Source organism: Lycorma delicatula, chromosome 2 (assembly GCF_047948215.1).
Source record: "Lycorma delicatula isolate Av1 chromosome 2, ASM4794821v1, whole genome shotgun sequence".
Taxonomy (NCBI): domain Eukaryota; kingdom Metazoa; phylum Arthropoda; class Insecta; order Hemiptera; family Fulgoridae; genus Lycorma; species Lycorma delicatula.
This window is the reverse complement of record NC_134456.1, coordinates 216,188,491-216,461,796: the sequence shown is the minus strand read 5'-3', so window position 1 is coordinate 216,461,796 and position 273,306 is coordinate 216,188,491. Positions and strand designations below refer to the sequence as shown.

Sequence of the window (273,306 nt, the reverse complement as noted above, 5' to 3'; positions counted from 1 at the left end):
AACATTTTTTTAAAGTTTTTTGTAACCAGCAAGGTCAGGGGGAAATGAAAACATCAAGTTTAACTTTGTACCATATTGGATGCCTATAAAGAAAGAATGGAGTAATACACTAATAGGCAAAATTATACTTGCATATAAGATATATTTTTTCATTTATTTCTATTTTATTGAAAAAATTGTTAAAATTAAATTATAATTACACACCATAATTTTCTGTCAGGTTTTAACTTTTTATTTATTTTTAATTTTTGAGGTTAATTATTTAGTTGAAATTATTGATTAATTATTAAGTTTTTATATTTTCCAGACAGAAATGTTGGACTGGTATGTAAACGCCCAGGTATGTAAACGATTGGGTCCAGATCATAGTCCAGATCAAAAAAATACAGTTTTAGAAGGGATTCTAGAGAATGTCCTACAAAAAGCAGAACATTATTCTTACGATTCTTAAATTTGGCCTACATCGGATACAGGTTCTGACCTTTCCAACATGACAACTCTGCAGCCCTGAAATTATGGATCCTTACAGGTGGTTCAAAACTATTTTGTACTAATTATAAATTGAAGGGGATTCAAGTTATTGATGAAGCCATTATCAAAGTGGCATTCATGATGTAAAAGTATTTTTAAAAATTCAAATCTAATGATGTTTTGATCTCATTGAATCAAACTCCTCTCATACACTCGTATCTTTTTACTCCAATTATTATTTGCCTGTTGTAATAGTTAATTCTTAAGTGAAAATTTATCCTTGGAGTAGATTTACAATATTATAATAAAACAGTATACTGCTTTCTAAGTAGTTATGCATTTTCAGAACTGATATTACAATTGTTTATCGACAAAGATGTTGAATATCATTACATATGAAGTTTTATTGAAAGTAGCTAGAATATGTGTATTCTTCAGATTTACGATTAATTGTAAGTATCAGATTAGAAAGCATCGTAGATATAAAATATTAATTAGAAGTAGATTTGTATCTATTGTTACAAATCTTGGAATTCCTGTTTATGCCCTTGTTCTCTTTAGAGTACAAGATTCACTAGAGTCAATATATGAACTTCCCTTGCATAATACATAAGTTTTTTTTGAAAGCAGATTGTATTTATGTTCATAGTGGAGTACACACTGCGGTGCATTCATGTCATTAAAATGAAAAAAAAAATTCTTTTGAGCTTCTGGCTCGTCATTTAGTTGAAAAGCAAATAAATTATAAATTAGATTTATTTATTTTTTAACGCCAGTTTTATATTTATTATAGTAACTGATGATATCAGGTTTCTTTTTCAAATCGTTACTCACAGTCATATGCGAATACATGGTTGATATAAAAATTACGGCTTTATTTTTCTTTGGGACATAAGAGCACATAGTCAGTATGTTGTGAAAACCAAAAACAGTCTGGTAGTTCTCTTGGAGCCATGATACTAGGTATATGGTGTTCATTTTTTTTTATTGTGCCATAAATTGTGAGATTCTACGATAGCAAGTGCTTGGCAAGGGGCAAAGTTGTGAAAAAATTGTCCATGCAGATGTTTTTCCCACTTCCTCTGTACACGGATGCAAGTTCATTTACCACTTTCTCTCCCTGATATTTTTTTTCGTTATTTGCTTTGCCAGTGTAAATTATGCCATGCAAAGGATACTCATTTTTCAGCATCGCAAATCCATATATAAAAAATTGGAATATAACAGTAAGAAGGTACCCGGGTGCAAAACAACGTTGGTAAAGTTGGGTATGAACATAAGGGTTAAGGGTGTACGTAGGAGGTTACAGAATTAATGGAGCAAGAAGGGATTTGAATCTCCCTCTACTAGATGATATTTTATTTTTCTGAAAGTAAAAATTCATTTTGAGAAAGAAAATTGAATATTGGTGTACATATCTGTATGTATTTTTACGCTGTCCAAAAAGGAGTGTAATGTAAAGGAGAGTGTACATCTGTTCCACCATAGCGACTCAGCAGTCGAACCGATTTAGATGTCCTACTTGGAATCCTTATTTTACTGGGAGTGCATAGGTTATATATAATGTTTAAAAAAAATTTGAAAAAGAGGCATTTATTTATAAGTTATTTTATTTAATATTTTAGATATTGCAAATAATTGAAAGCAAGTTTATCTTTGCAATAGATTTAAGATATAAGTATACCGCTTAGAAGCCAAGCTGTTTTAAAGCTAATGTATCCTTTCAAATTTATCTTGTTCTTCAATGAAATTGATCGTGGTTTAAGGGGCGATAGTACACAAAATTTAGTAATAATATAATAATAATTTTGTGCCCCGAAAGATTATTTTTCATGTATTTTAGTATTACCTCTGAGCAATTTAAATACTTATATCATTTTTAATACTGGCTCTTAGAGGGGTATTTTTTTCATTTTTCGGCTTCTTTGCTAGAATTATTATTGGAGCTTCAAGTAAGCACTGGGTATGAAAAAAAGGCCTCAAGAAACCAAATATATAGTTTAAAAACTCGTCTGGGAAGTGATGAAAAAAGCATGTGTTAATATAGAATAAAGTGGTTGTTTAGATAAAAGTTCAGGTGACATTTGTAGGTTATGTCAAATTTCAAGCAATGTAGTACTATTGTAGCATACTGATATTTATCGTATTAATATGCCCACTGTTTTGGATATTACTGTAGTCGTATATGAAAATATTTTATCTATAAAGCAAAAGCATGTCCATAGGTAGGTGTATCAAATCAGCAAGTGTAGTGAGAAAAATATTAAAATAAACGAAAGTAGTAAAATAAAACGTAAATGTTTTACGTTTTATTTTAAAAGTTGTCTTCCCCAGACACACACACACACACACACAGAATATTGACACCAATCATTTATAGACTAAATCACCATTGAATAAAGTGCTTCCATCTCGTCAATTGTAAAGCAGAAAATATCCACCCTTTTAAGTTAAATTTAAACGTTTTGAAACAATTTACAATAAGGCCTTGCAACAGTAACATTTTGTGTAAAAGTCTGCTAAGTTATATAATAGCTTTCACCCTTAGCGATCACCACCTAGATATTACCACTTAATTTGTAAAAGTAATCAGATGATCAGACAAGCTGACCCGCAGCAATGCAATCCATATTTTAATTTTGAATGAACTATAGCAGATTTGTTAAAAAATCTGAAAAAATAACATTTTTTAAAGCCTATAAACAAACATCTCTTAAAAACTCGTACACATAAATGTAAATTCTTTGATAATTTGCCGTCCACCATCAACTAAGTATTTAATAGAATTCACCCAAGATATGATTAAAAATTGTTATGACATTGTAATTGAATACAAGCACAATCAACATTCTGGTATATTAATGGAGCTAACTATTAACCTAGAAGCAGATGATAAAGAAAAAATTAGATATTTGATGTTTAATGCATTCCAGATCAGTTTGCAACTTATCAAAATATTCTTAGATGAATGTACTAGAGCAAAATCTGCATAAGTTATATATAGAGCTTTCTCTTACTGTAAAATTTATGTGAAATAGATCATTAATAAAAATTATAAATAGAATAGGTCCTTAATAACAGAGCCCTAGGGATTATACAATTCACCCAAAGGTTATTGCTCACACAAACACCCACACTTATGCATTTACTTCTTTTTTTGCATGTAATGTACAAACCATATCAAAGCTAGACTTCTAATTTCAGTACTGTACATTTTAAATAAAGGTGAATTTGATGACTTTCAAATGTTATAAATAACAAAAAATAATACAGAAACAAGCATTGCAAATTCACTACTCACTCTCCTGAGTCCCAAATTACACGAGTAATTATATATATATATATATAATTACTTATTTATAATAATTATATATATATATATAATCCAGATCACTCTGCATTACAGTTTGCAAACTATCAAGATTCTTATGAATCTTCTAGAGCAGTATCATCTGCAAAAGTTATAACTTTACTGTAAAATTTATGTGAAAGTAGGAGATCAATAAAAATTATTAAGATCCAAGAACCATATTCATTAACAATTTTACCTTTATCAGAAACAACATTTACATATATTTTTGATATTTTCTTTATTTAGTAGAAGGCATAGAAGTATCTGTTTTTTTAAATTCTTTACTGATTGTTTGCAGGTAATTCCCTCATATTTTTTAAATTTTTTTAGCTGCCGTAATCCACAGATTTATCTTTTCTTAAACTTAATGTATTCGTTATTAGTTTTGTGGCTGTGAGAATTTTTATGCCATATCTTATACAACCAGTCTCTGAGAAATGGTAATGTGCAGTCCAACTTTATCCATGACTTAAAAAAAGATTTATTTCAAGAATTTCCCCCCCCCCCCCACAGTCATGTTCATATAAATACGATCTTAATCCAGGACCTGTTTAAAATCCTTTACGAATTATTTTGGGTTATAGCTAACAGATAGTTGTCCCCTTATTAATAGGTAGTTAGCCCCTTATTAACAGGTAGTTAGTTCCTTATTAATAACTATGACAAAAGCCCTATGATCATTAAAGTGTGTCAGAGTGACAGCAGTAGAAACACTGTGTATTAATATAAAATTGATCGAAAATGTGATCAATACGGATGGCCTAACACACCCTCAGTAAATCTTGTATCAGCATTAACTAAAGAGTGGTGGTAGCTATTCATGCACGCTAAGTATTTCTAGATATTGTTCACCATTACTGTTTTATTCTTTCATTAATATTTAAGTTGCAATATTTTTTCAATATGAGATTAACTTGATTGGAATCATAGGAAGAAGATCTTTCTTGTAAATATATATTGAAAAACCTATGCAATACAAAAATTATACATTAATTTTAAGCCACTCATTTTTGGATTGATCACCAAACACTTGTGTTATAAACAAAAAAAACTGTTTGGTAATGATATAGAAAATTATTCTGTATCATAACATTTTACTCCGGACAGAGAATTTACTAAATATTTGACATTGCAATGACAAATTGGGTCTGAAATTAACTCTGTTGAACGACTGATACTTATTTATTACAAAATTATTTCATTTATACTTTTAAATAAAATGAATTTAAAAAAAATTGTTTTTAAATGAATTACAAAATGATTAAAGTTGTTCGAATGTTCCCGAATTGTGTAGATAATCATACTTAAACTAGGATATGGTATTACAGGTAATAATGTAGTTGATGTAAATTATTAAATTTTGTTAGGTCAATATTTGAAACCTAACAATTTTTTTTTTGCAAGATTTTTTTTATTTTCTGTTTAAGATTCCCTTCAACTCTTTATTTTTATTTGGTACATAAATTATACAAAATATTTCATTTCTGACTTGTGTGGTAATTTTTTGTTGTCTTTTGTGGCGTCCCTATCCAGTCCCTCTTATAATATTATGAACCGTGAAAACTTTTGTTTGCAAAACATATTTATTTACTTTAAAATAAGTTTGTTTTTTATTTATCAACTACAGGTATTTTCTTTTTGATGATATTGTCTGCTAAGATCCTTAGCGACTAAAATATGCCAAAAGCATCTAGGAAAATTATATTCAGAGTTACCGAGTTCAGAGTTTATTTAATGATATATCGAGTCTTTTTTTACATTTATATCAATTTTAGTTTTTAACAAATGAGGTAATTTACAATTTTTTTCTCTTCAAAAAACAAAATTACCATTTATAATACTTTTAAAAAGGTACGTTCATTATAAATATTTCATGTTATAACAGCAGGCTGTTATAACATATAATAACAGACTATTAACAATTTAATAATGTAAAATGATTTAAGCTTGTTATTTCACTGCTCATTATTTTACATCAAAAATAATTTTTTGAAGCAAAGCTGCTTAATGCAGGCTTTCGGATGCGGGAGTCAACTGAGAAAAAAACGAGTACCTGTTAAATATTATCAAAAATATATTAAGTCGCTATAAAAAGATTGTTATATCAATATCATTTTTTTCTTTCATAAAGCCTGTAGTTTTATTATTATTGACTTTGCAGATATTACTTTTTCAGGATATTGTAACTATAAAAATGAGTTGTATTAGTTTCCCATTATCATCATTGAACCACGAAGAACCGGTTGATGCGGAAGTAGTATTTTGAGTCAAAAATACTGTTAAGAGAAATTAGAATGATCAATACATATGAAGTAATTCAGCCAAAATATTTTTGTGGCTTCATTATTTATTTTTTATTTTATTTCTTTTATAAGTTATTCCCTAACATATTGCAGTCCAAAACATGTATTTTACTATTCTTATCCCAGCCTGCTTGTGACTGGTGGCCATGCTTGTTTAGCAGCACGTACTCATTTTTGGCTGTGCAGACATTAGCATAATTTAATGTTTTTGGACTGGACTGTTCATGCCTAAACATTTCTTTTTCATTAAATTCTTCTCTTTAATTTTTGGGGTCCTTTATATTAAAACCCTTTAATAAGTCTATAAGTAAAAATGACCAAAATTTGATATCAAATAATAATAAATTCCTGTTTTACAGTTTAAATTTGCAATGAAGGTTGTGACATATCGAATTGATTTTTTAAAATTATTACATAAGCCACCATACTCACCATAGCTAGAGTACGATTGTTCCCTTCTTTTTTTATTTTTTTTAAATTCAAACTTTTAAATCTATTGAAAGTTTGAGGCTTTTTATCTCTGGTGGGAGGCTTGGAACAAAAATCTAATTTTACCACAATAGCAAATTACAGTAAAAATTGCAATATTTGATTCTGAACAAAGTTAATGAATTTTCAAAATATGCACAAATCACATGTGCATCTATGCCATTATTAACCACTCTGAAGTTTAAATATTTATTTTACAAACTTAAATCATAGAACACTTTGTAAATGTGATATTTTGTTTTTAGTACTGAGTAAGCTTTGGAATTAGCCCACAACATATCTAACTTAACTAATAAAAATGAAAAGTTAATTAATCAAGTTTGAAAAAATTAAACTATTTTTTTAAATTTTAAAAGGAATTAAGAATAAGTATAGCAGCTAAAGACAATGAACACTCAGCATAGCGAACTACCAGTAAAATACTGGCAAATGTGTACAACATTTTGGAACTCATCTGTGAATTATCTATTAATTTTGTAATTTGGTTTGGGGTTTACCAAGAAAAAATCTTAACCAAAAACTTACATGCATCATTCATATCACTGTGAAGTTAGTCCTCAGATACTGCCACCCAAAAGCAGCAATGTGTTTATTTAAAATAAAATAATGCAATTAAAACGTAGCGGTTTTGTTGTTTTTAGTTACTTCACCTTTGTGTTACTGGTTGTTTTGGAGTTCCAAGTTACCAGTTAATTTAAGTGTTTGTGACTACAAAATACCCGGTTTATGGACCGGGCTTATTCCTTTTAGTCAAGTTTTAAACAACATGTGAAGCATTATTACATTCTAAAACATTTTCAAGCTATTCTACAGTTAGAGTTATAATTTCAGTCGCTGTAAATTTAGATGAAATTAGGTCAAATGACTACCCGCTGGGTTGGTCTAGTGGTTAACGCGTCTTCCCAAATCAGCTGATTTGGAAGTCGAGAGTTACAGCGTTTAAGTCCTAGTAAAGCCAGTTATTTTTACATGGATTTGAATACTAGATCGTGGATACCGGTGTTCTTTGGCGGTTGGGTTTCAATTAACCACACATCTCAGGAACGGTCGATCTGAGAATGTACAAGACTACACTTCATTTACACTCATACATATCATCCTCATTCATCCTCTAAACGGTAGTTACCGGAAGCTAAACAGGAAAACAAACAAAGTGATATGAGATTAAACCTACCGGGTTGGTCTAGTGGTGAACGCGTCTTCGCAAATCAGCCGATTTCGAAGTCGAGACTTCCAACGTTCAAATCCTAATAAAGACAGTTGCTTTTATACGGATTTGAATACTAGATCGCGGATACCGGTGTTCTTTGGTGGTTGGGTTTCAATTAACTACACATCTCAGGAACGGTCGACCTGATACTGTACAAGACTACACTTCATCTACACTAATACATACAGATCATCCTCTGAAGTAGTCCTGACGTTGGTTCCAGAGGCTAAACAGGGGAAACTGGTATAAGATTAAATTCAACGCGTACAGTTTATTAATAATAAACTCGGTACACAGCGATAAGTAATATTAAATTAACAATCTTTTACATCTCTGATAATATAATAACTTTATCGTAACAGAATATAAATTTTTATTTTGATGAAAAAATACGAGCGGTAATCTGTATCGCTTTAATTAGTTTGGTTACTATTAATGCTCCTCGTTATTAAATAATTATTACTAACGACATACAAAAAACAAATTTTAAAGATTCGAATAAATATAGGCGTGACGACAAAACGAACCCGAGTCGAGTCGAGCGGCAACTCACTCTATATAGTGTACGCGTACAATGCTGACAAAATAGCGGTCATGACCTTGAGGTATGTAGTCTTAGCTTCCCTCTTGGTATTCCACGTTCCAACTACGTATAGTTAGTTATAAAGCTATTATCTCCCGTGTGATTGTTTCCTTCCCTCGTAGTAAACTTTTTTTTTTTTTATACCGAAAAGTACCTTTCGACACAAAAATTCTTTTTAAACTGTAATTTCAAGAAATTATATGTATCGAACAAATAAATAATTCGGCATATACGAAATTATTGAAGTTCATCACTTCATCACATCACTTCATCTACACTCATACTTATCATCCTCTGAAGAATTATCTAAACGGTAGTTACCGGAGGCTAAACAGGAAAAAGAAAGAAAGGTCAAATGACTATTACATATCTCTTTATATCTTTTTGAGAGCCTTGCAAGAAATTTTAGCTTGATGTCTGGTAAGAGTTAAAGAATTTTTAAATTGTTAGGAACAAATTATTAGCACATCAGATTGAGAATTTTTTGTTCTTTGAAGTCTTTAGCACTTATAATTTTGAAGTCTTTAGCACTTATAATTCATAGGCTATATGATTTTGGGGTGATGAAAACTTTTAATGCCAATAGTGAGAATTGATTCTGATAGTTTGTGATGAAGTTCTGATAAGTGAACACATTCTTAATAATAATGTAATTAAATGGATAAATCTCAGAGAGCTGCCAGCTTTTGTAAATTGCAGTTGGGCCCATATCCTTACATTCCCTTATTTGCCAATTTTGTCCCTTCTTTTGATATTGACCTCAATACCTGTCGCATTCTTCAACATATTTTCCTCTTCTTACCTTGTGAATGTTTGTTGCTCTCTCTCATCTTGTCCAAAATACTTCCAGTATTCTTTTCAGCTTAGTTCAACAAAATATACAGTAATACCCCAAAGACCACATTAACATTACATGTAAATCTCCATTACATATGCCATCCTTTCCTCACACTTTCCCTCTGGTGCACACAATTTATATTCTGCTTTTGAATTCTTTACAACTTTTGTCCTTAAAAGAAACTGATATGCTTTACTAGTCATGTGGTGTTTATTCAACATCTGATATCCTCTGCAAATTTCTTGTCATGCTGTCTCCAATAAGAAAGCAGTGTTTACACGAAGTAAAAATCCTAGTTTTGGACACCATTCTTATTGTTTAACAATCCTGTTTTATTTGTCTGTATTCTATCTTCTGTATTTTTCAAGCTCTAAAATTATGCAAATGAAGCTATAAGGTCTTTGTGGTTTTCCTTTAATGATCTCATCATAAACATTGTTTTTTTGCTTTTCAGAACAGTAGTTGATTTAATGTATAGCCCCATTATGGATAGTCCATTATTGATTCTGCCATTTTTTCAATTGTTTAACTAGCAGTCTTCACCATTCTGAACCTATTTTTGTTTGCAGGAAGGGGACAGATAAGCATTTTGTATGTTATATATCAGTTTTATATATTATATGTTAGCTATTGTGGTAGAGATAATAATTTTAGTAGCTTACGTTATATTTTTTTTATAAAATTAATATAATTACTACTGTGTATCGGTTGCTCTTTTAGACACTTATTGAATGGGCTGAAAAATTTAAAAAGGATAAAAAGCTTTTCTTGAGATTATTTCTTTGTTATATATTACTAGTGGTGGTGTAAAAATATGCAAGTTTATTGAAGATTTCAAGAAATTTGCTTCACTATTATTCACTTGTGTAGTAAGTACTTGAGGGTACATACCCTCAAAGGCATTATCTTACTATTTTTTTTTTTTTGTTATTTAAAAATATCTAACTTAATTTTTATTTAAAGTGTGGTTAGACCTACCTATAAAAACAAAAACAAGTTTGTAAGAAATGCAAATATGAAAAAAAATTGCACAGAAATAATGTAATGAGATTGCTATCAAATTTAAGACAAGGCTCTCTGAAATGAAAAAAAAAAATATTTCTCATGCAACTATCAGAATGGAATCTCAGGATATTTGTCGTTATAATAATTCAGTATTAAGCAATGACTGAGACAAAGTAATAAACTATTTCTTCAGATTATCATGTAGACTTTTTTTTAACCTCCGTGACCACAGTTATGTATTACTTCAGAGGATGTGATGAATGACAATTTTTGTAGCATTTGAAAATGCCATGCCTAACCGGGATTCGAACCCAGACCTCCGGATGAAAGGCCGAGGTGCTACCACTTATGCTGGCACTTGTTAATTTATCTGAACATAACTGACAAGACCATCAGAGGAAGTTCTTTAAAATAAAATTTAGGTCTGATTGATGAGGAACATACATACGTATTCATAGATATTCATATATAAATTTCATAAAAAAGTTTTTTTGTTGATTTCAGACTTATTTATTTATATTAGTTAAAAATAAAGAAAACCCTTTCATTTGGTACAAGTAGGTTCAAAGAAATATTTATATTTTTTTACAAATATTTTACTTTTGAAAATTTAATAATTTGATATGAATATGTCACTATAGTTTAGCCACTAGAAAAAGAGTTTGAGCAGTTATGATATGAAACCTATCACATTTTATATTGTTTTAATGAGACTAATTTAAACAGCAAGAAATGAATTATATTAAAACACATGTAAAACTTGTTGAAATAATACATTTATAGAAAAATATTGGAATACTTACATCATAAAAATAACGGTGATAAAATAAATTTTTAAGTAAGATCATACTTAAAAAGAAGGCTTTTTTAAATGAATGAACTAGAGAATGATTGTTCTGCAAAAAAGAGTATCAATGAATGCCAGCAATCAGAGCAGCCAGTCAATCATCTTTTTTTATTAATTTTTTTTAATGATATAAGCAATGGGCATCAAGAAAAAAAGATTTAGTCGTTCTTTAGTTGTCCAGTGATGAGCATGTATATATATATATATACACATACACCTTTTTAGAGTAAAAATAAAATACCATATTGTATGAATAGTATTTGTAGAAAAATTTTCAGTAAAACTAAAAATGGAAAGACAATAATCATGGAAAAAAAACTTTTTTAATTTGACAAGCTTTTTTTTCTTATTTCTGTAGGCCGATAGTATTTTTGTTTGTCCACATATTTTTTTTTAATTTTATTAAATGTGTTGAGGGTTTATACATAATAAATTAATTTGCTTAAACACTTATTCAGTGAATTTTCTTTCAAAAAATTAATGTATATATATATATATTTTTTTTTTTTAATGTTAGAATACCATCAAAATTCAAATACAACTACCTTTTTTTATTTTAATTTTCTAATACAAAATAAATTATAATACGATTTAACTAATGTGTGATTAATTTTCCCATATCACTTGTTTTCGTTTTTTCAGGTATTAATGATACTATATTTGTGAATTAAAAATGGTAATCTGTAATAGCTCTATAGTAGTATGCTGGAATGGAGAATAATAACAATAACAACAATAATATTAACCTTAGATTACAATCAAATTTTAACAATAATATTAACCTTAAAGATGTTTTCTGCTGAATCGGATCCTTTGTACGCCTGATCTGAAGTTCGCCGTGTCCTAAAGTTAACTGAGTCAAGTTAGGTGAGTCAATCAGGTGTGTCAAGTTAGGTGGTTCAGTACGCTAATCTAGTTCTGTTTGTCGGTCTAGTTCAGTGGGTCGAATTCGGTGGGTCATGTCCGGTTGGTCACACCCGGTGAGTCAAGTCCGGTCCACTACCCAGTCCAGGGGCACGTCCGGTGGGTCATGTCTGGTGAGTCAGAGTCACGTCCGGTGAGTCAAGTCCGGTGGTTCAGTACGCTAATCTAGTTCTGTTTGTCGGTCTAGTTCAGTGGGTCGAATTCGGTGGGTCACGTCCGGCCCACTACCCAGTCCAGGGGCAAGTCCGGTGGGTCACTTACAGGATCTGTACGGCTGATTGGGTCTTCTATCTCCAATCTGTACGCCTGATTGGGTCTTCTATCTCTCATCTGTACGCCTGATTGGGTCTTCTATCTCCTATCGGGTGGGTCGGGTCCTCTCCAAAAGACAAAACCGTCTGAAAAAAAGAAACAAAAAAAGGTCAGTATTCCGTTATCAGTTTGTATAAAAAGTTAATCTTAATTTTTATTTCATATTACGTTAAGTTAAAATAAACGTTTCAGTTGTTTTGATGGTATTTTAACACTGCTTATGTATTAGATTTAATGACGTATATATAAAAAAAAATTACGGAAAACACATGTAATTATTAATTTATTATGTACGTCCCCGACACATTAATAAAATATTATATGAACTTGGTTTATAAAATTTAATTGTAATTGATCGGATTTATGGGAACAAACATAAGTTAACAACATTACCAGTTCTCGGGCGAACCTAGTCGGTTAAAATAGTCGATTACCTTTTTATATATATATATATATATATCGTTATGAATATTATAATATTATCAAAGAAATTGATAATTCTATTATTAATTGAAGAAATATGTTTATAAGATGTCTTGTTATACATCATCAGTTATACATCTTTCATCTGCAAAAAAAAATATTAAAAAACACATTAAAATAATACAGAATAATTTATAATTGTAATTAAAATTACGATCATATAAAAGACAAATGAATATTACCTAGATATATTTTTTACAATATAGACAAAATTAAAATATAAAAAAATATTAGCTATGCAATTTATTATTCAATTGCCTTTTTTTTTTAAATAGGACTAAGTAGTCTATTTCATGGTAGTAAGAGCCCTTACTACAATGTGCGAGCGCTGGGATGTCGGTATAGCGGATCAGAAAGTACCTGACTCCCCGACTCGGGTTAAATCTGTAGGATTGCGAAAAGTCGTAATCTCTGAACTGGCACCAGATCTAGCAAACATGTTGAAACGTATCATCAATGACAAATTTAAAAATTGTCCTTTACAGAAATTATTCCAAAACCAACACATCAAAAAAGCGGATGTCTCCAAACAGAAGTTGTTCCAGACCTGAGAATGAGCTCTCTACTGGTAAAAATGTAAGGAAAGTAAACTAAACAGCACAAGTCGTTTAAACATAATGCACTGACGGTAAACGCTGAAATAGAGAAAATCCCTATTCAGGGAATCAGGAAAGAAGACGATATGATGATAAAAGAGTGATGGACAAACATCAATGGAGCCCCGGAAAGCTCGGTGGCCCCTAAAAGAAAGAGAGCTTTTTAGCCGCTCCATGCAATGCTTACCGCACCATCTTGCTCACTGGCTCAGTATCGTCTAATGCCGGCAGTAAAGTATCCTCCGATATATATCCAAGATGGATTGGAAGATTCCATTTCAGAAGGTTCAGACAGCCTGGAACACTGGAATCAGAGGTGGAGGCCAGCAGCAGGATGGAGAAAAGAAGCAAATAAGGATGGCCTAAAGGTAAATCTAGGCAGTAGATGTGCTCAGTTTTATTATAAGTTCTGATTAATTCCATGAAAGGATGAGTTTTTAATAATTGAAGGAGTTTAAGGCAGTTTTGATAAATTTTAAATTTCTTTATAGATGAAATATATTTCTTACTGGCAGAGCTCTATATACCCTCTAGATATCGTGTTTAAGTCTAGATTTGTATAATCTGTTTGACAAGACTAGTTTCTTCGGACTACGTCGCTAATTATTTCAACAAGAAGGAAAATAATTTTTTATGTTCTTTGTTTTTCGGGGAAAAGCTAATGACCACGGCAGTTGATGCTCGTATTCCCGGAAAAAACTTATTTAGTTACACTTTGTATTTCGTTAATTTGTAGTTTTATTAATTTTTTTTCAGATTTGGCAAATTCTCTGTTGAAAAAAAAAATATATATATGAAAAAGAATTTTACCACTAATTAAAATTATAATGATATAATTTATATCTAAGATATATTTTAATAATGATAGTAACTAATATATATGTTATATAGTTACAAGACCATAGATTCAAAATTTTCAGTTTTGACACTTTTGCATTTTCTAACAGTTTACCATCTTGTACATGTACCGTAAATATCATACGATTTAAAACCAGACATATCCTTAAAAAATCATGTATAAAATCGCCGGTTTGTTGCAAAACCAGATAACTTTCCAGTTAACCTTGAATAACAGATGATATCGCATGGTTCGAACCCTTGTTGAGGTTATGTAATTAATTGAGCTGAAAGTTGCAAGCTGTATTCTTAGTGTCCACCAGTGGCGGCTCGTAGCTAAAATTAGTGGGGGTGCTGCTCCAGAAAATTTTTTTCTGCGCCTTTTCAAGACCATGGTAAAGTTTTCTGTAAAATAAAAGAACCGATAAAAAATGAATGAAATATAACTGGAAGCAGGATAATCTAATTCTACATTTCATTCAAGAATATGGTACACTGATTTTAAGCACAATGTGCTTAAATATTATGTTTAGCCGAATAAATAATAAAATGTTAAATAAAACGATAACAAAATGTTAATCACTATATTCCAGTGGTGCTTAATTTAAATTTCTATGTACACAGAAACAAAAACATAATTAGTTTATACAAATTACTTTCTCATTTGCCCTTCGAGCCTGTTTTTGTACAGATTTGGCAATCAAAGAGCCCTTGCTTTCCGTCATCTTCTGATCGATCACTACTGAAACAACTTTCATATTTCTTCCACCGATTAAACTAGAAAAGGAAACGAACAAGGAACGTTCTATACACACGCGGAGTAAAAAACGAAACGTTACCTTCCACCAATACCCCTGGGTCGGCATTGCGGGAGCGACAGTGCCCTCTCTCCCATGTAGCCTTGCATGAAGCTTCCTATGTGCACAACAACCAAACGCCACTCCGCTGGAACTGTGAAGCGCACAGGTCCATACAAAAAGATCTTTTTGTAAACTTTTTCATAAACTGGGGGATGACTACTGACATTAAGCTTTTACAGTGCCTATACGCGAGCCGCCACTGGTGTCACGTTTTGATATAAAAAGTATTAGAATTATAGATATAAGAAGTATCAGAATGTGGTTATTTTAATAATAATAGTTAATAATTGAACTGGAGTATTATTCTGAAGTAGTTATTTAAAGGAAAAAGCTTAATAACGAAAGACTGTGGAAACGAAATATGAAAAAAGACAAAGCTGTTTGTGATTTTAGGATTTTTTCTTTTTAAAAAGGTGTAGACCTACAGTTAAATCAGTTTTACAACATTAATTTTTATTGCTGAAACAATCTTAACGCAGGTTTTTTACTGCATAGCCTAATTTTAGCAAGTTACTCGTGTAGACCTATGTTATTTTTTGTTTGGTTATTCTCTATAAGGCTTCTAGTGCTGTACAATTTATTATTTGTCTATTCCTTTGTTATTCATATTGATAAACGTTTGATTTAACAATAAATTTTCAGTTTATTAAATATGCCTACATGTTTTATATTTTTCAAAAGGTTTTGCAAATGAATAAAGCCCAAGGTTTTTTCACAAATAGGGAGCTCCCGGAATGCCCAGAATAATAACTTACCATCATAAAAAACAGACCTACGAGTGCAACAAAATTACATGAAACTGAGACAAGATAATTTTATTGTAAAATATGCATAAGCCAGTATTCCAAACAAAAAAAAAAACCGTAATGTTATTTACAAAAAAGGAGCTTGTTCCTTGTCCACAAAATATTTTATTTTTAAAGTTCGTAAAAGAGAAAAGGATTAAATATGCCAGAAGACCTTGCTTGATACACCATTGTCAAAAAATAGTGTTACTAATGCTTCATAATAATTAAAGAATGACGGTCAAAGAAAGTTTTTTCGTCATATTTTTAGAACGCGGTTCAACATTGGTTTTAGTAGGCCAGCAGTGCTGTAGTAGGAATGCGCGACGCAGAACGGTATCGTCCGACCTTGTCTCACGTGATTTTGTGTTTTATTTGGCCTCATAATAATATTATCCTAACAAAACAATAGACTCGCTAAGTGCGCTGTAAGAACTGCGCGGCTAATAGGTTTGGTCGGCTACAACTTAAGACTTCATTTTTTTCGGTAGGTACCCTACCGAAAAATATTGTAAATATAGCGAAAATATGAATCACTAGATTTTCAGGAAAATATGTAATAACCGGTGAGAATGGGCTTAATATGCAAATGCATATAATTCTGTTTCTAATTACAACTAGCAGAATCATACGTTTTATATAATTATGGATTTAAGTTTATTTCAAAACTAGATAATCCAGATTGGATTATTTAAAAAACAGATACATCCACATGAAGTTTGTAAAATATCTCTAAACTGTAATCATAAAGAAGTTAAATTTCAGTATGAAAAATACTCTACCCTAACTATTTCTCAAATAAATCGCAATGTTGTATCGTTTCATAATTTTGAAAGAACAATTTTTCGCCTTTCTTGAAAAATTTACATTTTTCGATTTATCTGCTTTTGAAACTAGACGATTTATATATAATTTTTTTTTTCTATTTAACACAATATAAATATATATATTATTAAAAACATATGTAATTTTAATTGTCTTACCATACATTTGCCACAGGAATTTCCTGCATGTTCTGCCGCATCAATTTATCAGCGTCATCAGGGAATTAAAATATCCACCATTACGTTTCGTCAGTCTTACTTACAAAAAACACATAAAATCACCACAATATTATATATTAAAGTATGTATTTAGAAGAAGCACGCAAGCAAATTGCTGAGTTACCCGGCCAAGTCTAGGCCTAAACTGATTAAATTCCATTAATTTATATTTATTGCCACTGCAGAAAACATGTTAACAGAAGCAATGTTTATTTGTTCATTAATGAGCAATTTTTTATTTTTTTATATTTATAAATTTTCCACACATTCATATTGCAGCCTTTTTTGTATAACAAATGTATTGTAAGAGGAGAATTAAAATTAGATATACTTTTTAGTAAAAAAGTTTTACATCATACGATAAGTTATATATATTGTAACAATACTGATATAACAGACCTGATTATTAAGAATTCCTGCCAATTAAGAAGAAAGTAGTAGAAAATACAATAATGGGATTGAAAATAACCTTTTTAGTAAAGGTAACAGGTCCGTTTAACAATCGCTCTTTGTAATACTGCCTACTGACACACCTAAACAAATGTTCCGTGAGAAGAGTTAACGGACCAGGTTAGGAATGCATGGGAATAAAAGGGCTCGGTCGATCATTCTCACGATCAACTGCGGTCTGGTCCTGCAGGTAAAGAAGATAAATATCCCGGGAAAGACCAATTGACAGTTAGTCTAAGTGTGACGTTATGGTGTGAGTCTGCGAGGTACCAGTCAGCGAGAGTATTCCGTGAGGAGGTCAGTGAAGGAGCAAATTTGTAGTGAATTAAGTTCGACGCTATTAGTGTGATGTTACAAATAATTACAGTACATGAAAACAAGAAACTGTTCGGCGAGTACTATTAGACTACCAGAGGAAGAGATAATGTACTGTTATGAACGATTTCGCCTGAAGACCGTTTACATGTTGCGGTAGATTTTGAAGCGAGGTTGGACTGTATTTTCATAGGTGATGAATTGAAACAACGCCTTGTTCCTTGTTGAATTGTTATTTAATTTGTTGTCTTGACATGTCGATAACGTAGAACTTAATAAAGCATATAATGTAACGTATATGATTAACATACGATATGTAACTGAATAACATATGACTTAACATATAAGTATAAGACTAATATAAGCATTCATCCGAACATGTCCATCCAGACTGAATGAGCAACACGACCGCCCTGGGTCAGATTTGAGCGCCGAATGAGTAGAAGGTCGCTACATCATAATGACCACTCCTTGCGGTATTATGACGTAGGACATCGTGTGACCACATCGCCTGACAAGCTTGTCGGAGAGCCCTTGCTAGGTAGCAAGGCACCCGACGGCACAAGTGGAACAGAACATGTACTAAATTTCACTTATGAGTTGTTAGGGTAGTTTTATTTGTGAACAGCAAAGGTATTTGAAGTGATAAAACTTTATATTTGTCTTATCTATTGTACTATTGTTGTTAATACAAGACTAGTGGTTAAAAGTGTTAATACTAGCGGTCGTGCTAATGTCTTTTGTCAATAGGACTGAATTATATTTAACTAAAATAAATTCTGACGTTTTTTTAAATTCTGTTTTCTATGTAATCACTTTATTATTATTGTGGTTGTGATTACTATTTTTATTTATTTGTTTTATTATTGATTTGTCTTCTTTTACTTATGTTTTTAAACCAATAAATTGTAATTATATAAACATTTTAAATTGTTCATCTCTCAATATCCTGATCGAGCCGTGAACACGCGACAATATATATACAGAGTGTCCCATATAAAACGCAACCCAACCTTATATTGGTAGGTATTGAAATAATAAAAAGGCATGTGTAAATGTAAATGTAATTTTTATTATTACCATCCATTACCTTACATTTAGAGTAAATGTTGGAAGTGGCCGCCATCTTCTTGAATACAAGCTTCAATTCTTTTTACAGCGTTTCTTACAACGTTTTTCAAAGTGTGTGGCTGGATATTTAATACAGCTTGTTCAATATTGACTTTCAATTGTTCAAGGTTTGTTGCTGTAGGCTTTTTCTTTGAGGTAACCCCATAGAAAAAAAATCCGCCGCAGTCAAATCTGGATATCTTGGTGGCCACAAGCCTCGACCGATAACACGATTACCAAAGAATTCCTCAACGAAATCAGAAGTTGAACCTGCGTAGTGCGATGTCGCACCGTCATGTTGTAGCCAGCAGTGTCTGTCTTCCTCTTCCAAGAGTGCGATGAACTGAAATAAAATATCCTGATATCGTTCTGCATTAATGGTGTACTCGATAAAAATAGGACCGATTATTTTCTTCCGCGATATCGCGCATCACACGCCCGACTTCTGCGGGTGTAATTGTTTTTCGTGATAAACGTGGGGATTTTCAGCACTCTAAATTCTACTGTTTTGGCTTTTTACGTAGCCGTCCAAATGAAACCGTGCTTCATCTGTGAAAAATAACGAATCCATAACATTAATTCCCTCACGCAGATATCGAGGGAACCATTGACAATATTGTAGCCGTTTTTCTTTGTCGGGCTCAAGAAGTCGATGAACCGTTTGAATGCGATAAGGTAATTGTTTGGTCGCCCGATGAACAGTTGATTTAGACAAATTAATTTCAGCAGACAAACGTCTGATCGATTTATTTGGCGAGGCAAGTAATCGCTCTTTGATTTCAGCGACTGTATCTGTATTCAACACTGACGCAGATCTTTTGTGTTCCTTGTTATTAACAGAACCGGTCTCTCTAAATTTTGCAAATAACCTTAATACTGATTTTTTGTTGGGAGCTGGTTTATCTGGGTACTTATGGCGAAACAAATCTTGCACTACAACCGCTGATTTCGTACTGAAGTACGACTCAACAATGAAAATGCGTTCATCTAGCAAAAACACCATCTTGTCTCTAGCAATACACTGAACGTTATATTGCATTGTTGTTACTATCGGTAGTGTTCTACATCGTCACCGCGATGTTCAGATGTTGGACGAGTCCATTTCAGTAACGAGTAGGGGAGTAAGCTTGATTTTTGAAATTTCATGTACGAGTGATTGATGGGTTGCGTTTTATATGGGACACTGTATAATAGTTTATAATTATTAAACTAGATTTTCAACTTACCTTATTTTAATCCAGTCTCCAAAATATAAAATAATTTATATTATCCGCTACTTACTCATCTATCCACTACTATTGCTCATTGCGTTTATAACATCTTTGAACTTTATATTCAGCATCTCTATAAATTGTGTTCTCATGTCTTCTAGTTTCAAGATTTTATAATGAATGTGAATTTTTACCTTTTATCATAATTTTTGAATGATTGCTATGAAACGGAATTTATAATAATTTTATTGTTGCTTTAATTTTTAACTTTCTATAGGTTAATTTTTTTAAAGTTATTTTTACTTACAGTGTAAAGTTTTTTACTTGTGTTCATATTAAGAACTTGCCCTTGATGATTGCAGCCTTGGTTAATGATGTAAACCAAATACTAAAAACTTTGAACTACAGCAGTTAAAAAAAAGTTTTAAGATGGTTATTTTTTAAATAAAGAAGGTTAAAATTTTGATATAAAGTATTATTTCCCGATATAAAATATTATTTTCTCCTAAAAATGATTAAATTATTTAATTTATTGAACTGCATTTAGTGTAATGAAGGTTGGATTTATTTTCCCAACAGTAGAGAAGAAATAAATGATGGACAAGAAAAGTGATTAATTCATTTTAAAATTCTTACCCTTATAGGAAGAGTGTGAGTTCATAAAAACATATATAAAATATGTTGAACGATGGATGTAGTGGTTAGTGTGTTGGCTTCTAAATCAGCTGGTTATTTTGGTTTAATTCCTAGTGATATTTATCCACCTATTATTTCATACACCTTATTTTTCTTCTTAGAATATACACACCACTTGTCATACATCACAATACTAAAATAAATGAAAATACAGTAGCCTTTGGGGATTATTATTTAAATAGCCAAGAATGTTAACGTCTATACACTCACTTTTGCTTTTATAGTTTAAAAAAATATTAATGCGTACATGCTTGTCAGATAACTTATACGCCAGTTTTAGCCTGTGTTTCTTTTAATTTTTTAAATATTTCTATATATTTAAAATTAACATTATTATTATTATTTGTGAGTTTTACGGGCATCGACTGCTAAGGTCATTAGCCCACGTCACATTCTTAAAAAGAGGTTAGTATCATCATCAGGATCGTCATATGTAAGGGTGTAAAGGGCCCTTACATTTTTGTTTAAATGCACAAAACATTAATCCACGAAAATAAAAAACACTTACGGGGTGTAAAGGGCCCCGATCTTAAAATTTGAGAAAATAAAGTACATAAATGGAAAATGTAAGTCTACAATACCATTATCTCCTTCTACCTCTCTCACATATTTATTTAAGCACCCTCGGGCGACCAGAACCGCCATAAGCAGTATATCAGTCGCTCCAGGATGCTGTGGCAGTTGAATCCTCCCTATAATCAGTCCCGTAGGACGTAACCCATCAGGGTCCTCCCAGCGTCATAAGAGCAATCTGACCACCTGTTCAGGACGGCCAAAAAGCCACTCGGCGGGGAGGCTGCCCTTCCCGGTCCTGACCTAATTGGCTACAGGCATTCATTGTGCATACCCATAGCCTTGCATACGCACAGTCCACCCTTGAGGTCCCCCATGCCATCTAAATATTTTGTCTTCGGTACGTTGCTCTTGAAAAAAGCTTTTTGCAAGCTTTTCCTAGCCTCAACTTCTATACGACGAGATTCTGCGCTCTTTCAACGTTTCGCCTTAGGCGAAATGGCTGGTTCTAAACGAGGGTGTTTACATGAACCCTTTGCCATGTTTGGTTGTTGTTCAGTTTGCATGACCTTTAATCTCTTCTGTGTAAGACTAGCTGCCGGAGTACACCCCCACACCAGAGCTACCAACCCTGGAGATCTGTTCCGGTACTTCGGTGGAACCGGCATATGTCTTGGCAGAAAGCGGATGAGCAATCTCTGCACTGACTCCAGGCCCTTACACACCGAGGTTTTCAGGGCTCCCATGCGCCGAAAAACATGGGCACCTTAATTACATGCTTGCCATCGCGAGGGGCATGTGGACAACGAAAGGCCTCCGTTACACCTGCAATAACTTCGACCGTGGCCGCCACATCATCAGCTCTAAAGGTGATATCAATCCATTTCTTCAGTCGTTAAAATGTTCGTATCTGCAGGTGGCCGCAAAATCCAGTCCTTAAATACAGCCTATAGATGTAATTCGGCCGATAAATAGCATCTCCGAAAAGAACAATCGGAACCCCGTTAGCCAGCTGCATGTATTGTACAAAAGTACAGCTGTTGTCGCCCTGGACATGGAACGTAGGTGTTGTGTTCCGGACATGTGGATTGGATTCAACACCACCACCACCAAAGTTACTGAAATATTTTCTGCATATTTCATATTTAGAAACTAATCAAATACTATGAGTAGAAAGTTATTGTTAATATCTGTAATAAACAGCTATAATAATAAAGTTAATTACTCAATTAAAGGTATAATAGAAGTTCAAGTAAAAGTGTTAGCCAATACCCACAGAATTCATTGCAAGTAAATATAGAAGTAAACTTTTTGCGATTTGGTTGTGGAAGAGTTGTTAAAATCAGGTACAACGTACCCCAAGTTTTAGAAGTGTTTAAGAGGAAATTTGATTCCTTCTCTCAAGAATTTGTTGTAGTAACAGGTAGTTATAATGATATTGAAGATAATTTTTATTCACTTATATATATCTAACATTTTCAAGAAGAATTTGAATATATAAGTTTAACTATATATTGATTTTAAAATAAAAATATGTTAAGAATTACTGAAATAGTTTCTACATATTTCATATTTAGAAACTAATAAAATAACATTTGATTAATGATCTAAAACATTTAATAAGTGAGCTTATCCACCAACCATTATTATAATGGATTTACCTAATACTAAATATGACGTGCCCAGGTGGAACGGTATGAACAAAGAGATCTTCAGGATAGTAAATAATTAAGCATATTTAAATGTTTAAAAAATATAAAAATTATGTATTATATATTATTTAATTTAGAGAGAGTCAATATATCAAGTTACAGCAGTTAAATGATAGAAGTAAGTCTGTTGAAAGTTTTTTTTAACATGTGCAATAATGTTAACAATATTATTTATTCACCAAAATAATCATTATCTTTAATATTCATCTATATTAATCGTTTATGTACTGAAGCCATTTCATTTCTTAAGTAAATCTTCAGAATTTGAAGAAACAGATTAAATCTCTCTCATGTAATGAGAGAGTAAGTAATGTAAGAATAAGTCAAGATGATACTTTACAAAGTTCTCTTTTTACAAGAAAAACTAGAAATGGCTGAATTTATATTACAAGATATTAAGTCTGTAACATAGACTCCCTTTTGGAGCCCATTATAACATTTCATTTCAAGAAGTTTTACATTAGTTTCTTATTGCAAATTTATAGAAATTGTAGGATATTAATCTACATTAGAAATAGTATCAGTTTCAATGCAGTTAACAACTCTGTGAATCAATATTATACCAATAAAAATGTTGAGGTAGCTTGTGTCTCTGTGTCTAGCCAGAGGAAAAATTTTGGATTTTTTTTGGGGGGTTAATCCAGATCTCCAGGAGGTGATACGGAATCACTTTTAAACAATTTAGATTGTATTCTTCTTAAGCAGTAACATTAATTTGTAGGTGCAGAAGATAAAAAACATAATAATCATAGCCATAGAACTAACTACAGAATATATTATGTATGTAACTGATTCATCAAGGTCAAAAAGTAGATGTAAACTGAGAAAAATGTTATGAAATTATATAATGTAAAAGTCAAAATTAGGAGTATAAAAATAGGCCACTTATTGTTAACCTAGATAAAATTTTTAGTGCTAATAATACTAATACAAAAGGATATATACTTTTCTCCATAACTAAAGGAATCAATTTGATATATCATGACCAGTCTAAAAGGTGAAACAAGAAGTTTCCTACAAAACGGTTATAACAGGTTCATAACCTTACATATCATCAGCAGCTTCTATATCTATTTACAAAAAAAAAGTCTCCTCCAAATTAGCAATTTACTAAAGGTCCTTTTTGACCCATCATATTAGGTCCGTTAATGACCTCTTAGTATCAAACCAACCACTTATTTCAGATTTAACATTTTCACTTATATTCTGAGGACATCTCTCAGCCACGATACTCTTCCATTTTTTAAGCATAGTTATGGTAATCTGTTAATTTTGTAGATTTTTCTCAATTTCCAGATTGGTAATAGTATACATATCGTTAGCGTTGAATAAGTATATCATCATATGCTTCAAATAACAACTAAATAACAAATATAGTATTGCTGATGACTAATGTTTTCAGGGAGTCTGATGTGCTAAACTATATCAAGTATATGAGTCTATACTTACTTGTATTTCTTCCCCTTCATTAGCCAACAGGACTTAAGAACTGGTGATAGATAGTATAGTAAGTGATCTGACATGAATCACAAATTACTCTCAAAAATAACATTACTATTTTCAAAAATACTTGTCAGGATTACAAAGGAAAGTAGGTAGTGAAGTGATTTCATTTTGTTTTTTCACTAAGCCAAATGTAATAGTGTTACTTATCAGTATTCCAAGTCCGCCATAATGTAAATGACATTCCAAATTGTAAGTGACACCTTCACAGCCTTATTCACCACAGTGACTTGGTGTGTAATGAACATCATTATGCTCATAGAAACTTTGACTAGTCCTCTTGTACCTCAGATGCAAGCAAACCTATACAAAAACTAGGGTAGGTAGTGAGAAGCACAATTTAATGTTCACTTTCTGCTGTGATATATTGTATAAATTGCTTCAATTCTGTAGAGGATTGTTTTTTATAAGTTTATAATAATTTTATTTCTGACTTCTTTTGAAAACAGCTTTAATTTGCAATTTTATTTTATTCATGCAAACATTATTTCGCTAAATTTATTCAGTATAAGATTTTGTGTTGTCTATACCATTAAAAATAGATTCACAATATTAAAAAATCATTCACTTTTTCAAGAATTTTTCTGTGTAATTCTAGGCTAATTATTTTGTTGACGTCGATGATAATGATGTTTTGATTTGTCAATATTTCATCTGTTAAAAATTGAAAATATACATTTTTCTTAATTTTCTGCCATCTAATGAATAAGTCATTTACAAAAGATTTTTACTTCAAAACTCAACTTTTTGCTTCCAATGTTAATATTCGTGTTTTAAATATAATATATATATACTACTACTACTACTATTTGAAAACAAATCTCAGTCGTGGAAAACAAATACAAGCAGCAGTGGAGAGCAAGTATGCTCAAGATTACTGTTGGATGCTAAAGAGGGATATTCCCGATGGCAAAGATAAAGGAAAACAACTGTCACACTTTAGGCAAGTTGAATAGTGCCCTGATGCATTTAAATACTTGCATTTCTTTCAAAGTTTACCTATTCCTTTCAAAGTTTACAAAAGAAGGGTAAGTGATGGAGAAAATTTATTTACATATTTGAATTCAAATATGAACTTTACTAGTTTGAAAAATTCTATTATGATCTCATATTTTATTCCTTATGCCAGAAAAATAAAAAAAACTTAATTAGTTCCTTATTGTATTCGGTACTGAGATATTTTATTCACATCTCTATTCTCAGTACCTTTTGATATTTTAATATGATTGAGGTAACCTTATTCTTAACTGTTATGCCAGTCATCTTCACAAATTATCGTATCAAAGTTCTTATTTATCCCTTTTTTAATAACTTGAAAGGATTATGAAAGTAGAGACCATAGGGTATATAGTATTTAATTTTATAATTTTACACTTGATTTTATCATTTTATTTGGTGCACAGGCTCTGATCTAAGGTTTATTTAAATTGGTACTATCAGCTCCAATTAGAGGCAATCTAACAAACAGGCAGTCATAAAAATTCATGTATATCCAAAAACCAAAATGTATGAAATCTACATTAACATTTACAGATCTCATTATCCATCAAAGCAGAAAAAAGAACACTTTGATTCTGGAGCACAAATAATCACTTTGCCTGCAGAATTGTATTACTAATTTTACTTATAAAACAAAATAAAAGTTGTTAAGTAGCTAAATATTTTTTTATTTTTTTGTTTGAAATAAAATCTCCTTGGCCATGCTCAGAATTGAGTTGATAATACTATTGAAATTAAAGTTTGATAAATAATTTTGTTGACTTAAAATAAGTATGATTAGTATCTGTTTGTGTATTCACAAGATTATATATTTACTAATACAGTATTTTGTCCAAAATTTGTATTTGTCATTGTTATTACTTTCTAAATTATTATATTTATAAGTAATTGAATGTTTGTCATTAAATAAGGTGCTCCATTACATTTGATTATTTACTATTAACTTTTTAATAATTAAGTACTCTGAATACCTCTTATAGAAATATGTGGCGGTTTCCCATAAATCACTATCCTGCACTTGATTTTATAAATGCCACGTAGATCTAATTTATTGTTACTATGGTTGCTGAATATCATGTTTTATAGGTTTATGTAGTTTATAGGAAATATTTTCTCTATGAACATATTTGGTGATTTTTAAAGCAGTTATCTTAATATTTATTTTTTTTATGATTATTGAATTCAGATTTAGAGTTCACATTATGAAGCGTAATTTTTCAAAAATTTCGTCTTTACATTCTATTTACATAATCACAACTAAACTATTTTTATATTCATTTTTAATTTTAATTATTTGCAATATATTCTGTTTGTTTTCTAAATATTCTATTTTTGACTGCTATTACTATTGTATGAGAAAGTTCTGTGAATTATGTTTTTGAAGGTGTTTGTTTTGAATTTCTAAGGATGATATGTTTTGTTATATATTGTATTTATTAATATTAGATTTTCTATACAGATAATTTCAATTTTATTGTTTCTTTAACATTTCAATTCTTACATTCAGGTAATCTGTTATTTTGCTTTCATGTAAAATTTATGATAAATTTGTGGTTTGATCACATATTGAGATGATCCATGTTGTTATACTTTACACACTATAGTTACTACATTAATGTTTACCCAATGGATGGGTGAGTAACGTCAAAATAATTTTTATGTTAAGAGTACATAAAAAGAGAATGCATTACAAGTGAGGGAAAGAGAACATTCAAGAAATTTCCATTTGCAGACTTGCCAATAGAATATGAAAGTAATCTAATACAAGGTGAAGTAGGATTATAATATTTACCCACTGGTTACCTATTTTTCTCTGGTTTTCAACTCGCTTTCAAAACAATGGGATCTTTTTTCAAACTTTCGTATCAAATTATCAGCTTCTCCTCTTTGAAGGACCTGATATAAATATTATAACATTGTAAGCGGATCTTTTTTAAAGGTTAGAAAATCCCTAATTGAATAATGTGTTTAATATATGTATGAGTTTAATATATGATTTTTGTCAAATTTTACATCTTTGTAAATGTTATATTTTTCAAGAGTATTGATAGCTTTGTATTTATGTTCTATATACTAAATATTTAATACATTTTGTATGACTACAAAATGTTGACATTATAATATCTTGATCTAATGGTTGTTTTAGTAGCAATGTTATATTTGACATAATAAATGAAATGTCAGTATTCAGATTAGAAAATTTAATTATTTCTTATTTTTATTTCATTTAACTGATCTGTATATAGCAAAATGTGGATAAAATTTCACATTCAGCAAGTAACTACTGAATCTTTATTTTCAAATGAATAATAAAAATTTTACATATATCATTTACTTACAATCATTTCAACTAATGTAAAGGTGTTATTAATGCAAAACAGTCCTTTATTAAAATAAATATTGATTCATCATTTTAAAAATGTGTTTATAACAAATACTCTGGGTAATCAATGTTAATTCATTAACATTATTTTTATTATTTTTTTTATAGTTTGGTAAAGAAATTATAACATGGGAAAATAATGATGAATTTAAAGAAATACTAGAGGAAGTAACATTACCATTAACAAAGGAGTTCACCATTCTTGTAGCAGATGGGTTTGAAGCAGTTGTCAAACTGTTGCTGCCACCAAACATTGATACATCTGGACAAACAAAATATCCAATGTTAATACATGTGTATGTGATTTCTTTTTTCCAAATAATTATATTCTTGAGTGAATAATATACATCTGTAAATTCACTTTAGTTCTAGAATTTATCCGGTGTTTTCAATCTGAAGATATTTATTTAATTAAACAATAAATGGTGAATAATTTTAGGCAAATTAAACTAGATGATAGTTACATTCCTACATTTTATTTAGTTGGTGAAAAATGTTAAGAGTTTTTTATTTTTATTAATAATGTTCAAATATAAAGTTCATGTGTGTTTATATAAAGAAAAAGCTGGCACAGTATTCCATGATTTTCCCAGCTATTAATAATAAGTTAAGCAACGTCGGGCGTGGTTAGTACTTGGATGGGTGACTGCTTGGGAATACCGCATGCTGTTGGCACTTCCTTTTTTTTTTTCTATTTTTACACGGATTTGAATACTGGATCGTGGATACCGTTGTTCTTTGGTGGTTGGGTTCAATTAACCACACATCTCAGGTATGGTCGAACTGAGAATGTACAAGACTAAACTTCATTCACACTCATACACATCATCCTCTGAAGTATTATCTAAACGGTAGTTATCGGAGGCTAAAAAGGACAAAGAAAGAAAGAAAGCTATTAATAATAAAAATTAAGAGTTAAAAAATAAAAAAGAAACAGAATGTATATTTTTAGAGGTGGGTGTGGGAATAAATTTTAAGAAAAATTTAAAAAAATCCATATATAGATTACGCTTAACAAATTTGCTTAAATAAATAAAGATTTCTCAAAATCTAAACCCTCTTCAATAGAGGTTAAAAATAAGAAAGAAGATTTTCAAAAAACCTTTTCTGCATTTTAAGTCTGGGGTCCATAATTTCGAAAAGAAAACATTTTTAGAAATTTCTTGATGGCTGTATGTATGTAATATAAACTTTCAAAAAATTGTGGAAAAATATTTTAATCAAAGGAAAAGAGAGAAAAAGAACAAAAAACATATTTCAATTTTAAGAGGTGGGGATTAATTTTTTGAAAAAATTTTTTTATACATATTGAAGGTAACAAATTTGCTTTAATAAAGTCTTCTCTAAAAAGCCTCTGAAGAAAATTGAAACTGTTTTTCATGATATCCCTCTACCTCTGTAATGAATTTCGAAAAAAATTAATATGATTAATTATATATAGAAATATACAATATTTCTATATACAATAATATACAGAAACATTTGAGCCAAATTTAAAGAAAATCAATTTGGTCAATCCTGAGATATAAGCCAAATGCAATGCAACATTCATATGTGTCCAGATACATATATATGTATTGTTACTCTACATGGTTAGTTGGACCCTAAAACAAAAAATTAAAAAAAACCTGATACCCCATTTTGGCATGATGATACTTTGCCTTTTAATATAGTTATTCTAGCTATATTCCTGATAAAAAAAAATTTTATATATATATTTTTTATTTTTCTAAAATCAATACTTTTGGGAATCATAATAAAAGTAGAAAAATAGGTTTCTCAAATGTTTCTGATCATCTTATGAATAATACTTATTCAATATCCAATATTCATACAAATTTAGAAGTACTGGAAATTAAGAAATACAACATTAATACAAATAATAATATTCTTGATATTTTACATTTATAAATATAAAAGTAAATTTAATTTGATCAACCTACATACAGAATGAGGATGACACAATCATAAAAGCTGTAGTCAACTCTGTAGTCACATAAATTTGGCTAGCTAGACTATATGGATTTCTATTTTATTTTTATTATTAATTATAATTTTGACTTTTAATTACATTTTTTTATTAATGACTTCATATTTTGTATATATGCAATTTTTAATTTTAATTTACAATTTAAAATTTTGAATATAAAAAAAAATAGTTTTATTTCTGTTTTGTTTAATTGGAAAAGGATTTTTAACTATTTTAATTTTAATGTGCAATTTGCAATGTACAATTTTAATTGATGTGTAATTTTTAATAAAAGAATTGAAAAATTATAGAGCAACTGATGATGTGAGGTACTTGTGAAAGCGCTCTTGCACGAATTATAGAATAAGGTAGGTGTAATCCTATTTTATTAATTCTGAACTTGGGTTGATCAGATTAGTGTGATTTTATATATATATACAGCCATCCTGTTCTTAAGTGTATTTACAACAGATCCCATTTGGCACCATTTCTTCACAGTTTCAAAATGTTGCGTTTATCTGGAATGGGATGGTTAGGAAACTCTTTACAGAATAATTCCTGTGTTTCCTTCAAAGCACCAGTTTTTATCTATGACTACAATATTCACTCACTCTGGTATCGAATACATCGCTAATGCTTGGTAAAACTAACATACCTAACTTTCTTAATCTCAACAGACAACTGATGGTCAGAGCATGGAATGGAGGGAAGTTCTTAAGTAGAAATATATGTCCCATTTGTGTGTTTCAATTTTCCATGCCAATATCCTGTGCACAAATTAATAATGTTAATATTTTATTCAACATCACATATTCTAGCAGGTCTACGTTTTCTTGGTCCACCCTTATAATCTTATAATCTCTCTATATATAATACACTAAAAAAATATGACTGTTGTGCACCATTTACAAGACTATCAATACAAACCCCCATAAATGTGGTATTGGTGGATAGGGAATTAATCCCCCCTACAGATTTGCATCAAAGAGATTTAAAATGAAAAAGAAAGGGAAAAAATGTTGAAAGTGCAAAAAATTTAGTTAAAATTCAAATTTGTTTCATTGGCCTTAAAATATATATATACTTATAATATTATATTATAAATATTACTTACTTATTAATATATATATTATAACCACAATGAAGGGACTGTCCTTCATTGTGGCTAATTTTTCATATTCATCAATTGGTTTGTCTTTATCACACGTGATTTCGTTAACCTCTTCTGTTACCAGTCTTGCACTTCATTTTCCTTTATATTTCCCAGTATATTTTCTTATAAAGCACAAAACTCCTCATTCGGTGGCATAGTACACAAAATTTTCTGCTTGTTAACCTGTTGAATTTCTAGCCATATTTTGGTAAATGATTTATTGATTGTTGTTTGATTGACTGAATTCTGTGATTCTGACAGTATATAAATTGCATGTTTTATGGTCAATGCCTTTACTGCAGGCATAATTTAAAGCTCTGATGCTAGAAATGAGATAAAATCTTATGTTTTTTTGCCAACAATGACAATTGTTGGACGAACAGGCAATAAATCTAATTTTAAATCTTTTAATGCCCTAGGTTTAGCAGCTTTACCAATCACAAGAATAGGTGCATTGCCTTCATCACTTGCATTACTGCAGACAAGAACTACTATTTGCTTTTTACTAATGTTAAGGCCGGAACCAGAAGCCACTTTCATTAATTAAAGTTGTTTTCAGTGGCAGCATTCTAAAATTTAATACTGTTTCATTTGCATTATTTACTTTTTCTGGCTGCGGATTTTCTGACTAAACAAAAGCAGAAAATTTTTTTTATAAAATTACCAGCATTGTCAGATAATTTTTCCCCTCATGTGACTAATTGTCTTATGCCGTGACGATTTCTAAATCTCCCTAGCCAGCTTTGACTGGCAGAAAATATAACTGGAACATTCAATTTTTTAAGTTGAATAGCGTTTTCTTGGAAAATAAGATACTGGTAAGCCAATGGTTCTCTGTTACTTGAACCACAAGGAAATGGCATCATCTAAACCATCCTGGACAAGCTTCTTCAGCGTATATCATATTTAAAAAGTCTTCGGAATTTTGAACAGTATTCATCAATTTCTTTTAATTGATTCTCCGGCATTTAATCTCTTAATTGCTTCTAATATTTTTCCATTGACACTACTACCTGTTTACTTTTTGTATTAGTAATATCTTTGCTACAAATAATTATTATAAAAATAATCACAAAACAGTACATACAAGTAAACAACACAACACACTACAGCTACTACACTGTATTACAGTTCAGCAGATACATACTCACAAAATATAGACCAATCTTAAACATATAATCGATAACAGAAAGTAAAGAGAATTTATTGTTTTGCTTTACTGCCTGCCACGTGCTGTAAAAATGTAATACTAGTTACTATGCAATAGTAATTACGCATGAAAAATCATCAGTTATAGGCTATAATAAAATTCATACATGGAGTAAATGGCATCTTGGTTAATTTTTTTTTTTAGTTTTACTCTACTTCAGACTTTTTTGTACCAGAGGCTAATTATGGATTTAACGAATGATTTGTAGTACAGTGAAAAGATGCCATGCCTGAGTGTGATTTGAACTTGCAACCACTGCCCAAAAGGCTGAGACGCTACTCAAACACAGTGGCTGGTCATCTCAGTTAAGGGAGAGCCTACTGTATATATGTTTCTATATAAAAATTGAAAACCTTTGTTATCTAATTTAAAATACTCTCAAATAAAGGAATTGTTAAATTATAATTTTTTTTAAATCATTGCGTTTTATAGATAAGTATCAATTTTGTACTGACACTGCATTTGTCCAATTGATGTTACAAGTCTTCAGTAGACAGATCCTTGATGGTTTAATTTGGAAAAACAAAACGAACATTTATTTTGAGTATTTACTTTATGAACCACATTTATGTTATCAAAAAGCAAATAAAATGTGATTCTTCAGAATTGCAACTTAATTTTTTTTCTGGGGGAAAAAGGAAGAACATTTCCATTACGTTTTATAACAGGAATTTTTCTGGATTAATTCATACTACAAGACATTGCGGATAAACTGTAATTTAAAAATAAATAAAATAGCAAGTAGAAAAAGTATTGTCTTATTTTATTTTGCTTCTTGACGAACTACACCTTATTATTCAAATATGTACTATATAAAAATCAATATAGATGTGAATAATAAACTCACCGGGTTGGTCTAGTGGTTAACGCGTCTTCCCAAATCAGCTGATTTGGAAGTCGAGAGTTACAGCGTTCAAATCCTACTAAAGCCAGTTATTTTTACACGGATTTGAATACTAGATCGTGGATACCGGTGTTCTTTGGTGGTTGGGTTTCAATTAACCACACATCTCAGGAATGGTCAAACTGAGACTGTACAAGACTACACTTCATTTACACTCCATATATATCATCCTCTGAAGAATTATCTAAACGGTAGTTACTGAAGGCTAAACAGGAAAAAGAAAAGTGAAAAGATGTGAATAATAAGATCACTTTTTCTAAATGCCCAGACTTGGTCAAGAGTAATTACTTAACATATTTAAGAATTTTCTTAGAAGATAATATTTTGAAGATTAAATGATGGATTAACCCCAACGTTTGTAATTCTTCCTCCCTTTTATGAGGAGGAGTTATAGAAGTTCCTAGGAGTGGAAAAGTGGTTTAAGATATTTAAAAAAAATTAAGGAATATTTTCTTCACCTTATATTCGTTTTCTGGACACGTCTCATATTAGTGCAATTAAATTATTTTTTCATTTTATTTTTATTGGTGAACTAATTTTTATTATCTTCAGGTATGGAGGACCAGACACAGATCTTATAAATGAAAGGTTCACAATAGATTGGAACACATATTTAGCTGTAAACCACAGCGTAATTATTGGTTACATAGATGCCAGAAATTCTGGTATGCGAGCAGTTAAGATTCGTTTTGCAGGTTATAGAAATCTAGGAACTGTTGAAGTTGAGGATACAACTTACATTACTAAGTATGTATTAAGAATTAAGAAGTTCATTTTAAAATTATGTACATTTATTTATTAATTATGTTAAAATTAATTATTGTTGTGTTTTTCTCATTATTTCTATTCAGCAATTTTGCAAACTGTGGAGGTACGTGTTAAGTACTGTATCTCAATCAATTTTGAATTAAATAGATTATGCTGTTCCGCAAAGGTGCATAATACTGTCTAGTCATCAGTTTACATTTCTTCAAAAAATAAAGATTGACATGAGTATCCTAAAACACAGTGCTTTTCACTTTTCCGACTGATGAAATTGTTTATACCTTCTTTGCAGTTAGAAATTAATAAAAAAACTTTTGGTACAATTACTGTAGAACGATGGATGTTTTGACTAATCATGTACAAAGAAATATAGTGCTTTAAGACTTCCTTTAGTGTTTGGAAAAGTGAAAATTATACAAAAAGTAAGAAATGTGTAAAAATGTTACTTTTATTTATCTGTATTTCTTTGCATGTTGCTGCTATTTTAATATAATTTTTTTTAGGACTTCTGTGATGAACCAAGTAAATTTGTTTATAAATTTCTCAAATATTTTACAAAAATTGTTTATTAAACATGAAAATGGTTGATTGTTTTTTCCAGAAATATTTGGTACATTTTGTTTGTTACATATTCATTAGAAACTCATTTTTAACTTCTCTAGTTAGTTTTTTTTTTTTATAAAACATTATGATGAAATGGCTCCTTGGTGAATTTAACATGTTTTCTAATTTATTGTCATAAAGATTTGAGTGACAAATAGAAAAAAATCTTCTAATTATTATAGTTTTTACTCAATACAGTAATGAATGATATATACATTGTTGCTGAATGGCTTTGATGGCATTTAATAACCTTATGGTTGGCCTGAAAAGGGCCGTTTTTATTGTTGATTGGCTTCGACAGCTCATTGTAATTAATAACCTTATGGCAGCCCTGAGATGGGCTGTTGTCATCAAATGGCTTTGACGTAATTGTAATTCATAACCTTGTGGTGGACCTGCAAAGGGCTGTTTTTTGCGTTAGCTCTGAGACGAACTGTTGGGTTCGGAAACTGGTCTCTGGCAAAGTTGGGGAGTTGCAGCTTGTCCATTGTAAGTCTGATCAGGCTTCCCCTCAGCAGCAGTTGAGTCTCCACTACAGTGTGGCAGTGGTGGCCCCCACAGCATCAGGTCGGCATCAGTCATCCTTTGCTGGTGTGGCCAAGGCTGTTCTCCCTGAGCAATTCCATGCAGGACCAGTTCTTGTTGCTAAGTCCGCCAGTCAGGACGATACAAGCCCGGCGAGCTGGACAGAAAGGTAACCTCTGGTCTCCTTGAGTGTGTCCAGAGGTCTGTGAGCTGTTTAGTTTCATCTATTTTCGGGCTGTCTGGTTGTGTGTGTACCCTCCAGCAGGGTCAGGCTTTTTTGGATCTAGGTTTTTATCACAGTTAGCACTGATTTTAAGACTCGTCATTTCCACTTTTTGCGGTGGTATCAAGGTGCTGGTTTAGTTGATAAATTCACTCACCTCATTGCAACTGAAAGGTGGCAACAATTCCTGGTCATAAGTCCCTGTAATGAGCAAGGGAATACTTCCTAGTCCTGCTTGCGTTCTTTTCAGAATGAGGGCTGTAATCTGTGGTTTTCGAATTGATCCAGTAGCGGTCAAGAGGTACAAAGAGTGGCAGTGGAATACAGAAGGTCCTCAGCTGCCCATAGCTCGCTGCAGGTAGTAGTCACGCCAGTGGGCTTGCCCAACTTTTCAAGTAGGAGGAAGACAGTGAGCATCTTGTTGATGTCAGGACAGGCTAGGAAATCTCCGACCATATCAGAATTCATAGAAGTCAGGAAGTCCAAGTGGAAGAGAAAGCCGGAGCCTGTCCTACAACCTTGTCGGAGGATGAGGCTTTGGAAATGGATACAAGGGCACCTTCCTAAGGTAAGTCAAACCCTGCAGTAGAGACATTTAAGAAACCAGTGGGCAGACCTAGCAGTTCTGCTCCGTTGGCCAAGGCAGTTCAGAGCAACCTGAACTACCTCATTGATTTCTTGGTTTTACCCGGCAGTGTCGGCTCAGGTGTCAGGAAAAAAATTCTTCCTTGTTTGCTAAAAATTCAAGAAGCCTTCTCTTCTGTGGCAGAAGACTATGGCTTCCAAGACCAAGGAGTTCAAAGTGGTTCAGAGACCAGCTCCTGCTCCAGCAAAGCCCAGGCACTATGCTGAGGTCATTTGCGGCCAAAGAGAAGCTAGCCAGACCAAATAATCGGGGAGGACTTGTTCGTCAACAAGGCAGAGGGATCAACTAAGACAAATTCTGACTTGAAAAAGGACTTCCAGGCTGCCCTTTGTGACAGCCAGAAGGGCCTGCATATTAGGGATATAAAAGAGACCAGCAAGGGTCTAGTTGTAGCCAACAACAAGGAAACGGTCCAGGTCATTAAGGACTCTTCTGCAGTGCAGAAGCTTGAGTCAAGGTAGACTCCAAGCAAGATCGTAGGCCGTGTGTCATAATCTATGACGTTGACCATGGTCTCTCCAATGAGGAGGTTCTGACCCTGATGAGGGAGCAGAACACTGACTTGGACAAAGCTATGTTCAAAAAGGAGTGTAGGCTGTAGGATTCCTGGCGCTCTTTTTTACAAGAAAACCCATGGGGTGATGTCTATAGAGTACTTGGTCATAAGTGGAAAAAATACATTTTTCTGTCGGCTCTCTCGACCCAGGATGGAGTTGTTAGACAAATATCGTGTCCTCACTCTTCTGATGAATGATCTGCTTCCAGATGATACTGAGCTTGGTGAAACCTCATATCATTGATGTGTTTGCAGGGAAGTTGTTGGTTTTCACTCTGAGAATTTGTCTTCTGAGGTGGAAGTCCGCCAAGGAATTTGTAGCCTGGCTAGGAATAAAGCCCCCAGATATGAAGGTATCACAGTGGAGCTCCTTGTTTGCACATTGTCGGTGATTCTTGGTTCTTTGACTAGGGTTTTTAATAGGATGCTTCTGGCTGGATATTTCCCTGCATGTTGGAAATGTGGTATGTTGATATATTGCTCTTCAAAGATGGTGACAAGGATCCCATTGTAAGTTCTTGTTACTGCCCTCTGACGCTCTTGCCTGTAGTAGGTAAGGTTTTCAAGGTCTTGTACCTCCTCCTTAATTGCAGGTTGACTTTAACCATATGCTGATGGACGACCACCATGGTTTTCAGCCCGGCAAGGGCACAGAAGATGCAATTCTTAGGGTAATGGATCTGGCATCATCCAGGGAGTGCAAATACGTGCTTGGCATCTTTTTGGACATATCCAATACACCCTATTTTATATACCTATAATATACCCTATTTTTGGACATATCCACAATAACTTGTGGTGGTCCTCTGCCTTGTTTCAACTTCAGCAGCATGGGTGCAAGCTAAATTAGATTAGAACTCTCTCAAGCTACTTCAGCGACAGAACCATTGTTCTTCATGATGGCGGCTCAGAAGTAAGAAAGACCCTGGCAAAAGGTTGTCTGCAGGGTAGTGTTTTAGGTCCACTTGTCTGGGTCGTTCAGTTCAACTCTTTCATGCAGTTGCAGATGCCCAGTGGCTGCCGCATTGTGGCTTATGCTGCTGGTCAAGGGCAACTCGTGTGTGCCGAGATAGAGCTCAGAGTGACGCTAGCATGTAAGGTTTTCAGGTTGTGGAATCTTCAGCATAAGATGGTTTTCAGTACAGAGAAAACCACTATGATGCTTCTTAAAGGTCGTCTAGTCACGACCTGTCACCCGGGAGTTGTGATGGATGGCCTTCCGATTAGGTATGTTACCGTTTAGAAGTATCTGTATGTTGTTGGTAAAGTCATCCATCCTGATTGGGGGTTGAATTATCATACCATGCATATTCTTCACAAAGGTGTCTGCGAGGCCATAATGTTGTATGCTGCACCCGTCTGGGCTCATCATTTGCAACTCCAATGATATAGGAACATTCTTTTGCGACCTCAGTCTTCTATTGTTAGCTGTTGTTGGTGGCTACAGAACTGACTTGAGAGAGACAGTCTCTGTGATCGCTGGCATTAAACCCATTGACATTCTAGCTATGGAACATAGCAAGGGGTACATTTCTAAGAAGGAAGGCCTTCTTACTTCTGGGCATATGCGAGAAATTGCAGACCAAGGTTTTGACTCTTGGCAAGCTAGGTGGAACGATTCTTCTACTGTTAGATACACGCATGGTATCTTTCCAAATGTTAGGGAGCTGCGAGCAATTAGTTGGGTTTTCCCAATCAGTATACAACTCAATTCTTTTCAGGACATGGTGCCTTTAGGAATAGTTTGGTTAGGTTGACTCTGGCTTGTGTCCGGACTGTAGGGACGATAACACTATGGACCATGTCCTTTATGTTTGTGTCCGGTACAAGGCTGAATGTACCAGAGTTGTTAGGGAACTTGAGAGAGTGGACTCCTTCTTTGATGTGCGTGTGAAATTGAAGACTCACAGAGAATGGACTATTGTAGAGTAGTACTTTTGGGTGGCTAGGGACCGCCTGGACAGTTGATTGGCCAGAGGTAGGCTTATTGGCGTTGAGCCATGGTTAGATAGAAATTGTGGTGATTGTTTGAATGTTAGCAATCAGCAGAATGGCAACTGCACTGCCAAGGGCATGGGTTACCATGCAGCTGTGAGGTGTAGCACCGTTTTTACAAGGGCAGTTTGAATGAGCACACGACACTGTCGGTGAGATGGCAACTGCACTGCCAAGGGCATGGATCCCATGCAGCTGTGAGGTGTAGCGGCATCCCGACGATGGTTGAAGAAGTAAATGTCACGCGGTACTCTGCGATTGAGATGAGTGGGAGTAGGAGGTCTGTTCACTTCTCCCTTGTAAACCTTTTTATATATTTATGTTCTGTATTTTGAATACACTAGCACTACATTGAAGAAATAATGATTTATCAAATCATTAGATGTAAATATACTCAAATAACAATTGTTCAAAAGCAGTAGTTTTCCAATGCTTCCTTCCGAAATAAGCATAACATGGATCAGTATGCAAAGGCAATCAAAGTTTAAGAGATATTTAACCCTTAAAATAATATCTTTACTTTGCTTCAGGAATGAGCTGTGTAGTGAATATTAACTTCCCAAGTCAAGCAATTCTTGACACTTGGTATCTCGGTACTTTGTATATCATAGAAAAGATTAGAACAAATATTCTAGGTAACAAATGATTGTAATCCATTCTGTTGATATATTATTCATTATAAATACTGCTTCAATCAGAAACAATGTCACAACCCTACTGCTCACGAAATTTGAGAAACAAAGTTTTAAATAAAAAAAGGCACAACATGTTTGTATTTATATTGTATACAAAGGGGGGGCAAAGGTTATCTTTATTTAACATAATCAATGCCGTACAATGTTGGAAACATTTCATATTACTTGTGATACTGCATATCCATGCAACTATACTGCCCATTCACCATTTTCTTATACATGTTGAGTAATTTTATCATATACCTTAATATTCTGTTTATAAACAATTTTACACAATACTCAATGTGCAATATACTACTCGAGATAAAAATAAAATTTAAGTTAAAATTAGTTGAGTTAAATTTAAAATAGATTAAACATTAGAACTAAACCAACTAAAGGAATTATGTATTAACATCAAAGCAAAAAAAGTAAATAAAATTAGTTACATCTTTGAAGAGTAAATAATACTGGCTATAGTTATTAAAAAAAAAAATAGAGACTAAATTAAAACTCAGTTTCACAAATTTAAGTGAATGTCATATTCCACTGAGAAAAAGTTTTAAAATCTTGATTTTCATGTGATAGATGAATTTCAATACATTATGTTATTTTTAGTTTTTGAAGTAAAATGATATTTCAGTATCCAACCCAAAAATGCAGAATACAGTTGTCACCTGAACCAGAAACAAATGCAGATGATCAGTATTATACAATCAGATGATAAAGAAACAGCCCAGCTCCTATTTTTTCAATATAAGAAAAAAAAAATCAGATTAGTCACAATATCCATGTGACAACAGTTTACAAATTCTCCTTTAAAAAAGTATTGATATTATGTTCAAATAATGTTTATCAGGTAATTAGAAATATAGATTTTAATCAACTAAGTTTACTAATTATAAATTTTATCAGTAAATCTAGCAAAAGCATGAGGCAGGATTATGCATGGAACCAATATATTCAGTACATACAGGTATAAAAAAAGTGTCAATTAAACCATACTTTTTATTTACTTTACTCATGAAACACACTAATAATAACATCCATCTAGTCACAATTAAAAGAATTTCAGTTATAAGACACAATGTAACAAATAAGAAAACCTAAAAATGAATGTGATTAAAATAAAACTGTTATAATGTTGAATAGTGAAATAAAATTTTGCTGTAAACAACTTTGTTCAGAAAATTAGTATCTGAAAATGTAAAACAATGAAGTCTTTGAGTGACTTTAGCGTTTCCTTACACAAGTTGCATCCTATGTTCATCCTTCACTGGCCTGATGCTGTTTGTTTTCTGATTTGTCATAGTACAGATAGAACATTCAGATTATTTCCATTTTCATTAACAAATATGAACATTAAATTTTATTTATTTAATCTTAGTAAATATTTTAATTTAAAAATAAAATGTTAAAGTAAACTAGTAAAAATGTTCAGTCAATTCTGTTATTACTCTAAAAAATATTTTTAGAAGACCTTATGAAAAATTGACTTCTTATTGATAAAACAAAATAAGTTACATATTTATGTAAATCTATATTTGTGTTGAAAATATATGTGACAAAATGTGTAAAAGAATTTGTTAATGGGAATTATCATATAGAATAAGAACTTTTCTTCCAGATTAATCTGATTATAAATATTCGTCAGAAATATCCCCATTAAAAATTATAACTTTATATGTAACTTACCTTCTTGCTGCTAACAATTTACCAAGCTTTAATTTGGTGATAGCTTAGTAATAGTTCTACAAGATATGTCTGCAGTAGTGTTGGTATTGCTAATATTAGAGAGGAGTAGATAGTGTACTGCGACAGGACACTGTAGGTAGCAAGAAGCCAGTCACTTTGTTGGACTCCTGTTAAATTTGCATTTTAATTTCCAGTATTTATGAACATTATTTTTCAGTAATGTTTTTCTGTCCCAACTTCTCATTTATGCTTACCTTCACAATATCTCACCAGAATTTAATTACAGATTAGAACAAGGATTACCTTTGAGAAGTCATGGCAAATGTATAACAATGAACATTTATGATAAAATGCCAAAGAAAATCTAGATATGGTACATTCAGAAATTCAAGTTTGTATAGCTAATTTAAGTTACACCTCGCAGTTGATCTTAGGAGCAACATATCTACCAATATGGTGTATAAAATTGTAATATAATAAAATAAACTGGGAAAAAATATAAATTTCAGTTCTCCAGGAAAAACTCAAAAGAATGAACTTGAAAGTTAACAATGACATCTTTCAAACATGAGCATTAACAAATATTGTATAAATTTTCATATACAGCATAAAACATTTCTGAAATTATTAGAGATTTTAAAATAATAACAGATAAATTGCACACATAAACTTTATGGAAAAGTCTTAGAAGTATGGGTTTTAGATAAAAGATTGAACATAAGCAATCATTTACTCAATACACATAAAAACTTAAAAGAGTTGGAGTGAACACTATTAATTGCTACAAGAAAATCCCTATACAAAGGATTGAAGATGATAATTGATATTAAAAAACTGATGTTTCTTTTATGATCAAATTCATATTGATACAAAAATAAGGCAATAAAGCAGCAGTAGTGTATGCACGAGTATAAAACCTACCCCAAAAAAAGCTTTTGAAAACTAAATACCTTTAGAATTTTATTACTAAAGAATAATCATATTTAATATTATTGAATAAATTACTTTTTTTAATTAATTTTATCATGTGATTACAATTGAAGATAAACTGACAGGAAACTAATGTTACTCCTGCAACAGGCAATTTTTATCAAATGTGAAAACTTTTTTGTTTAATTGCACTGTATCTATTAATGAAATATACATTTTGTTTATACAATATTATTAAATATTTATGTACATTTTCTTGAACATTTTAACTTCATCAGACATATCTTGCAGAGAGAAATGAAACCCTGATTTAAAAATATCTTGTATCAACTTAACAAAAGATCATGAAGTATACTTTGCACAAAAACTCAGATAAGGAAATACAGCCCAGAGATTAAAAAAACTAGAATGAAAATGTAACATAAATTTGCAAGACAACTCTAGCTTAAATATTTACCAACTTTCTGAACAGACTGTATGCAGACATACAATAGAACTACCATATATTTTGGAGTTTCAGAAATTTAGTCCAAAAATATTACATCGAATTCCATAAATAAACTATTTATGAATTTTAATATGTAATTACAGTTAACTTCTGACAATCTGCAAGCAATTATTAATTCACTTTGCATTGTAAAGTTAATAGAATATTTTTAAAGATTGTTTTATAAAAGAAAATCAACCCAGAAAATATTTAAAGTGATATTAAGCTACCAATTGTACATTCCCAATTTATAATTATATTAAACAATAAAATAGCAGCTGTAATATTGAACAAAATTAATAAAAACAAAGCTGGAAGGTAACACACAATCACACTAACTTTGCTGTGAAGCAAGTTTGTTTTTTTACTAAAAGTCATAATTAATTATTGTAAATCAAAGAAATGCTAAATCAAGTCATAAAAAAAATTAATAATCATTGAATAAAAAAATTGATTTTCTTATTCTGAGGCACAACTGATTTTTAAAAAATATGTTTAATTTACTTAAAAGCAATTTTTTCCTTTTTAAAACATTTCCAATAGTCTTTTATACATAATAACAGATTTTAAATATAAGGAAATTTATTTGCCATTTTTAAAGTATTATTTAATCTATAAACTTGCAAAACAATGCATACATTACTCAAATTTCACATAACAAATGTTATTTTTGTAAATTTATCAGGAGTCAAATGTATTTTATTAACATAATTTTAATATTTATTATGCATAACTATCATACTATAAAGTGAGAGGAAGAACTATTGTATTCGAACACTTTTGTAGCTAAATTTTAACTTATTTAGTGAAGTACAATTTTATACAGCTTACTAATTATATATTATTTATTTAATAATATATGACACATGTATTATAGATATTTATTTAAAAATAAAACAAGAACAAAATCTACAACAGAAAATCAAATTATAAAAAGCAGTAAGTAAAAATGATAAATAGTACAGAATAATAATAAAACTTAATTTCTAGGTATGGTACACATTTTTTTTTACAAAATTTTAATAGATGTTTTTCATTGTCATAAATGAATGAACTATTGTATAATATTCACTATATATATTTTATAATTTAATCCCTAATAGTACTAATAATAATAAAACTGTCTACTAATATAGCTACAATAATGAATATGAGTTTTAATAATATTAATGGAATGATTGATTATTATCAAACAGTAATTTATAAATGAAAAAAAAAATATCTTAAATATTAATATAATCTGTAATTATAAAATACAATGTAGTCTCACTGTAACATTCTCATAGTATATAAACAAACATACACACACACACACATACAAAATATACAGTAATATATATATATACATAGTAGATCAACCCAAGTACAGAATAAATGAAATAGGATTACTCACCTTATTTCATTACACAAGCAGAAGTACTTTTGTGAACTCAATTCGCAACATCAGCTGCATCACATTTATATACTTATATTTAAATACTTCAAAAAATATCATAAACTGGCAATATGCAATATCATTTATATTGAAGTGAGTAAAGTAAATTCAGTGAAATGGTCAGCATATAATTTTACTTTACTTAAGTTTTTGATTTTACTTTTAAAGTTTTGTAATTTTAATTTATTTGTTTATAATGATATGAATAAAATTGAAAGTGATAAAAAGGAAACCTAAACCGACGATTGTTAACATCTATATGCCTACAAGCACCCATGATAATGATGAGGGAGAGTGTGTATACAAAGAAATTGATGAAGCAATTAAACACATAAAAGGAGATGAAAATGTAATAATTAGAATTGATTTATTAATTTAATAAAGATTTGAATTGCAGAAAGGCTCCTGGAATAGACGGAATACCTTCAGAATTACTGCGCAGTTCAGGTGAGGAAGCAATTGATAGATAATACAAACTGGTTTGTAATATTTATGAAAAAGGGGAAGTTGCGTCAGACTTCAAAAAGAAAAAAAGAGTGTTATAGTCATGATAAGCAGGAGCAGATAATTGTGAAGAATACAGAACAATTAGCTTAACTAGCCATGCATAAAAAATCTTAACTAAAATTCTGTACAGAAGAATTGAGAGGAGAGTGGAAGAAGCGTTAGGAGAAGACCAATATGGTTTCAAGAAAAGTATAGGGAAAGAGAAGCAATTTTTAGTGCTCAGATTAATAGTAGAAAGAAGATTAAAGAAAAACAAACCAACATACTTGGCATTTATAGACCTAGAAAAGGCATTCAATAACGTACTGGAAAAAAATGTTCAGCATTTTTAAAAAATTAGGGCTCAAATACAGAGATAGAAGAATGATTGCTAACATTTACAGGATCCAAACAGCAACAGTAATAATTGAAAACCATAAGAAAGAAGCCATAATAAGAAAGGGAGTCTGACAAGGATGTTCCCTATCACCGTTACTTTTTAATCTTTACATACAACTAGCAGTTAATGATGCTAAAGAACAATTTAGATCCGGAGTAACAGTAAGATGAAAAGATAAAGATGCTATGATTTGCTGACGATATAGTAATTCTAGCTGAGATTAAAAAGGATTTACAAGAAACAATGAACGGCATGGATAAAGTCCTACACAAGAAATACTGCATTTAAATATACAAGAACAAAACGAAAGTAATGAAGTGTAGTAGAAATAATAAAGATGGACCACTGAATGTGAAAATATGAACGAGCTTTCAGTCAGAAATATAATTTGTTTACATCAAAAATTAATTTAAATGTTAGGAAAAGATTTTTGAAAGTATATGTTTGGAGCGTAGCTTTATATGGAAGTGGAACTTGGACGATCAGAGTACCTGAGAAGAAAAGATTAGAAGCTTTTGAAATGTGGTGCTATAGGTGAATGTTAAAAATAAGATGGGTGGATAAAGTGACAAATGAAGAGGTGTTGCGGCAAATCGATGAAGAAAGAAGCATTTGGAAAAATATAGTTAAAAGAGACAGACTTATAGGCTACTTATTAAGGCATCCTGGAATAGGCGCTTTAATATTAGAGGGTCAGGTAGAAAGACAAATTGTGCAGGCAGGTAATGATTGGAATATGTAAAACAAATTGTTAGGGATGTAGGATGTAGGTGGTATACAGAAATGTATACTAGCACTAGATAGGGAATCTTGGAGAGCTGCATCAAACCATTCAATTGGCTGAAGACAAAAAAAAGTGATATCGCATTGTTCACATGTGTAAAAAAATTGCTATATTTTAATATTTTTGAACTTAATTTTAAATTAATTTTAATATCAATTTTAAATTAAAAAAAAAAATAATTAAATAAAAGTTTTTTAAATTTTGTATAAGCTTTTAAAGTATGACGATCAAAAGTATATTTAAATCTTCTTTAAAAGATTTTAATAAAATAAAATTAGTTAAAAAATTTTTAACATAAAAGATAAAATGAATAAGTGATATGATCAATATTGTGAGTTTATGATGTTTTTTGAAGTGTGTGTATGTATATATATATATATAAAGTAATGCAGCTGATGATGCAAATTAAGTTCACAACTGCTTATTTAATGAAATAAGGTAAGTAATCCTATTTTAATTATTCTGTACTTGGGTTGATCTATTAAATATAAATTAATTTGTATTTGTACAGAAGAGTACGGTTCATAAAAGACTTGATTTTAAAAGTATATATATATATATATATAAAATGTAGGCGATAAATAAAGGTGATATATGTTTTTACACATGCACACACATGAGGGCGAATCAAATTTAAATGGTAATTTTGCTATTCCATGCAGCAAGCAGTTTCAAGCTAGATGGCGGAGTGGGCATTAACGTTCCATGTATTAGAGAGGGGAAACCAGCTTGGATAACTCCTCTCCTTTTTTCTGTCATCAGTACAGTCATGAGTGAGCAAGAGGTTCCATCATCTGTTGCACAGTGTATAATCATAAAAATTTTAAGTAATGAAGGCATTAAATCCATGGAATTGAACTCGTTCAAAGTTACAGTTTGGGGACGCTACACTGTCCCAGAACCAAATGTATACATGGGCCAAACAATTTAAGGGCGGGCAAGAAAGTATAAAAACGAAAAGTCAACACCAAAGATCAAGTCTCACAGCTGACAACACCTGTGCCATTCTAGAGCTTATCGAAGGTGATTGCCAATTCACTGTTGAAGTAATTACGTCAGAAGTGGGTATCAGCTACAGGAATGCTCAATCCATTATCACTCATCATCTTGGGTTTAGAAAAATTAGTGCTCAGTGGGTACTGAGGTTGTTGACCGAAAATCAAAAACAGGTCATGTTAAGAGACCTGTGAGAGACTTCTGAATCGATTTTGGCAAGAAGGGGACAGTCTTTTGAGGTGTACTGTCACATGTGATGAGACATGGGTCAATCACTACACTCCAGAGTCAAAAATGGTGAGTAAGAAGTAGTGAAGGAAGGATAAGGGCCCAGTGAAGGCCAAAACCAGTCTGTCAGCCGGAAAAATTCTTGCAACGATTTTTCTCATTGTATTTTCAAATCAATACTCATTGATTTTCTCCACAATCAATAAACAGTGAATGCGGCTTACTATTGCCGGCTGCTACAGTCAACAAAAGCTGCCTATCAAAACAAAAGACGGGGTGGGGTATGCCCATCAGAGATCGTCATCCTTCTCCATGACAATGCCAGGCTGTGATTCTGACAACGTATTAATTGGAAAAACCCTCAACCACCCTTCCTACAGTCCAGATTTGTCCCCCGTGACTATTTTTGTTTGTGCCCTTGAAAGAATTATTTGGAGGGGAATGATTTGAAAACAATGAAGACGTCGAGAAGCATGTGTACAATTGGTTGACTTCTTATCCTCAAACATTTTAAAAACAAGGAATATTCAAGCTTCCAAACTGTCGGCAAAAGTATGTAGATCATGCTGGAGACAATATAAAGAAATGATGAAGGTATGAATTGAGTACAATATTAATCGATAAATTTGTAACAAAAAAAAAAACCATTTATATTTGATTCAGCTTGTAGTTTGAACAGTTAAAAACATAAATAAAATTAATTCCATTTATTTTAAACAACTCATTTCAGAAAGTCACTATGCACTTGCTCTCATAGATTGATATGTTTACAGATAATATTTACTATAGAACTCAGATAATATAACAACCAGTGTTATTTTAATTGTGGAAGTAATCTTGTATAGATGTATAGTTCAGGATGGATATGATTTGGTTTGCTTACAAACAAGTACCAAATAATAACTCTTCATAATCATTATTCAGAAGTTTTTTTTTACAAAATTTTGAAGATGTACTTGATGTCATTATTTATAAAAGAAAATTTTGTTCAATAACTGGATGAAAACAATAATTTCCAAGTAAATAAAGGGGATTGTCTCAAATCTCTTAGTTTATAACATAAAACATGTAATCAAAAACTTCTACATAATAAAAAATGAGAATATAGGTTCAGTCTGCACTCACATGCATTACTGAAGATATCAGTAATGCAAGTCCTACCTCGTAAGTTTCTTTGAAGAAACTATTAACAGTGACTACAATTGTAACTATTTTCATCTTATTATGTCACAGAAGCAAATATCAATAAATAGTGCTTGGTTTCAATAAAATGATGCATCTTCTGACAAGTAAAGGACATTCTTCTGCAACATCTTTCTTTAAAGATTGCACGATCTCAAAAGGCTTTTAGCCTCTTTACCCCTGGATTTCAGCTTACTATAGATTATTTTCTATAATGAAGAATTCACAACTGACCAGCAAACTTGAACAAATAAATTCTCAGATAACCATCGATACAAAGCACTCAAAAAAAATCAACCAATAACTATATTTTAAAATAAACCAATTGTGTTAGCACTACAAAGCCCCAATTAGAAGATTAGTCACCATATTTTAAAACTTTTTTTTTGTTTTTAAATGTTTAATAAAAATAATCAATAACTATTTTTAATCTATGAAGTCAAATGCACAGTGAACAAACTGTACATTTACATGTCATTAACCCTCAAATAAATATTAATTTTATAACGAACACAATTTAAGTGTATATATTTATTACATCATATAACGATTTATATAAGTACATAATATATACTTACTACAATGATTTTAAAATAAAACCAAACATAAAAAAAACCTGTCAATGAGTTTTCCATTATACATAAAATCACCATCACTAGTATTAAATAATCAATTATAATAATTACTGAATGCCTAAAAATATAAAATACCAAGACAGGCACTACAACTTTAAAAAAAAATACAACTAAATTTTCCATAATTCAAACGTATTGAAATCTATTCTAAAAGGAAGAGAAACTTCTGAAATGAATTGCAAGTTTTAATGTATTTCAATAAATAAAATTAAAAATAAACATAAAAGACTGAAGAAAATAATTAATAAGAAATACTAAAAATTGAGCAAGATTTAATTACAAAATGAGCATTAACAGAAATTTATGAAATAAGTTGCTCTAACAGAATTCAATACAATTTATTTTTAATATTACTGAAATTTAATGCAGTATTTCAGTAATAATTACACAAAATTTTATAAAATGATACAAATAGAGGAAACATTTTTTATGCTTTTTTTTTGTAAATGGCATCGACTACTATAGTCATTAGCTGCTTACAAATGGCAACTTGCAGAGAAACTGCAGCTAATCTTTGAATATAGAACTTTGTCTGTTAAATACAGCTTTTTTGCCATTTGCATTTCACTGATACTTCCTTCATATCCTTAATCTTCAGACATTACTTATTGGGATATCCCAAGCATTCCAGAGCCATAATATTGTAAGGAATGTTCAGAAATTATCATTTATAGAAGACCCAATTGTAAATTATTAAATTCAAAATTAGGAATAAACCTTTATCATTATTAATTTTTTCTACAAGGACCATAAGGTTAATAGTGAATAATCTTATAAAAACTATATGATCCTAATGAACACATTTGAAAAACTTACAATAACTGAATTAACATTTTTATCTAAACTGGTAAATAAATAAGATTTTGATAGCACAAAAAATCCACAAAGTTCATATTTACAAGCCCCGTTTACTTTATAAATGATTGCATTTTGTAATGACATTACTTTGCAATATTTCATTACAAAGTAATTAACATATAAATTGACAAAACAAATTACTTTTGTCAAATAATAACTGATGAAGAATAATAAAAATGGTCATTCCCACAGAGTTAACAAATTGATTACCTTTCATTAAACAGTTTTTTTTTTAATTTTGCTAAATTAAATTATACTAGAAAATTAAAATATAATTAAAAGTAATAACTGGACAGATAAAATTTATTAATAAGATACAATAATTTAATAATTATTTTATTGTTAGGATCAATTAATTATGTTTCAAATCTGCTAAGTTCACTTCCAATTCACACTCATAAATTTAATTTATATTTCAAACCTGATAAGGCATGTGAATTTTTTTTTTGAAACAAAGTAAAACAAAAAATCATGCTTCAGTTCACAAAGCATGTTTTTCTCTTTTCACAGCTAATGTTGCTAACAGCAGCATCATAAAATCTATTCCAAAAGAATTTCATAAAATATTGCTTTTTTAACAGAATATTTAGCAAATTCCAAAAACCAAAGAATACACACCTATGTAAAAAGCATGTATGAACTAAATAAAATCAAAGTGTACTAAAAATATGTTGACTCCTATATTTTGTTTATTTTTTTGGTATATATGTAAGTCAGTGAAAAATCCCTTTAACTGAAAATAAATTTTTTTTCTAGTTTTTCTTTTACTTAAAAAAATTACACATGACAATATTTACAACATTAATTTTGAAACTGAAAGAACTAAGTTTCAAAATTGATCACTGAATTAATTTATTACAGAGTATACTCTGTAATAAATTAATTAAAACTTATGTGCTTAAGGGTATACCAATGAATTAGTTTAGAAATAGCAAACATAAGAAAAATCTACATCCTAATAGGAATAGGTTTATTCAGTAACAAATCTTATTTTACATATCTCTATCAAATTATTCTTAAACTCACGATTGATCAGGTAGACTAAACAGGAAAAAAAACCAGCAATTTGTAAACACTCATCTATGTCTGTGATGATACTATATACACTTGCCTAGAGTTTAAAATGTTCAATTAATATGGGTTTTTGATTTGAATTACACCGTTTTAAAACCACTCCTTAAAAGATAATTTTTCACCAGACACAACTATATTTAGAAATAAGAACAGAAATAGCTGCTAAAATATTCCTATTTTCACCATTAACTGGCAGTTAATGACACTTTTTACTATCATAAACACGTGCTGTGATAATTATATACCTATATGGACAGGAAAAGATAACTTACAGGATTTTGTAACTAATCTAATATTTTATACTACATTATACGTTCAACACAAAAAAAAAGAAGATATCCGTATGGATGTAAATGTATGTGGATTGCTTTTCACTAAATACCTTAAGACTGAATGAACAGAATTTGGTTTACCTTGATCAGTAGATATGTATACATGAAGCATTTATTGTGTTAAATTTTTGTGAACATGTTCTAAAAGAATGAGGGAAATTTACAATTTTTTTATTTTGACCTTTTTCTTAGGACGATTTAGAAAAAAAAAATGTAGCACTTATGTAGTAAATATTTAATTTATTTTCTTTAAATAATAATTATGCTACGGTTATATATGTTAAGATAGTTAAAAAGTTACAAAGATACTTAGCCGACAGCTAAGCGGAAACATCTTAAAATCATTTGAGAAACTACTATTTATTTTTTAAAAAAACAAGAAACTTCTTACTACAAATAAATTTTATTTGTAGAAAATGCATGCATGTGTATGTTTATCTGAACTAGAGAATCCAAAAAAAAAATTCATGCAGGGTGGAATACATACGAGGGTAAATCAAATATAAACGGAAGTTTTGTTCCTGAGCGTCTATATGGTTGATAGGACTGAGCCTGCGCTTCTAGTATGCTTGGGTGGGGTCAGAGTGGGGAGAGCCAGCCATTCCACACTCCCAACCAATTTGTCAGTAAAGCTCATGATGACAGAGCATCAGGTGCACCCCTCCACTGCATTAACACATAATTATAAAATTTCTTGCTCGTGAAGGAGTTCAAGCAATGGAAATTTTCTGGAGACTGACTGCACAGTTCGGGGAACAAACATTATCAAGGACTCGTGTGTTTATCTGGTACAAAGAGTTCAAGGAAGGATGAAAACGAGTGAAAAATCAGGAACATTATCGCCATCCTCAGACCAGAATTACAGACGAAAACATTCGCATGGTTTGAGACATTCTTGAAGACGATTGACAGGTGAAAGTTCCAAATTGCAGAACAGGTCAGAATAAGTTATGGGAGCTGTCAAGCGATAATCACAAACGACCTACAGTTACACAAAGTGTGTGCCAAATGGGTCCCTCGCCTTTTGACCGCAGAGCAGAAGTTGAGACATTTGGAGGTCTGTCAGAGGTTTACAGAAAGGCTTGTGAAAGAAGATGATACATTTTTGAGTTGGATCGTCACCTGTGACAAAATGTGGGTCCACCACTACACTTCCCAGTCGAAACAAGCCAGTATGGAGTGGTAGTGGAAAGGGGAGGTAGCCCCAATGAAAGCCAAGACTCGACTGTCAGCTGGCAAGGCATTTTGCTCATTGATTTTTTGCATGAGTGAAGTACAATCAATATTACTTACTATTGCGAGCTGTTGAACAAGGTGAGGTCTGCATATCAACGCAACAGATGAGACCACCCGATTTCAGAGGCCAACCTCCTGCACAACACCAGGTCCCATACTGCAGCTCTAATGGTCTCAAAACTAGAAGAAATGCACTGGACTCAACTTGATCATCCTCCCTACAACCTGCACCTATCATCCTGCGATTTTCATTTGTTTGGGCCGCAAAGAAGCTCTAGAAGGGCAATGATATGAAGATGATGAGGGACGTGGAGGGATTCATGCGCAATTGGCTCCTGATGCAACCAGCTTTATTCTATGATGCTGCGTTAATAAACCTTCCTTCTCACTAGGAAAAATGTATTTCTAAAGGAGGAAACTATGTAGAAAAATAAATTATAATTGTCTTTTATTTTTCAATAAATAATGTTTTTTTTTTAAAATAAAATCCTGTTCATAACTGATTTACCCTCATATATTAAAAATTGTATTGCACTGAATATTTATAACCAGAGAATTTTGTGTTAACATATTTAACATTTATGTTGTTGGCAAGACAAAGTATAGATGTATCTATAAAGTAAATGCAAGCCTCCCTATTTAAATCAAATTGGTAGGTAATAGAATCTATACTATTAATTATGGAAATTACAACTTTGGTATTAAATAACTGTTCTAATTTTTTATTATTAGAGAACACAGTACTATCTCTGATAGAAAATTATAGCAAAACCAACCACGATCATTTATGTGAATCTAAAATTAGTATGTGTACTTAGGCAATAATTTTTATGTCAAAATCATTTGCTCCTCTGAAAATATGTTTAATCCTTAAACAATTGTATTTAATATTTTTGAACCCTCTAACAATTTTTAAATTTGGATTTTATATATAAGTAACAGTTTAAGAATAAAAGTAACAAAATAATTAAGAATTAAAATTAGTTTACACTAAAAAGTCTGTTAAAAAAAGCAAAAAAAAAAAACAAATTCAGTATTACAACTCTGTATTATTAATTATTGAATGTAGCTAATTAAAAACCTTTCTTTTTTTTTCGCCATACAAGAGGAGAAATCATAAAAAAAAAAAATTAAATACCTTACTTTATTTAAAAGTGTACTGTTATTGTAGAGATTTTAAATGTTTTTATTTCATCCTATACTGCCAAAACAGAAGTTTAAAAATTTCTTCCTGATACATGCATATTCTACATGAGTATAAACATAACATATATGAAAAAATTAAATATTTTTGATTCGTAAAAATTCAGAAATAAGATAAGTTTTAAAATAACATATTAGTAACAACTTAATGTTAAGTTTTTTAAAAAAATAATTAAAACCATAAATATTATATAAATATGTTAACAAATTAAATATTTATGCTTTGTAAATATTCAAAAATAAAATAAGTTTTAAAATAACGTATTGTAGTAACTTAATGTTAAGAATTTTTTTTTCTTCAAATAATTAAAACCATAAATACAAATAAAATGAATGAGATCGTAACTTACATTTAATAAGGACTCAATTTTAAGCTAAAAGGCACTTTTTTCAAAGTAGTTTTATTGCACAGACCAATATAAAATACTGAATTAATTATAATAAATCTTATTAACTAAAAATAATAATATGAGTAAGTCTAAAAGTATAAATACAAATATTTTCCAATAAAAATGTATTTATATAAATATGTATAACTATAAAATTTATATTTTATAATCTTTTATATGTAAAAAACTATCAATATAAAATCATTTATAACAAGTGACTTAGTACACAAATGGGGTTTTTAGACTAAAAAAAAATAAAAAAATTTACTGTTATAAATATAGTTCAGTCTAATAATAATAATAATAATAATAATACAAGATTTAATGAATTTCTTTTCTTTATATTTCTAAAATGATATATAACAAGGCTGAACATAGAGACCATGATTTCAATTTTTCTTTTCATTACAATTTACTTGGTTAAAATTAAGTAAATTAGTTTAGAAACTGTAAAGTAAGAGAATAATATGATTCTAGTTGCAAAAAAAATAAACTTATCTAATAACTTTGCTGTTACACAGGCCAGTATTTGTGAGTGGTTGAGTGGGGTGGGAGGGGAGAGAGAGAGTGTGTGTTTATAATGAACTTCTTGGTACAAAAATTTCTCATTTTACAAAAATAAACATTAAAATTTATCCGTTATTAATAATTTACTTATGTATAAAAATTTTTCAACTTAATTCATACAGTGCAAGAGTTCAAATGAACTGAAAAAACCTATAAATTTTTGTAGTTCCCAATTCTAACTAATATTACTGACATATTAAACCTTAAGCTACTTCAAAGCAGAAATAAAAAATCTGGTAAGGATATACTTTATAGAAGGCATATAATAAATAAAAGGATTTAAATTAATTCGAACATTACGTAGATAAATGTTATAATTTGAATGACTATGTGGCCTGTGCATAAACTAAGTAACTAATATATATCTCTTTTATTAACAAGATACAGAATCTTGAATAAGCTTTTTTGTGAACTTCATGAAACAAAGTAAAACAAATTATTTCAGATGTTAAGTACACAGCATACAGAATGAAGGGTTATATCATTTTTATCATTTCATTCTGTATAACTTAAGAATTGAATTCATCCAATATTAGACATCTGAAAAAAATAACTGGGGTTTTAACAAGTTACCATAACTAATAATGAATAATATTATTAAAAGTGGTTCATTTTAACATCACTTACATCATTACAAGTAATAATTTAAAAAATATTTCTAAAATAACCGTGGCAAAAATGAGACAACACTATTAATAAAAATCGTAATATGATATTTATAAAGTAATTAATAAACAAATTTTCTAAATTAGACATGGATATTTTTTTAATTACTTCATGGATATGATGGTTTACACAACCTGAGATACCCATATCACTGAGATATAATAATCCAGTTCCTGGATTATTATATCTCAGTGATTAGTAACAAATGGTTCATACATGTATATCAATAAGTAAGAAATTCACAACCATGTACAACATAACAGTAAAAAATCTTCACGTACAAAAAACCCACAATTACTTTTCAGAAATCTAATAAAACTAATATTAAATACATATAGAAAAATAAAACTATCACAATAATTATATAAATTTTATGCAATAAACTTTTATGTATTAATATAATAATAAAATAAGTAAAGTCATTCTTTTACATAAAAAAAGTCAAATTATAAATCTTGTATATTATATTAAATATTTTCTTTTAAAACAATATTTATATATATAAAACTTATATTTTTATTTATATTTTATAGAATATTTCATGTAAAAACAAAAGAATAAAAACAAATATTTATTTTCTAACAATATAATAATTATTTAAAATTAATTTGTTATTAACTAATATTAAGGAATTTTTACTAGCTGCATAGATTTACCAACCTTTATGGCTTTATACAATGAACCTGGCTCAAGTTTAATAGTAGGATGTTGAATAATGATACTTCTCAGAGGTTTGCATGCCTTAAGATCAAACTGTTTATGAATAACATTCTCTGTCACAGGTTTAAATACGATATTCATATCTGAATTGAAGACAAGTCTTTTCTTAGCCACAGGTTCTTTATTTTTTGAAGGTGTGAAAGATATTGGTATTGTATCTATATTAATCGATTTTGATACATCACTCACACCGAATATATCTGTTTCAAAATGAACCGATGTTTGTGCAGACTGACCTGTAAGTGAGAAAATAGTAAATAAATTGTAACTTGGTAATTTATTTTTACTATACACTATTTAGAAAAGTATATAGCATATTATTCATTGAAAAATTATAGTTTGAATTGTCAGGATTGTTATGACGTCATTTTGTCTGTATACGTGTTTTTATATAAATTTATTTTTAAAAACAGATAAAACAGATTCCTTTTTTTAGATATTTTTCAATATTGAAAGCGATTCTTGTTTTGGCTTAAAAGTATAATACAACATTCTTCTGCTACATATCAATTCTTTTTTTTTTTTTTTTTTTTTTTTTTTTTTTTTTAAATAAAAGTAAAGTTTCTTACTCTTCTTCATGTTTACTTAACATTATTTTATTTTTGTATAACAATAATTTTTTTCAAAAAATTACTTTTTTTTAATTTTTTCCCCAAATAAATTACAAGAGATATAGTTCTGGTGCTTGTTTTATTAAATTTTTCAGGTAAAAAATAATAATATGAAATCATTAAATTTACCCATTAATTTATGCCAAGAATTTCAGTATGGCTTCATTTTTAACTTCAGTGAATTTTTTTTTTATAGGCTATAAATAAAAAAAGCATCTCTGAACCCATGTTTGTATGAACTTTTTTCTTTATTTTCACTAGTAGAACATGCTCTGAAATTACTTCCTTATCTTCATGAGACATCTGCATATATATATATATATATATTTTTTTTTTTTCCTTCTAAATTTCATTATTATTTTTTTAATAGATACAGATATTTTATCTTATCTATCCCACTTTTTTCAAATAATAAATTGATTACATACATATTAACAAGATTTAAAAAAAAAAGATAATTTGAAAATTATTTTGAAGTACTTCTACTTACCTTTTTGAGACAAAACTTTGTATTCTGATGATCGTTTACACTTCATACAGTTGCACTTTGTATCAAAACATGGACCAGAATATACAAATCCAGGCTTCTTTAAAGGATTATTTGGACCGTCAGGTTTGAATCTTTTAACAATTCCTAAAGCCAGAAGCATATTTGAAATGTCATACAAACGCCTACTTTTTGTCTTATTGGACTCGTTACCATCAATGAGAACAGCTGCAGCCATATCTAAAGTAATTGGGGTTTTCTGCAAAAATAAAACATAAAAATGATAGCCGATTAAAAAATTTACTATAGCAAAAAAAGCAGTTAAATTACTTAGTTATCTGCTTTCTTTAGTGTCATATTTAGAATGTTGAGAAGTAAACAGATTATACTAATTTTGACTCCTATGAAAAAAAAACTGAAATTGCTTGTTTAAAAATTAAAACATGGCTTTACCTTAATAAATCTTCAATCAAATATATAATCCTTCAACTATTTACATTCCTAAAGAAACATACTTCTTCAGGCCTTCCTACAATTCATTTACAATTATAAATTAATCTTGAAAAAGCAGTTGATAATGTAACAGTCTAAAATTTTTCATTTGAAATGTAACAGGTAAGAAGTTTACAATATCTTTTTTTTACTGATTTTGCCGAAAAGTATGGTATTAGTTTTGGTTGCATGGTGAGAGTGAAAATAAATTCTCTTTATGTTTTGAGGTATGAGGAGTATAAAAATATCATTCACTTAAAATTGTGGTTTCCCTTACATATTAATTTATAGGCCTATGTATAAAATTTTATGGGACAAAAATCTCTAAAAGTATTAGATCAATTTTATTGAAATTTAGATATGCTGCAATAGTGTATACATAAGTGGTTACATAAGTGAACACCTGTTCAAGATTGCTCGAGTCGTTCTTGAATTACACTTAATTTAAGGTTGAAAATATTTGAGTGGAGCATGTTAGAAGTGTGGTCAATTATGATGCTGCAAGTTGGAACATGAAAACAAAATAAAATAACAAAAAGTCAGTCTTCTTGGGCAGAACTGTGCAAGAATTTTCTAAAATATGCTACAAATACAAAAAGAGAATTTGTTTATATTAGAGTTACTATAAAATAATTAAACAGCTATAAAAAGATGAGATTTTGAATTTCAGAAAATGATAGAAACCTAACTACTACCTGATCTGAAAATGAAGAAGGAATCAAGATAAAGAAAAGTGAGTAAGAAACTGCATTTGAGACAAACAATCCCAGCAGAAGAAAATTCTCCATACCGTAAGCACCCACCCCTCCCACAATTTATTTAGAAGATTGTGGAATTTTTATCCAGTTGGCAGCAGCATATTACTTAAATTTAGAGCCAGCCTAGAATACGAACAGAGGAGCCTCTAAAGGACCATTTCATGCTTCTCAAGATCTGCAAATGTAGAAATATTCAACTGAGGATAAACCATTCAGCAAGACCTTAAAAAAAAAATAGGCAAGTGTAATAAAGGATACCCCAATACTTTTTAATTTGTAAATTGAAGAAAGAAAAGAAATATGTAAGAAAATTTAAGGAAAATTGAATTTTTATTTTTATTACAAGTAAAAATGAGTTAAAAGTGATAAATGAATTGGAAGTGATGGCTTCTGGAGGAGAATCTCCGTTTAAAAGAAGACAAAAGTACAAAAAAGTAATGAAATTCAACAGCGGGTAATGTGAAATTGTCGGCCTCCGTGGCACGAGTGGTAGCATCTTAACCTTTCATTTGGAGATCCCGGGTTCAAATCATGGTTAGGCATGGCATTTTCACACACACTACAAATCATTCATCTCATCCTCGGAACCAATACCTAATAGTGGTCCCGAAGGTTAAACAAAAATAAAAAAATGTGAAATTAAATTACTATCGTATAACATAATTCACCAGATGTTGCAGAAATTTAATCCTCCAAAATTGAAAAAAAATAAAAATTAATCTGCTACAATCAAACATAAATAGAAATTGGAAATATATATTTTTTTAAATATCTGCACTAATACTTTATGTTCAACATGGAGAATAAGGAAGACAAAAAAACAAAGAACAATGGCTTTTGAAATTTGGTGTACAGAAGTTTTGAAGACAAATTTGAAGAGAGGTTTGTGGCAGAAATTTGAGAAAGGGAATAAAGTGGATAAGCCATACATCAACACAATCAGGGTTAATGAATTTAATCCTAGAAGGAAGTGTAAGGGGATAAAAACAAGATTAGATTATGAAAACTATCAGTAAAGAAGTGGATGAAAGCGGTATGTTGGGGCTACAAGATTACCATAGAATATAAAGTTAATAGAAAAGTACAATAAAATCATGATTAAAAAAAAATAGTTTTTATTTAAATGGGTCTTTGTAAAAAAAATGTTGACTTTTTCTGCTACTGATCTTTAAAAATCTTTTACTACAGAATTATGGCACTTACGCATACATTTTTCTTTTGTTAAACTAAAATATACTTTATAAACAGAAAATGTAAATATAATTGCGTTTTAACATACAATCTTGACAACCAGCTTTTATAATTGTAAATGAAAAAGCCTAAAAGAAATCTGCCATTATTACACGCCTTCCCAGCAATGATACCATATTCTCTTTTGCTATGCTTTACTTAAAACTGGTTTGCTACACACTTTGAAACCATAAGTAAATTGACTGACAAATTTTAACATGAATGAAGAATATCCAATGAACTCCTTGTCGAATACAAACATTAATAATTTACATTACTTCTCAAGAACAAACACATATTGAGAGTACACCAACACAATGACAGATAACAGAACAATTAAAAATAATAAGTTACTAAAATAAAAAAAATACAGATTTCAACAAGAATAACAAGTAAGACTAAGTAAGATAAAAATAATAGTAATAAGTGAGATAATAGAATCAAACTTAACAACTGACATCAAAATGATTAACAGTTAAACAATGTTTAGAGATAATATGACCAACACAAGTTATACTCCTTAATGTATATAATCAAGTCAAATAATCTTAAATGATAATAGAGTTTTCACGTTACTCATCACCACATAAATGTAATATAACCAACTGTAACATAACAATCTGAGATGACAGATGATATAATATAGAAGCCTATAAAAAAAATTGACATGATAGTTGTCTTCCTGTCTATGGATTTGATATCCTGTCATCATGTATCACCTATGTCTAACACATGGAACCACTATTGTCCAACAAATTCACCATTAGATGGGGTTCACATGTATTTAGAAATGTAGTTCGTGCTTACCCTCTGGATTTCCTCACTCACAAATATATGTGGACATTGTGTTCCTTATGAACCATGGCGCCTCCGTTAGATCTTAAGTACTTTGTTAAGAATTAGAATAAGAATTTAAAATCTTGTTACAGTGATGGCAGTTAAAGGCGTTAGTTTTCTTACTGACCACTAGGGCATCTTGCCTCTACGGTCAGTTTGTTCAGTTGGCTTTCTCCACTTATTATGGCAACATGTCACATTAATTTATTCATACATAGTAATTCTTTATCATGTTCAATCATTACAATTGTGTTATGTTTTATATTCAAATCATATTCAATCTCTTCTATAAGTGTACATTTGTAATTTATCTAAACGCTTTCAACAGCTATCATCAGACAATATAACACATTCGTTCAAGTTAATAAACATGGTTAAGATGACATTCAGTCACAGCTTGAAGCTGATGACAAAGGTGACACTGTCTCTTCAGAGAGAATACAAATTTAAGATGATCTGTGTAAAATTGAATGTAAATTAAAAATGTTAATAGATCAAACATGCATTAAAGAGAAATCACTCAATAAAAACATTAAACAAATTTTGGTCATGCCAATAAAATTTAGTAACAGCCAATAAATCTTATTATTTTTCAATGGTTATTTACTGGAATGGCGACACTATCATAACATGTTTAATGATTTAGTTCATTCCAGAGTTTATTTATCTAATATGCAAAAACTACGTTACATTAAACATTCATCATTAAAAGATTAAGCTTTAAATATTGTCAAAAATTTACCGATGACCAATGAAAATTACTTGGTTGCGTTAGATTTATTATAAAGAAATTTGATAAATATGTTATTTCTATCCATAACGTCGAAAATATTTTAAGAATAGACTCTACTAATAAGGAGTCTGCTCCTAATTTGTCCAGTTTGGTTAATAAAATAACTTCATGTGTGAATTCATTTGAAGCCATGAAAATTGTATACATATTTATGAGCTCATGGTCATTCAGTTTTTAAGTTCAAAATTAATTTTAATACTTCAAAAATTTGGATGGAAAACTATCAAATGAAAATTTCCCTAATTTTAAAGGCTAGGTAGAATTTCTTAATTCAAGAATAAAATTATTTGAAAATATTAACATGAACACAGATTAAAACTTACATGCAAGTATTAACAATTCTCCTATTATGCATCATTACAATAAATTAAGTAAACAAAATAAAAACTCTTTTTATAATGCAAACAAAGGTTCTAAAAATAATGTTGTCAGTTATCATTCGAAATCTAAAGCTACAATGTTTATTGTGAATTCAGATCACTATCAATATTGCAACATAGATTTTGATCTGTCTATTGAAAAGCGAAAGGCCTTTTCTGACTAGGAACAAATGTTGTAAAAATTGTTTGCGTACAGGTCATTCTGTTAATGATTATTTTATTTTAATAAGCATGCATGTAAAGCCTGTTCTAAAAAACATCTCTGATTCATTTAGATGAAGTTGATAGAAAGCAATTAATCAGAAAACAATATTTGTGCTCTCAAACTTCAAATAAATAAAAACATTTTATCTACTGCAGTATGTAATACTAGTGACAAATTTGAAAAAGTTCATTCATGCAGAATCCAGCAAATTCTGGCAGCCAAGCAAATTTTCATACAGATGAATTTGCACGTAAATCAGGACTTACTCTTATTAAAAATAACCTTCCTGTATCAGGTATAAATAACACAGAATAGAAAGATGAGGGACCACTGTCATTTCACCAGTAGATATAGAGCAGCCCTATGTAACTGGGCAGCTTGAGGAGAATCACACAGAACTGCATCCCAGTATTCATCCATAACTTATCCAGTTACGATGCCCACTTTATCATCAGGGAACTAGAATGTGATCTTCACCAGATAATGTGATTCCAAAAACAATGGAAAACTACATAACATTCACTAAAGGCGATTGCGACCTGTTGGTAAAGTATGTCAACTCCTTTCAGTTCATGGCAGCCAGTCTGGAAAAGTTAGTCTTGAACCTTTCAAAAGACGCCTTTTCACCCATACAGGATGGTTCTTTCACAATGAAGATATACCGCTGGTGACAAGAAAAGGTGTATACCCCTATGAATACACTGACTCATGGTCTGGGTTGGACGAATCCTCTACCACAAGAAATGTTCTACAATTCCATGACTGATTCACACATAACCAATGATGAATACAATCATGCTAAAACTATAATAGGATCACTTCAACTGTCGCAGGTTGGGAGAGTACAGCAACTTATATCTGAAATGTGACCTCCTGTTACTGGCCAACGTCTTTGAAAACGTTTGTTTGCTATGCTTAAGAACTTATAATCTGGATGTGGTACATTACATATCAGTTCCAGATTGGCATTTGACACTATGCTGTACAAAATACAAGTCCAGTTAGAGTTATTTAGTAATTCCAATATGTACATGTAAATTGAATCAGGTATGAGGTGGAATAAAAACTTGTATTAAGAAACACACTTTAGCCAACAATCTGTACCACAAAAATAGCTACAATTTGAACAAATCACATAAATACATATGTTGTTGTCAACCTCTAGAGCTGAACTATGAGTCGATATCTATCTCATAAAGGATTCAAGTGAATTAAAGATGATAATGATAACAAAGAATATCAGACTAATGTCACATCTGGATAATGGTATGATTGGTCTCATATTAGAAGTTGATGTTGACTATCCATCACATCCGCACACCTTACACAATGATTTACCGTTCCTACCCGTAAATGAAAAGCCACCCAGTTCGAATTGCAGAAAGTTACTGACTACACTGAAACCAAAGAAACACTATGTCTGCCATTAAACTGCCCAGGCAGACAAATAAAAACGGCTTGACTGTTACAAAGGTACACATGTTACAGTTTTGTCAGAGAGATTGGCTTAAATCCTATAACAAACCTGAATACAGAACTTAGGAAGAAGGCTAAAAATAATTTCAAAATGGATTTCTACAAATTAATGAACTCAGTTTTTGGCAAATGTATGGAGAATGCCTGTACTGCATGAATTACAAATTCATAAAATGTCCTAAAAATTTATCCCAACTTGTCATGAAGCTGACATTTAAAGATAGGGCCGTTTACAGAGAACTTAATCTGTGTTGAAATGATTAAAGATACCGTACATCTCAACAAACCTATCTAAATCAATCTCGCCATCTTGGATCTCAGCAAAACATTGATGTACCGTTTCTACTAAGATATAATGAAAGAACAGTATGGTCCCACACTGAATCTTTGTTACACTGATACTGACAGCTTCATCTAAGAAATAGAAACCTACGACTTTTATGAGGATATATGTTGGTATAGTATGTCACATCACTTTTAGACATCCGACTATCCTGAAAACCATCCAAACTATTCGCTGATAAACACAAAGGTCCTCAGTAAATTCAAAGATGAGGTAAATAGTATGGTGATATTACAGTATATCGGGCTGAGACCAAAGCTGTACACCTGTATCACTAAAGATATGGTAATGAAAAAGTGAAAGGAGTAAAGAGAAATGTGGTGAACCATGATATCATTTCCACCAATTACAGAGCCTATCTGGATGATGCCAACTAAGAAGTCCATGTGTGTATTTAGATCAGTAAAACACAGTCTCAATACTATAGTGACAAACAAGCAAGCTTCAGTGAACTACAAAAACAAACCAATGACAATCGACAATGCAAACACCCTAACATGGAGTTATTGCAATACACTGCTACAATTGGTTGGACTGTTTCAATTGTAATATATTTATTCATATTTACTTTATATTTTCATTGTAGAGATGAAGACCAATGTAAAACGTGAAATAGCTGAATGGTTACATCGACCAGGGAGACACAATTACCCAACTTGTAGAATAGAGCTGAGGGGCTTCATCATCAACTGTACCAAGCCGACCTGGTTGAGATGATTCCTTATGCTAAGATAAACAAAGGATACACATGACTATGATAAATTAGTCCCCATTCATAGTTTTGATAAAAAGGAAGACCACTGATGATGTGGTAGCGGCTTTGACTCCCATATGAAAAAAGTATGATATCAAACATCTACACAAGGCACAAGGATGACGGCAAAGAGCGGTACAATTCTAAGGTGAAGGCTTTACTAAAGAAATACAGAATCAACCATTACTCAACCAACTCCGACATGGAAGTAAAAAGGTGGAAAGCATTAATGGAATATGGGTTCCATTGTATAAGTGGCTGGATGTGCTACCGAAAATTGTTCATGAATATAACAATGTGCATCGGACTATTAGAATAAAATCAAAAGATGTTAATAGTGCTAGTACAAAAGAGGATTAACTCCAGTATGATAAGGCCTATTAATATCAAAAAGGCTAGATTAAAAGTCAATGACCATATAATTGGTTTGCTCAGCATTTCTCTTGCCACCACCCCATTCGGTCAGCCTAAAGCATAAGACCGAATGTCTGTGCCACAAACGACTACTGTGCCTCGAAACAGTTTAGCAACCAGTGTCCTAAGTAGCTCCTAGAGTTAGCCTAAAAGTGTGAGCAGAATAAGCGTGGTATCATAGATCACTTGCTTGCGTGTCCCACCGCCCACTTGTCACATATGACTAAAATGGGTAGGCGCAACCCGCCAACTACTAAAACTTACATGACTATCAATATTTAAATTATCTTGTCAAAGACAGCAATTCGCTGCGACGCCTAGGCCAATAAATGTCAGCAAGTTCCTGTCCATCATTAAAGCGCTTGAAGCCTTAATCTTGCTGGTAGCCAGCCATATCTCTCGGTTAGCTTCCTACAGCATTGCGATAAGAGTCTTTTCCCTTAGGCAAATTACTGATGTTAGTTGAACAAGCAACTGCATCAAGGAACTCCCACATGAACTGACAATGCGGCTCTCACCACATTGACTCGCCGTTTGTGAGTGGCCAATTTTCCCCTTGACCTCTAAGTTCCAGGGTGGCCTGAGTTCTGGCCTCACCCTCCAACAGCTGGTCAGTCAAACATCATGTGTTCGTTTGACCGGACCTCCCTGCAGACGCACAGCTCATCAGCTGCCAGGCGGAACCGAAACAAATATTGGTTTAAATTTACATGGTTGGAGAGCACTCGGGCTTCTGTTGCTCTTAAAAATGAAGGAGAGGCATACCATCCCCCCAAATCCTGTATAAACTTACACAAGAATCTTACCTTAGTCATAGCATGCCATTCTTCTATTGTGAGGCTGTAAAGCCTCCTCTGCAGGCAAGAGATGGGGAACTGTTCGAAATTTAGAACCAGTGCATTGAGATCACTTTCCAACCAGCTTGAAACCGAATGTCAAATACCTCGGCTTCCCGCCTCTTCACAATTTTCACTGGCTCGATTAGGAAGAAAACAAATGAGGAGAATGAGATTAGAAAAAAAACAAACGAGAACTTAGAAGATATCAGATACAAAGACTCAAGTCTTGATATCAGAGCCAATGCCAGTGATAATTTTTAAATATGGCTAATGAATAGCTGTTCACAACTGGTATTAATAACAATAACAAGTAGGTCGGTGAAGAAGCAAAAAACTACAACTAGGAAAAAAGGTCATGGAATCGTGTCATTGTTGGGTAATGTTGTTGACAGTGTAATGAATAGAGCTGCAGATTATCTAATGGTAGAAGCTCACTTTCATGGCTATTAGTAATGCAGTCCTGGCACTAAGCTGGAGAAGAAGTGATCCTGATATAAATAAGTTAGTCAGGCATGCAAACAGCACATCACTTATGCTAAATATAAAAATAATGCATCCACAGCTAAAGCTGATACAGAGTTAGCCAAAAGAGATTGGCAACAGGTGATGCCACCTGATTCCAGCTTAACAGAAAGAGCAGCCGCTTGGGAGAGTAACGAATGCGATGAAGTTGAAATTCAGTGGTAGTCATGAAAAAGAAATGTGGTGGTCATTTAAATCTTGAAAATAAATCGGGTGGAAGATTGAATCTGAAATGTAAATCAGGCGGTAGATCAAACTTAAAGGGTGGGTGTAACATTAAAAAAAAGAAATAATAGATAATATACCAATCCATCCACTGAATGTTAAGGATTTGATAGAGTACGTCAGAGCATTAAATATATCTCGCTTTACACGTGTTTTCGTGTGAAATAATTTACTGAATAAGCTGTTGAGGCGGCTGTAGTCAATCTGGATACGACTACAGGACCTGGAACATATTGGGTTTGCTATATGAAGGAGAATATGGCAGTAGACGATTCTGACAGTATTGGCAAAACAACCCCGCTATTAGAATTGATGTGCTACTTCGGTGAGAGCAGTGATGTTACCTACAACTATAACAGATACCAGGCTAAGGATGATGTTATATGCAGTCATTTATGCTTACATTTCTTGTGTAGACTGGTGTCAGTGGATAATATGTGAATATCTTACTAATTTTGTGATTTATTTTTCCCTATTGTAAAATGATGCTGTATTCATCGTTCAGCAGTGAAGGATCTTCAATCATACACCCGTACTTTCTGGAACTGGAACTAGGGTCAGAAGATTGGGAAATGGGATTACAATACATAATGACTGGTAACAGCATACCTAACCTTGAAAAGAATGTCAGCGATAGATTTATGTTCACACTAGTGGAAAATGTAAACAAAGACGAAAACAACAAAATATATTCCTATTCCCAGTGGCTGTTATGAGATGGACAATATTGCAGAGTATATTGAAAACTAGAAGATTTACAATAGGTCGTACGCTCCAGAGCCAACAAAAATACATTGCAGAAGGAAATCAAAAACACTGTATTTGTAGATTTCACTGACAAATTACAGCTTAGCTCCTTTGTTGGGTTTTAAACAAAACTGTTGTCGCCTAATGTTATACACGTACCTGAAAATCCTGTAAACATAGCGCCTGCAAATGTTATCCAAGTAAACGTAAGTAAAGTACTTAAACAAACCCATATATGTGAGTTTAACAGTAACAGATTTGGCTAAATTAATCATGTATGACTATCATTACAATCATTTTTTATGAAGATATGGTCATGAAAACATAAAACTTCTAATGACAGATACAGATTCGTTATTATATTCAATTATACCCAAAGATGAACATTTTATAAACAGAGATCGAGATTTTTTTTATCAAAAAGACAGGCGTATTTATGGCTCAAGTCTCGGTTGTGAGCATCGGCTAATTTAAATATATTAAAAAAATCACTTAGATTTTTATATCAATAATATATTTGAATGAAAATAGATTTTTTTATATATAGATATGAAGATAAAGAAAAAAGGACGAGGAATTATATGTTCTGTAGTGAAAAAGCTGTAGAATTATTACCATTTGAAGCTCATATTTCAGGTTACAATTACTGTGGCCCAGGCACAAAATTAGATAAAAGATTGAAGCGTGGTGATAAAGGTATCACTAAATTGGATGATACTTGTAAACTGTATGATATAACTTATTCAAAATATTCAGATAATAAAACAAGATCTCAAGCCAATAAAGCACTTGCTGAAAGAGCTTAGGAACACGTAATCGTGCTAGATAGTAGTTGACTGAAAGAGCAGCTGCCTACGCTACCCAACCCCGTAGGGGGAAGACATTCACCTTGTGACGTTACCAGTCACCACAACCCCCCCCCCCCCATTCTGAGCTGTACCAGAGGTCGTCTTTAGACCCTCTAACTGATTACATCACACAGTCATCACCCAGGCCTCGGTTGGGATGCCACCAATGTAAATGCCTCGGCAGACATTTGCATCAGTAAAATACATATCAAATTTCATCTTCACATAGGCCTGAAATGGACATCTTCACATCCAACCTAACATGGTTCCTTCAAACTAACCAAAAATGCAGAAGCGCAAACTCCACGCCTAGTCCAGATTTGACAGCACTGTTCATGACTGTGACTGTCTCAGAAAACGAACCAGTTTAAAGTTAAATCAGTGCTACACTCATACTGATCAAAATTATGTCTTATGCAACATAGAAATTCACACCTACACCAAATAAGACGACCAATTTAGGTCACCTAACAAGAGAAATGTAAGCTCATTCCAAACTACCTAAGCAGTAACTAACGCAATGAATCTTAAATCTAAATTTTGTGGTAGATTGAAGCTTAAAAGAAAAGGTAGGAGAATAAAATTAAAGCAAGGCCACAGTATTAAAAAAAAATTGATACAATAACAAAACATGCTTTAAATATTAAGAACTGATTAAATACATGAAACAGTTGAAAATTCCACATTTTAGCGGTATTTTTATGCTAGATGCTTTACCGAAAAAGATTAGAAAAAATAAATGCTCTATAGTCAATTTAGATACTTCAAACAGATTTGGTAGGTAATGGGTTTTTAAAAAAAAATGTAGACTACTTTGACAGTATAAGTAATGTACACCCCTCCTACAAAATTGATGAATTATTTCAGAGAATCCACTGTAATATACAATCAAACTGATGGCAATATAATTTGCGGGCGATTATGTTTAGTTTTTGTGTGAATAAATTATATGTTTTTTTTCTCCTAAATAGATATGTTATGTCTACAATCAATTGATTGTAACAGTTCAATGATTAAAAATAATTTTTTCCTCCACTCAACCTTTTGAATGGAAAATATGAGTTGGGTTTAAAATGGTTGATGACAGCTAACACTATTTCAAATGTTGAAGAGAACAAAAATAATAAATTGTGTTTCATGTTCAATAAAGACGTCAAAAAAAGATGAAAATAATAATTATGAGATTGAAAATATTGGTAAATATATAGAGTGAAATGAAAAAAATTAAAAACAGCATTTCCTTGAAGGTGAACAGCAATACATTACAGACTGAAATTAAAAGCACTGTATGGATATTTTTCAGATATAGATTGTAGTATTGGCGGTCTACTGGGTTATGGATCGAGAATTCTCAAACCAAATGTAACACATGTATCACATCAAATGATAAATATAGCTCCCGTAAATATATAAATGCAAAATGTAATTTTATTTTGAGTAGTTATAAAAATGAAAATCAAGATTGTATTTTTTATGATTTTCGATTACATGTAGATTCAGGTGATACAAATGAAGAATACCTATTTTATATTGAATTTGTACCAGTAGACGGGAGAGAAATTTATGATTTAGTGATAGAGTTGACTGACGAAAATGATAATTTATTAAAGCTATGTGGTGAACTAGTGAGCATATTGTTAGTATTGAGACAATGAAATAAATAACAATTGAAATTTTTTTTCATCTTACTATAGGTAGATAATGCCTCTTATGTATAGAAGTGATGAGTTTTTTAATTAAAAAAACATAACTGACTGAAGAAAGCATTAAAAAATTAAAATCTCTAGGATTTGAAATTGCTGACGGGAAATTAAAAGCAACACATTATTGAAATGAGAAATTAATTTTTTTTATATAGATTCTGTAATGAATTATTCAAATGTTCACAAAGTTGCACATTCAGATGAAATGTTAATGTATAAACAATACCACAAACATTACCCATTTATAAATAACTTTGATGAGCTGCAGTTGATTAAAATACCAATAAATCAATCAGATTGTTTACTGTTCCAGGCGATAGTTTTTTGCTTGTTTGTGGAAAGCTTGCAGGTGCTAATGGGAAAAAATCAACAACTTCAGAATTAGTTAATTTTGCAGGTGGATTTTTATTTGATGAAATACAGTATCTTACTAACATGCAAGAAGTAGCCAGGACAAGAAATGTAGGTGTGACGATTATGAAAAATGCTCTTTCAATCAAAAATTCTTTAATTTCATCATCTGAAAGAGCTGGATGGGTTAATGGTAAAAATAAAATAGATATGGATGATGATGGTAATTTTACTTTATGTATACCATTATCAATGTTGATGGGTTTTGGTGAAGACTATAAAAGAATAATCATAAACAATAGGCAAGAATTAGTGTTGAAACGTATGAGCTGATTATGTATGAGCTATGACTGTTGTCATAAGACATAAGATAATAATATTATTTTATTTAATTTGTATGTATGGCCTAATACAGATATCAAGCCTGCTGTTAGATAATTTTACCATTGAAAACATTTTTATTTTTTTTTTTTGTTATCATATAATAAAATACATTAAATAAAGAACCACGGAAACTGATGCAGAACCTGGATGAATGTTTCCGATGTGCTTTTTGTTAAATTTATTAACAAAAGCCCCCGACATAAAATAAATCCAATAATCAGAACATTATATAAATTTAGAAAATCTCCTGTCGATGTATACAACAGAGACGCCCTGGTTCAACCACCATTATACAACTAATCCCAGTAATACACACTTTAATATTTACATAAAAAATACATTAAATAATGATCAATCACATTTTACGGCTGAATGTAAGGATGTGTTCCCAATATATGTTTGATGTTAAATTTACATGCTGAAAGAGTGGATGTACTGAAAAATACATAGCAAAACACGGGTTTGAAGTGCCCCCCCAAAGTATACATTAAATAACCACAAATTAAAATGGTGGTTGAACCTGGACACAATATACTATTATAATATTCCGAAGCAATTTTGATTATGATTAATTATGAGGATGTGGGCAATGCATAAGTATTTCCAAATTCTGAGAATATTAACAGAAACATAATATCACAATAAAGTAACACTATCTTCAAATGCTTTAGTAATAATAGTTATCTGTAATAGCAGTTCCATTATGATATTATATTCACAACAAATGATAATGTTTTATTATTTCAATGAATAACTTACATTATGACAAGCAAGCAGAAGCATAATAAATTTCTGACATAGTACTCCGATACGCCGTTCATCCAGACTGAGTAAATTAACAGATTGCATGTTCAGCCTCACATTTTGACCAGCTGTGATTTCTTTAACCTAAAATAAACCAACACATTTCAGTTTAAATAATGATTTCATGTACTTAAATAATCATTGTACACAATACAATTACCTATGTACATCAAATGAAAAGGTAATAATAAAGACAGGAAATATCTTCACTAAAGGACAAATATATTACAAGCAATTTCGATATGATTGTATAAGAAAATAAATATTTAGTTTTTACAAGAAACTGAAAAGAATAAAGTAGTACCTACTACCAACTATCCCACATAATGGTTGTTTATTAAATTCCTTCATAAAATTTAGGCTATACACTAATAGAATTTTATTTGATTACACTGTTGTAATTGTATCTATGCAATTACAATTAGGAAGTCAAGTAATTCAGGTTTTTTCTCAGGCTATCTAATACTGATAAAGTAGTATTTAAACCCCAATGAATAAAACACACACACAAAGCGTTTTAAATTCTACTTAAAAAACTGTACTTGCTTTCATATATCCTTCTTTATAAATTTTCTCTCCAACATTTGTAAGGGTAAAGTAGAGCAATATTAAAAATTTTACAATTTTTAAAATTGGGAAATAACACAATAAACATAACACTATGCAATATTAAATGTAATATGTATTTGTAAGAAATAAAAATAAGATAAATAATAATAACTGCTTTTAAGATGCCAAGTAATTTTATTTTTACAAGTGGTAATATTCATTATCTTATACAGATTAATGTATTTATCAAACTTGTTTAACAATATTAGCAAAAAATAAAAATAAATTGTTTAATTATACAAAAAAATACTATATATATATATATTTTTTTTTTAATAAATAATCATACAAAAAAACACAAAAATTCATTTAATTTAGACGTCCAACTGAAGTATATTACAAAATACTGGGCGATTCAAAAAGGACTTCACAATTTTAAAGGTTTATAAAAATTTATTGAGGTAACTTACAGATTTGGTTGAGATCTCATTTCATAAAAAAACACATCAAGTTTGTCATCAAACATTCACTTTGGTTTCCTGGGGCTTCCATTTGTTACATAATATACATCCCACCTGAAGTCGAATTCATTCCAGACTGCACGTAGTAAGTCGGGCATTACTTCTGCAGTGTGACATTAATTTGAAGTTTAGGTCAAGATCAGCAAGCAAAGGCACACGATTTTTAATGAAACCTCACAAGAAAAATCTGGTAGGGCCAAATCTGGAGAGCAAGGTGGCCATACAATTAGACCTTCACAACCAATCCACCAACCTGGGAATTGGAGTATCAAGAAATTCTTGGACTTCTAGGTGGTAATAAGGTGGGGTCAGTAATGGCCCCTCTTGGTCATCTTGCTGATAGTAATGGCACCCATCTTGGTCATCATTGTCTGACTGAGAAATTAGAACATTTTGAAGCATGTCCAGAAAAATACCATTTACGATTGCCTGTTGGCTGGAAGATGAATGGGCCATACAGCCTTTGTTTGCTTAAGGCACAAACAAAAAAATTGGGCTATCACAAATGTGCTGCAAAGTTTTATGAAGGTTTTTGCTATCCCATATTTGGCAGTTTGCCATGTCACTGATGTGAAATGGTGACTCATCACTAAAAATTACACTGTCTGCAGCCAAGCAACTTTGTTTTCATCTTAATTTGTTGAACCATGGTTAGTGAATACTATTTGCTGAACCATGGCTTCAAATGCAATCTTTTATATAATACATGCCAAACAGTTGTTTGTGGAATGCCAGTCTTTGGACTATGTACTATGATTCCTCTGAGTTGTTCTACATCAGCTTTAGGGACATGTGGGTGTACTGGTGATTTTTGTTAAAAAGAACTTTTCTCAATGAAGGTTTGATGCCCAGAATAAATTGTATGCCTAATAAGAGGCACCCTACCATACTCTCTGTGAGAATCATGTTGAACTGCAGTTGCTGAATGCAAATCATGAAACCAAAACACACAGCAAGCACACTCGGCACCAGTAAATGTACCAATTTTTAACAACACTGGTGATTGCAGTTGTGGCTGAATTCAGTACTAATGAACTATGTGAGTCAAAACTTGATGTGTTTTGCTATGAAACGAGACCTCAACCGAATCTGTAAGTTATCTAAATAAATTTTTATATGCTTTTAAACTGTGAAGTCCTTTTTGAATCACCTGATTATAAAAAAAATATAAATAAATTTAAATAGTAAAAGAACATTGACTACAGCAAAAATTCAGCTTTTTGATAAGGGAATTTAACATGAAACTCTCTTAAGCTCACAAGATTAGTTGCAATTTCTAAAACATCACACATTACACATTATGCAGGTAAAAACAGCATGCAATTTGTGATGTAGGAATAAAAGTAATCCAAAATTTTCCTTATTTCAAGTAGATCAGTGCGTAATTATGTAATTATCAGATCAGGTGAAAATTTTAATGATACTGAAAGGTACATTAGGCTCAATTAAATCAAGACATATTTAATAACATTTCTGAGTAGGTGCATATGACTAGTTAAAAATCCAATAATACATATTTCTTTAGGATTGATGAATAAAACAAATTTCACATTTAAGAATGAACAATCCAATAGAAATTATGAAATAAAATAATTTTAAAAGATGAAAAATATAATTTGATCTCGCACAAAAAAAATTCTTTTTTTTAATTTAATTTATAATTAACAATTTTTTTAATGAAAACTCATTGCTTAAATAAATGCTGGAAGTAAGCAGAAAACTACACCTAATCTTATTTTACTTCAATGATTTATTGGAAAAGGTTTAATAAATGTCTAATTAACATAGACATTGCTTTTGTAATTATTCTTATTCCACAATTTTTAACTTCCACTTGCTATTTCCAGAATATTGGTTAAATGTTATTATAAATAATATATTTGTTATACAATGTTTTATATATATATATATATATATATATATATATATATATATATATATATATATATATATATATATATATATATATATATGTGTGTGTGTGTGTGTATATTTTTTTTTCTGCTAACATAGTCATACTTACTTGCTTTATTTCAACTCACAATGATTTTTCATGTTTGTCCTCAAATCTTGCATCCTTAATTTAACATACTTCCTGACATTGCTGATTGATGAAATTTTGCATGGTTACTAAGGTTGGGTGACAATACAATATTCCACAATTACTTTTGCAGTATTTACCCTCCCATATGGGGGTAAATAAACATAGGTGCAGGTGTAAGTAAAAAAACTGCAAAATATGCAGAATGGCGATGCAGGGTTTTAAATCCAAATTAATCTACTAATTAAACTCATGCAATGTATGATAATAATTTGATTAATAAAATATCTTAATTTCATAAAAAATAACACTTTTAGAACTATAATTATAATCTGCTTTCAACCTATATAAAGTTTTTCTTAAACTGTAATTATTATTTTTTGTTTAACCTCCGGGACCACCATTAGGTATTGCTTCAGATGAGATGAATGATTTTTAGTGTGTGTGAAAATGCTATACCTGACTGGGATTCAAACCAGAGACCTCCGAATGATAGGCTGAGACGCCACAACTCGCGCCACAGAGGCTGGCAAACTGTAATATTACAACTACTGTATTATCTAGTAACAGTAAAAATTATAACATAAAAACAACCACTACTGAAAAATCTCCTGAACATAAACATAGTATATGTATGTATGTATATATATATATATATATTTCGATTCCAGTACTGGACGGCGGAATTTGCATATTCGTCCAAAATAAACATCAAAAAACAATTTTGAAAAATTAGCAAATCATAAATATATGTTTTAATATAATTATAAAATTTTCAACTGAATATGCAGAATCCTGTAAAAACTGATTCTTGGAATAAACATGGTATCTTTAACTTATCTATTTATTTTATTTTTTGGTGGTCTATATTTCATTTAAAATAATCTAATATACATGTTACTATACAACAATGAATACTTACCACTTTATCAAAACCAATATCTATTGCATACTGGTTTAATGATGCCATTTTTGCTGGTACATTATGACTTCCATACCAAATGTATGAATCTTTAGCAAACTGCAAAATATATAAAAAATAAGTTTATTATTTTGCAAGGCATTAAAATTCCTTATAAAAGACAATATATAAGGTGGAAATAATCATCTGATACAGTTCTACAAACTAAATGATAAATAATATTGTAATGACCATGTTGATTTATTTACATTTGACAACTAGGCTTCAAGATGTCTTCGTAAAGAATTAAATCTCATATTTTTCTTATGAAACAATTGGCATCAAGAGAAAAGACTGCATAATGCTATCGTAAATTTTTGCCAAGCATTTGTAATTTTTTTTTAGCTTGGTATTAGTAATTTTCTGAATAAATTTTTGTAACATGGCACCATTGGTATTCTATATATAAAATATAAATAATGAGTTTAGCTTATTAACTGTTGTAAGCTGAACTCTCATTATTTAAATCTCCTGAGTACACTCCCACAACTTATTTACAGTATAATTGAATTAAATATAAGACAAATCATTTCATGTACAACTACAATAAATGCTGAAATTTGCGGCATCTATTTTTTGCAAAAGCTGAATATACTAGCACAAAACAATATTTAATCCGTTTCAGACCAACTGCGAGCATAACCTACAACAGAAAATTTTACATTGAAGAAACCTGCAGGCTATGCTCACAGCATCATATTCACACATACATAAATTGTATAATATACTTTTAAATCATCTATCCCTTATACAACACTATATACATTTCATATTTTTGACAGTAGAATTCTAATCAAAACAACTACTTGCTAATTTAACTGCTTCTTATTTAAAGTTAGTTTTTGTTAAACAGGATGTCAATGAATAACTCTCTGCTTTCATATAAACAAGATTCAAAATATTCTGAGATCATTACAAATGATATGATCAATATGTACTCTAATACATCAATAATACTTTAATACAACCAAGAAATTTATATTGTATTAGAGAAATATGTAGATCCAAATGAATGAAAGTTTTTAAGGATACCAATTTAAAAATTACCAATATTGAAAAACCCCACGCTACTTTAATAGTGTGAAAAACTTCAGAAATGAATCATGAAACCATCAGTTATACATCCAAGAAAATGTTTTAGGTGTTGATATTAGTAAAGAAGTTCAAGATATTCAATTTTAACTGATAATTAGGAAATGTATCATAGGGTGGTTGTAAAATTTATACCAAAACTGCTATTAACTCGACAAAAAGAACTTAACATTCTTCTTCTTTTATCAATCCTGAGTGGTTTGCAGCTGATCTCCATACACATTTCTCCACAAGTCCCTTCAACTCCATGAAAGTTTCACAATTCAAATTCCACGTAATTTGATAGATATACCTCAGTCTTTGCCTACCTCTAGCATTTTTCCCTTCCACAGTACCTTCTGTTAATGTTTTAATTAACCCATCATGCTTTAACGAATGGCCAAAATATCTGTCTCATCTTTGCTTTAAAATACTAAGAAACAAAACTTTGCCAAATCGACCCTCCTTAACACCTTCTCATTGGAAACACTAGCCACTCATTAGACTTTCATCAATCTGTGGTAACACCACATTTCAAAAGCTTTGGCCCTCTTTTTCTCTTCAATTCCCTTTGTCCACATCTCAGTCCCATACAAAGGTCTTTAGCAATTTTTTTCTAAGGTCTTTATTAAGTTTACTAGAAGTAAAATGGTCCCTCCTTTTATTAAATCCATTCTAGGTCAGGCTTATGAAACTTATCACTTTCTTCTTTGATCTACAATCTGTCGTAATTCTGCTGTGCAAATACATAAAGGAGTCTACATTTTTCAACTGCTCTCCATCCAGCTTCACATTGTTAACATGTATCTGGATTATGCTAATAACTATTTTGAATATCTTAAGGCTAGCATCCCTTGTCACTGCCTTGCCTGTGCTACATGCTTATAGAACTTCAAAAGTTGGAAATAATTTTTTAGTAATAGGTTGTTGCTCTCAGAGTTATCGCTACGCACAATGATCTAAAATTTTTCACACCATGTTAATGTTTCAGCCTAAAAGATTAACAGCTATAATACTGTTACATGATAACTGACTACTCATATGTGCTCTAATAAGCTATATTATACTTACTCTTAAATTACTAGTATATTATATTATACTCTTTAATAAGCTTAATGAAAGAAATATGTAAGATTAAATTTTAAACCATTATATTATAAAAATATACAAGTTTAAAACCAGGGCTAAAACATACTTGTACTACTTTATAATGTCAATTGATTTTTACTTTTCTGAAAATAAAGGAAAGTAAAACAAAAAAATCAGTCAAAATTTTGGGAGTAGGGCTTTTATAAATCCTGATATTTCATGATCCCTTCTAACCTAAAGATACAAAACCTATAGGAAATTCCAGAAGGATGTATAAATCTTCCCCTGTATTTTGATAAATATGATCCGATTGCCTGAACATTAAAACTTCAAGTTTTGCTCAAATATTTCTACGGATGGTGCCATCCGGATTGATGCGGTCAAAATGTTTAATTTAATCAGACAAGGAGGGTAAACTTATTTACCACCATTTTAAAATTTAGACTTTTGGATAAATCACAGGAACTTAAAATTCAATACAGTGATAGTACAACAGAAGTTGTTCACAGTACACATGTACAGTATATACACCAATACCACCTATGTCATCAGAGTTGAGGGTAGAATACAATTAGATAATTGTTTTAAGAGTTTTTGTTATATATTTCTAAAATGAACTATTAATCATACATGAAACTTAGATAAAATGTTTTTTTTTTTTTCAAAAGTTCTAACGTCATATAAATTTTGACCCCAATCTAACAAGGGGATAACAAAAATATTTTTTTTAAAATGCTGTTAAACATTTCTAAACCAGGCTAATCGTTAAAGCACCAAATTGAACAATGTCTGTGCACAAGATCTTACTTGTAATAAGTTTTAAGCTTCTATAGATAAACGGTTAAGGTAGTATCCAATTTCATACTTAATTATATTTTGTCCTATGTCATAGATTTTACGTTCGAGAACAAAATTTAATTAAAATGTTTCATATAACAGGATCAAATAGGAAATTAATTTTTGCACTAGTTAACATTGATATATTTAGCACCTTCTATTACCTAGTAAAATACTGTCAGAACTTTTAAAAATACTCTGTAGAAATTAATCTCTTTTTAAATTTTTTATTAAATTTGCTACCTAAAATCAATTTCAACTTCAATTCTATAATAATAATAATAATAATAATGTCATTAATATTTAAAAAGTTAGTCTGGGAAAAGCTGGGAAAGTTATAACTCTTTGTCAACTTTTTTCTTTTTTTAATTACAATAATTTGTACTTTCTGCAACTGTAATTGTTTAATAAAAAATATAACCTTAATTTTTTTTGTACAAATTTTAATATAACACATTATCAACAGAACAATATATAAATAAAATTTATTTAATTCATCACCTTAAAATTCTTTTCATCATTAAACATTTAGAAGTTACCTATACTAGATAAGTAATGGAATTATTTATAACACAATTTTCAGTTATCAATGAAACGTATTGATTAATGATGTACTAAATAAGAGATATTTTCTTTTGTTACTAAATAATTTGGCATGAAAGTGTAACTATGGTTTAATAATGCACACATGATTCAAATTTTATTACTGAAGAAAAGGATAACGACATTACTACGAAGTGATGTATGTAATTACCTGCCATTTGTTGAAGTAAGAAAACTATGCTTCCAAATGTCAGAATTATTTTTAAATATTCTCAGTTACAGTACTGAATGAAAAAAAGATGAAGTCAATTTAATAAAATTAAAATGAACACAGCAGCCCATCTGGCTGCTGTGTTCCATTACTCAACTAGTTTTAACTAAACAACCCTAATAATAAAATAATACCATTTGTCATGATCTGTAATTAATTTACTTAATGACTACATTTTGCAATATATATATATATATATACACGAGGTGCTACAAAAGTTCAGGGAATTTTAATTTCACACGCGAACCATTGCTGGTATGACCTGCTGCCACTAGATGTGGCTAACAGTACTCTTTGTGAATCAGTGTTCCAACAGCTGTGACAGTGAGAGGCTGCATTGTTGACTTTCATGCGGTTCTGTAACGTTGTGATTTACTGCTTCGGCGAAGTTCTAAATGGCAGATTTTAAAGAGAAAAGAACCTGCATCAAATTTTGCTTCATGCTTAAAAAAACTGGTGCAGAAACCCATCGTGTGCTTGTGAAAGCATTTGGTGACAATGCTATGAGTAAAAGTAAAACTTTTTTGTGGTACAAACGATTCAAAGATGGACGAACGACAGTCGATGACGATGAGCACTCAAGAAGACCATCAACAAGCGCAACACTGGAAAACATTGCGAAAGTGCGAGAGGCTATTGTTGCAGATCGTAGACAATTCATGATGGTTATGCAATTGTACAAATGTCGTACGGGTCCGTGCAACGCATCTTGTCGGACAATTTGAACATGAGACGCATTGCTGCAAAATTCGTACAGAGATTCTTGAACAGCGACCAGAAACAAAATCGCTTAGCTGTCTGTAGTGAATTGAAAAATTCAGCAAGAGTTGACCCTAAAACTAAGCAGCTGTTGTTGCAGTGGAAGTCGCCAAGTTCACCGCGACAAAAAAAAACAAGCGAAGTCCATGATGAATGTTTTTTTCTGACATCAAAGGCATTATCCATAAGGAATTTGTTTCTCTAGGTCAAACTGTTAATGGGATGTTCTATTGTGAACTTTTGAAGTGGTTACATGAAAGCATTAGGCACAAACGTTCAGATCTGTGAGAAAGCAACAGCTGGGTTCTGCACCATGACAACACGCCCACGCACACATCGCTAGCCGTTTGGAATTTCTTGGCTTCCAAAAAGACGGTAGTGATTCCCCACCCACCCTATTTGCCTGGTTTTGCCCCGTGTGACTTTTTTCTTTTTCCGAAAATAAAATTTCAATTGAAAGGCCGTTGTTTTAACACAATTGAGGAGATTCGGGAAGAAACGCAGAACATGCTTCGTACACTTACACCTGCAGACTTCCAGGGATGCATGGAATCATGGGAAAAACGCTAGGATCGCTGTATCAATGCCCAATGAAGGAGACAGTGGAAATTATAAGTTATGGTAAGCTTATTTTATTTTTATGGTAAAATTCCCCAAACTTTTGGGTAGCACCTCGTGTGCATATATATATATATACACACACATATATATATATATATATACACACACACATATATATATATATATATTACATCCAGTTTACTAATTAAACTCAATTTCAAAACATATGAATGTTTGGTTTACTGTATGTAATTTTTATTAAATTTTGTGACTAACAGTCTCTTGCTTAATCTACATACAATCTATCTTGAGATACTAAAAGAATTTCACTAGCTGAAAAAATGTCATTTGAACGTTTTGTATGAAGTGTTCAGGTGTATCATAAGCAAGTATGACAGGTTGTCATTGAAAAGTGACCATTTTATATGGAAATCAGAAAAGGGTTTTTGAACTAAGATGCAACTTTATAAATGTAATTTTTCTCTTAAACACCCATAATGATATAATTTAATTGATTTTATACTACAACAAATAACCAAGAAAAATATTTATAATGACATAGTCAACTTCTGATATTTTGAACAAATTAATTAAACCCAAAAATGATTCAAAAGCTGTTTTAATTAAAAACGTTAACATCAATCATAAGATTAAAAAAAAACAATACTTTATTTTATGATGTCATATTATTATATAAAATGCAAATGAAAACTGACAAATTAACCCTTAAACATGGTTAAACCATTTAATTAGCAATACTAGTCATGACTCAATGATGTTCTTCCCTGCTTGTCATTCTGTTTATTACATTTATTTAAGCATCGCATTTGAGAATTTGTTTGTGAAATTCAATATGGAAATTTTTGGGATTTACCAAGTACTTTGTAAATTCCTAACTTTTCTACAAATTCAGAAATCCTAACTTTCAGATAAATCTACAAGTTAATTCACAATTGTTATATACAAAAACATTACTACATGATGCCAATTACATGCTGTAACTGAACTTTATATGCTGAAAAATTCTGTGTACTGAACTTAATACCATATTAGCAAACAACTTAACATTTGCCTAGTTAACTAATCAAATTAATTGATTGTTAGAAAGTTACTTCAGTGAGTTAATGTGGCAGTGGTTGATAGGCAAACAAGATCTATTTGAATATGTCCTAGATGCAATAAAACAGGATGGCCACCCGAAACACATAACTAAAAATGCAAATACTATTTCAACATATAATATTGGGAAAAAAATTGTTCATTTTCATGTAATAATCATTTTTATCATAAATTGTAAAAAGTGTAGTGGCATCTGAATAATAGAAAAGGACCCAATTTTGGAAAAAAAAATATTACAAAACCAATTTTACCGCAATAGTGTAAGAAATCTTTCTAACTTTGAGTGCATCATCCTAACATCTTTCCCCTGTCATCTTCTTCATCATCAGTACTACCAGCTGTAGAACTGAACAATTCTGTCCTTTTCTTGCCTGACTCTCTTCAAATAAATACATAATGAATAAGATTAATTTTTTTCTTTGAATAACCACAAATAAGTTAGCATCAGCAGAACACAATATTCTTTATAAAATACCAATAACAGTTATAAATTAATATACCATAATCATCAATAAAAACAATCTCAAAACATGTAAATTAAAAATTCTTAAACTTGATCTAAACCCCTTACTTATAAATTAAATACTTTCTTATAATCTAAATAAATATGTAAATGTCTGATAAAACAAATTAAGAAATGTATACCTTCCTGGCCATATCTAAACATTCAACAATATTTACAATGTCATAAACTCTACGCTTCTCTACTCCAAGATCAGTGGCTATATGTTTTATAGAAATTGATCTTGGTCTTTGATTTTCCATATCCATGGGAAATAACGAAAGAAATCTGAAAAATTCAAATATTAAATTTTACAAAAAAATTTATAAAATATAAATACTGATATAAATTATTAATATTTATATTAATAAATATAAGAACTGTTATGTCTTATGATTATCGACAGAATTACAGATTTTTTTTTTAACTACCCAAATTAATGACTAATCCATTTTACTACTTATATCAAAACTGCTAAGCAGTTTTTTGCTAATTTTTTAATAAACATTTTATTTTATTAACAATCTTATCTTTTTTCAACTGATTAATTTGCACTGTTTATATAAATATTACATTTATTTAAAATTAACTCTCTACAAAAAAGTTATTAAATTCAATCCGTTAACTTATTTTAACATGTAATTCTATATCAAAAGATTTTAATTAGGTACAAATAATGATGTAATATAATATTTATATATTTCTAAGCATATAAAAATAAAAGAATTTTTCAAATGTTGCTTTTCACAGCATTATATGGATTCAATAACAAAAATTATACAGAATAATCCAGAAATAGATACACTTAAAAAATTATATTTAGAAATTAAAACACACTAATGAGTGAAAAAATAAGTTCTAATGATGAACTACTCTTTAATTCAGATTATGGCAACTACTAGATTTTACATATTAAGATGGTTGTGCACTATCTGATGTAGTATTTTATATTAACTGCTGGTGACTCTTAGATTCCTTTTAGATTCAAAAAGCTTTATACTTCTATTAATTCCTATTCTGATGTGTTAATAGTGATTTTAAAAATTTTATCTCCTATTTTATAAAAAAATTAATATTTGTTAAATTATTTTGTAATTACTCCAAAATTCTAATTGTGAATATTACAGTCTCATTCAGGAAGCACCATGCAAAAACTGTTCATAAGTGAAAGAAACATTGGAAAAATTGGAGAATTAGGAACCTAGCCAGTAATATTGTAATTAAGTTAAGTGTTTTATCAAGTATAAGATTAATAACAAAGAGGATACACCAGAAAGAAAAGTATAAGCCCACGACTGGATTTCATCATGATCAAATATCTGATCTATATCATTAGAGGTAATAAATGACAATAATTACCGTCTCTTAGAAGAAGTGGTATACAATTTTGGCAAACATGTGTTAAAAATTTTATTGAAGAACAGCAACTTTCTACATAAATTTTTTTTAACCAGTAAATTTATTTTCACAAATTAATAAGGGACACATCTGTTTCACCTTGCTACTAAATACTATCATGCAACTCGCTAAACACTCAAAGTATTTGCCATCACTCAAGCTAAAATAAGAAACTTATCAGACTAAATAATCACAGCTAACTACTATAAAAATAAGAACAGTAGTATCTACAGCTTTCTTAATTTTTCTTAATGGTTTAACTGCTGTCCAAACCCAGTTCTGAAACCAACATTATTCCAATTTGTTCAATTGCAACCGTTAACTCAAACATTCAAATTTAAAAAACCTCAAGTTTCCATTTGAACCTAAACCCACATGACACTAATCTATAAGAACTACCATACGGTTTAATAAATGATGCTAACTCAAAATAATTATCTGATAAATATTTACGTACATTCATTAATAGAACACAATATTTACCATTCATTAAAATGAAGTTAAACAGGATACATTGTTAGTAAATACCATAGATTAAAATTCTTCACTATCATTCACAAACTAAAATTTAACCAGCAAAGTGATATATTAGTTCTATGCACACACCAAGCAAACCATAAGCTATTGGTTATACAGATTATTTCTAAATTAGTTATATAAAAGTAACCTTTAATAATGAAAAAAAGTAAATAACCTACAGAAATGTTTGATACAACACTGAATACAGTTTATCTTCAAGTTTCATTTACAAATGTTCAATATGGTTACCTTTTGTAACACAGCAGATGTACCATCTGTAATCAATATCCTGCCAAATCCTATGAAGTTTATCTTGATCTATGGTGGCAACTGTTTGTTATACGGTGCCACAGTTCAACATTTCCTACAAGCAGAGGAACAAACACCCTGTCTTTAATGTAACCTCATACAAAGAAGTCCATTGCAGTTAAATCAGATGATCATGATGGCCAGGAAATTGTTCCACCACATCCAACACAAGTAAACACTGCTACTGAAACACATGACAACTGCACAATGATGTGGTGATGTGCTATCTTGCTAGAAAATGAATTCTGTTGGAATTGTGGCATTAGATAATGTTCAAGTATGTCTAGGTACAATATGCCAGTTACCGTTTACTCAGGAAAAAAAGAAAGGATTGTAAATTTTGACAGCTTACAGCACAAAAATAATTTACATTAGGCGAGTCCCGTGATTTACTGCTGCTATGAAAGGTTGTTTCATCACTGAACACAATTTTATTAAGCTAATTATCCTCAGTCTCAACTCTGTTTAACATGTTTACACAAATCTCAGTTCATTTTTCTTTATCACCAATCAAAAGCTTTAATCAATTGTAATTTGTAGGGTTTAAATGGCAGTCAATTACACAGTATCCTCCATACTATAACCGTAGAGATTTTTAATTCTAAGTTGGTGCTCTCATTGATTTACCTGGACTCGAATGAATGTCTACCACTTCAGAAACTGAACATTTACCCTGACCTGGCATCTTATGTAAAAAAAACTTGCTTCAATGAAACGATCCACCATGTAATAACAGCATGCCTTTGGGGCGATTATCTGCAATATTTAGTCATGAATGATCTCTGAACAGTAGTAACCGATTTGGATTCATGAAATCATAAACAACACTGAGCACGCTCTGCATTGGTATATGACTCCATGATGACTGATGGAATAACTCATTCAGACATGCCATGTTGAGAACATCAGAAGCTCTGTGTTAGGCCGGGATGAAACTTGAAGAAATACTGCATTCAGTGATGAATCAAACAAGTTGTGAGTTGTTTACTTTACTAAAGGGTTACTTTTCTATAACTAATTTTAAAAAATCCTGTATATCACACAAATGTGTACATCAATCTCTAGAAAATTAATTACAACAAATATTAAAAAGAACAGTAAATTCAATTAACTTTTGTAATTAGCATGAGAAATTGGTTAACACTTTTTAAAGATGACTAACTTTGATACAGTCATCTTTATACTCATGTATCCATACAAGAAACTATCAACATATTGCCAAAATTGCAACACAACGAAATTCATAACCTTTAAACACAATATAACAGAGTAATGCACTTTACATACAATAAATACTACTTTCAACTGGCCTTTTAACAAGTTCACTCATATCTGGTCAATTTATTAAATGTATAAAACACATACAAATGATTACATTGACACCAATGTATTAAAATCATATTCCTTTGCAACAGTAATTAGGTAATTAATTCAATAACATACAGATTTTACACAACGCAATAAATTACATCCCAACTTTCAAATTCCTGCAGTATATGAATAGAACAGAACTCTTATAATAGCAATAAATTAATGATTACACTGATAAAGGAATCATATAGCATCATTTAAAGGCAAAATTCCAAATACATTGAAAATAATAAATTATTTTAAAATTTAATTTTTGAAGTGAATTCATACACTTCAAAATAAATAAAATATAACACAACTTACTTCTCACATAGTACACTAAGAGATTTAGTTCTCCTAACATAACCACAAACTAAATTCTTTTTATCTAGAGCAGCTACGCAGTTGGCAGTCTGGTTATTTGTCTTCTCACAAGGCGTGTTTGTAAAACTTGTTTCTGCCTGAACTGGACTTGTGGCCACTTTAGTTAGCAACCTAAGGTTAGCCATTGGTGAAACAGGGGAGCCATTGCTAAGGTCACCCAATATCTTCCTTTTTGGAGTAGCATCAGCTTCTGAAAAATGTAGTGAGAATTAACTGATTTAAAATTAACAATCAAACTGATAAAACAAACCCATACTACGAAATCAAACGTTTTAAATTCAATTTATAACATTTGACTAGACTAAACTGGAGCAAACATAATTATTTTCACTGGTGTGCTAAAAATATTGAATATGATTTTTTGATTACGGGTAAGATTTGATGATGTTTTTTCATTTTATACTACATTAAAAATGCAATCAATATACATCTTGAAAACAAGTTGTAAAAATTTCACAAAGATAAAAACTGTTAAAATAACAAGTACTACAATCCGCCAAATACATTTTTTAATTTGAAAATGTTAGTTATAAAAAAATTAAAATACTATATAAAACATTACATCTCTTACCTTAATCAAATACCTTACTTATTCAAAAATATTACAAGTAAACACGAATTACCTCGTATTTAAAATCATGGTGCTAGATAACCTCCCAACTGTAAGATTATACTAAAACAGATTCTTACCAATAAATTTTGAAATAATTAAGGTACAAATTCAGAATTTCGACAAAAATATAATACAATAGCACTGTAATACCTAAATGTGAGTCTTCGAGGTCCATCACACAAACTCAAAATTCCCAAGACAGAATTGCCGGGTAACACACTGAGCAAGTGGCGCGTGTCAATTCCGTTAAATTTATGCCAACTAGATAATGTACCCCTATTAGTTTCCATAATTATTTCCCGCTAATATTATTTCCGAAAAATTTATTTCTGTTATTAATTATCTTCTTTTCAAATAATTTAAAAAAATTGTTTATAACAATATATCGTAATTATATAGTTCTTTTGAAAGCATAGGTTGTTACAATAATTACATGTAAAATTATAGATAATTATTCTTTTTGCAGGTATTTCATTAATATTTTTATTTAAGTTGTAAATTTTTAAACAGTTTTTTAATAAAAATACATTTCACTCCTTTAATACTAAATATAAAAATTTCAGAAGTAGAAAGGAATTTTTTAGCAGTCTAAAACTAGTCTCCCTTCTGTACTTAGGCGCCATCTATGCTTGAGGTGGTAACTAACACCCAAAACATTCAAAATAAAACAAGAATGTATTTGAGTAGGAAGGTAACTATGTAGGTTTGTGTGAATGTACAATGTTTTTTTTTTCTTTTGTATGATAGTGATTAGTTTATTTAAACTCTAAAACAAATTCATAAATATTCGAAGTGCAAATGTGTTCAACCAATTTGGAGTGTATTCCTTTTGTTTTCGTTCTAAAATTTATTTTAAAATAATGGAGATTGGACGGACGCTTGTTTTAGAGGTAGGAATATTCTCTAATTTTTAATTCTTTTATTTTTACATAATCTATAGAGTTTTTTGCTTGAAGGAGTTGTAACTTTCATCCAAATTAATTTAAAATGAATACTCTAAGAGATCACTTTAAAAATAAAATATTAACGGTTACATATTAGGTGTTGAGGAATTCAATAGCCGATGGCCTAAAGTTCAGTGAGCGAGTGAGATAGAAGTAGCGTGCGAGATGGTGTGTCGAGGGAGAAAATTCCCCCGATATAATTTTAAACTTTAATTCACTCGTGGCTTACTTTTATTAAATCATCCGAAAATTAAGATTTTTGATTTCGTATGTATAGATTATGGCCATTAGCTTTAATCGTAGGTGACTGGTTATTTGGTGGGGAGTTAGTAATTTATAAACAACCTGGACCCATGGAATGCGTGCCCTAGGGCTAGAAGCAGAAGGCCAAACTTCTAGGGTATCCACCTGCTATCCACAAAATATAAACGTGCATTCGTAACTTTGATTCAGAATGAATGCTGTATTAATTAATGTTTAATATTTTCTTTCTTTTAATTTAAAATGTTTAATTATTTGTATACGTCATTTAATTTTGATTATTTTTGTGTACTCTGTGTTAGTTAATTTTTAATTGAACTGGCTTCAGGACGGTAGCCCTCAATAACTCAAGTTCGGCCAGCCGATGTGCAATAGGCCGTGGTATGTTAAAGCCCTCAGGCTTCCAAATATCTCCTTTTTTCTCCTTGGGTTATAGATCCAGCTATAATCATCCATTGTTTGGCATAGAAATAGCATAAAAGATTCTATTCATCACTACCGTTTCTGATCACCCATACCAGTAGAAATTTTCTTTTAACATGAAGTTTAATTTTGTGTACATTAATTAGTGTATTTTTTCATTTTAACAAGCATAAAAAAACCATTCCTAAATTTGCTTGTTTACCCCAATCAGTTTACCTATTTAGTGTAAGTGATGAGTCATATGACTTAAATATATATTTATCAAATAAATAATTCTTAGAGGTCCCTTATTTATACATGTTTTTAAGGATAATTTGAATGAATGTCAATTACCATAAAATTAATATCAAGGAAAATTGTACTAAAGAGTTAAAAGATGATTTATTTTTCCAAATTCTTAATTAATATTTTTTTTTAGTTTTTGCTTTTATAATAATTAATGCCTAATTATATTTTATTTCAATATATTTATTAATATTATTTTGCTACTATTATTGATATATTTGTATTATTCTTTTGATTCAATAAATATAAAAACTTTTCATTGACCTTACTATAGCATTCCACAGATATTACTGTATAATATTTTTACAAAAAAAATATAAATGGATTATTTCATTTAGGTTTTTTCTGTTATTTGTGTAGATATTTTATTGATAAATATTTTAAGAATCAGTTCAAATAAATCTACTCCTCTTTGACCAAAAATGAGTGATAGTAATGGTTTTTGATGTTATAAATTACCTTTTTTTGTGTAGTGTCATTTGATAAGAAATTTTTTTTAGTCTTATAATGTCAAGCCCTAGTCATAATAATTTAACTTCTGTAACTAATAGTAGTTGTCCAAATTTTATTTGTCTTCTAAAATTTTTTTAAAATCTTTTCTTACACAAATTTATTCTTATGCATTTCTATATTCATATATAATAGATTGTGATTTAAAATATATACATTTATTTTAATCAAACCTAGTTTTTAACATATCTGTAATGTAATATGCACAGACTTAACAAAATGACTTGATTAATTAATTATAAATTTTATTACTTCCCAGAAATATGCAGTTGTATAAACTCATTTGTTTCAAAATTGTTTTAATTTCTATTATTCTTCAAATGTAAGTTTTTCCATATGTAATTGCCGACCTCCTTGGCGCAAGTGGTAATGTCTTGGCCTTTCATCCAGACGTCCCAGGTTCGAATCCTGGTCAGGCATGGTATTTAGACATGCTACATTTGTCATTCATCTCATCCTCTGAAGCAATACCTAATGATGGTCCTGCAGGTTAAAGAAAAAATTATTATAATTTAAGACTTATCTTTTATGAATTGATTTTATTTTATTATCATATTTTAATGAGAATGAAAGTTAAGAATGTAATATTAAATTTTAATACTGTATTTTGTAATTAATGTATTATTAAAAACCATCAACAGATTTATTGCTACCAAGAAGCCATTAATTAATAATATAATCAAATTACTTAAATATTGATTAAAATTATTAATTTTGCTGTAAAGTAACATAAAATGGCTTATGTAATAATGATTGTCTTTAAATTTAACCAAATGTTTATTCTATTTCTAAGAATGCTAACTGAACCAGAAGGAAAAAATGGATTGATTTAAAAAAAAATTAAAAAATTACATCTGTAATAGGTATAAAAACAAAAATTAAAATCTTTTTAACATAATTATAGTAATGCAAATAAACATGATCATATTTTGTTAATTATAAACAAACGTTTTTTTCTGTCAAAAATAAAAATCAAACTTCTTGCCATCCAGATAAATGCCTAGAGTTTTACAGCATACAATATTTATTTTTTCACCCTCATGAAATACAAAGTTGCTCCTAAAAGTACCAAATCTGAAATTGATGTGCTTATAGTGGACAAGATGTCCTTACTTTCCGAATTTTAAATGACCATTTAGAAGGAAACAAATATTTTAATTATAGTTTGAAGCACATTTAGTTATCTTAGAATTGGAAACAAAAATTTATAACTGCGAATCAGGATATATAACCAATCATACCTACATACAGATAGGTATTAGGACTATGAAAATAAATCTTGATTAAAATGAATGCGTTCAGTAATATTGCATTGCAATAAAGCATGGTGTGCTTATGTTAGTGTGTAAATGGAGTGTGTACTTTCATAGTCGGTGCTTTAAAAAAGTTCATTTATTTTACTTAAAAAAAACTTATTTAGAATGTTATTTTTTCTAGAATTACATATGTTCATAACATAACATTATAGTTAGAATGTTATTTTATTTTTAAAAAAACTAAAAAATTGTCTTGCTTAACTAATTAAAAAGTTATTAAAACTAAACAAAATATAATGTGATACAAAGTAATTTAATTGAAAATCTTTAAAAATTTAACTGCCTACACTTATTAGAAAAAATAAGTATGAAATATTTGTTTAGCCATTAGGGAGATTATGGAGAACTCAGTAAAGATAGTAAAATGCATTATCTTACAGTGTGATATTTCTAATATTGCTGAATAATCACAGGGGGGCATCTTGAAATATAGAGATTAAAATATGAATTGTGTGTAAGAAAAGGCTAATATAAAAATTCTTTTCTTAGATATTTAAAAATGAAATAGTTTCTGTGCGCGTGTGTGTGTGTGTTTGTAATAATTTTATGCCGGTAGTTGCGGTAATGCAAAGTCTAATAGTTGTAATAGTGTAAAATATTGCATAATTAAAAAAATTTAATACCTATCAATGCTTCTTGGAAATTATGAGCCTTGCCAAGCCATTTGAATTTTTCTCCTAGTTACTATTATAAAATTATTTTATTTGTTTTGTCCTTTACACTAAATAAATAATATGATTAAAATAAGTGATTTTAGTTATTCGTATTATCATATGATTTACTCAGTACCAGGCTTCAGAAAGCATAACCTACTCAATTTCACTCAAGGGCTTTTATCTCTTTTTTTAATAGTGTTTTGTTGATGGGATAATCCCCCCACCCTCCTTTTAAGCTCCTGTTAACACCAGCTCACAGTTTAATTCAGGGTCGATCAAAATATTATTAATTCTATGACCAAATTTCAATTTGTAGTACACTTACTGAAAAGTATAAGAGATATACAAAGTATGAAGATTTATACATTTTATTTGAGGATGTATGTATAATTTAATTATCAGGAATATACAACAAAAATAATCATTATGAGATATATCTGCATTTTGCATTCCCTTTCAACTGTGATAATTGTATGCTATTTATAAAAATAATAAATATTCAGAAAACTAAATTTACATATTTTAAAACTTATTCAAATAGTAAATCGGTATTTACATTTAGAATAGGTAAGTGAGCTTTTAAAAAAAAATGTCTAAGAGATTATGTTGATTAGAAATAGCTATTGAAGATTTATCTGATTGGAGTTATTTAGTAGTTTTTTCACAGTAATATATCTTGAAAATGAATTAGTTTATTACCGCATTAAATGCTGAAAGTTTAAATAATGAATTAACAGAATAATAAATATTAAATACAAAATAATATTTTAATATAATAATTATGATTGTTTGTAAGAAAAAAATTAGAATTCTTAAAATTGAAGTTGTAGTCCAGTTACAAAAGAGTTTAAGCTTTACTTGGAATCTTGGTAGATCAGAATTAATTATTTTTTACGCATTTATTTTTTAAAAAGTGTTTCGTACATTAAATTCTAATCTGTAAAGAAGTTCAAGTATTATAAAAATCATTCTATTTAGAAAAGAGATTTTTAAAAATATATTTTAGCAAAATTGTCAAGTTACACGTGTATCAGGTACCATAACCATAACTGCTGTAGGTGACCTGACATGAGTAGGTCCTCTCAAAAATAGTATAACCTTTTTCTCAAGAATAACAGGATCCCATGACTGGCTTGTAAAAGAAAGTAAAGGAGTAATGCAGTTCTTCACCCTATCAGATATACAACCGCACATCAGCATTCCAAGACAAGGTGATATTCAGCCCTAAAAGTGACACCTTCACTCTGTTTGCTTCAGGGACTGGCTGTAAAGTTAAAATCATTACTCTCTTGAGAATACAAATTTGAGTTCTGAGATTTAAATGTCAGATACGCCTTATATACATGACAGTCATAAGAAAAATTGTGTCTAAACAGTATAAAGAAAACATAATGTGTAAACCTTCTGTTAGAAATAATGCATTATATCTGGTTATATTTTATAAAAATTTTTTTTTTGTTAATTATTTATTAAAAAGTATTTTATCTCCAGTACATTTTGGATTGATCAGAACTCTTAACTCCCCCAAAAAACACTCGTTATACCCCTTTAATAAATTACTGAAATTTGTTTTATAAGAATTTTTTTACTGTATTTTTATTTATCTTGACTTTATGTCAATGTAAAAATATTTTTTAAAAATTGAACATAACCTTAAGTTGTGTTATTACAAATTTATTTTTCATTGACTTCATCTGATTTGGGTATTCTTGGAGAGTGTTTTTTTTTTTTTTTTTCAAGTAACATTTGTTTCAGCCAGAATAGCTTATTTTTAAAAATTAAAAAATAAATGGGTTTATTAGTTTTGATAAAGTGAGTTGATTAGTAATGAAAAGTACCCCTAATTAATTATTTATTTTCTCAAGAAAAAATAAACCGGTGTTATCTGTTAAGTAGCAGTTAACTATACTGACTTTTTGTGTCTTTATTGCTGTTTGTTTTCATTGCACTTCTCCTCTAGATATTTCATCTTTTTTTTCGAAATACCATTTTATTACCATTACAATAATGATTACGTTTAATTACAGTACACACTTCTTATTCTGCTTATAAAAATCCACTTTTTTTTAAATTTAAAAAAAATAATTATTCCTGATCTAAATTGCTATTAGCTAAAAAATTGAAGCTAATTGAAAACTTGTTTACTCAGGTGGCACTCAAATCGGCTAAGAACAATAAAACAAAAAATTAAATGATATATAGGATACATTTTTTCACTTTTTTTTATTTCACATTGATTTACACTGAAAATGGATCAAAACGGATACTCTATTTTAAGTATTTCTCCGCTTTTTTGAAACAAGTCATGTTTACAAAGCTTCTAACTTACTAGCAAAGATATAGTACGACTAGTGTTTACTTTTAATAATAAAATTCTCATTACATTTTTTATCTTTTTAACTATTCATCCACCTTTTTCCACCATATTATATAAAGGTACAACTGCCTCCCTCCCACACCCTCTCACCCGTAGGTTCCTTCCCCTCTCTTTTGATTATCATTTCATATGTCTTTTTCCCCCTCAAAATCCTTTAATTCCGTATGTTTTCAACTCGACTTCCATCTGCACTTAACCATTTTTACTTTAAAAAAAATCATTTGATTTGATTTCTTTTTGAATAGTATTTAAATAAATAATAAGAGTACTAATCCGAATTATTTTACAGTAAAAATTTAGTGTACAAAATAAAGGTTAGCGAATAAAGTAAAAAAAAAAAAAAACATTGATTTTTAGTTTACCGGTTACATTACAGCTCTGTTGCTGCTGCAGCAGCTTAGCTCCAAACGGAAAGCATAGCGTTCAACAAAAAAAAATTCGAAAAATGTATGTTTTGTGTCTGCCTGTAATTTGATTAATAAGTCAATCCGATGTAGGGGTCCAGGCATATTCAGTATTATATCTGAACTGTTCTTTTTCCCGTTATCTCGTAAACAAATTGACCAAAAACAAGCAATTTCACATAAATATTTGATTATTATACGTATTTTAGATATGACCTGATTTTCGACTGCGGTGAACAGGAGGACATCTCTGTACCCTTATTTCCCCCACCCTCTCGCTCAACAGCTATACTGAGTGTTTCAGGAAGTATTAGCCAGACTGAAGAGATTAATTGAGGACAACAAAATAAACAAAAACTTCATGTAGAGAAATAAATTCCTTATTCCTCGCTTTATTTTCAATCTGTTCAAATATTTTTGTTTTTTAAATTAAAATTTATATCGATTGAAATTTGGTGCATATATCCAACAACGTTTACAAAGTAAATAACTTGAAGAGGAAAATATGAAAATAGCAGCCATTTTAAGGTTTTTAATAATTAACTGGTCCGTAATGTTAGTTTTTTCGAAAAATTATTTTTTGTTAAAATGTTAAAATTTTTATGACGAACAGAATGACTTTTCATTTGTTAAACGGTTAAAATAAACAGCAGGTAGATATGACTGAAGTGGATCGCAAAAATATCGGTAAAAACAGGCAAAAAATTCTCTCGTACCCGGGCAAAAAAGTCTGCCCGTCCCCTTTACTGGCAAGCGTGTAAGGCGGTACCAGATTTCACATTTTATTAGTTTTATTCTGATATCATTAAAGAGATTTTGTACTAAAGCGCGAAATTTAATTAACTTGCTTTTCTCATAAGAGGATCGTAGAAGATGTTATTAATTTTTAGAAGGTGTTGGCCTGTAAATCACCTTATACCTCGAGAACTACTCGACCGAGTTTGTTCAAACTTGGCCAGATTACTTCTATATATAATATTTCAAAAAAATAATTTTTTGCAAAATCGCATCCCCATCCCAAAAAATGCTTTAAACTACTGTAATGTTGTTTCGTAACAGGTGACCGGTAGAGTTAAATAGATGAATGATATTTTAAGTGTAAATAGTAACTCGGTCTGACTAGTCTCGAACTCGATTACTCGGTACCTGGCGTATTAAGCCTTGCGACTACACCAGTCTGCTGACTGTAAGAGCAAAATTTGTTCTATTACTTGCGAAATTACATTAGTTTAGTTAGTGCCGTCACACCCGCGTGAATTAAATACGGTGCGCGCGCGCGATTTAGTTAGAATCATTCAATTAAATAAACGTAAAAATATTACATTTAAATAAATACACAACTTAATAAATTAATTTGTGTGTGTAAGCAGCGTCAGAAATAAACCACAATTGAAGGACTTACCTGTAACGCGGCTTTAGCCGTGACCGGAAATTTCTACAACTTTGTTGTCAGCTTTTTTACTCGATAGTGAAGAAGGATTAAGTTTCGATCTCTACTGAAAAGATATAATTCCCGTTAAAGCCCATCAGGGCTAGGAACGGTGAAGGTGGTGCGGCGACCGAATTCTCACAAGGTGGTCGTCTTGCCGTACGGGGGTTGGGATGAAAAGATATAATGCAGATAATATTCTATTGTAATGTTAAAAATCGTTTATCGTCATTTTCATGTTTGTAATCAGAAGTCGTTTTTATTAGGATTTGAATACTAGATCGTGGTTACCCCATTCGCGCGTTACGAACAAGAGACGCGGCTGTTCTGGCCCCGAATTCAGTAAGCTGCACCGGATGTCTGGAGACTTCCGGAATATTCATAAGAAACTATCATCAGAAGTAAACTTGCCGTGAAATTGTATGGGGTTAAAAAGCATTAATCGACTAAAATGTAATGTTAAAATTTAATAGTTTGTTCATCCACCCAAAAAATTAGCATAAAGATAAATTAGTTATGTTAATTATTCGAAATATTTTTCTGATTATTTTTAGATAATTGGTGAGAGTCTTTACATATTTTATTTTAATTTAGTTACCACGAATAAAGTATGAAATATATTTAACTGAAATTAAATTAATTCAAAACTTTTGTACGAACTAAGTGTTAAAAAAACCACAGTATTTATTTCTAGACCTACAATTAGCCCGTAGACTTATTTTTAGCATATACAGAATGCTTCATTTTAATCGACCCAGGCAATTTTCTCGTAAACTACGCATATAAGGACAGTAGGGACACCTCGTATTTGACCTAGACCTTATTTCAAGGTTAAAAGATTTTTACAGAATGGCCTATTTGACCCCCCTCCCACTCTTTGAAAGAGCAGAAAATTTTACATTGAAATATGTAGTCTTACGTATGACATTTGACCTTTTTTTTGAGGTCATACGGCTAACCATCAGTGATAGTGTTATACGAGTTACACGTTTTTCAAGGCCATACAATATTCCTGGAATATTTATATTTCAGGTCATTTATCACACGAACTACGGGAAAAAGCATAAAAATGACTTTATGCTGACGTGTAACACTATCTCTGATGGCTAGCCGTATGACCTTCAAAAAAAGGTTCAAGGTCATAGTGTAACCGCATATTTCAATATAACATTTTCTGTTCTTTTCATTGGTGGGGTCAAAAATAAGTCATTGCATTTGAAAAAATCGTATTAACCTTGAAATAATCAAGGTCAAATCCAAGGTCATCGTGAGGTGTCCCCTCTAATCTGAGTAACTTTTGTTTAGGTTTTTTTTTTGTATTGTGCGTAATTTATGAGAAAATCGCCTGCGGCGATTAAATTGAAACACTTCATAGTTATATAGTTAAATTTATACTGAAGTGTTTATGTAAAATTAAACCTAATACGAACTTAAATTTTTAAATACTCTTAATCAGCATTTATGATGACTAGAATTATTGTTTATTAAATTACCATAAATTACAAAACCGAAAGATAAAAAAACTATAACGAGCTATTTAGCAAAGTTAGAAAATACCGAAATCTCATTATTATTGGAAATAAAATTATTCCGAATTTTCACGTATTATTTTACATTTTTTAATTATATATAAGTTGCTTTTCTTGCTTCGACCTTTTCAGTTTTTTTTTTTAAAATCTGTTATAGCTGCCGATGATGATCGTTTAATAGTCGAAATGCACTTTTTTTCATCATGTTGAGTCAATATAGCCAATAGGTGGAAAACTGTTAATAAAAAAACGGGCGAGTAGGATGAACAAAGATTTATTTGTTAATTAATAGAGAGCGTGTTTTTTTTCATGTGTTTCAAAAGGGCGTAAAATCTTTTATTTTATTTCTTAATTGCATTATTAACAGAAATGCGATTGGGAAATAAATTAGATCATCTTGGCCTTTTTTCGTTGTTATGAAGAAAGTTAAAGCTTCAAACAAACCGGTAAAGGTATAGCGTGACTGGTAAAGGACTTGATTTTTTTTTTTTTGTTTTAATGTACTGTTTATATATTCCAACAACTGGCGTCGCTTTGTCCGTTTATAATATGCATTATTGAAGGTAGCAAATGCAAAGAATAAGATTTATTACCGAATATAATTTTTCATACGGCAAATGTGAATATTCATTTAAATAAAAAATATTGTACGAGTTCGTAATATAACAGTCTTATCCTGCTACATTTCAAGCAGGTAAAAGCGCACAGATTTGGGATGACTGGAATTTAATGTTGAAATCAGTTAATTACGGAAATTTTATTTTGCGACTGGTAATATTTTATATAAACGGTCTTAAAATTTCTTATCCTGGTCTTATAGTTTGGTCATTTACCAAATGGTAATCGCTTTGAAACAACGGCTCGGTATTTAAAGAATAAACACAGACGGGAATAAAAAATAATACTAATAACAATATTGTGTCCTACATATTCGTAGCTCGATAACTATTTACACATTTCTTCATTGTAGTCTAACCTTGAGTGTTCATATACAGCACACCTTCATTCAGGCCAGGTATACCGAACCGTCGTTAAGTACTGTACTTCGCTAAAATCAAGGAGAATACGTTGACTTGTATAAACATTCTTTTTAGTATTATATTTAAACCGAACACCACCCACCTTATGTATAAAGAATAAACATTTCCCCGGAGTGTTACTAAAAGCTAATTTTTTTCAATTAATCGTGTAGTATTTTTCCTTTTTCTATTTTAATTATGTAAGCTTCTTTAATTTTTTTAAAGCGAACGTTAGTTCTTTTTAATGTAGATTAATGAAATGTGTGGTTTATTATACAAGATACATATACAGTCGTGAGGGAGCTTTCTTAATACCGAGAGAAGTTCTAAATTAAAACTTAGTTCGCTAATTAAAGCGAACTGTTTTGGAATAAAAAGAAAAAGTACATGTATTCAAAGCACTTTTTCCTTTCTCGGATTATATTTTTTTCAAAGAACGAACAGTTCGTTATTAAATTCAATATGTATGTGCGTGAACACTTTTTATCTCCGATTTTGATTTTGAATTCGGATAAGCAACATTAGAGGATTACAAAAATATAAGAATGGCCGCCATCAGCCGTCGGATCACCTCAAAATGGCCGCCAACATTAAAATTTTGTAATCATTATGCAATAACAGATAAGCTATCAAGTTAACTGCACTAATGTAAGATTTACTAAAATGCATAAAATATCTATAATAGCAATTTTATTAATCAAGTATAAGATCCCAAAATGGCGGAAAAACGAACTTTTTAATAATTGAAAAAAAAATGATATACCATAAAACCGGCAAATCACGAGAAATAAATGGTATTACCTTATTGTAAGTAGAAGATAGAATAATAATTTTCACCTTGAGATAATAACTTAAGTTAATAATTGAGATGATAATAATAAGGATGTTCGTTCGAAAGGTTCTCTTCTAGATTTTTCATTGATAACTATTTTAATTTACCCACCGGGTTGGTCTAGTGGTGAACTCGTCATCGCAAATCAGATGATTCGAAGTCGAGAGTTCTAAAGTTCAAATCCTAGTAAAGGCAGTTATTTTTATACGGATTTGAATGCTAGATCATGGACACCGGTGTTCTTTTGTGGTTGTGTTTTTCTTTTCCTGTTTATCCTCCGGGAATCACCGTCAGGTATTACTTCAGAGGATGATATGCATGAGTGCAAATGAAGTGTATTCTTGTACAGTCTCAAGTCACCGTTCCGTAGATGTGTGTTCAATTGAAACCCAATCACCAAAGAACACCGGTATCCACGATCTAGTATTAAAATTCGTAAAAGTAACTGCCTTTACTAAGATTTGAACGTTGAAACTTCAGAATCAGCTGATTTGCGAAGACGCGTCCACGACGTGGTTTTTCCTCCTGCTTCCCGGAGCTGGATACGCATTGAAGCATCACACAGCTCCGGGAAGTGCCTACGCCTAACTATGAGGGCGGGCAGCCAGGCCCGGCTATGCCGTTCCCAGCCACCCCCACCTTTGCAAACGGGTCTTGGCCTTTGTGCCTGCCTCTAACAGGGGTAACCCCGAGGAGAACCCCTGCCGGGTCTCTGTCTTAATAGCTCAGGGGATCGAGAGTCCCTGACCTTCATCGCCGCCGCCCACCCGTGTAACACGTTCCCACGGACTTCCCAGCCGAGGCTGTCTCTCAACCCCTCACTTCCCCTCTTTTTCTTTTAGTATCCCCGACACGAATGTTGCAATCGTGTGAAAATTCTCCTCACTTGCCAGCATGGTCTCTACTATGGACGCTACGCCGATCGCCCCCGTGTTTGTGACTAACCCTCGCCGCTGCTTCCACCTTGGGCACTGGAATACCATGTGCTCGGGTGTGTCAGGATCCTCCGACCGTACAAGTAGCTCCTAAAGACCCCATGCCCTGTCAAAAATTGTGTGAACCAAAAGTTGGTCTCATCAAACCTCCTCCCGACCCAGACCTCGATCCGGTGTTTCAGCCGATGTATCCACATCTGCATTACCAATCACGTATTAAAGCAGCCTGTGCTTCCTCTCTTGATTCGCCGTTATATCTTAGAGCGCGTTTGGCTAGTTGCTGCAGAGGCAGAATTTCCGCCACTACCATTACCGCCTCCGTTGATATAGAGGCGTACGCCGGGATTGTCTTGACAGCATCCCATCCCCGTAGGGGGAAGACACCCACCTTCTGACGTTACTGGTCGCCACACCACCCCCTCCGTTCCGAGCCCTGAGGGTCTTTACCGGAGGTCGTCTTTAGACCCTCTAACTGATTACATCTCACAGTCATCAGCCAGGCCTCGGTCGGAATGCCACCGATGTAAATGTCTCGGCAGACACTTGTATCAGTAAAATACAAATCAAATTTTGCCTTCACCTAGGCCTCAAACGGACATCTTCACACCAACCTAACATGATTCCCTCAAACCAACTAACCGAAAGCGCGAACCCCGCGCCTAGTCCAGATCTGACAGCACTGTTTGTGACTGTAAACGCCTCAGAAAAACATTCAACTCGTTGAATGTTCAATCAGTGCTACACTCATACCAATCAAAAGTATGTTTTAGCAACATAGAAATTCAGACCTACACCTAAACAAATTGACCAATTTAAGTCACCTAACAAGGGAAACTTAACCTTATTTCGGTCCGCGCAGGAGCCCGGAACAAACCCCGCACCTCCACCCGGTCCCATCATGGAGTCTCGCGCGGCATTACCAAGTCACAACCAGGACCGCCAGCGGCGGAACGAAGCCACGCCCCCGGTCGCACGGGCTATCATACCCCGGCAGCGCAGCCACCCCCGCCAGCGGGAGCCCCAAATCGAATCACACACAAATATTACCGTGGCACGATGCCAATGCGCCTACCTCCAACCAATCCAATGCCTTAGCCGGAACCTTAACCACCTGGGATCCTACCACGATCAAATACCTCGATTAAACTCCTGCTGTAGTCCTACACGCCGCAAGGGCGCGAAGAAAACCAGTCACTATGACCACTCCTCGCGGATCATCCAGTTAATATGGAGATCCAAAAAGGAATGCGTTCTCTTAAGTTCCCTAATAGCTCGTGAACGTTCGACCTCGAATCGGGGACAGACGTAGAGGACGTGGTCCACTGTATCATTAGTCCCACAATCCGGGCATTGGCTCGAATCCATCAAACGAAACCTAACTAAAGTCGCCCGAAAGACACCATGCCCTGAGAGAAATTGTGTGATATACCGATAGGGGGAGACCCATCTAGTCGTACGTAAATTAGACACTGTAGGAAATGCGCCATGAGTGTAGCGACCTGCGGGGGATTCATCCCACCTGACCTGCCAAGACGCAAGGTCCCGGTCCTCAATCTCCAGCGTTCGTTCTGACTTCAATAGGTTATTTACCTTGGAAATGTAGCGTTCCTTACGCTCATTAGCCAAAATATCTATTGGTTTGACTCCGCCTTTAACATACTGCCTCCCGCGAGAATATTCTGTAACCGCCTATAATAGCCAGCAAGAGGAGTCGCTGGGCCCGCAGCAAAATGTCCGCGTAACACCTAAAAGCCAAGCGGTGAGCCCAGACAGGTGCAGCATATAGCATAATAGCTTCGCTGGCACCTTTGGTGGGGGGGGGGGATCCGAGTAACGAGGTAGAATTCCGAGGTGTTCGTGCTTGTGAGACACTCCGACTGTGGAGTCTCCAACATAAGATGATTTACAGCCCAGAGAAAACCACAATGGTATTGCTTAAGGGCCGATTGGCTGCTTCCAGACGAATCCGAGTTCGGATGGTTGGTCTCCCCATTCGGTATGTTACGACTCAAAAATACGTGGGTGTTATCCTTGAGAATTTTCGGTTCAACGAACATCTACAGTATGTAGCAAGAAAGGCCGCTGATGCTTTTTATGGAATCTGTAGAGTCATTCATCCCGATTGGTGGTTGAATTACCGTACCATGCGTATGCTTTACAAAGGATTGCCGTCAAGGTCTCGAGAAAAATAAATCTCCAACAAAGAGGAGAATTTCGGCCAGTCCACCTTCCTATACAGGAAGCGCTCCCGGTAAACAGTCTTTGTTGGACTCCAACAAAGGAGAATTTCGGCCAGTCCGCCTTCCTGTGCAGGAAGCGCCCCCGGTAAACAGGAAAGTGTCCCTCATGGCGATCGGGTAGCTCATCCGCTATTTCAAAACCCCGTCAGGGATGTTTCTACCAATGGTGATGTCAATTTTTGTACCTGAAAATGCCCTTCGTCCGTCATCCATAGCGACGTAAGTGGCCATCGGTCTGCAGCATTAAAGACCTCAACATTATGCTGCGCGATGAAACTATCAATTAAGCCACCGCCATGCTTCACCACCCAGTCTCAGCCCCTGATTTTCTAACCGCTGAAATATCACCTGCTACCAAAAACAACCATCCCTTCACCTCATCCAGGGAAATATAGGCCGATAACATACCTCCCCACAATCTATTAATTTTTTTGCAGCAGTCTTGGCAGAAAAACAACCAACACTTCAGTCATAATGGAATAGTTGTCGAAAATAGAAAGGCTACTATCGGGGGAGCGTGTGCTAAGAGCAGCTGATTACTGATTTGGCCATGACTGGATTTGCTAAAAGAAATAAAGATCCCCTGCATGTGGTTTATACCGACTGTTGTGTGTTGAGTGCTGCTCTGCGGACAACTAATGAAATAACACATACAGCTGACGGGCCAGTTCAAATGTGGAATTCATACAGTAAACATACTGTTAAAATAGTTAATACAATATTCAGTTCAATCAAATTGTAATTCAATTCGATACAAGTGAATAAAGTGTGTTTATACAATTGAACTAAAAGTGGGATTCATTTGTTCCCCAACACTGACTATCGGTAGGCCTTTGATGCTATGCCTCATTCTTTGCGTCTGGAAGTACTGAATTTATATACGAATGACATTCAAATATTAGAACGCGTAGAGTATGTAATGGGATAATGGACGACAACCGATTAGTCTACATACGCAGAACCGGAGGCGTCATAACACAAAAGTTTAATATAAGAAGAGGAATATTCCAGGGAGACACCATTAGCCCGACATGTGAAACGGTTAGAGGGAAATGGAAGTACAATGGAGGATTTCACTTTGCGACAGAAAGAGGCCTCCGCGAAGAAGAAATGGAACAAGGCGAATTTTATAAATACCTAGGTTACCAACTTCCTACTGGAATACAGCAATCCAAGATGAAGGAAGAGATTACAAATAAGTTCCAGACCAGAGTAAAGAAAGTCCTGTACACCCAGTCCATGCCCGCAATAAGAACAAAGCGCTAAATACTTTCGCTGTGCCTGTGATAACATACAGTCTCGGAATTTTAGCCTGTCCTGAGTCTGAACGGGATGTGTTGAATCGAATGGTTAAGATCACTTGCACACAATTCAGGGTACACCATCCTAGAAGCTTGGTTGAGAGATTCTACTTATCGCGGAAGATGGGAGGCCGCGGGAAATTGGATATTAAAAACTTGTGCTATAATCAGATAGGCAAAATGAGAAATATTTTCTATAAGAGCAGAGTATAATCGCCTACATCCACCTATTATGAGAGCAGATGAAGCTTTGTCACCTCTGAATTTGAAAAATACGCAGTGTGACCCGTGTAGAAAAACAGTCCCCGAGAATACCAGAAGTACGGCCTGGGAAAGTAAACAACTCCACGGACGGTTTCCGGCTAACTTGAAGAACGGAGACTTAGACTGAAGGACAAGTTTTATATATATATATATATATATATGTTTGTGGCTGAATAGAGGCGGTATTTTTTCGAAGACTGAGGGATTCATGCTGACGATTCACGACCATTCTCGCAATGAGCTACAAGAAATATATCGTGAAAGAACCTGAAATGGCTGCAGACAAAAATGGCGGATGTGCGGGCGGTTCGTGAAAAATGTAGACCTCATAGTAACTGCATGTCCCGTACTACCCCAAAGGATTATACAAGGAGGCACGACTATATCTCAGGAGTGATTTCATCAACGTTTGTACAAATTTATTGAAACTATACCGTGTGTATAAGGCCGAACCCATAATTGAAACTGAATATGTCAAACTACTGGAATAGAACGCTAAGAACGGATAGATCCAAAAGTCATAATAAGCCAGATATCGTATACGTGGTTAAGAAAAAAAAATCACGCTCCTTTTCGATATAACTGTGCCGCTGGCAAGCAATCCCACAAAATGAGAAAACGAGGAGATAGGGAGATATATACCGCTCACAGAGGAGATAAAAGATATGTGGCATCAGAATGAGGTTAGCGTAGTACCAATAGTGATAGGTGCTATGGGGAAAATCCCTGTAAATCTCGATAACTGCCTTACAAGCCGAATAATGTGAAAAGTCTCCTCCAGAAGATAGTAATTTTATAAACAACCAGTATTATGAGGCGAGTGGTCAGCATAATCGAAAACTAAAAACGTTATAGTCATGATTTCTTGCAGGACGCCTGCCGAAACGTGACTAAAGCTCAGCCATCGATTCGAATCTGTGACTGTGGAAACAAAAAGTAATGATAATAACGAACTACGTATTAAAAATGCTTTATTCTTATAACTGCTGATTTATCATTAAATGCAGTTTGGAAAGTAAGTATAAAGAGCGTAACAGATATTTGACGAATCGAAAAAAACTAATATAATTTCTTCCTTTTCGCCTTCCTAAGGCCTCTGCCTGTTCCGGTCTCCGTAGCTCCAACTTTAGATCATCGTTTACCAGGTCGACACAAGTCTTCACTACTTCTACGCGCGGTATCGTCTTATAAGATGATCGGTCAGTCGGCTGGCTATTGGTTTTAATTCGGTTTGGATATTTTCGTAGAATAGTTTATATAATACAGAATTTCGAACCAAACGGTTCACGTATGTACATATGAAATATGCGTGTACTTCCTATCCGTAAAAAATTAAATTTCGTAATCGTAAGGAAAAAAATTAAATAAAAATAACGATTTTATTTCTATTTTCATTTACGTAACTTTTGTTAATGGAAAAGCGGACGTTATTTAAAGTTATGCCTATTTATTGACGCATTATTATTAATGCCGATATAAATTTTTATAATCCTGACTCGTTTTTAGCATACCTTCAGTTTCAATTATGGGTTCGCCCCTATATACACGGTATCGTTTCAATAAATTTGTACAAACGTTGATGAAATCACTCCTGAGATATAGTCGTGCCTCCTTCTATAATCCTTTGGGGTAATACGGGACATGCACTTACTATGAGGTCTACATTTTTCACGAACCGCCCGCACATCCGCCATTTTTGTCTGCAGCCATTTCAGGTTTTTTCGCGATATCTTTCCTGTAGCTCCTTGTGATCGATTTAGTACATTTTTGCTAGTTGCATCCTAATATTTTTAACTATTTAACGGATAAAATCGACAGGAATTACGTAAATCTCATTATATTTTAATTTAAAATATTTGCTACATTTTATTATACCCGTAATTCGCTAACTTAATTTACAAATAAATTCTTATACGTTTATAGTTTCAAATTAGTCGATTAAGATAACCAACTACTTTCTATTTTGTAACTCGTATATCATTAAAAAAAGTAAACGTAATAAATCTTTTCTTCGAACGATTCTCTTATTTACATTCATCTTAGATTAGATCGGCGTCGTGAGGAGGGGGAGTTTTACAAAACGATAGTTAGTAACCTGATTAAATTCTCCTATGCCCTTTTATACCATTCTTTTGGATACTACAAATAATTATTAAAAAAATCTAAATATACTTGAATCGCTTTACTATCGGATTTAATACGAGCGTTGTGAGTCATGACTTTCTAAATGTCGTTTATAAGAATAATTATAAATATTAAATCAGAACTTTAATAACTTCGTCGTACGATTTAAGTTTTATTTATTCATATTAATGTGTATTCTATCCAGATTGGTAGAAAACAAGGCTTTACGAAGTTGGTTGTTTTTTTTAGAAAAATTTATAGTTTTTGCAAGCTACTGTAATCTAGCTTTAAACAAGTTTTTATTCCGTATCCGAGTTTCTTCATTTGTTATGCTTTTTTTTCTTATATTTCGTAAATTTTAATACAAATTTTATTTCATGTTTTGAGAAAAATAATTATATTAATAACAAAAATCTTAAGTTTTGTTTTTCCCCTTCTAAATTCGCTAATAAAATTGTCATGGAATTTAAAATTTGTAAAATAATTTAAAACTACGAAAACTTTACGAATAAAAAAATCGAAAAATATTAAATCGATGTTAGCGTTTAATTATCCACTAGAAAATCTACGTTAACGTAAAGTTTTAAACAGCTTAGCCAACACCGAAACAGTTTATATTCTTCCTAAAAAGAAGCATCCGCTATAGTATAATGAATGATGGCGTTCATCGGAACTATATATTATCTTTATATCTTGCCATTATGTTCTTGGGAACGATTACAAATCGACCAGGCGCACGGTTTGAGAAGATAAAATAGCTAATTCTTTATTATAGTTCGATATCTTCGTAATGTTATCACAAAAATGTTTATTTCCCTTGACCGTAAAATCCAAATAGGTTTTAAGAAAATCTGAGGATGTACGTAACTATACTTGGCACGATACATCTTTTCCGATTATTCTGTAGCTTAATTTAATAACTTATGATTTGTAAAAAAAAAGATCACCGCCTTATTTTATAGTGTTTGATAAAGTACCGTCCTGCTGAGAGAGAAGTTTTGGTTGTTTGGTTTTCGTTCTGCTAGATATATAGACTGTAAAGAATAGTTTATATTCTTAGGCCCCTGACGTTGCTACCGGTTATCGGTAAGGTTCTCGAAAAGATACTATACTTCCGCCCGGCAGCTGATGAGCTGTGCGTCTGCGTGGAAGTCCAGTCAAATGAACACCTGATGTTTGACTGCCCTGCTCTTGGGTCTTGCCCCTGGGAGGGGGGGTCAGAGACCGGGTCACCCTGGAACTTAGAGGTCAAGAGCCACTCACAAGTGGCGAGTCAATATGGCGAGAGCCGCATTGTCGGACCGAGTGGGAGTTCCTTGATGCGGTCGCTTTGTTCAACCGACATCAGTAGTTTGCCTAAGGAAAGACTCCTACCGTTCTGCTACAGGAAGCTAACCGAGAGATATGGCTGGCTACCGGCCAGAGTAAGGCTCCAAGCGCTTCAATGGTGGACAGGCACTTGTTGACAATCAACGGCTATACTTGGGTGTAATCCTTGATGAGAATCTTCGATTCAAGGAGCACTTTCAATATGTTTCCAAGAAGGCCGTTGATGCCTTTTTTGAAATTCGCAGAGTTATCCATCTCGATTGGGGGGTTGAATTTCCGTACCAAGCGTATATCCTTTACAAGAGTGTCAATGAGACTATTATGTTGTTCGTTGTGCCCGTTTTGGTTCATCGTATGGTCCTTAGGTGTTATAGGGACTTTCTCTTGACAGCCCAGCGTCTCCTTTTGTTAGCTGTTGTCAGCGGTTACAAGACACTCTCGCGAGAGGCGGTTTGTGTTATTGCAGGCATGAAGCCGATAAATATTCTTGCCACTGAACGTAAGGAACGTTATATTGACAAGAAGGATAATCTTCTTACTCCAGAAAAATTACTTTATATGAAATATTTAGGTGGACTGGATTCGGGCCACCTAAATTTAGATACATTAAACTTACAATTAACTCTGAAAATGTTAACGTTACAAATTCCCGTTTATTGTAAAAAGAATTACTTTATTTTGTCGGGTTGAATTCGGGTCGACTAATTTATGTACATTTAAAGAATCATTTAATAACCCTAAAAATGTTGTTTATTATAGTTTTAATTCATCAGTATCCATAGATTACTAAATGGTTAGATTTTCTTTTAAATTTAAAATCTTTATGAATATGATTGAAAAACGTGTGATATTCAACTCTCTAAATTCAAAATTAATTCTTCTCTAAAATGTGTACTAGAAATTAGTAAATCTAATTGTTTTTTATTACCTTTTGGACTCGTTTTATATATGATGTTTGTCTGGTCGGAATTTCGACTAGCCAAAGTTTCTGAATGAATTAATGTTAATGAATTAATTCTTTAGATTGTCTATTTTCACGCCAGTGTTTAAATTCTTTCCCGCCATTTTGACAAAATAAAATACTTTCATAATATTTAGGTGGCCCGAAATCGGGCTGACTAATTTAGATACGTTGAAGAATAATTTATCTTTTAAAATACTTTCGTTAAAAAACGCTGTTTATTGTAAAAATTTGATGGAAATATTAAATTATCATATTAAAAAGGGATAGTTTTCATTTTCACTATATACATAAATAAAAAACGTTTATATAAGATTTATTTTTTTATATTTCAAATTGTTAACGTATTTATCGTATAAATTGTCCAATTCACACCTCAAACTGTTAACGTTCATTCTTCTGTGAAAATGATTAGATTTCATTTTAAAGTGGAACCGTTCTTGGATGAGATTGAAAAATTTTATGCTGTTCGGATCTTTTAATTTGTCGTATACAATTTCGCAGTCGGGATATTTTTTCTTTAGTTTTTTTTTTGCCGTCGACAAATGTTTATTTTGCACGCATAGTGTAATATTTAAAATTATCATTTGGTTGACGTTTATCCACGATTACAAGACTGTTTAATTTTTGCTTGTCATTAGTGTACGGCGTCGCTGTATCTTTAATACAGCGACTTTTTCCTTTAGTTGACCGTTTTGTAATATATGATTTAAATTTTTATGTGCAATGAGCGTTGCAGTTTTGGTATCACTTAAGATCTTTAATGAAATAATCTTGTATTATATCATAAAACTCTTTTGATAACCGTGAAACAATATCAAATAATAATTGTTAACACCTGTATTCACATAAAAAAAGCGAAGGCGCACATTTGCGCGTTCGCTTTTCTATTATAAAAATCAATTAATTCCTTTGTTTCTTTATTACGATAACATACTCTAACTAAATCTTTTCCCACCATCTCGACATAATTTAGTCGGGTTAAAAAATCCTGTACTTGTATAAATAATTAATTTAAAATCACCGAAAATACCGTACGAATAATTATCTCTGATCTGTTCGTAACATACATCAATTACTCATCTTATAGAATTTATTTACAAAAAAAGGAAATTTTTCATAATTTAAATTTAGATATTTAGGAAATATCTATTTATTTTAAATATACTGAAAAATTGAAGTGTGTATCCAAGATTGTTTTTTTACATAAATTGTTACATGAAATATTTTGTTGGATCGAATTCGATCCGTGGATCTATGTTGCAGTTCCATTCGTATTGTGGTATATGTGACAAATATTTATTATCATTCATCGTTTAATATATGTTATTTTATTGTATTTCAACTGTATGTAAAAATACATTTTTTACAAACTTCATCAATAGTTTAAAAACGATTTTATAATTTATTTATTATAACGGCAATAATATACATTAAAATGATCTCAAAATGATGTTTACGGATTGCAGATACTTTAGAAAAATATGATGATTCTATAAACATTATATCTGAATAATTTACATTGTTATATTCAAAATTACACGAAACTGTAAACGTTATTGATTATAAATTTAAAAGTAAAAATAAAACTTAAAACAGAAATTATATTGAATATATGGAAAAATTGTCCGTTAACTATACGTAATTCGAAATATAAAAACGCAGCGTCAAATATGTTGCGTAATATTGTTTATGAAATGTTACATCAAAAAGAAATTCTGAAAACAAAAGAAATCCTCTTTTAAAAAAAGGTTCGTTTATGTTTAACATAAATAAAAATTATTATACATATGAAATGATAATTGAATTGTATAAAAATTTAAAACCGGTAATAATTTTTTTTTTATAATAAATATTCTTATATATTAGATTGCAAACAATTATATTCATCTCTCCGCATTTGTAAAAAGAAATTTACAGTTCTAACCAGATAATACCTACCACAGAAGATTTATATAAAGAATCCCTAAATAAAAAAACCGTAATTGTATGTAGAAAACATTACAAATTATGACATCTTTATATTTAAACGTTTTATTAGGTTTAGATCTCGAAACTGTAATGTGTAAAACACCATATTAATAACGGTGCGGTGCCTGTTGTAATAAAACATTTATTGACTGGAGTTTGTAAGCAAATTTCTAAAATTGCTTTTTCTGAAATATATCGACAAAATATATTTTTATATAATTAATCTGTTAGAAGATAAATATTACGAACCGCTACTAGACGAAATTTTACTTATATATTGTAATATAAAATATAAAAAAAAAACATAAAAGCAATATATTGAATGATAGTATAAACCCCAGTGATATTTCATTATTTACAAAGACAGCAATCAGTATAGATACAATTTATATTTATTCGTCAAAATATCAATTTTCTTTTCATATAAATCAAAATAATAATTTTAAATCGGTCGTAGATAAAAATCAAAATAACAGTATTATTGTTTTCGATTTGTTAGCGTTAAATCAAATTCCTTTACGTGAATATTCTTGGAATGAAAGACTTCAAGTATATCATAGATATTGTAAAAATTTATGTTTTCCGTACCACAGCATATTAATAGTTTTTATTCAAATAACACCTTATCGTGTAATTATTTAAAAACAAAATATATGTATAATGGTACGTCTTTTAAAAAATCTAATAAATACAAATCAGTAGATACAGGTAAATAAAAATATAGAAAACTAATCTCTAAAATACACAGAAAGTTCGAAATAATAAACACTAAAAAATAAATTATGTTAATAGACAATTACAAATAACTTGTCATGAACCTAATTGCATACATTAAAGAATCATTTAACCTTAAAAATTTAGATTTTTATATCGATAATGTAATTAAATGAAAATAAATGCTGTTTAAACGATCGCTGTTTATTGTTAAAAATGGGTAGAAAAAATTACTTTATATGAAATATTTTGCTGGTCGGTGACTGCCTAAATTTAAATACATTAAAGAATCATTAAGTTATCTCATCGGCTGAAATTCCAGCTGATGAAATGAGTGATATATATATTAAAGAATCATTAACAATGAACATCGATCCACTGTAACCAATAGTGTACTTGAATAAAAATATTTTTTTTTATATATATAAACAGTCGGTTTGAATGAAATAAATCAATCTAAAGATCTTTATATTGTATATAAAGGTATTGATGTTCCTTATTTAGATAACGTATTAAATGTAGATTTATAACATTATCACATAATTGCATTGCGGTTGAAAAAATAAAATAAGATCTAGTTGAAATAACAAAAAAGTTTTATTTTTTCGACGTTGACTTTTTTTATATGTTTTTTATCGGTAGAAACAAAAATAGGCACTTTTTTTTAATTACATGGTCCGAGTATTTAGAACCGACATGAAAACACATCTAATATAATAAAATGAACAATTGTAATGATCACATGGTATTGCTGTTAACATTCACTACATGTAAAAGATAACATGCAACTTACGTTAAACAATTTTCTCTTGATATGTCATGAAGGTGTAACCGAATGGATTAAGGTGACAGTCGGCCGCGTGCAGTAGTGAAGCGGTTTGAAACTTCCCAATCCGTTGTTTTTTTGTTTTTTTTATTACGCGTTCATTAATATTTTCGAAGTGTAATTAATTGTAATTTTAATGTAATGAAAAAACCCGTGAAAAGAGACCCTCTTTTCACGGGTTTCTTTCACAATTTGACGGTAACGTCAAATTATTTAATGTATTCAGTTTTAGGGGGTAGTTTTTGGGGCACTTCAAACGCATGTTTTACTATGCATTTTTCTGTAAATCAACTCTTACACGATCAAACGGTGTTAGATAATGCGAAATCACACGGTGTTCATTTTTTAATGTATGCGAAATGTAGATTGAAGATCTTTGAAGAAAGACCCTTAAATTCAACCGCCATTTTTTGATTGTTGGTTGTTTAATGTATTTTTTTTGAGGGGCAGCTCAAACGCATGTTTTACTATGAATTTTTCAGTGAATCCACTCTTTCACCGTGTAAATTCAACCGCAAACACATTCATCACTGAAATCGTTCAACAGCCAAAAAAATCAAATAAAGAACCAACAATTAAAACGGCGGTTGAATGTAAGGTTTTTATACTACTCGTAATTATTAATCAGTTTTATTCCGAAATAATACGCACTTTACACACAACGTTTATTTACATCATAATTATACTATTTTCCTTCTGTTCTACAAAAAATATTCCGTTAGACCCAGCTAAGCTGGACGAACTAGATGTACCCACCGGGTTGGTCTAGTGGTGAACGCGTCCTCCCAAATCAGCTGATTTGGAAGTCGAGAGTTCCAGCGTTCAAGTCCTAGTAAAGTCAGTTATTTTTACACGGATTTGAATACTAGATCGTGGATACTGGTGTTCTTTGGTGTTGGGTTTCAATTAACCACACATCTCAGGAACGGTCGAACTGAGACTGTACAAGACTACACTTCATTTACACTCATACATATCATCCTCATTCATCCTCTGAAGAATTATCTAAACGGTAGTTACCGGAGGCTAAACAGGAAAAAGAAAGGACGAACTAGATATAAAATCAGTAATTCGCACGAGAAAAGTATCTATTAAGCTCTTATTTATAAGTAGACGAAACCGAGTGTAGTACCAACAATTATTATCTACAAATAATTTTCACAATTTGTATATTGTGGATTTTTATCATATTTAAGTTAGATGATGTCAAGTGTGACAGCTTAGTTTCCCGTGAGAAAATTTGATAGGTCGAAGTCTAGACTTTCCTACCCTCGATTTATCAAATTTTGTGCTATATTTACCGTGTAATTTCATAAACGATGAATCGCAGGCCCGATTTAATAAATTTGCACCAAGCATCACGCATACATTGTTTTTTGTCCGATTGAAATTTTACAATTCTACGTTTTGTTTTCTTAGAGTGTGGAATAATCTATCGTTATATTCTGCTTCATTATCGAACAGAAGAAATATAAAATTCTTTGAGAGTTTGCTTGTTGCAATCTAGCTTTTTGAGCGCTTTATTATAGTCGTTTCGTTTTTCGTATTATGTTGTATGCTCGACTAGTAGTGTACCAGTCATTTTATAAGAGACACGGTATAAATGTTTTATTTTCCAAAGTTGCGGGAAATTTATTTAAAAAAAAATCATCTACTACTCATTCATTTATAAATATAATTATAATAACAGCCTTATTGATTAGAAAATAAACCTAAACTTAAATAATAACTAGGGTATAATAGTAGGGTTTATTATTATTCAAACTTTACACATCGTAAGCTTATTTTATTGAACGTTTAAAAATTATTCTGTCAAAATATACTTCTTAATGTAAAAGATACCTCGTAATTTGTCTTTTATAATTTCACTGGAATCTCCAATATTATTATTATTTATTTATTTATAGAATATTTTTATACTCGCTAATAGAAGTACGTATTAAATTTATCGAATGACTTGTACTGTTAATCTAGATCTTGTAATACTAATAGATTTATAATCTAACGTACTAATTAATTAACTATTAATAAATTCAGTCGTTATAGTACTTACTGCATAATTATTATTGCATGTACTTGCTATATAATTATACGAGGACCGTTAGAATAGTTCTCGGCCTGATATAAAAAATAAAAGATTTTTTAGAACTTTTTTTCAACGTAAGTCATCTGGCAATTCTATTTATTTATGTAATACCAAATTACACGATGTCAACAGTACTCTGCAGAGATGCCAAGGCATCTGTTCGCAGTCTGGCGTGTAAATGTAAATCTACCGTACGGTCAGCGTAGCTGCCTTCCGACTAAAAAGTGGCCACGACTATCTTGCCTGTCACCTTCACCGCTTCCATGCGGATGCGCACAGTCGCACCCAGCCGGATGAGAGCCCGGAGTTCACAGAAGCCCGTCTTTATTGGCCAACGCGTCCCCATATGGCTCAACAGCCAAAGGCGGGCGTTGGCTAGTAAGTAGTAGAACACGTTTTGGCCGTATGTAGACATTTAGCCTAAATAGCACTCTTCAATCGGTCCAGTAGCGAAACGTAATACTCCCCGGTGATGGTCTTTCGTTTTTCCTGGTAGTCTGTGAGCACAGTACCACGAGAATACAAAAAGAAAGTAGCTATGATTTTTCCAGCAGCGGGAACTGCTTCCGCTTTTTTAGGCGCAATTTCATCTGCTCCCACCATTTGGCTGCCGTTTGGAATCTGGGGTGTAATGGTGAACCCGTGTTTCTACTATTGTTATAAAACGTTGAAAAAACTCGGCGGAGTCGTGTTTAAATAAATTAAAATGTCATCGAGAAGCGTTCAGTCGAATGGTTTTTCGGTCGGCTTTTAAAAAAAGCTGCACCCGTCAAACGGAAAGCTTTTTCAAAATATTTTGTAAAATGTAGCGGACACGGTCTATCGAATTGTTTGATGTAAGCTATCTCGAATACCTTCAGTCTGCGATCATTTAATAGGCATTTTGGATTTTTGTGCCGATTTAGTCGGTCAGAACGGTTTTTGGGCGTTCGTCATATTTAACGGATGTACTGCCACGTTTAAATTCGTCAGCACACGTTTTTACCGCTGAAACCGAAGGGAGAAAAATCCTTTAAAACGGAACGTAACTCTTTTTGTAAGTCCGTCGAGATTAAACCTTTTAAATTAAAGTACTTCACAGCTCGAACTTAAATTTTATCCGTTTTTCAGAAAATTTCAAAACTTGTTTTACTCGATCGCCATAAACCGGCGACTAAACACACGCTTCTGAAATTTGGGCTGCACCAAAAGATCATAATCGACAAATATCTTATTCATTCGGTCATACTTACGCCTTCTCTGTCAGTCTGACGATGCTAATATGTCCGTAAATTTTAGATGAATATTTTGCATCAAAACTGTCTTACTTTAAACAAATTTTTTATGCATTTATTGTACGTAAATTAAATTAAAATTACACTTCAATGTATTTTTTTTTTTTTTTAGTTTTATTAACATTGTACAAGGAATAGTTTTTATTACAGAATTTTAATTCTTTTGAAGTGGATAGTTGTGTTTTTTGCTTCTTGATTATAATACATTTTAGTATTTAATTTCTTGCCCCAGATTAACGATGATAGTTAACGGTACTTGTATCCTAATGTAATTATCAGTACATATACGGATATACCGATCGCCAGTTTAGAGTCTTTTGTTTTTATCGTAGGGGGACCTTTACGAAATTGAATATAACCCAAAACCCTGTGTTCAAATAAAGTAAAAAAAGTAACGTATACAAATATAAATAATAGTTTTTTTGCACGATTTTATAATCGTGAAAACCTTTAACGATAAAGTATTTCTTATTTCAGTTTATTTTGATCGCGTACGTGTTTTAAAGAAGTTTACTTAATCGAGAATTATGTGCGAAATCGTTCTCTAGATGTGAAACCGTTAACAAGCTGGGGGAGGTTTATTTTCAGTTACGGTTCAATAATTTCGTATATGCCGAATTATTTATTTGTTCGATACATATAATTTCTTGAAATTACAGTTTAAAAAGAATTTTTGTGTCGAAAGGTACTTTTCGGTATAAAAAAAAAAGTTTACTACGAGGGAAGGAAACAATCACACGGGAGATAATAGCTTTATAACTAACTATACGTAGTTGGAACGTGGAATACCAAGAGGGAAGCTAAGACTACATACCTCAAGGTCATGACCGCTATTTTGTCAGCATTGTACGCGTACACTATATAGAGTGAGTTGCCGCTCGACTCGACTCGGGTTCGTTTTGTCGTCACGCATATATTTATTCGAATCTTTAAAATTTGTTTTTTGTATGTCGTTAGTAATAATTATTTAATAACGAGGAGCATTAATAGTAACCAAACTAATTAAAGCGATACAGATTACCGCTCGTATTTTTTCATCAAAATAAAAATTTATATTCTGTTACGATAAAGTTATTATATTATCAGAGATGTAAAAGATTGTTAATTTAATATTACTTATCGCTGTGTACCGAGTTTATTATTAATAAACTGTACGCGTTGAATTTAATCTTATACCAGTTTCCCCTGTTTAGCCTCTGGAACCAACGTCAGGACTACTTCAGAGGATGATATGTATGTATTAGTGTAGATGAAGTGTAGTCTTGTACAGTATCAGGTCGACCGTTCCTGAGATGTGTGGTTAATTGAAACCCAACCACCAAAGAACACCGGTATCCGCGATCTAGTATTCAAATCCGTATAAAAGCAACTGTCTTTATTAGGATTTGAACGTTGGAAGTCTCGACTTCGAAATCGGCTGATTTGCGAAGACGCGTTCACCACTAGACCAACCCGGTAGGTTTAATCTCATATCACTTTGTTTTTTTTCCTGTTTAGCCTCCGGTAACTACCGTTTAGCTACCGTTCAGAGGATGAATGAGGTTGATATGTATTAGTGTAAATGAAGTGTAGTCTTGTAAATTCTCAGTTCGACTATTCCTGAGATGTGTGTTGGATTTGAAATCCAACCACCAAAGAACACCGGTATCCACGATCTAGTATTCAAATCCGTGTAAAAATAACTGGCTTTACTAGGACTTGAACGCAGGAACTCTCGACTTCCAAATGGAAACGGTGGTCTTAATCTCATATCACTAGTAATCGTTTACGTAACTGTCTTTGAATTTAATACGGAATGCTGCAGTAATCGCTGTTTCAGAGGAATTTTCAGAACAATAATAATTATTGTTTTGTTAGAGATGTCATTTTTAAAAAAACTTAATACTCGTTTTGAGAAATTTTAAAATTTTGATTAATTGAATTCGTACAAGTTTTGAATTAAATATTATATCGATTTGTTTGAATCGGTCGTATAGATTTATTTGTGCCGAAGAAAAATCAAAAAATTCCTTTGGGGCTTCGTCATACACAGACTACTACTACTTAGAGAAAGAGGTACTGCTTAGGAGGAAAATTTAGTTATATAAAAGTATATAACTGTGAAAATGGAGAAAATTATTCTATTCGTCAAGTAAGATATTTATATTTAGAACCGATGGTGATCGTACCACCCCGTCCCCCTGATCGCTTATAATTAAAATTAAATGACATCATTAATCCTTACTCAGAAGTCACTGAATAGAATTTAATAAAAATCGGTTTCTCATTCAGAAAGATCTCAGGTGCTTATTTTCTCCTATCCCTAAATGAAATTACTCAAAGTGACATTGGATATCGATCAAACAATTTTACCGAATCCATCAACTTCATTCCATTTTTGGGGTGTTCGAAATCCTGTATATCAAACGATGCATTGCACTCAATCGCCGGGTTATTAACCGGGTCTTGTCTTTATATAAAAATTGGGTCTTGTCTTTATATTCCATATTAATGTGTAACCGAGTCGACTAATCGGTACATTAATGTGACTGAATCCAGAAACAATAAAAAATGGATCTTTGTCCCCATTTCTTTATAAAGACTTGAACAAGACTAAATACCGAAGTATCTTAAGCTATCTAAAGGGTTATTAAATTATGTAAAATACCTTACCTATCCTGTGAGTAAAATTTTGAGATGCGGAATCCATAAGTAACGCCCTGCTTGCCCTCTTTACCGATTATGGCCAAACTTAAACGGCTCCGATGCCCCTTGTACAATCATCGTCCCAAATCTCATTCAAATCGGTACATCCGTTATGGAGATACAAACGAAAAACAGGCCAACATACATATTACCAGAATTTTTTAACGCTAAAGTTATAACTTTTTTGTAGTGCGGGTCATTAAACGTCAACTTAAGCAAAACAAAACTTCCCGTGCAAAATTTTGTTTATCCCGTATGTAGTTTAACTATGTAGCCGGGGAAATAAAAAATGAATTCTACTGTAAGTAGATATTTATCGATTTACGTCTATCATACACATTATGTGTACGAAATTCTGGCAATATTTGACAAAAATAATCTAGATTAAAGTGGATACGTGTTTCGTTCAGTAAACAGAGACAAATGACAAGAAAACTTATTTATTTAGCGAGAATAAGACTAAAGGTACTTTTTAGCATATTCCCTGATCGCTCGGGCTCTTTACATCAGTTCTCTCAGAATTAAATTCTCTACAAGTTCTGATAATATAAGTTTTTTTGCATTTATTAGTCGGCTAATATTTGATGTATTACAACCGTAAAAAACTTGTTTTTAGACATCAAAGTTTTCCGTTTTACGTCGGATATTATGAAAACTAATGGAGGTGTGGTTCTGGAACCTGTTTTATTCAATTTTTCAAGTCAAAAACCATGTGAAACCATCAAGTTTATTTGGGTTCCTAGAATTTCAGTACTCTAGTTCAGTAATTTCAGTAGTAGTTTGGGTTTTATTTTAGTCTTTGCCTAGGTATCAGGGCGAAATTTTTCGCTAGCCGTAACTCGCTAACGAATAGTTTCTGGAACCATATTTATATATGAATTTTTTTCATTATTTCGCTACTAGAATGAGATCAGAAAGCGCCGATAACACTACTTGAATCACCGTTTATATATATATATATATATATATATATATATATATATATATATATTAGGTTTATGTATAAAATTTTGTGGCTTGAAATACTTCAAAGCTACTTAATCAATTTAATTGAAATTTAGATATGTTGTAGTACTGTATCTGAAGTTGTGCGTATGAAAATTTGATGAAGATAGGTTGAGTCGTTCTTGAGTTACGCCCAATTTAAGGGCAAAAAAATTTGAGCTGGGCAAGTTAGAAGCATATTTCGTCATGATGCTGCAGGTTGGAATGTAGAAACAAAATAAAATAATGAAAAGTCTGTCTTCTTGTGCAGGACTGCTTAAGATATTTTTTATTGGTAATTGGTGGTCTTAAAAAATAATTGTTAATATTTTTATGTAACAATTCTATAAGCATTTTATCTGTAATACATTATTTTATTCTAGCATAGCTATGGCTACATATTAAAAAACATTTTTACATGAAACAGTTGTTGAATGAAAGAATTTTAATGTCCGGATTATGTTTGTTCAAAATATCAGTTGTTTGAAAGATAGGAGTTTGTTTGTATTGTCAGTATAATTAGAACTGCTTACTCACGATCTGCCTACATTCTCTGTCTCATTGTCATTTGGTAAAACCATTGACCTTTGATCAAATTCCATTATTACATCAGTTTTATCATATACTTTTTCTAATTCCACATTTTATGGAAATATTTGTGAATTCAAGTAAAGAGTTTCATGTTATAAAGATGTTCAGTGTTTATTTTCTAAATCATTTCTTTGAGATAAGATTGAAAACTTTTACTGCTTATTCTCATCTAGATAAAAAGAAATCAAAAATTAGGTAAATTGATAAAGATCAATCGTTTAGATGGGTTGTTTTTATGGATTTTTTTTTCAAAATTATATGAATGAGATATTGCTAATAATACCTCATTGACTTTGTAGCCTCCAATATTTCCAATCATACTTTTGATATGTATTTTTTTTTTTTGTTAAAAAATGTACACGAATGAAATTTTTATTACGTTCAGTCCACTTTATGGTAACTAATCTTCAATTATTTCCACCCTCATCCATTTCCCGATTAAAAATTTAATTAATTCAACTCCATCTAGTAAACACAGTTTGCCGCAGTAATAATCACAATGCAAATAATATTTACCACAATTTAGTCACAGTATTTTGTGACCAAATTAAATCATACCAGAGTTTTAAAAGACACGAACACATGCACCCAATTATGCAGTCATTCATTTATTTAGAATCTTGTAATTTTTTTAATCACTTTTGATCAACAGCAATATTGTGATGTAGTATTCACTTTCTGCTATAAGCAATATTACAGCAGCTAGGAAAGTAAAAATTGGGACAAGAAAAGAATCATTCTATTTCCATCTTAAGTGATTGAGTTGATATCGCTAAGTTGTTTTAGAGAATGGTGAAAGAGAGGGAGGGAGAGAGAGGCATATTATTTTTCAAACATACAAATTTTATTGCATGTAAATATTCCTCAATTTAGAAGCTGAGTGTTTATCCTCAGTTAGAGTGTTTATATTTTTCCTCTACAGTTTTTACCGTCTTCTCCATATCTTCCTCTATCATAAAATAAACTTAACATTGCCCGATAATTTTGATTGTTTCTTTACAGAATTCTGCTACAAATTTCTCCTTTCCATTCCCCTATTCATTTCAAATTTTTAATGATTTAGCTAATTTTCAATATTCTGCTCTACTCTCACATTTCAAAGCCTTCATTCTTTTATGTTTGGATTTTCCCTGTTCTCCACATTTCATAACTCTTGTGCTTCATTCAATACAATTTTTTTAGAGAATTTTTTCTAGCTCTTAGTAGAGAATACAATAACAATATATTAAAAATTACACGAATAACTTTTTATGTAGAATTTAAAGTTTAAAGGAAAGGGAATTTTAACATTGTTGCATGAAAAGACAAAATACTACCACCAAGTAGATCAAAATTTTAGTTTATTAAAAACATTATTATATATTACAGAAAATTTGTTGTGAGGTTCCAATATGATTACACTTCAAATGTTGCTTTATTCATCATTTTGACCCTGCAAACAAATGACAACAAAGAAGAAATTAAAGAAAGTAGACTATCTACCTAGAAGGGACTGGCTATGAGCAATCAGTATGTAGTTCTTTGATAGTTGGTACATACTTCCTTGATAGGTCCCTAAGTATTATGTCAGCCACAAAATTGACTTAGTCTGTGGTCACATGCTGGTATTATTAGGTGTTAAGTGGAATGCAAAGTTGGCAGGAGTCTATTACTCCCTACTTTATCGCAGAACCTGGACAGAGTCCCTTGCTGCTGGATCTTTCTAATCGGGCTTGTTTTTAAAAGGGTTATTTTTTAATCTCGGATCTAATTTTTCAAGTTTTGTCTATTATTATTTTAGTGAATTTAAGACGGATTTAATTGCATTCCAATCCGTTGTTAAACCAGCGTTATCGAACCCATTTCATGGGCCGACCGCGGAAGGCTAGGCTTATAAAGCCTGTCCTCCCGACGTAATTCCCCTTCAGACCGTCCACTGAAGTCCTTTCGGTGCTAACTCTTTAATAGGCTAGCAGGAATACGCCACAACGGGGCACTACCTGTAAGGAGGGAGCAATGCGTCCCCTTTTCCGGAGGAGTCGCAATTGCTGGGTTATTTTATCTTACTGTAAGTTTTGAAATAGGAGAGGTTGTGTAGAAGCTCTTCATCCGCTTCTGGTATGGCTGCCCTTCAGGACGCATCTCTGCTGGGCTCTGTTCCGGACTCCAGTCCGTGATGTTGAGGCGAGTGGTCGGTCTTCCTTCTTCTTCTCCCTCTTCTTCTTCCGAAGACCTCTTCGTTCTTCTTTGGCCTGCACTTTCCAAGAATTGGTAGTAACCGAAGTTACATACCATTAACCTTGAAATTCCCGAGGCCCCGAAGGGCTGAACGGGGGAAAGTGCAGGTTTCTTCGTTCTTCTGTGCTGTCAGTGGCTGCTGGGCAGGTGGCTGCTGGGCTGATGGCTGCTGGGCTCGTTCCCTCTTTCTTCTTTCTTGAAAGGAAAGGAAGGTAATAGGGAACTTACAATGGTGACACCTATTCGCGATCGCGGTTTTGGGGCGGCGATTTTCTGGAAGAAGTAAACAGTAATTATTCACTCCACGAAATCATTAACCTTCAGACACACGTGTGTCTGAGAAGTGGTTGGGGGGACCGCGTGGCCGCAGTGAAGAAACCATTTGTTTTTGTGGTGGCTGTTGGTATCTGCAACAAAAGAAGCAGAACACACACACGGAAAAAAAAAAATTAATTTTTACTTTTCTTTCGACTGGCAGGATGAGACGGCACGTCAAGTCGTTCCACATCCACGTTTCTCCCGTTTCTGAAACAAGAGAAACAGAACAAAACACACGCGGAAGAAAAAAAAAAAAAGTTTTGACCGCGTTTTTGTTTTATGCGCGACTTACCGTGTTTGACGTCTTCAAACTATATAACTCGCGAAAACTATTCACTCGCGACCCCGGAAACGCGTCTGACGCACTATTCCGTTTATGGCTCATGCGATATGGAGGCCCCTAAGCCTGGTTTGTCGATTTTCGGCTACCGCACCGCACCATCACGGTGGTTCGTCCAGTACGGCGTGAGGCCGCTTCCTTACAACTGTCGGAGTTGGGTCCTCTCGGCAGATGTCCCGAAGATGACTGTGTTCGGACACAGCCGCTCTCCCGAACAGTCTGCGCGCCTGCGCCACCCCCACCTCGGACACGGATTGAAATCTCGCATCAGATCGGAGAGTGGCGTTCCTGACGAACCACGGAGCTCCAAAGATCGTCCGCAACGCGATGTTTTGGACGGCCTCGATCTTCTTTTGAAGCGAGGAGCTCAACACTGCCCCCCATGCCGGGTAAGCATATGTTAGAATCGGCAGTACGTACAGCCGAAAAATGAGGACCTTAGTTGCCAGTGGGTACGGGCTGGCACTGTTCAGCACTGGGTATAGCGAGGCTCTGGCGGCCTTAGCCCTCTGGGTCGCATAATTTACATGTTCGCCGAAGGTAAGCCGCCTGTCCAACACCACCCCCAGGTACTTAACTGTTTTCTCAAAAGGGATTTTCTCCCCTGAGATTTCCAGCTCTCTGGTCGGTTAGGTGATAAGTAAGGCAGCAGCTTTCTACTGATTATGCCGTATAGGTTTTTAGGAAAACTTGCTCTTATTCATGACTTACATAAAAACCAAAAATTACTGTTGAGATGCATGGCGAGTAAAGTCTGACTTCATTCTCATTCTGTTTTCTGGATTGTAAAATTATCTTAAGATGAGTCAATCCTAGGGTTATTAATCATAGGATTGGTTGTAGTAGGTGGTAAGCGTACCTATTTTAACATTGATCACTTCAAGAACACAAGTATTTCAGATTTACAACTTATTAAAATAAATATTATTTATATCTTAGTTTAGCCTGCATCAACATATTCAGTATTTTCTACATTTACATTTGCGAAGAAAAAAATGTTTATCGGCTTATTAGTGAGGAGTTTTACCATTTTAAATATATGTATTACACTCAATGTAACATCAGCTATAAAATAATTTTATTTACAGAAAAATTGAGAAATATGACTTTGAAGAATCTATCTTAAGGTTTTTGCATGTGTCAAAGCACATCTGTTCTTAACACATGTGACACTGTACACAGTTGTCCTGCATAAGTGCTTTATTTATGGTCCGTTAAGCTTTTGTTCATTTCTTCTTTCTTTTCTTCTTTTATGTTCATTTTTACTCTGTTTCTGGGCTTAGGTGGGAAAGAATTGAAGGAATATTCATAATTTTGGGTCCTTCCTGACACTAAAGAAAAGATTGTTATATACTGTATTATTTATTAGTCTAAAACATATCTTAATGTTTTATTGCTGTCTCTACCTGCTATAAAATAAACATCCCTTTATGTGTTTTTTATTGTTCGCAATCCTATCTTCCTTCTATTACTCTAGCTTTCAATTTTTTAACCACATTTTCTTTAAGTAGCTATTTCTCTTGAAATTTTCTTAGCATTTCTTTACTTGAATGTAAGAAAAAATTTATAATATTTAACTGTTTAGATGAAATTAGCATAATTTAAAAAAAAAATTGAAATATTGCATTTTTTAATTTCTAATACTAATTTTCAGATATTGATTCCTTTATTTGTTACAAAATATACAAATATGCATGTAGTAAAAATTTTAACCATTTGACATATGAAAATGTTAAATATACAAGTTATAATTACTTTGCTCGCTTCTGATTGATTTGTTTGTTATTCTGTTTATTATTGTATTGTAGGAATTTAAAATATGCTCAGCAAGATTTGGAATTTTGATAACTTGAAATAAACGTGACATTATAGAATTGGGATTTTGGAACATCCGATTTTTTAAATCACATCAAAAACTAGTAGACTTTGTTACTGCTAAATCTATTTAGCAAAAATGCCTGTCAAATGAAGACAAATTAGCCTACAGGAGGACAGTGATGCTAAATGTATTATATAAATTAGATTTTAATAATAAAATTTGTAGGATAGTTGAAATTAGTCGATCCTAGCACCCATTTCCTTTCGGGAAAAGTTTATTTCATTTACTTATCAAAATTGCATAACTGTAGATAGAATGCAGTCTTCTACTAAGAATTCTGATAAATTTATGAATCAAGGAAACAGAATCCAGTAAATCAGGACTTGTGGTTTATCATTTATCTCTTTGTTTCTGCATTTTGTTTCTTTGCCCAATTTATTACATAATCAGATGAAGTGCAATGTAAATGAATAATTTTCATAAATTATCTGTAATTGTTATTTGTAATAAATGTCATATTCTGTAATAAGGGCTGTTATACTTGACTATGATCCTGGACAACTATCATCTATGATTATGTGTTGAAGTCCAAAAAGTAAAATCATTAAAAAATAATTATATGATATGATAAATGTATTTAGCCAGTAAAACTTTACGAAAATTATGTGAATGTATTTACAGTAATTTTGAAATTTTTTTGGAATCTGCCAGTTAAATTGGTTTGATGCTATTCTCCATAATTTTCTGTTCTGCGATAACCTTTTGTGCTCAAATATTTACTATATCCTACTTCCTTGGCTATCTGATATATATATATATATATATATATATATATATATATATATATATATATATATATATATATATATATATACACACACATACACACACACCAGTTTTTATCATCCACCACAGCTTCTAATTTTTAAATATCCTTTTGTCACCAAAGTAACTAATACATGGCCCACCAACCTAGGTTTTTTCTTATGATTCCAGTTTATTTAGTTTGTTTTTCAAGATTCTGCTGTAAATTTCTTTCCTTTGCCTATTCTTCATTTCAAATTTTATAAACCCACTTAACATTCAATAACATCTTTCTATAATACTACATTTCAAAGCCTCTGTTTGTTTTTTTCTCTATGATTCAGTACCTTAAAGTGTGCTACATTCCACATAAATATTTGCAAAAATTTCTTTCTAATTCTTTGATGTATATTTGATACTGTCAGATGTTTTTTGCATGAATGGTCTGTTGTTGCTTGTGCAAATCTTCTTTTACAGTCTGTATTATTTTGTCCATCTTTGTAATTTTACTCCATAGGTAACAGTTATGTAACTTGTGATGTAATGTTCTCCTAACATAAAATTTAATTCCTCATTATACTGATAAGATTTAGAGTTTTACATTTAAAATATAAATAATAATAATAATAATAATAATAATAATGAAAACCAGCCATTAAAAAGATGAAATACCTATTTCTTTGCTTTTCCTTTTTAATTTTATTTTTTTCATTTAATGCCATATAATAATTAACAGAATTGTTATTTCTTATAAAATTTGATATAAAATGTACTGAAAATGAACAGTTTTCATAGATTATTTTTAACATCTGTTGGAAATATTCTGTTATAAGTTGTAGTTAACAATTAAATTACTGCATGAGAACTCTGAGCCCTGAGAGTTTATATGAGGCATTCTTCTATTGCAAGATAGTCTGACAATATTTATTCTGGTATTCCAGTTCTAATAGCAAAAGGTTACTCATGTTTACCAAGTAAATGCATTCAGGGAAGTATGATTATATATTTGTTTCTAAATAAAAATAGAAAGTACTATTATTTAGCAATTATGTAAAAATATTACCAATAAAGTAGAATCTCTATATTTATTTGTTGTAGTTGAATAATTTAACTAAGACAGTACAACTATGTTGTCGTTCATAATGTGCATAGATTATAGCTTTTCCAAGTACTTCATCTTGATCCTCAAGCAACACTTTTTAATTTTTTTTGTGTATGCCTAAATTTTTTTAAATTTTATTTATTTTTAAAATACCCATTTTTGCTTTTAGTATAATATACTGAATACATTTTGCTTTTTTAAAATAAAAAATTATAGTAATACTTCTTTAAATTAACTGTAACTTGCATTTATTACTTAAATATTTAACCATGTTAAATTTATTATCCGTTTATTTTCTATCTGTATTTATATATGGAATTTAGGTACCACAAAGGATGATCACTTAGAGTTTAGATTACCGTCACTTTTTTGACAATGGTTTTCATCTCTTATCATTGTACCTGTCCAATTCATGTAAATAATTTACAGTAATACACTGCAGTGATAGAGTTATTACATTTTTCAGTATACAGAGTGATTCAGGAGGAATGGGAAAATTATCTGAGAGCTGATTCTAGAGGTTGAAATAAGGAAAAAGGTTCAGTCAAACATAAGTCTGAAAACACTTTGTTATAGAGTACAATTAGTGAAAAATTTCACTCAGATTTCAGTACCCCTCCCCAAGTGAAATGAGGTCATACTGAAATTTTTAAGCTGTTATATAAGGGATAAATTTGATGATTTCTTATGTTGTTTGACGTGAAAATTTTAATAAAACAGGTCTCAGAACTGTATCTTGTAATTTTCATATCCAATGTAAAAAAAAAAATTTGGTGACAAAACCACTTTTTTTTTAGGTTTGAAACATTGTTAAATGATAAATAAATGCGTAAATTTAAAAAAAAAGTCAAAAACAAAAACATAAATTAGCAAAACAAAAAAAAATCAACTTTTATTATTAGTAATAAAACTTGAGAAAAATTTAATGAATTTGTAAAAATGAAAATCAGTTGTTTTTAGTATAAAACCGTAAAGTATCTTGCAGAATATTTAATAAATTTTATGAGATTGTTACACTTCTAGGCGCTCATGTTTCATCTGAACATCAACTGGATATGGTGATGAAAGGAAGAACATTCTTCAGGTGGCACAGCCTAGACCTACAACGAGCATGTGAAGAATTTCTACACGACTTAACATTCTACATAATACAATATGAAGGACATTACATATTCATGGATTGCAGTTTTATCATTTTCAGAATGTTTTAACACCTCCAGGTTGATGACCATGCCAGATTACTGCAGTTTTGTCAATGGATTTACAATAATTACCACTTAATTGCTTTCGTACTATTTTCGGACAAAGCCACTTTTACCTGTAGTGTCATAAAAACAACGGAATTCATGTCTGAAGAAAATCCACATGCTGTAGTCGAATCAAATTTCCAGCAATGATTTTCAGTAAACATTTGGTGTGGCATGATGAACAACCAGTGAATAGGCCCTTTCAGACTATATACTAGAACAATATGGTCACTATACTAATGACCAAACTAGAACATAATACTAATGTCAAGGGGGAAAATTGTCTGGAATTTTTAAAACGTGAATTTCTTACAACGATTGAAAATTTCTCATTAGCAAAACAAATTGGAACGTACTATCAACTTGATGGAGCACCAGCACGTGTCACAAATGAAGAAAGACAATTCTTAGATAAAACATTTACTGGTAAATGGATAGAACGTAGAGGACTGGTAAATTGGCCAACCAGGTCGCTGGATCTTACTCCCTTAGATTACTGTTTATTACCTAGATTGCTGGATGAAATGCAAGGTATACAAGAAAAACGTAGACTCAGGTGATGACTGATGACTTATATTCTCAATGCTGCGGCCCTCATCAAGGAAAGCAAAGATATCAGGTACAAAAGAACAAGAATGTTGTAGATAATTATTCAGGAAAAACCTAGGTTGGTGACAGAAAATATAAGGAAATGAGTTTATAAGTGCATCAATATAAATGGTGGAATTTTCAAATATTTTTTGTAAATTAATACAATACAAATCATAGTGAGTATTTTTTTTTTTAAAGCATTTAAATTTTTCAAAGGTCTCTGCTGATCTCTGTGGCAGAGTGGTAGCATATCACTCTTTCATCCAGAGGTCCCGAGTTTGAATCCCGGTCAGGCATGGCATTTTACAAAATTACATTTCCATATCCTACGCATAAGCTTCAGGTTTATGTGGCGATATCAAGCCAAAAAAATGAAGTGTAAATTTATTGTATTGAAAACAACTGTTAAATTTTTACAAATTCATAACATTTCTCTTTTAAGTTTGTTCTGTACTGTTTTAATAATAAAAGTTGATCCTTTTTTGGTTTTCATAGATTTTATTACAACATTTTCTAAGAATTAAATTCTTTACATAAGTTTTGATAATAAAATTACTCATTTATTAGTCATTTAACAAAGTTATTGTATTTGAAACCTAAAAAAACATGTTTTTCTGCACCAATTTTTCTGTATATACTGGATATCATGGAAACTATAAGATACAATTTTGGGACTTATTCGACTTTTCAGGTCATATAACTTATAAAACCATCAAGTTTACCCTTTATATAACACCTTAAAAATTTCAGTACAGTATTCAAAAAGAGAAAATACTTGCAATGTTAATAAATTAACCTTTAATGTAATCCACCTTACCAGTACGTTGATATGTACTCTAAATCTTTCTGCCTACCCGGAAGCCATCGTCAGAAGTTAAAATTAATATATTTAAAGACAAAAGTTTAAAAAATTATTGTTAAAATTAAACAGTCATGACTGTTCCGGTCCTACTAGTATACCTGTATATTATTTTTTTTAAACTATTGACTTTAAATATATTAATTTTAACTCCTGATGGTGGCTTCTGGTTAGGCCGAAAGATCTACAGTACATATCAACGTGCTGGTAAGGTGGATTACGTTAATTGTTATTTATTCATTTAACATATCAGCGGTACCCTGTTTGAGAAATTAACATTCAATATTGTTTTAATACAGCAATGTAAATTATAATAAACTGATTATAAACTTACTTACTCTTCTAAAAAATTGCGTTAATTGATAAATCCAAATAACTATTCTTTCAAGTTCCTTACAAAATAGTTAAACATCCTTTACTTTCTTTAAGTGCACTGGTAATCTGTAATGTACCTTTTGAAACAAAATAGGTGTTCGGTATATTAAACATTTAAATTCTTTCTACGGTTTGTTCTAAGTTTACATTGTTGTTCTGATTTGTTCCAAGTTTATATTTTTTCTATGAACATTAATATATTTACTTTTTGTTAACATTACAATCATTAATATTTTTGTTCTGAATATAAAATATTTTTATATTTTGAAAAAATAAATATCTTCAGTGGTAGGATGTTATGATTAGTTAACAAGGGAGATAGATAGATATATGCCCCAGTCGTGGCTTTTTTAAATTCTAAATGAACGATTCCTTTTTTAACAACAATTAAAGGTTTAATAAATATACTTCTTTCAACATACAGTCTCATATTAGTGCATGTAAGTTCCTACACGTCTAGACATTAAGCTTCACCCATATGATCTGTTCATGAGTATCTTTGATCAGTCATTATCCTAAATACTTCATTTACTGTTATTATTTCTGTCATTATCATAATATAATCTCTAGCAAACTGGATTTTTTTTTCAATACAATTTCTGCACCTAAGTTTGAAGTCAAGTTTGTAATATTTTTCTTATACTATAAATTATAAATTTTATTTTACTACTAGCATCTACAGTTTAAACTGATGCCTCATCTTATCTAGTTCACGCGTAGTAGTTCATTTGAGGAGTTGCTTCGTAACAAAAGGTATCATCAGCAAGAGCTGTAAGATAACCCTCAAACTTTTCCCATGCGCAAATTATTAATATTAGAAGAAATAAAACTGCCCTTAATATATAAAAAATTGCCCTATGAGACTCCACAGCAGTGGATTTTTTCACTGATCGATAATTCTAAATGCACTTTCCGGTTTCTTCCCAATAAGTAACGCTTAAACCAAAATGAGGGATTTCTTATGTCAGCACTTCACAAAAGCTTTAGTAAAATTTTACGGTTCGCAGTATAAAATTTGTTTAATATCAGCAAATAATGCTCGAGTAATTTTTTTTAAGATTATCATTAATAAAAACGGTAAAAATAACCATAAAATCTTTAGTACTCTTCCCTTCACTGAATACTTTTTAACATACTCTTCAACTAATTAAGACATATCAACAACAACAATGAAGATTGATAATTACTGATCTGTTTTCGATTTTTTTTAATCGGGATCCGATTGCCATTTTCAAAAAATCTGAAAGTTAATCAGTCTTTTGACTATAATTAATTATATAAGTAAAGGGTATAACGATTGTGGATTTAAAACTTTTAAGAATTTTAGCTATAATTTTATTACCGATTGTTGATTTCCTTATGTTTGTTTTATATATTACTGACCTACTTCTGTTTCTATTCTAGTGTAAAATACAAGAATGTTCTTGATAATTATTCAGGTAAAGCCTTTTACATCAGACTATACCAGTCTTGAATTCAATATCTTAAAGAATTATTATCTTGAATTATTATCTTAAAGCAGCGTTGTCAGAAAAACTGTTTTAACTGGTTATTTTAATATTATATCCTATCGATGTTAAATCGGGAGTAGTTTTGTGAGCGATAATCCCGAGGAAATCGATATCATATTACTACAAGATATATTAGTAACTGTTCTCCATCGAGTTATGATATTGTTCCTGTATTTATAAAAATGAAAATGAAATGGTAATCCGAGCAAAAATTTCTGAAAAATTTATGTCAAGATAAAATGCAACCAATTGTTGAGAATGTTATGTAAATTTTCAAATATTTTGATAGAAAATGATGTAATGAATCCGGTCAATTAGGTATCCAGGTTAGTAACTTATCTATTCATACAGCTATTGAAAACAACCGATACTTTATTGCACACGTAGTGTTTATATATTTTTTCAGTTATATCCGTAGTAAGTAAAACTAAACTACAAGTTTTGTATTTAGATACTGATGAATACAGTAACTAAATATAATTATTTCCTGTTTTTTATTAATTAGGAAAATGAATTACACTCTGCTTTATAGAAGTAGCTGACTGTCTACTTTTATTATTTTTTAAATGAATCCATCCATTCAAGTGATCACTTTTTGTGGGAAGTGGGTAACTGCTTTTTGGTTAATTTTAATATTTGCTCGTTTTTTACGCATTAAAATTTCAGTAAAATCATTGTTGTAAAGGAAGTAATGGATTAAAACAAAAAATGAAGTTTTCAAAAATTATTTTCAAGTTAGATGTTCCATGAGATAAGAGTAACTGAGTTTGCCGTGAGTAACTAAATTGCAGTTATCGATGTATCTGCTAATACTTGTATGATAGGTAGCTTAAGGTTTGGAGATGATTACTCCATATCTCTCTGCCTGTGGTTTGCAATAATATAGCAGCTTGCAAGATCGAAGAGAATATCTAATTAAACACCATTTAAAGGTTAGTAAAATAGTCGTAGAAAATGGTGATATCGCAGTTAAAGTTTCTCATTAAAGAAGATTTACTAGGAATTGTATTGTTTTGGATTGATTTATTCGATTCCTTTTTCCCCGTTCTAAACAGTTTGTGTTTCACTGATGTATTGCTGATTATCAGGGGTGTGATTCTTGGAGGGAAGTAGAGTTTTGTATAAATGCAGTCTTTAAATTACAAATGAATTTATGTAGAAGGCTTTATTGTAGAAAATTTAACTTTAATAGAAGAACTATTACGATGTATTATAGTTTTAAAGGCAGTCATTTTTTGTTTTTCTTGACTCCTTTTTGAATAACAGGTTATCTAATCCTAGTTTAAATCCAAATTTAATTAGAAAAAAAATTAATATAAAATTCACCCGATTACAAACTTTTTGAAGTAAAATAAAAACTAAACTAAAAACATTAACTTGAACTCTGTGCATAATCGCAAATGCAGGTACAACATTTTTTTGCACTAGCATTTTTTTTTTTTCATTTTTTTGTTTGTAACTGAAAGATTAAGTAAAATTGGGAGCAGAATTGAGAGTCATTGCTGTTAAGGGAATGGATTTGCAGGGAAGCTTTTTAATGTGAATATAGGAAGAGTTGCTGGAAATTATTAGAATAAAATTGAATAATAGAAAACCTTTTATGTGGTTGATACTGTAGTGTTGTACTGAACAAGTTGTACAAAAGGAGATGCAGGCTCTCCTGCACCTTCAATTGTAGAATTGAAATACAGTAGAAGTCCATTAGTCCGGCATCCAACAGTCCGGAATGCCCGATAGTCCGGCATCGCTCCGGAAAATTGTAAAAATTTTGGTTTTCTCCAAAAGTGTGTCTTTATAACAAATAAAAACGCTCGAGAGCTATTCGGAACTTTTCGGGGTAGTTCGGGATCATCCGGAAGCGCTCGGTATTGTTCGGAAACAATTAGCGGCCGGCTAGTCTCAGCTGTCACAACAAATTCAGGTGCAGTGCAGCAACGTTAATTAATCACGAAGCGTCGTCGCCATTTTTTTTGTGCGTTGTTGTTTTGTGTCCTTTCACATCGCAGTAAACGTAACTTTTGAAACCGTTTATAAAAAAAGTGAGTTTCATTCTAACTGTACAGTGACCATGTTTTCAAAACCTAAGCCTTCGAGTTCAAAAGGAGAGAAACGAAAACACGTAACACTGACTCAATCAGAAACGGCTAGAAAAAGGCGAGAATAGAAATGTTTTAATGAATGAGTTTAATATTGGCTCATCAACTATTTATGACATTAAAAAACAAAAAGATGAACTAATGAAGTTTGCTTCTCGATCGGTAACAACTGAAAAATTGGCTTCTAGACAAACATTAAAAAAAACCAAAACTGGAACAGCTAGATAGTGTATTGTTCAAATGGTTTAGTGCAGTACGTTCTGAAGGAAAGCCGGTAACAGGGCCAATGATTGTTGAAAAGGCAAAGAAATTCGGCCAAGATTTAGAAAGTGACTCAGATGCCGAAACGGAAGAAAAGGCAAAAATCAGCTGGGCAGAAGCTGCAGAATCACTAAATAATTTTATCTCTTTTGCTGAGGCTAGTACTAGCTACAGTGCTTCAGAAATTATTGATTTCCATATCATTAGAAATAAATTTTATACTAAACGCCAAAAGTCAAGAAAACAAAAAGACATTCGTGACTTTTTTAAATCTAAGTGAAATATGTTTTAGAGTACGTGTACATACATTATATGAAATGTAAAATAAACTTTGTTGTATGTATTTGCATACTGTATTTGTAGTTGAATTATTAACCTAATTGTTCTTATAATTACCGCCCGATAGACCGGAAGTTTCGGTAGTCCGGTACCGAACGTGCCGGATTATCGGACTTCTACTGTAGTTTATTTTTGAAGAATTAACTAAGAAACAGTTTTCTCAATGGAAAATATAGGTATAACTAAACTATTCACTGTTTTTTACACTACATTGTTTAAACTCCTTTTATCAAACCACTTTTTTGTGTTGTTTATAAATTGTGAATAGCATTTATTGTGGCGCTTTTATCACATTTTAAAGTTTATTTTAAATAATACAAAAATATTTTATATAATTTTTTACCAGGCGGTTGTATGCAATGTTGATTCAACAAAGAAAAAAAAATTGTTTGTGGGATTTTTCTCAAGATTTTAGTTGTTAAATAAAAAACACTTTACATAAATTTTATGTTATTCGTGAGTTTGGGACTTGGTAGAATTTCACAACAAAGTTTTGTAAGATTTGATTAATTTGTAAAGCCGTAAAAATGTATTATACTTAATAAATATAATATTCTACTCGGGCTGTTTGTGTTAACAGGTTTTTATTCAAAATTATTAAATAAGATACACCTGCTATTATACAAAGAAATTTGGTTTAGTAATTTGTTTCCTTTCATCTAGTTCATATTTAATTTTTTTTTCTTTTCATGTTATTGGAGGCTTATCTACCCACTTTGCAAATTATCTCCATGTACATACATCGCTTGCTCTTATTAAAAATATATTCTCCTTCTTTTTCTTTCTTTCTCTCTCTCATATTTATATAATTCTCATATTATTTGTCACTCATCAACCGGTATAAAGGGAATTATAAAATATACATCAGTTATTTTATCGCATCCAATTTTTGAATTTGTTCGATTAATTTAGTTCCCTTAATTGTCTTTTTTCTAAACAAAAAGATACGTGTTAATAATAGTATGTACTGCATGGATAGATACGTTAATATGCTTATTTATTTCTAATATATAATAAATATATATTTATTTATATCTAATATAAAATAAAATTTTATAAAATATATATAAAAAATTACGACAACGCATACAAGTACCAAAAACTGAAGTTTTAACAGATCCTGGTAACAGTATCCGTCCAAATCCTTTCTGTTAGTTTTATGTGATTATGAAGTTTTGAACTCCATTACTCGACCTATAAATTTGATTACTTCTCTACTATTCTCTACCTATTTTCTCATTTTTATTCTTTTATTAGCTTAAAAAAGGGCTACTATTCATTAAATGTAAATTTAAACTGACATGTTCAGTTTTTGTTTCAATTTATTGAATTTTGACTTTAACTGTACTCAAATTTCTTGCTCTTTTTCATGGAATTAATGGTATCGGTGCAGGGGTAAAATCGGGCATTTGTAATCAAATTAAAAGTAATTACCTGGATTATTTCTGATTCTCATCTCTTGTTTCTTTGATTCGTTAGCTTTCTGATACGGCTAAAATGTATAAATCTTCCATGTTATAATATTAAAAGTATTTTAACCTTTCATTGGTCGCCAGATGGCTATAAAAAATATTTTGTAAGCGGGCAAACATTTTATTGATTAAAAAGCTTCAATTACAAACGTGCTATCTGTATAATACGGTTGTGAGAATCTGACCTTCTATTTTTTAAACTATTGTAATTATAGCATAAAAAATAATTAAGAGTAAAAAATCTGGTTTATATTTAATAATGTGATAATATTATTTTCTTTTTTTTTCTCAAAAAAAGATAATTCTGTGTTTTCTTTCTACAATAATTTCATTAACTATTACTTCACTATAACAGGTTCTTAATCACTAGTTTTGAAAAGACCTGCTTCACTACCTTCTTCCTCATACTCTCTCTTTTTTAGTTTTTAATAACAAAATACCTCAGCTCATCTAATGTGCTAACCCATTACCCAATCAGAAGACCGTATTCATCTTTCAACTTATTTGAATTTAATACCGACGTTAATATATATCAACTAATTTTATATTTTAAAAACTGGTCGGCGCCTCTGTGATACGTATCATGAGTTCTTTACATAGATGTCAATAGTATCAGAGTGTAACGTTTTAAATGATTTATATTTGTTTGTGGCATTTCCATCTCGCAATCCAGTTTTTTTGTAAAAATATTCCAGATGAAATTCTCCGTATAAATACATATACGTTTAATTTTTAAATCCTTTATTTTCTGGATTACCTTTACGATCTATCTTATATATATGTTTGTCTGTTTGTCCCGTACGCGTTCTTATACCACTCATCCGATTGCGGTAAAACATTGGTGAGTTGTGCGCAAGCCCGTGAAGGTTTCTGAATTAGTTTGGACCCACTAGGTGGCGCTGGGATCGAGATATTTAAAAAAATTGTATTTATGATCGGATTTGGCTCATATTCAGAATACATATTAATTACGTGAAAAGAAATATTTTTGCAAAAAATGGACCCGCTAGATTTTGCAGGGGTCCGAGGTATTTTGAAAGATTGCATTTTTGGTTCGATTTGGATATTTACGAAACAAACAAAAAAAATATACAAACAGACTTTCTTTTTATGTATATATATATATATATAGATAGATAGATAAATAAAAGATTACCCGTGCGGACAAGATACATGTTACAAAATGTACATTTTTTTTTAATTTCGTTCGGAAGATCTCGCAAGCAACAAAGTGTTTAAGCCAAAAGAAAAAAACCTGAAGATCTTGCAGGCAAAAGTATCTAAGCTCTGACACTTTTCTTTAAGTGGTCAGGAAAAGGACTGTGAAAGTGCAGTAGTGAATAAAGTGTAAAAAAAATTAAAAAATATTAAGAAATTTGTGAATTAAGTGGTCAGAAAAAGGACTGTGAAAAAGTGTCATTTGTGATTCAGGTTTCATTTGTTTCTTTTTTATTAAAAGGAGGAACTTTAAATTTTTATTGAAGGAGAACTTTTTAATATTGAAATAAAAGGTCTCACTTTTTTATTACTCTTATTATTTAAATATGTCTAATGCCCTATTTTGGATCAGTTTTGTTCCATCCTTCAAAGACTTTACATGAGTTTACTACGAATGTTAATAAATGCAACAATGTTATATATATGAATCACAAGATCAAAGATACTAAAAAGTGAAAAACATATTTAGTGATTAAGAAGTGTAAAAAATAAAAAGTATTTAACAAATTTGTGTACGGTTGTAGTCGTCAAAAAACATTACTTTCGCTGTCAAATCAATTATGCCACCCAAACGAAAAGAGGTTGGTCGATCTACTACACCTCAAGCACAATAGAAAAGGCATTACGAGCTTCACAAACAGACGAGCAACGAAAAGCAAGACTGAAAACCGTTCGAGTACGCACTGCTCAAGCCCGTTCGTCTGAAACAGACGAGCAACGGAAAGCAAGACTAGAAACCGTTCGAGTACGCACTTTTCGATCCAGACGAACACTGCACGCTGATTTAAATCTTGGTGCATTCCATTACGATGCTAATTATTCTGATTACAGTCTTCATCCAAGTGTGGTTACCGGAAAAATGGATAAATTATGCGTCTATTGCAGTGCCCTCAAATTTAAGAGTGAAACACCAGGAATGTGCTGCGCAGGTGGAAAAGAGAAATTGTCAGAATTTCATTCAGAACGAACCATTATCAACGTTGGTATCAGGTGACACAAGCCAATCAAAACACGTTTTGGCAGACATACGCAAGTACAATTCGTGTTTCCAAATGACATCGTTCGGTGCATCAAATAACGTGCGCGAGAATTACATGAAACATTCAAAGTGCATGGGCAAATTTATCATAGTGCAGGATCACTACTACCACTGTCGAACGCGGATTACAAATTTCTTCAAATTTATTTCTTGGGAAACACAGATGAACAATCAATACGGCCATTAAACGATACAAATTTTCACTGCATTACAAACTTTATTTGATCAACACAGCTAATTAATTCTTCTTCAGAACTGCCCTTGAACAAATGGTAGCTGATAACTACAAAGTTATAGTTATCAAAATACAGTTGAGCAGATAAATCACCTGTCGGCCAACACGGAAGCTGCACCATCAATTGATGAAGTGGCGATCGTTACATCTGGCGAAAAATTTAATTCGCGTGATATAATTCTTCATCACAGAAATGGTGATGTTCAGCGAGTCTCAGAAACTCATCGCTCATACGACGGATTGCAATATCCGATTTTATTTTGGCAAAAAGATGGATATCATTTCAACATCAAATTGAGAAATCCACAAACAGATGAGGAAACGAATAAGAAAGTCGGTGCCGTAAATTACTATTAATATCGATTAATGATTCATGAAAACGCTGAAAATCATATCTTGAAATGTAGTCAAGTGTTCCATCAATATATTGTCGATATGTATGCGAAAATCGAAACCGAACGACTCCTCTACATTCGATTAAATCAAATCAAGTTGCGTTTCGAAGAATACATTCATTTACGTGATGCAGTTGTTAATGATGGCAATGTGAATCCCACTGAGTTGGGAAAAATGGTCATACTACTGGCCACATTTACAGGTAGTCCACGGCACATCCAACACGCACAAGATGCAATAATGTATATTAGCGCATACGGCCGCCCAAATTTGTTTATTACATTCACAAGCAATCCTACGTGGACCGACTTCCTTCCAAGAATTGAGAACAGTAAACGGTCAAGTATGCGCAACTTATCGTGAAGCTTGCCAAAAATTAAATCTTCTTGAAAACGATGCACATTGGGACAATTCAATCGATGATGCATCGAAAACAACTCAACCACAGCAAATACGCACATTATTTGCAGTCATATTGACAATGTGTTTCCCATCCGATCCAAAATATCTTTGGGAAAAATACAAAGACTACGTGAGTGAAGACATTCTACATAGTTTGCGTGCAACGACTCAAAATCCGGACACTCAGTTCACACCAAACTTATATAATGAGGCATTGGTTTCGATTGAGGATATATGTTTGGCAATCGCTAACAAAATACTGGTAAAATTGGAAATGGCTGCGCCAAATCGATCTGTAAACAAGATTATGATGTGCAAAAAAAACACACTTCGGTGTCGACGAATGGGGCACATTTGTTCAAACGAATGTTCTGAAATTTGTTCCAGAACACGCGTAGCGTATGACAGAATTATGCATAAAATTACAAGCCAAAGGCGGATTGTATTTCCTAGATGCGATCGGAGGAACAGGCAAAACTTTCCCATTTCACTTATCTTGGCAACCATACGATCACGAAAAAATATTGCACTGGCAATCGCATCATCTGGAATTGCGGAAACTATTTTGGATGATGGCCGAACAACGCTTCAGCACTGAAATTCTGTTAATCATGCAAATCATTGAAACACTAACATGCAATATCAACAAAAATTCTGGAATAGGTAAATTACTTAAATCATGTTTACTCATTTTACAGGACGAATGTACTATGGCCATAAAAAAAGCATTAGAAGCGCTCATCGAACACTAAAAGATTTGAAAAGAAATGAACAGCTCCTCGGTGGCGCACTTATTTTATTGTTTGGTGATTTTCGACAAACTGTACCAGTTATACCACGTACGTTCAACACACTCACTGATGAACTTAATGCATGTCTCAAATCATGATATGGCGACACGTATAAATATTGACTTTGAAGACCAATATGCGTATACAACTACAACATGACGTATCCGCTGAACGTTTCGCAAAACAATTGTTTGATGTTGGGAATGGGAAAATGACAATCGATAAATCGACAAAACGTATCGCATTGCCAACAAACTTCTATAAAATCACAGCAACCACAGACTAATTGATTCACAAAGTTTTCCAAAATATAGCACATAAATACAAAAATCATCAGTGGCTTAGTGCACGTGCTATATTAGCAATCAAAAATAATCATGTCAAGCCATTAATTGCAGCATTCAAAACGAAATACCAGGCGAAGCGACAACATAAGTCTATCGATACTGTATAATTAATCAAGACGAAGTTGCCAATTATCCAATTGAATTCTTGAATTCAGTGGATTTGCCAGGCATGCTGCCGCACGTTTTAACATTGAAAATTGGTGTGCTTATCATTCTTCTCCGAAACAGCAATCCACCACGACTTTGCAACCGTACCAAGCTTTCAGTGAAAAAGATGATGAATAATATCATCGAGCTACAATTTTAAATGGACTATTTAAAGGAGAAGGCGTACTGTTGACACCGTATCCTACTGATTCCGACCGATATGCCATTCGAATTCAAACTTTTGCAGTTTCCGGTACGACTCGCATTTGCAATAACCATCAATAAAACACAGAGATAATCGCTACAAGTGTGAGGGCTAAATTTGGAAAATCCATGCTTCTCACACGGATAGCTGTATGTGGCCTGCTCACGCATCGGAAAGCTGATTTATTCGTGTACGCACCAGACGAAAAAACAAAAATTATTGTGTATCCGAAAAGCACTTCAATAAACAGAATTAACACACAAACACTTTCTTTCTTTCTTTGAGTGGCATTGCAACGCGTGCCGGATATTAGCTAATTCTTAATATATTTGGAAAATCGGTGCTGCAAGAATCCAGGTTCAAATTTAATCGGAGTTATTATATTTTTAATCGTTATCTTTTTCTTGTGTTACTATCCGCCATTTTTATGTAGTTTATCTCATAATTAGTCATCCTGAGAATACACAAGATAACTGAGAAAGTTTTCCTAGATTTATACACTGTCGTGAAAGATTTTAATATATTTAATAAAACATTCTGTGCACTGCATTTTTTTTTTTTTAACTAGTAATTTGATAGATGATAACGCTTCTTAATTGCGTTGTGAAATCGGTGCAAGCAGGCATCCTTTATTCGTTTTTTGATTCTAAAAACTGTTTCACAACGGTCATTTAAATGAAAAAAAATAAAATAGCTCGGCTAACCCAGAACCAAAAATACCTACTTCTACTTTTACACGAAATCAAGATTATTTGTACAAAAATTTCAAAACTAAGTTCTCAAAAATAATTTATTTTTTAATAAAATCGGAATATTTCCGTTTTCCTATATTTTTTTTAGAGTAATTTTCACAAAATATTGAAATATTTGTAATTATTTATCTATTTTTATTTTAAAATAGCAAATTTCAACATTAAATTCCTGAAAAACTTTTTATTTGAGCGGTAAAAAAAATCTAATTTGTTTATAATCATGTCGAATACTTTAGTTTTTTTACATATTTTTTTTTGCTTAAAACGTATTATCTGTGTCCATTTCAAAAATTGATCAGACGGGCATCACATTTATGTAGAATCAAAGTATCGGTATCAAGATATCTATAAATAAATACTACCAAAAACGAATTTTTTTTTTCTGTTATCGGTGTTGCGGAGAAATACCATTTACGTACCCCCCACAAGTGGGAGAGTGTCGGACTCGCATGGGTTCAGCCAGATGTTTTTATAAGAGCCTATGTGTGCCCGCACCCTACCGACTAAAATCCCTATTTCACTATTCCTCCCCGCCCGGGGTCGGATTAGCAGTTAAGCATAGCTCAACCCGGCGGGGCCTTTGAACTCAGGGGGTCAAGAATCCCCGTCCTTCATCACCATCGCCCATCCGCCCAAGTGCAGACGAACGATGGCTCCACAGAGACCCATCTTTCTCCCCTTCGCTGTCCGGTCAATTCTTCACCGATTGTCTCAGGTTTTTTGATACATCAATTTCTGTCTTCTAGTAGTGCCTGTCTCGGGTCTTAGTCTTTTACTTTATCGCCGTTATCTTATTTTATTTGCACTCAACCTGGCCTACTTTATTATTATCTTTCTCTATTATCTCTAATAATACCTGTCTCGGTTCACAATCCTCAATCTTCTATTTTGACGCATTATATATCCATCCTAACGGACCCCTGGAGTCCCCAGCTGCTCATTCAAACCAGCGGCACAACTTTTCTTTTTTTTTTCTTTTTCCTGTTTAGCCTCCGGTAACTACCGTTTAGATAATTCTTCAGAGGATGAATGAGGATGATATGTATGAGTGTAAATGAAGTGTAGTCTTGTACATTCTCAGTTCGACCATTCCTGAGATGTGTGGTTAATTGAAACCCAACCACCAAAGAACACCGGTATCCACGATCTAGTATTCAAATCCGTGTAAAAATAACTGGCTTTACTAGGACTTGAACGCTGTAACTCTCGACTTCCAAATCAGTTGATTTGGGAAGACGCGTTAACCACTAGACCAACCCGGTGGGTTAAACTGGCACACCTAAGCATGCCGGTCCTCACGACTGGGGCTATCCACCCTTCCGTATTCTGTGCTTTTGTTTTAAATCCCTGGTAACGAATTTGGACACAGCCGAAAATTTATACGCATCATTTAACATCATCTGGTTCATTTTTCACAACGAAATGCTTAAAATGTTATCTAAAAAAGACACAGTTCAATGAAACTAATATGTACAGAGCTGGTCATGCTTACTAAATTTTACTGGACGTTATTTTGAAATTTTCAGAGGTAAAATTTTCAAGCCTATTTATTTTGCCGAAGATTTTGTTGGTAAATTTACACCAATTTTTTTTAAACTATTACTATTCATCGCTAAAATATAACATTTTATTGGAAAAAATGAAAAATAGTGAATACTAAAATTGAAGCAAGATATTTATGATGTTAACTTTTTGGTTTTTTGTTACCCTGAATCAGTCAAACACCTTCCAACCTTCCAGCAATTCTCTCTCTCTCTCGCTCTCTCTCTCTCTCTCTCTCTCTCTCTCTCTCTCTCTCTCTCTCTCTCTCTCTCTCTCTCTCTCTCTCTCTCTCTCTCTCTCTCTCTCTCTCTCTCTCTCTCTCTCTCTGTGTGTGTGTGTGTGTGTGTGTGTGTGTGTGTGTGTGTGTGTGTGTGTGTGTGTGTGTGTGTGTGTGTGTGTGTAGATTGTGGAAAAAAATAATTTCAGGTGCAGAATAATTTTGTTAACCTTTGTTGTTGGATGAGAGTTTATATTTTGTGGATTTTAAACTACATTTTATTGGAATAACTACTACTTAAGCACGCTGAATTGCATAAGTATTTTTGCCAGTTTCCATTTTTATTTTATGTTCTTTTTTAACGTGTTCATATGATGGAGAACCTTTCTCCTGTTTACACATTACTCGCTTTACAAATAAGTTATGTAGTAAAAATGAAAATTTTTTATTTATATTAAATGTAAATATTGGTAATATGATTGTACTTCCATATTTTTTTTGTAATTTGTTAACTTTTTTTTTTTTAATTTTAGGTCATGCGAGACCTACAGGTGGCATAATGTGAGGCGGCACCTGGGCGATGGCAACAAGTCCTCAGATACAGCAGATGTTGGCTCACCCTCATCCAGTGGCCGAATTTAGAGATCCTGATCATTACCGCAGTCCTATTGAAGGCAGCCATGAAATTGTCAGACCAAAACCTAGAAGGTAACTTCGTTTTTTCTTAGTTAAATAAGGTTTAATATTTTTGACTGATAATCTTATAAAGCGACGCATCGCTTTAGTTTGACAAATTTTGATTCTAGCTTATAAATATTTGACTAGGAATAATTTTTTTAAATACTTTTAAAAGCATTAAGATTTTCCCATTTTCATATCCTAGAAACGATCGTAAGATTGTTGGTATATTAAGCACTCTATGAAATTAGCAGTATATATTACGTTTATACTAAGTGTTGGTCGTATCCACACTCAAGTTGAAACATTTTAAAAACCATTGCTGTTTTATTGAACCCTATGACTAAAGCAACACTATGAACTTTGTTCGCTGTTATCCCAGCTTACAAAATTTCATTAGTAAACTTAAATGAATACAGGCAGTTAAGAAGGAAGCCGACTAAAGGGAATGGTCAGCGGACCTCGTGCCTCGTGCTGCAGTACTAGCCGACCTGCGGCGGGACTTGATGGTGAAATGACGAAACGCTCCGCGTTTCGTCATTTTGAGTCGATGAGAGGTAACCCGATGAAAAAACTAATTATTTTTTCATCGCTTTTTGTGCAGTTAACACAGACTAATTTTCCACTTTCCATGATTAATATATATGTGTAAATATATACACAAACAAAATAGCACTTTTACGACTGCACGTGTTTCACTACGAATGAGAATCTTTTAAGTACTCCAAAATTTTTTCTAACTACTGCACGCTTGCTTTAAGTTACGTGGTCTTGCGAGTAGAGCCAATCACAGCCACACCACCAGTAGAGAACCAATTGCATCGCAGCACGCTTCAACTCAGCTGGCCGCCGATATACTCTCTCTCACACTTCAATCTTTTTTCCCCCTGTTTAGCCTCCGGGAACATCGTGATATCACTTCAGAGGGTGAATGAGGATAATATGTATGAGTATAAGTGAAGTGTAGTCTTATACAGACTCAGTCGACCATTTCTGAAATGTGTGGTTAATCGAAACCCAACCACCAAAGAACACCGGTATCCACGATCTAGTATTCAAATCCGCTCACCACTGGACCAAGCCGGTGGGTTTCACACTTCAACCTTCTTTTTTTCCCCCTCTGCAATCAAGTTTATCTCAACCCAAGAGATTGACTCAAACAAGCCTTCCCGCCTACCGACAATATGTCCGGCACGGCAGGTCGGCTCGACGGTCTGGATCTTTTGATTCTTCGATTCGCCCGCCTCAAACCACCAGAGAGGAATGAACCGGGCTCGACTATGACGTTCCCGGGTCCCTCCCCAGCGGGCGGGACTCAGTCTGTACACTTTATGTTTTTACCTCTATGCCTACCTCAAACCGCCAGGTGGGGAAACCGGGTCCGACTACGTCGTTCCCGGGCCCCACCCAGCGGCCGGGTATCGGTTTTTTTTTCTATCTCAACATTAAAGTCTCATCCATATTCCTTACGATCTGTCTCTTTAGTTTTTAGGATCTCGGTGACAAGGTTCTCAATTATCCTCCATTGTTGTTGACCTTTAAGCATAAATGCTGCTATTGTATTTGGAGTGGCATCCAAGACTCGAGCTCTTTCTCCGTGTTCTTCCCATTTGACACATTCAAATATCGTACGTTGTGGCGAGTCTTTATTTCCGCAATACAGACATTTGCGAATTCTCTCTTTCTAAACCTATTCAGGTAGTCACCGAATTTCCCGTGGCCGGAGAGAAACAGAGATATAAAGTATCTCACTTCCCCATGTTTCCTCTCCAGCAATGGTCTCAATCTGGGGATTAACCTTCAAGTCCAGGAACTTATACGGGTTGTGTTCCACTCTTCCTGCCATTCTTGATATAACAAATCCGGTATCATCTTCCTTGTTCATGCCTTCGTAGACTCGCTTTCTTCTGTGGGCCTGGAGGTGAATGGGTGGTACCCCCGCCAGTACCTCTGCAGTGACTTTAGAAACAGTTCTACAAGATGATGAAATTTTCAAATTCATTCTTCGTTGGTAGGTAGTTTAGTCTAATTTTATTCTTCTTAATGTTAAAAGCTGTAAACCAAGCCGGAGTGGTATACAATATGATGTCACTTTTCATAGCCTTTGACCCCCATGTGTTTCCCTAAAGAGTTGGTTTTTTCTGCCTTACACGTGACCATCTCAAGGTATTTATTAAATTTTCCTGATTGTTGGAACCAAAGCCTGCCCTTTTAAAAATATTTTTTCTGGGTATACATATTATTCTATCTAAACCTCAGTATGCCTGAAATATATTTTTTCAATATTTATTTATGAAATACAATTTTAAAACAGCCTGAAAAAATTTTAAACCCGACGAAATAGTTTGGCTTTTTTACTTTTTATTTTATTAAATACTAAATTTGAAGGTATTAAAATTTCAAATTGCCTCAAGGATTTTTTTGTAAATAAAATTTTGCAGAGTCAAAAATTCAAGTATTGGCTAGGCCTCACTTCAGCCAGGTCTTCGATTTTGTATTCAGACATTACAAAAGAAGTGTTACACAAATTTCACGGTGCCTCAAATACCTACCCGAAAATGTTTTAACAGCTGTTTGACATTATTAACTCGCTCTTGGACTATGTATGTGAGATTCATGGTAAGGAACCTTTCAATCGAATTTTGAAGCACTTCCGCTTATCCATTAAAAAGTTTTAAAAAACTTTTTAAAAACCACTCTAATATTAAATGCACTAAAAAGTAGATAATAGAATTATATAAAAAAAATTTTAAAGCGCCACTCTTAAATTAAACACACTAAAAGGTAAAAAATAATTTCAGGATGGTATCTCAGAATGGATGTGACAACAAGCTTTGATGGTGATATATAATATTATGTGAAAATCTTAGCTTCAAATTAAAAATTTGATGTTTTTGCCAATTTTTTCATATGCGTGATGAATGGCCTAAAGAGTAGGGTATAAATATGAGCACTCCATTCTTTGCAAGGAAGAATGAATATTTTTTCCAAAGCTATTTCACCAGTAATTCATTGAACTGTTCTTTTTGAGACTCCTGTGGCAGACCAACACGTTCTACAACTTTTTTTGGGGTCACTAACAAGTATTCCAATTGCAGCTTCTCCTGCCATGTAATTAAAAATGTTGTGTATGATTTCTTTCATTTAGTGGTGTGGATACCTTATCCATGTAAATTAGACATAATATTCAAAATAATAAAATCAATTCAGTACAATAAGAATAAAGCTTACAAAAATTTAATAATTTAACATGAATAAATCACTTTTAAAATGTCAACTACTTTCAAGAATTGAGACATAAGAACACTATAATCGGATGATAACCTTATACTCTTTGGATGCACACATTTAACTGGACAGTTTTTAACTGCAAATACAGCATAATTTAGAACGGAGTCATTTACAAAAACAAGTAAGTTTCTGAATGAATCAGGAACGGTTTGTATAAATAGAGATTTAATGTTTCATTTCAATGTTTAGAATGACACATTGTTCGGTTATTATTTACATAAACCTGAATGAAGAAATTTTTCTTCTGTATGACTCATTGCCTAGGCTAGCATACAGTTGTTCACCACTCCCAGAACAAAGAGCACAGCATAAACAGTAGACATCAATCTTGTGCCTGGCTTGGATATCTTATACAATTTTAAAACTATAAATAAATACATTTAGGCCTAAACACTAATCAGTAACAGCCGATAAGTCTGCATAATATCGCGTAACATATCTAATTTAATATCTAATAAAGAAATAAATTATTAATTTAATAATATATAAACTCAGGATTAAATAAGTAACTAATAAATATATTACATGAATTTGTTCATTGATTGGAATAAACAGTAGTCGTACCACATACATATTGTCATTAATCGAGTAGTATTGCAAACCTGTGCTCGTTAGGCAGCAAGATATATATAGCTATGCTGTTCATCAGATCTGTGCCAATTCAACTTGGACAAGCTATACACTGATGGCTTATGTTCCAACCAGGAAAGTAATACTGGTGTTGGAGGAGTGTACTGTGAGCCCTTTTCATTTTACCATTCAGTTGGAAAATACCATTCAAAATTTGACGGGGAGGTTGCTGTGATCAATATTGCTCTCTGACAACTCTTTGTATGATTATGTGCCTTTGGTGTAAGGCACTCTTTCTTTTTTATTCTGGCTAACTCATCTTTCCAACATTCATCCACTTTAGTGATCTTAAATTTACAGACCTCGATTAGACAGCTACAAGTTGCAGGTAGGAAAGTTATTTTTCAGTGGATTCCATCCCATGTGGGCATATATGGAATGAACAGGCTGATTTTTTGGCAAAAACAGGCGCTCAAATCTTGCTTTAACAGCCATCTGTATTATCTTATTATTCAGCAAAGCTCTTTGTTAGCAAAAAATTCAGAGTTTCTAAATTCAAATTATACTATAGAGTTTTTAAATTCAACAAACTCTACTGTTGTGTGATGTAAACTATAGTTTCTAAAGTCAGAGTTTCTCGACAATATTTCATGTCATGTAGTGGAAATAAAAGATTGTCTTTGCCAATAGAGAATGAAGCTATTATACCTGACAGTCCTAAAAGCAAGATTGTGGTCATGGCAATAGGCAACACTATTTGCCATGAATTAATATATATTATTCGTCTAGATGTGTCATTTTTAAGGAGAAAACATGTTATGCATTAGGAGCGTGTAGTGAATGAATGTGATTATTTTAAAAATTGTAAAGTAATGTCTGTTAGAAAGATCTATTTGCGATTACGGAAATTAATGACAGTATCAAAATTAGAGCATTTGAAATATATGTATATATATATTTTTTTTTGTAGTATAAATTATAAATACATTTTACTTACAAAAAATAAATAATAGTATTATCTTTTAAGATATTTCTTAGTGATGTTAAAAAACTGACTAAGATCTGAAAAATGTTGTCCTGATCCAAAGTGAGTTTTATGCTATATTTTATGTACCTGCAGTGAATAACTTTATGTAGTTTTGACATCAACATTTTTTTTCTGTGTATATTTTCATGAAAGATTTAATGATGAGAGTTACAAAAATGTAGGCAGTTTTATGAGATATATGGATTATTTACATATTTAAAAAAATCTGTTGTCGACACCACATGACTTCCTTGTACAACTATTAAATTACATATACACATTTTTTAGAAATGAAAATATATAAAATTTTATTTCATTAATAACTTATTGAATTCTAATTTATAATAATTTTTTTTACAATCAGAGGTTAATAATAATTAATAAATAAAACATGAACTTTATTTATTCAATTAACATTATTACATTTGGTATACATTAACAACTGTAAATAATTAACTTTTAACATCATTTTGCATATATGTTAATGATAAATAAAATAGGATAATCAATTGCATCGAATGAATACTGCCATAGAATTTTACTCGACCAGTGTCTATTCAAAACTAAATAATTCTGTACACTGCGTATAGGATGCAGCTGCATTGCATTCCATCATACGGTGGTATATTTCTAAATATTAAGTGATATGAAGCACATGTGGCTTATAGAATGCAATGTGTCAAAATTTTACTGTAACATAACTCCCCCATCCCCAAATAAAACACGTGGGGTTGATTATCAGGCACAGGTGTGTTTTCCTGTAAATATTTCGGTATAAAATACAATAATAACAATTACAATTAATATAGAATGTAATATTATTACCCAAATCGATTTATCACCTGTGACCGTATTATATTTCCTGACCATCAACAAATAAGTTTGTTTTTTTAAAATTCTAATCTCTTCAGGTCTAGTGATAATTCAGAGTGTTGCACTTCATTCATAATCAATTCATTTAAATCAGTAAATTTAGGATACCCATAACCTTTAATTGTATACCGTAGTGGGCTCTCCTTATATTGACTATTATTCGAATTTATTAAATATATCCCTTGTAGCACTTCAGTTACACTTTCTTTTTCACTTACATCATTAATATTTCTTACCAAAAATAATACGATTCTAAATAATAATATAATATAATTTTCAATTAATATTAAATAATCAGATGATGTTTCACCAGTCTATTACATGTGCACTTATGTAATAATACCTATTAAATTACATATAACATTTTTAAAAGTGCATAAAATTATGTTTCACTAATAACTTATGATTTTTTCATATTTTTTATTTTATTGTTATTATTGAATAATTATTTATTGTAAAAGTTTTTTTATAATCACAGGTTAATAATTATTAATAAATCAATATATTTAATTTAAAAAAAATTAAAATAAAAAAGGAGATGAAGTCTGATTCGAACCGATGTGCCGTCCCCTTATAGATCAAAATATTTCATTTGGCTATAACTCTGGAACCAATGAAAATAAGTATCACTTATGATAATCACTGAAAAGCTCTCAATGATGACTTATTACTGCAGTTAAGAAAAAGTAAAAAATCCAATTTTTTTTATTTTGGGCTTTTTTGGACACTTTTGGTTCAGTTAATTGCAATCAAAAGGTGATGTGCACAACTAGACGTTACAACAGTCCTAAATTCAAAATTTCAACATTCTACAGCTAATCATTTTTGAGTTATGCGAGATAAATTCGTACAGATGTCACGCCTAAACTAGTCAAATTGGATTCAGGGATGGTCAAAATGGATATTTCCATTGAAATATGAAAACAGAAATTTTTCGGAATCACAATACTACATTTACTTTTACGAAGTAAAAATTAGCATACAGAACTTTTTTTACTAATATCCTTATTTCATAATTATGAACTCATAAGTATTTGAATCATAATTATGTGGGAATTATATTTACCATCTTATCATCTCAGACAGGGTATACGATATGAATGGTATTAAATTAATAAAGTTCCCTTATGTTTTTTGTTTACTTTTTTTATTAAGCACCATTAATTATCAAAAACATGAGATTATATCTGTACTGTCAATGTTATTAACAGTAATGCTAGTAGTAATTCACAGGGATCTAATAATATATTACCAGTTATTAATTTTGAAAAAATGTTCATCATATAGATGCGAAAATTGTTTGCTGTGAGGTGTGAAAATTGTGTTTCTTATCTACTTCTTGTTTTAGAAACTCCTTTACATTTTGTGTATAAAAAGAACTATTCTGATATAAAAATAATAAATATTTTTATCTCTCTATTATTTTCTCATTATTGAGAACTCTTTTGAGCTTTTAGCATTAATCACTCCAGTAATGAATCAATTAAAATACCCTCAAGTTTTGGTTATCTTCAAATGATTAGTAAGGGTTCAAATGATTAGTAATGGTTAGTAAGGTAAAAGATACTAATTTTTATTTCATATACGTATACATTACAGTAAAATTAAAAATTTTATAATGGTTAAAATCTAGCATTAATTACTGATCATGGTGTTTAAATGTGGTTCTTTTCAAGAAATTTCAAAGAAGACCAAAGGTCTCAGTTCAGAGTTGTAAATTGGCCATAACAATTTTGAAATTTAAAATCAAAATTTTTATTTAACTTGTTACACATTTCCTTAACCCGATGTCATACCCAACATGCTAAAAATGTATACAAAATTACATAGTTTGAAAATTTTCAATTGAAATAAAAAGAGTTAATCTTGTGATTCTGTTATGAGACAAGTTTATGGGTTATAAGTGCTTTTGTGTTTGGTGTTCTGTAATTTTTTTCCTCAACACCAGTCTTCTCAATCTTTTGCCAAGTCAATCCTTTGTCTCGTCCTCTAATCGCTCTTATTAAACAGAAGAGCATATTTTATGCACTACATGAAATTATTTCGGCTAACATAACCCTTTTCTTTATTTTTTTCTGTTTATCCTCCAGGAATCACAGTCAGGTATTACTTCAGAGGATGATATGTATGAGTATAAGTGAAGCGTAGTCTTGTACAATCTCAAATCGACCATTTCTGAAATGTGTGGTTAATTGAAACCCAACCACCAAAGAACACCACCAGTATCCATGATCTAGTATTCAAATCCGTATAAAAGTAACTGCCTTTAGAAGGACTTGAACGATGAGGTTAACATAACCCAGTTAAGTGAAACCATATTTCATCAGTGAAAAAACACACTTAATTCAGACCACTCATCAAAACAATGCACTAACAGTAATTCAATACATCAAGGAATCCATAACCTTAATTTCATGAACTACAGCTATTTTTGTGTATATAGATATATACATTTTCAATTTATTTGTCACTAGTAGGTTGTGGTTTGAGGTACTCTTTGACTGGTGCTTACTGTGCCAGCTTATTTGTTCTTTGAAGATTATTGTATGAGTCTGTTAACTAGCAGCTTATGATCAGAAATGAAAAATAAAGTTTATCATTTATGATAGAATTTATTTTTAATCGAGTACAAACCCCTTGTTTTAAAATTTTCTGTTTTACAATTTATACAGCAGCTCTTGAATAAAATTTATGTCTAGAGGTACCAAATTAAATAAATCTTCAATTATCTGAATTTTCTTAAAATTGTTTTTTTAAGTTTTCTCTTTTGTTAATTGATAGGATTTTAAAATATAATTGTTGCAGTACTTTTTTCAACTGCTATAACACATAAAATGTAACAAAAATGTGAATAATTATGAGATAGTTGCTGTATAAAGGGCAAACCGACATATTTTATGCTAAGTTACGGTGCCCCCATAACTTTAATTTCAAAATATCCATAACTTTACTTTCCAATTTCACTGTAAAAGTGGTTTTACAGTATGTTAAAAGTGTAAAGGATTGTTTTCATCAAGCATGGCTTTTTGTTTCACGACGAGGTATTTTTCATATTCTGCAAAATTCATATGAAAATTTACAAAATTTGTTTAACACTAGTTAAAAGTATTTTAAATTAAAACTGTTAATAACGTATAGAGATATATTCAATTACAAATTAATGAATGATAATTCAGATAGTTAATGATTAAATATTTAATTTTATAGCTTATTATAAGGATAAACTCTCTTCCTTGTACATAATTTAATGTGTAAGCCAAAGAAAGCTGTGAGAGAATTCAGTTGTTCAGACTTTGTTACTATTGTTTTTCTCATGTATTGTTCACGTTTATTTATTTTTCTTGAGAACAGAAAGTGGATTCATTACTTTCACCTTGCCCATCTTCACATCCCTCGTGTGTGAACTGAGTGTGTTAAGAGATAGAACAGCAAACAATAAGATGTAAACTTTCTTCACGTTCATAAATTAGAAATATTATGAAAAATTAAATGATAGAAAAATTTAATTTAATATTAAGTGCCATGAAAATCATTATTTTCATTATACTACTTATACAATTATTAAATTATCTTTTAAAATAATTTCTTTACCAGTTTTTCTTTTCAAGTTTTATAAATGTTATTAAGTTTTATAAAATAGTTAATGATATCTGAACATCTTGTTTTGATCAAAAGTTTCCTTGGTTGTTCTTAATCTTCCCAGATTAATAGTAAAGCAGTTACATAGTAACTATGAAATATAATAGCATACCTATCATTGCTGATATGATCTGTGTAATGTAAAATATATGTTGTAATCTGAGTACAATATTTATGTTTTTATTTATTTCCAATTTTGAAAGATCATGTATCTGATTTAATAAAAAGAACCAGATGTGGACACTACATGACTTTCGTGTATGCCTATTAAATTACATATACACATTTTTTTGTTGCGCTTTATTTAAACTTATTTGATTTGAAAGTGAGATATGATCATCCTCCAGTTCTTTTATAAAATTGACAGTTACACAATTCCATTGTGGTGGACACCACATTGCATCGCATTATTTTGTAGTGTACATATCAGTATTTTATATTAGTCTATTAATTTTGTTTAATATTGTTCAAATAGTTATGTGATGTAAGTGAGAACATGTCTGATTAGTATTCATGCACAAATTGGTTCAAATCTAACTTTTTTTTTAACTTTTATTTTTACATTTAAAAATATTGATTTATTAATAATTATTATTCCCTGTAAAAGTTTTAGAATTAAAATGATAAGTATATAAAATTTTATTTAACTAGTAACTTCTGATTTTTTTAATATTTTTTTTTATATCGTAAGTTAATATAATAAATCAATATTTTTAAATGTAAAAATAAAAGTTAAAAAAAAAGAAGGAAAGAAGGAAGTTGGATTCGAACTAATGTGCCTTCCCCTTGTAAGATTCAAATATTTCATTAATTAAAACTTTATTTGGCTATAACTCTGGATCCTATGAAAATAAGTACCACTTATGATATATAAAGCTGTCAATGAGGGCTTTTTACTGCAGTTAAAAGTCCAAATCCAAATTTTTTTGGATTTGGGCTTTTTTGGACTTTTGGTCCAATCAGTTTCAATCAGAAGGAGAGGTGCACAATTAGATGTTACAAAAGTACTGAATCCAAAATTGCAACATTCTATGGCTGATAGTTTTTGAGTAATGCAAGATACATTCGTATGTACGTATGTACAAATGTCACACCGAAACTAGTGAAAATGGATTTAGGGATAGTCAAAATGGATATTTCTGTTGAAATCTAAAAACCAAATTTTTCATGATAACAATACTTCCTTTATTTCGTACAAGGAAGTAAAAATTGTATTAGTATTCTGATTAATTAACTGAATGAGCACTAGAATGAAATAGATATTTTTAGATTAAGTAACAAGTAATTTTTTTAAAATTAATATTGCATTTTGGACCCCTGGATTTTAATTCATGAAATAAAAGACATTGTATTCCTTATTGCATTTATGCCAAGTTGTAAGACAGCAATATGTATTGTTAATGTAAAGTGGTTATTCCCTTAGTTTCAATCGGAAACATAAGAATTAGGACTGGAACTCAGGTTTGTTATTAGTAATTTTTACTCCGCTTATTTGTCTGGTGTAAATATTTTTAATTTTTCTTAGTTATAATCTAAATTATATATTAATTAAGAAAAATCTCTCGTTCCAATTTATATCATTTGATAACATGAATCTATTGGTTGTGTAACCTTAGAATGTGCTTTCATATGAGTCTAACTGGATTTCTGATTCTGATTGTCAAAAATGAAGGACATTGATATTATTTTTGCAATTTGTATAATCATTCTTTACCATAAGAAATAAAATTTAATAGTAAAGTCAACATCTCTAAAAATTTATATTCTCTTTTAAAAAAATTATTTCTACTCTGGTCAAATTTCTAAAAAAAAAATTTCACATGAAAAATCCCTAGTCTGTCTCTTATACTTATAAAATAAAGTTAAGGTGTTTTACTGGATAATTTAATTGTTTAATCTGGAAGACTGGATTTTGCAAGAGTGCTATTTATAGCTTTAGTAGGGCAGTAGTTTTACATTTTAATGCTTTAAAATGATTTCTGTATGTTTCACTCTTTTACAATTCACTCATTCTATCTCATTTTTTAAAATCACTTGTTTATAAATTTTATTTGTACACTAAATATTCATTCCATTAATGTGCATTTTAATTTTATATTTTTATTTGATTTTTCAAAATTCATTCTATTAAAGAAAAATAATTATTATAGTAAACAAAACTTAAGATATTTGTTTTGTTCCCACCATTACTATTTACTAACCTATGTTTCCCATTTAAGTAAACTATGCTGTTAAGTTCCTCTACCGAGTGGAAACTGTCTATATTTCATTGTTCCCCACAAAAATAAGTACATTAATTTGTTATGTTGGATTATTTACTAGTCTTCATTATAGCCAACAACATGTATAAAGCATCAGTGATACAAGTGAGACTAGCTTTACAAGTGAGACTGAGCTGACTAGCTCAGTGATACAAGTAATGACTAGTAACATCATTACTTTAAAAGTAATGATGTTCATTATGAAGGCAGTTCCTGGGGGTTAAATTGCGAGGATTTAATATCATTGGGCTTTAGCATTCTGATATGCTTCATTATATTAAATTCAGTGAATCAAACCATACCACTTATCTCTTTCTCTCGTAACTCTGGCATGATCCCATGCCAGAGATGCTTGTTATTCTTGGAAATGGCAATGCTGTTTTCATTATCAATTTATGTTTCATTTCAGGTGGGTTACAACCATTACCTTATATTATGCCAGCCAATATGTGTTATACACACATACACCCTCTCTCTTTTTCTGTTTAGCCTCCAGAACCACTGTAAAGTATTACTTCAGAGAATGAATGAGGATGTATCAACATAAATGAAGTGTAGTCTTATACAATCTCAGGTTGACCATTTCTGAGTTGTGTGGTTAATTGAAACCCAACCACCAAAGAACACTGTTATCCATGATCTAGTATTCAAATATGTATAAAGGCCTTTACTAGGGTTTGAACCTTAGATCTTTGACTTTGAAATCAGCTGATTTGCAGTAATGAGTATACCACTAGACTGACTCTGTGGGTTCGTCACACAAATAACCCTGTAAAGCAAATTCTCATATTCTACTATATATTCTAGAATATTTATTATATAATAACTAAACAGTTATACCATTAAGAATTGATTGTTACTGCGTGATGTGCTTATAATTCTATATTATATGCAAAAAAATATGCTAATTGTTGCATGTAATTTTATTACATGAAAACAACAGTCATTGAAAAGTGTTTATATTTTTAAATAATTCAGTTCCAGAGCCTGGATTTTTTTAATCAAAAGCTTGAAGTTTAAATCTAACTCGACCTAGTTACATTTACGAGAAAAAATTTTTGGTACCTGATTAGAAGAAATTTTAATGATCTGAATTGGTGAAAAGTTAATGAAAATGAAATGTGATCCTTATTATAGTTTAACAATAGCTTAGAATTGTAGTTTACTACTCTACTCACTTTTTGGCTAATGGATAGAATTTGAATGCAGTTAATGTAACTTAAAATTATACTGATCCTTAAATATTTATATGTATAAATAAATTCATATAGATTTTTGTACTTTTAGTTCTATCCTTCACAATATATATATATATATATATATATATATATATATATATATATATATATATACTATTTTACTGAAATTAGTCTTTTTAAGATTGATATTATTCCTCTGTACTGTTAAATTATATTTTAAATTCTATAATATAAATATAAATGTGGTTTATATTATAAAATTTAAAAAAATATATATATTATTTGCTCTTTGAGTGTATGTGAATAGTATATTTATATCACCTGTAGCCTAAATATTTTAGTCATTCATTGAAACAATTATACCAATAACATATAATCATATAATAAGGGCTACAGTTTTATAAATGTTAAGATTGAATAGAGATGTTACATGATATTAGAAAGCAGCGGTACTCTTTGTGTAAATAATATAGTATGAATAGTATATAGTAATATTAATTTAAATGAAAGGATTTCCTAGTTTATAAATATGCAATAAATTTTGACCACACTGTCTTTTTATATATAGTATTATCTGTATCATCTTATTAGAATATAGCTGCTACTAGCCAATATTAGTGGTTAGCATATCATGTCATGTGGAACAAAGGTGAGAAGGGAAGAGATTGCTAATTACCAATTGTTCTTTGTTCCCACATCAGAACGAGGTTGACTTCAACCTCTTCAGTTCTTCAGTTTCTTTCTGTATTTTGCAAATGATGTATCTATTGCTTTTTTACTGCTATAAGTTTATTTTTGCAAATTATTTTAACACTTAATTGTTATTAAATGAGAGAACTTCTTAGAAACAAAAGAAAAGCATTAGTTTTTCATACTGTGTAAATAATGTTTTAGTGATAAGGGATTTTGTGTAAAAAGTGTTCATTTTTTTTTGTTAGAATTGTTAAATAATATATTTACGTGTTGTAATTAACTACTTATATACTCTTTAGACATTTTGTCATTTTAATTACATTCTTTAATGTTACTTTAATAAATATACAAATGTAATGAAAATTAAAGTTTTGTAATCTGTAAATCTAATGACATTTTGTTATTAATAATGCGGTGTTGTGACAATTGCTCGTGTCATCTGTGTCGTGAGTTAGCTGTAGGCTTGATTAGTAAAAATATTTCTGGTGACAGTACTAGTAGTAGTAACAGTAATAATACTCGTATTAGTAGTTTGGGTAGGAATAGCAATTTTATACTTCGTGGTAGAACTGAACTATTTAAATCTGTTATTGAAGTTCCTGGACCTTCAGTGCAACCACAGACAAACAATTGGTATTTGTACTTATTTTCATTCTATTCCTGTAATTTTCATGTTAAATATTGCGTTCATAGTTTTAATCTTGATAATTGCTTTCATGTAGCAGAATTCACTTCACTTTCTATTACTAGCAATTCTTCTTTCTAAACAAGTTTTGGAATTTGTTTCACTGTACAACATGATGGTTTACAGTATTTATGTGCGTAATGAAATGTGATAAATTATTTAACTTTAATAATACTACTGAACAAATATATAAAATTTGAAATAAAAGTTGAGCTGTTATTAAAACAAACTCTGCCATATATGTAATCAATTGACTGCTGGAGTTTAATATAAAAAATATTGGATGTTTCTGAATTAAAAAAGTAGATGAAAGATATGCCTATTAGCGAAATAATGAAACATAGATTTATTAGACATAAAAATTCATTTACAGAAAAACGTTAGAAACAGTGGAAGATATTAGTCCAGCTTATTTACAAGTCCACAATACACCATCTAGTTGGCCAATTGATGTAGTGATTAGAATGATAGCTTCTAATTCATTTGATCTCAGGTTTGATTCTCAGCAAGAGGTCTGTCATTCTTTCTCTTACTGTTTCATCTGCACCATCTTCCTCATTAAAGTACATGCAGAAACATGTCTGAGCTCATATTAATAAAAAAACAAAAAAAAAAATTAAATTAGAATAATGTGAAATTCCCCAAATTTTTCTTTTTTAAAATACAGGCAATCTACTTAACAGTTTTAAATGGGCCTCACCATATCATCCACGACCTAGTTCACTGTTTCTACTTTATTTCATTCCCATCATTTAAAATTTATAAAGAAATTACATATATTTATGAAGCCTTTAAAAAATTCTCAGTAGGATTTTAAAGCTATATTTAATTTTTGTATCTGCTAAAGTTTAGAAATTTAAGTTCACAAAATGTTGATTTTCAGTTACATTTTTATCTTCACAAAACCTCAGATATATTGTGCTTTAGTAATTTTTAGGATTATATTTGAGCTGTCATTTAAGAAGCAATTATCACAAAGCATGAAATAAGGTTTTAAGGTAAAGTTTAAAATAAGAAAAACATTAATAGTATATAAGCGAACTCCATACACGTACCTGTATTTATGTGTAGATAGAAATTCGTACAAACTAAGATTACTCATACATCTAAAAATGGTTGATTTATTGAATTTATTACTAGCATTCAAAGCAAGTATGATTTCTGTAATGATTAATCCTTTTTTATCCATTTGCACATTGTATCATGAACAAATTACTTTGTGAAGTAAAACAGTTTGTTCAGAGTGATATGTTACATAGTTTATAAATTGCTGTGCTAATCTTTTGGTTATTCCAAAATTGAGATTAATAATAAAACAAAATTGTACAACAAAACCTCGTATGAAATGAATAAAGCATTTATTTAACGTTAAATAACAAATGAAAGTACAATCTAATTTATTTTTATTTGTATTATTGTCTAAATCAATGTTCATTTACTACTTTCAGAAGGTGATAGCTCTGTAAACTTATTTCTTTATAACTCGTGTACTTTTGAAAAGGATATAGGTTTTAGATTGAGAAACATAGTTATTTTGATTGAATGTCTAGTAAATGGCCCACCAACCTAGTTCATCTTTTGACAAACTTTTCCTCTCTCATATTTGTTTAAAGTCCACTTCATTTTTGATTTTATCAATCTCATTCATTACAAACACTTTAAAGGTATTTTATTCCTTTTTTTTCTGTTTTTACTTTTGTCCGCATTTTACTGACATAAAGCATTCGCTACACAGCACATGAATATTTTCAAAAATTTCTTTTAATCCTTTGATTTGTATTTGATTTAGCAGATTTTTTTTATGAATGTGCAGGAAAGAATAAGCTCTCCTTGTTTGTGCTGATGTGCTTTCAATGTTTGCATTATTTACATCCATCCTTTAAATTTTACTTTCTATGCTACAAAATTTTTTCGCTTCATTATCCTCCTTCTGATACATTTCATTATCTTCATTTTTTATTTCAGACTAAAATTCTTTCCTTGCAATAAATCCATACAGTTTCTGCCAAAAGAATAATGTTAGCAAATCATTGTTCCTTTCTCCTTTGATAGTTATTCCACTCTTAAATTTCTGTATTGTTTCAATTTTCAAGATAAAAAGCAATGGAAAGAAATTCTCCCCTCTCTGAACTGTTACCTGATTTTTGCATTGATTTTAAATAATTTTTCTATATGTATTTGAGTACTTTTTGCAATACAATAAAAACTGTTACCTACATTACTTTTACTTCATTACAGAATTTAAAAGTAGTATGACTGTGCATTTTCTTTCAGTTTACTGTTTGTAATTGTGACTGATATAAAAAAAGATTAGCTTTTCTTATTGAAGGAATACTGATAAAAATCAAAAATCTTGTTAATTTTCTACTTCACTTCATTGCGTTTTCTTTAAATACTTGTATTTTGATGATACTACATTTACCGTGAGGTAACATATTTTATTTCTAAAAGTTGTAGGACAGGTATTTTGTTATTACACCTATAATATTATTACCCATTAAGTATTTGACATAATTACTTAAACTGATAGAAATCGGGTAGTGTAAATTAATTTGTTTTAATAATTTTTGTTATAATCAAAAGAATCAAATTAATTTTTCTTTTTTGTTTAATCAGTTATTATGTAAATTGAAAATTTTTTATCAGGTGCATTGAACTTAATTTTATTTACAAGCAGTAACCCAAGATGTTTGTAAGTATTTTGTACTACCTGACTGTTATTATTGTTTAACAAAATTTATTATTGATAATAAATTATTTATTTGTAATTTTTCACCTTAAAAACAAAACTACTATTGAAAATATTAATAGTTTTATTGATAAAACTAAATTAAAAAGATAGATTTGACATTAACCTTTAAAAACTAGTTTTTTATGTTGTGCCATTAAACAGTTCAGTTAATGTTAAATTGAAAAATATAATGTTAAAAAAAAAATTGAATATAGTTATTGACTTTTGACTGATTTTTAACTGATGAATATAGCTATTATTTATTTGAAATGACTGGTAAAATAGAACTTAATGAGAAAATATATATATATTTTGGGAAAAATAAAAATTATTTTTATTATTAAATTTAATTTTTTTTAAAATTTTCTGACTTCTCAAAAACTACATTCAAGATGGTTTTTAATAACCTGCCCAGAAAAGTAGTTATAGTGGTTTACAATGTAATCTGCGTCTGGGAACCAAGAGCAGTGTTAAAAATATGATTGAAAAATTTAAAGCTTTTTGCAATTTTCATATGAATTTGTGTTTAAAAAATAAGTATTTTCTAATTATAATCCACTTATTATTGATTTGCTTGCAGAATAAGGACCTCTACGAAATGGTTTCTCCTAAATTCCTCTTCAAATCTTTCTCAATCTCTGTTCTTCCTTTACCTGATTATTCACTTTTTCTTGATATTAATCTAGTCTTCTTCCAGTTATGATTAAATGAAAAATTTCTTTTGCTACTCTTCTGCTTAGATTCTCTGTAAGTGCCCAAATTATCATTGTCCTCCTACCCTGTTCTTTTTATTCAATTTCTTTTCTCCTTTCCGATGTACATTTTTTATTTATTTTTATTATTACAACTTTGAATATGTTCTATCCATACTTTAACAAATAAGATTAGATGAATGATTATAAATGAGAAGTGCCAGACATTTGCTGGGTATTGAGTCCCATTCACTGGTTTGTTAACACTACACTAGCTGGCCAGCCTACTTTTTAGAAACTTCACCTCAGTTATTCTGACTTCCCTTCTCGTATTCAAGAAAATTCCGAATTGTACGTAAGAAAGGAACGTAATAACTCGTGAATATAGCTTGTCTACAGTTTATCGCTGCATCCTTATTTCTCTTTGGGAGTAAAGCAAAAATATCTTGTGGCTTAATACCCAGAAATGTCAATAGACAGAAATCTTTTGAGATCAAGCGATGACAAAAATAGTTCTTGGAACATGGCTGTTATTTCATTAGCAGTTTTGACAGGTATCTTACTGACCCAATCAACACTCATCCTTTCCTCTTGTTAAGCTATTAATTGTTAGATTTGTCGTAACAAGTTAAATTACTATCTACAGTTTTAAAAGGCTTATTGAATGGTGGAAGGAGATCGCACACCAAACACCAATTTTATGTGAATGGTTGTGAAAAGTATGAAGATATGTTTGCTTTATATTAAGCTATTTTGAGTGTTCATAACAATGTCCAACACGACGTTGTTATTTATGAAATTATTATCAATACAGTTCAGCACAGTCTAGGCGTCAGTGCACAATGTCTTTCTAAGTGGATTGGAGTTTCTCATTCAATGGTTTGGAGGACACTTAAACAAAACAAGTTTTATCCTTATCATAAACAGCCAATTCAACATCTACACCAGTAGACGGTTCGCTTTGCTTGCAGTTCTGAAACTGGTGGAATATAAATCAACAACTCTACAAGTATCTTTTGTTTACCAGTGAGGCACATTTCACTCGAGATGGTATCAACAACTTATGCAATGAGCATACATGGGCAGAAGTAAACCCTCATGAAACCTAGGAAGGCCTTCTTTGCAATCAGCTCTTTGTACCATTCATATTACCTGGCTGCTTAAAAATGTTGCTGTAACGCTGAGACGCAAAGTATATTTACAGCATGGTGGCACACCTTCCCACTCCTCTTGTGGTATTTTCATTCACTTAAATCATTGTATCCCGGAGATGGATTGGTCGTGAAGATTCAGATTCCTGGCCGCCAAGATTACCTGATCTAACACCTTTAGATTATGCATCTAGGGATGAATGAAAAATGTTGTATACAAAACAAAAATCCATTCTTGTGAGGAATTAACTGCTCTCATTACTGATGAGTCCAAGCAACTTAAGGACAGCACTGAAGAACTAAAAAGAGAAACAAAAACAGTGCAGAAGTGTGCCAAGGTATGTGTTGAAAATGGTGGGCTTATTTTAGAACATTTATTATAAACTGTTACGTAAAATGCACTTTGGACTGGTCTACTGTTTGTAGATAGAACTTGAAATGTTCTAACTTTCCTTTGTTTTATTTAACTTATCTTACACCATTTTTTTTCAGAATTAAATTCCCTACATCTTTTGTTAAAAAGTTTTATTTAACAAAGTTATTGTATATCAAACATAAAAAAAACAGGGCTTTTATTCCATCCCACCGGGTTGTTCTTGTGGTGAACGTGTTTTCCCAAATCAGCTGATTTGGAAGTCGAGTTCCAGCATTCAAGTCCTAGTAAAAGGTAGTTACTGTTATATGGATTTGAATACTAGATCACGGATGGCAGTGTTCTTTGGTAGTTGGGTTTCAATTAACTACAAATCTCAAGAATGGTTGAATTGAGACTATACTTCATTTACACTCATACATATCATCCTCATTCATTCTCTGAAGTAATATCTGAACGTAACAACCAGAGGTTAAACAGGAAAAAGGAAAAAAGGGTTTTTACTCTCTCTCTGTGTGTGTGTGTGTGTGTGTGTGTGTGTGTGAGTGAGAGAGAGGATGAGAGAGGGGTAGAAATTGAAATCTAATTACCTGTATAGAAAACAATGTTATATAAACAAGTAAAAATATTTCACTGTTTTTTTCTTTCTTAAACGCATAATCCTTGGCAGTTCTCTGAGGTTTTGAGTTTTAAATACGGTTTTCAAAAGAAAAAAAAAATGTTGGTTAGTTTTTTGTTAGTGCAGTGTTTTTATATATATTAATGATTGTATAACATTTATTTTCATTAATATGATGAAAAGATAGGATCTTAAAGGACTAAAACAAAAAAACAGCTAACAATAAGTATTATTCAATGTTTAATTTTAGTAATTAGGTTTGTTTAAATGTACACAGTTAGTTTTTTTATATTACATACTTTGGTTCAAATTAATATTGTACCAATTGCTAGCAAATAATGTACTGAATGATTTTAAAATACAAGTAGCTTTACTGGAAGTTTTGTTCCTAGACATCATAGTCATGAAGCTTGGGAAACTAAAAAATTATTATTCTTAATCTATCTCTTTAAGTAAACTCCATCCTTTACAGTTCAACATCTGAAATATTTCAGGAAATATCCTGAATCAAGGCATAAAATGGAACAGCAAAAAATCGGTGACCAAAACTATTTTTAGGTTGCTACAACGTTACACATTACTGAATACAATTTTACTTCATGCTGTTGACATTTATTAGCAACTAATGATCGTACCAATCAGGACCACTTAAATAAATAAAAAAATTTAATTCATAACTTGGTGAGAGTATTTATATTTTTGTTTTTTTTAAGTTATTAGGAAGCTATAAACTTTAATTATTGTACAAAACACACAAACTCAAAACTATTGCATTAAAAGTAAGGTCTAGTAGGATATTTTGTATTGGTTGATAACTAAATATCTATTTCTGAATATTCAGATTTTTTTTGTAATTGACTGCTCCCAGATAGAAACAACTGACCTTATGTAAAACAGGAAGACATTTTTTTTTGAAATAATACTATCTATGATTTTTAAGAAGTTAGAACCAGAAAAGTCCACAACATTTAGAATTAAATTTTATTTTTCCTTGTTAATGAGCTGTTAAAAATATTTTAAAACTGAAAATTACAGAATTCTGTGTTTGAGAGTTACAGTTTTACCTAATAAGTTATGAAATACATTGTCTCATGTTTTTACATATAAGTGATATTTTTTAATGGTGAACTAACAGTCAAATCAACTTAAGTAGTGTAAAAAAATGACTCAATATTGATGTTTATTTTAAAATAGATTAGTTCCAAATATAAGTAAAATAAATATTTAATATTGTAACAAGACCATCAGTGTAGCGGACTTGAGTAACAGATTTGTACCAATTAAGAAGAAAGTAGTAGAAAATATAATGAGATGAATTCAGAAAAGGGCTAAGAGAAATCCTTTTGGTAATAACAAGTCTGTTTAAAAATCATCTTTTATAATACTGCCCATTGATACACTAAACACATGTCGTTCCGTGAGAAGAGTTAACACACCAAGGTTTGGAATTTCATGGGAAAATGTGAGGGCGGTCAATCATTCTCACACATCGAGTTGAGTCCAGTCTGGCAGGTAAACAGGATAGGAGTATAAATTTTCTGTGGAAGACCAGTTAAAAATCAGTACTGCGAAATCAGTCTAAGCAAGACATTATGATGTATCTGCAAGATGTCAGTCAGCAACAGTATTCTGTGAGGAAGTCAGTGAAGGAGCGAATTTCTAGTGTGAATTAAGTTTGGTGCGATTATGGTGACTTCACAAGTAATTCCAGTATGGACAATACATGAAAAAAAGAAATGGTTCGGTGAGTTACTTTTAGACTATAAGTAAAAGGGATAATATACCACATTTCATTCATAAATTGTTAGGATAGTTTTATTTCTGAACAGCAAAGCTATTTGTGGTGAAAGAACTTTATACTAGTCTTATCTATTTTACTGTTATTGTTAATACTAGACCAGTGGTTAAAAGTATTAAGACTAGTGGTCATGCTAATGTCTTTTGTCAATGGACTGAATTCTGGTTTTCATTATTTATCTACCTGTGAATAAATCCTGACAATTACTTTAAATTCTGTTTTCTATGTAATCACTGTTTATTATTATTACTATTGTTATTGTTGTTGTGATTACTACGATCATTATTTGTTTATTTATTATTGTCATTCTAAGTGTTATTGTGAGTTGTTTATTATTATTATTATTAATTTATTTATTTGTCTTGTTTTACTTATGTTTTTAAACCAATAAATTGTAATTATATAAACATTTTCAATTGCCAATCTCTCAATATCCTGATCCAATCCATGAACAAGTGACAGTATTTTTTTAATGAACTTCACCGCCTGGTCACTCATTTATACTATTTTCTGCTTTTTACTTAATTTTTGAACTGCAAATATTGACACAGGATGGTTTAATTCCAGTATTCTATAAAACTAACAAAATGCTTATTACATTTTTTTAACAAATATTTTAATAAACATTTATTCTTAATTTCATTTTATAGACTTTATTTTAATTGGAAATTAACATTTTATAGTAGTTAATATAAAATTACAGAAATTGTGATTTGGCTGGAGAATCATCATGTAAGTAAATTAGGTACAATTTTTACCCATTTTCTTTTGTAGATATTTCGTAATTTCTAAATAAAATTTTTTTCCAATAACATAAAATAGATTATTTTAATATAAGAATACTGTTATATTGTATTTATTCCCTATGTTACATTCTTTGATATAAAATTTTTAGCCATATTTAATAGATCAGTATACCATTAAATTATTTTTTATGCATTAATTGTACTCGGTTAGACCAGCTTTATAATCATCACTTTCTGGTTTCTTTTACATTTTTAATCTCCATATGTGTTGCAGCCACATACTTTTGATGTATGATATTAAAAATGTCAAGTACAATAAATTATAAAATTTACATAATGTAGTTGTAGCAGAAGCTGTTCTTGTCAGTTAATTTGTTTGGTATGTAGGCCGTATAATAATGATGATGGTAATGGTGATTGTAACTGTGAACTGTTAATATTATATATTGTACTACGTTGTTCTGTTACAGGCCTGGTGGAGGGGGCAGCCGAGAACTGGTTAAGAGTAATCAGGAGACGCTGTCAGTCACACCAACCAGCAGGGTAACTAAAGATAATGTTACATTATCATGCACATAGATTATCATCATCTAATGTATACATACAACATCATCTAATGTACACACCCACACCCCCTTAACAATCATAATAAATACTTTTACAGCACTAATTTTTATAGATACTGCATACCAGTCAAAGACAGTGAAGTAAATTCCTTTTTATTTTACCATGATACTTGATTTAATTACATTATTCATTTTTTATACTTTTTATTAAAGTGTATCTCCCATAAACTCACTTTTTATTGTAAATTATTATAATAATTATTTATTAAAGTTATTATTTGAAGTCATCATATGTTTTGTATTAATTTTATTTTAACTATTTTTTGAAGTGTATTTGAATAATATATTTCTACACTCAATAAATAATTAATTATAGAACAGATTTTTATGATTCAAAACTGATAGATATATCTTCCATAGCATTGCTGCTCAAAAAGAGATATTGGTTAAATATCCCTCTGAACTTTTAACAGTAACGTATCTTTTTACATAATACAAAAAACAAGATAGGAGTACTGATGTCCCCTATAAAAAAGCATTGCTGTGTACCTGTCATTAACCATATTTTATTTTCTATTTCCTTTTTCATATTAGTCTTTTAATTTATTCAGTGTGCATATATAATATGTCATATTGTCTAAAAAGTATTAAGCCTTTGTAGACTAAAATTGTTATTGGAAAGTATCGTTGTGTGACCATATATGCACTATTTTTTTCGATGACCTTCTGTTACTTTTTCGGCTACATCATAATTTTGTCGCTATAGAACTTAAGTAGTTTCTGGTCAAAAAATTGTGACACGTGGTTTTCACAGGCCTCTTTTGAAACTAACTTAACACCATTCAGGGAGTTTTGCAGAGTGAAATAAATGATAGCCTGACAGTGCCAGGTCCAGGCCATACGGTAGATGCATTAAAACCTTCCAGTCAGGTTCTCTCAATTTCTGACAAGTCGTTACAGATGTATGCGGTCTGACATTGTCAGTGTGGTATTTGACACTCTTTCTGTTGACCAGTTCAGGTTGTTTGTTTTGAATTGCTAGTTGCAATCGTACTAATTGTTGACAATGCAGGTCTGAATCTATCGTTCTGCCTGGTGGCAGAAGCTTTTGTAGAGATTCGCAAATAGATATTCGATTGAGTAAATTTCTTTGAGTCAGATCATGTGGCACCCAAATGTCAAGCTTCTTTTTGTAGCCAACTTTCTTGAAATGGTTTAACATTGTTGATGGATGTTTAGGTCATTGGCGATGACAAAAGGCTCATTACTTATCAGACTAGCTGTTGTATGTATGTATATATATATATACATACATATATGCAGATGTTAACAAAGTATGCTTGGTAACCCTTAAAATTATTTTCATCATTTAAATAGAAAAATGAAATGTGGCAAATGATCCTATCCCAAAATGATCTAATCCCAAAATCATCCCAAAATGGATTTTTATCCAAAAAAAAAAACAGAAAAAACTTAATTTTTTTTTAGCTCGCCATTTGGTTTAGCACGAAAATGGTTTGGATTGGCTGAATTTTTTATGACGACAGAAGTCAGTAAATATTTCTTTCCTTGATTACCATTCCTTTGTGTCTTGGGATTTTGAAACTATTAATTATAATATCAAGTGATATTTTATGATTTCCATATTAAATTTTTTTATTCTATCTGATCGTGGAAAGCAACTTCATGAAAACAGACAGCAGAAACCACCCTAATGACTTCAATTGTTGATGTGACTATAAAAAAAAATTCTTGTAATTAGAAAATATACTGGTCATTTTACATATTATAAAATAGCATGATCTTGGGTTAAGCTTAGAGCAGCAGTGCACCTAAATGACCAGTCGAGCCTGACTCGGGACTCCCCTTTGGTAAGACAACATTAAATTCTAGCGAAGATTGGTAAAATAGTCCATCCATAATCTAAATATTATGTCTACAATGAAATACTCATTAATAATATGTTTACTTACATCGGTGTGGTCTTCACAGAAGAAGACAGTTGAATTATCCACTACTATATCATCAGGATTTCTGCAAGCAAGTTGCAACCACTTTTTGTGCATTTCAGCATTTTTGTAACACATACAAATATTTTTCCCGTGTCTTTCTTGAATTATTTGTGTATGCTAGCACTACACACCATTTGTAACTCATTTTCTTTGATAAATCACTGTGAAAAATAACACAAACAAGAGAATGCTAACTCAGCTTGTGACTTTTGATTTTTATTTACTGATATGTGACATCACTGAAGCCAGTGTAGTGCCATATTGCTCAAGATGGCATTTTGGTGGTTTATTTAAATAGTGCATTTTTATTTGCTATTTTTTGAAGAAATACATAAAATAATTAAAGTTACCACTTTTTGTGGGCTTGATGAACACCACTGAGATGATCTCCAGAAACCAGTCAAATAGCCTATTCTATCCTTCCCATTTAACACTTGAGTTGCCCTCTGTTGAGGCTCCTTGGGTGCATGTGGGGTGGAAAATAATTATTTCAAGAAAAGGGCATTTGCTAATTTTCAACTTTCTATGTTTAAGTCTTGAAAGGTTACTTAAGTATTGGCATATTTTTGTTATTATCACCAAATACACAAGGTAGTTTATATATCAAAGGGAAGTCCAAAAAATTCAAGTTAGTTAATTTTTCAAAAGTTTCTTATATGAAAAAGTTATTGAAAACATTACTGGAACCTATTTTGAGGTGTCAACCTGAGCTTTTTCATTATATTGACTGTCATATAATTGGCATTCTTGTATCTTTTCCTTCAGAGTACTTTTCAAGAGGAAACAAGTAAAAATCAGCTAGTGCCAAATTGGGAGAACGGTTACTGTTTTTTTGTGTTTTGCCAAGAACTGTTTGACAAGCATCAATTGATGTGCCAGTGCATTGTCATGCAAATGAATACTGTGGCAAAATATGATTCATATTCCATATCCCAACTGTTGATACTACTTACTTGATATTTTTCTTACTTTCTTCTATATTTTCAAAAAAACATGTTCAATATTTTTCTTCATTTGTCCAGGTAGACAGGTACATATTATGAATTTCATCTTCAATACTAACATCATTACTATAAAATCCTTATACCAATAATAAACCATTGTTTCTTCATTGCCAGTTCTCCATATGCTTGTTCAGACAACCATAAAATCTTGACAGTGATTTTTTAAGCAAATCGCAAAATTGTTTATTTGTGTGTTGTTCAGTTGCTGCCATTTTTCACTAAAACATACTCAATATAAAACAAACAGTTTTAGTATTACTGTATGCGAAACAGAAAACATGACTGTGATACAGCTATACTGCGACATCATAAGATTGTTAATGTTAAAACCAAATATTTCTGTATTGTAACTGCTGTTTTAAACTGCATGAAGCAATTTCAAAATCTTTTTGAACCAATCTGTGTGTTTGTGTGTGTGTGTGTGTGTGTGTGTGTGTGTGAATTTGTAATTAAGGGTCATAGCAATGTATGATAATTATTATCACATGAGTTTTCTGTGCATGCTCAAACCCTAATAGATGAATGGAACCGTGCTTTTTCGATATAGAAAAAACATAGTTCAAAATATTATCAGAATTTCAGCTAGAAACTATTGAAACCATTCATAGTATTGAATTTTTATTTTACAGTTTACAGCCCATTAAGATTCAGCAGCAAGGGTACACAATGAAAAAATGTGCATTCGCATCTATATTTTATAAGCAGGTACTTTCAGAGGAAAGGGGAGGGTGTTAAATATTCCCACTAAAAATAATTACTTTCCAAAATTCAGGAATGTTTCCATAAAAAAATCCTGGAAATTTACACATCACTGTGTACGACTGCTGTTAATTTTCTACAGAAAAATTTATGTTGCTTTGAATTGAAGGTATTTTACTGTGGTCAAGTATAACCTTGCTAGGAGTACAGCTGTAAAGGCGTGTTACATACAAGTTTGTATTCGTTATGGTTATAATTACTATTATTTTTAATTGTAATGATTAATCCCTCTATGAATCATGACATATTGCCAATGGTGAGGGGGTTTGAGTACTCAGTGATACAGAGTAGACCAAAGGTGCAACCATATCAGAGAGATATCTGTTGAGAGCCAGACTGAGGAATCATTCTTGAAAGAGGGCAACAGCACTTTCAGTAGCTGTTAAGGACGTAGGTCAGGAGGATTTAGACGACCAAATTATGAGTACTGCGCAGCTGAAAGGAATGGAAAACTACAGCTGTTTTTTTTCCAAGAAAATGTAGCTCTCTGCATTTCATGTAACAAAAAAGAAGGCATCTTCCTTGCTAATGTATTCTGGAGTTAAACTAGTCAGAGGTCACCAGAAAATTAAAAAATAACATCCTACGAGCCAGAGCGTGGAATGTTAGAAGTTTAAAAAAGGTTGGTAGGTAGAAAATTTAAAGAGGGAAATGGGTAGGTTAAATGTATATGTAATAGAATTAGCAAGATTCTCTGGGAAGAGGAAAACAACTTTTGGTCAGGTGATTCTAGGATAATTAACTCATCGTCAAATAAAGGGCAAGCAGAAGTAGATTTTGTAGTGAAAAAGAAGATAGGGAAGAGAATAGAGTATTTCGAAAAGCTTAACCATAGAATCACTGTAGTACGGATAAAGTCAAAACCTAAGCCAATGACTGTTAACATCTATATATCTACAAGTGCACATGATGATGAGGTAGAATGTGTAGATGAAGAAGTTGATGAAGCAATTAAATACATAAAAGGGGATGGAAATTTAATAATAGTTGGAGACTGGAATGAAAACATTGGAAAAGGCAATGAAGGAAATGTGGGTGAATACGGGCTGGGCAAAAGGAATGAAAGAGGGGACCGACTTATTGAGTTTAGCACGAAGTATAATTTAGTAATTGCCAACACCCAGTTTAAAAATCATAATAGAAGAATATACACATGAAAAAAGCCAGGTGATACTGCAAGGTACAAGACAGATTATATCATTGTTAAACAAAGATGTAGAAATCAACTCATTGACTGTAAAGTATATCCAGGTCAGACATTGATAGCAACCATAATTTAGTGATAATGAAATGTAGATTGGGGTTTAAGAACCTGAAGAAAAGATGTCAGATGAATTGGTGGAATGTAGAGAAGCTTGAGGAAGAGGAGGTAAAAAACGTTTTTGAGGAGGACATCGCAAGAGGTCTGAGTAAAACAGATAAGATAGAAAATGTAGAAGAAGAATGGGAGAATCATAAAAAGGAAATTCTTAAATCAACAGAAGCAAACTTAGGTGGAACAAAGAGAACCGGTAGAAAATTTTGGATAATGGAGAAAATATTCCAGTTCATGGATGAACGTAGAAAGTATAAGAATGCTAGTGATGAAGAAAGTAAAAGGAGCTATTGACAATTAAGAATTACTATAAACAGGAGGTGCAAATTAGCGAAAGAAGAGTGTATTAAAGAGAAGTGTTCAGAAGTAGAAAGAGAAATGATCATTGGTAAAATAAACAAAGCACATAGGAAAGTTAAGAAGAATTTTGTGATACATAAATTAAAATCTAATAATGTGTTAAACAAAGATAGTACACCTATTTATAACACAAAAGGAAAGGTTGATAGAGGGGGGGGGGGGTGGAATGTATTGAAGAGTAATACAGATGAAATGAATTAGAAAATTCATTATAAAATGTTATAGAGGAAGAAGAGGAAATCAAAGAGGATGAAAGGAGAGAAAATACTGAGATCTGAATTTAAGAGAGCATTAAAAGGTTTGAATGGCAGAAAGGCTCCTGCAATAGATGGAATATCTACAGAATTACTGTGTAGTGCAGGTGACGAAGCAATAGATAAATTATACTAACTGGTGTGTAATATTTGCAAAAAAAGGGAAGTTCTGACAGTCTTCAAAAAGAGTGCTATAGTCATGATACCAAAGAAATCAGGTGCAGATACGTGTGAAGAATAAGAACAATTAGCTTAATTAGTCATGCATCAAAAATTTTAACTAGAATTCTGTACAGAAGAATTGAGAGAAGAATAGAAGAAGTGTTAGGAGAAGACCAGTTTGGTTTCAGGAAATGTATAGAGATAAAGGAAGCAATTTTAGCGTTCAGATTAATAGTAGAAGGAAGATTAAAGTAAAGCAAATCAACATACTTTGTATTTAGAGACGTAAAAAAGGCATTCTTTTAATAATGTAGATAATGTAGACTGGAATAAAATGTTCAAGATTTTAAGAAAATTAGGGTTCAAGTAAAGAGATAGAAGAACAATTACTAGCATTTACAGGAACCAAACGGCAACAGTAATAATTGAAGAACATAAGAAAAAAGCCATAATAAAAAAAGAAGTCCAACAAGGATGTTCCCTATCTCCCTTACTTGTTATTCTTTACATAGAACTAGCAATTAATGATGTAAAAGAATAATTTAGATCCAGGGTAACAGTAAAAGGTGAAAAGATAATGATACTACGATTTGCTGATGATATAGTAATTCTAGCTGAGAGTAAAAAGGATTTAGAAGAAACAATGAACGGCATGGATGAAGTCCTACGCAAGAACTACCGCATGAAAATAAACAAGAACAAAACCAAAGTAATGAAATGTAGTAGAAATAACAAAGATGGACCACTGAATGTGAAATAAAGCTGGATGAAATAAAAGCAATATAAAATGCTGATAACAGGCGAAACAAGCCTTCAGTCAGAAATATAATTTTTTTACACAAAAAATTAATTTAAACATCAGGAAAACATTTTTGAGAGTTATGTTTGAAGCATAGCTTTATATGGAAGTGAAACTTGGACGATTGGAGTACCTGAGAAGAAAAGATTACAAGCTTTTGAAATGTGGTGCTACAGGAAAATGTTAAAAATGAGACGTGTAGGATATCACGGGTATCCCAAAATGAAACGACTGGCACTAGATTGGGATAATTGTAGAGCTGCATCAAACCAGTCAAATGACTGAAGACAAAAAAAAAGAAGACATCATAAAATAATTCTGCTCCAAGAAGCATGTTAATGTCACTTAGTTTGTGGAAATCTGGATCGGCCATTAGCAGATTCTGAGGTAATTTCAAACTTGATTTTCTGATTTGAGCTGTGAGTAATTGTTAAGTGGTGGTTGGTAAAACTACGCACTCAATATTCGCTGCGAATCTGTTCACTCTTGATTTAATACATTCCACGAAATTAGTTGTAATGATTGTGGCCTTGCTTATACCATTACATGTTTTTCTTTTATGGTAGTCTTTAAAACTTAGCAGTTTTCTCATTGATGAAATTGGACTGTGAATCACTGTCAAGTAATATGCGACAACAATGAGAATTACCATGTATATCCAACACTAAAACAATGGCTGTTGACAGCATGACAACAGGTATGGATTGCTTCAAACTAGCATTTGACATGGATACTATTGTTTGTTGTGGAATTTCTACTGGAGACAATTCATCGCCGCTAGCAGAAATCTAATTTTGTTTAATACTAGAATTAGGTCTCATGTAATGCAGCAAACTATTATATTTTTTGCTACAATTTTTGCATGAGCCTGATTGACAGACTTTTATGCTGACTGTTTAGACAGTTGAAGCACAGACCACGTTTTTTAAGCTCAAGTTCAGGGTCAGGAATTGATAACGTTTTGAAAGCTTCACAAAAATAGATTGGGTTTGCGGTTGATTACTAAAGAATAATTTTTTGTAGACATGACAATTTTCAGATAATGTATTATTTTTTGAAAATTATTTAAATTTTGGTAGTTGCACTTTATTTGGTAATTGATTGTTCATATGCGATTTATGAGACTTGCTATTTTCAACTGATTCCATACCTTGACATTTAATTGCAGAAATGTTTCTAATTCAGACATTGTTGGCAACTGATTTATTTCTAAAGAATTTTCCCATTTACGTAAGGTAGCTGAATCTAATTTAGTAATTTCATGTAGTTGGCTTTTCATGTAGTAATTACATGAATTAAGAGTGTATCCCATTGCTGAATTGATTGCCCTAATCCTGCTAGAGCACCTATGTGTTTTAATGCACTGTCTAAAAGCTTTCGTTATGTCAAAGAATTTTCTCTTTCATTTTTGGAGACGTTGAATAGTGCACTTACTATTGACCGTGTGCTTAATATTTACCTGAATGATTTGCTCCCAGATAACACTATCATGGGTGAGGTTTCATACCACCGGCGTGTCAGGCGGGAAGTCGCAATTTTTGAGACCAACTTACAATCTTCTGAGATAACTGAGGCGAGATGCATCAGGTGATCTGCAGTATGGCATGGCACAAGGCCCCCGGATATGATTGTATCACAGTGGAGCTCCTCGTTCAAACACTTCCAGTAGTTCTTGGTCCTCTAACTAGAATATATAATAGGTTGCTCTTCGCCGGCCACTTTCCAGCGTATTGGAAGCGTGGAGACTAGGTATTGCTGTTCAAAGGTGGCGACAAAGATCCTACTGTTAGTTCTTGTTACCGTCCACTAACGCTCTTTGGCAAGGTTTTGAGAAGGCACATTAATGTTAGATTGGTCACTGATCATTTGCTGTTGGACAACCAGTATGGTTTCCGACTGGACAAGGGTACTGATGATACCATATTAAAGGTGATTGATATAGCTTCCTCTAGTTTATGCAAATATGTATTAGGGATTTTTCTGGACATACCCAGGGCATTTAATAACTTATGGTGGCCCTCTTGCCTGTTTCAGATGTAGAAGCTTAAATGTGCATGAAATTAATTAGAAGTGCTCTTAAGTTACTTCAGCCATCGGACGGTTTCCATGCGTGATGGCGGGTCGGAGGTTCACAAAACCTTAACTAAAGGATGCCCTCAGGGTAGTGTTCTGAGTCCCCTTGTTTGGAACATAGAATTAGATTCCATGTTGTGTTTGAGGTTGTCATATGGTTGTCGTTTCGTCACTTATGCTGACGACGCACTGTTACTGATTGAAGGGGATTCGCGTAACGAGTTAGTTCCGAGCTGCTCATGCTTGTGAGACACTCCAGCTGTGGAGTCTCCAATGTAAGATGATTTTCAGCCCAAAGAAAACCACAATGATGTTGCTTAACAGCCGATTGGCTGCTTCCTGACGAATCTGGATTCAGATGGCTGGTCTCCCCATTTGGTATGTTACGGGTCAAAAGTACCTGGGTGTTATCCTTGATGAGAATTTTCCATTGAAGGAACATCTACAGTATGTAGCAAAAAAGGGTGGTGTTGTTCTTTGTGAAATCCATAGTCATTCATCTCAATTGGAGTTGAATTACAGTACCATGCATATCATTTACAAAGGTGTCAGTGAGGCTATTATGCTATATGGTGAACCAGTCTGGACTCACTGCTTGGCTTGGCTTAGGTGTTACGCGGACATTTTGCTGCAGGCCCAGCGATTCTTCTTGCTGGCTGTTACAGGCGTTTACAGAACAGTCTCGCAGGAGGCAGTCTGTGTTATAGCCGGAGTCAAACCAATAGATATCTTGGCTAATGAGTGTAAGGAACGCTACATTTCCAAGGTAAATAACCTATTGACATCAGAACGAAAGCAGGAGATTAAGGATCGGGCCCTTGCGTCTTGGCAGGTCAGGTGGGATGAATCCCCCACAGGTCGCTACACGCACGGTATATTTCCTATAGTGTCTGATGTAGGTTCGATTAAATGGGTTTTCCCCAATCAGTATATCACACAGTTTCTCTCCGGGCATGGTGCCTTTCAGGCGAGTTTGGCCAGGTTTCGTCTGGTGGATTTGAGTTAATGCCTGGATTGTGAGACTAATGATACAGTGGACCACGTCCTCTATGTCTGTCCCTGATATGAAGTCTAACGTTAATGAGCTGTTAGGGAACTTGAGAGAATACATTTCTTTCTGGATCTCCGTATTATCTGGATGATCTGCAAGGAGTGATCTATAGTGGCTGGTTTTCTTCACACCCTTGCGGTGTGTAGGTCTGCAGAAGGAGTTTAGTCGAGGTATTTGATCGTGGTAGGATCCCAAGTGGCTAGGATTCTGGCCTAGGTATTGGATTGGTTGGAGGTATGCACATTGGCATCATGCCATGGTTATATTGGTATTGTTTTTAATTAGATTTGGGCTCACGTTTGGCCATGCTGCCGGGGTATGATAGCTTGTGCAACCGGCAGCGTGGCTTAGTACCGCCGGTGGCAGTCCTGATTGTGACTTTGTAATACCACGCAAGACTCCATGATGGGGGTGCAGGGTTTGTCTCCGGCTCCTGCACGGACTGGAATGACCTTACATTCGCCTTGTTAGGTGACTTAATTTGTTCGACTTATTTGGGTGTAGGTCTGAAGTTCTATGTTGCATAAAACATAACTCTGATTGGCGTGAGTGTAGCATTGATTTAACTTTCAGCTCGTTTGTTTTTTGAGCTTTCACAGTCACGAAAACAGTGCTGTCAAATTTGGACTAGGCACAGGGTCTGCAGTTTCGGTTTGTTAGTTTGAAGGTAAAATTTGATTGTATCTTACTGATGCAAATGTCTGCTGAGGCATTTACATTAGTGGCATCCTGACCAAGGCCTGGTTGATGACTGTGAGGTGTAATCAGTTAGAGGGTGTAAAGACAACCTCTGGTAAAGCCCCTCAGGGTTCAAAATGGAGGGGGTGGTGTGGCGACCGGTAACGTCACAAGGTGGGTGTCTTCCCCCTGCGGGGTTGGGAGTGCACTTACATGTTTATTAATTAAAAACTTTTCATTGTCATATCTGGCCTTTAAAAGTTTCCAAGCAACCTTATAATTTTTGGTTGAACTTTCTAGAGATGATAAAATTTCAGCTGTTTCACCTTTTAAAGAACATTGGAGGTAATGAAGTTTCTTACATTGTTTTAGAATGAATGAGTGACACAAACATGTCATGAAATTGGTTTGATTTCACTGCTACATGGGTTTTCACATGATTTAAGAAGGTCTTGTGCTGTAGACATTAACGAGAAAAATTCAGACTCAAAATTTTCCCTTTCTTCAATCTGACTTGGAATCATACTGTAATTCTATTTGTAGTTGAATTTTATCAAACTCAGACCAATCAATAATCTTCAAGCTTAGTGAGTCTAACTTTTAATTGTGTAACTTCATTTACATTTGATACAGCAGCGAAAAATGTTTTGAATCTTGTTAAATTAGCTTTAACTAAGCTACATTGTTTAATTAATTGCTTAATTTCGGTCATTTTTGCAAATGAAACAAAAAAAATAATATTATACAAATTAATTGTATAGTAGCCTATTATATTTTTAATACGTATGAAATAATTTATCGAGACATGTGATAGGCGATTGGACTGAATAGGTATTATGACTATGCAGTTTAACTAAATAAACAAGAATAAATAATATGATTAAGTACTTAAAAGTATAGAATCAAATTTGTGGTAGGATAAAGTGTACAGTAAAGGAAATTTGCAATAAAGATTATGATTCACTATAGGAATGTTTTGGCAACAGATTACAAAATAACATGCTTTTACTTGTCTTGTTTATACAGCGATTGTTTATTTACTTACACAGCGATAACATAACTCTGGCCTTATCTCCAACTGAAATGTAACAGCATTATGTTACGCGCACACATATATGAAAGCAACAACACAATTCATTTCAGCAGAAATAAAACTGTAAATTTATCCATCTTAATTATTATAACTTTGATGCTTTAGAAAAGATCACAGTGTATACCGAACACATCTTTGAAGAATTAATTGTAAATTATTACATTGTCACAAATTTACACCGTTTTGTTTGCACTTGAAAAAAAAAAAAACATCTATTTCGGTAAAAAAGATGCGGCCCAAGACAGCAATGGTTGGTGGTTATAAAACAGATAAGTGGACTGTATAATAAGATGTCATTGTTTGCATGTAACTAAAAGTTATGATGACATCTTTATTATATTAGATTGATATCGACTGACACGTCATGTCCACTTCACAAACCCAACTGAGCAACACACATGAACAAGAGAATGGGAGACTCCCCACTACACCATACACACAAACATGCACCACATACAGAAAAATATTCAATAGTTGTTTAGTATGTAATAAATTATTATAAATAGTGTTTGTTTATGTTGGCAACATCATTATAACAGATGAGAAAAATATATACATTATTTTATTTAGTCTTAATAAAATAATTAAATGGCACATATCAATAACTGAATGTCAGCTATTATAATTTGATTAACTATTTTAATAAAGTCAGTTTATATAATCTAATTCTAACAATTGGTTATTCAAGCAATTTTTCTAACAAATGTGACCTTTAAATTATAATCTTTAACAATTAGCATTCATGGCGGATGACCAACTTACTTCGGCTGAAGATTTAGGAACGCCCACTATGCCTGTGCCTTGTCCTATATTTGGGGTAAAAGTAACCATTAATAATGATATATGAAGTTTTCGTACCTGCATATATACACCTCCTTTTTATTCTTTATTATTACTTTGAAGTGTTCCCAATACACTTTTGAGTTTCTTTTTCTTCCCATTTTTAAACCATCTTCAAAAAATATGGAACAAAGAACTGTTGAGTGCAGATCTAAAGACACAACGATTTACATGAAAATGAATCTCTCGCATAGTTAAACACCCGACTTATCACAATACGAGTCAGCGCTAATTGGTGAAGGAACACTGTGTTTTGATGATGAATGCTGTTCCTTTTTAGGACAACTCAGTTTATTGACGAAAATGCTTGAAATAATGAATAAATGACTGGACTGGCGTGGATATGTTGACATCACTTTGATTACCAGTACCTTTTAACTAGTACAATGATAACAGGTTTGACACTGGCAGGTGCAGGCTTCAGATGGTAATACTTATTTAAATGTATACCTAATGGGATGGTACCTGATTTGGTTACTATTGATTTATGAATAGATAAAAAAAAATCCTATCCTATTTTCAATGTTAGTGCTTTTCACTATTTATTGTTAGTTCTTTTTCATTTATTTATCAAGATGGGCTGGATGGTCAGGGCTGTATTCTTTGTGGATGGGTTGGTAAGACATGAATATCATAAGTGAAAGACGTACATGTGTGTACTTGGCATAAATAAATTTATTGAAATGAACATCAGTGCTTGTCTAGGTAAAAAATAATTCCCAATTTTTTCTTGGAATTTATTTGTTGGGGAATATTCTTAAAGAAATTTCCCTTGATATTTTTTTCTTTTATTCTTTAAACTTTTTATTTCTCAGTTTTTACTTTCTTAATTATTGAAGTATGTATAACAAAGGCAAACGATACCAGTATCGTTAAAAAAAATAATACAGTTGATTTTGTTTTTGTCAATATTTTGAGATAGCAGTCCAAAATTACTAAAATCAGTGTTTTTAAGATGATGATTAAAATATAATTAAGGTAATGTCTTAAAATAAAATTAGTTTTATTTTATTTACATTGTCTTTGGTGTTATTTATATCGTCTTAAAATACAATGTATTGTATTTTAAGTATTTAGTATTCTCTGAGAAAGTGAATTCTGAAATGGAATGTTAATTGTAATTTTATTATATATAAATAGCTATTTTCATTAAATTGAAGTAATACCATGTTATAAATTATTTTTAAATAAGCTTCAGAATACAAGAATTATTAAAATTTCTGGTTTTTGTTGTCCAAGTTACATCAGGAAATATTAAAAAAAGTTTTATAACGAATAAGACAAATAGCTGTAGATCACAAAAAAATCATTAAACCACGCTGAATTGGGTTTTATACTTACTTGTTTTGTTATATTAGATCTACATGACCTGACTTAAATAGACTTAAGATAACATTTTATTAAACTTTTATTTTTTGTATTTTTTTAGGTGCCTGGAAGCAGTACCCTTGCTGGTAAGGATGCAACAAATACTAGTAAAGATTCTGTTAATAGAACAACTCCTCCTAAACCTCCTCCACCGTCTTCTGCACCATGTGTTGCTGTGGAACCTTCTCCAGCACCAGAACCTGAGAGAGAAGAGGTCACTCCAACTAGCAGAAAAACTTTGACAACAGCCACCAGGAAGAATGTTCTTCCTCACCATCATCTGAGTGTAGATGAATTACGATTATTACATGTGAAGGTATTTAATATTATTATTATTCTGAAATAACAATGGACAACAAAATTTAATTTTTTGTTTATTACAAAAATGCTAATAGCTGAATCTTATAGTATTTTTTATGCTGATTTCAAGAATGTAAGTGATTTCTTTCTTTCAGGCATGGTTTTTTTTTTAATTACCTTTTTTCTGTAAGAAAAAACCATTATGATGGTAGAATAACAATATTATATTGCAATTTCTACATGCCTAAAATCTGATTCTTTTGTACATTCTGGTGTAGTTTGCTGTAGGTACATCAATCTTTAGATACCAGTAGTAGTCATGCAGCATTCTTGGGTTTCCATTTTCTCATTTGTTTCCATGGTGGATATTTCCTGGTAAAGCGTTCTCCATGTTCATCACTCATGGCTTCAAGATTGGTAGGGAAAAATCCAGATGGGAATCTAAGAAGTTGATTTTTAGTGACATATTACATCCAAGAGCTTTATAGTTTTTAAGAAGCTCAGTTATATAAGTTCTTTGTAGTTATATGCCTTAGGATTTGCAAGGAAGTTGTTTACAACCTTTTAAAAAGTTTTCCACGGAGCAACCACACAGTCATTCAAACTGTCTTCAAATTCAATATTATTGATTAGTTTCTTTATTGCATTTCAGAAAAGATATCTTCCTTTATCTTAGTATCACTTATATTAGGAGCTAGTTTTTTAAAAAGAAAAATCCAATCCCATCACAATTCATTACTTTAACAAAATTTTTTATTAAACCTAGTCTAATGTGTAGTGCTGGAAGGTAAACTTTTTCTGGTTTTACTAGTGCTACATTTTTCTCTCCTACAGTCAGTGTTTCTCATTTTGCCCATTCTTTTTTTACATAATGATTCTTGCTATCTCTGCTTTGCCACTGACACAAGAAGCAACAGAATTTAATATACCCAAGTTTTAAACCAAATTAGAGTGCTCACTTTCAGGTCTACACAAATATTTCTACTGAATCATATATAACACAAAGTATTCTAATATGACTCTTTCATGTGAGCTGCATGAGTTAAAGGAATTGATGGAATATTATTTCCAACATAAAGAAGGACTGCTTTCAAACTATGCTTTTTGGAGTTTATAAAAATATGCCATTCATGAGGATGGTTCAAATATCCCAAAGCTTCTTGTAAAGATTTTATATCATTACAGTAAACTAAGTCCCCATACTGAAAGAAGAAACATTCATATTTACACTGGCTGTCACAAAAAACACTTAATTTAATATTGTGTTGTAAAAGATTCTATGCTTTCAGTCATGATGCGAAAATTTCTGCTTGATTCTTGGATAAGTTTAAATCACAAACAAGATCATTTAATTCTGACTGATTAATTAAGTGTGTACAGTATTTGTACTTTTTTAAAAGTCTGGGTCTGTTTTTTTCATCATCAGATAACTGTATAACCTTCACAACATCAACAGTTTAATTTTCATCTACTTCCTATGTTTTTTGGTGGTACCGGAACTGAAAACTATAGACTGTGAGACAGTAGTCTTATAGCAGAGGAAATATTTGGATATTTAACAGTATGTCTAGTCTTAGCTGTTATTTTTGTTATACAAAAATAGCAGTCTGTGAAATGATCCTTAAGTACTCTCCAAACCATCAGAATTGCAAATGATATGTGACGAGATCCATTTGACCAACCAGTCAATAGCATTATACATGAACTACAGCAAATATGAGGAGCCCAGGGCCTGTCCTAATCACCTACTTTACATCCAAAATATAATTCATATGATTTATTTTATTAGTGGAATTATATTTCTCCCCTGAGACTTATATGTTACCTCATCATAAGTGTAGCAGAAACGGTCTGGATGATTAATGGAGATCATGGATAGTAATACTAGATCATGGATACTGGTGTTCTTTGGTGGTTGGGTTTCAATTAACAAGACGCATTTCAGGAACGGTCAACCTGAGAATGTACAAAAAGTACACTTCATTTACATTAATTCATATCATTCTCATTCATCCTCTGAATTAATACCTTACGGTGGTTCTGGAGGCTAAACAGAAAAAGAAAGAATAGGATGGTTAATGCAACTGCATTACATTTTAATTAAGAAGTTCATTGCAATACACTCACAAACATGTATTACAAAACTTTATTTACTTTATACACATATTAATGTATATACATTGACTTTATAGGAAAAAATAAAAGGTAATAAAGTACTGAGAAAAATAAAACACGATAGGAAAAGTAATCGTTCCATTAAATGTTACACACACAAGAGTTGATCAAGAACAACTTGATTCATGAAGTTGAGATTTTTCTTAGCCAGCATGGTACATTATTTATTGTTTATAGTATTACAACCAGCACTGAGTCACCAAAACAAAATTCATATACAGTGCACAATGTGTGACACAATTACATTTATAAAAAAATATGACATAAATCGTATTTGTATCACTTATAATTTTTTTAATTTCTTAAGTAATAATGATAATATTTATTTTTCATGGCTATTTATCTACTCAAATAAATTATAGTTTATTCAGATTATTAACTGCTGCAATAAATAAAATAAATAATATAGTGTGTCCATAAAATAATAGTGGGGTTTTAAATTATTATTGCTTCGGAGCATTGCAGAGAGATGAACTGTACTTTAAATTAAAGAGAAACACTTAAAGTTTATGTGTGCGAAAGCTAGCACATGCACATTGTGTTCCTAGTTCATACAAAAGCAACACATGCATGTTAGTCATCATGTTTGCAGTGCAGAGGAAGGTTTAAAAATGTTTTTCTAATTCCTATAAACTGTTTGATACTAGCAATTTACTTTTATGAATAAAAGCTCCTTGTGCTAATCAACTTTTAATGTATTTCTTCTTTGTAATCTTTTATCTTCAAAATTAAACTTTTTCTCTTCAGGTGAATTATGTTTTTGTTTCTTTATATTTAACTTGATTTTTTGTCATTTCATTGCTTTTATTTTTAGCTAAAAGAACAGTATTAATCCTAACATCTTCCTGGATTCTTCTCCTTAATGGATCTCTATTATGTTATAAAAGTTTTTTTTCAAATCCCTTATTGTTTCTCTAAACAAGTTGAAAATCATCAGAACGGATTACATTTTTCTCAATCTGTTTCACACTTTCTTTGTTTCTTGCTCTTATCTCATCTGTGAAATTTTTGTCGTAGAAGTGTATTTTTATAAGTTGTAAAACCTTTTCTTTCCCTGAACATCTCTTTTTTCATTAAAATTTAAATATTTTATTCCACTTCTCATGATCAGAGATGCCTTTTCATTAAGTAGAGCAGAAAGAACTTTTACCAGAATGTAAAGAAATCTAAAGAATGTTTAGAGATTATTACAAGATTTACACTGTTGATAGTGAATAGAAAGTATTCCCATCATGACTGAATAGAAATAACAAATCAGTTTCATTTAAGCTTCATTATTATACTTATTGTTGCCAATCATTTAATTTATTAAACTGAATCAACATCAGCATGGTAGTGACTAAAGTACCTTTTTAACCTAACTACTTTTTTTTTAACCTACCTACTAGTAGGTGTGAAATTTTACATAGGAATTTTTTTATTTTCTATAAATTAGTGTTTTTAACAGTGACAATATCTACTTATAAGTTGGGTTATTTTCTATAAATAGAAGGATTAAAAATAAATTATGTTAGTGTAGGTATTTGTAATGAATGCAAAGAAATTTTGAAGAATTTGCATAAATGTAACCAGTTTGTAGAATGAATAAAAGAAACTGGGTCCTCATTCAATATTCCTGGATTTAGTAGCTGACAAGGATCTACTGTTTGTTCATTATATTTTCTTGAGGTGGTCATATTTACGTAACAGTCATTTATCTTAATAGTTTAATGCTATAAATAAAAAAATCTGATGTGATCACCAAATGAACTTCGTTGAACATCTATTACATTACAGACACTCATATTTGCTGCACTTCATTTAAACTTATTTCATTTGAAAGTAAGATACGATCCTCCAGTTCTTTAATAAAAGTGGACAGTTACACAATTGTTAAAATATTAGTTTTTATTCACACAAATATTTATACAATTATTAATTCAATAATTTTACCTGAAATATTAAGTAAGAGTAAAAGTCCCTTGATTACTCTGTAGATAAATTGTTTACCAAATAATTCAATAATAAAAACTGATTATTCTATACCGTAAGGTCAAAATTAATATTTGTAACCAGTATATAAGAGTTCACTAAACGGAATACTTTAATTATTAACTTTTATTTATATGACACACCTGAAAAAAATTTTCAACAATCACTTTAAATTGAATACAGTTCAAAAATGTATTTTATTTTTCTGTCAAATAGTTAAATAAAATGATTTTTTTAAAATAAATATACAATTTTTATAAGAATTTCTTATAAAAATCAAAAAAATAATACAATTATAAATTATAATTTTCAATTAATATTAAATAATCAGATATTTCACCACATGTATTGCATATACACATATGTAATGCCTATTAAATTACATTTACACATTTTTAAAAGTACATAAAATTTTATTTCACTAATAATTTTTTCCCTTTTTTCATAATCATTGAATTATTTATTGTAAAACTTTTTTTACAATCATAGGTTAATAATTAATTATTAAATCAATATATTTAAATTAAAAAAAAAAGAAATAAAAAAAAGAAACAAAAGGAGATGAAGTTTGATTCGAACCTATGTGCCTTCCCTTTAAGATCCAAATATTTCATTAATTAGAATTTTAATTTCAATTGCAATCAAAAAGGGAGGTGCACAACTAAATGCTATAACAGTGCTAAATCCAAAATTTTTACGTCCTATGGCTAATCGTTTTTGAGTTACACAAAAGATGCATGCACATACATACTTACGTACAGATGTCATGCCGACTAAGTCAAAATGGACTAAACTAGTCAAAATGGATATTTTCATTGAAATATGAAAACTTAAATAATTTGTGTTTACAATACTTCCTTTACTTTTTACAAGGAAGTAAAAAAAAGTTAAATAAGAAAGAAGGAGGTGAAATCTGAAGACTGGAATTTTTCACGATCACAATACTTATTTATCAAAATACTCACATATCAAAATTTAATATGTTTAAAAGTAGGGATTCATATAATAAAATGATGCCCTTATAATATTTTATTAATTTATTAACTACTATGATCATTAGTCATTATGTCATCAATAACATTAAGAGAACTATAGCCAGTTTTTACTTCGTTTTAGACAATCAACACGAACCAGTTTATTGAATATTGCTGCACTCATTAACATATTGTTACTTCACAGCTTTTTAATTTCCAGAATATATTCCGTACGAAGTGTATTTCCAGATGTTTCAGAATTATCAAGGGGATATTATTAAAAAATGTGATGTGTATATATGTGTGTGTAATAGCCTACTTGTACTGCTTGAATAGAGCTGGTGAAATATAGAGGCAATTGTTGATTTTGCATTTGTAAGGTATGTAGTATGATTTTTTTTTTTTAAGTAGATGAAACATCTAAACCTGAGATCCACTGTTAGATGTACAGTTTAAAGAAATAATGTAACAAGTGATGATTTTGTGAGAGAATGGTACTGGAAATTCAGAATGAACTAACATGAATGAAGAGGAAGGAAGAGAGTGAAATTCCATAGTGAGAGATAAGCTTGTTGAAAAATATTAAAATGTTGTTCTTAATAAATCTCACTTAACAGTTTTTAAGTTTAGAGAAAATTTTCATCAAACTTCAAGCTTCACTCTTTACAGGATTGTTAAACAAATTGGATTATTGTAAGTTGTGTGCACAAGTTCACCAAAACAACTTACAGATGCTCACAAAACATGAAGAATGAGAGCATCATTGACTTTTCTTCAGCAACATTAGAATAAAGAAAGTGAATTTCTTTACAGTATTGTTACTGGAGAAGAGACAACATGGATTCAGTTCATCATTATTGATATAAAAGAACATTTCTAAAATAAATGCACACGTACTCATCAAATAGCCCAAAAATTCAAATAAGTGATGGCTATCATAATGGAACTATGAAGGTATTTTGTTGACAGAATTTATGAAGCCAGATATCAAAATAACCACAGATATTTATTGTGAAACATTGAAAAAGCTTAGAATAGTGATACAGAATAAATGGTAAAGGAATACTTAAGAAGGGGATTGTTTTTTTACATGACAACATGGCCTCACATTGCCAGTAGTACGAAGAGTATGTTAAATAAGTTTAGTAGCAAATTTTTTTAATTCCCCTTACAGCCCTGATTTGGTAACATTTGATATTCATCAGTAAATAAAATTGAAGATTGGCTGGCTATGCAATACTTTAAAAGCAATGATGAACTCAAGGATGGAGTCAACATATGGATGGGTACTTTGTTGGCCTTGTTTTTTGAAGAGGGGCTAGACAATCTGGTATCATAATAGTGCTTGTATTAATAGTCCTATGGGAGGAACTATGTTGAGAAGGAACATAAGAATGTATGTAACTTTTGTATTTAATAAATGTTTTTGAATTTATTTATTTTTATTACTTGACTAGATGCTAATTTATTAACAGCACCCAATGTATATATACACACACACACACACACACACACACACATACACACACACACCTATTTTTCTACAATTGCTAATTTAGAGATTTTAAAACCAAGTAGATCACTACTTGTGATAAAATACATCCTAATTACTTGACTCACAAATTTGAACTTCACATATAGTAAGGCTGAAGATATATATATATATATATAAAGTGTTGCTCTTTAAAATCATGTGGGAGGAAGACAGGCTTACTCATATGCAGAATTAAAATTTATCATAATTTTTTGTGTGAGTATTTTTTTTTCTTTGGTAATCAATGATGATACTGATTTAAAATTTAAGCTATTATATAACAACAATTTTTTTAAAACTAAATTAGACAAATTTTGAAAAAGTTTCTCAGAAACAATTCATTACATTTATTAAACAGTTTGTTGTGACAAAAGTTAACATTTTTAACTATTAATATATTATTACAACATAAATAAAACTGTAAACAGAATGTGCTAGACTACTTAGAAAGAATACTGGAAGACCTGATACCCAGTGTAATAATATAGTTGAGACCAAGTGGAAGCAAACATATTGATTCACTAAGTGAAATTATTCTCTGTAAGCCCAGTTTAAATCCATAGAATATGTAGATAAAAGTGCAAAATAAAACAGAAGTAATACTAATAATTGTAAGTGAAATAATCTAACTTTTGGAAAAAACAAACAATAGATTAAACAAAATAACACTTGACAATAGAATGAATCATGTTTATATTAAAACAAGTTACTCAGTTAAATTAATTTTTTAAAAAATCAAAAAGAATTTGAATTAAAAATTCTTTGAAAAGCTTTCATGGAACAACTGTAAGTCTATCCTAAAAGTAGAGAAAAAGACAAAAAATATTTTATTTGTCATATTATATTATATAATCATTTTATAAATTAAAAATTTTCCTTTATTACATATTCTGATGAAGTGCGTTTATTATGAAAGTGTATATTTCATATTTAACATGGGCATTTCTGCCAAATGAAAATGAAATGATCGTTGAATAAAAAATATCTGTTTGTACAAACTGTTGGCAGAAACAGATTAAATTATTGATCTGTAATGCTCATGATTGATTCATTTTTCCATTACATTGTTCAACTGCTTGTTTTTTTTTTGTTTTTATAAAAGTATTGGTTTCATTTTAATTTTTTTTTTCACTGATTGGCTGCAGGATGTTTTGGTTGATGCCAGTGAATACCATATATCAATCACATGATTTTACTGTTTTATGACCCTTTTATTCTGCACTTTAACATTGCAGTAGTTTCATGAATAAGATTTATTTAGTTTTTGAAACTATTTGATATTAGCAGTTAATTACAACGTATTTAATATTGATAAAACAACTGTTAAAGCTGGGCAAATGACCTGTTCTCAGCAAATGGCATATGGTTTATTCACTTTATCTGTTTTCGTTATCTTAACATTTGTTCCATTGAGCTGACAGATTCAATTTGTGTTTGCTGTGCAGTTTTACGAGGCTCGGTTGATAAATTTTGCACACTAGCGTGCTACACAGAGACAAAAGGTACTATCGAGTTGGGCATGGCAGCACATGATATCTAAAATCCCCCTCTACAAACCTGCAATAATGCGTTGAAATCCTTTTAACGGTTTGTTTTAAGTAGCAGTTAAAATGAAGTCGAGTACAGCCAATATGTCAACACAGTTAAAACAGCATGTAGTGATAGAATTTTTAACAGCAGAAAATGTAAAAAGCGGTTTACGATGTTGAAACTGTTTACAGGAGTACTGTGAATGGGTGGGGTTTGAAATTTTGTGAATGTGTAGCTGGTAAAGCGATATTGAGAATGCACCTTGGAGTGGACAACCAGTTTCTATGACAGATGAGAAACATTGAAAGAAGGTGGACGATTTGCTTCAAAGTGACTGGCAAATCACCCAGTAATGCATCACTATTCAGTTAGGTATATCTAAAGAACAAGTAGGCCATGTTATCGAGCAATTGGGTTATCGTACTCTGTGCACGATGGGTACTGCGCAAACTCTCTGATAGCTCTCCACAAGCTGAAGTTTGAGCCTATACCGCATCTGCCATACTCGACAGATTTAGCTCCGTGCGACTTCCACTTCTTCCTTCATCTCAAGAGGGATCTCAGAGGTAATCAATCACTGCACTACTGACGATGAGGTGAAGGAAGCTGTGGCCACTTGGATCCGAGAAAAACCGCTAGAATTTTTCAGTGCCAGAATGTGAAAACTTGTCACACATTGGAAAAAGTGTATCAGTATAAACAGGGATTACATTGAAAAATAAATAATGCATTTTGTAGCTAAGGTATTGTCTTTTATACATTTTTTATTTCATTCCAATATCTCTTTTCATTCCCACGGTACGCATATATGTGCAAAATTTATCAGCCAAGCCTTGTGCTATTGGGTGGAAAAAGGATAGTTTCTACAGAAGTGAAACAGCAGTTGGTTTTTATCTGAGAAAGTACAGTTTAGTCAAACTGTTTGATATTTTCTGACACATCACTACTTCATTTTATTTCTTGAATGTAATTATTGTGGCGGCTACTTCAGCACAATACTAATAATATTGTTTGTTAGTAGAGACTAAACATTGTAGCTTTTTATTTTTTTCAATGTAACTTTTAATATTTGTAATAAAAAAAAATATGTTTTATTGGTATTATTGCTTATGAAGTAATAATGTTCGCTACAAAAATGCTTCAATAAGAATTATAAATATTTTTAATTTTTTCAGAGGCGCCATGATTCTAATGGCAGTTCTTCAGATGATAATCGTTCATCAGGCCATGCTAGCATGTCTGATGGACACACCAGTTCCAGTCCACCAGTGGACAGACATCAACACTACCGATCACACCTCAATTCAGTGCCTGAAGATGAACGGTACTACTTTATGTTCATTATAATGTCATTGTAATCAGAAAAATCAATTAATTTATCCAGAGGTTATTATTTGAATAATGTTGAATGAATGTATTTCTTAAAACATTTAACTGACCTTGAATCAGTAGATTATGTTTAGGACTGATGATAAGGAAGGATTAATGTTAACGTTTCGTTTGGCCAACTAGCTTGCAGGATATTTAAAGAGTGCCAAAAAAAATTACCATATCAGAAAATTGGCTGGGTGATCCACCTGAATTAAACTAAATTGTTTTTCTAAATGGTGAAATCTTATTTTTATTGATTCTGTACTTAAACATTAGCTTTTTTATTTATTTTCTCTTCCACAGTTGCTTTCTTTTACTTTAGCTTATTGTCTATCATTTAGATGTATCCATGTATTTACAGCAACAAACATTAACCATGAGTTGCATTTGTCTACTTTACCACAGCATAAATGTAATTTTGACATAATACATAGTTTCTCATTTTTGTATAAAACTTTTAAAATGGCATTCTTAAACATTTTTATTTTCTAATTAATCACAAATGCAAATTGACAATGGTATGAAAGCTACTTTTACTGCGGTCATTATAATTTGATTCTTCTATCAACACAAGCTAGCCTGATTTCTATTGTCAAGATAACTTTTTAAACCATCCAATTTGTTTAATTTTTTTTATGTAGTCATCTTCTTTTTGTTTCTTTAGTTGCCGCAATTTTTTTTTGCCTTGCAAGCATGCGCTTTATTCTTTTTCTGCAGAGATTGAGGTAATATGGCTGCTGGTTCTTAAATGTAGGAGTATAGGCATGACTTAATTTCCTTCTCAATAAGTCAAAATTGTAGCTCAGGCAGGTTGTAAATAATCAATGTTTTTCATAAAATGTTCTTCACAAGTTATTTGATGATTCTTTTGAATTTCACATTCCTATTTTTTTCATACTGCTACAGCTAAAAAAAAAATTAATTTTTTTCAATAGTAACTTGATCTACAGTTGAAGATGCAGTGTTTAGATGCATCATTTATAAGAACACAACTTGTATCATTATTAGACAGTGTGGTAGTACATAACAGCTACAATCTTAATAAACTAGACAACTGTTCTTTTTTGGTTGTCTATTTTATCATAATACACTTTAGGTGTATAAAACTTTGTCTTAAAACACTAAGAGAAATATTCTTTTAAAGATCTGACATATTTAACAAACAATGGATACAACAGAAACAAACTTCTTCTATTAGCATCTTACTATCGAGGAAGTATGACCACTACTTTTAAGTCATTATATTAGTGAAGAGTAGTAATTCAGCCCTTCTAATTACCCTGGGTCTGGGCCTATGGTCATCAGGATCTGCTCTTGCTTTATTGTTTGCCAAAAAAAAAGAAAGTATTATCAACTAACTTGGCTTCTTACATCTTTTAATGTTTACTGAATGTAAATTAAAAAACACAATGGCAGCTTAAGTACATTTTATTTCTACCACCATCTTCAGTCCATGTTGGTCCCAGAAAAAACTCAGAAATTATTTAAAAAGTAAAATTATTAGATGTATAATTTGTTTTTAATGATGCCAGTAGACAAAGTAGTTTTGCTAAATCTTAACAAAATTGGTTAGTTCTAAACATCATTGTTTATCTACATTAAAAAAAAAATTGTATATTACTCTTGTTTTTACTCCAAGTTAGTTGTTGATGTTATGTAGGCAAAAGTGTTTTTATGTCATTGAAGTTTATTTTTAGTTGAATTCTTTAAGGGTTGCAAAACATTTTGGTAATATCTTCTCAATATGTTGGTTGGCAATAACACTCCATATGACTCTTTGGTCAGCCATTCTCCTGAACTTGGCATAGGTCCTGCAATTCATGTCATTTTATATTAATATATTCCATTCTAGGCTAACCTCTAACATTTTCATCTTTTGTGGTCCCTTCTAGGATGGGTGCTTAAGTAAGCTATCATGTCTTAAAATATGTTCATACGGCTCTTTCTAATCACTTCCAACTAGCATGGTTTCTTTAATCCCATTCTCAGTAAAACATGAATATTTGTAACCTTGTCAAAATAACTAATTTTCATCGTTCTATGCTAGCACCATAATTCAAAGATTTCGCCCTTCTTTTTCTCTGCTTCCCCAAATGTTCAAGTTTACCTACCAGGGGGGCATATCCACACAAATGTCTTCATCAGTGTCATATTCATATCTTCACATCAGCGTTCACATCCGTTGCTGTGTAAAGTTTGTACTTTTTGTTGAATGCTAACTTTACTTGGTCAAAACTGCCATACTTAGATGTGCCTTTCGACCGAGGGTAGGTAAAGCAGTCTACACTCTGAAGTAAATTAGAACCTTTGTACTACTAGGTCTGTCCATTGATTTGTATTCAGTGATAATCATATGTTTGTTCAAGTATACAAGTTTGAAATCTACCTTATTTTAATATTATTATTAATAATTACATTTTACTAAATATTTTTACAGTGTAAAAATTCTTCTTATATCTTAAATCATTCCTCTTGAAAAAAGGAGCTTGGTTATAAATTGAGATTTATGTTCCTTTTTTAACTTTATTGTAGAATATTCTGTAAGTTAATGATTTCTGTCGCAATACTTTCCTCAGAAATAATTGAACACTATTTTTATCAAAAGTTTCTGATATGTTTTACAGGCTGTCAGCAAGTGTAATGCCTAACCAGAGTCGTTCTGGGCGTAAAAACATACAGAATAGAAGCAGACATCGAGCTACACCAGCCAAGGTAATTACTGTTTTTCAATGAAGCTTCTCTTAAAGGCTGTTTATAACAATGTATGCATTTTCATTTATTAAAAATAAATCAGTTTTTTTTCTTTTTTTGTATAATGTAACTTATGCTAAAAATGTAGATTGGCAAAAATGTTTAATTCCTAGATTTCAAGTTAATAAGCTATTTTCAGTCCAATTCTATCACACTGTTTATAATTATTACTTTTTTTTTATAAGATTTGCTTTTATTAGATTAGGTGCTTTCTGTTGATACAATTAGTTTGTCTTGCAATGTAATTTCTTACTACCAGCTTTTTTGCTACTTTTATTTTTTTGTTTATATTTTGAATTAGAAGAAGTCTGAAAAATATATATAAGCATAAGCTGGACAGAATGCCTAACAAATCAAATTAAATAATGAATCAAACAAGAATTCAAAAGAAATAGTATTTTGGCCACACTGCGTATTGAAGTAATACATTAAGATAAAACAGCATATTTTTTCAAGTATTTCTCTTATAAACTACAGTCATTAATAGGCACCCTCTAGATATCTTTATTAGTTATTACTAATAGTACATGTTCATTAGTTAATTCTTTAGAATGTTAATGGGTCTTGTTATATCAACCCCCTATTATTGAAATAAACCATTATTTTTAAATGCCTTCTGCAGCTTTATAATTAGTTGATAAGTAGTAAAATTATAGCTTTTTAAATAATAGAAATGCTAATGGTATAAAAAAAATTAATGGAACAAATCATATATAAACTAATATTACAGTCATTAAGATTTATAAATATATATTTTTTTAATTTTTAGATGAGATATCATAGCTAAAAATCAAAATGTATCTCTTGATGTCAGTTATTTAAATACGTCAATAATAAGTTAGGTTAATCACAATGTTCATGTATTATAATATATATAGTTCTGTAAGTGTTTAAAAGTGTTTAAGCAATATTGAACTAAATTGAGAAGGATTAGAGGCCTGGCTTAGATACTACTTTAACAGAAGTAAAATTTCCTCTATTACAAAACTCCACCAAACAAGCCAGTACGTTACGTGTGATTAAATTAGCTACAATGGAATCTATTTATAAAAAGAATTTTTAAATATCTACTTTTGTATTGCCAACTCTAGAAATGGACAGCATCCAAATTTGAAAGTACTTTATGGAGTATAACTGATAACTTATACTTTGGTCAGTTATCTACTCACCGGTTTGAAAATTTGAAATAAAAAGAACAACAAAAGATTTCTGTTGGTTATCTGTGTAAAAGTACAATTCATAAGTTAACTTAATTGACTAAAAAAAAGAGATAACTTTCTTTTTAAGCATGAAATAATAGACAGTTCATCAGTATTCAAAGGGCATCTTCTGATGGTTTTTGGTTTTTAACAGTTGATATCTCTTACGAATACGATATAAATTATACTTATAGATGAAAATGATGGAAATTATATTTATTTATAAATAGTATAATTATTACATGTATATAAAATTCATCACTTGTTTACCAGTCATGTGAGTTTTGCAATAAAGATAAATGTGCTTGTATAAAAAATAAAAAGATTTCAGGAAATACAATTTAACTGTTTTGGAAAATCTAACAAAGAAATATTCTCTGTAATTTTTGTAAATAATTGTATTTGTATTTAGATGTAATTGTATGATACATATACATATATATTGTTTATGTTGTGTGTGTAGATCTAGTTGTGAAGGAGTAGATATTTGTATTCCATAAATATTAGGATTCTGTTTTGATTTTGATGTTAATTGTTGATTTGTAATATATTTCTGTTATTTATACTTGACTAGAGTACTAGTTAAAATTAATATGTCCCATTTTATTTTAATCCTATCTTGGAACTATGTTATATATTGCAGTTAGTACCGAGTGGTTCTGGTTTGGAAGACATTAAGCTGGCAATACAACAGCTTACTATGCGGTCACATACATCAAATGCTGGATATAGTACCTCTACATATTCAAGTCTTAGTGGTAGTGAATCTAGTGAACCGGCAGTTCGTAGGTTGATGAGGCATTCATCATTAGAAACAATTAATACAAATGTCACATCTGCTGATGAATTTGTCTGGGTTGATTCTCATAATAGGTATGTACATTTAAAAATATTATTAATAAACATTAATATTAAACATTGTTACTCTTTATTAAATTTCTTATTTTACATAAGACACCCAAAAGTTCCAACTGTGTTGTGGAAGGATAATTTTTTGTAGGATTAAATGATTGTGCTACTTAGCATCACATGTATTCTTTATCAGTCACTGCACCTATGATATTTGACACAGTGAGTTATCCCATTTTATTTGTCAATACATTCTGTTGCAAGTTCACAACTTGCTGCAACATGGCCATCAAATTCAATACAAGGCTATTCACTGATGTGGTAGATTGAATGTATATTGAATTTGCAGTTGCATTAGTCTAAAATTACATAGATAAATCTATGTAATTTTATTTCTTCATTATTATGAATAGGGATGAAGAATGAGTATATAGGTTGGTAAAAAGGCTGACTTCAATGTGATAATAAGAATGTGACTGTGCTGATCAGTGACAACCATAATAGATTTCTTTCAGAATTTTTTTTATGATTAATCAGATGAAACATAATATCTTTATTTAGTATAACTCAGTAAATTAATGTATTTCACATAAATTGAATTATTTGATTTTTATTCAAAAATCAAAATAAGGTAAAATATTAAAAAATAAACAATTTTGTAGATATCTTCATGATCAGGTACAATTTAATTCAGATCATCAAAAATTTTTTTTATGTTCCATTTTGTATATTTCATAATTTCTACAGTGTTTTGTATTTATTAATAATCTCTATAAAGTATTAATGTGTAAAAAATATATTATGTGAATGTATACAGTATAAATGTTATTTATTATTTACATGTATAATAGGTAATTAAATGAAAAATCTCCAGTCTTGCATCCAACAGTAAGTGGAGTTATGAAATATGTATTTCAAATAAATAATAATGAATAAATATAAGTTTAATTTCTTGCAAAATTATCACATAAGATTTTTTCACATCTACTTGTATTTTTTTAAAAATTAAACAAAATGCTAATAAAAATATATAAGTTTTCATTATTTATTTTTGCTTTTGTTACAGAGATTTATTTGAAATTGTTTTGCAGATTAGTTGAACTTCAGCACCTTCCATGGTCTAATCATGATGTATTGCGTGTCATACAAAATGGTAGAGTCAAAGAAAGTATGGAACGTGTTGCTATGGAAACAATACCTAGACTTTCCTATTTGATGCAGCGAGCGCTGGTAAGACTTGCTAGAGAGGCTCAGCGCCTCGCTAAGCCTGTTGGGATGTGTGGAAAACAAGAAGTAGCCAGTGCCTTGAGAATAATATTATGCCCTGTTCTTGCCGATTCATGCATTAAGGTATGTAATGTTTATAATATAAATCCTTTTTATTATTACAATTTGTGAAAAATTTTTAATTATTTTAATTTGTTAATATAATTACATATTTAAAATTATTTAAATAAGTATTCTTGTTTTACCAGAAAATTTACATAGTGTCCTCCTCTTGGTGTAAAATGTTTGAGCATACATACAGAGTGAGTCAAAAGTATGGAAACCTCTCAACAACTTTAAAACCATTCTAGATAGAATATTATAACTTTCAGTATAAGGTATCAGTCAACTACTTGACTTTTTGACAAGAGATAGAACTTCAACCCATTCTTGTAGTTGTAAGCCCAGAAGTTGTAGAAGTTGTAGATAGAATATTATAACTTTCAGTATAAGGTATCAGTCAACTACTTGACTTTTTGACAAGAGATAGAACTTCAACCCATTCTTGTAGTTGTAAGCCCAGAAGTTGTAGCTCAAATATTTTAAATGTTAACACCCTTTGAGAGATAAATCATTTTAAAGGTCTGTAAGACAAGAAAAGTAGTATAAATAAAAGTTTTGTGCGATATCTGTACCCAAAATGGCAGTGGGATAAAGTTTGGATTTTGAAAATTACTAAATTTAGTGAATTAACATAAAATTAAATTAAAAAAAAAAATAAAGTGAATTGAATTAAAATCTAATCTAATTAAATTTTTTTTATAAATTAAGAAAAAATTTAATTTTTAACAGAAAAGATTGCTTTTGTTCCACTTTAATGAGTAAATAAATAAAAGTATTGTCACCTTATCATGCTGATCATTGATGGTATTCTTACCATTGTTGCTAAAATGAAGCTTACTTCACTGTTGTATAATATTTAATTTAGAGTTTCATTAATACATTGTTAGTTTCTTATGAAAATTTACTGTGATTAGTTAGCTAATTGATTTTGCCTAACTTTACCATATGTTTTACAAACCACTTTTTTTATTTATCTTTTTTGTAATTGCTTTTTAATGAATTAATTTTTTCTGTGCTACCTGCTAACATTGCTATCAACATGTCACTTAGTGAACAGGTGAGAATGAAAGAACAAGTCACACTTTTAATGATGACGGGCTTTGGTGATAGAGTTAGGTCATGTAATGAGGTTTGTGAATTGTTCAATGCAAAACTTAATCAAAATCCTATTTCATAAGGTACAGTGTCAAAAACCACCAAACAATTTGAAGAAACAGGGATAGGTTAACCAGGGAGACCTAAATCTGCAACAAATAATAAAAAATCGTTACAGATTATCCAAGAATTGAGAATCCTCATTCCTCAATTCAAACAGCAGCATGAGAACATAACATTAGCCAAAGTTCAGTCAGTTATCTGAACGTTAAAAAGTAAAAATTTCAAACCCAAAAATTTGTCTGTTGCAAGAACTTAATGAAGATGACTATAATCGAAGACTTGAGTTCTGTGAAATTATGATGAACAATATTTGTGCAGATCCTAGTTTATTAAACAAAATAGTTTTTAGTGATTAGACCACTTTTTTTTAAATGGCTATATAAATGATCATAATTAGGTCAATACTGAACTGACATCATTCCACACTGGTATCATGAGGCACATACACAGTATCCAGTCAAAAGTAAATGTATGAGCGTGTATTGTTGGTGGACGATTCGTAGCGCCTATATTTATTGATGGAAATGTAAATGCAGTGAAGTATGAGGCTTTGCTTCTTGACCATAACTTTCCAAACATTCAAAACGTTGTTGGCCTCAACTTCCAAAACACTGGTTTCAAGATGGTGCCCCGCCTTATTTTGGTCTTCAGATATATCAAATTTTAAATGCATTTTTTCGTGGAATATGGATTAGCCAAAGGGGTCAGAATATTGGCCAGTGAGATTACCCGACTTGTCACCATTGGATTACTTTCTATGGGAGCTATTTAAAAGGTATTGTTTATCATAATAAGCACCAAGATATCGATGATTTACAAAATAAAATTCAAGAATCAACACAAAATATCACTAGGGAATCATTGAATAATGCAGTATTATCCTTTTGCAACCTATTGGTATGCTTTCAAACAATAGCAGGACGTTTCAAACATTTATTAAAATGAAATGTCAGTAAATAAGCAAACATTACACTTAAAAAATAATTATTTTTTTAAATAAATTTATTTGGTAACATCCATTTAATCAATTTTTTATAAATTTATTTATTTGTGATTAACAGTTACTTAAATTATCAATGTAATTTTTTAAAATTCAAACTTTACCCTGCTGCCATTTTGGGTTCAGACATTGTACCAACTTTTTATTTATATCATTTTTCTTGTCTTAAAGGGCTCTTTAAAATGTTTATTGCACAAAGGATGTTACCATTTAAAATATTTCCATTACAACTCTAGAGTCACCCCCAACTTCAAGAAGAAGTTGAAATTCTATTTCTCATCAAAAGGTAAAGTAGTTGACCCGATATTCTGAAAGTTACACTATTCTATCTGGAACAGTTTTAAAGTTGTTGAGGAGGGACTTCCATACTTTTGACTTACTCTGTAAACATATATATAGACTGTTTAAATTCTTTCTAAGAATTCAGGGGATGATCCACCACGTGGAAATTAAGAAAAAAATATTATATCAACATATGTCCAAAAACACTTAAAGTATTGGCTATCCATCATTTTGTATTTTTAACATAAAAATTTATTTCTCAGGGATGGTTAATGTTTTCAGCTGAAATTTAATTACAACTATGGTACCTAGAGGTTTACTTCTATCCTCTAAAAAAAAAAACCTGATCTCTATCCTTTTCAAAGCGGCAGTGATGTAAACTTTTTAATTGTTAATATCTTTGCAACTAGTTTATTTAAATGTTATGTTTTACAAAAAAAAAAAAGTTAAGCATTTTGTAATAAAGAAAGGAACTCCTTATTTATTAAAATCCGTTCATAAATAACAAAGTTATGGCTAAAGACTCTTGAGTCACTCTAAACCAGTTTTTATTTTCTCCTGAATAATTAAACAAAACTTTTGTTATTTTCCTGAATAAAATACAAAACAAAGTAACACGTAGCTAATCTAATGTTTACCTTTCCATTGTACAGTGAAACCTTTACATTGTATTTGTATCTGTAAGGGTATTGCAATATATTGATTTTTTAAATTGACAAATTCAGTGTGGATGAAAATTTACTAATGTAACAGATACTGCAGATAACTAAATGAAGAATTTTGTTCACCATTAGCAAATTATATATGTGGTTATGAAATCACTTGAGTTTTTTTGTGGCTACAGGTGCAGTTCCTCAGTCATACCGTTGTATTTTTCCTGTTGGAATGAATTCTATTTGGATTAGTACAGTTCGATTCTTATAGTTGTGTTTTGTTATACACAATTAAAATTAGTCTAATTTTCTACATGTATAGGGCTTTATCAGGTGTTTAATTTCAACATGAATTTCAATTACTGTTTGTTATTATTACATTTATTTACAGTTAACATAACTATTCAAGATAGAACTGTTATTGAAGAAGCCAGAAGTTGTAAATTGTAACAAAAATGAGAGGTAAACATTTGATCAGTATTATACTGACTTTTTTTTAACACCACTAACGCAACTGGTCCTCATCGTTAAGCAAAACATAGTCACCTCATAGTGTCATGGCAGCAGTCTCTGTCCACCCTGGCTAGACCCCTTCTGGGGCTTTCCCACTGGGGTCTGCCCAACTTCACTAGGACACACCGACCTTCCTCTTCCAGATAGCCGCTAGGCCCTTCCGCTAAGGAGCTACTCATCCTGTCCCTAATCTTACAGTTCCAGATGTATGTTTTGCACATCCTTAACTTCGTGACCCACTCACACCTTTAGGGTTCTTTATGCCATCATCGGGGAGTCCTGACCCCTCCATTTTTGAATGTGGGCAGACCTGAACACCCTGGGCAAAAAGACTACCTCCGTGGCTCTGCACGTCTTCACACTTCAACACTTTTTTTTTTTAATTATAACATTCCATCACACATACATGAGTGCACCTCACCCTACTTCTGTAAAACACCCGGCATCATCAAGCATCACATGGCTGTTACTTCCTTAAAGCAAGCATTCCTATCAAGTCCTGTTCCTAGCATCGTAGAGCCGCCTCCCCAATTCTGCCCTCCTCTTCCTTTGTACCCAGAATTCTGCTGACCGTTTTCTCCATGGCGTTCTATTCCCTCCTCCCAGGAGCATGTATCCCACGATGTTACCTGGGGTGAGCCACGCCAGTCTCATCTGTACTCTGACGTGATCCCACCGAGCACAGTTAAAAAGCATGTGCTCTGGTGTTTCCATTTGCGTACAATATGCACACGCTGGGGAGGCTCTTCTTCCGAACCGATGTAGGTAAGTCATGAAGTTCCCGTGACCAGAGAAGATCTGGGTGAGATAGTAACTCACCTCCCCATGCCCTCTCTGAATCCACGGCCCAATCCTTGGGATTAGTCTCTTCGTCCAGCGGCCCTTAGTGGTGGCATCCCACCTGGTCTGCCACTCCTCCAGTAGAATTCCCCCTGTCTCAGCCTTTGTCATTCCCTTGTACCTTCTTGTTAGCTGTGCTGCCCTCAGATGAATTGGGGGGGGACCCTGGCGATGACCTCTACCACATCGCCTGAAATCATACGATAGGCAGAGGCCACCTTGATCTCTGCCCTTCTCTGGAGTGAGGAGAAGAGCCTCTCATTCCTCGCCCTCACCAGTACCCCCCCCCCCCCCCCCACGGGACGGACCGGCACCACATATAACAGAACCGAGGTGGCCTCCGAGAGAATGAGCTGTGTCTTTCCAGCCCAGAGTCCCTGCTTGTTACTCATTAGTCTTGTAAGAGCATCAAGGATCCTTCCTGCTTTGTCAGCCGCCAAAAAAAATTACATTTTTAAAAAAAATGTAATTATTATCTTCGCATAGTTATGATCGCATAGGATCACTTTAGTCAGTCCATTATTCAAGTTTCTTTGATGGGACTATTTGGCCATGTGGCTCTCCCAGTACTTTTTCATACATTTCGATCTTTGTGCCCTTTCTAGTGTTGATAATGTTTGTGTTGTGAGTTTTTTCTTGTGAGTATGAAGCGAGTGTTTTTGTTCTTGACTATTTAATTTTATCTTATCTGTGGTGTCTTCTGGTGTAAGGCCAAATTTCTTTCAGAACCTCTCTTTTTTCTCTGATCCATCTGCATCCTGTCTTGGTGTTTTTGAGTCGAGATTGTACTGTTCTAGCTGTTTCAGAAGTCTTGAATCTTGCAACCCCATGATATGTCCAAAGGATCCTAGTCTCCTCTTACACATGGTATCAGTGATGGGATCCAACTCTTTGTACATGACTTTGTTAGGCAAATGGTTCCAAGAATTTGCCTCTGAATTTTACTTTTGACTTTGTGAGGGTCTATCTTTGTGAGTTCTATCATGTTTATTTATTTGGGATATAGTCCAAGGTGTCTTAGAAGTCTTTGTAGGGATTCTTTGTGTATGCAGTCATAAGCTTTCTTGAAATCTACAAATGTTATCATCATTTCTGTGTTTCTTTTCCTGTTGTAATCCATTAATAGCTTGAAACTTATGATCTGGTCTGTGCAGCTCCTCCAGGTCTGAAACCTCCCTGGTATTCTCCTAGTTCTTTCTCGAGTTGTGAACTGGTCCTATTCAGGGTGATTCTTGAAAGAATTTTGTATGTTGTGTCTAGGAATGAGATTCCCATGTAATTGCTAGGGTGGTTTTTCTTCCCTTTTTTGTGTAGTGGATGGATGAGTGCTGTTGTACAGGGTTCTGGTAGTTCTTCTTTGATCCAGATGTTAACAAGAGCAATTTTTGTTAATTTTCCTCCATGTTTCCTGATCTCTAAAAAAGTCTAATCTTCTCGTGCTGCTTCGTAATTCTTCATCTTACCCATTGCTAGTTAGACTTCTTTTATTGTGGGAGGGTTAATGTTTTCCAGTGGTGTTGATGTTGAAGTTAAGGAGTGCTGTCAGTTTTTCGCAATTTAGGAGTTTGTTAAAATATTTAGCTAAGATTTTTGCATTGTCTTTATTGTTATGGGCCAGTTTATAGTTTTCATTCTTTGTTAGTAGGGTTGGAGGTTCGTATTTTTGAGGTTTTGTAATAAGTCTCTTTACCTCTACTATGTTTTATTGAATTCTTCTTCTATTGATTTCAGTGTATCTTTATAGTGTTGTCTTTTTATTCTCCTTAGGGTTCAAGATGTTTCTTTTCTTTGTTTTACTAGATTTTGGATGGCTGTTTCTGATTTTTGGGATTGGTGAAATAGCCGTTCTTGATGTCTTTTCTCCATTGTTTTGTCACATTTGCTCTTCCACCATCGATATTTTTTATGGAATTTTATTGAGGCTAATTCTTCTGCGATTTGTTTAAGGTTGTTGATGAGATCTTTGAGTTTATCTGCGTATGCTGTTTTTTCAGTTGCTTTTTTGTAATTTTCATTCTTGATTAGTTGGGTGGAGTCCATTTTTCTTTTAGTTTCAGGGGTTTGGTTTTGTTGCATTCATTGGGAGTAAATTTAATTTTAGTTTTGATTACATAGTGATCTGAGCCTGTGTCTACTCCTTAGAGGACTTCTACGTTGTAGATCTCCTTGTGGTAGTGTTTGTTCATGAAGACATGGTCTAATTGCCATTCGCCTTTAGTGTAGTCAGGGTGTTTCCAGGTTTTGCATTTTTGAGGTTTCCTCTTGAAATACGTAGATTTTGAGATTAGTATGTGGCTTTCTCTTGGGAAGGCCATTTTACAATGATGCCACACGCTACCTTCTTTCTCTGCCTAGTTGAACATTGAAGTCTCCAACTAATTGTTTAACATGATTTTTGAGGATGTTATTTATAGTCAAGTCAAGTAGATCCCAGAACTTTTCTGTTTCTTTACAGTCTTTTGGAGAGTTACTTTTATTAATAATGGGTGCATGGGTGTTACATTTTATTAGATGCTTTTAGGATGAGTGTTGATATTCTTGGGGATTGTGAATTGCATTCTTGTAATAATAATTTATTATTCTGAGGCTGACTAAAAAGCCTGTTCCAAACTGTGGGATATTTTTCATCACTCTCTTCACAGGTATACCTTTGTAGTGCCTATATCCTTGAGATTTCATGACGTCCTGGTCTGTGTTTCTTATTAACTGCAGACCCATGACTTTAACAGTGTTAATCCATTAGGCCAGTTATTATTTTTAGTTTGCTAATGCATATGAGCGAGTTTACATTGTGAATGGAGATGTAGGTGATTTTCTTTGGTTTGATTATAGACTTCGTATTTTTCTTGTTCATGTGTAGTGTTGGAGCATTCCAATGCTTCCGATCGTATGTTTTCTTCTAAGCCCACCATATCCAAATGCTGCCTTCTCTGAACTTGTGTTGCTTCGTTCAGCTGTGGAGTATTCCTTAAAAGACCTTTCATGGTTGACTATCAGGGGATCACCTGTGGTGGGACTAGGTCCCAAGCTACAACTGTAGATGTGATCTAGTGAGGTGTTTATATATGTAATAAGATAACTCTTACCTTTTTTTTAATTTCTTCATATAATTTTTTACAAAAGCACTTTTGCAGAATTCACATAATCAGTCGTATATAATACATTTTATAAAATTACATATAAAACATAAAATTAAAATTACAATTACATATACTGGAAATAACAATTACCATTACTGAAATGGGTCTTGAATGGATTGATTTTAGAAAAATAATACATACATATTTTTTTCTTTTTGTTTCAATTATACATGCAGTCTTTTCAGTCTTACTGTATAAAATTGATTTTTAATTCAATATGGTAACATTCAGGTTCTCAATATAAAGCCCTCGTGAGATTTTCATAATCTATTCTAATCATGACAATAATGGAAAAAGTTGATAAAAACATCTGAGATAAAATTATTTATTTGCGAGTTATGGCTAATGAAAGATTTTGCTTAAATTTCAGCTACCCCAGTGAAATGAGGATGTACTGAGATATTTAGGATGTTAAGATGCAGAATTAGTAATCTCTTATGGTAATTCACCTGAAAAAATTTAATAAAATAGGTCCCAGAATCGTATCTGCAGTAGTTTTTGAAAAATCTGTGGTGAAAACCAATAAATTTTGGTAAAAAAAAACTCTGTTTTTTTATGTTTGAGTACAATAACTTTTAAACACTTAAAACAAAGAAAAGTTAGAAAAATTCAAATTTTATTTAGAAACAGTATACTAGACCAAAATGCATTATACATACAGATTTATAATAAGTATTCATAAATGAGCCCACCATTTTCAGCACATTTCTTAGTACACTTATGTATTGCTTTTTTTACTCTTTTAGTTCTTCAAAGCTGTCCTTAAGTTGTTTGGGCTCATCCATAATAGGGCAGTTAATTGCTCACGAGAATGTATTTTTGTTTGTATAGAACAATTTTCATCTGTCCCCAGATGCAAAATCTAAAGGTATTATTAGATCAGGCAATCTTTGTGACCAGGAATGTGGATCTCCAATCCATTTCTCTGGGAAATGATGATTTAAGTGAATGAAAATGGCCAAGAGAAGTGGAGAGGTGCACCATTTTGCTGGAACTATACTTTGCATCTCAGTGCTAGAGAAACATTTCCAACCAGCCATGGCAATTCTTCTTGAAGAAAGTGGAAGTAGATCTTAGTATTTCTGCGCCTAGGTAATGTGAACAGTCCGTACAGCTGATTGTAAAGAAGGCCGCACCATACATTGACGCTAAATTGGTGTTGAAAATTGTCATCCACCATTTCATGAGGATTTACTTCTGTCCTTGCATACTCATTGCGTAAGTTCTTGACACAATCTCAAGTGAAATTTGTTTACATCGGTAAACAAAACAAACTAGTTGAGTTGTCAATATATATGCTGCCTTTTTCAGAACTCCAAGTGAAGAGGACTGTCTTTTGCATGTAGATCTTGAACTGGCTATTTAGATAAGGATAAAACTTGTTTTGTTTAAATGTCCTCTAAACCATAGAATGCAAAAATCCAAACTGCTTAGAACAACTTCATGTATCAATGCCTAGACTGTACTGAACTGCCTCGATAATAATTTCATCAATAACAGCATGGTGTGGAACAGATTGCTCATAGCTGATATGAATAGTAGGTAGTGAACCTGTTCCCTGAAGATTGCGAAAAGTTGCGCTAATTGTTTTGGGATCTGGAATCCTGCGATTCAGAAAATGTGTTCTGCTGCAGCAGCTGTAGCATTACTATTACACACATCCAAAATTAATACCATATCAGTGTATTCCTCTGCTGTAAATAAGTATCGCATTAATTTAATGGCAAACCAATCATATTCAAACTAAAATTCATGGAAAACCTTCACTAATGACAGCACAGTTCACAGTACCCGATATACTTGATGTACCTTTCAGAATAATTTAAATACTAATACGGTATTGCAGATTGTTTTATCAGCTGTTGTTATGTTACTGTCAACTTTTAAATAATAATTCCCCAAATAATTTATTGTATTTCTGTCATTAATAAAAAAAGTAATCTTAAGTAATTTTTATTTTACAGTTGTGTAACAAAATTTTGTTTGTACAAATTTTCACATCACCATAAAAGAATTTGAGTTTTGTTTATATTAAATAAGTACTTTTCTGACTAATGTAGAAGTGAACTGTTTCTAAATAAAATTATCTTACACTATTTTGTTCAGAATTATACTTTCTACAAATCTTGTTTTTAAAAATTTTGTTTTTTACAAACCGTTCAACAAACGTCAAACATAAAAAAACAGGATTTTTTACTACCAATTTATTGGTTTTCATCCCATATTTCAAAAACTACTGCAGATACAGTTCTGGGACTTATTTTATTTTATTTTTATTTCAAAGGCCATAAGAAATCACTAATTCTGCTCCTTATTAACGTACTAAAAATTTCAGTACTACCTCATTTCACTGGGATAACTGAAGTGTGGGCAAAATCGTTTGCTATTCATAACTTGTAAACGAAGCATTTTAGAAAATTTATAATATTTATAACTTTTTCCATTATTTTCACGAGTAGAATAGGTTATAAAAGGCCTGGAGGAACTGCTTATACACTCAGTATTTTTTATTACTTGTAAATATTTCCAGTATTTCAATTTTTATTTAAAATAAGGTAGAAAGCTTTAATTGGAAATAAATATTTCTTGATACTTGTTGAAAAATAATCATTATAAAATTAAAGCTTCTAATTAGCACATTTGATGTATGAATGCTGTCACTCCACAATTTTAATGGGAAAGCCAAATTGTAAAATGAAATTATTATAAAAACATGAAAGACCAGAAAAATTTATATACGTTAATATAAATATGCGAGTTCATTAAAAAAAAGAATTTTTATCTGTAACACTGATTAATTATCTATCAAAATCTATTATGATTTTTAAATTGGGTGTTGGCAATTACTAAATTATACTTTGTGCAAAACTCTATAAGTCTGTCCCCTCTTTTATTCCTTTTGCCCAGCCCGTATTCACCTACTATATTTCCTTCCTTCCCCTTTCCAATGCTTGCAATCCAATCTCCAACTATTATTAAATTTTCATCTCCTTTTACGTGTTTAATTGCTTCATCAATCTCTTCGTATACACACTCTACCTCATCATCATAAAGGGCGCTTGTAGGCATATAGACGTTAACAATCGTTGTCGGTTTAGGTTTTGATTTTATCCTTATTACAATGATTCTATTGCTATGTGTTTTGAAATATTCTACTCTCTTCCCTATCTTCTTGTTCATTATGAAACCTACTCCTGCCTGCCCATTATTTGAAGCTGAGTTTATTGTTCTAAAATCACCTGACCAAAAGTCGCCTTCCTCTTCCCACAGAACCTCACTAATTCCTACTACATCCACATTTATCCTATCCATTTCTCTTTTTAAATTTTCCAGCCTACCAACCTTTTTTAAACTTCTAACATTCCACGCTCCGACTCGTAGAATGTTATTTTTTAATTTTCTGGTGACCCCCTCCATAGTAGTCCCCACCCGGAGATCCGAACGGGGGACTAGTTTACCTCCGGAATATTTTACCAAGGAAGGCGCCTCCCTCCATCATTGCTATATGAAAATGCAGAGAGCCACATTTTCTTGGAAAAAATGCAGCTGTAGTTTTCCATTGCTTTCAGCTGCGCAGTACTCAGAGGACTGAGTGATGTTGATATGGCCGTTAAAGTCGTCCTGACTCACGCCCCTAACAACTACTGAAAGAGCTGCTGCCCTCTTTCAGAAATCATTCCTTAGTCTGGCTCTCAACAGATACCTCTTCGATATGGTTGCACCTTCGGTCCAGCTACTCTGTATCACTGAGTACTCAAGCCCCCTCACCAACGGCAAGGTCTCGTGATTCATAGAGGAGGCATATGATCTATTTAATTAATTAGTCAGAATTAGATTATCTGATTCGTGATGTAAATTTATCAAACAAAAGCAGAAATACTGGTATCAAGACTGAAAGGATGGCATCTTTTACAACCAAACACTAAAATAACTGCTTTCTGTGACAGACAATCAGAATTTGTACACTTCTTCTTATTATACTGTATTGATATGGACTTTTTACTGGAAGCTTTGGGTAATATGTACCATCCTGACAAATGGCAACTTTTTATTGACTTATCAAAGCTTAGTTTAAAAGCTGTTCTACTTCACATTGGAAATAAATACCCATCAATACCATTAGCACATGCTGTTTTCATGAAGGAATCTTATTAAAATACAAAACTTGTATTGATCTGGATTTAGTTTGAGAAATATTTATGGCATATTTGTAGAGATCTGAAATTAATAGCACTTTTACTTGGACTACAACTTGGTTACATTAAGTTCTGTTTCATTTTGTGCAGGTGGGACACCAGCGATAGGAGAAACCATTACATAAAAGGGCAGTGGCCAAAGAGAGAGTTACTGACTGTAGGAGAGAAGAACGTTGTTAGTCAGGCATTAGTAAAACCAGAAAATTTTTATCTTCCACCAATATACATTTAAGTTTATTCAAAAATCTTGTTAAAGCAATGAATTGTAATGATGCAGGGTTTAATTTTCTAAAAAAACAAATTCACTAATATAAGCGATGCTAAAGTAAAGGAAGGTATATTTGTTGGACCACAAATAAGAAAACTAATGATGAGTGATCTGGTGTTTAAAGAATGTTTGAATGACTTAGAAGTTGCTACATGTAAATCATTTCAAAATGTGGTAAACTACTTTATTGGAAACCATAAGACCAGTAACTATAGAGAAATTGTGAGTGAACTCCTTCAGAACTACAAAAGAACTTGGGTATAACATGTCACTCAAAATCCATTTATTACATTCACATTTGAATTTTTTCCCTAACAATCTCGGCAGTATTAGTGATAAACATGGAGAACACCTTCACCAGGAGATATCTATACGCAGAACACAATACCAGGGAAAATGGAAACCAAAAATGTTAGCTGACTACTGTTGGAATCTAAAGAGGGATCTATCTACCTATAGAAAATTAAAGCAGAAAATCCAAAAGAAATAGATTTTAGATGAGTACAAAATGCATATAATGTATTGTCATATTATATTCACTATACATTTTTTGTTTTAAAAGAAATTTCAGTTACAAAAAAACTGAACCCGATAGAAAAAGTTTATTAACATATATGAAATCAGTATAAAAATACTAAAAGAATTGGCCATTCACTATTATTTAACAAACAAAAAATTTAATTTTGTTGACTAGTGTAATAAAGCATAATCAAATGGGAAGGTCTCCGATTTGGTTCTAGGGTTAAATTCAATCTGAATGTGTTAAAAAAGTTTCATTGTATTGCTACATTACTTCATTTTGTATTACTTCATTGTTTTACTTCATTTTCAACAATGAAAATAAACTATGATGCTCCAGTTAGGTTCAAACAAAACCAGTGATTAATCCAGGTGTTTGAGTTCAGCATAAGTATAGCCCAAAGCTTTAAAATGACTGGTAAAAGATTTTATGCTAATATTTTGTTCAGTACTTAGACAAATAGTTTGGTTATTTGTGGTGTTTACTATATGTGCATTTCAGATAGTCACATAATTAAAAGTGGATAAATTATAAAAATCTTTTTTTTTATTTTAGGCATGTTTAAGATCTGCTGCCATGTTTGCTGTGTCAGGAGATCAATTAAAGCAAAGTAAATCTGCTCGTGCTGGTCTCCAGTTATCAGTCGGTAGATTTCACCGTTGGATGGTTGATGTACGACTTGGAAAATTTGTGCATGAGTATGTTAAAAGTTGCATTTTAGAAAAAAATATTGTATAATTTACTTCAAATTGTAGATCTAGTTTCCTGCATGTGCTACATTAATAACTTCACCACGGTGTTAATATAATTACTAACTACTAATTCAAATTTGACTACTGAGAGGTGATTGTACGATTGAATTTTTTTGAGCTTGAGCTCACCATGAATACTGTTGACTCCTTTCTATAATGTTTTTGAAATAACATTGCATTGAATCTATACTTGTTCCTTAGCGCTTCATTATATTTTTGTTTAAATTTAACTGAATTTTAGAAGCAATTATCTTATATTTATTGTTAAAAATATAAAAATTTGTATTAATTTAAAACCTTCAGACCTGAACTTGTAAAAGTTTGTCAGGCCAGAAAATGTGGCCCTTTTGAGCTATCTGAAAGAAATTCTATTAAGAGAGTACATAAAAGAAACCCAAAAAATATTACATCACCTGAAAGATAACAAAATTAATACTTATTAATGTAAAGAAAATTAGTAACAATTTATTCTGTAAAAAATTTGAACTGCCAGAACAGAAACAAAAAATTCATGTAAAATAGTTTTAAAATTTAATTTTGTTATCTTATATACCAAACATATTTATACTAATAACTGCTTACTAACTTAGAACAATATAAAACTTTTTAGTAATATTAAATACAAAGAAATGCACAAAAAGTGCAATATAAAAGAAACATAAACAAACAACCCTTAACCTAAAAAGTTATAGAAATGGTTCAACAAAATTTTTGTTATTTTCAAACACATCCAATAAATTGCACTAAAGACTGTACTGATTCATTCTAAATGAACCGTCGTAGAACAAGTTTAAGATGTCTAGCAACATGCCTGTTGTATTTCACTATCGATTTTAACAGATACCTGATCTAAACTCTGTTTTGTGAACAAAATGATTTATCAGTGCAAACTAAGCCAAGCGTGATAATGGTAATCGTATTGATAATTTTATATCACTCTATTTTAGGCAGTCCAAAATTGGTTATGTTCACTGGTTGATTTCTTAAGAAAAAATATCTAGAATCAGAATTTGTCCGAGATTAAATTTTTTTTAATTATAGAATTTATTTTTGATTTAAACACGCATTTCTTATAATATTTTTTGTCTATTTAAAAAATAATCAAAGTTTTGCTTTATAGATGCTTAAGCCTGTATAAAGGCTTACTTGGGAGGTATTGGGCCTTGTCATTTTCAAAGTAGTTCCTTCCCTTATTCTTGTACTTATTCCAACAGTATTTTCACTGCTGAAAGCAGTTCTAAAAGGCTTTGATTAGAATTTCCTTTAGTGCTTTGGATATATTTTCTGATCCCCTAGTCCTGTCAAATATTTAGCCTTTTAACATTAATCTCAGTTTAAGAAACAAAAAAAGAATCTGCTGGAGCCAGGGTTGTGAAAGAATAATCATTTCATTTTTTGAACAAGACTTGAGGGTACAGTTTCATTGGTGAGCAGTTGAGCAGCTATGACAAAGAGTTATCAGAGTGTAGACCTTATTCTGCGGACATTTTTTCATTTCAGTATTGTACCCACAAATTCATATTTCATTCATTACCTGTTATTGTATTATTTAAAAATGTTTTATTATCATTGGCGCATCTTAACATCTCTAGATAGACTGAAGCATGATGATCTTTTTGGTCTTTTGACTACAACCAGGTCACAATCATTGCTTCAGATAGATGCATCCCGAGTATTTTCGGATATTATGGTACGAACCAGTTAAAATACTGCAGTCATCTCCTAATTTCCATATATTTAAATAAGAATTAGAAGCTCAAATTAGGATCAGAAACCAAAAACCAATTTTTGGTTTTTATAAAATAAATGTCTATAAATTATTTTGATGGCTTCCCTGATGTACATATCATTAGTTTCACAAAAATGTTTATAATAAGATGTTACATAAACCATTCATTGTAAAAATTATGAAACAGTACTATGATTTTCTTATATGGATGCAGCATGAAAACTCCACAATATATAGAATCTTTCTGTTAAGGGATATATTGTGTTAAGTTTCACTTTACACAATGACACCAGTCACATATTAATAAAATTCCTCATAGCCCAAAACTTTTTGTTACTCTTTTAAACATAACTCATTTACATGGATGTAAATATATATATATATATATATATATATATATATATATATATTTTTTAAATTAAAATAGTGTATTTGTAAGCAACAATACAGTAAGGGATATACTAATTTTGGCTGAAGTCTTGCTGTGTTAAAAATTGTATTAATAATTAAGAATTTTTTATTCATAGTTTAAATATTATTTACAATAAAAATTTGAATTTATCTTTTTCTTTTTCAAGTATCATTTTAAGTAAAATATGTTGAAGGTATTTGTATTTCTGTGCTAAGAAAATAATTTTAAATGAAAACATCAATTAGCTGCTAAAAATATAACTATTTTTAATGTAATCATTAAATTTGTTTTATGTTTGAGCAGTTAAGTTCAGTTGGTATAATTTAAATTTTTTTATTCAATTTTCTTTGTAATTACTTTACTTTTTTCACTAAATGAAGATAATCATTACTGTAAAAAGTTATAAAGAACTTATTGGTTATTTAAAAAATTATATCAAAATAAAATATTCAAAAAAACACTTAGGTAAAATACTATAACTCAAGATTCTATTTTCCTATATATACGTTTTAGTATGTTATAAATAGTAATTTTATTTTAATGAACAATTAATAATTTTTTTTTAAAAAACATGTATTTTCTATTTAAATCTAGTAAATTTGATTGCCTCTTTTGCTGTAAAATTCTGCACATCAGAACTGAGAGCAATATGTTGTGCATTATCAGTACTCTTTAGGAACATCTAAAGTTTCTGTGGGTTAATATTATGCTTGAATATCCTATGGAGCTTGCAGAAAGTGTTCATTTAAATGATGCTCTACTTTAAATATATTTTCCAAATTAAAAACATCCTGTATTTCTTTGGTCAATAATGTATATTAAAATAGTAGTGAGTGTATAATAGTATTTTAATCTGAGGTTTTTCTCTAAAAATGGATTAACTAAGAATCTTTGATATAGATTCATTAAAGCCTCGTATATTTAAAATAAGTGAAGTTTTACTTCATTTAGAATTAAGTAAGAATATATTTTATAAATGTTATTTAATATTTTATTTTTAGATATGCAGCAGTTTACCTTGCAGCTGGTTTAGAAAATCTTTTAGAAGAAATAATATTGCAATGCTTGCCAACCAAAGCAGATACAATCTTATCTGCATCTATGTTTGAACATTCCATAGCCAATAACGGAGACCTGTGGGGTCTTTTACAACCATATGCGCATCTTAATACTGGACGCACTGCTTCAGGTATGTGATATATATTTTCTTTCTTTTGTAATTGATTTATTTGAATGTTATTTTATAATAATGATAAAGGAGTTGCTGATAGAATGTTTTGCTTTTGCTGGTAATGTATATGAAAGGCTGTAAACAGAGCCGCACCTGCTACCATGTCTGTAGTTTTTGCCCATTCTTCAAATGTGAATTTGATTTTATTATCATTTTCAGTTAGGATTCAAATTACCTGGTAGTGAATTTTCATGGTTTATGGTTCTCTTGGACACTTCTACATCCTTGAAATTAAGATTTCACTGTAAGTTAATGTTCTTTTTGTTGTATACACATTTAAATTGATCAGAGAAAAATCATTGATCATAACTATGTTGCATCCATCCAGAGTGTAAATGCTCCAATTTCCTTGGAACCTTGAACTTATCTGTTGGATGGAGTTGATCATTTTATGCTGTAACATAAGTAGATCTTCCATTCTTAATCTTTGGTGTTTCTCATTTTTATATTCTACGGGCATAGGCCTAATGATCCCACTAGGCCATTGCTGAGGTTAATGGATCTGTTGAACTGTGCATGCTTGGTTTGGTCTGATTGGGAATTGTCTACGGGTTTTTAATTATGAGTGTGTTTTCTACAAATGTTAGAACTTTTTAAATTTGCTTTTTCTTAAATGTTCATAACCTGTTTTTAATTTTTGCTTTTTTATTTTGTGATGTATTATTGTTTTTTGTTTTATTTATTTTGTGATGTATTATTTTTTGTAAAGTTAAACTGTTTATGTACTTTTATTTTAATTGATGTTTTATCAAGTAATTTTATTAAAATTACTTACTTGCACTACTTGTAATGTACAACAATCACAGCCTCGGTGCAGTACCTTGGTTATGGTAATTGTATACAATAGTAATTGCCGGACACTGAAATATTTATTGAACACATCCTTTATTCAATTTACATTATAATGTCTTTAATTAATCATTACATTTGAATTATATTATATTTTATATGAAGATAATTTAAATATACATTTATATTACATGTTTTATCATTCTGTCTAGCTAAAACAGTTTTTTAATGTGTTTTAAGTTAACATCTTAAAGGAGAGTGACAAATAATTAATGAAGTAGAATACTATTTAATATCAGCTGGTTCAGTAAATAAGAAAAACATGACAGTAGCTTGTTTACATTAATTAAGAAGAAAAAAAGTAAATAATCTTAACACTACTGGTGTAAATGTGAACGCACAATCTATTCACTGTTTCTTGGACAATTTCACACCAAACAATTTGAAATACAAAATCAAATCAGTGATGTAAATTTCAACCCTTAATATTAATGCTTTGGAGATATGAATTTTGCAAATAAAAAACAGATTATTGCAAATATCTTAGGAATTACTAAACCAATTAAAGTTTTTCAAAACTTAAATTAAAAGTAAAAAATGCACTTTCAGATGCATTTGGTTTCATTTGAATACATTTATTTTTCGCCAAGATATTGCATATTTAGAATATTGAAAAATTTTAAAAGGATTAATAAAAAATAGGAAAATGAAGTAAAAAATAATGTTTGATGTGAAAAGTCACATTTTGCCTCTTCTTTCAATTTAGCATTTCAATTCATCATTAAAAGTAGCTGTTCTTTAATGTATTTGAACAAACCCATGAAAAGAGACCCTCAGGTTCTTCAACTGCCAATTCTTTATTGGTTCTTTATTGTAATTTTACGACGCATCTCAAACCCATGTTTTACTATGTATTTTGCAGTAAATCCACTCTTTCAGCTTGTAAATTTAATTAGAAACATATTTTCATCCTGGAAAACATACCCTCAGCTTCAACCGCCAAAGAATCATTACTTTCAGAGAAAGAAATGGCGGTTAAACCCGAGCTTTTCATACTACTTATATTAATATAGTAAGTTAAAGAGTGGTATGGATATTTTTCAAAAGCAATGTCTAATGTTCCTGGTCTACATATAAATTTTTTTATATTGCTTTTTGTATACTGCTTTCTAAGTCTTTTATATTTTTAATGCATTTTGTAATGTAATTAATAGTAGAATCTATTCTCAGTAATGTATGCATTCATAAAAATAACTTCATATGAATGGATTTTTGAATAAAAATGAAACACTGAACACTGAGGAATACTTAACAACAGGGATTGTTGTCAAAAAGCAGAAATATTTTTATTCTTGTTAGGTGATTGTGATTCACACTCGTTTGAAACAGATTGTCTCTTTGTTTATCACTTGAAATTAGTGAATCAGCTGTCAAGTTTACCCTGTGACATAAGAGCATACTAAAGAGACCTCCATGAAAGTTCCTCCCTTTCTTTATTTTATTGCACCCAGAAGTGACATTTATTTTCTATGTTACCATATTAACAGCTTTTAAAGAATTAACTAGAGGACAAAATATGAATGAACAGTTTCCAGCTGTTGGGAAAGTGCTGCTAAAAAAAGAAGGAAAAAATGAATAAATAACTGATAGTTCTAATCACTCAATATTCTGTATCCAACTAGAATGTTCTGTAATTATGCCTGTTTCCGTGGTTTTAAAACTAAGATTATATGCTCTTTTCCCCTACTACAGGTCAGAATAGTCAGGTTTATTGTATTTTTTATGTACAGCCAAGTTTAAAAATAGGTGATTTTTTCCTAGTTAAGAATTTTTTTTGTCAAAAATAACTAGCTATTATAACAAAAATTGTTATCTGCCATACTGGAAGTTTTCAGAAATAACTCAATAAATTTAAATGAAGTGAGTGAAGTACATACAGTTTTTATTAAAAAAAATTTAATACTTTTCAATGTATTTATAATGGGTATTTTAAAGTGTTTGTAAAAATCGGAATTAATGGTTAAATTTTTTTAATCAAAATAGGTTAACCAAAATTTTAAAATAAATCCTGTTATATCAAAGATATGAAATTATCCCATCATTTGTTATTAATTTGAGATGATAGACATCTGAGGAATTGTTATAAAGCTAAAAAAAATGCACATTCTTTTGACCTGTGGATTCCTTCTAATAGTTCATGGAAGATTGTGGTTGTTTCATGTAATTGTTGTATTATTATTTGGCATCTGTTTTTCATCTGCAAAATCTGTGATTAAGTATGGCGGCAACTTAACTTTCCTTATGTCTATTGCAGTGATTCTCAACATTTTTATCTCCATGGATCACCAAAAAGTAAAAAAATATATAATGATTATTTCACAATTCCAACCTAACGAAAACTAGTTAAAACTCTAGCTGTCTTGTTAGTGACAGATATGAGTAAGCATGTATGAAGTCTATAAACATGAGCAATTTACAGATTCCAACTTAATGTGTATGTGCTCCTTGTAATTTGTATGCTTGCATAATATTCGCTGTGAGAGCATCATGTTCAAAAATGGATGTATGTTTGAACATGCTCCTAGCAGTTTAAAAGAGGTATAAGAGATTGTAGAATTTATGTTGTCAGAATGTATATTCGCTTTGAATAGTTTCAAATGCAAAACATGTGTCTTTGCCATTATTTAAGTTCTTAAAATGTAGTTTCATTAAGAATAATTGAAGTTTTGGTTTTTTAGTGTGTAGTCAAACAGTGAACTATTTTTTTTTTTTTCAATTAGATTCTTATGCAAAATGAATAAATTTGAAAAAAACAACAAAGTGAGTTATGCAGTGAGTACATCCAGTGAATCAATTGGTAAAAAGAGAAGATTGTACAATGACAGTGTTATTTAAATTATAGTTTTACCTCATTGGATGGAAAACCACAATGCTTTGTTTGCTATCAAGTCCTCTCCAATGAAAGCATGAAGCCATCAAATTTAATTTGATACTTGGAAACCAAACATCCAGATCATAAAAGCAAACTCTTGGAATTTTTTGAAATAAAATTATGTGCTTTGACAAATCAACAAGCTTCTAATTGTAATTCAAGCCATACTGATAAAACTGAAAGAAGCAAAAAAATTGAAAAAATTCTCGCTTTTTAACAACACAGTATCCAGGCAAATTGGTGATATGGCTGCTGATGTTCGTGATCAGATAATTCAGCAAGTGAGTTCAAGTGAATTTTTTGTATTCATTTTGATGAATCAACAGATGTGGCAAACATTTTTCAGTTCTTGTATTGTGAGATATGAATGCGATGGGGAGAGATCAATTAAAGAGAATATGCTGTTTTGTAAATCAATACCTGGTCATGCAACAGGACTATATCTTTTTGATGTTTTTTATGAGGCTACTAAAAACTTTAAGCATAGACAAAATGTATCGCGGTACATAGTCATGGTGCAAAGGTTATTACAGGAAAGAACAGTGGATTTCTGAAAAAAATTAAAAGATTGTCTTACATCAAGGCCAGAATGGACACACAGACTTGCTCTTGCCACAAAAAATATGCCGGAAAATCTCAGACAAATTCTTTGTAAAGCTGTAAAAATAGTTAATTTTATTAAAAGTCAACTGTTACAGAATAGGTTGTTTGCTAAACTATGTGATGAAACAGGCAAAAAAAAGCTCTTCTTTTCAATTCAGAAGTCAAATGATTATCGCAGGGGAATGGGTTGTCCCGATTATTGGAATTGCAAGATGAATTAATAATATTTTCCCAGGATAAACAAATATCATTCTTACTGTTTTTGCAGAATAATGAATATATGGTTTTGTTGGCTTATTTAGCTGATGTATTTTCGCATTTAAATTACTTGAATGCAAATATTTACAAGGATGTGATAAAAACGTTTTATTGATGACAGACAAAGTTCATGCTTTCATTAAGAAGCTTTATATCAGGACTATTTGCCTTCAAAGCAAAAATTTTGATTTGTTTCAACAAATTTCTGATTATATTGAGAAAGATTTGGATGAAGAAGGACACTATTATTCACTGCAGTTAGGATAGCATGAACATGTATTTGTATAAAAATTCGGTTGCGGAGTATTTCCTGGAAGATAAAAATGATTTTTCCAAGAGATGGGCACTGAATCCATTTAGTGAAAATGATGCAGCTGTTAAGTTACCGGTTGAGATTCATGACCAGCTCATCAAAATGTCTGCCGATAAAATTTTACAGCTACAATTCATATCTGAAGATTTAGATATGTTTTGGCTGCTCGTTGAAGTGAATATGGAAATTTAGTCAAAGAAACATTGAACATATTAATCCCTTTTGCCACAACTTACCTCTGAAAATGATTTTTTGTTTACGGTTGCACTAAAAACTAAACATAGGAATCGTATTTTATCATTTCAAAACAATTTGCCTTCGTGTTTTTTCTAATGTAGATCTATGTATGGAGAAACTTTTAAATGAAAAACAAATGCAACCATCTCATTAATTTATTTTCTTTAAATGCGAACTTATAAGTGTAAGTAAAATATTTATAAATAAGTGATTTTTTTTTTGTAAAATGGTTTCATTAATGTTTATGTTTAAAATTGTAGGTAATTTCACCACCCCCAGGTCGTAAAACGTTGGTCTATTGCTTATGATGACAATGACTTGATGAATGGAATCCTTGTTATTTAAGGCACTTAGCATGTTTAATCTTACTTAAATTTACTTTTGTTTTTTAGGTTTTATTAATTATTTCATATGATTAATAAGGACACTGTACATCCTTGTTGGTTATGTCTTTTTTGTTTTGTTTTTTTTTAACAGTAGTTAAAGCATACCTAGTGTAGCATAACTATCATGTTATGCTATAAAATACTTTTTTATCTGAGTACCCTCTATAGTCCCACCTCCTCTATTTACCATTATAATCTGCTAACAATCTTTTTAAATAGTTTCTGATATTTTGCACAATTCTTGTAACATTTTGCTATTTTTGTGAGGTCTTCTTACAACTCCATATTGTTATCTTTCTTAGTAATAGATTTGTTTATTGTGTCTAAGTGATAAGTTACGTTCATTTGTTTTAGGAGATAAATTTCTGATTTTATGTTAATTTTTCTTTTTCATTTTCCTATTTGATTCTTGGGCAGTGATGACTCGACTAATAATAAAACCGTTGTTTATCTTTAGAAAAAAAACGTTTATCGTTATCTAACTAATAAGTATTCAGAAACAGAATAAAATAAGCATTTCTGTACTTCAAGAGAAGTAATCATTTAAAATTATAAAGTCTGTTTAAAAAAATGTTACAAAGCAATACAAATGGATAATGCACAAATACAGGTAATGGGGCAGATGTTGGCACATCAGTGTTCTGTTCAGTTGGTAAGGTTTAGTATGAGTTTATGATATATTTAATTTTATAATTCCAACATTTTATGTGTTTTTTTAATAAAATGTACTTTATATGTATTACTCGAGTATGACTCATATTCATTCATAAAACTCTGTTTCTAGTTACAATTTATTAAAAAGCTGTTGAAATTTATTTTACAGGGACACTGGCTCTTCCACGTTGGGCCAGTAGCAGTAGTATTGACAGCAGTCCTGTTGGTAGTACAGGAAAAAGAACAGAGCAATCATTATTAACAACTTGCGTTGGCTCTATATCAGAACTAGCTGAGTTGATCCAGTGTACCAATTGCCTTCCATTACATTCACGAAACATTGTTTGGTCTAGCCAAGCTGTTCAGGCTCTTTTCTACTTTATGCGTTGTTCTCAGGTATTTTGGCTATTTTTTTGTTCCTTTGGTTAGTATAAATGATTCAAATTATGATATCAAATTACATATTAAAATCACAATTAAAACTGAAACTAAAATAAAAAATAAAAACAATTTTTTTTTTTTAATTTTAAAAATATTACAAATTTTAAATTGAAATTGAAATTAAAATTAAAAATTGCATATATAGAAATATGAAGTCATTTACTAAAATAAAGTAATTTTAATTTAATTTAGTAAATAACTTATTCCATATATGCAATTTTTAAATTTGTAAAAAATTTTGTTTTTATTTTTGATTCTAATTTCAATTTGGAGAAAGGGATTTTTAAGAATTTTTAATTTTAAGTCATAATGATAATATAAAACAATTTTTAATTTCAGTTTTAATTGTGATTTTAATATGTAATTTGATACGAATATTTGTAAAAAGTTATGTGGAGCAACTGATGATGCGAGTAACTTGTGAAAGCGCTCTTGCATGTATTAGGTAATTGTCATCCTACTTTATTTTATTTATTAATTGTGTATTTAGGTTCTAAAAACTTGGTTTTACATAATTGTCATAGGGAAACGCATGAAATTTGTTAAATTTGTTGAAGAGAGAGAGTTTGGTAACACTTGCATCAAATTCATGTACTATGGCTAGTGTTTTGGATTTATGGTTATGTTTATCCATATACCTATTTTTCATTGAGGTTTGAGTATGTAATTTTCCTTCTTATTTATTTGAAATATATATTACGTAAAGGTAAATTTAATATGGGTAGATTTGAGGGTGTAAACCAGTTCAAATCTAAAGCCCAAAAATGTGTGTATGCGAGAACTTATATATGACAACAGATTGATTGATCACATTTCCAGAGGCTTTATACACCATTTTAAATTGCCTATAGATATTACTGTTTTCATTTCACTCTGACTAAGCAGACATTATTATAATTAACTTTCATTTATAGTTAGAACATTCTGGTCCTGTTCAAGAACTTGTATATGAACGTGCATACGTAGTACTTCCACCACTAGTTGAATGGATTCGTACAACAGCAGCTCATGCTGAATACCGACATTCTGCAGTAATCGATCAAGATGATGTTATGCAGGCTGCTCGGCTTCTTTTGCCTGGTGTTGATTGCCCTATCAGACAGCCAGGGTAAGTCAGCATTTCCTAAATTTTAATGATATTAAATATTTAAATCTCTTTTGGACTGCTTGTTACAATATTGTAAAATTGAGTTTAATCATAAGGTTAGCTGATTAATGATAGGTAAATATACCAATTAAAAATAAAAATTTATATAAATTTAGCATATTGGATTTAACTTTATAAATTTAGCTCATTCGATTTGAGCATAATACTTTAATTTCTCATGCTGTATAAGTCCAAATGTCACCTTTTTTTGTAGCTGTGTTGGTACACTTGTACCTGACATATGTTTACATTGGTAGCCATATTGGAAGCTTAGTTTATTGCTGGCTGTTGAAAAGGTTACACATGTTTTGGTCGGTGATTTTTAACTTGTGGAAAAAATGGAATTAAGAATTTTCATTAAGAATAAAGTGCAGAATCGCATTGGAAATATGGAATTTTGCTTTTGGTTATTCTTGAGGGAATAAAATGAGCATTTATAAGTAGCACAAACATTTCCAAGAAGGCCTTGAAGACTGAAGATAATGAGCACCCTGGACATCCTAGCACATCAACAACCAATGAAAACATCAAAAAAATGAAGAAAATAATTATGGACAATCACTATCATAGTGGAAATGTGATACTACGTGGAAGTTCTACGCCATTTGCATGAAGCAATCTGAAGAAAATACCCCCCAGATTTGTGCCGAAATAATTCATGCCAATTACCCCACAATAAAGCACCTACTCACTCTTCACTGTTTGTTATGTGAATTTTTGGCCAAAAACACCACAGTTATGATGCCTCACTCTCTATTTTTGTCAGACATGGCCCTGTGACTTTCCAATTCCCCAAGATGAAAAAATAATAAAAGACAATATTTTGCCAACATTGAAGAGATAAAGACAGAATCGCTGAAGACTAATTATCATACTGGAAATTACTTTCCAGAGGTTTTTTGAAGACTGGAAAAAGTGCTGGCACAAATATATATCTGAAAAGGAGTACTTTGAAGGTGAAAAAATCAATATTGACAAATAAATGAAGATTTTTTTGAGAAAAACTAAAATTCTTCATATTGTTTTTATCAAACCTCATATTTAGTAGTAAAAAAAAAATTATACCAGAGCTATTTTTTATTAAAAATTGCATTTTTTAAACATTATTCAATGAATTTTGGCCAAACACACTTTTGCATTTACAAAAAATTATATCATATGTATTAAAACAAAATCATAATTTACTGGCGATTGATAAATGATTAAATTATGTTTTATAAAGTAAAAAAAAAGAAAATGCATTCAGCTGCAAAAGAAAAGAAGTTTGTTCATAACTTTAATAATGCAAATAACTTTAATAATGCAAACAAGAAGTTTGTTCATAACTTTGTTATACAATACAAATACAAATATATATATATATATTACTTTACTGAAGTTAATCTTTTTAAGATTCATATTATTCCTCTGTATTGTTAAAATTATATTTAAATTTTATTAAATAAAACACTAGTACAGAATATTGAAGACATATCTTACCTTAATTTTTCATGAAAGTATTTTCACAGATCTCGCATCCTGATATACCTGTGCATACTGCATGTGCATGTGTGTATATATATATATATATATACACACACATGTGTGTGTGTATGTGTGTTAAGAAAAGAAACATATTGAAGGAGAAGTTACTGAAGAACTTATTTAACTTAATGCATAAATTGTGGCATGTAATTCTCGATTACATTACTTACCTTAAAATATTAATTATGTTTGTATTACAAGCAGTGTATTTGAAAGCAGTTATACTGTTTTGGTATTTACTTTGCAACAAATCACTTTTGTAATATTTTTACTGCACTTACTGATTAATGTAAATCCTAATTGGGCACCCCTGCCAGTATTGAAGAATTTCTTCTTTCTTAGATATATATATATTGGCTTATTTTTAAGTATATACTTTTTGTTTTTGTTTTTTTTTATAATAACCAGTTAATAATGAACTACTTGATTATTCACATATTAATGAAAGTTTTATATCACCTTATTAGCTTCATAATCTTTCAAATAATAAGTATTAAAATGAAATACATATAGTTAAAATTTATTTAAAATGTTATATTTAAACTGTTAATATTAGTGTTTAAAAATGTTAATATTGTAGTATTAACGTTGTTAGTATTTTAAAAATATTAATATTAATGTTATATTAGTGTTAAAAAATAAATGTTTAAGGTTCATAGTGGTTGTAATAACTGGTTTACTTTGCTTTGTCAGATGTGATGAAGGACTCAGTTTAAGAAGGCCCGGTGAGGAAGTTGAAACGGTACGCCGATTAAAAATTGCAGTGGCCTTTCGAATGTTAAGCTCTGGATCAAGGGAAATGGTACCTCATGCGCTACAATTACTCCCTAGTACAAAGGTAAGATTTTTTTTAACTTGAAATTATTTTAGTCATTTTAAATAAAATATACTACAATAATTTTATCTTATTTATTCCTGTGTGGCCATTTCTTTATTCTATCATAATGTCAAATTTTATAAAACAGTATCAGTAACTTAAATATAATTTTCAAGTTTTAAACTCAATCGCTTGATTTAAGGGGTGGTACCTCATGTAAAGATTTGTTGGGCTGTACTATATATTTTTTAAATCTGTAGTCATGCTATTAAATCGAACCAATTTATATGACATGTTGTGCTATGTTAAGGTGACTATGCTAAGAGTATAGTTTTTAGTGAATAGTATAGTACAGTTGTAGTGATTCATAGATCATCTATGAGCAACATTTTGTGAAATATATTGTGTAGTCATTAATTCCTTCATTCTTGTAGAAATCCCATACTGTAATAAAACATTTTTTGTAATCATAAAAAAAAGCTTACAACGCAGTTGTAGGACTTTCCTGTCATGTGGCTTTTTCTGACGCACAGCTTATACACACAACTTAAATACAACTGATAGAATTCATAGTTGCATATGTGAAACTAGTTTAATTCTCACTGTATTTTAAGCTAATGCTATTATCATAGATTGTTTTTAAAATATTTTTAACTGTCCAATACTTTTAAAATTATCCTTCCTTATTTAGTAAATTTATGTTTATTTCATATGAATCAGCCTTTCATCAGTAGAATGATGAAAAATCGGACCAATTTTTTTTATTAATTGATTTTTCTGCTTGTATTTTTATTGCATACACAGCAGTCCTGAACTTTATTCCATTACAATTGAGTCACCGTAAATCATTCTGCAGCTGCTGGACTCACTGGTTTATTGATGACTACTTGATGTTTATACAAACTACTAAAATCCCAGAAATAAGTCAACTAATTTACATTAAGCATATTCAATTTATATGTCAGAATAATTTGAGCTATTGGTCATGTTTGTATACTACATAAAAATGTATTTTTTCAGCACGTTGTAATTTTCTACTTAGCTATGTTATATCCTCGTATTATTTTATGGCATATTACCTGCAAAATCAATACACATATGTAATGTTTTTTGTTTATATACATAATATACAAGCATACCTACTGTACTATTTATTATATTAACTTTTTAAAGGCGGTTTAAAAAAAAGAATAAACCTGGCTTATATGATTATACAACTGTCACTTGATAGGTTAATGACCTACCTACTGGCTAAATTAAGAGATTATATCTGTAGTGTGCAGTATGTGAAGATAGATCTGATCTGTTGAAGGTAATTTTATGTGTTGTCTGTATTCATTATGGCTATTATTTATACAGATTATTCTTTTAAAAAGTTGTGTTTATACTATATCTGTATGATACCAGGTGATCATAAGCATTGCTCCATAACCTCAAAAACCTATGTTAGAAACATTAAAATGAAGAATAGATGATAAATTTGTTGGTAAAGTGGCAACAGTTTTGGTGTCATGGAGTCTTCAACTGGAAAAAAAATCATTACAAAATTGAACAATTTTAATCAAACAATTTCATTGATCAGATAAATCAATGATAAATATTGATTTATCGTTGAGTTATCTGTTATTAATATGCAAGCATCAAAATCATGTGACATTTGAAAAAGTTGATGAGGTGACAGTTATTTGATTTCCACAAGAATTAGAAAGAGAACACCATTAAGAGTCAGATTATTCAGGCTGAACCATTTACATTTTACAGCCTTTCTGATAGGATTATTTATTCATTGTTTGTATTGGTTTAGACCAGTGGAAGACATGGGTTTTACCAACCAACAATAAGTGAAAAAAGATGTCTTCTTCGGATCAAATGCAGCTCCTTATTTCATCATGTTTAATAATTTGGTTACCTCACAATTTTTCCTTGGACCAGTCTGTGATTTAGATAAAATTAGATTTAAAATAATTTTGTCTAGAAGCTTACCACATCACAAAGGAAAACATGCTCCTGGACATAAAATGAAGTAATTTGATCACATTAGCTTACAACAATGTAATAGGGTCAATCTTACTTCCACTAAAGGTTTTCAGAAGACCTTTAAGTTAAAATATCAAAAATCTTAAATTTAAATACATGTGAAAAGTTTTTACATTACAACAGATGTTAAACTTACTATAACAAAAAGGTATAGATGAATTCATAATCGTTATATAGAGTAATTTCACAATCAGTTTGTTGTGTGTGAAAAAAATTCTTTAAAATTAGTGAAAAAATCCCACCTAAGAAAGCATTATCTCAGCAGAAATTTGCATCTGGTGAAGTATTCCGAACTACTAAATTATTTTACAGAAAACACTTGTAATTTATTTTAGAATTTGAGCAAAATGTTGCAGTACTAGATAAGCTAAAACAAATTACTGAAATTGGTGTCATACTCAGAGTTGCTGAATCTTGATATAGTGTAAAATGTTTGTAGGTATAAAACAGGGAAAGGTATCAAAAAATTAAAGCTAGACATTTGAAGTATTGATCCAGACATACCATCAACCGAATACATGATTAACATATTACAGTTGTAAAACAACTGTTTGGATGTGAAGATATAAAAGTGGATTTATGGTAAACTGTAGAACATGGTCATAAAATTACACCTCCATTTGCAGTTAAAATTACAATTGTAAAATAATGTCCATCATTGACACCAAACAAACAGAAAATACAGCTGACAAAAATCATGCTGATGAATCAATATATGATTTCACATTCTGAGAGAGCACTTTAGCAGCTCTGAGATATGTCAAGCAACAAACAAAGGTCATGCCAAAGAGATTAGGTTTATAAAGCACTGTTTGCAGCTACAGTTGACAAATTTATTTAAATAATAAACAATTAATAACACTAATAAATAGACTAAATACCATATTTTAGTTTAGTTACATTAGAAATGTATATACCTGATGAAATGATACACTATATTTCTACTGTATCACTTCATCATAAATAGACTAAATACCATATTTTAGTTTAGTTACATTAGAAATGTATATGATGAAATGATACACTATATTTCTACTGTATCACTTCATCAGCTAATTATATTCAGTAAGCAGTTTCAGTTACAGTTGAAAAATTAGACAATGCAAGTATTTGCATACCCAAAATTTTACGTCCATTCAGATTAACCAAAATTTTAGATTTCCAGAATTTGAGATTGTATGTATTCAGTATTATCCTTTCTTACAAGATTACTCAATTCTTTCACCCTGCTGAAAAGAAAGGAAAAGATATTTTCTCTTCTCTTTTCTTTTCACGTAATCAAAGGAAAAATAGTCAATTTACTTTCATTCAGACAAAAGTATATAGTGTCTTATAAATCAGTACCATTTATGAATTATAGCTTTTTTCTACTTTCAGTCGTTCCTGTTGTCCTACTGTACATTGACTAGCATCAGATTACATTGACAACAGTCAAAATATCTCTCCACCTTCTGAAAGCTTCTTTTAAGAATAGGCTTTGTTACTGTCAATGAAAAGTATTGAATTTTTTTTTTTTTATCCATCTTAGTCTGGGTATCCTCTGGGTTTTCTCCATTTCTTTTTAACTCTTCAATTCTGATTGGTAGTCTCTCCATTTTTCCTCTTTACGTTCTATACCATTGCAAGCTCATTTTTCTGCTCTCTCTCTCTCTCTCTCATGCACTCTCCAACCCCAAATCATTCATTATGTCTGAATTCCTCACTCTATCAATTCTTGTTTTAACTTTTATTGCCTGTAGGAACTTCATCTCACCAGCCTGCAATCTACACCATCCTCTTTCTGTCATCTTCCATGATTCTGCACCAAATAACACCATTTTCATAAAGTAGGAATAGTACATCATGATATTTTGCTTCCTCTAGTATCTTCTTGTTCCATAACAAATGTTTCACACTCTGGTACAGATTTCCTCCCTTCTGCAACCATTTTGATATTTCTGTCAAAATTTTCCTGTCATTTATTTCACTTCCCAAAGTATATGAACTATTCACCGATTTCAGATGTTCCACATCCAGTACAACATCTTGTTCCATCCTCTTATTCCTTTCAGCGATCATCATCTAGCTTTTCTCCCTGCTGATTTTTAGTCCATAGTTTTTCATTACCTCCTTCCAAGCATCTAACTGGATCTGTACATCTTCAGGTAATTTTTCACCAACAGTTGCTGAACTGCAAAAATAGGGTTTAAGTGCTTCTTCAAACACTAAATCAATGCTGTTTTTTTACTTTGTTCCTGTTCTATCTTTCTACTTATCCTGTATAGTATAATCATTTCAAGAGGTTTTTTCATATGATTCATCTGAGTAACATCACAGTAGTTCTTACATTGCTTCTTACTACCCTTCTTAAAAAGAAGGATTATATCTTCCCTTTTCCAGTATTCTTGAGTGATCTTGTTTCTCCACACACAATTCAACTCTGTATATCCATTGCAAACCAACTGGACCTCCAGCTTTTATCATATCAACAGTAACTTAGTCACATCCTGCTGATTTACAACTGTTCATTTTTCAAATTGCATTCTCCATTCTTTCTGCATTCTCTCTAAGAGATTCCCTCCAATCAACAATTGCAACCCTCCTCACGTTGGATATTCTCCTCTTTATCTTCCGTATTTAAAAATCTCAAAATAATCCTTCCATAGCTCTTTCATCCCTTCTGAATCATCCACCATTTTTCTATCTTCTGTCTCCAATCTCTCTGACATTTTCATCTTCTTTATTTCATAATTTTGTAAATATTTTCTTATTTTGTTTTATATCTTCTGACAATCTATCTGTAAATTCTTCCCATAACTTTTCATTTTCTTTCTCAATTATTTTCTTATATTTTTTTTTCACTGATATAAGAGTATCCTCTTTTTTCCTGGTTTTAAAAATTACCTCCAGGCAATATTATTTCTTCTGACTGCCTGTTTTGTTGTATCACAAACTTCTTTGGCTGCTTCCACCTCTGCTCTTAAAATTTCCCCATTTTATCTCTACATCCTTTACGTGTTTTATATGTACTTTTCTTGTAGCAGTTTCTGTATTCCTTTATTTTTATTATTTCCTTCAATTTCCACTTTCTTATCCTCCTTTGTATTATATGCTTTTTAAGTTTTTAAAAATTAACCTGACCAATAGTTTTATTCTCTGTTATCATTGTTTTGATCTGTCCATCCCAGCAATATCTTGTTATTGCATGACTTTCTTTGTTCTTAAACCATCTGTTAGCTATTATCATAGCATTCCTCTGACATAAGTTCAGCAGTCTCACTCCATCATTCCTTCTACCATAGCCAAAACATACCAGCACATTTTCATATCCTTTCCTGTCACTGCCCATGTGAGCATTAAAATCTCATCTCCCATTACTATATTAACTTTCTTAATACGTGTCTCCAACTCACTTGCAAAAACCAGTTTTTTTTCCAGGCATCCAGTTTGTGGTGTATATATCTGCATAATAGCCAGTTTCTCTACATTTATGGAAATAATTATGGCTTGCTCTGACACATACTCACACCATCAATGAAACTATGAGCATATCCTTACTAATCATTTAGGCAACTCCATTTTTACCAACTTCATCATTTCTACTCCAATACAATTTCCCACCTCTAATATCTTTTTCCCCCCTCCTTTCCACTGTGTCTCATTTAGACTCAAAATATCCAGTTCTTTTGCCTTCATCATATCTGTAAGTTCTTCAGCTTTACTAATTAGCGTTAAAATGTTATGAGATCCATCTTTAATTTTGTTATTTTTTACATTACATTCTTTTATTTTTAGTATTTCCCAGTATTTTTAGCTGTACTACTTGTCATATTCTCCAAAGCTAAGCTTTTCTGTTGAAAGCAACTTTCAACTTTATCACTGCTTCTGACTTGCTAGACCTGACATAACTGTTGTTGGAGTACTGTTTAGTCTGGCCTCTTCCCTTTGACTTGTTTGGCTTGGGAGAGCCATTAGTAGTTAAAATACTACCCCGAGGTGGAGTGTGTAGTGGAGACCAACTTCAAAAGCATGAAATAAAGTTTTCAAAAACTTCAAAAATTACTTTGTAGAAAGTAAAATTTGCAAAGTAACAAAGAAAAATACAAACAAACTGAACAGTCATAATAAGTTACCAACAGACAGTTCTGATAGGCAAACTGTAATTGTCTCATATTACATCAGTAGACTTAAAAAAAAAATGATAAAATTTTTACATTCATATCTGAAAAGTTATTGAAGAGTTAATTTTACATGACTTTTTGTTTTGAGGAACATCCTATTTGTCTTTTTGAAGTGTTGAGATAAATTTCTTGAAAATTGAAATTGTAGTAAAACAGCCCAATGAGACCTGTAAAAAAATGAATTGTTTTATGTTTTGTATCAAATGTAGTCTGAATAGATTATTAATATTATTAAAGTTTTTTGAATTAAGAGAAGGTTTGAATTGAAAATTGAAAGATTTGATTCTTTTTTTTTTTTTTTAGAAACATCAGAATTAAATAAAATTTTTAATAGTAAATTGATTCTAGCGGTACACATATTAACAATTTTTTTGGGGGAAATAATAATTTTTAACATCTTGTTAACAGTTGAACACATTATGTGAGAGTGGCTTGACACCTTTAATGCTTGCTTGTATTAACAATGATGAAGCTGTGGTTAGAATGTTGCTCGAGTTCGGCTGTGATCCTGATATTGAGACTCCTTCTCAGGGCACTCAGGTAACTGACTTTTAATATATTGTTATGATATAGCAAAGATGATGAAATGTGTTAATAATTAATATAAAATTGTGACATTTATCGTATGAAAAAACAGCTAAATACAAATTCTGGAAAAATGAGTGATACTCCAGCTCTTTTTCATTTGAAAAGGGTGTTTTTATAGATGCCATTTTAACATAGAAAAAATTAAAATCTTTTAAAACTTTTGTGCAAAAATGTTTATACACTTGAGTAGGTTTACGTGCATGTGTGAAAGAACACTTGTTAGCACTGACCAGGACTGGCAGCACGGCAGGCCACCATGTTCACTTGGGATGTTCTTCTCAAACAGGTATATGCTTTTGATTATTTGAATTGCTAAAGACCTTACTTAAGAGATAAACTATTTTGAGAAAACTACATCCATTCTTAAGAAACCAGTCAGTTTATTCAAAAGTTAAAAGGGAAATAACTTCTGGATGAAAACATAACCCACTCTGGCAGTCTGCTGTCAGAGGGTAAAAATTTAAGGATAAAATCTTTATCTATAAATCCACCTTTCAAAAATAACTGAATTTTTGTCTTGTTTAAGCACTCCAAGCACTAAATATAAGCATAAATTAACTAGTATAAAAAATAAGTAAGATTTATGTAGTTATAACAAAAATGTTAAAAAAGACACATTATTTTTTTAAATTTTAAATTCTCAGTTGAAAATTAATTAAATTTATTTTAACATCATGAAAGTTCAAGCAATTAATGTCATACATCTGTAGTCCAATTTTGATAAACAGACTCCATGCACTGAGAACATGTCAAAATAAAGTTCTTGTGTTGAAGTCTTTTATCCTAAATTACTTGTTATACAGAGAGGAAACATTCAAACAATTTAACATAAATTTTATGATGCATTATTACATTTATTAGATTTATTGAATGTAACTTTGTATTTATTTCTGTTTTTTTTTTTTTTAAAGGGATGTCCAACTGTACAACCTGAGATGCAGCATTGGACAGCACTAACATATGCAGCTTTACAGGGTAATGTTGCTATAGCCAAGCTATTACTAGACAGAGGAGCTAATGTTGAAGGAGGTGCAAGACTTAGTGAGGAGAAGTGTACTATAACACCTTTGCAGGTAAGTGCTGTTATGTTAATATTTCATTTTTATTCATTGACATGCATAGCAAAATGTGATGTAAACAAATTTAAATAAATGGCTTGCTCTCTAAATTTGTGGAATGTAATTTAAGTTATTTTCATAAGTTTTTATTCAGCACATTAAGAGTAAAAGCACTCGCTTTGTAAAAAAATAGAAATTTAGAAAATGAGTCATTAATTTACATTTGCAGTTACTTTGTTTTTATCCAAATAAACAATACTCATTGCAATTGATAGTGAAATTTCATATGAGCTGAGTTAAATTTATAATAAATTATAAGATGTATTCATTAATGATGAATAATTAATACATCTTAATTTGTAAAAATACATATTTTGAATAATACATAATTTTGGGTCATAAATTATTCTTTCGTTACATAACTTTTTTTTTTGAAACTATATCCTTAATAATCTGAAGGAAAGGCTGATTGTGGAACAGCTCCAGAAAACATTGAAATGAACGCATTTCTAAATTGAGGCCAATGTGGTTTCATGAAAGGGTTGGCACTGAGGATTGCATCTTAAATACTCTTGCCAAGGTGGAAAGCACCAACTGTAAGTATGTTTTGGCTATTTTTATTGATATAGAGGCAGCATTTCCTTCCTTGTGTTGGAGTTTTGTACTCGTATGAGTAACTCATAGAGTTGTGCGTGACTATTTGTCTAACCGCACAGCTCTGTTTAAAGATGCACACCTAGTGTAGAAAATTCGTGACCAGGAGAAGCCCGCAGGGTTCTGTTTTCAGTCCTCTGCTGTGGAACCTGGTCTTTGACGGATTTCTGGGATTGACATTCCCAGAAGTGATCACGGCCTAGACTTCTGCCAATGACTGCCTCCTTTTAGTTCATGGCAATTCACAACTGCAGCTGGAAGGAAAAGCGCAAGCAACTTTGTCAGCTGCAGAGGGTTTGATGGACAATCAAAATTTAAAGATTTCTGTGCCCAAGATGAAGTATATGTTTCTGAAGGACGCAGACAAATTATCATGCAGTCGAAACCTCCATATTAAATATAAAGACTGTGTAAAAGTTCATAAGGACCTTTGTGTTGTTTGATGAGAAGTTGCTGTTTAGCAACCATGTCAAACAAGTAGCGGTGGACACCATCTTTGTGATGCACAAACTTAGGATTGCTCAGAAAGACTATGGGCTGTCAGGCCATTAATTGTACATGGTGTACCGTGATGTCTTTGAGATACGACACTTACACGGCGCCCATATGGGCACATAGATTAGACAGAAATATAGCACTATTCTAAATTTACGAAGAGCTCAGCGCATAGCCTTAATTGTATGCAGTGGTGTTTTTAAAACAACCTCCTACAAGGCTAGAACGATATTGGGAAAGGCTCTCGCAATCAATTTAGTAGTGAAAGTTCAGGCAGCCATGTGGAGATTGCAAAGTGGTTGGGAGGCCAAGGTATTTGGGATGTGGTTTCGAGTCAGGCCAGTACCAGAGCGGAATGGTGATCACAATGCATCAGATCTAAATATTGAGCAGTTGCCCATCTCCCGCCTGCGAAAGAGGCTTCAGAGCCTCGTGATAGAAGCATGGCAGCAGGATTGGAACACCACAATTAAGGGAAGATCCTTGTTTAGATTTATACAGGATCTGGGGGAGATGTACACCTCAAGTTCATTTTTAAGGGCAACAGGAGCCAGGTGCTCACACCTGAGCTGCTATAGGAGCCTACCTTGGAGGAATGGTCGGCTATCTGCCAATAACTCCAAGCAATATAAATGGTGGACAAGTATGTGCTGGCATTTAGCGACCTAGGTGTGGCAGCAAATAACTGTCTTTAGATTTAAGATGACGTTCAATTTTATATTTACGATAGTCATATGTTATAGTCTAGACAATGGTAGGTGCACCTACCCAATTTTGTTTAATATATGAGAAGTGAATGGCTGGACACAAAAGCTTATATTGTCCATACTATTAGGTTAGCTCTAGGAGCTAAATAGGATATCGGTCACTTAAACTGTTTGAGGCACAGTAGACCTTTGTGGCATGGACATTTGGCCTTATGCTTTAAGGTGACCTTATGGGTTGGTGGCAGGAGAAATGCCTTAAACCAACTGATTAAAGAACCTAAAATAAAAGAATTGACCATTACAGGAAACGCAGGCGAAGCTGCGATGGGAAGCTAAAATTCTAAAATAAATATATATTCTATCTATTTTATTTTTCAACATAATCTTTACTGTCATTAATACAATTAACACATCACTTTAATAGTTCCCAAAGTCTTTTGCCGATCTTCATATCAGATAGCATGTCAGCCTTTCATCTGGAGAATCTGGATTCAACCCCAGTCAGGCATGGTATTTTTCATATGCTATAAAATTTCTGTGCACAAGCTTCAAGCCTATATGGTGAATTAATTATCTAAAAAATCTGATGTGGACACCAGATGACTTCCTTGTACATCTATTAAATTATATATACACATTTTTGCTGCACTTCATTTAAACTTATTTCGTTTGAAAGTGAGATATGATCCTCCAGTTCTTTAATAAAAGTGGACAGTTATACAATTGCTAAAATACTAGTTTTTGTTAACATCAAATATTTACACAATTATTAATTCAGCAATCTTACCTGAAATATTAGAGTAAAAGTCCCTTGATTACTCTTTAAATAAATTGTTTACCAAATAATCCAATAATAAAAACTGATTATTCTACACTGTAAGATCTAAATTAATATTTGTAACCAGTAGACAGGAGTTCACTAAACGGAATAGTTTAATTATTAGTAACTTTTATATATGCGACACATCAGAAATCTGAAATACGCACCAGAAATCTTGTGCATATTATGCACAAGGGAGAAAAAAATTTTTTTCACTGAATTGCTGCCCAAAGCTTCAACAGAACATCAAAGAATGATATAGCATTCATATCATCCATCATCTACTTCATTTATTGAAAAGAATTGGCAACATTTCTTGAGAATCCCAAAAACTAATTATCTTACCAGCTGAGGGCAAAACCTCAAATTTTTTCATAAAGCAAAAGAGGATGCTGCCATTAAATTGAAATCAGATTTCGATTTAGGGGTTTGGGGGGGGATAATTAGTCATCTATGTTCATAATCAGTTCTGTTAGCATAAATTCTCCTTCATTAGTGTACCAAGAGAGATGTTGCAAATACAGTCCCAGTCAATTCATTATGTATTCCTCATCAGTTGTCTATAAGCAAACATTTTGGAAATACAAATAACTTTTTTATGCTATCAACTAGTTGCTATTGAAGTTATACTGTTTTTCATTTCTTATATATCAATTTTAATTATTTCTTCGGCCTACTGCTGTATTTGTTGTATCACAACCTGAATATGACATCCAGGTTAGGTTACTGCGCTTTTAACACATTTCTCGAATGCAGTTGCAGTTTTTAAATTGGAGTATACTTGTGTTGTCTGCTACCTGAATCCTCTAGCTGAGTATCATCATTCTGCTACCATCATTATGCCTTTGAGCATATTTCAAGTGATACTTTTAGATACTACTCTTAAGTATTTTTAGCTATTCCCCATTAGTGAGACCCATTAACTGATTTTGTTGTTTACAATATAATTATATATTAATAAAGTCACAATTTTGTTTTATTTTTCTTGTTAATCTGTACACAAACGTTACTCATTTACTGAACATACGTCTTTTGTTTATATATATCATTTATGTATTTAAAAACATTTGAGTATTTAATAATTTGATTTATTAAGCTTCATTACCACTTTTTTTTATAAATGTAAAAAATTGTTTCTAGGTAGCGTCAGCTTCTGGTAACTTGGAAATGGTTTCTTTATTATTGTCACATGGAGCTCATAGTTTTCTTTCAACACTTCTCAAAGACCCTCTTTGTTATTCAGGGGCTGCACAACGTGGTTGCTACAGGTAGATGTTTTCACAAATTTATTTGAATAACATTGAAAAATTATTTTATTGTATTGCATATTCTGTAATAAATTTTATAATACATTGAATTAAGTAATTGCCTTTGAAATTGCTTTCAAATCTTTTTAGTGTATTCTCAATCAATCATTAAATATTATTTGTTGAATATAATATATAAATATTAGTAACATTATGTTGAATAAATTATTTGTCTAAAATTATTTATGTATTCAGTAGTTGAGCTTTTTAAAATATTTAAAGCCATAATGATATAAAATAATTAATAAGGCATAATAATAGTGGCATAATTTTAAGCCATAATATTTAAATATATTTACCATTAAGATTTATTTAGCTTTTAATATGAAATTTATATTTTATTTATTTCAGTCCAATAGCTGTGGCAGCTGCTCATGGGCAGCAAGCTGTACTTCGTAAATTATTATCACATCCCTTAAATCCAAATACAAAAGAGGTTCTCTCATTAGAGGAAATTCTGGCTGAAGGTGCCAATCAGCTAACAGCTGATAGAAGGACTGGTGCACGACTTCAGGTAATTATTAATCTGCCGTTTGCTTAAATGGATTTATATCTCTAATGATGTTTATTTTCATTTAATTAGTACCAACAGGTTAATTAATTTTAGAGATTAAAATAACCTCTCTCAGATTAATAAAAAATTGTTAACCAGTTTCTTTATGTGTATATACATCAGTTGTAATAGATGTGCCTACTGACAGTAGTCTATTTTTTTTATTTTTTTTTAGGGTGGTGGTGGTGGTGGAGCAGATGGAACATCTCCAGGGGTGTCACAAGTACAAGTATTGAAACTGAGCAAAGCACAGATGAAGTGTTTACAGGAAGCTGTTTACCATAGTACTGAAAACAATCACTTAGGTGAGTTGCATTAGATTGATTTAAGCTAGTATAATGCCAGGTGGCCTCCATGGTGCGAGTGGTAGTGTCTTGGCCTTTAATCCAGAGATCCCAGCTTCGAATCCCTGTCAGGCATGGCATTTTCACACATGCTACGTGATAAATCATTCATCTCATCCTCAACCATTTGTAATACCTATAACCAAATGAAAACACCCCAAATGAAAAAAACCATTGAAAAATTATTTTATTGTATTGCATATTCTGTAAAAGAAAAGAAAGGGAATTAAATCATTGTTTTTGTGGAATTAACGAATGAAAATATTTCTCATAAGGTAATATGTGGAATTTTTTTTTTTAATATTATAGTATATTAGTTCCTAATTTTACCCATTCATCTGCTCTGCTTTCCATGTCCATTTTGAGACTTGGTTTGTCTTTATTTCCTCTAAAGATTTGTAATACCCAACAACAAAAAAAGCTAGTATAATGCATTAATTAGTTGATCAGTGATAGTGTAACTATCAACTTGCAATTGAGATGCTATCAGGTAAAGTTTGGGTCTCCTGGTATGCAAGATAAGCTAGATCTGTCGTAAAAATTTCATACAAATATAATCAGATTATAAAAGTGTTATGCCTTCTTTCACTATCAGGTTTCCAGAAAACTAACTAAAATCTGAAGTTCCATTGAATAGTTAAATTTTTTCAGTTTATTTCAAGATTTAAACTGACTGTGTGTAAAAATAAATTGATTTTGATCATGATCAAGCACCATCTAAAATAAAAGTCTTTCTCAATAATGCTTTACTTTAGGCATAAGTTTTTTTATCAGTTCATCTTGAATCCATAATTGCACAAGCTTTTAGTTATAAATAAACTCTATTGAATCTTCGAGAAGAAGCACGATTACAAAATTTTATTTTTAGTAAGTAATTTTATTATATGTATTATAAAGTAATTGTATTAGTAAACTACTTGTCTACTTCCAAAGTTTGCTATGTAGTATCTAGCACTTCTAGTATACATTGCTAACTTTGTATGTTTCTAGATGGAGTATTATATTATTATGTTGAAGTGTGTTAAGTAACACACTTAACACATAATAACAACATAATGTTCTAAATGGATTTGAGAAATATATGAAGTGGAAAAATGGAAAAAGTCTGGCTTGTTGGCTTAGTTATGTATTTTCTGTTGCATCCCATTACTTTCTGTTACAAACAGTCTAGGTATTTGATCTTTTAATGAGTATATACGTTTTCTCCCTCCATGTATTGCAGATCATGTCCTTCTTTACTGACCTTCAGTACCACACTTTTTCACTTATTAAAATTTCAGCCACATTTCTCCTCTCTCCTAACTTTAAGGTGGTATCCATTATGCCACCTTACATTCATACATATCATCCTCATTCATCCTCTGAAGTAATATCTGAATGGTAATTACTGGAGGCTAAACAGGAAAAAGAAGAGGGTGTCGCTAAGTGAAAAAACCAGGCGGCAGAATTTTTTGATGAAGAGATATGAAAACTCATCTATAGATATGACAAGTGTTTCAATTTATTTTGCAACTATGTAGAGAGTAGTTTAAGGATGTATTTTCAAATTGTATGCAATTCATTTTTTCCAACAGCTGTTTTTTTGAATACCAAAACATAAGTTACTTTGTAGATAGACCTCATATTTCAAAATTTTCCCATGTTATCATCATTCTTTTACTACCTGTAAAAAATAGATAATAACCTTTCTATAATAAAAAATCTGATTTCATAAATATTTAACGGATGCAGTTTTTAATCATAAAATATTAAAAATCAACAAAATTATATTAATACTAATAATTATTCTATTTCCATAATCCGATAATCTATTTTGATAAATCTATATTCAGATAGTCAATCTGTTTCTAATATTAAAAAATAATTATAATAATGGAAGATTCACAGTAACAGTGATAAAACATTATAGAATATGTCTGTGCTATGTGTAGATAAATAAAAAATGTTTCTTGTTCCTTTATACTTACTATAAATTCAACTAAAAGACAAGGAATATAAAGAAAATACCATTCACTAAATTCCATCAACCCTGCTTAAACATAGCCTGGCAATTACTTAAAGTGACATCAAATACAAATACATGGATTTAGTAAAAAGCATCATATCCTCATTTTTGAAGGTGACAGGAGTGGGAACAAAATTATAAGGTCTGCAACTAGGTGTTGTCTGTATGTTTGCTTGGAATTTTCCTTTCTCCCACTTCTTAGTCATACATGCAAGTGTAGTTAAAAAGGCATATTTTATTTTTTTAAATATATAACATTTTTAATTGGGTAATTTCTATTATTAATTCAGGAATGATTGCCTTCACTGATTCAGGTAGCAGAAATTTTTTTAATGTTATGTTTTAACAACTTATTTATATTTCATAATCATTTAATATGCTCAACAAAGTATGCATATTCTTTTTATGCATAATTCATCAAGTTTGCTTACTGAAATTCTCTTAATTTACAGAGATGACACTTGATATTAGAGACCTTGGTGTGACATGGACACTTCATTGTTGGATGTGTACATTAGCAACTGCACATGAACATCATTTGGAGAACATGATAGATCAGTTATTGCAAGATTTCCTTACTGTGTGGCCTGATGACTGCTCTACACAATTTGTTGATGAATGTCTTCCATTACTCTTCAATATTTTTAGATACAGCAAGGTTTTTTTTTTGTTTTTTTATTGTCAGATGTGAATGCTTGATGTGATTAATGATTAATTAATTAATTAACAAAATTAATTATTAAAAAAAAAGTTAATAATTTTTTTTTTTTTTAAATGAATTTATGACTTATATTCCATCTGTGTGTGAAATCATTCAAATAGAATTCCATTATGTTTATATACACATACATAACTAATTAATTAACTGTTTTCAATAACTTTATTTCACTTTCAGTTTGCAATATAGTTTTATTTATAATATCATTTATTTTGAGTGGTTTGTTTCTATATTTTTTGCAATATCAAAATTATTTTTTATTTGATTTTACAGCAGTAATATTTTTCTTTCATGATTTAAACAAAATAACAACAACCTTTTAAATTTTTATTTTCAGTTGATTTGACCGACATAAATTTCTCAGAATTAAACTTTTCAATTAATTACAGAGTTTTGCTTGTTTTTGACAATTTAACATAAATTTTATACCAAACCCTACAAAAAATTGTGTTTTTCATTTTTTCGGGGAACTCCAATAGGGAGAATCTATGCAACATATTTTTTTATAAACTGTTGGAGAGAAAGTTCTGGAACATTATTTTAATTTTTGAGCCAAAAGAAAATAAACTTGATAATTCTGTTCTATAATTTGTGTGCCATGAATTTCAGTAAAGCTTCATTTTATCATTGAAACATAAATCAGGATGGAATATTTTGCCAGCAAAACAAAACATTTATGGAGAAATGATTTTATGGAAATTTTATCAGAGAAATACACCTATAAATTTTAGTAGGAAACTATACTACCCTACAAAGGAATATTATACTCTGAATTATAAATAAAATTTCCTTGTTAAGCATATTTTTCATATAATGCCATAATTTTGTCTATAATGCTTAAGTAAGCATGATAAAGTTATCATTGCATTCTATTTTTCTAGAAAGTTATAACTGTTATTAATTGAGACATTTATTATAATCACGCCTACAGTGAAAACAATTATTGCCACAATACTTTTTCCAGCATAAGTATTAATATTAAAAGGACATTAGGAAAGGACAAACATGTTAGCATTAATTTGAGCTGTAGATAGAATTGTAAAGCTTGATGTGTAAAACACTCTACACAACTTGATGAGCTAAATTATAGAAGGGCAACTCGTCACTCAATGAATGTGAACCAAATTTAAAGATGGTTAATTTGGATAATATAGAGGTGATCAATTTTCCTCTTAACTGATTTAACAGGTTTTATTGAATGTATTTCAGATTTTATCATTGTTCCATACATTGAAGTTGATGGATATTGGTAATTATGAAAATATTAGGAAGGCATTGACAAAATTTGTGAATTTTAAAAAGATATGCATTTTTACATTCTTAATTCTTTAGGTTAGTCTTTTTGTTCTGTTCAAGGTCTTTTTATCTTGAACATAACTAAATTAGTGTTTTCAAAGCTCATTTCTTATTAATTATATTTGTTATAGAGAATTATAATTGCTATAAAACTATAAAAAAAATTTTGTTTGTAGTGTCATGTATTATTTTTATTTTTCTGTTTAGCCACCGAAACCACCGTACGGTATTACTTCAGAAGATGAATGAGGATGATATGTATGAATGTAAATGAAGTGTAAAGTGTCAGTTTCAGTTCGACCATTCCTGAGATATGTGGTTTAATTGAAACCCAACCACCAAAGAACACTGGTATCCACAATCTATTATTCAAATCTGATTAATAGTAACTGCCTTTACTAGGTTTTGAACCTTAGAACTCTCGACTTCAAAATCAACTGATTTGCAATGACAAGTTAACCACTAGACCAGCCCGGTGGGCTTGTCATGCATTACTGCGAGTCTGTTAATTAAATGCAGAAATTCAACAGTTTTTAAACATAAAAATTATAGTTTAAATAGCCAATTCAATTTAATTTCCAAGAGAATTATTATGGTTGATTACATTTAAATAATCGTAGTGAAGGCAGAGTTACTTTTATATAGATTTGAATACTAGATTGTGGATACCAGTGTAGTGTTCTTTGGTAATTGGGTTTCAATTAACCTTCATCTGAGGAATGGTCGACCTGAGACTGTACAAGACTACATCCTCTTCATTTACATTCATACATATCATCCTCTGAAGTAATACCTTATTTTGAATTATTTTAATTAAAATGTATTTGTTATTATAAATAGTAATGTATTTAAAGAGAAAACTCGTTTATTAAAATGATTTCATCCTTTTTCATTTTCTACAAATCTGTTTTCTGCTTTAAAATGCAGTCTAAACCTACCCTTACCCAGTTTAAAAAATTAATTTCCTTACCGATCTTAGTTCTCCTGAACATAAGTAATCCAGTAAATAATTAAATTTCCCAGGTAGCTTTGATACAGCTCCTTTTAAGCATTTAAAAATTGGCAGTTATACATAGACCTCATGATTTTCTGAATGTTGCATTTATATATATAAGTTCAAGTCATTTTCTAATGTCCATCTTTCAGTCTCAATTTTTTAGAGATTGTTATAATTATAAGAATATTTGTTCATAGCAGTTCAGTTACTTATTGAATTATAAATCAACATGTAATTTGATTAAACTAAATATATATATATATATATATTATTAGTCAAAGAGTAAACTTTTTTTTAATAATTGCATATTTTTACAGAAAGAGGGTACAACTTTGCTTCTTGCTGACATATTTTCAACATGTTTCGGTTGGGAACCAATTAAACGTATAAGAGACTCAACACTAAGTGGCGGTGCTCGCATTGATCCCAAGTTTGTGAATAATGCTGAATTAAGTGATGTTCAGTTCAGAGTAGAAGGAAGAGTATTTTACGGGCATAAAATTGTGCTGGTCACATCATCACCTAGATTTAGAGGAATGCTTAGCTCAAAACTTTGTGAGGGCAATCCACCAATAGTCCAGATAAATGACATCAGATATCATATTTTTCAGGTACATCAGTTATAATATGTACTAGTACAAATTATTTTAAAAATAAAACTTGTATCACCAATTAAAAAATAAAAGCATTTTATAATCTTGTGAATAATACAAATATATTTCTTTTCATATACAGTCAAAACTATTTAGTCATTTTGATATTTTTTTTTTATTTTTTAAAGAACTTCATACTATTTATATTTCTCTAGATTAGGTAAAAAAATTAAATAATGACTTTAACATTTTAGCAAACATAGTTAAACTACAGAAAAAATTATTTTTAAAGGAGTATTCTTAAAAAACAAATCTACAATAATTTAGGTGTTAACTAAATTATCACATTTAAAGCAAAACATCATTTTTTATTAGCGTGTTTCTTATATCACTCAAAGCAACACGGTGAATGCATTATTAAAAAAAGTTATTGTTTTTTAGTGATGAGACCAATATTTGTAAATATAAGTTTATCAGCTGCAACATGAAATAAGTATATAAAAAAAACTGTTTGACTATAACATTTATTTAATTTGTTGGATCTGAGTTGTATAAGAAACACCCTCATAAAAGATTTGACAAAAAAAATTGAATGATTGTTGAGATGTTATAATGATTTAAGAAAATTATGTTATTTTTTTTTTAATGCTATAACTTAACAAGTGCAGAGCGGATCAAATATAAACCAGAATTCTTTTATAATGGCTCATGTAATGAACTAATCACTGTGTGGCCTTTAATGAATAGTAGTGGGACGAATGAAGTTGATTCCCCTCCCACACTAACTGTGCAAGTCTTTGCATCAGTAGCATTATGAGTGAGCAATTGGTATACTTTTCCTTAGCATAACCATCACCAAATTTCTTGCCAGTTAGATGGTAAAAACTTTCATAATTTTGAGTAGGCAAACACAGTTCACAGAACAATGTTTTCAAAGAACCAAGTGTTTAATTGGCAAAACATCTTTTGATTAGATGGAAAGCTGTGAAAAACTAACCCCACCACCAACATACATAAAAATTCTCACAGAAGACTGTGCTATTCATGACCTTTTCGATTCAGATCAACATAAAATAGCTTCCCTAATTATCTTAGCAGTAGGAGTATGCTGCCATGTGAGTACTCAGTCTATTGTTGTTGATTATCCCAATTAACAAAATGTATCAGTCAGGTGGATTCCACTTTTCCTTATCCAAGAACAAAAATGTGATGGGTTTGTGGAACATTCCTGATTTACTATGAGGAGGAAGGGGAGAATTTTTTGCACTATTCTCATTTGCAGTGAAACTTGGGTCCACCACTTCACCCATACGTCATAACAAGCAAACAGAAGTAATAGAGGATAGGAAAAAAAAAGCTGCACTGTTCAAGTCACTTGTCAACTGGAAATATCGTAGCAAATGTTTTTATTTAATTCTGCAGGTGTTTTGTTGATTGATTTCCTTCATGAAAGACATACATTGAATGTTGCCTCATTATCGCTTCTCAAGATGCCAAAGCTGCCTATCATAACAGACAAAATTGGTAACCAATTTTTCTTCTTTTTCATGATAATACAAGACCCCATTCTATTGCATTAATATGTGATAAGCCTGAAGGAAATTCAATGGATTATTGTGGAACTCCCACCTTACAGTTCTGATTCATCACCTTGTCACTACAATTTGTCACTGCTAATAACTATGACTCAAAGAGCCATTGATCATTTAAGAGATTATTTTCACTTAAAGTCCCATTGGGAAGTTAGCAATTCGATGATGATGTAGAGATAGAAGCATTTGTGTGTAACGGTTGCATGCAAACACACCCTCTTCTTTTTATGTAGAAGAATTAAAAAATATATAGCCTGTTCATTATGAGAAGAATGTTTCTAATCTCAAATCTAAATCATATCATTAATTAAATAACTTACTGAAATATTTAACTGAACTGAAAAAAAAAATATTTGAACTTCCATTTTTGTAAGTTTTAGAATAATTTTGATATTTATATATTGTAATTAAAACTAATAGTAATTACGATTTGCTTATCCTGTAACAGATAAAACATATACAAGAATATCAACATATATGAGAAAACAATTGTAAACATTATTTTTACTTATTTTTATTTTTTCAAAAATAGTAGAGTGATTTCAAGTTACAATCCACTTTCAGGTATAATATGGTTTAAATTATGCCACTTTGTTTCTAAAAAAAAATTTAGTGATCATATTTATCAGCTCTATAGTGTAGGAGTTGTGCATCTGAATACAGTTTGTTAATAACTGAACATTTGTTTAACAAATACTGAGTATTTGTTTATGAGTAGAGCTAAATACACTTTTATTAGTTATTACAGTTTTATTCAATAATATTATTATTATTTTTTTATTAATAATATATTCAATCAGACCTTGTTTAGATGTCCCCTTTTTCAGAAAAAAAAAAACTTGTTATAACATAAATCTTCATGATACGTGCAGTCTTTTATGCAAATCTGGGTTCCTTATAAGTGCAAATGTAAATGTAATGCCTAATTGTAAAGGAAATAGCCAATAAAGTGTTTCCCTTATTATAAAATTTCTAAAAAGATTTTTTCTTGAAAAATAACAAAAATATAAGAAAAAAGAAAGATTACATGCAAAAATTTGAATAAATGAGGCACATTCAGAATGTAAATAGTGTTTTCATACATGGCCAACAAAGTACGATGATTCTTGCCCCACATATGTACACTGTTATTTCGTATTTATTATCTCACTATGGCCGCCATTGTAGACACCCAATGGGTTGTCCAATGGCTGATGTTTATACTGTATTCCGTTAGCCTATAGAGCAAAGAATAAACAAATGTTGCATTTGTGCTAGTAAATTCGTCATGATTCTGCTGAGTCACATCCCTTGTATCAGTGCCAGTTCATAACGACCATATATATATATATATATATATATATATATATATATATATATAAAACACAAATCATTAATCATATATTAGTCACCATATAATTAATTTGTCATATAGTAGTCAGTGCAATCAAAGGTTTATATAATGTTATGTCTTCTCAGTTCTATTAACCCCTTACCAGACTATGACAGAATATTCCTATGTAGCCAATATGCATGATAAGGACTTTGTCAGGATATTCCGTTGAGTTTTTGTCAAATTTTAATTTGCTCTGTGTTATAGTATTCCAGCGATTATTTTAGATTGTAGTACATCATTATTCTGCAATGGTATACAGTGCTAAAGAATTATCATTGCATTATAAGGCATTTATCATATGTAAAACTGCTGATACGGCTTGTATGGCATGTTGTTTACATCTTGTTCAGGAGTGATTTTACAAGTATTTTTACATGTTATAATTAATTATTATAATTAATTATTTTTACATGTTATAATTAATTTGTCATATAGTAGTCAGTGCAATCAAAGGTTTATATAATGTTATGTCTTCTCAGTTCTATTAACCCCTTACCATGTTGTTTCGGTTTATAGTTGTTTTTGTGATTGATTGTTATACAACACTTTATAAAATTAATGTATAAATTTTATTGTATATTTGCATACTGGACTGGTAGTTTTCATGTTTTTTTATAATAGCTTTATATGTTGTTTTCTTATATTTGAGATGACATCTACTTCAAAAAATTAATATTTTAACAGTTTAGACCAGTTACAATCTGATACCGATTGTGATAATGATAGTTTAGACGATATGTGTGAAGACATATCGTTGTTATTACCCGACAGTAATGATGATTAGGGCTAATGAGATCAGTGCGGGTGATGTAGATAGGCCTATTCAAAAACATACAAGTAATATCGAATGGGTAAATTATCATCAGTCTGATTCCTTTCATAGGCCCTCCAACTTTACTGGACAAGCAGGTATAAATGTAGTTATTCCTAATCCAAATGATTTATTTATTATTTTCAAACTTTTTATAACTGATGAATTGGTTGATATAATTAAACCAAACAAACATATATGCAGATAATTTTCTGTCAAATAAAGTTCTGAAGCAGTTTTCATCATTTCAGGGGTGGAAACCAGCAAATAGAAATGAAATATTTTTACTAATTGCATTGTACATTTTGCATGGAATGATGGTAGCCCAAAATTGATAAATTTTATCATTATTTGTAATCCCAGGTTTTTTGGCTGTTATGGCACATGAATATTTGAAACTTTTATCTAGATTTTTACATCTTATAAGTAATGTTCCCCTCAAAAAAAAAACAAAAAAGATTAGATAAAATTAAACCTGTCTTAGAATACAAAAATGATAAATTTTCTTAAGTTTATATACCAGAGAAGGAAGTAGCTATCGATGAAAGCCTTTTGTTGTGGAAAGGTCAGTTGAATTTCGTACAATTTATAAGAATCAAATGAGCTAGATTTGGAATCAAAACCTGTGTTTTGCCTGAATCAAAATCAGAATACATTTAAGCTACTTGTATATAATGGAAGTGAAACAGAACTAACTCATAACGCAAATCACAGGCATGCAACAAATATTGTATTTACTTTGATGCATGACCTGGTTCCGAAGGGTTATTGTGTGTATTCTGACAATTTCTATTGTAGTCCAGAGTTGGCTATTGTTTTGAAAGACAAAGACACTGACCTAGTGGAAAGAGTAAGGAGTATTAGAAAAGGTGTCCCTAAGGATTTTGTAAAACAAAAGTTGAAGAAAACTGAAATGGTAGCATTGAGTAAAAAGTCCAGTCAAGTGATGCTATTGAAAGGTGTGATAAAAGGGATTTTTGTCAACTCACCACGAAGATCTTCCAGTTGAGATAAGAAGAAAAGGTCAAGATGTTATCATTCCTTCAATTATAAATGATGCTTGGAGTACTTAAATGAAAAAGACACAAAATTTGGTTCAAGAAGGAATTCAAACGCCTCCTAAATATGTGCATATTCAATGCACATACTTTGCACCAAACATGTGGAGGACAGTACACACATCTGCAATTTAGAGAAGCTTTGATGGAAGCAATTGTTGAAAAATATTTTGTAGCCAAACCAAAAACAGAAAGAGCATAATGCTTCAAGATGTGTAGTGTGTTCACATAATAAAAAGCACAAAAACTCAGAATACTAGTGTATAGAATACGGAGTGCGATGTTGGGTTGTGTATAGCTCAATGTTTTAAAATATTTCATACGCTAATAAGCTACTAAAAACAATCAGAATAGAATAAAACTTTTAGTAGTAAAGACAATAATTTCAATTACAGTATAAAATATAATTCAGTCATGTTTATGGGCAATATGAAAATATCATTAATCATTAACATGTTCAAGGTAATTAGGTTTTTGTAAATATAATATGTTTTTCATTAAAGATTACTGTTTATTATATGTATACTAGTCTATTATTAGTCAAAATAACATTATTAAAGTAAAAAATATATATAGATCAAGTTAGCATTATTTTATGTGAAAGTACAGAACCAGTAAGGGTTTAAAAACCCTTGATCTTTTCATATATCACTTTTTTGTTCTCATGTTCAATTTTTGTGTTTCTGTTATTTATTTATTTACCCTAATGTTATTTTAAGTTAATGCAATTTTTTTAAATTTACTGGAACATGAGTGTAGTCTATTCCTAGATTTGTGTCTTGATTTGAGTTATATCATTATTTTGATACCAAGTCTGTTACTGATTCAGCTGTTAATGCACAATTATTGATATCCCCTCAGAAATAAAGGCTGTGAAAAAACTCGTGTAGAAAAATTTTAAATGCTTACAAAAGAGAATTACAGAATAATCCAACAGTATCCAACTGTTGGATACTCCTATCATTCATGTAAAAAGGAAAGAATTCCAGCCGTGTCTGTGAACAATTATATCAAAATGTGGCTTAGTACAAAAGGATTGATTTTTTAAGAGGATGAACTTAAGGTCTGATTATTGCGAAGGGTTTTGCGTATTAAAAGTAATTTTAATGTGTATAAAATTGATGAGTTAGCAAGATCCAATGGCAAATCGTGCTTTGAATACCTCCCTATCGTTGTGTACTCAACCAATTGAGTTAATTTGGGGACAAATCAAAAGTTACATAGCGACAGAAAATACTGCTTTAAAATATCTTATGTTAAAAATTTATGCTTAAAAGCCATAGATAAAACAGGCCAACAGAATGGAAAAAACTGTATACATGTAACGGATACTATTGAACCAAATTATTGGAAATTGGATATTATAATAAAAAACAAAATTGAGCTTATCATTGTATCTCTTCATACTTTCTTTCTTTTTCCTGTTTAGCCTGTGGTAATTACCATTCAGATAATACTTCAAAGGATGAATGAGGATGATATGTATGAGTGTAAATGAATTGTAGTCTTGTACAGTCTTAGTTTGACCATTCCTGAGATGTGTGGTTAATTGAAACCCAACCACCAAAGAACACTGATATCCATGATCGAGCATTCAAATTCGTGTAAAAATAACTGACTACTAGGACTTGGAACACGGAACTCTTGACTTGTATTTCTTAACACTGATAGTACCACAGATTTCCCGCAATCAGATAATGAAAAATGAATTGAATTTATTATTTGATTATTATCATAGAAATTTAATCTAAGATGTTAGTGAAATTTTACTGTTTGTGGACAATTGAAAATTTCATAACTCTTAAAAACTTAAATAAGATATCTTAATTTTAAAATATATATTTAAATTTTGTAAAATGTAAATAGTACATGGTTACTAAATAATAATGTCGCATAGTTTCTTTTATATGCATCAAGATTTACCGGATATACTTGTGAATCGGCTGTCTGAACACTTGTACGCACAGCCTGTTTATTTGACCTCTACAAATTAACTGAATAAAATTGAGCATTTAAGACAGTTGAAGACCAAATGTGATATGGTTTTTAATGTAAGATGTGTGATACAAATTGTAATTCACTAGCAGATTTGTAAAGTTTACCGTGAGAAAATGGGTTATGTAGTTTAGCAAAAAATGAACAATGTAAAAATCAGGCCTGTAGTGGGTGGCAATCAATGTTTTTATAAAATTTAATATGATTAAATTGTTCTTCATTTAACCTTTTTACATTTAATTCATTTTCTGAATCCTTTGTTGTATTAAAAAGTAGTGATTAACTTTTATACTAATAATTTTAGAATTAAAAAAATACCTTTCAGAATAAGACATTCTGATCAAGCTTAAGAGGTATTTAAAGAAATATGTGTCAGAGAAGATAAATTACTTATTTATACACCTAAGTAACTTTACTGCATAGTTAATATAATAAATCCTACTTTTATAAAAATTTATCAAGTCAGTTTATGCAATGTGTAACATGTTCAACGTCTGATGTACAAAAGCCATGAATGATATAAATGCCAGAATGATAGCCATACTTCTACATTCATTAGTGAATGTAGAAGTATTTGAATTGGATGAATATTTTTGGAATCAGTATTTTACATTTTAATAAGTATATTAAATTTTAAGTTAATATATTATGTAATATTTATATAATATATCATTATATGTATGAATTTAGATAACCTTATCTACACTTCCTGAATTTTAATGAGCAATAATATAATAGGTAATTTATTACATTTTAAATTAAAATAGCAGCAACATAACCTTACAAAAAGGGTCAGCAGTTATACAGCAAAACAGATGCCACATATGATGTTCAATTACATTAAAAGTAAAACATTTTTTTTTTAAATCACTTTAATGAGAAAAATGCATTAAGAACACATAGGCAAAAAAGCTTTTATTAAATAGATGGATAATATTGCATTTAAAATATAAGAAATTGTAACCTTATTTATTTTGATAAAAGAAAACTGTAGTTAATAGCAATAAAGGAACTTTAATTAGCATTCTGACCTCTAGTTAAGATGATCTCAGGTTGATTCCTGTCAAGAATCTGTAAGTTTTTCACTTACTTTTTATCCATCACATATTCTCAACAAAAGGAATGTAGAAACATGTTCACGGTTGTAACAATAAAATTATGTATAAGTACATAATTATAAGTTCAACAGTGGTGCTGAACAAATTAGCTGTTACCTCACTTGAAAAAAATGGCTTAACAATTTTTCTGGCCACTGGAGTCAATGTTGGACTGTTATTGCGTACAATCAATAACTTCCTTTATATTATCTACAGTTTCTGATAAGCAATTACAAATTTTTTTTGTAATGGAATGAAATATCACCGATACATGTTTGTACATATTTATGTTTTAATGAGATATTCCAGTAAATATTCTAACGAATGGCAATATTAAAATTAAATTAAAAATGAAACCTGACAATAAGTATTTAAAGACCAGCCAATTGGAAGACCAATGGTGGTTTCATAAAATGTGTTCTCACATTACTTTAGTTTCAGTTTTTATAGTCAAATTAACCCTTTTTTTTTTCATTTGCAGTTGGTTATGCAGTATCTTTATAACGGCGGATGTGAAACATTAGAGGTTGACCAAAATGATGTATTAGAATTAATGGCTGCAGCAAATTTTTTTCAACTCGATGGACTGTTGAGATTCTGTGAAGCACAATGCTCTGACATGGTCGACCTCGGTAATATAGTCTCCATGTACATTCATGCCAAGGTGCGATTATTTTAGCTGTATGACAGTATAGAAGTTATTAAAACAAAACTTTTATAGCTATTCTGGCTATTTTTTAATGTATACCAGGAGTATTACATTTTAAAAAAATAAATCAAAATATAAAAAAAACACTTAGATGCAAAGTGGGGGACCCAGTCTTGAACAAAATATTAGCCAAAAATCAGTTTTCTTGTAATAACTTAAAAAATAGTAAAAGCTCAAAAAAGTATAATTAAAGCATTATCATTAAAATGGTATTTTTGTTCTAAGCAGTGTTTTATAGCATTATAAAATAAAGCCAACATTTTAACTTATGTGTCAGTGTAAAAATTTATTTTTTCACAAAAGAATAGTTGTGTTTATCATATTCAAAATCTTAATCTTAGTGTGCGACAGGTTTTAAAAAGTAAATTTTGATAATGTTTTGAAATATATATTTCTTTTGTACTTTTACTGAATTTAGTAATGAATGATCATGCCGACCTCTGTGGCAGAGCGGTAGCACCTGTGCCTACCATCCAGAAAGTACTGGTTTCAGATTCTGGTCAGGCATATTTTTTATATGCTACAAAATTCATCTTTCATTCAGTATTATATGTGCTGCTGTAATCAGGGAATTAATTTGTAGTTACTAATATAAGTAAATAAAATTTATAAAATCTGATGATAGCATGTATAATAATTCAGGTAATCATTTTACATTTGTTGGGTAAAACTTTTTGTCTTGTAAGACCATGAATGCATTACAGAATTAAAGAATTGCAATATTAAACTATATATCATGAATTTAAACAAACTGAAGAAAATCAGAGGAAATGAATGTTCGATAATAGAAAAGATATAAAATTAATCCTCTCTTTTCTCTGCTGACATAGCTTTAGGGATTCATTTGTAAGAACTCATAAATTTGTTTTTATTTTTTACAGAATATGACTCAACTAATAACTAATAGTATGTATTTAGTTTAAATCAAAGACTATTCTGTAGAAAATATTGTACTTTATTTCTTTGCACAACTTATAATAAATTAATAATACTTTACCATTTTATTAAAATATTTCAATTCACAATATTCTTATTTTGAAAAGTTTAAATGTTTATCAAGCACCCTGATAAACGTTATGTCAAAGTTATCTTACAACAATAAAAGGGTGAAATGGATGCATAGTATTTCACCGGCCAGGAATTATATTTGGGATATACCAGGATTTTATTATGATGAGAGAATAATGAGAACTACAAACAGAATCACTTATTATTAGATCAGGGTTTGTCAGTTAATTTTGTTATGTAGAGAGTGATTCAAAGAAACGGGAAATTTTGGAAGTTGTGTTGGTAGCCGTGGGCGATTGGTACCACTTGATAAGTGGCGCCAGCCTCTCTAACCTAACCTGCCATTTAGTTGTCATGGATCCTTGGAGTGGTGCGTAACGTGCATTTGCTATCAAAGCGTTTTACAAAAACAATGACAGTGTGGAGGGAGCGCGTAGAGAATTTCGCCGTCATTTTAATCTGGGACGGCACAACTGTGTTCCATCAGCACATGCAATTAAAACATGGATATCTAATTTTGAGGAAACTGGTTCGGCAATGAAAAAGAAACCTCCAGGCCGTGAGCGAACCGTCCGTACACCACAGAATGTTCAAGCTTTAGAAGATGCTGTCACACAAAGTCCACATCGGTCAATCCGTTGTCTTTCAGCATCTTTACAATCGCATAGTTCAAGTGTTCGAAGAATATTAGTGAAGGACTTGCAATTCCATCCGTACAAGTTGCAGATCGTCCAGGAACTGAAACCGAACTATGCAGTTGTGCGAGCACAATTCTGTAATGTAATACTTCAAAAGATAAATGATAACGAAGAGTTTGTTCACGAACTGTGGATGTCAGACGAAGCGCATTTCCACCTCAGTGGATTTGTTAACTAGCAAAATTTCAGTTACTGGGCACAAGAAAATCCTACGCAGCTATACCAGCATCCAGAAAGTGCACAGCCAGAAAGTGACCGTGTGGTGTGCTATGTCATCTTATGGTGTTATAGGGCCTTATTTTTTTGAGGATGACAACGGTCTTGCGATTACAGTGACGTCAGCTCGTTACGTAGCCATGCTTGAAACCTTTGTTGTGGAACAACAAAAGAGATTTCCACCAATTCTTAACACAGCCTGGTTTCAACAAGACGGAGCAACGTCACATACTGCACGAATATCGATGGCAGCTGTACGTCGATTGTTTGGACAACGTGTCATTTCACGAAATGGTGACATTAGATGGCCTCCCAGATCGCCTGATCTCTCAGCTTGCGATTACTTTTTGTGGGGGTCACCTGAAAAGCAAAGTGTTCCACAGTAGACCTGCTACAATGGAAGAACTGAAGGCAAAGATCCGAGAAGCAATTGTGGAAATTCCAGTTGAGATGTTACGTCAAACCATGAACAATTTAACGAAGAGACTTCATGAGTGTTTACGTAGAAGAGGAGGTCACCTGGAAGATGTCATCTTTAAAAAATAAACTAAAATGTACATACCCTAAAATGGCAACATTTGTACAATTGCATGAAATAAAATTCATTTTCTAAAAAAAAATTTTCATTATTTAATTTTTTTAATTTTCCGTTTCTTTGAATCACCCTGTATAACAGTTTTGTTCTTCCCCCATTCATTTTTGCCTACCAGTGTCAGTTGCATTCTCTCCCTTCTTTGTATCATAAATTTTATGTATTGTAACTAATTTATCAGTTGCACATTTAAAACCAAGTAAAAATAATAAGTTTTTGAAGAAACTAGGTGAGAACCAAGTGACTTTGCTGAAGTAAAATCCTAGTCATACCTCTGGTTGAAAACGTATGGATATTACATTTATCATTCATTGCAATATCTAAGTTCACTAATAACAAAAAATTCTCTTCTTTTTTTCAGGTATATAATGCATGTCAGTTAATGGAATATTGTCAAGGATTTCTACTTCAGAACATGGTTGCTTTATTGACTTATGATGATTCAGTTAAAAGACTACTGTTTGGTAAAAAGCTACATAATCATGATGTTCTTGCTGGCCTGCTGCTTACTCTACAAGCTCGTATTAAAGGCCGCAATAATGTTATGAGACCTGGACCCAAGCCTACAACCAGCACTGTAACTCCCAGTAACACCAAATAAGATATTTTCTATGCCCAGCTTTGTAAAGTAATAGTTAATCATATTTTTAATGTGAAATGTGACTGTTATTTTGTTATATTTTAGTTCAATGAATTTTAATTACAGATTATACATCTGTTATATGTCAGAATAGAGTCGATAGATGCTTGTTTTTAACCCCCTAAAGATAAAAGGGACATTAATTCCTTCCAGGTCCATTTTTCTTCGCCTGCAATTATTTTTTCCTTTCATAAGAAGACCAAAAAAAATCACCCTGTAATTGTTAAACATCAGAGGTACTATGCTCGTTACCATTAATATTGGCAGGTTGCGCGAACAGTATTCAGTCCCCACCATAGGATCTCAGTTCATATGCTCTCTCATATACAGACTGTTTAAAATAGTAAGCAGTGTTTTGTTCACTGTGTAATTTTTGTGCAATTTATAGTGTACATGTACACTTCATAGCAAAAGCATGGCATTGTTTTCATGGTAACTTGTACACAGTCATGCGGAGTAGGAGAGTTGGGTCATATTGGAGGATGACAAGGTAAGTAGATGCTACCAAAGGCAGTGGGGAAAACTGCCAATATAAATAAATGGTAATGAGTATACTCAATTTTTTTCCCCTAAAAGTAGATGAAAAAGCCAACACTAATCTAATAAATGATGTATTAAAAAAAGGACTTCCAAATAAAATTCTAAACTTCAAAAGTAGTAACAAAAATACTTATAACCATTCATAAAGCAAACAATTAGTTATATCTGTGACAAGGATACTGTCAAATTTATTTCAATAAATTTGAAATATTTTGAATTTAATGAAATTTCTATTGATATTTAAAAAAATATTATTTTCAGATGTATTAACAAAGGAACTACGTGTGTGAAGCCTAGTATGAAATTTTGACAAGAATAAAACAGGCTAAACTTAAAAGAAAATGTAATATGTTTCATGGACTGAGAAGGAGTTAAGAATTTGACATATCTTTCCATTGGTTCATAAATGAACAAGAAATCGATATTAATACAGTTTATTTTAAACTAATTGTATATTATTGCAAAAATTCTTTTATATAAAAAAATATATATATATATATTTTTTATTATCTTGGATCCACCAATTTAAATTTTTTACCAGTTTTAATAAAATTATGGGCAAATTTCTTTAGAAACATGTTAACACAAAAATTACTATGTTGATATATTTAGTAAATAACAATTACATCAAATAATAAACATACTTTGATATAGTAAAAATGATTACCAAATTACAGGAAATGTTTATTAATTATATATATATATATATATATATATATAACTTTTTGAAAAGTCAAATAATTCATCAACATATTGACCTGACCACTGTGCTAATTAAATTCAAAAAACAACAACATAACAACCAACTATAGTAACTAAAAAATCTAATACCAATAGTTGTTCAAGGGATCCCGCACCATCAGTCGATACATAATTTTATAATTACATCAACAAAAAAAAATAAAAACTTAAAAATTTAGAAAATATAACACTCTAACAACCACATAACTTCACTACCATTACTAGAATGATGTAAATTTAAAACATCACACATCTATGTTCGTAAACATTGTTGCCAACTCCTACAACCCATTATGTAATTAAAATATCTTCAAATACAATCTGTTAGTTCATCATTTCATACTTTTGTTTAAATATAATATTTTTCAAGTATATTCATTTTTCATTGTTGTTACAAATTTCCAAAACTACTAAATTACTTTTACAATCAGTAATACTATGCTTATATTGCAACAAGTGGTTGGCCAGATTAGACACACTTCTCTTTCTGTTTCTATAAGCATTATAGTGTTCTATAAACTTTGATTTATTTTACCGATATAAGTATTGTTATCATTACATTTAATTTTGTATATTCTCCTTAAATCCTCTACATCATTAATTTTTATAATGACTTGTTTCCCTCAAACAATGATGTTTTTGGGAGATGATCTTAAAAACTGCAACAGTCAGCAACACTCTTGTAAATGAATATGCAATTTTTATTATGCAGTAACAGAATTATTTTAATTATGAATGAGGATACATGATTCCATGAAAGTACTTTCATGAAAAATTAAGATAAGATATGTCTTACCTCAATATTCTGTACTAGTTTGTTTATTTAATAGAATTTAAATATAATTGAACAGTGCAAAGGAATAATATGAATCTTAAAAAATTAATTTCAGTAAAGTAATATATATATTTATTTATTTATTAAGAGCGATACCATACTGAAATATTAGAAAGTAAAATATAATCTCTTACAAGATTTTCATTGAAAACTTTTATAAAATCTGTAATTAAAAAAATATGGTATGAAGCACATTGTAAACTACATTTTATTAAATAATTTTCCAATGATTTATTGTAAATTTTTTAATTTGTTTCATGAGAACTTGTCAGTATTTTTTGATTATATGAAGTTAGAATATTTTCCATCTATCCATTCTCTGATTAGTAAAATTTGAGATCAGTTTCAGGTCAGTAGTGCTATAAAAGAAGAAAAGTGCTATAAATTTACACCCATAGCTACAGTTTTGTAATCATAAACATAACTGTATATCATTTGTTCTGTACGTCAGTATTGAATGGTTGTACATTTCATGTTGTTGTTTAATAAAGATGAAGTAAAAGAAGCTAATAATATTATTTACATCACAGTGTTAATTAAATGTTGAGGTAAAATATTATTGGTACATAAAATATACTGAATTGTTATAATTAATTTTAAATTAATATCCAAAAAAAGCTGGATCAGATTCATTTGCTTACCATTTTAATTTTATGAACTCATATTTAATATCGTTATAGTTATTATTATCATTTAATGTTATAATTTATGCCATAATTTACATATCATATTGCTATTTATAATTGCGGAGAAGTTTTTATTGTATCAGTCTGATTACATTCATTTATCTTTTAGGTTGTATAATATGTAATATTAGAGATACAACATCTATGTAAATTGAAATATTTTTTATACATTATTTTATACGCGTGTACATGCATGTACGTATGTGTTGTGACTTTACCATAACTAGTACCAACAGGCTGAATTGCTTACGTTTTATTTATTATTTCTTTCATGTTTTATATTTTGTTTTGCTCAATGTTCAAACTGTTAGCATTATTAGTATAATAGTATATTACATTGATAATACTATATCGCTAAGACTGGATATTTATTTTATTATTATCACTATCATTATATCATTTTCATTAGATGTGATGTAATTAAAATTGATTTGTATTTTATTTTTATTATATTATAGTTACATTATTGGTGGTACACAATACCCCATAAATTTTTATATGAATTAATATTTTTAAAAAATACATTGTATTCAGTGTGCCACATTAGTTATAGTTAAGTAATTTGTATAGATAGAATATTATTATTATTATTATTTACATTTTGCTGTATGCTGTATTTATTTATTTGTTATTTTATTTCAGAAGGCTTAATATATTAGAACAACATTAATTTTTACTGAAAATTATTCCACAATATATCTAAGATTGTAATATGGTTCCTACAATATTGTGCTCTGACAGAACACCACACAATTCATGTTTCATGTAGAAAAGTTATTATTTTTCCTCAAGAAGTAATAAAGTTTTATATCTTATGTTTACTTTATAGTTATATATACATATGTATATTAAAAATGAGTAGAACTTTTACATAAATAAAATTATTTTTATTTGATCAACCTACATACAGAACAATAAATAAAGTGGGATAACTTATAAAGGATGACACTGAATTATAGAAATCAGTGATTTAAAAATTGAAATTAAAATTAAACTTTATTTTTTATGTATTATATTTAAAAATTAATTTTTTTTTAAATCAAAAGTTAAACATTAAAATAAAAATAAACAAAAAAAAATAAATAGTTAAAATAGAATAAATATACATGTGGTCTAGCTAGCCATTGTTACATGTTACATTAACAATGTCTGAAGAAGTGCTGTCATCTACTGCAGCTTTTATAATCGTGTCATTCATACTCTGTTTGAAGGTTGATCAAATTAAATCTACATTTATACTTTATATATAATTTATTATGTACTTTATATAATCTTTATAAAATCTCTAAACCTCTATTATTTATATTCATATTATTTTTTAATTTCCAAATTTGTTTGAATATCAGATATTGAATGTGTATATTAATAAGATTGTCAGAAACATTAGATATATCTGTTTGAATAAATAGATATGGAAATTAAAAAATATAAGTAATAGGGTTTTAGACATTTTAGAAAGATTTTACATTTATAAATATAAAAGTAGATTTAATTTGATCATCCTTCAAACAGAGTATGAGGATGTCATGATTATAAAAGCTGCAGTAATGGCAGCACTTCTTCAGACATTGTTAATGTAACATTGGCTCACTACACCACATGCATATTTATTCTGTTTAAACTATTTATTTTTTTAGTTTTAATTTAATTTTTTTTTTTTTTAAATAATGTATAAAAAAAATTTTTAATTTTAATTTCAATTTTTAACTTTGAATTAATGACTTATAACTCATTTAAAAAATCTAATAATAAAATTTATAACAGTTTTTATTGTTCTTTATAAAAAGTAAAAAAATTATTATTATTTTATAATATTTATGTGTAAATATGCAATTTGATGTGAATAAAAAAGTTTGAAAAAAAATGTATTGCAACTGATATGCAAGAAATTCACGAAAACATTTTTGCATATATGATAAAATAAGGTAAGTGTCATCCTCTTACTTTATTTATTGTTCTGTACTTAGGCTGTTCAAATAAATATAATTTTGTATATCAGTACAGAGGAATATGATTCTTAAAAGAATTGAGTTTAGAAAAATAAATTTAAAAAAATATATATATCTTTATTATTTTTTGTAAAATCAATCCTTTCAAGACCCATATCACCTCTGTACTAATAAATATATAATGTAATATAAAACAATTTGATCCACCCAAGTACAGAATTAAGAAAATCTTACCTTATTTTGTTGTTTTTCTAAAACAGTACTTTTATGTGATCCCGCATCATCACTTGTATGTAAAAAACGCTTTCTATAATTACATGTTAAACATAAAAAAAGATTAAAATTTAACTGATTAAAAAGTTAAAAAATAAAAGATTGAAATATACATATTGATATTGGTGGTATCAGTATTGTATTTGGCTGGCCACATGCACGTTACCCAATTGACTCCATATGCCTTGCATATGTGTTTATATTTTAATCTATTATTCTTTAACTTTTTAATCATTTTTAATCTTTTAATATTTTTTTATGTTTAACATGTAATTGCATAAAAAGTTTTTTACATACAACTGATGATGCGGAATCCTGCGAAAGTACTCTTGCAGAAAAACAACAAAATGTTGGTAAATTATTTCTTAATTCTGTTCTTGGGTGGATCAAGTTGTCTCACATAATCAGGAATTGATAACAATAATAATATAGTGAACACAGAGACTTCATATTCTCCATATCTTGAAAATTGTGGGTTTAATGAGTAGCATATGGATCTGCTTTTGTTTTTTTATTGATGTCAATAAGATGGGATTTTCCAATTTTGACTTGTATGTTCTTTAAAAAAAACCTCAATCTTCTTGAAATAGATTAGTTATGATAATAGAAAGGTTTTTCTAGATAATTTAAATGAAATATATTTAAAATAATATAAATTAATTATCTGGATAATCATTTAATTTTTTTTTTTACTTTTTATTATTTATTGCTGTTGTCATGCTAAATAAATAGCCTTGTATTAAAATGTTGACAAATACAAAAATTAGAAAAAAATTTGGTAAAAAACTAAAAACAAAAATTTTCTCACATTCCAGTAAATCTTTCCTTATGCTTAGTAACTTTCCAAGCTGCTTGGTATCTTTCCTTATGCCTTGTTATTTTTCTGCATTCTTTGTCTTATTTTTATAAAAATGCAGATTTCTTACTTTTGTTTTTTGTGGGGTAGCTTTTTTTCATAATGTCAAAATTGTTTTTATTATCAAAGTTTAAAATAAAACTAATAAAAAATGTTCAATTACAACTTAATAATTTTTTTGAAATCAGCTGAAATAAGTTTAGTTATTAGTAGTTTATTTTTATTTGGCACAGACTTTAACAAATTATTTTTTAGTTTTTTTAATAAAAGTTTTAAATTCAGATTATTTTTTTAAATATTTTATTTTACATTTCTTTAAACCAAATTAACTACCAAATTTTATATTCCGACCTGCTAGATCAGGTTTTTTTACATGGTTGCCTATAAAATAATTTTCTGATTAAAAAATATTTAGCTATTATAGTCAACAAATATTTAAAAACATTGTAATTACCATACACCAATGCTTTTTCATCACATTCCATGATTGTTCTCACACAAAATACTGCACTATATAATTTTGTTTATTTAATAATTTTCTTTTAAAATTTACCAAAATTGTAAAAGATAACATTTATCAACAGTGGGGAAGCAACTGCTTTACTTCCTCATAGAAATTTGTTTACTATCTGTTTGTAATCAATAAATAAATTTTTTTTTAAATTAAATTGTTGAATTTATTTATAATGATTGGTGATATTAATTTTGCTTATTCATAACTTAAATAACTTAATGATTTTCAGACAACCTTTATTTTTTATTTATTATTTTTTCAGTATTCTTATAACGATTGCATAAAAAATGAGAATTCAAATATAATCATAAATACTTTAAATTCTATTGAAAACACACAATAATTAGGAAAATGTTCATTATAAATTTCAGAGCAAATCAATTTTTTATCTTGAAGTAGTTTAAAAAAAAATGATTGACTTGCAATCTAACTTTTATAAAAATAAAAATACAGTTTAAATCAATATTTTGCAACTTAATTTTTAAAACATAATTGGAAGCTATATCTTTAAAACTGTACTGATGCTTTCATTTATTTCCTACAGAAAGTGTTGTCGAATTACAATATCTTAACAGCAGATTTTTTGTAGTCTGAAAAATTCCAAACATATATGGATTCAAATCCAGAACCTTTTGGATGAAGGTCAGATACAGATAATAGAAACAGCCTTATACTGAAACGAGAAACTTTGATGTATTATAATAACATGTAAAACTAGGATGTATTATATAATAACATTAGCTAATTCAAAATTATTTTTTGGCTGCTAGCATTAAAAGAGTTGAACTTTTGAACTGCTCATATATATATTTCTTCATATACTCATTCCACATAGGTAAAAAATTAAAATAAATTTAAAGTTTAATAATTTGTATACAAGCAAAATCAACTTATTTTATCTACATTCAGCTTAATTTACCCCATCATACATGCATTAAAAAATTTTAAACTAAAAAAAGTTTACTTTCATAAAACATATAAAAAAAAAGTAGTTTACATCAAAAAACAAACACCACATAAATGAGTATTTCAATATAAGCAAGTACTCCAAATTTCTTAAATAAATTCAATGTATTTTTCAGTTCTCACATTTATATCACTGTATCTGTTATATTAACAGTTTTTACCACTGAATTTATCAATATTATGTTTTGAAACAAATAATAAGTAGTTTGTAAATATAATATAACGTTAAAGTAGTATAACTTAAGTACTAATGTAAAAGCAACTAAAATATAATTATATTACAATGAAATAGGTAGAAATCTTTTAATCCTTCATTGCATTTTTTTGCAAATGTATTTTTAACTTTTTTCTTTTTCCTCCCATTCTAGTATTGGCTGCGCTTCATATACAGCTATTTTTTTCTCTTCTACTAGGTAATTTTTTAAAAACTTTATCAACAGAGGCATCACCACTACCTCCAGCAAGTACATCATCTTGGTCATCATCATCATCATCATTAGATCTGTTCTCTTTTTTATCCAATCATAATTTGCTCAGCTCATCTACCAATCCTACTGTAAATTTTAGTCTAGAATAATGGGTTTGTGGTATTCACTTTATACAAATTGTAAGCATTTAATATACCATTCTTCCAAATATTAAATGTAATTTTCTCCCAGAACTTGAGGGTTTTTCGATCATTCAGATACTGGTACAGTATTTGATTACTTACATTTACTCCTCCCATGTAGTCATTATATTTTCTTTTAAGCTTTTAATGTTCCCCTTTTTTTGGACCTCTGCTCATTTGAAGCTACCATGTCAGTCGAAAGTGAAAGTACTGTTTTTTTTATGCGATTACTTCTGCCTATAACCTAATATTAGCATACTATCTTCACAGCATTCCATTTAAAAAAATACATTTTGGATGTTTAACCAGTTTTACAGAAGTAAAAAAATTATCAACGAACAAATGGTACCCCTTTATTCAGCTCTCCCCCTAATTCTAAAAGCTTATTTTTTGACAATATCTCTATTAGAGAGTACCTTTTGCTCCTCTGTAAACAAAAAAGTTTAAATAGTAATGAGAATCATCACACGCACCCACAATTTAATGCCAAATCTATGGTGTTTATTTAGCATAAACTGCATTACGATATTGCTGATTTTTGTGAGTACCATACTCTCTATTGATAAAAATTCTCCAAGGATTTAATAGTGCTTTAAGACTCTGATTCATGTGATCTATTAAGGGATTCAAGCACATGGATCATAATTTTGTTCATTTGGTTTTGGAAGATTTGAAGCGTCAACCAGGTGAAAATATCTTGAAATCAGTTTCTGGTACATTCTTCCAAACCTAGGCGTGTTCTGGTTTTGATTTGTCCACAGTAACTTGCAAACGGTGGTATTTTTATTTAACCCTATATTTATCAGTACTGTGATAAAAGCTTGAATTTCAGCAGCAGAAATGACCAAATTCAAGGAAAGGAATTGGGCCCAGCATGTAAGTTTGTAGCCAATATTTTTTTCTGTCTACATATTTGTGTATTTTACAAACATTTCCAAAATATAATTAGTAAAAAATACCTTAAGATATATAGTGACCGTTGAGTCATGAGGGGTACAATGGTTTACACCCGATATTTATTAAAAAGAAAAGCTGTGGGGAATAGCTACATCATCTTCATTCACATCAACTCATCCATCCTCGGTTTCACTACTAGAATCATTAGTTAACCTGTCAGGACCACGTGGTCGTCCTGTAGGTTTAGGCTTACTGGTACAGGTCTGACTTTCATTTATTCAGTTCCAGGCTGAGCAATTATCAGGTCGTAGTCAGGATCGTTGTCTGTATTATCAAAGTAAGATCTGCTGTCACTAAAATTATCCAAATATGAACTCTATGAATTATTGCTAAAACTGTCATCCTCAAGATATGTACAAACTGTATTTTCACTAATAGGAGATCGTGCATGCTTCAGTTTTTTACAGTAACACTGTAAACCACAAAACATGCAACACTAACTTTGTTGTTAACTCACAACGGCAAAGTCAAACTTCAATTCACAGCTGAGTTAGTTGCCATAGCCTACCAAACAGTTTCATTCTCAAAAGATCAATAAAAAATATATATATATGTAGAATATTTAATATTTTGGCATTATATTAATGATTGATTGTTTCTGCTCATTGTGATGTTTTATTTGCACACATTCCAATTCGTTATATAATATAATAAAAATAATATATAGGGATTTTCAGTGTGTACTACAAACATCCATATATAAAACAGGATTTTATGTATAAACTATTGATATCTGGAGAAAGTGATGTTGGGATTCAAAGGATTAAGTCAACAGGCTACCCTCACTTTTCTTACCATTCCTAGCATATGTTTGTTCTTGAGCACTGTTATGCTATTTTTAGACATGAATCATGTATCACTTAAAGGTGCCCATAATCATTTTGGTTTGTCACCTAATAGACAGAGTTTCATAATCATTGTATTATTCATCTCATAATTTTCAGTTAAGCCTTCATTCTTTGCCCCTCCCAAAAGGAAAAAATTAAAAGTTAAGCCTTCTGTTTTAAAAAAGAACTAAGTTCTTTCATTGTTATTATGGACAGATTAAATTAATCAGAATTGTCCATTTGTTAATTTAATTGTAAATTGTTATATTTTTGTTGGTAATTTAAAGGTTTTGTGACTCTATACATTTATATAGAAAAATCTGATTGGTGTATTTTGTAATTATTATTTTTTATAGAATTATACTTATTCATTGATTTATAATATTATTATTATATTTTTAGAGGAAAAGTTTTACATATAAAAATATTGCCTGATTAATAATAAATGTTATTTTGTAGTAATTTGGAAAATTTTTTTGCAAATTAAATATTAGTTAAAATTTAGTTATATTATTTATTTTTGTGCCAAATGCATTCAAACCAATAGTAATGAAATCTAATTGATATTATGAAAAAATAGTTCAAACTTCAGTTCTATAGAGCAACACTCTTTACAGCGATTACATCCATAAACATATTGAATACATCAATATTAATAATAGCTAACCATCAAGATTACATCAAGCCAGCCCTTTTATATGTATTTTCTTGCAATTACTTTATAGAATACGTTTTATGTATATGTACTTAAACATACAAAGAAAGTAAACAGTATTATTATATATAATTAGTTATATATTCATTTTTTTATTTATAAATTATCACTAGATCCAACTATTTATTTATAGATTTTTGTTTAAATGTTAATGGATTGTAAATATATGTTGCCTACTTAAAAACAAATGCTACCGAGAATGTTGAAATTAGTTTATTAAATTTAAAAAAAAAAAAACATGAATGGTGTACTTGTTATAAAATTGTTACATTAGTGTTTTATTTTTTCATTTTTATAATTTATTTTTTGTATACAACAGACATTTTTTAATAGTAAATTTGTTTTATTCTGTATTAATCAATAAAATCGTTAAATTTAGCTTAGTTTTTTATTGCACATCTAAATTACTGAAAGAAGTATTTAAAATGACATTCCTCTCAATTTTATTTGTTAGTGGTATCAGACACAATATCAAAGTTTATTCTCTAAGTATTAGTAACATCTTTGTCAACAGAATGGTGTTTGATGAACTAAAAATCCCTTAAAAAATTTGTTTGGAATAGTTGTTCAAGAATACAGAGTAGCAGAACAAATGGTAGAACTAGGTGAATGTACAAGTCATTCAATTTATTTAACAATTGGCATATTTTTCGCTATTCTACATATCTCCAGCAACATTAATACACTTGTCACATCTCTGAATCAGATTATATATATATGCGCCTGTTGCAAGTAAATGTGATGTTGCAGCCAATTAAGATAATTTTCTTGATGTGTCATTGCCATTAAACTTGTGTTACCATGTAGATGACCCCCCCTTGATTGGATGAACTAGTAAAAATCTGATAGAAGCAAGTCAGGATTGAATGAGGGGGGATCAGACTACCTGAGCTGTATAAGACGAGATTTTTTGTGAAGTAGAATGATGCCTTTGAATTGAGATTCCAAGCAATTTCTTCAAAACTGTTCACAACACTTTGCTGATATGTTACAGTAGTACGCACTGTTTACTGTCTGCTAATCTAGAAAATAGACAAAAACCAGGCCTTTGCAATCCCAAAAGCTGTTGGGATTGTAATATTTTCTTGACCGGTGAATTAATGTTCTTCCATTCCACGCTGTCTTTTTGATTCCAGTGAATCCATGCCTAATCATAAATTAGAATACTGTGCAAAAAAATCAACACCTTCCAGCTGATATAATTGTTTCAACTCTGTGCACCTGCGAAGTCTTGTTTCCTTATGGTGATCTGTGAACTTTCTTGGATCACAACTATACATATTTTACAGTACTTGAAGTTGTTGCTAATGTTACAAACTGTACTGACAGTAGTTGCAGAGTTGATTTCTTCCAAATGGGCTTTTCACTTTCATTTTGGGGAAAATTATAAATTAACAAGGGCTTGGTAAGAAGAATACAGAGGATATAGAATAAACCTTTTTTGTGAAAAGTCATTTTGAGGAAGCACAGACTAGATTTTGCTAGATCAACTCAGTGTTACTTAGAAAACTGATCAACAAACTTTCACATTTCATGGATTATTCATCAATGTAGTCAGTCATCCACCCTAAACAATCATCTTTAACTGAAATTCTACCACCCCATAACTTATGTGCCACTAAAAAAAATCTGTATTAAACCCAAAGAATATTCTTTAAAAACAGCTTTTCAGCATTTCTAAATGTTTCAACCCAGTTTATTCAAGTTCATGCAAAAATTGAAGCAAGAACATCAAATTTATCACTGATATTAACAACAAAATTATAGAATCATATGAAAACAATATCATGCCACTTCACATCATGCCAGTCTTTCAAAGTAATGATCTTCAATTTTGCATGCTGCTTCATAATAAGTTCAGTCCACTCCAGGAACATTATGATTTAGCGCCTTTAGGACTATCAGAAATTAGGTAAGCTGGCAAGGTGAAGTCATAATCTGATTTTTACATTTGACAGCAGCCTGCAAAATTGTTTCATAGATTTAGTGTAGGAGTGAAAAAGATAAAATAGAATTTTAATTAAATAGAGTTACATTATATATATTGCGAGAATTTTTCTATTAAATTTAATACCTTTTAAAAATTCCATTTATAGTAAACTTTTGTAATTTATGTTAGGCATTTATTAATTTATTTATAAACAAATGAAACAAATCATTATGTATGAAACAAATTTAGTTTAAAAATTTGGTATAAGTAGACGAGATAGGTAGATTAATAAATATAGAAATCTGATGTAATGTACTTCAATCATTGTAATTTAATGCATCACAATGTACAGAGATCCATTAGGTACAGCGATAATAAATACTATTAACCTTATCAAAAACATACATGCGGTTTATCAGTTATCTTCTAAAAGTGGCTATTAATTGCAGCTTTATACAGAAGGCTTAGAACCAAAAAAGGCAATCATTTAAAATTATCAGAAAAGGAATTCCAGTTGATCAACTTCATTAAAATCCTTTGTCAGGTAAAATTAAAATAAATTTTATACTACTTTTTCTTGGCTGTTTAGGAAATATCTAACTTAAGTATAAAGTAAAAGAAACTTTAATTATCATCTCACACATTGAAACAGATCGAGTCCTGATTTTTTGCTAATTTTAAAACTTTATTATCAAGACGCTTATCAAATATACTAATGTGATTCATCTATCCGAACTTGAGATATAAATTATTATATAAAAATAATAAAATGGCAGACAGGGGGAGAACAAATGAGAAACTGCCATTTTTCCTAGGGATATTGTTTAGTTTTACAGGTAGAATCTGAAAAAGTATAGCCAGCCCACCATTTTAAAAACAACCTGTATATTTTAAGACAAATAAGAATAATACTGTCTGTTTTGTACTGAATAGGTGTGGTGTAAGATGTCAACTTCATTTGACCAAACACTTCAGCATGTGATATTTTTGTGAACTTATTTGTTTTATAGAAAACAGGATATTTCTTATGTTTAGAGAATTCTGTGCATAGACAATTAGGTCAAAAAATCTGTTACAAAATATGCCCTGGCTTATCTAGTCACAGTTTTTAGAATAATGCATTATTAACATACCTGTTACTGCATTTTACTCTTAAGGGCTTTGGAATGTGCCATAGTATGCGTTCATATGGCAGATAGTACTACTGCAAGATATACTGAATATAGGTCAAACTTCTAACTTAAAAAAATAATTTGAAGAAATATGATTATAATTACCACAATACTTATATAATGAGCAGTTCATCATATTTTTCATCTTTTATAATCTTCGTTAGTCTTCTACTTTTTGAAAAGGCTGTTGTACTCATTAATAAATAAAGGCTGTTGGTCTCTATCCAATTATGGGATGAACAGCATGCATACCACCCCATAGTTACCCTTTAATAAAAAATGAATTATATGTAACTTGAAAAAGTGTATATAAATTGTTTACTGGATAATGTAGAATTTAGGAACTATGAATAACTTTATAAGTCAGAGTTCAATTTTACCAAATGTTTTACTTCATACATTATTAGTTCTAAGATATAATTTACAGTAAAATAATATTTTTATTATAAAATAATTCAACAACGTTAAAAGGATAATAAGTTATAATATTAAACATGTATTTATAAATTTTAATAAAAACAATACTTGGTAATATTTTTACAGTTACCATACTACGAGGACTATTTGGAAAGTAACTTCCACTTAATTATTAAAAAAAAACATCAACTGATGCTACTTTTGTACATAATAGCTATCCAAATTTAGGCACTTGTCGTAAAAGAAAACAAGTTTTTGAATACACTTATAAAATTCTGCCGCCTGTGAATTAAGCCAGGTAGTAACACTGCTTTTCAACTCCTCATAATTTTCAAAAAGCTGCATCACTAAGCATTTCTTTATTTTTGGGAAAAGGTGAAAAACACTGGAAGCCAAATCAGGAATACATTAAACAACTCCCATTTGAAATTGTCAATATGGTGTTGAGTGCATACTGCAGTATGCGATCAAGCTTTGTCATGAACAAATGATACCTGAAATCGGTATGCCATATTGTTAATTTTGTATGGCCCTACTCAATTTCTTCAACGTCTCGCAGTAAGTTTCAGTGTTATTTCAGTTCAGGGCTGTTCGGAAATTAACTTCATTCCAGTCCTTGGTACTGCAAGGAGTTTCATGTTACACTACCTGTTGAATTCACAGGCACAGAGTTTTATGACGAGGGCATTCAAAAACTTGTTTACAGATATGACAAGTGCCTTAATTTGGACAGCGATTATCTAGTGAAGTAGCTATAAGATGTATATTAAAGAATTAGTTTTTTTTTACAGATTGGCGTCTTTTTAAAAACAAATCTTAAGTTACTTTCTGAAAAGCCCTTGTATGAAAAGATAACATAAAATTACAGTATAATCTTAAAAACAGTACATATGAAAGTGATTTGAAAGTAGTATGATAAAATATCAACAAAAAACAAAAACAATTATGATCTAATTTCATTATACGAATATACATCTTTTTAATTAATTTTTTTTTATTAACAATTGGTAAATTTAAATTAATTATTGAACTGTTTTTATAATAAGATTAATAACTCTTACCAGTTTTTAAATAACACTAATAATTACTTAGTTATAAAAAAGACATAGTAAAGATTTATTTATAAGGTTTATTAATTTAAAATCTACTGTAAAGACATATTGATCCCAAAAAAGAGCCCTGGTTTAAAAAGTGAGGATAACTTTATGCTAATTTATTTATTGAATTAATTTAATCAGGTTTGTAGGCTCTAACAAAAATATTCTAAAGTAAAGAAACAAAACCAAAAACACAAAATCTATAATGATATACTGTAAAACTCAATTGTTAATAAATATGGAGGGGAGAATAAACTTAAAACATCTTTTACTTATTGCAATACATAAATGCAAATTCAAAGGACATTGCATTGAATCTGAATAAATAAGTAGTAAATATAATATAAAATTTCATTAAAGATATTAATAATAAAAATTGAGATTATAATAGTAAACAATAAATATAGAACATGACACATAATACTAATAAAACAAATAAAAATAGCATTTAAAAAAAAACAAACATTTGGATAAATGAAATAAGTAAATAGATTTTATCAGAAGTTTGCCGTTTAGATACAAAACAGGTAATAACAATTTTTATTTACATTATGTTTCATTACCAACATTGATAAAGAAAAAAAATAATAAAGCAGGATGTTTCATTTATTTCTAGGCATTTGTGAACATTATTGATTATGTATAAAAAAATACTACATTTGTACAAATCTTGTTTGTTGTAAGAGAAAAGGCAAAGATCGGTATGTAAAAAGAATTGCAATGATTATACATGATGAATGATTATCATCTGGTTTTTAACCAAACGAAAACCTTGAGAACAAAAAATAATCTTTTTAGTAGCAAAAAATGCACAATATATTTAGTGTCCGTAATTTACATTATTACAGTAATGCTTTCTTTCATTAATAAACTATGCATATGAATGAAAAAGTTAATTAGTATTTTCAACTACATACAGATTTCTAAAACTGTAATCAAAATAAACTTTTTTTTGTCAATGTAGTAATTCCTTAAATCTATGTAGGTACAGCCAGCCATTGACATAAAAACAACTTCACATTTTTTTAAATTCAATTCTGCTTTATAAAAGTTGTTTTCATTAATTAATTATGGTATATTGAAAGCTAAAGTGACAATTAAATATTATTCTGAAATTGTCAATAATGAGATTTTACTGCATATAATGGTATGGTAGTAATTTTATTGAACCTACAAGTGTCTCACAAACAGAAAAGTTTTAAAATGTTATGACAGGAGAATGTTAAAAATCAGATGGGTGGATAAAGTGACAAATGAAGAGGTATTGCGGCAAATAGATGAAGAAAGAAGCATTTGGAAGAATATAGTTAAAAGAAGAGACAGACTTATAGGCCACATACTAAGGCATCCTGGAATAGTCGCTTTAATATTGGAAGGACAGGTAGAAGGGAAAAATTGTGTAGGCAGGCCACGTTTGGAGTATGTAAAACAAATTGTTGGGGATGTAGGATGTAGAGGGTATACTGAAATGAAACGACTAGCACTAGATAGGGAATCTTGGAGAGCTGCATCAAACCAGTCAAATGACTGAAGACAAAAAAAAAAATGACAGGAGGATATGTAGCACTGAGTAACTTTATACCCAAAGTAAATTTAATAAGAAACATTAACTTAATTTTAGAACATTAGTGACAATGCCTCAAATAAAAAAAGGAAAAATTTCAGTTAATATTTTACAATAGTTTTTGAAAATGTTCATCAGAAAGTAACATTAACATATCAATTACAATGCAGCAAAAAAAAATATAGTAAAACCACTTTCCAAAAACCTTCTATGCCACTGAAGCACAAGTATAATATCTAAATATATAATATTTATATATCATAAATATCTAATAAATATATGTTTCAGATGTGTCTGTCACTAATTATGCATCTGCTTATTTTTCAAAGGAAATTCTATAACCATTGAGATGTTAAATAATTGGTAACTAATATGCCTTGTCATAGACGAATTTTGATGTTTTTTTTTCAACTTTGTACATTTTGTACAATATTAATAAATACATTAACGTATTTATTAAACGTTTGATAAATACAATAACAAATAAAGAAATTTTTTCTCATCAAAATTATGTAACCACAGGAGACATTGGCCTTATAAAAAAGGAATACAAACATGAATTTCACATTGCATTCATCTGAGAAACATATTTTTGTTAAAACACGTGATTATTTCTGGTTGCTATAAAAGGGATAAAGATGTAATATTTAATCATCTTGTTACTGAAACACATTAATTTTGTCTTATTGTACCATTAAAAGGCACAATCTGAATTTATTTTGATGACACAAGCACATATTTTTCACCTCCTATAATAAGTATAACAAAAACCAAGCATTTTCAACACTAATAAAAACCAGAATATGTAAGACAATTTTTCCTTTCAGTAACATTTTTTTGTATAAAATAAGGTTTCCTTTTTTAAATATAAATGATCACAATTATAAGAAACTTGATATTTTACTCGGCCTAAATTAATTATCACATAATCAACTTCTCTAACATACATACAGCACATGCTTAAATATTTAATTAAAAATAAACTATAAATATTCTTACACATTTAATGAAACTGATATTCCATTTATATGTAACAAACTATACATTAGTTGTTACACAATTTATTAGAGTTGATACGTTTTAATTAAAAATGTCAAGAGAGACTTCATATATATTAATAAGCAAAAAATTCCATACCCAGTTTACATATACAATTAATACAATTACACTAAGAATAAATTAGTAGCAGGTAGTACTATTTTAAAAGAGCAAAGTAATTCATTAAATTATAAACATTTTCATTCTAAAATCGCTTAAGGTATTTTCAATTTACATCACATTATAATAGGAAATTATAAGTAATTTTAGTTATCACAATGGTGACCAACATATACATAATTCTACATTGCAATATGGTATTTCAGTAGCAATTAAAAGCAAACAAACAGTTCTCCTTCTTCTCTTATTCTGGAAAAAAAAAGTTTTAGTTATATATTTTATATAAATTATAATATTAAATATGTCTTGGAACAGAATTGCTAAAGTGTTAAAAATTAATGTTTAATTCTACAAAATTAGATCACATTTAAACAACTTATAAAATAAAATAAAAAATAAGAGACTATACAATCATATCTTTTTGTAAATTAACACACTGGCTGTTCTGTTATAAAACAAAACTACGTACCTCTTCATTGGAAGTATCGTTTTACTATTAGCTATTTACTAGTTGTGTTTAAAAATCAAATTAAAATAACTACTCCTCTGTTCATTTGCACAAAAAAAAAGAAATATAAGAGGATATACATTTACAATTTAGAGTGGATAAAACCAGTAGAAATTATTTATAGAATGGAGCAGTAATATGGAGAGCTGTTCAAACAAAAACAAAATCTAGAAATTAATTGATCACTTAAAAAAACATAAGATCTCTCTGTGATGAACAATTCAAAGAAAGGTCTGGCTTTTCAAAGAATAACAACAATACAATTAAGCAAACTATTCACAATAATAAACAAATTTAAGTCTTGGCATTTTCAACGCCATGATAATTTAAATTTCAAAAGTCTGCACGTTCATGTCAAATTACAGAAATTAACAAAGAGAACTTTTTGAAAATTTCCCAGATGCTTTTGAAGCATTATGAAGATAAAATAGACTCATTTCTGAAGTGAATAATCACTGTTCACGAGACATGATTCTATAACTTTGAAACAAAAAAAAGCAACAAAGTTTAATCTGGAAACATTATTCATCTCCAACAAAAAAGAATTCAAAAAACTCGCATACCTATGTAGGAATATTGGAGATGATGATGATAGTATTGGATGAGAAAGGTTTTTATTTAGCTTTTCACCTTTAGGTGAATAGTTGAGTACTGAAAAAACACTGAGTTACTACGATCACTGAAAACAAAAATCAAAAAACAGGTAACTTTCAAAACAAGTGATTTTGCTTCAGAATAATACTCTACCAACAAATTATTTTTTATTTTGAGTTTCTGGACCAACTAAACACTCCTGGACCTGGCTCCAAATAATTCTCATTTATTTGCCTCACTGATAGAAGAGCTGCAAGATCAATTAATTATACATCGGACCAAAATTTTCTGCCAGATTCAAAAGCTTGTTAAAAGATGGAGTAAATGCATAAAAGTAGGAGAGGACTATGTTGAAAAATAAACATATTCCATTTACTAAGTATAATAAAGTTTTCTAAATCCCATTTTACTTTTTGACTTGCCCTTATAACTATTTTATAATATACAAGTATTAAGTTACATTAAAAGATATGTATTATATAAACACAGTACAACAGTGAAGTCCATCTCTAACAATCTGATAATATCACATCTCAGGGAGAGGTATTTTGGAAGTTCAAAAAATTAAACTATTTTTTTTATTTTCCTATGTTAGCCCACCAGGCTGGTCTAACTTTGTCACAAATCACTTGTTTAATAGCTGATTTTCAAAGTTGAAGGTTCTGAGGTCCAAATTGTAAAGGTTAGTTACTTTTATACAGCTTTGAATACTAGACAATGGATACCAGTGTACGTTATAATTGGGGTTCAATTAACCACATACCACATGAATGGTTAGCCTGAGTTTGTACAAGGCTACAAATCATTTACGTGTCATACATATCATCCTCATTTCATTGGTTTATGAGAGGCTTGCTTATTACTCACTTGAACAGGTTGCAATGTTCACACTAAAAATAACAATTTTTCTATGTACACTGTTAAAAGGAAGAAACTAAAAAAATTCCACTAAAAAATGTACAACCCATCATAAAAAGATCCTTATGTGTGGAATAAGAAAGTGGGAATGGAATTTTGTAGCATATGAAAAATGCCATGCCAGACTGGAATTCGAACCTGGGACCTCCGGATGAAAGACTGAGACGCTACCATGGAGGCTTGCACTACTAATATGCCTAGGAAGACATAAAACATTTATTTAAAAAATATGCAATAAATAAAAAGATACCTTTTTTTGATTTTCAGGCAAATTTTTTTTTAAATGGCAAGATAACCATACACACATGTATTGAATTTAATATAAAGTAGGATTATATTAGCAAAATTGTCCCCAAATAATGATCTTCTCGCTGGAGTTATTGGCCCCAAAGTTTTATCAACAAATTGCTCCTTGAGTCTCTGTATAAAATTTCATCAATATCAATTCATCCAGTCAAAAGTTATTATGCTTCAAACATGCCAACTCTAGAGCTATGATCCCAGGAAAGTGAAAAAAAATTCACGTACCATTAATATTCAACTTGACACAAACTTCAAAGATTCAAAATTTAAGTAACTAAAAAATTATTTTTTGGTGAAGTTTTAGTTTTATTTTATTTTAAATATAATTATTACCATATTTAAAATTTGTATAGGCATATAAAAAAAGCTGACAACAAAGTAACAAGTTGACAAGAACATAAAAAGTTACCTAGGATTTTTTTTTGGGATGGGGTGATTTATGAAGTTAGATTGTAAAATAATCATTTAATGTTTAAATAAATGAACATAAGTTTTAATATTTTTAAAAAATCTGTATTTTGTTTCTGCTCCCCACCTCCACAATCACCTTCAAAGAAAACGTTTTGATTCGTCTATGCTTACGGTGTTAAATGGAAAAAACTAAAGAAAAATTTTACTACAATGTAAAAACAATAAAAATTTACCTAAGATTTCTTTTTGTGGATGGGGGTGAATTATGAAGAAATTTTGTTGTAATACTATTATTTAAGTTTAAATAAACCAAAAAAAGTTGCTAAAATCAATATTTTTAAAGTTTGATTGGGTCATTCACCCTCAAAGTATTTTTGTATACCATTATGCCTAGAAAGATGATTAAAAAAAATCTGGTTAAAAAATAAAAATAAATAAAATGATAGATTTCTGGGGCAGGGGGAATTTTGGAGCAATTTTTTTTCTTTAAATGTTAAGATAAGCATATATGATAATATAAAGTGAGGTTATGTTTGCAAATTTTGAGAAAAATAACCCCTCAAAAGACCTCTCCATCACATGAAGATATTGACCCCAAAATTTTACCAACAACTGCCCCATGTACACAAGTATGTATAAAATTTTATCAAAATTGGTTCAAGTCAAAAGTTATTAAGTTTCAAACATGCCAACATATGTACATAAATTATGAACATTACTCCCTCTTTTTTTGTGATACTTGGGTCATGAAATGTCAAAAAGTGAAAAAAAACCACACCCTGTTTCTTGACTTATTACTGTAACTTTCACCTGATGGGAGGTCTTATTCTAAGACTTTGAGGGTTGGCATCCCCACAGCCGTAGCCTCTGCAGCTTTTCTTCCCACTACATACTGAGCTGCTGAACCTTTTACATCATACACATATACTACACAAATTAAAACATACCCTTACACTGCTACACATCTTACAATTACACTCTCAATGGTGTTGTGACACCTTACAAAACACAACTGTAACCAAAGATGGAAACTATAGTGCCAATGGCTGGATGACTCTACGTGGTTAGTCTCAAATGATTTTTTTTTCTCTGAGCACCAGAGTGAACCAAGCTGTATGAAGCCACAAGCTCCAGTAATGTAATTACAATGATACAGTAATGTAATTACTGTGTTAGATTACGTAATGTAACACAGCATACTAAGTTATCCCATGTAAGATTTCTGATAGTAAAATGTAAGAAAGAAGGTAAATTCTCTAAAGTTTCTCCCTTTTTAACAAACAAATGTATCGTAACAGCATGTAGTTCACCAAAATCAATTAAAAAACCTAGGAGAGGGACCCTGTTGATTGAGGTGAATGATATACACAGAGCCAAAAGTCAGTTAGGTATGTTGGGAAAGATGAAGTAATAATGGAGCCACATAATACTCTAAACTCCAGCAAGGGAATTTTTTGCTGTGACTTGTCTGGCATAGAATTATCAGAGATTTCAGAGGAGCTGTCACCACAGTTGGTTACTTCTGTACAGAGGATCGTAAGGAAGGAGAATGGTGTTGTTCCAACATCCTCACTTCTCTTTACCTTTTCTCCTCCAACTGTTGCTGAGAGAATAAGAATTGGCTACCTCTCTTACA

At 30.8% G+C, this 273,306-nt stretch overlaps 2 protein-coding genes across 2 annotated transcripts; one reads left to right on the top strand and one right to left on the bottom strand.

Annotated features, from left to right (window-relative positions):
- Positions 1–40,047: 40,047 nt before the first annotated feature.
- Positions 40,048–86,203, bottom strand: LOC142319651 (transcription factor E2F7-like). Its single transcript, XM_075357191.1, has 8 exons — positions 86,107–86,203; positions 85,284–85,533; positions 81,527–81,671; positions 74,593–74,691; positions 70,515–70,643; positions 56,458–56,713; positions 55,297–55,592; positions 40,048–40,351 (listed from the first exon to the last, which is right to left on the bottom strand). The coding sequence occupies exons 1-8, from the start codon at positions 86,129–86,131 to the stop codon at positions 40,298–40,300; spliced, it is 1,254 nt and encodes a 417-aa protein (XP_075213306.1). The 5' UTR covers positions 86,132–86,203; the 3' UTR covers positions 40,048–40,297.
- A 416-nt stretch (positions 86,204–86,619) lies between these two features.
- On the top strand, positions 86,620–252,308 carry LOC142319650 (ankyrin repeat and BTB/POZ domain-containing protein 2). The gene is made up of 22 exons (XM_075357190.1): positions 86,620–86,846; positions 141,402–141,576; positions 164,365–164,437; positions 178,290–178,544; positions 187,888–188,036; positions 190,708–190,795; positions 192,677–192,906; positions 193,974–194,232; positions 207,337–207,479; positions 210,676–210,863; positions 217,247–217,473; positions 218,433–218,626; positions 220,883–221,027; positions 227,612–227,743; positions 228,703–228,864; positions 232,666–232,793; positions 233,184–233,346; positions 233,561–233,690; positions 236,187–236,392; positions 239,063–239,356; positions 247,748–247,930; positions 250,851–252,308. Exons 2-22 carry the CDS (start codon positions 141,449–141,451, stop codon positions 251,088–251,090), a joined length of 3,717 nt encoding a protein of 1,238 aa, XP_075213305.1. The 5' UTR covers positions 86,620–86,846; positions 141,402–141,448; the 3' UTR covers positions 251,091–252,308.
- Positions 252,309–273,306: the final 20,998 nt, after the last annotated feature.

Coding starts and splice junctions, on each gene's coding strand:
- LOC142319651 (XM_075357191.1), bottom strand. CDS start 86,131: ATGGACCTCGAAGACTCACATTTAG. Junction 74,692..81,526: donor GTTTAGATATGGCCAGGAAG/GTATACATTTCT, acceptor TATATTTTGCAG/TTTGCTAAAGATTCATACAT. Junction 40,352..55,296: donor CATTGTATAAAGCCATAAAG/GTTGGTAAATCT, acceptor ATGACAAATCAG/AAAACAAACAGCATCAGGCC.
- LOC142319650 (XM_075357190.1), top strand. CDS start 141,449: ATGGCAACAAGTCCTCAGATACAGCAGATGTTGGCTCACCCTCATCCA. Junction 227,744..228,702: donor CTCCTTCTCAGGGCACTCAG/GTAACTGACTTT, acceptor TTTTTTTTAAAG/GGATGTCCAACTGTACAACC. Junction 236,393..239,062: donor ATATTTTTAGATACAGCAAG/GTTTTTTTTTTG, acceptor ATATTTTTACAG/AAAGAGGGTACAACTTTGCT.